This window comes from Chelon labrosus (assembly GCF_963514085.1).
Source record: "Chelon labrosus genome assembly, chromosome: 16".
NCBI lineage: Eukaryota > Metazoa > Chordata > Actinopteri > Mugiliformes > Mugilidae > Chelon > Chelon labrosus.
This window is the reverse complement of record NC_140349.1, coordinates 14,359,439-14,610,722: the sequence shown is the minus strand read 5'-3', so window position 1 is coordinate 14,610,722 and position 251,284 is coordinate 14,359,439. Positions and strand designations below refer to the sequence as shown.

Below are 251,284 nucleotides of genomic sequence, written 5' to 3'. Positions count from 1 at the left end.
ACAACACTGTTTTTTGCCGACAAACTCCAAAGCTGGATGTGCATCACGAAGCCTGACTTTGTCCATTTGTACCCCTCCAGGCTCTTGTATGCTTTCACTCTCCGGAGTAGGGTGAAGGAAAGTTGAAGAGGTATAGTTATCCGGGTACTGCAGGTCAGGGACATTGTCCGCGCAGGCTGGTACAGTGCTCGAAAAAAAGCCCAGCTGGTGCATGATAAGGGTCCGTGATATATATTCTGTCGCGTTTTGCCTTCTACTGGTCAGTTTGTATCTGTTCAAAAGTGTGCAGTAAACTCTGACGGCTTGACGGTCCTCGGAGTCTTCCTGCCAATATGGCGGCGTCAACAAAAAAAAATTAAAAAGTCACGTGACGCGAGTTCTACACTGCACGGACCAGCAGAAATATGTTTCCGCCCGGTCTCGAACCGGGGACCTTTCGCGTGTTAGGCGAACGTGATAACCACTACACTACGGAAACCTGTGTTGTACGTGTATTTGATAAGAAAAGAAAAAAAAAATCATATCAACACCATATCAAGTCAATTTCAACCCACCTCAAAGCCTCAAAGTCATTTTAAAAATGAGTTTAAATTAATTTAGTGAGACCAGCTCCATAAGACTTGATAAACGTAGTTGATTCCAGGCATAGGGCGCAGCAGTATGACCTTTTCCCCAGTTCAGTGCAGTCTTTAGGACAGATAGTGGGCATAAATCCTGGAAGGGGAAGACAGTAGCTTCCCATACGTTACAAGGATGTAAATCCATTGGTAAAGATGGAAGTGGGCCAAGAATGGCCTTATAAATCTGAATATACCAAGGGTTTAGTGTAAGGGTTCGATCAAGGCGTACAAGGAGCAATGGTGAATAAGGACTTCAAATCTTGTAATATAACTCATTGCTCCATGGTAGACAGTAATAATGAGGTGCAAGCATTGTGGATATGATATATCCATAAACTCTTTGTCCTAAACAACATTAAGAAAGGGGCGGCACAGTGGCGAGGTGGTTAGCACTGATGCCTCACAGCGAGAAGGTCCCGGGTTTGAATCCATGGGGCCAACTAGGCCTTTCAGTGTGGAGTTTGCATGTTCTCCCTGTGTCTGCATGGGTTCTCTTCGGGTACTCCGGCTTCCTCCCACCATCCAAAGACATGCTCGTTAGGTTAATTGGTGATTCCTAATTGGCTGTAGGTGTGCGTGTGAGTGTGAATGGTTGTCTGTCTCTCTGTGTTAGCCCTGCGATAGACTGGTGACCTGTCCAGGGTGTACCCCCGCCTCTCGCCCGATGACAGCTGGGATAGGCTCCAGCAGACCCCCACGACCCCTAACAGGAATAAGCGGGTACAGAAGATGAATGAATGAATGAACATTAAGATAGATAAATGGTTCTGGTCTTCTGATCTAACTCACAGTAATAAAGCATATTTCCCAATATATCAAACTAGCCCTTTAATGCATTGTAAGGCAGGAAGCAAAGGTTGGACTTCCTGCTTTTGGATAGCTTACAGTCTGGGCCAGTTTGTGTTTAAAACCTGAATTAAAGAGAAAACCCATTAGTTTGGAACCGAAACACGATCCCCTGTTTAATTCAGTCTACACTAGCACAGATAGTTCCCCAATTTCACGATTCACAACCTGAATTTCTTAAAGAGCTCTAGGCCACTATGCGGAGCTGAATACAAAATAGGCTACGTGTTGGTAAGGATTAATAATATCTCAAAACCTAAGGTTCACCTGACTGAACCAAACTAAGGTTGATGCAAGGTCTAAAAACACAGTAGTGTGCAAGGAAATACAAACCAGCGCCATGTCATTTTTTCCAAAGGACATACATACAGTATATCTCCCTCGGGGAAGAGTTAGTCCATTTAGTAAGCAATCAAGTAATCTTATGAAGTGAAATGAATGGGAGCGGGGTGGAATGGTTAATCGCCTGCAGAGGCATTTTATCTCGTAGGAGCACATTAAAGAGGTATTCTGTCAATGTAGGCTATGTTGGGGGAGGCTGTGAAAAATCACAGTCTGCCTGGGTGTGAATTTATATGACTCTGGTGTTCTCTTTAGTGAAATACATAATTTCTGCCAAATATGATTTGCTCTCAGACAGGCTTCAACACTGCATCCAACAAGGAAAAGACAACAGAGCACAAAGAAGTCATGGAAGAGAAACATCAAAGTCAGAGGGGTAAACTTCAACATATAGGAAAATGAGCACGGAATAAGAAGCCATAATACAAAGTGTTGTTCCTATTTATATCAGATGTCAAATACATTAGAATTTACACATACCCTTATTTCTAGGCTCTGCCATGTCGGATCGCCGTGGGAGAGAGGAGAGTGACAGACTCCGTTTTTTACCGGACAAGTGTGATATGTGCTGTGACTGTTCTCCTCTCTCTCACTGTGGAGATGCTTCTCATAATTAAAACTATCCGCTCCGTCCCTAGAAATGTAACACGAGATCTGTACTGTGCAGTTCTGTTGCAAAGGGAGTATCTAAAAGACGGGGTAATATGTGCCGCATGCAACTAGAGTGTTTTAGTGTAAAACTGGACATAGCAACCAAAAAAATAAAAATAAAAACTTAAAATAGATACATTAGCTGCATTGTTCATCAAATTTAAAGTACTTCTGTTGGTATTATTAAATTAAAAGGCGCAGCCATGTAAATGTAAATCAGAATCTCTCAATATCGTTTCCCATCGTTACAATCAAGAAAACCTTTAAAGCTAAATCTGCTAACTTTCCATGTTACATCTACAGGTATTTAGTTCTCCAATGTTCCCAATTATTTCTCCAAAATAATCCGTTTTAATCTACATTGGGTGAATTACTAACAACACTTACTAATTAACTGTGGTCTGAACATAGGCTAACAAAAGTCAACAACCATGCTAGCTTAAATGTGATTTTTTTTTTTACTGAGGTATAGTGACGCTAATGCTAAGGTTAGCATGGCAACCTATTCGCACACTGCCTACAAATGTAGTTACGTTTAACGTGTTCACAAGAACGCCCGCACGTTGGGATTACTAACTGAAGGCAGCAACGACATCAATGCTACATGCTAATGATTAGCAGCAGGAGTCAACCATCTTAGTTTGTATGCTAGCAGTGTGTTTTCAATTGCTAATTAATACTAAACACAAAGTGCAGCTGAGGATGATGTGTCTAGATTTGCAGGTATTTAATCCTAAATTCTGCAGAAAATTTTTGCACTAATGGCAGCATTAAAGGAACAGTTAACAGTTCGTTTTTGTGCCCACCATGTAGTAGATGTTGTGACAATATACAATAAAAGATAAAAATGACAGGATCAAAGCTATTAGGATTCATCCTCTGGGCATCTTGATTATCTGTTCACAATTTCATGCCAATCAATTATGTACTTTATCAACCATTAACCATCACGGGATGAAAACTTGCCACAAAATCAAGAAGCAAAGTAAATCTGTTGTCTGCAGCAGAGAGCTTGTGGTCATAATCGTCTATGTAGAAAGTCTGAGTAAGTGACAAGTGATTCATTGTCAAGGACTTGTCCATTGATGTCATTAACAAAGCCACGGTCAGCTAATTTGCAGCCTCATTCTGACTGTGAAAATATTAAAATTATTATCTAACAATCGCCTTCATGAAAACCTAAATATCCTCCCTTTTTATTGTTTTTAATGATTCAGACTTGTGCTGAAAATTCTGAGCTGGCAAATGGTCTCCGACTCCCGGCGATGCCTTGGCTGCATGTTTGGATTCAAATGTCTGCATTTCAGAAGGTCAAAAGCGCCAAATCACGTTCAGAAAAAATCTCTTGCAATGTTCCTCGAGTGAGTTACGGGTGAGGTCCAACTCTACCGAAAAAACAGAAGGGGCGATTCGAGGCAAATAAGCAACAAGTAATCCGTCTTTGATGCTGTATTGGCTGGTTGTACAGACATGGATTAGATGAGCTTGATCCTACACTGAAGAAGGCTTTCAGCTGAAGAAGGCTGAAACCGGCCCCTTAAGTATTTGGAGAAATATCGTGAAACACCATTTGTTTCCGCGCTCGCTGTGCTCAGCGTTACCGCCGTCTTTGTATTTCGCATCGATGGCGTCCTTGCCGGATTCATATTTATCTCATATTTGTTGGTTTTCTGCACAGTAAATTTAATTATGTGTTGCTTTTCTGTCCACAGCACATAATTTATGATTGTGTTGAAAGCTGGCATAGTCACCGTGCTTCCTTGAAAAACTAAATTCTGTAAGAGTGATGAGTTCCGCCAAATGGAAATGTCACACATGATCCGGCAAAAATAACTGCAAAATTGCCCTGTCATAACTACTGAGCCGTAGAATAGCTGGCCGTGGTTACTGCCGATTTACCAACCGAGAGGCTTCATTGAAACCTTGCCGCTTTCTCCGCCACCTAATCAGAAGCCAGGCGGTGGCATAAGAAATGCAAGTCTATCTCTGTATCTAGGCCTCACATGTTTTCCGCACCGTCTGGAGTCCCTCCTGAAAGTGAAAGTGTGTCATCTAGTGTATGCAGCCAACAGCCACCGCTCCTGAGCTGTTCTGGGTATTGGGATTACATAAACCGAGCCGACATGCAGCGTGGAAATGGCTTCAAGTCAGTGTGTGTGTGTGTGAGATGCTCCTCCTATGGTTCCTCTCCCTCCCTGACAACTGAAGCCTGAGCATCTCCAAAGACTTGCACCATGGGGAGGCTTGTTTTGCATTATCATTAAAGAAACATATGGGGTGTGAGAGACCGTGGTGCCGCAAACTACCTCGCACCGGTTCAAAAACTAGGCCTTCGTTGTGCGGGAGGACTGCAACAAAAGCAGAATTTCTGTGGATGCATTTGCTGAATCTCAGAATATTTTAAAAGGGTATTTTACGCCGTGCATTTCGCAGAGATGTAGCTGAAAGATTAGGACGAGACGAGGCAAGAGGCAGCAGCATCACAGACTCCTGCTCGTTTTGCTAGGAGGGAGCCGAGCGGCGTCGAGGCGGCATTTGTCAGAATGTGAAGTTTTCCATCAGAGCGTGTCATCCTGAGAGAGAGAGAGAGAGAGAGAGAGAGAGACAGAGAGAGAGAAACCAAGTTGTTTCCTGCTGCGTCTTCAGTGGGACACAAATGCTCCTCGCTATTATTTTTGGCAGCATGCTATACTTTAAAAGATTATTTGTAATACGATGAAAGATTCCAATCAAATATGTAGCGTTATCGTGGCGTTTCATTAGGTACACTGGACAAATGTATTCTAATATAACAGCCGTGCACTAATAATGTTCAGTTTATGTTAAAACAGATTAAAGAAGGTGGTTATTCAAATGCACGATCTTTCTGGAGGATGTAGCTTGTGGTGCTGTTCAATTGGATTGAATAAACCACAGAAGTGTTTCTGTAATCTAGCCTAGCCCACTGACTGCAGTGGCGATATCGAAATAATAGACACGTGTCGGTACAGTTCAGCGGAACCCATACAAAGTCTTATCCTCTACAGTGACATGTTTTTAACACAAAGACGCCTGAAGCACACAGCAAATCATCATCAATGAGCAGACTGCAGGGCAGAGAGTGAACACAAGAGGAAACAGACAGACTTGGCAACATTTCACCACCTCGCCCAGCAGCTGGTGATCAATTCAATCAGATATGGTTGGAAAACTTATCCCCCCCCACAACCCACACACACACACACACACACACACACACACTCCTCTCTCTTTTCTTTTCTCATTATCCTCCGATCGTCTTGATTCACATCTCCGGCAGTTAAAATGCGTTTTAATCGTTACAGATGAGTCACGGTTTAATTGATGTTTCCGACGCCGATGCACATTTTTAAGACTGAATATTAAAAGCAGAAGACACAGTGGTTGACATTACTGATATTTTTACTTAGTTTGATTTTCATTTCACAACAGTTAAAATTGGTTCAAGACATCAAAAGTGACTTCACTTTCCTGATTGCAATATAAGGCCACTGGAGTCGCTGACAGCATCAATACACCCAACAGTGTTGAATTCCAGCATAATATTATTATGAGTGCATGTTTAAATAATTGAAATATCTCCTCTGGAAATATTTCATTACAACTAGAAGATATTTGCTACTATATTCTAACAGTTCTGCACGCTCCGTTAGGATTAGGTGACAATGCTATCAGCCATGTTACAAGTTCAAGTGCTCCAACAGATCCCTGGAAAATCCACATTTACGACAGGTTTGGTCGATGTTTAAAAACTCTATGACCTGCTGCAGAGGTGGCAAATAGCAATTTTATCGCTGCAGCCTGCGCCGGATCAAATTAGCATACAAAAAAAAAAGAAAAAAAAGAAACGCCACAGTAAAGATGTTTTACTATTTAGGACACAGCGGGAATAACAGATGGCCACGGGGGCACAATAAATAACCCTTTGTTAATAACAGGATAGAATATTTATACTGCACTCAGGCTGAAAGGCATAAACTGATGAAAATGGAAAAGCTGTCACTTCCTAAGTGTTCGATACATAAAGCATGAGCACTGTATTAAAGGGGCAATTTCACCTGATCCTGGTGAGCTCGATGTCTCACGGGTGACGCACACAGAGGTCTTAATTCATGGGAACAGTCTCTGGGAAGGTAAGGGAGCAGGAACTCAAACTCTCAGCCTCTTCTGAGGGCCTATAGTGCTCTTCTATAGAAGATCAACCACTGTCAGTGTACACAGTCAGCATTACATGCTATCACTGAATCATTGAAACAGATGCCTCATCCCTCTTTTAGTGGTGCTGATCATAATCTTTCAACCGGTCATTTCACTTATTACTGTACCTCGTACTGCCTGCACCATAATGTATTACTTCTAATCCAAACAAAAAGCCTTTATGGACTATAGGAAACTTTAAAAAAAAAAAAAACAGGAATTATGTCCATATCCAGTATGTTTGCCATTTATTTTCAATATAGCTAGTATCCCACCTATTTAGAAAAACCCCACCGTGCAATGAAGATACGATTTTATTGCACAGTAGGGTTTTTTCCAATAGTACTGGAAAATATTTCTCATTCATCATCTACCGTGAGTAGAGTTCTGAATCAATAACAAAAGTCCTTTTCAGCGTGATCGTCCCCTAACATCCAATTCTTAACAGAACTCCTGTGAGACTAATGGGCCAACAGCCCATGAAGGTTAATGGTAAGGAAAAGGTCACAAATTGCTTCATAGAGTCTCCTCCATTATCTCCTTCTGTCAAAAACTGTACTCCTGAAGACTTCCGTTCATAAATCAAACCTTCAACCACGCGAGCGCACAAGTGCTCGTCCGAGGAGGATTTGGCTGGCGCGAGGCCCAAAGATAAGTCTGCACACCTCTGACACAGAAAGGAAGAGGAGGTGATAAAGAATTGGGAGAGGACCGGGAAATCAATCAGGAAGCCATCTGGCATCCGAGCACTCTGGAGACGCTGAGAACTGTCTACTCCTCCGCTGTGCTTGCCTTCGACTCTCTGCATAGCCTGAGGGACAGACACACTGGTGGCCACAGCTCCAGTTCGGAGGGATCTATAGTTGTCTGATGGATGGACACAAAAGCGCCAGCGTGCACGAATCTGTGCAACCCGTGGGGATACCTCCATGTCTGTGCATAGTGAGACTGTACCAGCCTAAAAACTGCTCTCTTTCCGTTTTAAAATTTACATTCAGTAAGAGCATTCTTCACAGTCCTAAAATGATATTATAAGTTGTTTCTTTTTTACATCAGGCACTTTCTATGGGCTCCAAGAGCTGATTTCAGTGCCCATGCATTTGTACCTAACAGTATTAACAGTAGAGAATAAATGATTTGAGACTAAGGTTGACATAGGTCTGCAGTGGAGCGCTGAAATAACACAGTAATTAGTCTCATCTAATAAATACACGGTTTAAAACCAACATATTTGACACCACCTTCATAAAAATATGGCTATGAATAAGTATTCTCAAGCTGCATATCATTCAGAGATTTACACTACACTGAAAAAAGTAAAATGACAGTTGCCACTTTATCTTACTTTAACTGCAAAATGACTTAACTGAAAGCAGAACAGGACAAGACCGGAGTCTCTCCTGATGTCAGTAGTTCGGTGATTAAGCTGAAGAGGTACTTGCATAATGCCTGTGATGTATGGCTTTTTTTCTGAGCCACTGGTATGTAGGAGTAGCAAGCACTCATCACGTCCTGAAAAGGTTCTTAATAAAATACCTGAATTTGTCCCACTTCCTCTTGACAAGATACAATGAAAGAAAGGAGTGTGCAGAGAGGAGCGCGGGCCCCCTCTACAGGAGAAGGCGGGAATGTCAAATGATGCCTCATGACGTGGCTCTGGGATTCACTGCAAGGCCAGCCACTAGCTTATAGCTGGTTCTGAGTTTGTTGAGATTTATGAAGCAGTTGCTATTCTTTCAGATGAATCTTTCTGTGCGTCTCCATCCCTGTTTGGGTAAAGCAAAGGAGCTGAACTGATCTCCTGCTGGGTAAACGAAAAATAAGAAAAATGCCAGCATGCGCAGTGGATTATCACAAATTCTCAAACATCTCCTTGATTAGAAAAATAATGCATATTCTTGTTCGGCACCCGTCTCCCTGCGACATATATCTGCACATCTTTAGAAAATAAGCGCCAATTATACTCTAAGTAACCTATATGTTCATGACATCCAGCTGGCACAAAAATGTGCAAAAGTTTAAAAGAAAGGAAGCACAGAGGTGTCCTCCATTGGGCTCCTTTTAGGGGCAAGGCAATATCAAACATCCTTTCGAAATTAAATCCACTCATATCCCACGCTTCAAGGTGTGGGCCCCGGATGAGAAATATATTTCACCAGATTCACACTATAACATTCTCTCCTCGAAGAACCACTTTTGGTAGGGGGTGTCAGAACAGGGTTGGAGCGAAGGGGCCGGTGTCCCGTTGTCTGTCTTGTCTACCGCCTGAACACACCTCTGGCTGTGGGCATGGTACAAACTCCCGTCCTGAAAACAACCATTTTGGGAAATATTTATTATGAAGAAACTGATTATAAAGATAAAACACAATTGTTACAGCATGTGCGGGTTAAAATGGCCAACACTTAGTTATAAATAGTACTCTTCATCTCCTTTATAAAAGCAACACCATTTACTACAAAAACATCAATTTCTGTTTTTCTTCCCGCTATATTTCAGTTCCCAGCTCTCACACATCTATTCCATCTTTTGGAGAGACTAAACAACTCTCAGCATTGTGTGGTGAATACTGTTAGTACTCTGATTTACAGTTGGTGTTGAACACCTGTGAAGTGTCTCAGAAAAGCTGGCTTGGCATGATTTAGTATAGTTCCATATTGTAAAGGATTAGAGGTGGTTTTAGAGGGAAAGTCATATATAATGCAGAGCAATAAAGGAGTTTTAAGGACTGATTCGTGTTCTACTTCTTTTTCTCTCTCAGACAACAACCCCAGTTGCCGTATTAGTTCACGTTTTACCGCTCTTAGTTTAAATTCCAGCTTACCTCTCGGAGGACAAACTTCTGGTCCACAGGTACGGGCTGTCCTCGTTTTTTGCAGAGCTGGATGGTCAGGTATGTACTGACGCTGTCACCCACAACACACCCAGCGGGATCCCTTGTGTTATAACATATCTCACCGTCCACAGAGTATTCAAAGAACTGCAGAAAGAGACGAAAAAACGTCTGAGTTCCCATTCAAATCTCTTAAAAATTTAAAAAGGAAAACAGTTTCATCAACAGTTTTTTTGTTTTTCACTTCAGCTCAGCCAATAGAAATAATCGCATTTTAGTATATGTATGCACAATTTCAAGCATAATATGTCATAGTCGCTATCAGGGAAGCTGTACATGAATGTAGAAAAAGGATATGCAGCAAGAAAGCAAATGGACACAGTGTACAAAGATATGGTTCGTGTGTGCGTTTGTCTACGTGCGCACGGGTACTGCCAGCATGTGCACAGACTATGAATGAAAGCACGGAATGTGATTGTGGGCCATGCAGAGCACCCTCACGAGGCAGACAGCACACGCACTGCAGAGCCCATTCTCTACAAAGACGATCAGTGTGTGGCCACAGTGGGGTTCAGGAATAACAATGTTAAATTTCGCAGTGCTTCCTAGATTACTGACAACCACAGAGGAAAAAAGATCGGGGAGATGCACTCTCCCTTTGTATCAGCAACGCCAACTTATCATTTTGTGAATTTGCGTAAGGCAAACAAGCCTGTGATTTCCAGAATTGTACAACCAGTTTGTACAAGCATAACGTGGTCCTCACTGTGAGGAAATATAAGTAGCTATTTATGATCATGATTGCTGTTGGTTAGGTAACTGAAAAATGGGATGTGATGGAGAACAGGGGGAGAAGTACATTTCAAGGTTAGAGTAAAAGAACAATTATATTGAATTCAAAGATCAATGTGGCTTGTAAAGGTTTCTTTGAAAAGTGGCACGGAGCAAGTATAATGCAAGCACACACTACTATGGTCATGGAAATGATTTGTTAAGCTTTAAGTAGCCAATAACACCTCCTTGAGGGCCGACATTGATCACCTTCAACAGAGCGCAAGAGCTGAAGCTGTGTTTGTGACTGCTGCAAGTGTCGCGGTTTGTATTTGTGCACTTGCATGAAGTGTATTCAAAGAACATCAGCAGCAAAGTTAAATTGTGTGATACTATAAAGTTAAATTTGAAAGAACTGTATTCAGGTCTAATCAAAGGATTTAGCCATTGCTTCTTACAGTCCAGAAATTTGCATTGTGGTTTGGGGTGGTCCGTCGGCCCGTCCCATTCTTGTGAACACAATATTCAGGAACACCGAAACAGAATCAGCCACAAATTCTCACTTGGATTAAAGGATGAACTGATTAGATTTGGTGTTCAAGCATCACTGTGTATCACCTCACAAAAGACGTTGTGGCCACTTTCTTAACAAGTCTATTTTTCAGTGGGATCGGTATGGACCATCAGAGGAGCTTGAGGACCAGTGAAACAACAAGACTTAAACGGAGGACAAGTACAGATGCCAATGAAAAGCAAGGTAAGGGTAAATAGGAGTCCAAGGACAATCCTGTATATGGATCAGTAAGAAGTCATTGACAAACCTAAGGGAGCAATTAGAAGCCAGTCTGGAATGCACAAGACTACAGAGGTGAAAATTAGTAAAAAGAAAGTGGGCAAACACCAGCTTTTTGAATTTACTTACTTTAGGTTTTACACGGTCTTATTACCAATTGATCAAGAGCTGTAAATGTGCACCTTGACAGCTGATGAGCTAGATCACTATGTAACCTAATGCTAAGCCTAATCCTAACACCTTGAGAGAATGTCTTCAGTTTTTGCACTAATTAGAATTTGGTGGCAAAAGGTTCAGAGGTCAAAGGCCACTGCGAGCTCACAAAGCCCATTTTTGACCTTAACATTTCATGTGCAATTTATACAGAATTTAACACTAATGTCTAACAGGATAATATAATGATGTGATGACATTTTATATCCCAAAGGTCAGCTTCACTGTGACATCATAGTGTCAGAAACAGTTATTAAATTCATCCCATGCCTTCCCTACATACAGTATTTCATACAAGTCTAGACAGACATGAAAATGACCTTCAACTTGACTGACTGGTTGAGATGTACATCCAAATTTTAAGGTGTTTTTTTTTTTTTTATACATATTATAGTTTTGTGATTTTAAGAGAAAGAACACTTAATTTTTTTCTGGCCTGTAAGACTGATATCCCTTACCTGGTTTTGACCCATGCCATGACACGGGTAAAGGGTGACTCTCTGGCCAACCATGTTGTGGTCATCTTTAGGGTTGTAGTCAAAGCAGTAGTTTGTCTTGCCCCGGTTCTTCAACTGGCAAAAACAACACCATCAATCAATCTTTTCTTAATCATTAGGCTGAATGCCAGAATGTATTTTATAGTTAAATATGTCTCTAGTCTGCACAGCTCACATTAAAAGCAACCAAAGTGAAAAAACTGTGTATCAAAGTCTAATGTTCATTGGTCACTTCCGCTCACCATTCCAAACATGCCCGGCCGATCTTGTGGGACGTAAATATCGGGGTAAACATTATCCAGATACCACCTGAAGTTCTTACAGCCCAGCTTCTCTCTAAGCTTCTTCCGCTCTGTCACGTCTCCAAAGGCCTCCTGGAAACAAAGACGGCAAATGACAGCGCCACCTCATTATTTTAGCTTCACCTTTCTGCCTCAGCATTAACGAGAACAGAGTTGCTACGGATAGATATTAAAATGCAATCAAGCTGGCATCTTATCCTCAAACATGTGTGAACACTCGATAAAGTCAACATCTGACAGCTGCTGTGTATTCATTGTAATGCACTATGCTAAAAAAAACAATAGCACCATTAGAACAGATTTCAAGGAACGCCACACCTTAAAACAAACACACCTTTTAACAGAGAGCCACACTTACACTAGGTGCTGGTTAAAGAATGGTGATGTGTACATAGTTTAAGAGTCACGCAACAATAGTTGACACACTAACCACAATATGCAGAAGAACAATGATTCGCAAGACAGGTAAATCTAGTATACCACAGGACAGGTGCCAGTTAGGAGACATGGTGACGGTAAGTAAGCCCAGTCAGAATTTTGTCTATGGATCAATAAAGGGTAATTGAATCAAACCTAAAGGAGCAACTAGAAGCCAGTCTAATGTGGGTAAACTTACAGCACTCCGAATCTAGTGTATCTAGGTTGAACACTGGCTTATAACTAATTAATCAAGAGTTGTAAACATAACTAACATGGACTGACGGGTAACTCATCAACTTGACAGTTTCAGTGATCTGTCACCCTGCAAACCCCAATGTAACCCAACTCTATGAGGTGACAGTGCTGTCGGCTGTCAGACCAACAGGGAAAGGACACGTTAAAAATTAACCTCAAATGTATCAGACGAGTTATCTCGCTCATAAGCTTGGAACCACTTTGTTTGGGGACTAAATTACAACAGAGATTAAGAATTAAGTATTACTATTCTGGGTATCTAAAACTCATCAAAGTTGTGGAAGTGTCGGAATAAAATAACGAAAATGATGAAATGTGAAATAAAGCTTAAAAGCTGGAAAATGACATCATGAAAATAAAAACATATATTTTTGTATGAATGCGTATCGACCCGCAAATCAAAAAAAGGAGCGGCAGCAGTGCTCGGTTGGAGGCCTTAATAGATTACCTTTTGGCAGGGCTACCTTCTCTCAGGGAGATTGGAGACCTGATCTGTGTTTAGAGAGCTTCTCCTCTTAACTACACTGTCACACACTGGCCCGCACACGCACGCACAAACACGGCAGGGCACCCCATGGGTTTGCACTGCTCTCACCCTGTCAAGGACAGATGGGTGACACCCAATGGCACCAAGTGACATGGAAAGGCGGTAATCACACACCGGAATGCCCTGACTCCCCTGTCACCTTGGGTGTCTGCCGCTCATGTATCCCAAGTGTCACTTAATCAGGGGAGCTTTCACAGCACAGTGGGACAGCAGTGTTAGTACAGGTGTGTGTATTTTGCAAGAGCGTGTGTTGGTGAAATCAAGGCAAGGCAAGGAATACGCAGCCTTCACAATGTTACATAAAACAGTCATTAAATATGCCACAATGCCTGCTCGAAGAACAGTTCTGGTTTGATACCACTTAAACATACACACACTCACACCATCTGTGCACACTCACCAGCCGTGCGTGGGGGCTTCGATGGTAGTAGACCTCCTTGTATTCATCCATCCAGACCTCAGCCGCTCTCACGCTGTTTGCCAACGCTTTGCTCCGTGAGTAAGGGGCCTTTTTAGGGAACACATGACCCACGTGGGAGCATGGGTGGATCTCCAGGCTGCCCCCACACTGCCAAATCTAACGCACATCAACAACACCACCATGAGGATTTGGTTAGCCTCTCGGCCATGATTCAATCAGGCAACACAAAGCACGGCCTTGTTGTAAAGGGAACTTGGAAACAGAAAAGCTGTTTTGTTGTTAGCAAGAAATATTTTTGGTTTCTTCCCTTTGGGGAATTTGGTTATAGCAGAAAAGGGATGATCGAATTCTTCACTGCAATTAAAGCATTAAGTTCTCTGGCTTGCTTCCACTGGTTGTTTTGTGAAAAGCTTTCATTGTGGTTGTGAGTTGTCATATGGGCCTTGGTCAGTGTAAATCAGACCTGGTTGCCTCGTTAGTGCTGAAAGTAGTGAACATTTTCATGTCAGTATGGACGTAGTATGTTCACTGTGCCTATCTTGCATAAAGCTAGGGGCTAGTACAAACATAAACTGAATACGTGTATGAAAATATACACAGACCCACAAATTCTTACCCTGAAGGAAAACTCAAGGTTCTCTCCTCCCCACACCTCCATTCCTGTGTCATATGTCCCCAGGTAATGGAAGTAGTTCTTGCCTACAGAAAACAGCCCACCTGCCATAGTAGGAGACCTGGCAAAAAACAAAAATCAAATTAGGCAATAATTAAACAGGATTGTATTAACTATGACCAGCCTGATAAGACAGATATAACGATCTGAGGATGAAGAATGATATGTAAGCTCAGGGTTTAATACGAATAACAATGCACTGACTGTCCTCAAATGTTTTTTTTTTTAACAAATATTTGCATGGAATTTGTTTGGGTGATAAAAAAAACACACCTGATGACATCAGTGGGTGAGCGACGGCGTTTCTGCTCATAATCTGGAACAGGATGCCAAGTAAAGACCAACCGCCAATCGAACCCCCCAATTTGAGGTTCTCCAGAGTTGCCTAAATACTGGAAGGTGTTCCAGTCTATCACGTCAATGACGGGGCACACCACAGCCGTCGGCTCCTCTTTGATCCTTGCGGAGAAGGGAGAGAAAGGTTGTTGACAGGGGGAAGCAGTGCTACAAAGCAAGCAATTTGTTCATCTCAAATGTCCGTGTAAGCTCTTTCTGTTGCCCCTGCTTGAAAAAAATAAATAAATGAGTATTGAGCTATTGAGTCAGCTGCAGAAGCGTGTTCCAGCAGGTGCCTGGTAGAGATTCAGCACTCCACTCTGTAACAGGTGGACAAAAAGACAGTCTTTCTAAAGGCCACACTTTGGCACAATACTCCGGGGGGAAGGAGTTCTTTCACCGATGAGTGTTTTTTCTCACCTGTGGAGCAGGGGCTCTAACCAGCCTTCATGACACTCGCAATGACAATCCAGGAAGGTCAGCACATCACCCGTGGAAATGGACGCTCCGAGCAACCGAGCCCGCACTAGACCTTCCCTCTTTGTGGCTCGTATCAGACGCACCTTCCTCAGACCTGAGATGTACCTTTCCAGTGGCTCCTTCAAGTGAGCTTCAAGTAATCAACCAGATAAAAAGAAAGCATCGTAAAACTGGTTATTATCTGTGCGTATAAACTGGATTGAGATACGTTACATTTGTCACACTAAACTAAAAAATAAACAAAAGCACAATAGAAGAAACTAAAGGACTGACTGGAAACGATGTGTGACTGGTTTGTTGTTCAATCATGTATGTAACCAAAGGCAGAGGGAGAGGCAGACGTTGCTTCATTTATATTAGAACCACTCCCTTAGTGTCTCAGCAGCATGTAGTCTGAGTACGGAAAACACTGGACGACTTCAGCTAGGGCAAACTGAAAACGCATCCTGCTTTAGTTCATCGTTAAACAGGCTGCAAATTCTGTCTCATTTTCCTGTTCGACATGTGACCACGAGATTAAGAATTGATACAACCTTCCACGAGACCAGTCATTTTATAACATTTACTAATTATTTTTACATTATTTCCTTATTCATATGGAAAGTAAAAATACATTCATTCATGTGAGACTGACAGCCTCTGAGTAAGGTGTCTCCTTTATCTATATCCTAGTTTTCATATCCTGTTACTGCCTTCCTGTATCTGTTTAACTTACTAAATTGCTGACATATCAGTCAGTCCTCCTCCCTCTATTCACCTTACAGACCAGTGACTGCCTCTGCCCGTGTACTTCCATATGTGCACACCTAACCTTATATGACTGTCAGCCTGCCATCCCCCCCAGTCCACACCCACCCCCTCCTTGTCCATCAAGTCTCCCCCGTCCGTGCCCGTACCTCTGTCGCTGTAGTCGTCCACCAGCACCACCTCCTTCAGCAGGATGTCAGGGGAAGTCTCCAGCACGCTGTGGACGGTCCTCAGCAGGGTGGACCAGGCCTCGTTGTAGAAGGCGATAACCACAGAGGTTGTTGGTAAGGACCTGTAGTCATACTTCAGCTCTTTGCAGCTGCAGTGTAGGAGGGTTCATGTGTTGGGACACAGACCAAAGCGACGGAGGTGAGGTTGAGTAATTGGGATAAGACTACATAATTATATCTTGGTATGAGCCGGCTGTGAAAAGCTTACACCTTGTAGCCTATATTACCCTCTGATAACCGAGAGAAGTGAAGATAAGGCAAACTGCAGTTATTACTCCACCTCAAAAGCTTATAACTAACTACTTTAAGAACCAACATTGTGACATTTTCTGAACTGAGTTTGCTGGGATATTCAAACTGCCTAAATCCCCTCTAAACTTTATTAGTGGATGACAATAGTGTTATGTGTTTTAATGGTTGACACTACTCAAGCTGTTACTCACAGTGGGTTCCATCTCTCTGGCAGCCTGCGGTGCAGAGACACTTTATCACTGACATAAATGTTGACCTGGTGAGCATTCAGAGCTTCCTCTTCTTTTTTTCTCTCCTCTGCGTTCAAAGTCAGTTTCACGGCTCTCCCCATTTCTCCCAGGGCATTTAAATCCAAGGGAGGCTTCTCGTAGACGGGCTTCTTGAGCTGCTCGTTGTCCACCTCGCTCAAACCAGGGGCATCTCGCCGATTTGCCCCGCTCGCTTGTCCGGAGTTGTGTTTGGAAAATATGAGATAGCCCACTAAAGTGGCACCAAAGAGGAAAAAAAGTAACTTGGGTCGAGTCCTTCTTCCGTATGCTGCCATCGCGTCGTTTCCTTTGCAAAGTGGTGTCCAGGTTTCATGCCCTGGGTGGCAACACTCCGCTGGAACTACGCTGGCAAAGTGAGCTTTTCACTTTCACCAGCCTCGTCGCGTTTCCGCATCCACCACTACTTAGTGAGCGTCCTGCATACTTTCCAAGTTAATGTCCTGATGTTTATCTCAAGTTGCTTCTCAGGGGCGAACTCCCAGCTACCAACTTAGGCGGAACCTCTGAAGTGTTTCTCTTCGCGAACACTCCTTCCTTAACTGCTGTCTTTAACTGCGTGCTGGAGGAGTGGGAAAGGATTAACAAACTCGGATTATCTAACAGATATCTCTTCGGATTAGTTAGCTACCTAACCTGCACGAGACATAACACAACTAGGTCAAATCAAAAAGCCCCAGACCGTTATTTCGGTTACTTTTCAGCGAGGAAAGTTTAATTAAACGCACACACTTCGCCTCCTCCGCAAGACTAAATTGTTTGTTAAAACAACTGCCTAACACACCTACAAAAAAAATAAATAATAATAACACAAACGGTGAATGGGGATAAACTGGACTAACTGGACCTCCACGCTACTTGAACTTGATTTGAAGTCAACGATTAAACTAGCCGAGCTAGCAACTACGCTTCCGGTTTATGAATATCAAAATAAAAGTCAGGGACCTGCTTTTTAAATCATACTTGAACACAGTTAAACACACAACAAAAAACAAAATAGCATAATCCATGCTGGGATTTTTCTTTCTTATAAATCATAAAAGTATCACAAAAGTCATTCTTATAAGTCATATAGCTATTGCTTATCCGAAGCAAAATAGAGGTCATGAAATAACGTATTTTTTGTAATGTAATCAAATTTATTCACTGTCCTTAAATTAATCAGTCAATTTCCTTGTATTTTAGTGCAGTAGGCAAAAAACAAAAAAACGATTCATCAAGACCGTGTTGATCGTGATAAGGTACATAAATAAATATAAGGCACCGTCCTCTTTATTTTTTATTCATTTATTTACGTTTTTCACAACTAATTTCCGAAGATGACTTCATTTACAAAAAAAAATAAAAAATACAAAAAAAACAAAACAACAACTTTTAACTTGAAGGAAGATCCGGTTTTACAGGAGTGCCTTCTGTGACTTGGAAGATAAAGTTTACTCGAATTTATCTCAAGTGGAGGCGCAAGCAGTAAAACTGTAAACCTTATACAGACAGTCAGTTTAATGACTACTTCCGGGAGCCATGTCCTAGTACCCAGGTTTGAGCATGTGACTGATTAACGTTTGGTTAACATTGTTCCGCCCTTAAATATTTTGTTTGCTGATATTAATAACACGTCCATTTCATTTTACCTACTTCAAAACTCATTAATCCTCAAAACTCACCTTTAACTGTCCCATATTATAATTCTAAAACTGCTTTAGTGACCCCGGGCAAACCCAGTACCCAAATGATTTACCTTTCATATACGGCCTGTTGTCCCTCATATGAAACTGATATGAAAACTCTTGACACCAAAGATGAAATCTGACACAAAACGTATGTTTAAGCAAATTAAAGTGCTAAATAATTAAGGCGATCATTCAAGGCGAGAAGGTAATTTGAGTGGCATACTGTTTGATCGAGTACCCATATTGTGAAAACTACAAAGAGACAGGGGAAGGCAACAAGTCATCCGGAGTGTTGTAATATATCACGGCACACTGGGCTTGTCGTGTCTGTCAGAGGCACAATATCTGTGTGGATGCATGAGGGGGTTTTCATTTAGGACAGGATGATGGATAACTTTTTCCATGCAACAGATATTTGGTGCATCAGGAAAATAGAACAGTTGGTAGTTTCTGTTGTCACGCCACTATGGGAAAGTATTTGTCTCATGTGGAAAAGGAAACATTTATTCCAGATCAGCAGCTTTTTTTAATTAATAAATGAATTTGTCGATGATGGAAATGCATATAATGATAAAAAAAATTATCAACTTGAAGAATTTATTGATGCAAAGTTAAAAAGCTTTATCACATACAGCAAGATGATGGAATTAAGTTCATCTGAACTTTCATCGACATTTCTATTATAATATGCGGTAGAACCTGTTGGCCACTCCTCAGATTTGTTTTGTTAATGAATTTCTTTCAACCCAGAAACTTGGAAGCTGCTATTGAGCAACCACAAGCTTCGAGTAACAGGAGTGACTTGAATTCATTGCTGTGTCTCGTCACGCTTTACGTATCTTGTGTGTATTGTTCTTTCCCTGTACATCTTCTTAGTGTTTGAATCAAGGTGTGTAGGTGCGTCCTGGTATGTAATTGTGTTTTAGGGTTTGTAAATTCTTTGTAAATTCTTTAAAATGTTGAAATATTAAAATAAGAACTGTATAAAATCTGACTTGCTCTGATTAAAATAGACTGAGTAGCAATATTTGGCCTTCATATGTTTTTATTAATGTATTTTGTGTGTGCAATCATTTTCTTAGCCCATAGACGCAAAGACAACGAGCATTGTGGTTAAAAAGTTAAACCATGAGTGTAATTCCACTCCATTTGGTCTCAATGCACCACTATCTCTACTATCAGAATCAGAATGCTTCTCTTTTTCTTGCCTGTGGCTCGACAGCTGCAGTGAGTGTTATTTGCTTTGCTTCCAGTAGGTGGCGCCACACGACTATGAATGCTGTTATCCACGCTTAAATGACATGAGCAGTGCAGGGCCGGGGCCTTGGGCAGATTCCCAGTCTTTGGCAAATTCAAAAACTAATTTCATGTTGTTTCTCAAATCCTGGCACAATAACAAGTCATCTTTGAGTTACAGCATTTTTTGCAAAATTGTGCGCGTGTACCAGAGGCAGTAAAAACACCACAAAAACATGTACTTGTGGTTATATTTTTTTATTATTCTTTCAATCATCCCAACAGCTCTAATCTTTTTTTTATTTTTTTTAATATTCATCCCAGTTAAACACCTCCTTTCTTCTTCTTCATATCAAGTAATCACCCTCCCTTTTGCATTATCAGTAGTTTTAGAGGCGCATTGTCACCGTTTCCCTCGGTCCCTTAAGCCAAACATTATTCACAAAGGTTACACTAAATTGGAGTCGTCTTACGTGTTTATCTACTGTACTGTATCCATTGATCAGTATGAATACCTCATGTTCATGAATTCAAAGGGCCACAGAGACCAAACATGCTCAGCGACAATCAGTCTCTTGAGCAAATAGGCGGTAGGTGAATAGCTGCTATTCACCAAACGTGTCTACAGCATTAACACCGAGTCTCTTGGTCCTTGAATCCCAGTAGAAACACCAATGCGGAGTTCAGTGGAGGGGAGGGGGCAAAATAAAGCAGGAGCGTTTTTGACGTAGTTTCAAGTAGAGTTTACACACAGGAGTCTCAACTAAACAGCGGCACGGAGATGCTTCTTTTGAGGCTTTCTGTGACTCAGTAAAATCAAGTTCATCCAGACAGTTTTGTTTTTAGCATGTCAAATGCTCTAAACACATTTTGACATCCACTATCCCATTTCATTTTGGCACGCAAGGTTTTTTTTTCTCTTCCTTTCTTTTAAGATGGCAGTTTTTCAAAAGCATAGCAAAGGAGGATTAAGGTGTATTCTCAATTTTACACAACAGGGGATGAATAGATTACAACATTCCTGTCAGTTCACTGAACCCTCTGGGGCAAAATGCACTTAGTTCAAGTGCTTAATGAACACTTCAAGTCTTGTTCAGACAGTATTCTGCCTTGAAACCCGCTCCACTGAGATAAGATGGAATTGAGAAGCAGTCTAGTATGACCACGGTGCTCTATTCCCTGTTTTCCCCTCACATGATGGAGCTTGTTAGGAAGTAACTAGTCTGGGGCAAAACACTGCTGACCTTACATTCCAGGCACATCTTCTTTCAGCAGCGTTAACAACTGATAGTGAATATTTAACAATAATAACATGCACAACAACTGCACATTAAGGTGACATTCTCTAGTGCAACATGTATTTGCAGCTAGTTTTTCAAGGAAACTACCTCCTCTCTCTCTCTCTGAAGGCACTTCTTCACGTCCCCGCACAGCCACATCAGTTACACTGCTTTCAAGCTGCTGCAAGAACACACAACGATAACGACACTTCAGGTGTGCAATGTACTCCATTTTGGTTGCAGAGGCACTTGGATGAAAGGAAAAGCAAAAAAATAAAAATAAAAAAAAAAAATGCTGGTTTCCATCAACATACAATTGTCCTTCTCTCTGCTCCAATCTGCACTTGTTGCCGTCCATATGGATATAAAAGCACTGAACTGGTTGACTCGTTGGCTTAGAGCGACTTTTTCAATGCCATCCCATTCAAGCGGAGTGCGCACTTGGAGAGCGAGAGGAGTGGGAGCAGCGGGCAAGAGATCCACTGTAGTAATTGCACTATGGTCACAGAAGGTCACTTGAGTTTCCCTGCTCCTTTCAGAACTTCCTCCTTCTACCACTCAAACTTCCACAGCTGGGTTCGGTCTCCTGGCTTGCACCGCCTCATCTGGGCGTCCGTGCGGCCCTCCGATGTGCGGTAGGCCGTCACGCACATGTCTGAGTGAGGATGGTGGATGGTCCCGTCCTGTAAGCGGGTTGTTGATGGTTAGATTTTGTGCAAAAAATTTATAATGAATAAATTTGGGTTTGTGCTTGTGTGAGCCCCTTACCTGTCTGAATTCCCAGATGATGCTCGGAGGCTTGACCTCCCCGTCGTGAGGGCAGTGCCTCATCCCGATGGAGATCTGCCCGTCGACCACTTCGGCGCACAGCTCGGTCACCGAGTTGAAACGAATCTCCTTCTGCGATGTGTATTCAAAGTACTGGAACAGAAGGAAAGCCTCAATTTATTCTTCAATTAAAATGTTTGGTTTTTTTTTGCTGCTGTGACTAAGAGATTAAAACAGTTACTAATCCTTTCTAATTGTTTTGAAAGGATTGCAGCATCTCTCTATATTTAGACAGACTTTTAATTAGGCAAACAGTGCGGGTAGCATTACAGGATGTTTTTCCTCTGTTTTGGGATCATGTGTTGGCGAAGCTAGCGTTGCATGGTGCGACCGCAAGTGTGCCGAGGGATCTCATCAGTAAAGACAGGGGCCCTGGCCCTATCAATCAAAACAGACACCAACACAAACCCAACTCTTCCCCTCTGGTGTCATTTCAACGACCTGGCCCGGTGGGACAAAAGATGCAACAGCGGGTCAGGTAATCAATCTTCATACTTCCCCGTCCCTCCTTTTCACATCTCATATATCTTTCAGGTGCATCGGGGCCCATAATGGCCGTTTCTAATAAAAGACTCACTCTGGGCCACTGTCTCTGGCTTCAAACTTATTTACCCAGGCTGTGCCATTCGTTCTGCACCGCGAGGCTCATGTATCTTTTAAATGGAACGTGGTTCTTATTTGGGCCAGGGAAGGGAGGGAGGGAGGGAGGGAGAGGGGGAGGTGGCGGAGGGCCCTTGAGATTTTGTTTCACCGGGAAGCCATTCAAACATTGATTTTTGGTCACACGTGGTGCTTTTTGTGGCCGAGGACACCTGATGCGAAGCAATCAGAGATATCAAGCGGAGTGAAGATTGACAGAAAAGAGTCGCGCCTGTTGTCCGTCTCCAACGTCAAACATATAAACTCACAGACAAATGAGCTGCTGCTTCCTAAACCATACACCACCGGAGCTGGCAGCCTTTCAGAATAAACACAGCCGTGATTCAGTTGCACCGCTTTTTTCAGGTGTACGTGGCTGCGACGTCGTATTTAGTTTTACCCTTCACTGCATTCAAGTCATGCCGGACCCACCAGCGGAGAGCAATTCTCTGGTATGAATCAACCATTTTAGGAGTTAGCAGAGAGAGAGCGCGCTGACATTTTAAGATACACCTCCCACAGAGCCAAGAGCAGACGTGGGATTGTGTTAAAAGGGAGCGAGCACGATGAGAGATGGAGAGCGCCGGAGTGAGCTCTGCGTGTACTGTAATGCCGCACGTACCTGGTTGCCTCCCTGGCCGTGGCAGCCAAACAGAGAAATGTGGGCACCTGTGGGATTGTGCTCTGGAGAATTGTAATCAAGACACTCCGAAGATATCCCCAAGCTACGCACCTGGAGGGAAGAGAACAATAAACATATTTATGAAACTGTGGCGCTTCCTGCGAGGAGTTTCATTCAGCTTAGGCGGGTCAAACTGGAAGGCTGAACTGAAGCTGGCTCATTCAAAGACAGGATCCGAAAAATCACCTGGGAAGCGAAAGCAGATTTCTGCCTGCTGTTTGCTTATTTTCCACACCAACGCACACCTATTAATCAGTAAGAAATGAATTTTGCTTTCTAAAGCTTTCATTTGAAAACGTCAATAATCCTCCCTCTAAAAAATGCTGCAATTTCAGGGTCCTGCCTCTGTGTGTCTGCTCTGTAAGCGTGCATACAGAGGATGGATTTTTGAATATTAAGGCAGAAGAGGAAATCTTTCAGGGAGTTTTTTTTTTTTTTTTAATATTCAGACACTATGGTTACACTGTCGTGGCTGAAATCTAATTATTTATCTAAGCAACCAAGAATTCTGTGAACACCTTTTTACAATGGAATACCCCACAGAGTGGCCGGACTGTAATGGGCTTGAGCCCGGTCCAAACGGGTTTCAAAGCCTTTGTTTGTCTTAGTCCAGCCTTCTCACTTTCACCAGGATATTCCCATATCATTCCCCAGCCCAATACCCAGATTCAGAATCAGTATAGAGGGGATTAGGAAAAAGGACACAACCATCTCTTTGTGTGCTTTGCAAAAACGCTGCACTAACGGGATGAATCGTGAAATTCAGATTCAGAGTGTGTGATTAGCAGACACGTACGGCCCCGTGCCAGCCTTCCCTGTCCTCAGGCACGTGTAGATCGGGGTAGATATTCTTCAGATACCAGTCAAAACTGTTGCATTTCAGCCTCTCCCTCAGCACCAGGCGCTCTGAGATATCCCCGTAGGACTCCTGTAAAGTAAGCACACGATGCGTGAGTCATGCGTGAGAGTGTGTAAAAAAAAAATAAAAAAATCCGGTCACACTCGATTGCCAGGAGAGGAGGGAAAAGTCTAACACGAACACACCTACAGGACATGACAATATTTCTTCACCTCCACCGCCACGACAACATGCACACAGTCATTTAGCAACACCGTGACCGCAAATATTCCTAAAAGCTAATATTTACATCCTGGATACAAAAGCTGAACATTACACGTGTGGGGGTCCAGCGAGAGTGTCGGGAATCAGACCAGCAGCTGGTTGTGCGTTCACATACTTTAGACAGGTGTGTTTGCTAACGTGTGGAACTCCACCTTAAGCTGCTCAAAGTCCAGGACGTTCACACGGCTTATAACTGACACGGAGGTGGAGTGTAAAAAACGTGGCGACGCAGATACCTACGTCAAACTTCTGCAGTCATAAAACAAGTTCTCTAACCAGTGTTTCAACATCAGACTAGCCAGAGAAGGCTGCTGGGACACAATGGAGGGAAGCAAATTCTCAAATTAGCAAAAACAGACAAGGTTAGATGAGGTTTTAATCCTTTTGTGAAAACTATTGCTGCAGTTTATACAAAAAAAAAACTGACAATAAATCCCTAAACTGGGTGTCCATCTGTTCTACCACTACAAAAAAAAAAAATACGGAATATCTAAAATCAATATGAGCACTTTATAAAAATTATATGATTCACCACTGAAGAGAAACAGTATGTCCATAGCTCTTTCACCGCAGTCTGTTCACATATCACGAGAACAGAAAAACATATTTTGAGCTGGCGATGGTTTGGTTGTTCTGTGTTCAATCTGCCCCCTGACCAAGAAATATATTGTTTGATCAAAGATCCCTGACATTAATAATGTACTTTTTGCAGCTAGGCGAAACTGAGATACATGAATTTTTGATGTCGCCCAATGCTCAGAACTTGGGAAGTATACACATGTGCACACACACACACACACCCACACACATACTATAACCTAGTAAAGCACAGAGTGTATGATCATATGTTGTGTGTAGAAACTCCGTACCTTTTTGGCTGGGGGGTTCCTGTTGTAAAAGTGCTGCTTGTAAGAGTCCATCCAAACCTCCGCGGCTCGTACGGTGTTCTGCAGGAAGTTGGGTCGCGCATAGGGGGCCTTTTTGGGGAACACGTGGCCCACGTGAGAGCAGGGGTGAATCTCCAGACTCCCCCCACACTGCCACACCTGAGGGCGACAGACACACGGCATACCATGGATGACATCTTTTGGATTTTCATTTAATTTCACATTATTATGATATGTATTTTCCCCTCTTTCTCCTTTTTATTGTTACAAAACAGATGCAAGTAATTATTTTATATAAGATATTTACATTTCCGGTATGGGCCCTCAAACAGATGTAAGAATTATTAATAATTTTGAACTACTGGAAGCAGGGCGATAATTGTGAGGCGCACTGACGTCTATCCATTCTCTCAGCGTGTGCTGCCACGATGACAAACACACACTGTGATAAGCAAACAGGAAGGACACGGATACAGTATGCTTATCATTAACTGCCATTTGTATTGTCCTGGAACAAGTGGTGAGCTCAGTTTAAACTGTAGGTATCTGAGCTGTTGTACATGTGGAGAGATTCAGACTCAGTGTTTCGGCTCATTCAGTTTGAAGCACGATTATAGACTACTACATGAAAACACCAAAACACATGAATACTGAAAGAACTGAGGCACAGATCTTCCGGCACGCGGTGCGCAAATTGCAGAGATTCAAAGGCAGTCGGACGCTCAAGGTTACTTGGGCAGCTGAGTGTCGTTTCAGCGCTGGCTCACGCACAAAAGAGACTAAGAACCGATTGAGAGTTGACGTTTAGATTGAGATGAAGTCTTTCAACGCGGGGAAAAGCAAAAACATACGAAGGATAACACGAGGTAGTCGCTTGCCAAAGCATGCACACACATAATAAAAGAAAACTGCAAACGACTAGTAGGCGGAGGCGCACGAGTCTTGTCAGTGTGAGCGAAAGCATTTGGATGCTGACGAGAAAATACTCCAGAACCGTGCAGCAAGTCAAGGACGCCCTCCAGGACTTAGGTGTGCATGTTTCCTCGTTAATTATCAGGAGGAAATACATTGAGAAAATGCTCTCAAAAAAAGAAATGGATGGTCACGGTTCTCAAAAACATCCAAAAACAAACCACTGAAGTGAGCTGATGAAACAAAAACAGACCTTGTATCAAAATGACGGGAAGAGGGGCAATCGCAACCCAAAGCACCATTTATCAAAAATGTGTCTGTTGTGGCTTGAGCCTGCAGGGCTGCCAGTTATTGTTGATTTCACTGCAGACAGAGCATAACAGGGTGGTGTATGGGAGCATTCTGTCTGCTCAGACTCAGCCAAATGCACCACAACTCACTGGACGCCTTTTTAGCATCTACACAATACACAGAAGAGCTTCACGGGGGCGACGATTAATATTAAAATTCTTGCGTGTCGGTCCAAGTACTTTATATATATAGCTGATATTGCTGATTCAAAAGAACCATTATCTAAGGTGTTTACACTGTTTAACATCTTTTGTACAACGTCCACAGACAGTGAGCGTAAACATCTATTTGAGCAAGGACACGCTCCTTTATTCAAATAAGATAATCACATTGTGGTGACTGATGTGACGCCGTCCTTTCTGAACAAACAAACACCTTTGTCGTCCATCTCATAATGGAAATTCGACCTTCTCCTCGGGAGTCGCGCAACTGCTTCTGCTCGCGTTCGTGGCAGCTATTTACATTGCAGAACTGCTCAATCTTTTGGCATAGGAATGACAAAACAAACAAAAATAAGAAGGGTTGCTAAGTTATGTTCCAATAACATAAGGCAACATCATTTGTCCGCAGCCAAACCGCTATCACCAGACAATGTTTTTCATTCTGATTCACCGGGCTTCTTACTCTGCACCATTATTTTTTTGCACTCCAAAAAAACGGACCTGAAAACCAATTCGCTAAACATAAATTATGTATGCCGAAAAGTCCCAGTGAGAGGCCTTTTAGTTTCCACATGCATAACACATCACTCAGGGGAGCAGCCCGTTCGTCCACGCGCTGCAACCAAACACACACACACACACACACACCCACACACACACACACACACAACCAGTCCTACCCACGCCCAATTTGCGTTGCCTATCCTTGCCTGCTCCTGCCCCGGGCCTACACGCGTCCGAAAACTTGTGCCAATCTGATTGACGCAGACAAGTGAAAAGCCACACCGACGTCACAACACAAGGTATCCGGGTGCAGTTTCAGATGCCGTGGTTGCCTGTGATCTGACACTGACACATGTCTCCCTCGCAGCGACGGCGCACTGACTGTTAGCTGTTAGATTAATGAATCAGGGCCTACGAAAGCAGTCCCTCTGGCAATAAGATGCCAATAAACCTCTTTCCTCTTCAGTCTTTATCGCAGTAACAAACGAGCTGAGCCAGTGGTCTGAAAACAGAAGATTTGGTACCGGACCAAGTTAGATTAGCCACTCTTTCTTAGTACTTTTAAAAGCTGGTCTCATATTCCTAAGTGGTGCTCTGTGATCCTCTCTGACGGAAAACTGAACTCACCCTGAAGGAGAGCTCCAGGTTCTCTCCTCCCCACACCTCCATGCCTGTGTCATATGTGCCAAGGTACTCAAAGTAGGCCTTGCTCACAGCAAATAAGCCACCCGCCATGGTAGGAGACCTGTGAGAATAGAAGATGATCATGATTTCATTATGGCCATGTTAAGATAACAGCAACTACAATTGACCTCCCTGAGTAAGGTGGTAATAAAAGTTGCATATAATAAGCAAGTAATGGGATATGCAAAGCTGTGTTACAAGCTTGACAGTAGATCGGTGTGTGTGCCAGCCTGTTAAGTCGATCTCTCATCTGAGGAGACAGTTACCTGATGGGGTCAATGCGAGACTTGCGCCTCTGGCGTTCCACTTTGGGGACAGAGTGCCACTGAAAGGTGAGCCTCCAGTCAAATCCTCCGATCATCGGCTCGTCTGTTTGCATGTAAAACTCAAAGGTGTTCCAGTCAATGGTGTCGATCACGGGGCACACGATGGTACTCGCATTCTCAGCGATCCTAAAGATGAAGCAGGTAGTCGGGTGAAGTGGGACACATTGTTCGGACGCCATTCTTGGTCATTTCCTAACTTATTTTTTCAGTTTTAAATACACAGAAGCATCTAATTTAGTCACCTTTCCAGCAGAGGCTCTATCCAGCCTGGGACGCACTCACAGTGGCAGTCGAGAAACGTCAGCACATCACCCGTGGCATAGGTGGCGCCAATGAGACGCGCCCGGACCAGTCCCTCCCTCCCGTTGGTGCGGATGAGGCGCACGCGTTTCAGATTACTGACGTATTCAGCTAGCTTGGATTTCAGGTAGCCTGTTTTTCACAATGCACACACAAACGCTTATGTCATTAACCCTTCACACAAATCCACTCTTTTGTTAAATAAGATGGATTAATGGTTGTTTTTTTGGATACTAGCGGGGCAAAAAACAAGTCGACTGAAACAGCCACTTCAAAGTGTTTTTAAAATGATTCAGTTTAAGAACTAAAGAGCCTATTTTCAATGACGCAAACATGAAGCGACAACCATTTGTAGCTGTGTCGACTAATTTAAGTCTAATATTCAAGTTTCTTTTCTCTATTTTGACCAAAAAAATTCAACGCCAACTAGAGCGGCCGAAAATATCAAAACAAGTTGAACGAAACACTTCAAAATCTTATGAAATGATTAAATTAGCAAAAGAAAGTGCCTGCTTGCTTCCATTTGTAGCTGTATCTCTGGCCACTTTTGACAAAAAATTGTATTTAAATCTAGCCAGAGGCCCAGATTTCCTCCACCATCTGGTCACTAACTTTATATCTCTGTCACTGGTGCTGGGCTGATTAGTCAGACTGCAGAGATGAGCACTAGTCCTTGAGTGAATTTGGAATCATACCCCTTTATTACAAGATTCATCATGTGGGTTGAGCGGTTTGAGTCAAAGCTGATATCAGATCAACCGATTCGTGCATTTGATCGTGTGCTTACATTAAAACCTTTGCTGATGAACCGGTGACTTACTCATTAGCAAAGGAGGTACAAACAAGGCTTGGTATGCGGGACCCTGTTCAACCGGCTTATAACTAAATGCTGTCCGGTAGCTGTCTGTGTGGCTCTGGTTCGGGAGTGGCGTGTCTTGCATTCCATTTGGTCGGGGCGGTTAGAGGAGAGGAAAGGATGTCGCGGCAGCTCAGGGCTCACTGAAGTCATCGTTATGGCGTAACGTCTACTACATGAGACTAGTAGGGACCGAATACTAATTCCATTAAGACATCAAGCTGCTCCTATATCCAGTTTCTGAAACCAAGTGGTATCATTCACGAGTGTATTCCACAAATGAAAACAATCAAAAAGCCGGTGACTAAATGCAGCGCTGGGACAACGACCTTCCTTTGTTGTCCTGTCAGTTAAGCATAATGAAATGTGTCCCAACCTGTCAGAGAAGATGTATATCTAATTGTTCCTGGAATACATCCAGACGCATTTACTATTCACCACAGATGGTATCTTTTTTCTGTACATTCGATATCTGCTTTACTGAGCTAGGCCAGCACCGTCAGCTGTCTTTGATCCCCACATTAGAGGCAAAAAAAAAAAAAAAAGAAACACATGGCTAAGTCTCAGACCTCTGTCGCTGTAGTCATCAATGAGGATGATCTCTTTCAGCAGGATGGCAGGTGTGGTCTCCAGCACGCTGTGGATAGTCCTCAGCAAGGTGGACCAGGCCTCGTTGTAGAACGCTATGATCACAGATGTGGTAGGTAAACGTCGGTAGTCGAACTTCTTGCTTCGGCATCTGAGATATGCGTGTGTTTGCGTGGGTGGAGGGGGAGACAGAGTTGACACAAGCATCAGTATACATATACAGTACGTACTCAGAGCCAACAACAGCGCTCTAAAGGAGCTCATTTGCCACGCTGACACGGCGGCTTCGGCAACCAGTTTTCTGGCCGGAGGAGGTGTCTGGTCCTAATCCAGATGGCTGTCATTAAAACAATAAAGAGCTCGCAGAAATATGGGTGGGGGCGGGGAGGGTATCACACCGACGAGCAACATACCACAGAAGCACTCTGGGAGAGATCACAGTAACGCGAGCAAGCAGAGACGGAAAGATTAGTCAGATAGACGTGAAGAGAGGAAAAAGCAGAGATTAAAAACGTTTCAGGAGGCAGTCAAACATTGAGAACAAGAGAGAGCAGAGAGCTAAAAAAAACAAGTTCTGTATTTGGCATACGAGGCTGCAACCGCTGGCACAGGTTAAAAGATTTTATAGCTAAACCTTTGTAGCCAGAGGCACCACAAAATTGTATATATACACTGCCTGGCCAAAAAAGAAGTCGCCACCAAAAAAACTATTTCACCTTTAGCTTTGATTACAGCACACATTTGCTGTGGCATTGTTTCGATAAGCTCCTTTAATGTCACCAGATTTATTTCCATCCAGTGTCGTGATCTTGTATTGATGATGGGAGAGTCTGACCACTGTGCAAAGCCTTCTCCAGCACATCCCAAAGATTCTCAATGGGGTTAAGGTCTGGACTCTGTGGTGGCCAATCCATGTGTGAAAATAATGTCTCATGCTCCCTGAACAACTCTTTCACAATTTGAGCCCCATGAATCCTGGCATTGTCATCTTGGAATATGCCCGTGAACATCAGAGAAGAAAAAATCCATTGATGGAATAACCTGGTCATTCAGTATATTCAGGTAGTCAGCTGACCTCATTCTTTGGACACATAATGTTCCTGAACCTAGACCTGAGCAACTGCAGCAACCCCAGATCATAGCAGTAGGCTTGTACAGTAGGCACTAGGCATGATGGGTGCATCACTTCATCTGCCTCTCTTCTTACCCTGATGCCCCCATCACTCAGGAACACGGTAAATCTGGACTCATCAGACCACATGACCTTCTTCCATTGCTCCAGAGTCCAATCTTTATGCTCCCTCGCAAATAGAAGCCGTTTTTTCCGGTTAGCCTCACTGATCAGTGGTTTTCTTAAGGCTACACAGCTGTTCAGTCCCAAGCCCTTGAGTTCCCTTCACATTGTACGTGTGGAAATGTTCTTACTTTCACTATCAAACACAGCCCTGAGCTCTTCGATTTGATTTCATCAAACGTTTAAGTAATCGCCGGTCACGATCAATCAGGATTTTTTTTCGACCTCATTTCTTCCTCTAAGTTTCTTCAGTCTAGTTAGATGTTTTCTCTACTTGATGCATGCCAATGATTTGACCCTTATCAAACAGACTAACATCTTTCCCATGATCACAGGATGTGTCTTTCAACGTGGTTGTTTGAGAAATGAAAAGCTACTCATTGCATCAGTTGGAGTTAAATAACTTGTTGCCAGCTTAAAGATAATCACCCACGCAGTAATTATCCAATAGGAGGCCCGTACATATTTGGTTAGTTAAATCCAGGTGGCGACTTTTGTTTTGGCCAGGCAGTGTGTATTAAGGCGAGTCAAACTAGATGATTCAGTTTCCTACGAAAACACTGCTTCTAGTCCTGCAGCGACATCATGGAGAGAGCAGTGGGCTGCGAACCTCCCCTCAAAAGGAAACTGATCTAAATATGAAACTACAGCAAAGCATATGCACGCCACCTTCAAATAAATGAATGTGGAATAGTGTGCAATATTTGCTTACTGGGCTGTTCTGCCGTCAGTCAAACAGAAACACTGACCACTCTATGATATCTGTTTAATCTCACTTCCTCGAACAATAGCACACAATGACTGAGTGTCATTCACACTACCGCTATTTAAAGTAAAATCAGCTGACATGCCAAGGACAGAGCAAGCCTGCAAATGTATGGATAAGGTCTATTCATGCAAAGACAGCCCAGAGCACTACTCTGTCCAGTCTCACCGTCACAGTGATAATGATATGAGCGGACAGACGGCTGATTACACTAAAACTGTGCACTGCAACTCAATCTTCAGGTAAGTGCATGGACTTTCTGCCCCGCTGTGGCTTCTGTCAGGTCCACGGCCTCTCACAAAAACACCCAAAGGTGGCAGGCAAAGGAAACTTGGCAAAACAACACAGGCCAGTTTTGCAACAGTGGAGTCCTCCACCTGCCAAGGAGCACGGTCTGATAATGGTATCTCATTTCAGCCTTATCTTTGAATAAGCATGAGATGGGACTTTCGACCTCCCAGGTAGCTCCTTCGGGTCAGCCAATAGATCAAAAGTATCTTATCGGTGTGTCTTTGGTTTGTGGGCGTCTCTCTCGTGAAAAAGGTTCACTGCAGTTTCACCTTGAGCCAACAACGACAGGAATTTTTTCTATCTTTAAAGTCAGTAATTTAGGAAAACGATCCTTATGTGGAATTATAAATCCACTGCTGGTAGAAACACAGTGAAGGTTCTCACCACATTTTCAGCGTGGACACTAATATTAATAGCCCAGTCTGAATTAAAAGGCCTCAATCAGGATAGACTAGCCCGATCGGAAGGATTCTGAATCAGATTGAGAGGGGTGGTGTGTATACCTTTTTATAATCTTTTCAACAGGAAAATCTTGGCAGCTTATGGCCATGTGGCCACTTGATTCAGCTGTTCCTTTTCTGGTAGGAATAAATACATTCTTAGTGGATGTTTATCCTACATGTGGTAAACATCAGGTGACGCGGCGGTTTGCTGGGAGGAACAGAAACACGGTGGCACGGCGGACAACGTAGGCCCATCTTGGACATCCTCTTCGACTGATTAAATTCAGCTTTGTGAATAAAGCTGGGTTACGTTGGAGATTATTTTATTTAGTGCACATGCAAAGGTGGAAAAAATAAAAAACAAACATTGCCCGGCGTAAACGTAGGGCCGCGATGCTACATCTGGGTTTCATTAGAGTGGGAGCCATTAAAAAGTGAGGCAACGGGCGGAAGGAGAAACTGCTAATAAAAGACATCACACACTGTGTTCCATCACAGAGGCAGAACTGGGAATAGCTGTGGACAAAAACTCAGGATAGATTAAATCCATTCAGGCACGGAGCTGCTTGCACCGGCTTCAATAAGCCCTGCAATACATCACAAGAGCCTTCATGGTTGTTTCTAGCTGTCAGCAGAGGACTGATTTCAGTAAAGAGTTTAAATTAATCTCCATTAAATTATTTATCCCTGTCACTGTTGTAGCGTGGCAGCAGCTCCAGGGAATATTCAAGGCAGTATATATACAGATATATATATATTTATGTTTTGGCTAGAACCTGAAAGGAAAAGCAATAAACAAGTGGTAGTGATTTGCTGAAAAATCCCTTTAGTCGACTGCCTGTAACAGCCCATTACTCAGTTAGTGACTAATAGGTCTTTCCTGTTTTTCGCTCTACTCACCCACTCATTCTGTTGTCCTGGATGTGCCGATGCAGGGAGATCTTGTCACTGACGTAGATATTGATGGCGTAGCGCTCCACAGCCTCCTGCTCCTGTTTCTTTTCTTCCGGGCTGAGGTTGAGGTGCGTCGCCCGACCCCACTCGCCCGGCGCACTGTTGTCCGGAGGCGATTTAACGTAGAGGGGCCTCGCCAGCACCCCGTCGGCCCCAGCATGATCCATCTCCACCTGTCGCTCTCGACGGATATCCTGCTCTTCGTCGTCTTCCTCGTCGGAGGACGAGGGGGGGAAAGAGGAGCGCTCCAGCAGAATGTAGCCCAGCCACAGCACCCACAGCAAGAAGCCAGCCTTGGCTAGCATGCCCAGTTTACGAGAGCAGCGCCCCCTCATGATGGATAGCGCCGAGGAGGCAGCGTGACTGGCTAAGCCTCACGGTGCCCTGCAGGACACGAGCCCCTGGAGGAAAGGGAAAAAAAGGCAAATAGTTACACAAAAGTAGGATTACACTATCAGCAACATCCCACAAAGAAGGGATCACAGGTTAATTTAACCATAGCAGGAACTTCAACTGACAGGTCGAGACTTACATGACTTAAGTCTTTAAACAAAGCCCTCTCTGTGAGGATGAGCAGCAATCAAGTAAGCAGAGCTATTCATCTTCACATTTCCAGTACACGCAATAAAGAGGATACAGCTCCAATGGACCAGACCGGCAGTATTAAACCAGAATCATAAATATAATCACATGCTCAGTGCTGCATTAAGACCCCCATTAAAAACAAATTGCAGAGATGGGCGAGGCTAAATCATGGCTTAGAGTACGGCAATGTGCAGATTAAATTGAGTGCGCAATGCACTCCAATGACAGACAGTGTGTTAGCCGGTTGAACTCCATTAAAGTGGCGCAGTTTCAGTCCCGATTCATTAGAGTGAGCCTTAAATAAGGAAGAAGTCGTGCCCAGATTGCGCCGAGGCGATGTTTGCACAGCTTTTACATACTATGCGACATTTATAATCTGTAAAATCACACTTCTTCGCGTTGGCAACGTTGCTAAGAAACCGTTCGACACACATAACGGTTCAGCTGCATCTGAAACACCTTCTGAAAGATTTTGACCGATTGAAGCTTTACAGTTTACCCAGCTTATAATCAATGTGCTGTTTTGTGTTGTGCGACATCTTTACATCAATAAAAACTGTGATCAGTCAGGCCTAAGCATGCCTCGTGTTTAGACGTAGACTTAGTAAAGAATTCAGTCTTCTTGAGTTCCTCATTTCGGGTATTTCTATTCTTTTCCATGGTCCACTCAGCCAAAAATAGAGCTTGCCCAAAAACATGGGTGGAATATTTGCACGAGAACAAATCCCTTGTTTTGCTTAAAAAACAACAACATAAAAAAACAGGATTAGTGGATAGAAGACACACAAAGACAGCAATTTAGACATCTATGTTTGGCAGATCCGCTCAACGTGCCAGCAATCTAAAGTGAGGCTGCGGTGAAAGGCGGACCACAAAGATGTGTTGACACCGAACCGAATGTAATCACATAATTGTGTTGCATTAATATTAGAGCAGGGTGCCGTTTACAGCTGTGGCAAGCAACGGCAGACGGGCTCGGCGGATGCGCGCACGCGGCGGGCAGCGCACGCTCGAAATCATGTGCTTTCCCTTCCTCACATCATAGTCCAGTGATGGTTATTTCCTCCTGCCACAAAAAGAAAAAATAAATCTGCTAATTCAGAGAACAATTTGGTTTCATGCGGCCTCTGAGAAAAGGCCGTTTAATCAAATAGAAAACTATTTGATTAAACGGCCACTGAGGGTCCTTCAAGGCAGCAGAGAAGCCTTTTCTCTCCAGTCTGGCCAGAGGACTCGGGAGTCCTGAGGTTTCAAAATGGAGACGCCTGCAGACAAACCCCTCTTTTATCGGCCGCCCATCGCACCTTCCACTCTCTCTGAATCCGATAGCCTTACTGGGGGGGGGGGGCGTCTGGAAGGAGAGCGAGAGGGGAATGAGGGTTAGGATGCAGCAGCTTTAATCCTGCGCCACATTTTTGCTGCAATCTCTGCTTCACCCGGAGAGAGTGCTAAAAAAAAAATGGGGTTAATAATTGATGTTATATTTACACGGGAAACAAATTAGGCTTGATGATGTTGGGGGTCACTTGATACTCTGAGGTTAAGCAAGCGGTGCGTGATGTAGCTGCTCTCCCAGCCTGGAATGAACAGCATGTAGTACAGCAGACAGGGCACGGCTCATTTCCAGAGCAAGACAAATAGATGCAAGAGGCGGCGATGGAACAGGTTACACAAACAACAGAGGACAAAGGAAAAGCAGCTCCTCTCACTTTTAAAAGCCCCATAATAAGCCAAGATCGGTGACTCCTCTTAGGGGCATAAACACATCTCTCCTGATTACACTCGGTGTATACAAACAGTGACAGCAAGTGTTTTAGAATGATGAAAGCTGGAGGAAAGGCTTTCTCACCAAAATGCCCCTGAGACAAATAACTCCAAACACAAATGCTGCTCGTCTTCTTTTTTTCTCTTTTTTTTTTTTTTGAAATGCTCCACCTGAAAGCAAAAGTAACACCCCACTCCTCCTCTCCACATCGATCTAACTTCTACCTTGTGGTTACCTTTCTGTTCGGGGAGGAAAGAGGTGAAAGGGTTGAAGAAAGCGAGGATGTCACGAGGAGTGAAACAGCTGCAGCCAGCAACAGGTCTCCAGATCTGTCAAACCGAATCAGTGTTAGGATCAGAGTTTGACTTCCAGTCAGCAGAGAGAGGGGGAAAGCTTCAGCTGATCTCTCCAACTGAGGTCGCATTAAAAATGCAGATTAGCGGAAGGATCATCTCAACTTTCAAACGCGTCCGCGGCTATTTGCTGCAAAATGTGAACCTTTTTTTTTTTTTTTTTTTTTCCCATTTTAACCTCTCTGAAGTAATCCCGCATTAGCTTCTCTGTCAAACTGTCCAACCGTGTTGACTTGAGTGACTAATAAACACGAAACCAAGGCAGAAACTTAAATTGAGCTGTCGACGGCGTTAACAGGAAAAGTACAGACTAGACATGACAGTTGCAGAGAAAGAAAAGAAAAGGCGCGGTTGGAGTTTACCTTCTCGGCAAGTTACATGTCTCGGAGTTTGTTCGAGATCGCTAAGGCCGTCGTCTGTCAGCCTGCAGTCGTCTTCCAGTGAAACCGCTGGCTCGCAGATGTCAGCATACCCACATCCTCTCCTCCACACTGGGGGATCCTGACCTGTATGTCAGCGCAGTCACAGGAAGTGTACAGGTTCCGGTTGGACCTTTCATAATAAAAGCACGCTCGTGAACACGCAAAACAACGGAGCAACGTTAAAATCACTTTAGAAATTAAAATAACAGGCACGGTGTACAATAAAACACGTGCAATAAACGCATGTATACACTTGTACCACTATATTATTTACTTATAATAATAATGTAAAATTATATCTGACCAGTCGTAATCTTAAAAAATGAGTTCAGCCAGGTCATTATTCCCACAAATTTCGTGACTAATTCCCCACACATACCAGATAATTGCTTCCTCTTTGTTCTTCCTCAAACGAACTTCCCCGTACTCAAAAAGAATAAATTATTTTTATAAAGTGTGCCTTACTTCCGGTGAAATCTGCATCGACGCCAGCTAGTTTGACGCGGCAGTCTGTGCTAGTAGCCTGTTAGCTCTTATTTGCCTCTTGCTGTAATTACTACTTCAAAGGTTTACAGTAACCTATTTTAAACTTGGCTCATTCCATGCCGAATAGCAAAAGTGAACGTTTTGAGAAGTTTTAATTAAAAAAAACAACAAAAACTTTGATTGCAATCCACTTGAAAATGTTTTAATGTTAATGTCAATGTGGCCTCAAAACATGTCGGTGTTACTGTTAATTGAAAAAAGAAAGAAAGAAATGCCCTGCCCCGTAATAACACATTATAGGTTTATGATAATATGACAACATAAACTGAGCGACCTTTAGTCTGTATGTAAATGTTATCACTGTTTGTTGACCTCTTGTCACAGGTGAATTGCAGCTACAAATTGTGCAACAAACTAAATTTAAGTAGACTGTTATAAGTTTGCTTGCTATATCTTTCATATATATTAATTTCTATTCGTAACTACAGTTTAATTTTGCAGCCCCACCTTAAAGGAGTCGTTTTGGTCAAGATGTACAGCTCGTTTTATGGATTGAAGAAGAGTAGATTATGTGATACATCAGATACATGAAGCCTTTGTTTTAAGGCTGTTGACTTGTTTGTGGATGTGTGTCAGAATGTGTGTGGGTTTTTTTTTACCACTTTGAGAATGAATGATTTATAGAGTTTGGTCTGATCCTGCTACATGATCTAGGGATAAAATTTGAAGTCGGAAACCGTCTTGAAATCCTGCCTTGATGTTCCCAAGAATGCTGAAAGGATCTATTCGTCCACTGTATGAATGGACAATGTGGCGCGTACACACACACACACGAGCAAACAGCCTTCCCTCTGTGTGTTTGCCATTATAGGCTTGGTTTGTTTTCTCATAGTCACTAGGTCCTGCTCGGGCCGGACCACGCTTGCCTAGAGTGTGCAATGCGCTAGTGCAGCCTGTTGTTAGGCAGACACCTGCACCACTTGGTAACTTGCCAGTATCTTTTATTGCTCCCTGCCTTTCATTTTGCTTTCCCCCCTCCTTTGCTTCTCCCACTTGAAACCAATTGACACCTCTTTCTGTGAGGGTGATGCGCCCCCATCCGGAACTGAAAAGGGTCCCGTTTCCACGATAGGGATCTGGGGCTTTCACAGCTACAAGGAGGGCTCTTGTACAGGTCTTGCGTTCCAACCTTTCCCGTATTCAATTTTATTATTTAGTGTACAGATACACAACACCCTGTTTGCTGTTCATATCTAACGTGAACTGTTTTGATCAGATTAGAATAATTTTACTGATTTGATTTTGCATTGGCATACTTAATAAATAGCAGCTGAATTAAAAAAACAAGCAATTTTACTGAAACCCAGAGCAATCCCTGTGCTTGTGTCCCTTTTATAAAGAGTCATAAACCCCCTTGGCTGCCTAAGCCAATGTCTCTTAGGAATAATCTGCATTTGGACTGAGCTCAGCAGTTGCAAAGCTTACGATTGAGACCTCTCTCATTTGACTCATATGAAGAACATGAGTCAAGCGGATTTGAAGAGCCGCAACAGTCAGGATTTGACCCGGTGCCACTGGCTGCAGGACCAGGAGAAGCAGTTCAAGTAAAGTGCGCCATCTAGTGACTGCAGAGAAGACACCCATTGTAATTACACTTCACAGAGGAGTGGCGTGTTAACACTTTAATGCAAATCTGATCCAAGCTAATTGGAGAGGTGAACAAATAGATAAGGGATGGTGGCCGCAAAACAGCCTGGTGGTTAAATCCCTCTGGAGCCAATTATGGCCTCATTTGACTCTCCGTCCTAAAATGCCCCTGTGGCGCTGTCTCCCTCTGACGATATGAGCACTAAAAAGAAACATTCCCTGCTATGTTGCTGGAAGATAATAGCTCCCGGGGCTCTGGTCTGTTTGGATGAGGGATTGATATCTTTAACTGAAAAAGGCATGTGTCACCGACGCATCAGTGTAGTGTATCTGGAGATTCTGGTTTCAGTTCCCCACTACTGAATGAGAGTTTGTTTGAGCAAGTCATTTAAACTCCTGCACAGCACCGACATGCTGAGTTTATTGACAAAACCCTCTCTGAAGAGCTACACCTGGAGATGAGAGGAATGTGTGTGTGTGTGTGGGCTTTTGCTTCTCTTCAACTCGATTCAATTACAGCTCTATTCACATCTTAACCGACTTCACTTTTGGGCCACTGATTTCATTAGGTGGATGTCCTTTGTGTCTGATGTTCATTCGCTCTGTTTGCGCGATATATCGTAGGTGAATAGAGGTCACCTTATGGAACCAGGCTCCTTTAATTTAATGGAGATGGATTCTGGCCCACACCCTCCCTCAGCTTATTAGCTCCCCGTAGAGCAGAAGACACAATGCCCTTCAGCCGTAAGGACAGAATGTGGTTATCAATTAGTGATTCTGATGGCGAAGGCTCGGCCTCTTTTATGACCTCAGTCACAGTACGGGTGAGTGGCCTATTGTTACACAGAGCTGTCGGGTGTCACTCGTTGAGACACGTTGTGTGTGAAAATATCCAGTATCAGGTGTGCCTCATGTTGGCCACAGCTCTTGTATTCTTCACAGCCTGGCAGGTCTTAGTCGTTTAGTAGTGACTTTACACAAGAATGGTTTAGACTGAGACACGGAGAGACAGAGAGAGAGAGAGAGAGAGAGAGAGAGAGAGAGAGAGAGAGAGAGAGAGAGAGAGAGGAAGTCAAGAAAAAGGTTCCAGGCAAACAACCAAGAACAGGGCATTTGAACTTTATAGCCAGAAGGACATAATAGATAAGGGATAGCGTAAAAAGGAAAAAAAAGCACTCTGCTCTGTTTCTGTTGTCAAGCCAACCCCTTTTCACCTTTGAAGGAGTGTTGTGCAAAGCATTTGCTGAGTGTTGAACGGTCAGATGTAGGACACTCCTCCTTTGATTGCCTGCCAGCCAGAGACCGCTGCTGCTGCTGTTGCTGTTGTTGCTGTGTGTGTGTATCTATGGTATGTGAGGGAGATAGAGATATCTCAATCAATCTGAGCTTGTGGCAGACAGTTTTGCAGTATTTCGCTAAAGAATAAAGGTTGCTCGAAGGGGCAACTTGTAAGATTCAGGAGTCTTGCAGGCAGAATGTTAAGAACTGAGAGTTTTCACACTGTGTCAGAACGTCAATGACGTCTCCGTATTGCGTTGCAGAGATATCTGCTGAAGAGAGGGTGCTAACTAAGTGGCCCCAGCCCTGGCCCCCCCAGGCACTATAAGATCCAATCTACCCTTAATTCAACAGTATACGATTCTAACCTCTTGTCAGTAATGGTGAGGGACAGTAAGTAAATGATGTACAGGGTGCAATAGTTGAAACTTTTATAGATTGACCTTTGGAGAGCAGGATGGATGGAAGTTGGTTTTTAGCCTAGCAAAGGCCCCTGCAGTCTTGTCATACTCCTGGTTCCACCCACATTGCTTGTGTCGTCCCCTCTCCTGGCATCTGGCATCAGGGGACTCTGAGGACTTGAGGCATTGTCCTCACAAAGCTGTAGCCTGTCCTGCTGGTCGGTTGTTGGTTGCTGTGTCAGTGTCTGGCTACTTTCTGACCATTTCGGTTCTGTCCGCACTGCAGAAACTTCATCTTTCTTACAAACTATTCTATCCGTGGCACCTTTAAAGCCGTTCAAATTCTGTGAGTTCAACACCCAGGTAACAAAATGTGTTTTCAGGTTATTTAAGTAGCAATTTGATTTGGTCATCTTACCTTTTTTTTTGCAGGAATGGTAAAGAAATGCATATTGCGGTATGGTCCTATGTTTTGTGCGTACCGGCATATATAAAGGAAGTTTATAAATAATGTAAACACTTCATAAAACTTTATCACCAGTCACTGCAGTATTGCAAACACTGCAGGCTAAGTTGAGTCATACTCAGAAGCATGCAAGCAACATTTTAGATGTTGCATTTCTCCGTGAAGAACCTGCTGGGCAGTTTCAGCTCGTGATCTTTTATTTTTGTTGGTCTTTTTTGGTTTTCTTGTTGTGCCTGTAACTGCAATCTGAGCAACATTTGTGATCTTCATTTACGACATTTTGTTGAGTAGAAAAAACACAGGCGTAAGCGGCCGCTCAGGTCAGGGTCCCCTTATTGTGCATGGAGCCACTGTTAATTTTGTGCTCCTACTATGACAAGTCAAACATCTGTTGTGAAAAAGGCCTGTTGTGACATGATGCTCTGAAAGCAGTCAGAAAAAAAGTCTTGAGTTTGTGCAACTTTGTGCAACAATGTGCTCTTCCTGCTCGGAAGTGAGAATTATGGTTGTTAAGGTCAGCGTGTTGAACTGCGCTCTCCCTGCATGCTGATTTTGTACGGAGAAGAATTCAGGACAAGTGTGTCCTTCTTATAAACGGCTGCCAAATCTGAATGTGTGTGTGTTGGTGTGTATGGGTGCGCTCGTCTTCTTGTCGGACTGTGTTTGTTGGATGGCCGTATCAAGGTTGCAGGACAAAGCTGCATCCACTTGTTTATGCAGCTGATGTAGACTCTGAGCCGAACGTATCATCAGCATTATGGAGTGAGAGAGGAGGAAGAATAGAGGGGAGATGAGCAGGAGAGAGACGGGGGGGAAGAAGGTTGTGGGCGGGGGTGTTGTCAGTGTGCCAATCAGCCCACTCAGCAGTCCGTCCTCGCCAGCCAGGGGGGCCCAATGGGAGTGTCTAAAAGACACACACACACATATAACCACCTCCTCATTTTTCTCCAATCTCTCATCCAGCACCAGGCTCCTCGGGCCTGTCCCTCCGTCGCCCAGGCAACGCATCACATTCAGCCCAGTGAGCGTCTAACTTGTTTGTTTCACTTCAGATTCACAATTGGAGGGGATCGCGGCGCACGAAGGAGACCGAGAGAGGGCCAGAAAAGGTCGAGAGAGAAAGCGGAGGAGAGGAGGGCGGCATGCAAACGAAGCTGCTCTGCCGAAAGCGGCCCCCGAAGTTCTGAGCGCCGGGCAAAATGCCACGTCTTGCTCCTTTGAATCTGCTCAGAAACGATTGCGACTGTCAAATTGCTTTAATTGGTTCCTCCTCAACTGAATGTGACAGCTGGTGATGGCTTCTCCCTTGGGACACCATACTGGTAGCAAACAATCGGACTGGTTTCCTGAAAGATGGAGCTCTGCACTGTATCAGCCTCATTTGTAGGGACGTGGAGTAATATTTGTAATTAGAAGCAAGGCAGAAAATCATTACAGGGAAAAGATAAAGGTGCACGCCCAGACTTTAAATAACCACGATAGTTGCCGTTGCACAGAGTCAGGCAAATGAGCCTTAGTTGAACTCAAAATATTTACAAGGTTTAGATGCAAACTGCAGCATGATGGAATTTCTTTTTCCGCGGTAGTTGGTAAAACAAGCAGATTCTGTGGGCAAGGTCGAACCAATCAGCGCTTTAGTGCAGTGGAAGAGAGATTTTCAATCACGGAGTAAACACAGAAACACAATTCCCTCCATCCCAGCTGTGAGCACAGGCGCACAAGCACGTGTAGGTAAACAGAACCGTGGCCCACATCAGACACCAGGCACGTCAGTCCGGCCGTATAGGAGCCAGGGACCCACTGATGAGGCCCCTGCTGAGCTCGAGGGCCCCTCGTTTCCCTCTGTTTGCTTGCGATAACACTGCTGGAATTGTTCCTCGGCCACCCTTCACATAAATCAAAAGCCACAGGACAATACGGTTGTTCAGAGCCGGCCCGGGCAGCGGTGCTCTCGCGGCCGCCCGCCTCATAAAAGCGTCCTCACCCGACCAGTGGCAAATAATGGGCACCATCCGAGGCCGCAGCACCGAAGTCCTGCCCCCCAGACGAGCGATGTGCAACCACTGGCACATGACGGAGGATTTTTAATATCTTCCTTTCCGCTCCGGTTGTGGCAGACATCACACTGCAGCTCCTTATCAAGTTCAGCCTTTAGAAGTTCCCGAAAATATCTTACAGTTTTTTTTTTAGTGACACATAATTCATTTCTGTCAGGATGAGTCTCAGACCTTTTTTCTTTTCTTTTTTTCGCAAGGCTGAATGTACTGTGATAAACTAAAATGTGCTGATAGCATAACGTAATGGAAAAAAAACAAACTGTGTCCTGATGGTGAATTAAAAGAAAAGAAAAGTATTTCACCCTCCAGATCTTTTGGAACCTGAGCGCATTAAACTCACATTTCACTGATATATTACAGTCGTTTACGTCTTTCACTGGAAACGCCAGACTCGCTTGAAAACACATTATCCCAGAAAGTCAGGAAATGCGGCAATCCATCACCTCTGTCTTTGTCTTAACCCACATTAAAGCCCCGTTTCTTTTAAAGGAACAGTTTGGCTTCTTTGAAGTGGGGTTGTGTGAGATACTTCTTCGCAGACAGCGTATGAGCAGCATACGTTTTGTGCTGTGAAAGGTAAAATGACTACTTTTGAGTGTGGTGGCTTTAAAAAGACCAATTTAGCAGCTTCAGTTGACAGCAAGATGATAATATTCCAAATATAGCACACATTAAAGAGCATTTTAGGTGGCTAATTTCTGTTTTTCTGCTCATCTGTTTCACTTAAATGCTTGTTATCCTTGCTGGTACTCCTGTCTTTTTCTCCAAACTGGGGCCGAACCAACCACCGCTGAATGTAAGCAACACACTGACTATGAATAAGCACCTCATAAAACTCCTCTGCAAACTACCCCTTTAAGGAACGCCCTCATAATTAGCCTCCCATCACTTTTGAGTGAATCTGACGGGATGTCAACATTTACATGTTCCCCCGCCGCAACTGGTGTGATTTCCCTCATTGGATTTCCACTGCAGCCCTTCTTCCAAGCCGGGAATGCTTTTTTGATTTATGTCTGCCCTGCAGGGGACCTCCTTACCCTTTAAAGTTTTGTGTGTGAATTCAGAGTGTATGAATAAACCATAATGACAGTGCGCCGGTGGGAGCCGGGAGCTGAAAGCGAACACCTGTCACTGTCAGCAGTCTGCAGCTCCCTGCCACCGACCGGCTGATCAGAGAAGGTCACCTTGTGTCTGCAGGATCTGAGCAGGGGACTGGCAGCTGATAACTCAGCGCTGGACTATACTCCCACCGAGGATAGAGAAGGGGACACTTATCATTTCTGACCCCTATCTGCTGTCAACTGGAGATTCATTTCTCATCTTTTGAGGCTCGAATCGCTCCCTCTGTCCTCTGTGTCTCCTCTGGCCTGGCTCCCGCTTGCTGGCTCTCTTGCACATTTGTCACCTTTTTTTTTACTCCTCGTCTCTACTCCCTGTCTTCATTTATGTTTCTCGGGTTTTAACGAACTTTTGCTCGTTTCTCTCAAATAAACACACACTAGCCTTGTTTTGATCTCAAATATTTCTTCTTTTTTCCTTCCTGACTGTGCCTGCCTGTCTGTGAGTGATAACTTCCCATGTGTCTGGTTTTATATCTCCACCTCGGCTGCCCGGGAGCACTTGCTCTCCCTGTCTGTCTCCGTCTTCATACGCACCCCACCCACGGAGACACCCCTCCCTGCCGTGCACGCCACGAGTCCTCGAGCTGGAACAGTGGTACTCATGGGAGGTGTCATGGGGAGAAACAGTGGTCTCTCAATCTATCACGGCAGGTGAAAAAGGAACATTTCCCTCCGATCCTGTTTCTTGAAAGGATTCCTCCGCAGATACGCCACGCAATTGACACATTTTTCATTTACTTTGGATAACTTGCTCGAGTCGGGGAAATGGAATTCAAGTCTATTTATTTTCAAAGAGAAATGTGTTGCGGTTTTTAATCCGCTCCTCATAACTAAAGGGAGCGCCGAATTGATTTCACCTCAGGTGTCAACACAGCGGAGACGTGAAATCATTAAAACCACAAGCAAATTTCCCCCCAAATACAGATGATCGGCCCCGGTTTAGGCTCAGCCGCACGCTGGTGTTTGCATTTTCAAAGTCACACTCCGGCAGCTTAGAAGTGCTTCTAGGGGCATTGCAAAACGTCTGACTGCCTGTTCCTGCGACATAGCTCAGTGGGTTTACAGGAAATCTGTGATCTGAATGGCTCCATCAGCTCAATGAACCTGTCAAGGGCATCCCCCAGTGTGAGCACGCATACAGCTGCACAATGCGTGCTCAAGGTTTATACAACTATGCAAATGGTTAATGAGAACCAACTTTAAATCTGATGAGACCATATCCCTGTCACACTGGCACGGGGGATGAAGGTGCATCATGCGAGGTTGCATATCTCTCAGCATGTCTTGACTTCCCCAAACCACAACTAAACTGGCGCACATTTGGAATGTGTTCTAATCCCGTCAATAACCACGCCACAAGCATATTCGTGCAGCCAAAGCTTTGTAAGGACTTGCTTTGAACTCGAGTGCTGCTATTGATAGAGTTCAACCTCACATGACCCACCTGCTTGTAATTCTCAATAGTTCACGTGTGGTGTTTTTATTTCGTTGGAAAAATCCATAGCACGCAACCGCAGAGGGCTCATTGCAATGCTGGTAATGGTTGTTTTGTGTCCTGCTGACGCTGCAAGGAGTGAAAATGTCTTGTACTCATTCTTCCTCTCGAACTGTTTATTCCTTTTCACAATGTCTGGAAGAGTATCCCTGCTTACTCTGAGGTTTTTGCCTGTGTTTGCTCTGCAGTGGGTAAACGGACTTGAATTGAAAACCTTGATAAAAACGGGGGGAACGTAAAATAAAAAAAGAAAAGCGGCAGGGACTGGCGATCAAAAGCCTCATTCTTTTTGATGTAATAACACTGCACCAGACTGATATTTTGAGGAGTAATTGAATGTCTTTGAGCATCCGCGACCTCAGAGACCTCCATAGCCGGATAATCAAACACTGCTCAGAACTTTGTTGGAGAGCGCTCGGGCAAAGTTTTTTTTTTGTTTCTATTGACTGATGTGTCAGTGAGGCTCATCCCTGTCTGAAACTCCGTATAAAAAAGTGGCAGCTGTCTCTGGAGTGCTGCATCGCTCAGTTTTAATAAATCATCCTCAGCCACTCTCTCGCCGAGAGTGGAGACTTTGGCTCTCTGGCTTTGTCCCCTTCACTACTTATCTAAGCCTGCTGCCTTTCCTTCCTCGCCAGGCCCTATCTCTGTTTTACCATTCTCTTTTCCTTCCTTTCCCCTTTCTCCTTGTCTGGCTTTATCTCTCTCAGCTGCCAATCTCTTCTCCCCTCTCCTACCATCTCTAACTTCTCCTCTTTAATGCTGAGCTTCCTCTTCCCCTCTCTCCTTCGCTCTCTCATTTCCAGTCTCTCTTTAGAAGCTCTTATCATCAAGTCTCTCACAAAGACCCCCTCCCTCTGTCGTCTCCCGTGGGAGTGATGGCACGCAGAACCTCTTCTAAAAGCCCAGGGTCCTTGGAAAGAGTCCAGGTACTGTGGGTGCCTCACTGGCAGAAGTGTATCATAATTAATGGAGAAGGAACTCTTTGCCCCGTCTTCCAAATGTTTTCTCTCCTCGTATTGCACATAAAATCCTTGTCTCTCCTCATTTGGCTAGCTTGCACTTTGCAATGGACATCAAAAGACATTATGACCTTGTGTGTGTGTGTGTGTGTGTGTGTGTGTGTGTGTGTGTGTGTGTGTGAATGGACCTCCATCTCATAAATGAGTCTGATCTGTATTGGCGATCCTTCATCACAGCTCGACTTTATGAGGCCTTGTCGTCCACTCTTGAGTCTTTGACTACATGTAATGTGCCGTGATTGATTATGAGCATGCAGCCATACCACCATTCACTTCATTATGAAGGCCTGCGTATGAACAGTAGTTGGTTTGCCCAGAAACGCACTGGAACGGATAAGTGAGAACTCCTTTTCTGACTTCACTCCTGCTCTAATTCTATTTTCTTTTGACTCAGAGCATGACACTGACTATGTTTCAACTCGTGTCATCATCAAACAAACGTCAGTCTCATAACCTGGCGCTGTGACATTCAGCCCGGGGGCGCCCGCACAAACATCCAATATAACACAAAGTGACAAGACACCTGTGACAAGACCCACCCACTCCCGATGCTGCCCTCGGTCTCTGTCTCCATCTCGCCCACTGTGAACTGAATGAATTCCTAGACTTGACGTTGATGCTGTAGCAGTGCTAGACCAACTAAGCTGCTGTTGGAGTTTAGACCCCTGCAGGAACAGGGATAACTATCTCCCTCAATCTGCTACTGCTGATTGCAGACACAGAGTGCACCGGCGTAGAAAAATATGCAGCGCAGCAAATCCTTGTTAATACCCGGCAATCTGTTAGATGTCAGACTGATCTGTCCTGCTCGCTTCTCTGGGTGCAAGATGCAGCATTTAGTTATTTAGGTGCTCTCACTTTTACTTAGGTTTACCTTTCCTTATGGACAGTAGGAGAAGCTATCGCCAGCAACTGTGAGCTCGGCTGAGCATGAAGACCAGAACCTGAAGGGAGCAGCCAGCCTGGTGCAGCCCAGGTAACGAAATCCACCCAGCAGCACAATTAAAGGCTCGTGAATGAACACATTATATGTAGCTTGTGCAACGAACGCACAAAAACAAAGAAGAAGAAGAATGATAAGTCATTATCTACCACTGAGTTCAGACAGGTGGCCGTCATAAGTCAGTTTCGACGTAAATGGTAATCGAGGCTGTTCACTCCAGATGTGCATTTCAGAACAAACAATTTTGCTCCTCTGCTCCATGCTCAGCTGATAATGACTTCATGAATTTATGACATAAAAATTTCATCATGTTCCTGGATAACAACGTGTACACGTGTTCACTTCTGGAGCATCTGCTGTATATTGATCCCGTGGGGAAGCTGCAGAAGAACGCCCGCAGGACAAGAAAGAAAATCAAAAGTGTTCACAAGCATGGAATGCGTATTTTATCATTTATTGGAATCACATCATTTATATCTTATATGATATATAATATATGCGCTTTTTAATAGATTAGGAGTTTGTTTTCTTGAGATATTGCTTGTGGCATGCAGAAATAAAAGACCACGCGGTGAAACTATCGCTGCAGAAGGCGCACCCCACCAGGACTACCCTAATGCCTTTTTGCTGGCAGTCGGATTGGTCTGCAGGCCGCCAACCAGAGGAGTCCTTCCCTTCGTCAAGTCCCAACTTCCTGTTACTGTTGCTAGTTTGGACATATGATAGTAGTGCGGGAGTCCATTCCAACAGAAAAGCATTGCAAACCTGAGTCTACAGGCAATATGGAAGGAGGGCAGCTAATGTCAACAACTGTACCACTGTTGTGGACACTGTTTGCCAGTAGATAGGTGACCAATGAAGCCTACAGGAGATCCCTGCTACCCAATGTGACCTAGAAGGTCTGTTGTTTCTATAAGAGATATGTTAATGTGGGAGCTTGTAACCACTGGATAATGCCAATCTTGTTCCTTATGGGGAGCAAAGCTGTAGCTTCCTATTTATCATATAGATACGAGAGTGGTATCAACCGGAGAGAGTGACTATGTACATTTCCCTAGTGTTTAACCTTTAATTTAGTCTTCAAACCAAGAAGAGAGATGATTTACATTCTATTAGTCAATATTAACCAAGCGGAAGAGAAAAAGATAAGTAGTAGTGATTCATTTGCATTACAATCACTGCAGCAATCATAATATGCCATTTCAGAGTTATTTAAATTGAAGCCAACATGGAACACTTCAGGAGGTAGGCCCATGCCACAAAAATATTTGGCTGCGCTCTGAACGATACACTGCTAAATAAATAATATTACCTCTGAGACATCTGCACCAACGCGGGGTAAACACAGTCAGCCAACATCAGCTCGCGCGGCATTCAGCACACAGCCCCTTTTCAATCCCTCTCTGGTAAACAATTCGGGTGGGGGGAGATTGAAAACAGCAAGTCTCTGCACCCAGGATTTACATTCCAATCAAGTGACACCCCTGTCAGAAAATGCCTTCATTTTCTCTAGTCCGAGGCGCGTTCACACACGCGGCATTGTGACCAAGATGCACACGTACAAAACAACAACACCTGTGGTGCACAAACACTATTAACCCCACTATCTCCCTACTTTTTTCTTGTCTCCCTGACCCACATGCGAAGCGGTTTCTGGTCGAGTCCACTCTGATAGCAGTGTACAGCTCCTCATACTGCCACTTGTTATTGATAACATAGACAAAAGCTATTTTATGCCACTGTGCCGCGTCTTCTTCTGTGCAGTTTGTTTTGGAAAGTGACGTGATGATGAGGAAGCATTTAAAGGAGCTCAGACAGCCTGTGTGGGCCTCCACAAGGTTATGTGGCAGCGCCCAGTGCCACATAACCTTGTCAGGAGTCATTGATTCACATAGCTCCCTGGAAAAGTCAGAAGTGCAGCTTTATTTATTTGCACGGCGAGGCTCATTAAAAACCCATTTGACTCGCCTTGTGTTTATAGTTTTAAAAGTACAAGAGCGCCCGATGGTGGCTGCTCTGCTTTGGATTTCACGGTGCAAATGTCACCGGGGAGCTGGGGCTATATACGTATGATGAGGCTTGACCTGAAACAAGTATTGAATCTAAACTGGGATCAGTGAGCACATCCCAATTATAATCCGAAACTCATAATCCTTGAACGCCACTGGCATCATTACAAATACAACAGGAGGAACATTTTTCTCTGCAAAGTGCTTTATTGCGGTAAATGTGAGAGAAGACAATATATTGATTGTGAAAACTACACAGAGTGGCAGCGATTAGGAGCAAACCATAGCTGTAAAGTGCGGAGCTGGTGTCGGCAGGTCCACGGTTGATAGCATCCATCCATTCCAGGAGCTTAGCCCGTCAGCGGTGGGCAGACAGACCAGCAGAGAGGCAGACAGGCAGCTCCACTGGCTGCAACACAAGACACGAGCGGGGAGGAGAGGCAGGACCCATGTCCTGTGTTGCAGCCGTTGGCCCAGCCAGCGAGTCACCTTCAGCCCTGGCCAGTAGCAGCTGATACACTGTGAGGAGGAAGAAAGGGAGACACAGGGGAAGGGAAATTGGGGGAAAGGGGTGGAAGGGAGGGCAGACAAAGTCAGTTACAATAGATTCTGTGTGGGAGACAGAGGAAGCAGATGGGAGAAAATGAGAGGAAGAGAGTGATGGAGAGGACCAGAGAATGAATCGGTGAGCCGAGGGGAAAATGAATGAGGGTAATAGAATGAAGGAAAGTACTAATGGAGAGCAAGAAGGAGAGCGGCAAAAGGGCGACGCACCTCCACAGACACCACATTCATCACGCGGCCAATGAAAATAGCCTTTTTCACCTTGCGAACAGGGTGTTGGCCTTCCTTGGGTACAATCTCATATCCACCCTGCTCGACATCCAGAGAAAAACGCACCTCTGGCCCAGATTGCCTGACTAGAAGGTTAATGACTTCCACTGCCACGGGTCCACAGAAAGAAAAGATCTGTCCGCAGTGTCCATATATGGCAGGCCTGTGGTGGAATTGGGGTGCGTCATTGGGAATAAATGTGATCATTATTCTAGTTATAGTGTATTGCAGACGGAAAAAATAAGATCTGTTGATGCACAAAATTAGGATGTGTGCCAGCAACGGGATGTTTACGCTGCCTATTAGTCTCATGGGTGAGCAGTTTGTTATCAAACGAGGAGAAGAAGAAGAAGAAAGCATGCAGTCAATTCCCAAACCACCCCAAAGCCTCCGGTGTTCTCTCTCTACTCGTCTCCATCTCCCTCTGGGGGAGAGCGCCATGTAACAGGCATTAAAAGGTCAAAGCTGAGTGAACTCTAAGCTGCGTGTATCACAAACAAAGGTCTGAAAATGTCATGGTTTCGCAGACATGCACTCAAATCTGCGGAACAATCGTCAGCGGGCCAAACAACCGAAATAATCAGCTGCCCCATTTTCTGTGACATTCGTGTTAAATATCCGGTGCATTCCTGTCGGTCAGGTTTATCCTCCTGTCCATTTCAAAGACGCTTACATCAGCCTCACTGGCTAAACCAGACTTCTGCTTTTGTGATCCAGTATAAGTCAATTACCCAACTATCTTTCTCTCGCCCAGTTCCGTGTAAGAAAATGGGTCCAACCTAGATTCGAAACTACAGGGATATAAACTCAGAGGACAGATGAAAGGGGCTGAAGGACAAAGCAAGCAAAAAAAAGAAAGTAGTAAAAAGCCAGGGGCAAAATTCAATTCATTTAACCCCTTTTCTATTCAGATTTTTTCTTTTTAAAGAAAAAAAGCTTGTAAAAGCGAACACAAATTGAAGAAACTGCAGAATGCAACCGGGGTTTTGAATAAATTTAAGGTCAGAGTTTGAACTTCGGATATTTTAAAGTTAATAACGTCAGATGTAACCGCAGAGATATTTTTTGAAGGAAGGAAGGAGGCTTCCCTTAACACTTGGGAATGATCCTTTTGAAGTGTGCTGTCAGACATAGCTGATCTCCTACATCAAATTCACAAAGTATTACCCGGGCACCGGCTCCTTTTGTAATAACACTCACAGCGCCTTCAACTAGGACGCGACAAAAACAGCGACTAATAATGGATGGCAACTACTGGAAACTGCTCAAGGCAACGGTGGTGTGAAAGAGGCCACCCAGATTCTACATTTAATCGTTTACGTGAATTGCCTTTCATTACGGCGGCAACAATGGCTTTTGACTGCACTGAAATGACTTTGCCAGGAGACGAGGCAGCATACGCAGTGTGCAGTTAATGAGAGTTATAATTGAAGTATTGATTTTGATTAATAAGTCCCACTTATTCCTCATTAACAGGACCCCGATCACGGCGAGTGTAACGGACATGTGCCGTGCATTCCTTTACCAAGGCCTCGTCGTTTGAAAAAAAAATCCCATTCAAAGATTCACACAAAAGGCAGCTAGACAATGGTGCATTGTGCCGGCTGTAACAACGGTCTGGCTCCTCTGATCACTGCGTGATATGGAGGCTGAGTTCTTGCAGGCAAATCATGAGGACCTCACATCACAGTGCGATTCCTATATTCATGAGGAAGTAGTTTGATGAAAATCTGCATGTACGATTCCCAAATTTGCATAATGCATGTGCCCTTATTTCACCCCAGCTCCATCTCAGGTATATGTTCATTAATAAAATTACTGTAAAGGGTTATTTATTTATTTTTAAATACAGATGTTTCAAATTCCAAATGGCATTTACTCGGGATGTTCACAAACAACTGTTACCTACTGTGGGCCTATACGTGTGCATTAAACGTGTCTGTTTGCTTTTTAAGCCTCCAGTTTGGCTCAGCAACAATCAGCAAGCTGTCAGGGCTTTGACTTGAGAGCGTAAAGTCTTGTCTGGCAGCCACTTTGGGTGTGAGGCTTTGCGCTCATTCATTTATTGTTTCATGCACATCCACAGGGAGCTAACAAACAAACAAGTGCCCTAATTTCTATGCAAGATCCCCCACCGTCGATTTAACTCCTAACTCGTAAGCGTTGCGCATAAACAACTGACAACGGTGACCTTAAATGATATTAACACTGAACCATTTTCCTGGATAACCAGCCAGACTTTGGTGTAAACCCAACTCTTTACCTGCATGGTGTTAGAAACAACTTTCTCATCTGTTGTGCAATATGCAAAGAGGATTACCTGTAGTCACTTTACCAGTGTAACTGGTCATGAGTTTGAACATGAACTCTCAACCAGTCCTGTTGATTTATTATGAAAAGCCCATAAGAAGCACATATTCCTCTCCTTGTTATTCTCTAGGCCCTAGAGTCTAGGGATGTGCAACATTTTTAAAGAGACCTTAGCTCGTCCCTCCACTGGCTCCCTTCCCTCTGTGTCTTGTGAATGACCCACTGTTCCCCTGGGTTCTGGATGCTGGGATCGTCCTGATCCAAACAAACACTGTTTGTAGAACATCTTTGTTCTCCTCAACCAGATTATGCATGGTGTAGTAGTCTGTACCAGCGGCCCTGGCTCCCAAGCACACACCAGACACCGTGCTCTGCGTATCCACTTACAGATATATACACATGCACGCACATACACATCCCCTCTCTGCCTTGTTCAGAGACACAAAAACACACATTGATTATAGGTGTATGGCACCAGTTTAAGAAAAAAAACACTCGACAGAGGACGGATATAACAGGGTCAAATAACCTGATCACACCCTTTTAGTTTTCGCGTGTTTCTCCGTCGAGAAGAATAGCATGAGAGGTTTGTCGAAAAACAGCACAAGAAAAAGATGAAGTCTTCTTGGCCGTGCATGCGCAGCTTCCAGTAACAGTGACTCAAACCACTTCACAAGTAATCTCCACGGAGGGAGGGAGTCAGCTCTTCAAATGTTAAATATAAAATTATATTTCTCTAGCCGAGCAGCTTTGTGAGACAACATTTCAAAGCCATCAGGCTAGTGATTGTAAATGAAGCAGAATGTGAGAGCTGTCGTCCTTGAAGTAATGTGGATCAGAGTGCGTGATAATACCCGTAGACGTAAAGACAAATTCCTGGCTACGTGCAGGCCAAATTCTTTTTGAGGGAGAGACGCTGTGACCTTGCTCTTCTTTTACTCTGTGCTGCTGCATCAGTCTATTCATCCACACCGCGGATGGTGATAAATGCATCACAAGCTGTGTGTGTGCGTTTGAAGAGCTTACTCTCTGAATGATACGTTAAAAAGGGAAATGCTTCCATAGCTGAGAAGCGGAGTCTGGTAAAGTAGTAGCCTACTAAACTCTAGATTAACAAGGCTGCAGTAACAGGATCCAGTTATCTGGAGACAATGTTAATACTGGCTCACAATGTCACCTTAGTGCTATTAATATTTAATCAATTAAAGTGGATAATTACACTCATCAGTGAACATAGAAAACTCAGCAAAGTTCCTCCTATAGGTGCATAGAGTCAGAGTTCTGCTGTGACCTCAGACAAAATCCAAAGGCAATGATTCAGATCAGCATGCAACAGAAAAGATATTTAAAAGGTCCCTGGGGTTTATTGTTTGCATGAATGTGATAAGGCATCGCAAAGATGTGTAATCACAGGTATAAGTACTCACACATGCACACTCACAGGGCACCACAGCACATTGTGCCTTTGCTCTTGAGCTTTCTCAGCACTATTGGAGTTGGTGTTGCGTTTCAGAAGTGATAGCAGGCTCGATGGCTGCTGCTGCTGCTGCTGCTTCTGCTGCCGCTGCTGCTGCTGCTGGGATTGGCTTTTCCCTGCAGATGCTGACAGGACACTTTGGGGCGTCTCTGCTCCCCCCGGTGAGATCCTCCGTGTAGGTGAAAGCAGAGTCCTGCTGGCACCAGACCTGCCTCGCCACAGCATAATGGACACCGGCGGGGTCCTGCACGGCTCAGTGAGTGGTGCATTAATACCGTCAGGGATGCAGGTTCCATCCTTTGTGAGTCAGCAGAGCATCAGAGAATTTCAGGGCCGAAACAGCCGTGTGGTAAAACTGATTCTCAGTGTGTGTGCAGCTGCAGATTTAAAAGCCACAAAGGCAGAAATTGGTTTTCTAATGTTCTTGTGTGAGAATAAATTTGCTCACACTTTTAGGTAGCCTTCAGAGACTTACTAACACCACAAAGCTGCCTGGCAGTTACATGATCTATCTACAGGGGCTTCAGGTTTCCTGCGCCCAGCAGGGAAATGATAACAGTGCACGTCAGGGAAGAAATATTCCACAAGTCTTTGATCATTTAATTTCACGCTTTTTTTGGCACGTCACAGCAACAATACTCCTCTAGGCCGGTGCGATGCAGCAAAAGAAAGCAAAGTGCATACCTTTCCATCACTGTCCAATCTCATTTTCGGCTGCAAAGAAGGGATGTGAGTTTGTCGGATGTGAGGGCCATATGAACCTGTCTGCCAGCGTGCCTCCCTGCCCGACCCTTCCTCGGAGTCGCAAGTCAATTTTAGTCCTGCATAGAGGGAGAATCCCTTTATCCGCGGACTACACTTTACGCGGAGCCGCGCCGCTTGGCCATTTCAATCTTGTGTGGAAGCGGCTGCCTGACAGAGCCTGATAAAGTGAAGATTTACTCGCGGACAAAGTGAGGAGCAATCTCTCACACTTTAGCTTACCCCATCAGTTTCTGTAAGCTATATGGCCCGGTGATTTAATATCTTCTCAGCGTCTGGTGGCACCGCCACTCCTGCCTTCCACAAATGAACGCACACAGAAGCACACACGCACAGAAGCACATTGCAATGAAAGAAGTATAACCTGTAAAAAGAAATAAGACTTAAGAGCTGAAGGACTTCTAAACTAACAATTGCAAAAATCCATTAAACAACACTCTATCGAATATTCACTGAAGGCATAATTAAACTACAGATAATAGATAGCAGATAATAAATTAGAAGGAACTGATAGAAATCAGCCCATTACGCTGTTTGTAATTTGGATTTCCGAAACTTCAAAAAAAGGAAAACGATTGGGAACATGATCACTTCTCATTTGAAAGGATGTCGCCTGAGATTATTTCTGTGCTTGAGTCAGGTTCAGATGTGACAAGTTACAATACGATACTGCCTGCTTTTTGTCTAAACTCGCAGTATTTGTCACAAACGAAGGCGTGAAAACCTACCTCGAGACAGCATTCCTGGAAAAGATGCGCGTAAAACGCACCGCTCCGACGATTAGTCCTTGGACACGTCCGGGCGAGTGGAGCAAGAGCTGTATATCGCCGCTGTAGCTGAATGAAATCCCCTCTCGTGTCGAGCTAAACCTCTTTGTAACTTCTCTCCTGTCGTCTCCGTTCCATCGGGCGCGTTTGTGACCGGGCTGCTTCTCTTGATAACGAGGGTGCCCAGAGATGCGCACTCACGTTGGCTCTTCCTCCCTGCCGCTGCTGCTTCAAAATATCCAATTTCACACTGTGGCTCTCTTTCTCTACGCAGAATTCCCCTCAGACCCGGTGCAATAATTTCACTTGATCCAGCAGGAGTTTTCTAGACCGAGGCGACCGAGTCCTTGTCTGAGGATGGCACAGGTTAATGTGTGTGATTTGTTCTTAAAATAGGTGGGGGTCTGCCACTGATCTGATATGCGCAGGATACAGCAATAAGGATGTCAATATATCCCACTGTCGTCTTACATTGGTAATTCTTATTGTCCAATAAGATTCAAGGAATGATGACATCAAAGGGTATCTGTTCAATAGAGTAGGGAAGAGTGTACTTGCGCTAAAGTAATTACATGTCATTTTGGGATATCCGAGAAACGCAGTGTGTAGTCTGTGCGCATTTAAGTTTGACTGTACGTAGCAAGAGACGACTCCAAATGGGGCTTTTAGTAACCTAAATCCTGATACCTGAGACTAAATGTCCTAATCCTTTTATTTTAAATCAGATTATTATCCAGTGCGAAGTAAAAGTATACTTATCGTTGTTGTTGTTAGTATTATTTAACGATACAAATAAATTAGTACTCCGTTAAAACATCACTACCCTTTAAGTAAGAGATTTAGAGTTAATACCAGCTACTAACTACTGAAACACAAGTCGCTCCGCAGTGTGCTTCAAACGTACTCGATTTCCCACAATGCACTGCCAACAACGTCAGCATCTCGCGACTCAACGCGGATCTCTCTCTGGGAACCCAGGTGGCTCAACGTACGCTTGATTAAAATGAATACATTTCCCACATTTGTCGCGCAGTTGTAGCCAAAGCAGTGTGTGAGGAAGCTCGTTTGATCTCAAATTCGTGAATTTAATAGCTAAACGTTTCCGGAAGGAGAGTTTTTTTTTTTTTTCTTCAGTTGCAGCAGAGCTTCAGTTTTTCACGTGCACCGTCAGGAAACAGTTTGAAAATGGAGCCTAAAGAAGAAAAATCAGCCCGCTTTCTGTTGGACGCCTCTCTGCTGTATAAGGATACATGCCCGGAGCTGTCGCGGTTCCTCCTGTAAGAAACCTCCTTTAACATCTAACATGAATTTCCCTGTCGGAGCTTTACTCACCAGTCCTTACTTTTTGCTCTTTATTGTTGTAATGGTAGCAGGTAGCCGCTAGGTGGAGGTGTTCGCCCATGAGACGGTGGGCTCACCTCATCCTGAGGGACGTCTAGGCTCTTAAACTGGTTCAAGTTAAATGCATATTATTAAAACATTAAATAAATACAGATTAAAACGGGCCCAGTCAGTATTTTCTGAGAATGTATTATTGTTTCAGATACAATTAGACGCAAAATTGATTGCAGAAATGAAAAAAAATCTGTATTCATATCACATGACCATACCGGAGATATACCCACATAACTAATATTTACTCCTGTGCTCCCTATTAAAAGTACCGTCCAGTGGTGAAATGTAATTTAGTATTGCACCTCAGAGGAAAGTATTTCACTTTACTTAAGCGTTACTTACTCTACAAAGTAAGATTTTTTGCACAAAACATATGAACACCTTTATTTTGTTATAAATGTAATTATCCGACGGCTATTATACAATTACAGCTACAACAATTAACGATTATTTAGAACACCTGTGATGTGATTTCTCGCCCATTTCTGAATTTTCACAAACCAGTTAATCAATAAATTAATGGAGAATATAATGCTTAATACAGAATAGTATGACACGAGCTCCACCTCAACCAAATACAACGGTAACATCTTGCTGTTACATCAGAGCATGACTAATAATAATACACTAATCAGGCATAACATTATGACCACCTGCCTAACATTGTGTAGGTCTCCCTTGTGCCTACAAAACAGTTATGACTCATCAGAGAGGACATTCTTTTGAGGGTGTCCTATGGTGTCTGGCAACAGGATGTTGTTAGTGGGGTCCTGTGGGTTGAGGGGAGGGGGCTCTGTGGATCAGGCTTGTTCCAGTCCGTCCCACAGATACTTGATCAATTTGGGATGTAGGGAAGAAGAGTAGAACATTGCATTGTCACAAGATGGCCAACGTTATTCACTTCTCCTCTCAGTGGTTTTAATGTTGTGGCTGATCGCTGTTTACTTCAAGTTAAAGATCTGATTGCTTCCTCTATCAGTGGTTGTCATGTCAGTCTTTTTGAGACTGATGGCAAAAACATTTACTGTTTATTGAATGTCTGCCTGCACATATCTGTTGATTTTTTTCTAAATAAGCACTGATAAGTACTCATGTCTTCATGTTGCTGTGTTACAGCCACCTTAAGGATCAGCACATCACCCATGTACATTGACACGTTGGTTCATCGTTGGGTTTTCGCCTCAATAAATCATCTTTAATCTTTAGCAGGGCCACTAATCTGTAATTGTGAAGCATAAATGTCTGTGTTGTTCCTGCAGAGTGCAGTAGCCTGCTGATATCCCTATTTACACAGATGACTTATTAGAACTGGGCATGGCCATTTATGAGTCTCGTGGCTGCTCATGTGCAAGTGTTGTGAGCATGTCTCTGAGGCAAGGGGGAGTTCTTATAAGTGTTATTATAAGTGGTGAGTGAAGTTAAACTTTACTACCATTCAGCCTTATGTACTGTACTTGCAGAGGGAAGTAGATTCCACTTGTGAGGTTGAGGCACCTTCCTAACAAGCATAACAATGAGAGCAACATGAAGCAAACAAAGTGATGCAGGCGTAGACATTCCCTCTAATCAGTGGTTAGGAGAGCCAGGCAGCCAGGCAGCCTGTCAGCATCGCCTCCTTTCGTGTGTCTCTTCCACACAGTGGCTTGTTAAACAGACCTATAAATGTTTTGCCCAAGATAGCAACTGTCTCTGAACAGCTTCCCTTTGACAATCCTTTAAAAAAAAAAAAAAAAAAAAGCAATAAAAAATTTTTAGGATAAAAAGCAATGGTAAATAGTGCCACTGTTTAATTAAAATGATAGTTTGCAATTTGCTTCAGTTTGGCTGCTTTTTTCAAAATACCAGCTTCTAATGGGGTATACCGTAGTGATTGGCGTATAGTGGTAAAAGCTGAAAGTAATTTTGTGCGTATGCAAGAAAGATTGTATGCACGTAGGCTGTGCAAACATATACGGGTATGGAGTATATGCTGTAATAATCTTTATTATTATTTAAATAGGCGATAATGCACTTGAAAGTGTGCACGTACATGTGGATGTTAGTGTTTGAGTTGAGTTCCAACATTGCGTCCTGTGGTTTGTTTTCTCTTTCACCTGAGCCAGGAAATTTGTGGGCAAAACCATGAATGGAAACAACAACAGAGGTTTAATAGTGAAACCGGCAACGAGGGTCATTTTATGGTCGGTGTGCGTGTGTGTGTGAGCCCACCGCTGCTCGAATACATTGATCTGTTCCACAGAATCTCTGGTTATGATGGAGCTGCGGTATTGGACATCGTTTTGACCACATTTAAACAAGACCAGCTGTCCTAATCTTGGACCTGCTTGGACTGCTGGCTACAAGACATAACTGGTTTTATGCCAAAGTTTTAGACAGCGAAGACACAACTATCGGCCGCAGCGAAAATACACACTAGCCGTGGTGAGCGAATCATGTGATCTTAAGACAGACTGGTAATACAAGGAAGAAAACTACTGTCAACAATTCAACAATTCAGACCCATGTCGTCCAACACATGAGGAAGGAATGTGTGTTCAGTGTCATAATGACGTTTGTAGTCCCGAGTGTCTCTGTTCTTGTGGCGGTTTCCACTGTGCCCGCTCTCTCCACATATGGAGTGTTTGTTTCGTAGGTGCCATGACCTTACTCACGCACGCTACTGTCTTCTGTCAAGCTGATGTGTCACTGTGATTTATCAGTGTTGACTTGAAATGGTGGCGGCATTTATGAAATTATTTAACATTTCAGTGAGTGCACGTGTGTTCGTCAAATGCCCACAGGATGTGCTTTTTTCCCTTGCACATGAGCTGACGTCACTTTATTGTGGTTCACATAACCAGACCACTGAGGCGCTTTTCCAGTAAGTTCATAATGATAGTTGACTGAGTGTTCTCACACATTGTCGGCTAGACAAACAATGTCATGATGACTACGTTCCTTAAATAGCCTCAAGTGCCTCTGAAGTTTTTATCCTAGTATTGTTAAAATGGTGATAATTCAATACTTGCCTATAATACTGGAACTCTGACTAATCGGAGGAGGGCTATGTCGGGTGAAATCTTATAATAAAATCACTGGAGGATTGCATGGGATAATTGGTTTTATTGGCAACTAATCATCTAATTATTTTCTTAATCTTGTGAATGTAATATCGGAAACAAGGGTGTCATTTCCCAGAAGCCAAGATGACGTTATCGAATCGCCTGTTTAATAAGATAAGCTTCACTATCGTACAACCAATCAGCCACAACCTCCTTAATATTGCAATTCCCTGTTGTGTCGCCACAGCAGCTCTGTTCCGGGATCTTGGCAGCTGATGCTTTCTGCCCTTTGGGTTGCAGGGTGGTGCTTCTGTTGATTGGGCTTGTTCCAGCTCATACCGTGGATACTTGATCTAATTGGGGTCTGGGGACGACTTTGAAGCCAGGATCAACATTTTAAACTCTGGGTTGTGTTCCTTGGGCATTTTTGCCGCGACGGTTTGTGGCTTTTTGCCTCCCAGCTAATAGTAGCTCTTTCCGTTTAGCGGAACTGTTGCTTCCTTTCACGCAGGCACAGAACATATGTGACAGCTCACCATTGACCATAGTCTTTAGTCAACTTTCATCCAGACACAGGAGACGTGAGGTGATGAACCTTTGATGCCAGTTTGATGTGTTCATACCTCAACATCCACATGAATGCCCGAACCTAAAGTTTCTCATCAGACGATTGCATCATAATGAGATGGTCACTGGTACTGTCCTGTCCTATCAGTGTCTCTATCTATGTTGCAGCTGATAGGTGGATGTCAAAGAGAGAGGTCAGATCTTCATATCTGAAAAGATGGAACCAGTTGATTGTTTCGTTTTTTTTTTCTTTATAAATATTTCTGGTATTTATTTTTCTCGGTTGACTAGTTATTAAATCAAGTAATTATTTCTGCTCTGTGTTAAGGTGTTTCGGTTCAGTTGTTCCTTTCCATCTTTTTCAAAAACGATCAGACTGAACTTTAATTTTAGTCTAAATTGGTGTTTTTCCATTTGTCTGCCGCCACCTTTTCAGACTTCTTTCCTCACTCCATCCACTGCTCGCTTTCATTTCCCGTCGAACTGTATCTCTCGTCTTACTCTCCCTCTCAGCGGGAGCCAGCTGGCATCTTCACGCCTACAAATGAACCCCAGACTGGGAGGCACCTGCTGGCCTCTTTCTATGTCAGATGATGCATGGGACCCTGACAATCTGTGCAATAGAGAGATAAAGTTATCTTGGGTGTTCAGTGATTGACACCGGCCACCACACTGTCTGTGCCAGGCCGCTAAATGAGTTACGAGCATCATTAAAGGTTTTCAGGATTTGCCGGCAGTCTTGCTGTTTTTCCTGATGGTAGCAATAAAATGCTTTTCATTTTGCGTGCGTTGCCTCAGACAGCACTTCTTTCTCTAATTGTATTATTATATTGTTGCCAGCCCATAATCCCCCACACCCAACCCTCCAGCCTCATGCATCTTCCAGGGCTCTGTTGATACTATCTCCCAGCTGTCAGCAGTTCATTTTGTAGAGCCCATATCTTCAGTGTTCATCACCACAACCAAGTGTGCACTTATATGGAGATGCATGACAAGTATGTTAATAAGATTTGCGTAGTGGAAGAGGTCTTTGTGGTGTACGGTTTCTGAGAGCTGACTCATCTGGGAGCTGGGAAGGGAGATTGTGGGGAAAGCAAAATTCCCCAAGAATTTACGCTCATTAAGCCTTTTTTTTTTTGTTAGATACTCGTTTCTTTTTTTTGGTAAATACAGTTATAGCAAACATTGTGGCAATCTTGAAGAGTTTCATTTCATAAAATGTCTGTAAATCTGATGTCAAATAAGGTAACGCAATGGAGACTGTGTCTGTGTCCCTCAGAGGAAAGCATTGCAATATTTATACAGCTGCAAAAAAAGGAGTAGAGTCCAGTCTAGTTGAAGCGGATAAACAGTTTTCATTTCGCTAGAAAGCAATTCATTCCTGAACTTTAGAATAAACATGACTTGACTAGATATCCACTTGAGTAAGAGGCAGTGTTGTAGCACTAAAATGTCTGGAGTGTATTTTTAAAAGGAGACTTGCCGTTAAATTTCTCTTCAAGTTTCAACAAAGAAAAGCCGAACATGTTGCGCACGTACATTATAGTCAGCGGTTTTCTTTATTGTAGCCGCTACCTTGGAAAACTTATTTAAAGCCTTTTAAAGTTCTGAAGATTTATATATTAGTGAAGGATATTTAGATGGCTTTCTGAAAAGCTAACTGTGTGTTTCTGGAAGTTTTCAAGGCCCATGAGTCATTATCAGTCCTCTGTGGAGTGACAGTCCAACACACCGGTCTTCTATAGCTTAATTTCCTGTATTTTCTAACAGGGCTTCTATATAATCTTGACAGTTTAATCCAGTCACTGATTATTAAATTGAGGGAGGATCAGGGGACAGTGACTCAGACTCTGGGACGACTGATGAGATACGCTACAAATCTCTGTCCACCCTGCTATCCATCCAGCTGCATCCCGTATCATGCAGCAGTATAATGCACCATCTCACATATGGCGCGGTAGAAAATGCAAGTGGAGAGTGTCAACAAACCGCTGCCGCCAGACGCCACAACAGAAGCCAGCCGTGGGTCAGCTCCAGATTAAAGTCAACCTCACCCCTCCTCCGTCTCCTCCGCAAAAATCCAGCCCGATTTCCGTCTGGCCCCGTCACACGTGCTGAAGAGCCCAGAGCTAATTTTAGCGGGGCTTAGGCTGCGGCTTAGTTAAAATGTTTGCACAAGTATCTCATTGTGAGCGTTCCAAAAATGGAGGCGTGCGTGCGTGCGTGGGTGGGTGGTTGAAATGGTTTGGACAGTAGTCTTATATTGCTAGGGAGAGACCTCTCTGCCTTTCCGGTTGCATGTTTTCCAGTAAACATAATGGGAAGAGATGACCCTGTTGCCATCCTGTAAAGGATTTCTTTGCATGAATGAAGGCAATACAAGGAAGGAAAATTTGTCCAGATATAATTTCCTTCTTACCTTATTTCCTTTACCTCATTTTGATTGCACTGGCCCAAAGTGAAAAGAGTTGTTGTTGTTGTAGTGCAGACTGATAGGAGTAGACTGAAATATATGATATGCATGTTGAATTTGACAGAACCAAAAACGAAAGCCAAGAAGAAAATATGTCGCTTAGCAATGATTTATTTCATTTCACATTAAACCCAGTTACAAATCAATTTTACAGTCTGTTGTACTGGTGGTGTCTGCTCATTGTCTGATCTTTTTTCTGGTCCTTCTTTCTTCCCTAGGCACGCTCCTCTGAAGGCTAACGGTAAGTCAAGAGAACTGCACATCCTTGAACGGCCTCCCTTTTCATTTAAAATTCTTGTCCTAATTTCATTTTTGCATGTTTTCATCACTGATCCCCTAGAATGTACTTGTCACAGAGCAGAATGCATTAGTGTGCAGGACCTTGTCACTGGCTTGTCAAGGTTGATCAAATTCACTAAACCCTCAGCCAAACACTCAGGGTCAGACAGCTGTCTGTAGAGGACTGCCTGGTGGGATTGCACATGCACACACACACAAACTGTCAGACCCACCCCAGCCCAAACCACATCAATAGGTAGTGATGCCATTTAGGAAGGCAGTTCAGGCTTCTCTCCTCAAATAGAGCAAGGACTGTTTCCTAAAGCCCAAATTATGCTTCCGCGTTGACACAGCGCGAGGGGGCGTACGGACCTATTACGTCCTTGCGGACCCCCGTGCGTCCTACGCAAGGGCCAGACGTGCACCTCCCAAAAATCCTCGACGCGCGTCGAGGCAACGCAACAGCAACGCAGCAGCAACGCAGCGGCATTGGCTGTGATTGGTCCGCTAACTACATCCGCTGGAGACCGCTTTTCCGGTTTCCACTCATAAACATCATTGTCTCCTTTGTCGTGCCCTAATTTGCAATAGAAGTATTTCTTCCTCTGCTTGAATAATTTGGAGCTCCAACGCCAGTCTCTCTGTCTCGGTGTCCATCGTACACTGTGACTACGACAAAAGCCGGAAGGTAAATAACTATACGAGGCGAGATACGTCACAAGAGTCTCGGTCGGTCGGTCACAAAAAATCATAGCGCCCTCTACCGGTGTGGCATGCATTTCGACACGTAAACCCCACGCAGAACCATCACGGTCTCACGACTGCGTCCAAGCAACTGCGTGGCCATTGCGTGACCATTGCGTGATCACTAAGCGGAAGCATAATCAAGTTTACGTGTCGAAATGCATGCCACACCGGTAGAGGGCGCTATGATTTTTTGTGACCGACCGACCGAGACTCTTGTGACGTATCTCGCCTCGTATAGTTATTTACCTTCCGGCTTTTGTCGTAGTCACAGTGTACGATGGACACCGAGACAGAGAGACTGGCGTTGGAGCTCCAAATTATTCAAGCAGAGGAAGAAATACTTCTATTGCAAATTAGGGCACGACAAAGGAGACAATGATGTTTATGAGTGGAAACCGGAAAAGCGATCTCCAGCGGATGTAGTTAGCGGACCAATCACAGCCAATGCCGCTGCGTTGCTGCTGCGATGCTGTTGTGTCGCCTCGACGCGCGTCGAGGATTTTTGGGAGGTGCACGTCTGGCCCTTGCGTAGGACGCACGGGGGTCCGCAAGGACGTAATAGGTCCGTACGCCCCCTCGCGCTGTGTCAACGCGGAAACATAATTTGGGCTTAAGAGAGTAACATTGTGTTTGTTTGAAGAACTTAATTGCTTTCCTTCAGAAACTCATAATTTGGCCAATAATTTTGAGGTATTAAGAGAATTAATAGAATGCTGCAAAATCTTTCATGGACTCACAAATTCTATCTTAAATGTAGTTGTTTTTTTCCCCTGTGGATATAGAAGTATGAGAAGCTGCAGAAAATAACTCTGCTGCTGTTAAATGTTGATCCCAACACCAACCTTTCAGCCACACTTGTTAAACATATATATTCTTCTCATATATATATGTATATACATATTTATATTCTTCCTCCTTTGCTTATTATGCTAACTATAACTATCTGCACTCACTATTCTTCAAACACTCACTATTCTTCAAACACGCATGCATGCATGACACCAGAATGTCTGCTGATAGATGTCTATTTCTCTTTTGTATTCCAGTGAAGACAAAAAACCCCAGTCGGTTGCAGAGCACCTCGGTATGTATGTACTGTTGCCAGTGGCTGCAGCCTGACAATCACCATATACGGCTGTGGCCCAAGAAGTGTCCGTCAGCGCGGGTGCAGAGTGTCCTGCTCAGGAAGGCCAGAGGCAAACGGCTCAGCCTGGCGCAGAGGAATCTCTTGCACCGCTTCCAAAAGTCCTCTTCAGTACTGGTGAGAAGACATAAACAATCCAACACAACACACTTGTATTGTACTGCACTGCAGCATACTTCAGGACAGCATCAGAGGTACAAGGCAAAGCAAGCATCTTTGACCAATAAGACGGCAACACAAAGTGCTTTACATAAAACAATAACATGCTTGAGGAGCAGAAATCAATGAAACACTAGGCGTTATAAAAAGACACAAAGCAATTTAAAAGAATAAAGGTAAAAAGGGGAGGGAGATGAAACGTGACAGTTCAGATTACAGTGCAGTACAGGGTTTGCTTGGCATATCCACACGCACTGTTCTTATCAGAATATGATTCTGGTAACGCATTTGGATTTCATTACGAGTCGTTTCAGCCGATATACAGAAATATCTCACAATCTCTGCACACAATTGGATAGTCCTACAACCAATCAGAGCCATATCTTTATACATAATCTTCAGTGGTCAGATAGCGCATATCATTATCTCACTGTTACCCCATCTCCAAATAAAGCCAGACCCAAACGAACTTTGCCGGGGCATAATCAGTTCCTAAAGGAGCGACCCCAAATCAACTTTCCGCTGCAAAAATATTGCGGGAAGAGGAAGTTGTGCTGGCTTCCAAGCTAGTACAGTCCAGTGTAAGACATGAATACATTTACCAAAATTTGTCCTCAGCTATACTAAGGTTGGTGTTATAGGATTTTATGGGAAGCAAAGACATGGGTATTTAGAAGTAGTACCTCCTATAACTTCAACAAGCACTCCATTGTCTCCTTATGTATTGTCCCCTGCCATTGTTTCTATTTAGACTGATGAACTCATTAGTATTCATTCCACAGAAAGTGTCTGGTGTCATTATGGTGCTCCACTCATCTCTACCACCTTCACAGTGGTCCCATCAGGCCTAACTGTAAGAGAACTAATGTTGCCTGACCGTGCTTTGCAAACGCTCCCCCTGTTCTGTCCTGCAGCTTCCTAAATTGTTATACTGCTCCCTTTGTCTGTCCTGTTAATGGATGGCACCAACTAGGGCCAAAATGGAAAGTCTATTTGGCCAGCATCCAGCACTCTAGTAAAGCGGTGATGGAGCATGTAATGATTGGGTCGTTTCCCCGTGCATCAGAGAGCCGTGGTAGAAGAGAACCACTGAAGAGCCCCTGTGGTGAGTTGACATCTACCTAATGAAGAGCAGCTTTAGTGGAAATACTGCTGCCTCGTTAAAATGGTTTTGGGCTCATTTAGTATGCAGGTGTTCACCACACAAGGTACTCTGAACCCACTCTCCGCTATATATCTGTTGACTCTGAGGCCAAAGTTGCAGACAGAGATGGAGAGAGGAAGCAGAAGTTAAAAAGGTAGCAACGCGATTAACACAGCGTGAAACAGAAACTGTGGTAAAAGCAAGGGGGAGAGGGGCAGATAGATAAGAGAGGTGAACAGCAGAAGTCAAATGATAGACTGCAAAAGAAAATGTTTTGATCTTGTGTGATAATTTTGTCTGCAGTAATGGCTGTGCATGCCTGTTCTACTTTTATAGACTGCTGTGAAGGTCAGATCCAGATTCTTAAAAGATTCTGATAAATTGACTGCCTCACAGCGCTTCAGTGGAAAGCCGCATCTTCTGCTTCATCTCAAGCAATCCACAGTCTTCTGATCTTTAATGAAGGTGTGTTCCCACTGTTGATGAAGTTGTCCTGGTTGGTGTTACGCTCCTGGCAGTGTTTCATCTCTTGGCCATGTTTGGGTTTTGGCGGCCTCCCATCCTGACCTCCCATGGCCAACCAAGCAAACTCTTCTTTGGCAGCCTGTGATGTTGTTAATTGTTAGATCTGAAGCACTTCATGGTTGGAGATATGGACCGGAGCTTCACCCCCGTTACCATAGTAGCAAACAAACACACGTTGTTAAAACATTTCCAGGTTTACTTTCTCTGCTCGTAACTCAAAAGACAACAAGAAAAACTGTTTGACTATCACTCGTAGTCAAACATAACTCTGCTGTGTGTTGGACCATGAAGGCCTCACTTGCACTTTGCGGTGACTGTGCACCTCTTTTCTTCCTCATTTGTCAACAGTCGTCACGATGGTAGAATGATGATGTTTATTCATCACGTGACTTCCTAGTAAACCAATACTCCCACAGCATGTCCTCCAGGGTATTTTTGTACTCTGTTTTCATGGTCACGGGCCTATCGTGTACTAGAGGCGCAAGAGGCAGGCAAGTCGGGCAGGTCACGTTTGCAAGCTGGCATTCACCTGTGCTCAGGAGACGGGTGATGGCGAGTTGATACCCTTAAAATGCAGATTAGTGAGGTGGTGAAGAAAAGGGGAGTAATGTGGAATGTTTTCCTTTCTTTGCCTCCTCGGCTCCATGCTGATAAACAAGCACAGCCGGCCCCCAAGGGGGCTCAGTATGAAAGCCTGAATAAAAAGATTGGCATCGACTCATGTTCCCTTTGAAGATAGAAGCTCGGAGACATAGTTAGGATTATTCTGCTCCTGATTTTTCAAATGCATTAAAAGCAGTGTCCGCAGATCTTGGATGCTGGAACGAGATAAAGTGCCACAGTGACCACAAAGCCTTAATTTGATTTCTGTTATTGTTTCGTCATTTTATTGTTTTATTTCAGTGTGCCAGAGGTGAGTGTTACGGCTAAACACACAGTACTCAGCTCCTCTTACTGTCAGCCACGTGCCACTTGCAGGAAGAAGCAGAGGCTTTATCTGGTACCCGAACACACTGTTGTATAAATTTATAGTCACATTTGTGAGTGTTAGAGTACATCCTGAGACAACCCTTTATTTAAACTAAGATTTGAGTATTTGCAGATGAAGATACACATGTTTTCTTGTGTTATCAATGTTCTTGCAAGTGTCAAAACAGTTGCTGGAGATAATAATATTTCAACTGTTGTTTCAATCTAATATCTGGTTTAGTTTTAGCAAGTAGTTGCTGCAGTACAAATGCATTCATAAAAACTTTTATTTTAATTTAAATATTTTGTCCTCTAAATAATGTGCATACCTCTGAATAGTGAGTATTACATACCTACTACACATTACTATGATTTATGATTCATTATAATGTAGTGTATTTACAGTACATTTATATTTTGAACTAATTAAATTGTAAGCATAAAAACATCAGACAGAAATATTTGGCCGGCAGACACAGTCACGCATGAGCTGTTTGTAGTATTTATACCCAAGGGTGTAAATCCCCTTCATTTCACACCATATTGCTCATCGCTGTGTATGTGCTGCCCTTGGGGCGAATGCCAGTTCATGATAGTCATTCCTGAGCTCTGTGAAGTTGTGTCTTATGGCTATTATAAATCAGGTGTGTTTATGCATGCTAGGCAGGTTATCTAGCAGTGGATATGGAAATCCGTTTGCAGTCCCAGAGGGGAGACATAGACCCTAAATGGAGTGAATAATAGCGTTTCCTCCTCCTCCTCCTTCTTCATTCCCCTGCTCTACCCGTCTGGAGTACAGATTTATACTTCCCAGCAGTTTTTTGTTTTAGTTTTTTGCCAGGAAAAGGTAGTCTGTTCAGTTTCTTCCCCTGACTGTATACATTCATGTTTTTTCGTGGTTGATTTATGCAAATCCTGAAAACAGCTCTTGTTTTCAGGATAAAAGGACAGAAGGGCATGAACTGGGCAGGAAAAACTTAGTGACAGACCGCAAGTGGTTTAACAATCCCTTTTTTCCCCATAAGAGCCATTTTTCTGACATGAGTCCAATCCCTCTCTCTGTAATTTATGTCACCACTTGTTTTTGACCTCACTGACCACCTCTCATCCTGCTCTTCTGTTTTTCCGTCATCTCTCCACTTTCGTCTCTTTCCCATTCTCTTTGGTTTTCACCTCAACTCATCATCTACCTGACTGCCCCTTACCCCCACACATTATCCTCATCTTTATCCTCGTCTCCTTCCACTCTGGGCCAGCCCTTCACCACATCCCTCTTTCACATTTATCTTCGCTGGAGAATGTGCCTCTTTCAGGGATGACAGGAAACAGGAGGGAGCGATGTCTGGCTCGTGCTTTGCTTGTTTTCTCCCACGGAAAAGGAAAAGCCCCACTGGGTGTTATGACACTTTGAGGTGGAGTGGCAAGTGACAGGATGACAGGAAGGCGGACGTGTTGGGAAATGTGGCTCTTTAGATACAAACAGACGAGACAGCAGGAAGTGGAAATACTCTCAAATTCTAGCGTCACATGCAGGGATTTAAGCAAAACATTTCAAGCATGTTAAAATGCACATGTGCAGTACGAGCCATGGTCGTGGCAAATCAGTTCCAGCTGAAGTGACTTCCTCAGGGAACCTTGAAAGGCTTATACACATGAGCAAACAACAATAACCACAGTGGAGCCTCTTAATGCCACACCATGACAGCGTGTCATCTCTCAATTACCCTCTCTGTCTAAATTCATTATGTCTTAACACTGCTATTAAAAGTCTACTCTGGACCTTGGTAATTCCTTTTGCAGGCTTCACTTTAAGATGTCATGTGTGTCAAGGTTGGAAGGCTGCCGCTGTAAAGCTCATGGATCCTCATTCACAATGATTTACAGTATATCACTACTGAAACTGATTCTGTCACCACGTGCACACATTAATGGCATTCACTGCATGTCTGTTATTAATCCACACATGTGCCATATGTCATCTCTTATAAATATCAAAGAAGAGATCTAAATTTGGATCTATCACTAAGCTTAGCTTTTTATTTTATTCCTCAGCCCCTAAACCCCACCAGCACTTAGAGCAGCTGCTCTCTGAGACACAACAGTGCTGTTCAGGTGTTTCAACTCAAGTGGAGACATTTAACCCTAACAAACATTTATGTTTCGTACCAGAAGAGGTTCCCTTGGTCTTTCTGATCATGCTGAAAATAGAGGGGGGATGTTTTTTGAATTTAAGACAACAGAAACATCTTGTGGTTTGAAATGTTCAAAATGCAAAGTACTCCAGAATATAAAAGCATTATCACCTTTTTACTGCTTTCTTAAACCAAACCAAGATGGCATGCTTTGACCGGTTTACTTCCATAGATAATATCTGGGTGATTTTGAGAATCATTTGTTTTCACATATCATTATTTCATTGTATGCATCAATCAGGTTGTGTAGGTATTGTGTAAGTCTCCCTTGTGCTTCCAAAACAGTTCTGACTCATCAGAGAATGGACTTGGGCCTTCTGAGCGTATCCTGTGGTGTCTGTCAACAGGATGTAGTTAGTGAGGGCCTTTGGGTCCTATGAGTTGAGGGGAGGGTCCTCTGTGGATCAAGCTTGTTCCAGTGCATCCCACAGATGCTTGATCAGTTTGGGATCTAGAGAATTTGGAGGCCAGGTCAACACCATGTGCTGTTTTTCGTGTTTTATAAGTTTTTCCTAAACCATTTTTGTGTGTGTGCCTGTGTCAGGCTGCATCCAGCTGGGGATGGCTGCTGCCATCAAGGAGTGTCATTGCTATGGGGTGGGGGTGCCTGGTCTGGTCTAGGTGGGTGGTACATGTCTAAGTAACATCCACATGAATGCCAGGTCCAAAAGTTTCCCAGCAGAACATTGAATTGTTATAAGATGGTCAATGTTATTCACTTCTCCTGTCAGTGGTTTTAATATTGTGGCTGATTGGTGTATATGAAAGAAGAAGGACTTTAGTCAACCTAAGTTAGTCTTTAGTCAAATGCTGTTGCATGAAATTGTAACTATGCTTTAACTTGTTGTTGGTTGTGATGGGAAAAAAATATATAGTTATCTCTAAATGAATAAATCATTAGCCATAACATTTTAAATGACTGTAATTTAATATCATATTATACTAGTATCCTAACATCAGGCTTACAGCTGACCAGCGTGCATCTGCTTTTATTTTTATCACGTTCACCCTCAAAGGCTCAAGTGTTTAACATGAAAGTTGACGGAGCATCCTATAGCAGGGTTGGCCTACAATTTTTATATAATGTTTACATTCATTAAAGTAAAACTCCAGCTTCAAATTTCAAAGCGTTTGGTTTTCATATCTCTTCTATTGCCTTAGCTATGGCTGCTTTTGAGGTAGACCTGCTGGTGTGATGTAAGGCAAAATGTGACCTTTACCAGCACTAGTAGAGACTGAAAGGGAGAAACTGATATATATCTTTTTTTTTCTTTTTTTTATAATGGCTGGGTGCTCTGCATTCAGATCCGGTGTCTCTATGTGTTTACCGGGCTGCTGGCCTCCAGACAGTGGAACCGAGTGGCTGCCCACAACCAATCACAGCGCAAGGCCACGGTTAGAGGAAAGTTTACACTGCCTGCCTCGTATTGATCCCGCAACTGCTCTTCTGCTTTCAGCCTTTTTGTGCTGTATCGATGTGTTCTCAAATGACTCTCACACGCAGCGCAGGCTGATGTTCACGCTTTTGGATTCACACAAACAAAAACAATTTAGAAAGTTTGTCACACACTCAACATTTAGCGCTTTTGCAAGAGCAATTTTCTACTCCAGTAGCCTAACGGGCACCTAATTCTGTCACTCACTCTGTTCCTCTACTCATGTTCCCCCTCTTGGGTGGTATCACACTGCAGAGGTCAAATTAATCAACCCAAGCTGACCTCTGGCAGCCGAGGGAAAGATAGGAAGGGAGGTATTTATGGAGCAGGGGATATTTATAGACGGATGGGCCCATCTGCAGGATTGATTTATGTGGGTCCGTGCGTGTTTGTGTGTCTGTGCATGTGTGTCATTTTAGATGCACTTTTTTTTCTCTGATCCTAATTCTCATTCTCACAATACTGGGTTACTCACGGTCAATGGGGCATGAGTTCAGCTGCACGAAATAAAGCTTGCTGCACAATTTCACAATTTCTATTAGATGGTTAATTCTCATCATGCCTGCAGAGTGAACACATAAACCTCATATCACATGAATGCACAGATGGGCAATAGTGAAAGAAGCATGCATATTGTTTGCTTAAGTAAAATTATTAAAGGCATGCCGTGAAAATACTTCACTACAAGTAAATGTCCTGGATCAGGTATACGGTAAAAATATATAAGTATTAGCAAATTTTGCTTAAAGTATCATAAATGAAAGTGCTCAATTTGCATAAAAATGTTCCCTGTCAGTGTTTCACTATCATATCTGATGTTTTATAATTAACATTGATGCTGCATTAATGTGTTTCTTGGATTTCACTGGTGCAAATGTTTACAGTTGAGCTCATTTGAACTACTCTACCATTATATACTGTTTCCGTACCTAAGTAGAGTACTTGTATAAATGCACTCAGTTACATTGCACCACTTCAGATTAGTTTATTCTTTCTTCATAGTGGCATAAAGGATGGTTTAATAACAGCTATTATCAGTGAATTTAATGATTGCATGTATGTGTTGTTTCCCTGATTTTAAAAGATCCCCAGCAGCTGGTGACATCCCACAATGTGCACGTTTGCCAGAGCTAAACAGCCATTGAGTTATTTCTATGGGATCAAGGTTAAGTGTATCTGTCTTTGTGGTTGTCTGAGTTGGCTCATGTTTCCTGTTAAACAAAAATAGAAGCTCGCATGTGGTATAAAAAAAGAAAACAAGGGGGGCTCTATATAGGTGGAAAATTTGAAGCAATAATAGATGATGCTGAGTATTATCCAGATGTATCTAGATTGTTCTAATAGAAATTCAGCTTTCTGCAAAAACAAAAAAAAATAAAAACATTTGTCCTTAATAGATATTCCTCCAACTCAGGCTGTGTATAGACGCCTGTTTATCCTCTCCTTACCCTAATGTCCCGACATGTCACCTTTTCCATATGCTTGACTGGCCTCAGTGTAGGTTTGTGCGGTGCCAGGATCTCAAGATGAGGAAATCAAATCTCCCCGTGGCACAGACTCACGTGCGGGCTTCCAAGTTCATACGCTACATAGCAAAGGATTAGCGTAAATTAAATGAGTACACGTGATGGGTGGGATTGCATTTTAGGTTATCGTGATATCTTATCACAGCAAGATGCGGCAGCCCTGTCCTCGCCGTTGTTTTGGAGTGGACTCTTTCACATCCGATCGTTGTCTGTGACGTTTTTCCACGCTCGCCTTCACTAGATAAATGTTTCTTTTCTTAGAGCCTGTCATATCAGCGCTTCGGCTCTGGCCAGCTGATGATAGCAGGGCCAGTAGTGGTAACTAGAGGACAAGAGGATAAACAGCATGAGGTCACTCCTCTAGCTGTAAACATCCATCTCCAGCCCTGCTGTCTGTGTCCATTATAAGCCACAAGCTCTTGTTTTCCTAAGGTATCTTTTTCCCCTGAACAATCACTGGATAGTCATCTGAGATCACACCGCTAAAATCTAGACTGTCACCTAAATGTCCACAGCTCTTATCACTTACAATATAGGCTATAGTATGAATAGTGGAGGAACAAATAGGTTTTTGTTTGACTAGTGCCCTCCAGTTTCCTATTTATATTTGATTAGATGAAGCTTTAATGATCTACAGCAGGAAATTAGGTTGTTGTAGCGGAGGATAACAGGAGGTAGTGGTAGAAAGGTTATAAATAATAACAAAGCAAATACAGAATGTGAAATCTAATAAGACCAACGGCTCATCACAACACTTTCAGATATGTTGTGATGGAACGATGCATGTTTATCACTGACTCTGTGCAGCATTGTGTCTCCTCCCTCTCAGTTTGTGTTATCATGTGCACAGCAGATTAAATATGTTATAGGCTATATAGTATTTATCTCCACTCAGCATCTATACTAAGTGTCATCCAGAATTGAAATCATCCTGCTGAAAACAAGCCATCACATTTAATGCTTTGGGTTTTTTTTCCAGAAATATTTTCTTGTTGTTTGATGGTGCAACTCCATGCAAGCAGTGTTGTGTAAGTCATTATGTTGCAGCCGAAAGGAGAGTATTTCCAGTGTGCATCAGTTTCCAATTAGAAGTCCAAGTTGTTCGTGACTTGCATTCATTTATTTATTTATTTATTTATTTATTTATTAGTTGTGAAGACTGAATGCTTCACTAATCATCTTGCCTTAGGCTTTAACATACTATACCTAGGAGCTTCAATCCTCCAGTGAAGTGCCACTCTACTCTCTTTATCCATTTCTCTGAAATACCTCTCTATAACCTGAAACTGGTGCCAGCATAAAATCTTTTGCCAGGTCTTTGTAATATTAATGCAGTTCTTTGCTTGAGGACACTACAGACACTGTGTCCCTGAATACGTTTGAATAGCTTCGTCGTCCCCGGCCGATTTCACCTTTATCATGTTAAAAATACTGTTCCAGCATTATCTGCATCATCAGCATTTCTGCTTTGACTTGTTTTCAGGGAAGGGTTGTAATCACATTAGTTTTTTTTGCTTTGCTAAGTTAAAAAGAGTGCAGGTTATTTTCAGCTCAGGAGAGATGAGGAGTTTGATAAAGAGGTTTTTATTGTTTCTCTTTCCGAGTGGAACTTTATCTGCAGGAGATTAGCCTGTTTAGGTGATGGACATAAATTTGTTTAATACCCCTTCATGATCACAATAACTCAGATAAACTTTGTATTCAAGCCACATCCATAGATGGTATAAATGTTTGGACTCTGAGCTGATACAAGAAAATTTAAACGGTAACAATATAACATATAAGTTTAAAATATCAACAATAACCGTGCTTTATAATGACTGTTTTCCCACAGCATTGTGTATCAATACGATACGATACGATACGATACGATACGAACACCTTTAGTGATCCCCTGTTGGGTAAAGTTGATGCGATACAGCACAGCAGGTTGTTATTATCCCTAATAAAAACAATATATATTGAAAGTACTGTGCCATATACGATAAAATTGTAATAACAGGAACAGGACATGTTGAATAATAATATATGTACACAATATAATGTCTGTGGTAGATTTAGATACATTTGTATATGTGTATGTATATATGTATGATGTTTGAATTTCAGAAATATTCATCTTCTTTAAGTCCTATTCATTTACAAACTGAATTTGTCACATGTCTTTGTATATAGAAATAATGTTATGATATATTCTACATGGAAACATGTCTGTGTATATTTGGTCTTGCCTTTTGACAGAGCATTGGTCAGTCCTCCCTTGAGCAACGCCCCTATGCAAAAATGGGCGGGTCAGTTGCTCACTTGGTCTTTATAAAGCTGGACATGCAGGCTCTGTGTAGTAAACACTTCGCACACAGCTAGACAGAAAGAGGAACTCAGTAGTCCTGGTTCATCGAAACCCAACTCTCCAACACTTACCAACAAACACCTGTCGGAATCTGAAATGGCTACGTTCGTGTCGGTGAGTTTTCCATCTCATCAGCATTCAGGACTGTCAACAGCTCTGCTCAGACTTGCTGACCTCCGCTCTGGTGGTCTGTTCTACCCAGTTTTAAACTTGTGCAACTCTGGATGGCTCTGTGTCACTGATGGGATTTAAGTTTCTGAAGGAATTTTTATGCAACGCAAAATAGCACTGCACTCTGCTGCATTTTCTGCACTGAAGACAGTTTTGTTTCCACTGAGAAAAGTCTAACTGGTTCTTCTGTTCAAGAAATGCTTTTCTGTACTGCTGTTAGGTACCTTGTTAGTTCGGCAGAGAACAATCCTGGTTACTTTCTGTTTTACTGGTGTCTTATCACTGGGCTGATCTGATTTACTTGCGTCTTATCACTGTGCTGATCTGATTGTTTCAGAATTGTTAACATTATTTGATCTGACGGTGCAGTCTTAGCGGTGAACCATGGGCGTTTCTGTCTAATTTTGCAAATCCAGAAGAGGGATTGTGGGGTAACATAACTGTTGTATTTTTATCTACTCAGTCATTTCTACATAAGTGTTTACATAAGTGTTTGCAGAAGCAATTAAAACCTCACTGATTCATTTCTGAAGATAACAGCCTATGTGCATCCTGTGGCATGTCTTGTGGTCTAATTACATCACCATATTCCTGGACGCTAGAGAGTTGTCGTCAGATGTCTAGGATGCCAATTGTTGAGGATCTCATGACCGGGCAGTTGCGTCTTGTAAATCTCACAAGTGTCTTCATGCTTTGCCTTACATAGAGTCCAGTTTTGTGTTTGCTTGTGATGTGTAATCTGTGTCAGGAACTGTCTTGATATTGTGATGTGAGGAAGTGGAAGGAGTAAACTCAGCTAGTTTTTGTTTTGTTTGTTTTTTAAGCTGAAAGAAAGCTGGCAGATGGTTATAGCATCCATACTCTGAATAGCTGAACTGCATAGCAACAGCCCTACCTTGGCCTCTCATAGGCAAAACTCAATGTTTTCCATCATGCTTTCCCTAATCCAGTGCTTTTCATTTCTGTCAAAATGTTCATGAGTAAAATTATGTTTGGCAGGGCCAGTGGGAAGGGTTTCAGCTGTTTAGTCTCCTGTCATGAATTTGCTTCCTGGGCTTCACAGTGACCTATTCCTCAGCTGTGAGATGGCAATAGATGTGTTTGACATCTGCGAGGGTTTTGGCTGGCCTGTGTCACAGAGGGCGTATGAGCGGTGCTCATTACAGCCCCGCCGGCTGCTGCAGACAGCTCTTACTAAACTGAGTTTGATGGAAAATAGCAACTACAGTGACAAAAGCTTCACAGTCCTCTCTTAGATTTGTATTGGTAGATGCATAAAACTCGATTTATACAATAGCAATTTCAAGGACCTTTTAGAAAACTTGCAGAATGTTCTGCCAAGTATTCCTTTGGGGACACCTCGAATGCCTTCACCTCAAAACCTCATTATGTATGAGATGAATATAGATGCAGGCCATGCAATATTAATGAATATATTCCTTTCCTCTCCTTATCCCAGATGGCCACCTGCCATACTTGCAATAAGACTTCCAGACACAAAGGGATGAACAGGGATTTTATGGCTACCTTCGCTAAGACCCACAGCGCACCAGGGAGTGGCGGCAAACACAAGACCCCTCAGTCCGCCAGCAGATCCCACATGTCGACCCCTAAGACTCCTGGCAAAGACAAGACACCTGTTCATACACCTAGGTAAGCTACTTACACTCGCTGCTATTAATATCTCCTGAGCTAAAATTTAAAATACAACCCTCCTTGACTAAACTTGATAGGTGTCCCAGACATCCGAGAGGGTGATGTGTCAGACATGTAATGAATGATTAGGTTTCTATTTATTCAGCATCAGGAGACGAAGCTAACGAACAGGACGTGTTAGTTCTGTTCCAGAGGAAACATTTGATGATGGCTCACATATTCGTGCTAAGCAACATAATCTCAGGTTACTGTATCTTAACTCTTCCTCCCTCTTTCTATCTCTCTTTCTCTACCTCCTCCAGGTCATCCACCTCTTCCACCACGACAGGGTCAGGGTCAGGCTCAACTTCTTCCTCTAAACCTAAGAACTGGGTCGTCCAGCGTCTCAGCAAGATTCTAATGCGAGAGGACAACAAAGGCGGCAAGAAGGGGGGCTTGAAAGATTTTCTTTCCTCTCTTTGATTAGCTCCCAAATTCTCTTTGTGGATGCTCTTTTAAAAACAAGGGAGTAGACCCAAGTTGTAACCTGTTTACACCAGAGGCAAACGGGAAACTTCAGTTACTAAGTTTCCGAACTGCTATGGGAAGGGTTACAGTTTGCCCAGCAACACATATGTCTCTGGGCTGATTGGAATGGCGCTCTGGGAATCCTGAATGTAAAACCTGGGGAGCAGTGAGCTGACCAGCTACTGCATCTTCTACTGTGTCAGAGGGCAATGTTTTCTTTTGTCTAATTTAACACATGCCTATCGTAGCCTCCCAAAACGGTGAAGTTACTCTTCGTGGAATGTTTTGAGGAATTAATCAGTGTTTATCAAATTGCTGAAACGTCACAGTAATCCCAACTTCTGTGGTGATATTTGTGGCATGACATGCTGGTTTACATGCCAATATCTTTTGGATTTTTTTTTTTTTTCTAAAGTTACAATTATACATTTATATGATAAATGCATATATAACAAATTGCTGTTCATACTACTTGATGTTAAAACTTTTGTATGTCTTCAGTTTTTGCCCCTTTCTAGAGGGGAGACGTGTCTGTGTAGATTCATTTGTCATGGCAGACAGGAGGCTTGATATGTGACAAATGTGTGTGTGTTTTTCCACTGTTGCCACATTTTTGTACACGATACAAATGAAACCGTGCTAGTCACCAATCACTTGCTGTTTACATTGAACAGGCGCTTCTGCCTAAAATCTGTACAGAAAGACTCGATGATCAGTGTTTTACATTTGCTTTTGATACTTTCTTTGGTTGTATGTTTTTGAACAGTTACTCTTTACATCGTTTTGTTAAGAGTAGGAATATTAAAAAAGAAATATCTACAGTATTTTATACTGTCTGATTACTCACCCTGTTGTAGATTAGCTGTTCAGTGAACAGTATGTGTTTAAATCCTGAAATACCTCACATTTATATTCCACTGTGATTCTCTGAAATAAAAACCTTTTCCGTCTGTGAAAATGTGCAGTTTATTCTGACTCGCTGAGAAGATGTTTGCTTCAAGTTTTTTATACTGAAACTTTAATCTTGTTTCGGTGTAGGGCTATACGGTATCCCATCATTAAAACTATATTTAGTGGGGATATTTACGGAGTCTTTACAAGTTGACAACAAACTAACTCAAAAGACAGTTGTGTTCAGAGTTTAGAATCGAACCTGGTTATACATCAGCCACAACACACAAAAACGGTTTAGGAACAACTAAAAAAAAAAACATGAAAAACGGCACAAAGTGTCGACCTGCCGAGTTCATTAGATCCCAAACTGATCAAGTATCTGTGGGATGCACTGGAACAAGCCTGATCCACAGAGGCCCTCCCCTCAACCCACAGGACCCAAAGGTCCTCACTAACAACATCCTGTTGCCAGACACCACAGGACACCCTCAGAAGGCCCGTGTCTATTCTCTGATGAGTCACAACTGTTTTGGAGGCACAAGGGAGACCTACACAATATTAGGAAGGTGGTCATAATGTTATGCCTGATCGATGTACAGTCGTATAAATTTAAAAAATATTCCAAATTCATGAAACACGGTGCAATTGGAGTTGAACATGCACACATAGATAGTAGATAGATAGTTTCTTTATTAATCCCAAACTGGGAAATTTCTCTGTTGCAGCAGCAATGTACAGGCATTCAACCATACATAAATGTAACAAAAGCTAAAATCAACAATAAAAATAAAATAAGTATACACAATATTAACAAGATTATAAGATAAGTGAGTAAGTGAATATTAAAGGTGAATATTAAAAAGAAATGATAAATTAGATTGCATGCACTCTATAAGTGAAGATAAAGGTGGAGTTTTTATTTATTCATTTATTTATCTTCTGCTTTAAATAATCGCATGCCTGTTGATGGTGCTAATCATTTTCTTTTTAGAGAAACTAGTTTTTCTGACAGAACATGAAAACTCTGATCCAGCTGCACATCCCGTGTTACCTCCCGTGTCCTGCAGGTGGCGCTGGACTTTCACTAACCAACCACACTGCACAGGAAGTAGCAGCAGCACCGGAGCGGTGTGTTTGCTAGTTAGCTGCGGGGCTAGCATGGTAGCAAGCATTTCTCACGGAACTGTCAAGTAAAAGAATAATAATAAAAAAAAAGCTTTGCATGCACCATTAACTCAAACTTAATGTTTATCCGGGGCCACTGCGTGTCCTTACTGAGACAATGTCGGACAGAAAGCGAACGAAAGAGAAGGAGGACAGGCGAGACCACAAGAGACACAAGTCATCTAAACACGATTTGGAGAAACTCACGACACAGACGAAGAAACTCAGCCAAGAAGTAAAGAAACTGAAACACGTCGAGACCTTGTGAGTCGTTTTGGGGAAGGCTTTTCTGTTTAATATCACAAACTTGTGCATGAATTATAAATGTAGCCTTTACATGAACCTAGCCTCGAGTGTTAGCATAAAGTTTATTTGCGTTAGCTTCATTAAGAGGACGACAGATACGTGTGATTTGTTTTGCAGCATTATAACTATTGTCTGTTCTTTCCTTCATGCAGCTACGAGAAACCGCCACCGGGACTTATTAAGGTAATGCTACACAATAATAAACAGCTAATGAATGCAAACAGAAGAAGCCCTCGAGAAATAGGTTGCTTTCTTGAGAATTTGTGATAGTGACTTGTTTGTGTTGCAGGAGCACGAAGAGAAACCAGAGGACTGTATTCCAGCCGAACCAGGAAATGAAGAAGCCAGGACCTTCCTGGCACACGCCCCCACCAAGGGGCTGTGGATGCCTCTGGGGAAGGAGGTGAAGGTGATGCAGTGTAAGTACAGCTGCACAGTTTCACTTATATCTGCTTGTGTTTACACCTAGAGGAGAAAAAAAAACGTGAGGTCCTGCAAAAATGTGGTCTTTTTCCACAACCTCCTGGGACGCTTTGCACATTACCGAACCAACTTGTGGATGTCGCAGAGTAAATTGGATGCTGCTCTCAGATCAGGAGGTGTAGGACACATAAAAGTACTAAATAGACTTTTATTTTGACTTTCTACACTTGTCTCGAAAGGATATTTTCATCTTTAAATACATCTTAACAGAGTTGTTATTCGGTCCGACCAGTATCAGTTTTACTTTTATAGTCCTTATGTTGGTTAGGGTTAGTTTTTGACACAGCACAGGGTCCTAATTGTGTGAAAGTACATATATTTTGTGCTATTTTTTGCATATAGACATGCGACGGTAGCAAATAGTTATCGTTGAAATAATTGTGCATCCATACAGTTTTACAGTTACGTGTCGGTAGCCCTCTTGCCCCTTCCCAAACTCCTTTCAGGTCAGAGCCAAACAGGGACACAAGACAAACAACATAGACACTCAAAATAAACAGATAAAAGTTTAATCCTCCTCAAGAGCTGGTTATATATCAAGAGAGTTTGCCACTTCCAAAAAAAATGGCTGTGCCTTAGTAATTTTAAATACATTCCAATATGTGCATTTCACCTTTAGGATGAGAGAACTATAACAGAAGTATAAGCACAGCTGCGGGCTGTATTAACAAAAGTAACAACAGAAAGAAGATATCCAGTTAAGTACAATAACAACCTTGAAGCAAGATTAAATGGTAACTCAGTGCCCTTAGACAGAAGAACGCAGCACTCAGCATGAACGGTGCCAAATTGGCCCACTGGCACAAACTGCAGCTTCTCCACAGTCTTAAATCTCTCTTCCTTTGATAAGCAAAAGGACAAAAGTGCCTTCGATCACCCTCTGCAGAATGAGGGACCTGCAAGCACACATGGAGGACGCAAGAAAAGTGCAGCACCGACACCTTTACTAGTAGAACTGTGTAAAATGTGAGTGTTTGCCTGTAAGCGATTAAACGACTGATGCAGAATGTCATTCAGCGTTCTCACTGTGTTTACTTCTCATGCCTTTAGTTATAATATATGCTTTGTATTCTGCTCAAGTAGCAGCACATGTAGGTCTGGGACTGTAGGTGGGAGTAAACGTCCACGGTGGGCAAGCGGCAGTCTGAATAGGTGACAGATGTAACCACAAGAACTCCACATTTGCCACTATGTCTAATGTTTTTCTGACAAACATGACAGACTAGAGATTATTATGCTGTTCCAGAGATTACCTTCTGTCCTGTTGACAATACAAAGCCTGTCATTATGCTCGGCGTCCATTCATTCCTCCCGTCCCACACGTTTTCACGCTGCAGTCAGGGACGCGGAGAGTCACACACACAGACGACCAGTCCACAAGTTAGCATTTGTTCTGCAGAATCTGAGCGTGACTCGCTCTGCGTAATCTGTTCGGGAAAACGTTTAAGGCAGCAGGGGCGCTTACTGCGAAAAAACTTTGCGCGGAACTTCTTTTGCAGGATAAACAAGATTTATGCGGGCTCGCTTGCAAAGACTCTCAAATTATTCACAGAAGCTACGCTGTCGCTTGAAGTGTGGATCATTAAAACAGTGTGAAACTTTGACATAAATTCTTCACTTCTTTTCAGCGAAGAAAAAGTGATAATGACTTAGAACTGGTCTGTGTTAGATAATGAGGCATACATTTTGCAACACCACAAAGGCAGAGCATTTTAGGAGTGTAACTGTGAGTTGTTTATTTAGACCGTTTTAAGATCAGACAAACGCAAGGGAAACTGTTTACCAACCTATGCGTTCTCTGGGCATGTATGTCAATAGTAAAAAGCCCAGAGAATTTACTAGTTACTAGCTTCTTGCATGGCCTTCATCTATTATAAGAGTATGCTGAGTTATCTTCAAGTACAAAACTCAAATCAAATGAGAACAGATGAGCAGAAACTGGTGGATTTGTATAAATGAATGCTAATTGTGGCAACTGAGACTCGATTGAAAGCACTACACAGAACTAGTAAGGTAGATTTAAATTGGGATTATGTAGTCAAACTACTGTTCTTAAGGTTAAGACTTAAGATTTCAAAGAGATAGAATAGGTTGGTTAATTTTGAGAAAATGGGCTATTTTGCCTCCAAATGATGTCTTTATTCACACTAGTGGAAAGAAAACATCCAAAATATACATTAAGATGTTTATTTTACTACATTATCTATTGGATATGTATGCATTTTTTAAGATAATACATTTAAACATCATTCATTGTACATATCCTGAATTTTATAGCTTTCCTAAAACCGCCTGTGGTTGCCAGTTTTTTCCAGATTTATGTAGCGATTAAAAAATACCCCCCAAATCCCCTCTGTAAAAACCTGTTAATATGAAAAATAACCGGCTCAATGGAAGCAATCAGCTGGGTACTTTTCATGCTGATGTCTAAAATTTGAATTCTGATTTCTAAATAATGGGTACCAATCAAAATGTAATGGATTTCACCCTACGTAACTTTATGATGGCAGTTTTCTCTCAAGGCTGTTTTCTTTCCTCATACTCCGAGCCAGGCATCTCCACTTCAGCAGCAGAAGCTTTATTATTATATATATATATTTTTTACAGTGGTGTTTGTTGATATATAATTCATAACTTGAATATTATTTTGAAAAACATGATAAAACTACTAAATGTAGTGATAAAAATCTCAAATCCTCTCTGAAAAAACCTCCAACTCTCATATTTGAACAAAATAATACTTGGCATCATCCGAAGTTCAGCTATTTATTTTTTCCCTTTTCTGTAGGCTGGAGATGCAAACGTTACGGCCACAGGACTGGAGACAGAGAGTGTCCGTTCTTCATCAAAGGCAACCAGAAACTGGAGCAGTTCCGAGTGGTGAGTTTAACAACGGCCCGCCCTCAGCTGTCAAATGCTACAGTCAAAAGAATTCCGTTTTGGATGTGGGAAGGTCAAGGAGCGGTGGCAGAGACAGAGGTTTGAGTCTTCGCTCTGAGCTAAAGTTGGGACGCTTCTGGTTTCCACATGTGGACAGCAGACTCCTCCACGCAGCTTGTGTGTCTGTAACGTAACACTGCAGGAGCGCTCAGCCTCTGCAATGATTACCATAAATGCAACTGTGTCATATTTCCTTGCCTTGTATTGTCTCAATATTTTAGTGCTGACACAACACTGCTTTAAATATGTACAGATTTTTTTTAAATAAATTTTATAGTAGGTAATAACACATGGTGTTACATTTTCAGGCTCATGAAGACCCGATGTATGACATCATTCGGGAAAACAAAAGGAATGAGAAAGAGACCAGGTATGAACATTAATTTTCTTCATGTGCACATTCCTTTTCCTCGGTAAGTATCACAAGGACACACTAAAGGCTGCACTCAGACTCTTAGATCACACTTGCAGTGTTTGGCCGTTTTCCCTCAGCGGAGTTGGACAGATGACCTGGAAATTCTCTCACGGTGGCTGGTTCCCTGTGCAGGTTCCCAGCAAATAGTGTTTGACACCGGGATGTTTGAATGTGACGTTAGCTCGCCGTGAAGCTTCACCGTAGGTGTGTGTGTACACGCCGAGCAGCAGCACACGCATATTTTCGCGTGCATTGCAAAAAGGTTATTTAAAGGCCAGTGGCACTTTGAAGTCTCTCCCGTGTGTCCGTGCCACATTAATTTTGGCATCTTCTTTGAAAGAGAACCGAAACAGTCCGACCTCTCTCAGCTTGCTTTCTAATTGCATGAACAGTATTGTGTGTCAGTGTGTGCTTGGCATGGTGGCTTCTAACAATCTCTGTTTTCGTTTAGTAAGTTCAAGGTGATTAAAATGTTGGACCAGATGTTTGACTTAATATGTTCTAAGTATTGGTTCAAGATTTTTCAAATCGTGTCTTAAAATAATGTCCACATCCTGACTGCTGTAACTGTACCTGCATAGTCCTCATCCTGCGTAAAACATGTTGTAAGTTACAGTTCATTTAGGACAACATTTCCTTTATTTTATCTCCCTGGAAAGAAGTTCTTTTCTTGGCCTGAAACAGAAGGATACCGTCCAGTACAGACAGACGTGTGACAGTTTTATTGCTGGATTTTTACTTGCTGTTGTAGAGTGCATCTGAAATTCTGTATAAACTTTACTTTTTTTTACTTTTACATTCAAATAATGTCAATATCAGAAGTCAGATGCTGACTCCTCTCAGCAGCATTGAGTTGTTAGCACTCTGATGGTCCTCTAAAAATATGCAAATACAGCTTTGCAAACTGTTTATTTATGTCCATTCCGTCCACAACTTGTCAAGCATGTGCTTCTCAAGGGAAATCTCTGGAACATATTTGTCTTGTATTGTTTTTCTTTTTATTCTTTCCTTCTTTCCTTTGTTTTCCTCTCCGACTGCATCAACCATGAGATGCCACACTTGCACAAATACACTCAAAACACAATCTCGGTGGGATTGTAGCAAAATATTTGTGCCGCAAAACCACGATCTGCAAATTCGCTTGCATGTTAACTCTTAGCGCCGCTTCAAATGTAAAGGTTGTTTAACGTCAAGTACACAGGTCTGCTAGAACGTATCCTTCTGTTGACGGTAGCTGACAGCAACTATGAGAGACTCTGGTTTGATTTAGCTCAGTGGGACTCCTGGAGCTTTACACGAGGCTCGGTTGAAGTTTGGTGTCGATTCTTGCGAGAGCTGTTCATTTTGTCCCACATTTCTTACACTGATGTCCCGGAGGAAACGTTTCAGCGCTCGCGTGAAGAGTAGAAAGAGTGGAAATAGTTACAGCGACCAAGACTTGTTTTCGTAACTTGTTTCAAGAAAGACTGGAAAAAATCACACACACATGTCCTTTTTGTTGACGTGCATCTGTGAGTTTTGGCTTCTCCGTTTTGACTGTGTATGAAAAATGGCTTCTAATAAACTGAAGTACTGAGGGAAGAGACATTCTCAGCTGTAGGTCATGGAGAGATTTCTATGAAGGACGTCACTTTGAGGATTAGAGGTAGTTTCAAGATGTCAAGAGTTGTGATGGTGATACTCCGCTATAGATCAGGCCTGGCGGACGGTTCTCAAGAGAATTCAGATAATCCTGTTACGATTTGATAGTTGACCAGTTCCTGGATGTTTTTTTAAGATAGCAGACTTCTGATATCACCACTCTGTGTCAAGGCTGATCTTAAGTGCTTCTTTTATGATAAGTAACTTTGTGTTGATGTTATTCATTTCCTTCTCATGTGCAGTTACTATAGTTACAAAAAGTATGTAGCAGAGGCAGACACATGGCTAACTCCACACTCCGGATATGCTGGTTGTTGGACAAAAAACGCATGCTCAAGGGCGTTTCAGACGCTTGCCAGCCTGAGCATCCGAGTCTGCACCAGCTGTATTTTCCTCTCTGCACTTGACTCTAATTCTTCTTCTTCTCCCTCCTCCCCTCATCCATGCCCTTCCTGTTCGTAGGATCCAGCAGCTTCAGCAGCTGCTCCAAGACACCACCTCCTCCTCCTCTTCCTCTTCCTCCTCCTCCTCTTCCTCCTCCGATTCAGACAGCTCCTCGTCTTCGTCGTCCTCCTCCTCCTCCGACCACCATCGCAGCAAGAAGAGGAAAAAGAGGAAGGACAAAAAGAAGAAGGACAAGAAGAAGAGAAAACGGAAGCGAAAGCACAAGTCCTCCAAAACCAGCGATTCAGATTGAATGTTGGCTGATATATGAACTTGAGCGCTACGTTCTTTAAACGTAGAAAGAGACTGAATAAAATAGCAGAGATGGTAGATCTTCCACAGTAGTCAAGCGTGTGCCAGATCAGTAAGAACTGCACTCTGGAGACTCCCTTAAGCCTTTTTCTCTGCAGCCTGAAACTCTAAAACTCTATTTCCACTGTGCATGACTTCTCCCGGCTTCGTTTTATTTCCCCCAGGGTGACAACTTGCAGTTACATCCTCACTGTTAGACCTCAGAGCACAGGGTCAGATGGAATAACTGCTTAAGTATGTATGTGCGCATGTGCCTTGATGCATATGTGTGTCAAAAAGAATTTGCTGCATGGGCAAGGAATCTAAAGTGATGTGGAATGAGCCTGCTGGTGCAAGAGATAATGTTCTTTCACGGGCTCTAATAAGATAAGCACGTCAGCAAATACAGTGTGTCATTAAGAGATTGTATTTTCCACCTTTTTTTTTTTGTTTGTTTTGTTTTTGTTAGGCCTGCCGTCGTGCCGGTATAAAATACTGTGATTGTAGAGTGTGCTCAACGCAGAGAGGTGGAGGAAATAAGTCCAAATTAAACGTTTGACTTCGATGTTTTCCACACAAGCCTGAATGTTTGAATGCTTGCGACTGTACATAAATATTTAGAATGATTTGAGGTTGGAATATGCTTATTTCGCTCCGGAAAAGCCACAGAGATGCGGAAAGAATGCGTGTGAATACGTTCCCTTATTCTGTGAATAAAGATGGCTGTTTTGCTCCTAAGTTTACCCAACTCTAAGCTGCAAAAACAAAGATGTTAATCATTTTGGCCTTGACTTAATGTGCGTATTTTTCATGATGTTTTGAATATAGTTTACTGAAACAGCACAGAAGTCTGATGATTAAAAAAGAGTACACAGTGCAGTACTGGGGTAACCTCCCTGAGAGCCAAGGAACCTATTTATTTTCTTTTGACCTTGTCCTCATGGCAGTCTGAGAATACTTCAGAGTCATTTCACTCTTTGTAACCTACACAATGTTCAGCAATCCTCCCTCTCCTCGCTCAGCCGCCGTCGACAACTCGTCCAGTTGTGTTCTCCAGCAGCAGAACATTAAAAGTTAGCCAGCGACAGCCACTTTGAATAAGATTTGCCCCTTTAGACGCATTGGATGAAGTCTTATGCTTCACTTCTTCTTCTCTAGCAAGACTTTCTGAAAGAAATCCCTGTGGAAATAAACATTCCCTCTTCCTAATGACCCTGATAGAGAGACAATTACTGCAGACCTACAGGGAACAAGCAAACTAGATTTCCATTTAGATTCCAGTCTTAGGCCTTCCGAATAGTTGAATCGCTGTGGGGCGCCTGTGTGTTTGTGGGAGAAATTACAATTCCATCAAAGAGTGATGGATAATAACAGCCATGAGAGCATTTTAGTTGCTGTTTGGAAGCACAGTTTTATTTATCCTCTCATCCCGCTCCCTTCTTTTCTCATCTGCCTTTTGTTAGGATTGCGCGTCCTTTTTCTTTGACCAATAAGCTGAGATAAATCAGCTTCACCGAAACAGCCTGTTCCACATTGACTTTTTTCCCCTTGTCTCCTGAGTAGCACAATGAATCTCCCAGATGAGATTCGGCCTCAGAAGCAGCTCAGAGGGAGGTTGTGCCACGTAGAGAGAGAATTTGGTCAGTGAGGAGTCTTTATTGAAGCACTCTGTCTTCTTGGACAAGGGACGGGTCAGGCTGAGCGCCACGGTCGACTCGGGCTGATTGCCTCGACGCGCAGCCCTGGCTGGACGCGTTTGGACGTTTTTTTTGTGTTCTTCATGCTCAGCCCCTTCAATATAATAATATCAGTGCTGAAAGAACGGTGTGTTGAACACGCGGTGCTCAAATTGCAGGGGGTTTATTTGTAATTGGACACTTGGCTACTGAATGTTTCTTTTGTGAGCACTGGGTTCACGCACAAAAAGAGCTCACACATGGCCCGGTGTTGAATGCTGTTTATATTGAGATGTCTGAGTGAAAACGTGACCGCACAAGTGAAGGTAATAAAGGGGGGGGGGGGATTGTAGAAAGGGAGCCACTACAGACACGGCTAACAATCCGGCTGAACATGGGGGACAAGTGGATGAGCGGAAAATCATTTTGTGTGGCGCACCAAAACCTTTTCATTGCTGCACAGTGATTCAATAATCCTCTCTCGGATACAGGGCCACATTATTCCTTGGCAGCGGTCTAAAGAAAATTATTTATTTTTATTTTTAAAAAAGGTTGTGACACCGTGCAAACGAAGTAAACACAATGCGATGATTGCAAATGATTTAAACCCTATATTTAATTGAAAACAGTACAAAGAAAACATTAAATTTTTTTTGAAAACTGGGAATATTCGAAAGGTTGTGTCACGCTAAAAGAACACCTGATAGGACGTCTCATGGTTTATCAGTTTAACTGACAACAAGTCAGTTACATCCATTTATTCATTCATTCATTTTCTGTAACTGCTTGTCCTCTGGAGGGTCATGGGGGGCGGGGTACACCCTGGACAGGTCAGCCAGTAACACATGATTGAGTGAAAGGGGAAAAGAGACTTTCACTACTAAAGATGGATGCATGCACCTATAGTACATAACATCATCTAAAGATTCAGATAGTCTGGAGAGGTCTTTGTAGGCAAAGGGATGGTCTGAATGGTCGTGACCTTCGAGCCCTCAGGCAACCCCGCATTAAAAAAAGCACGTTTCTGTCGTGGAAATTACTAAACGGCCTCGGGAACACTTCTGAAAACCATCGTGAGTGAACATGGTTTGTCGCTCCGTTCACAAATGACAGTTGAACCTCTACCAAGCAAAGAAAAGGACAAAATTAGGAAAGCCCTTCTGCCTTCTCCGGTCAGAGCTCATCTGAGCTGAAGCGAAGTGGAAAACTGTGCCGTGGCCTTATTGATCACAAATCATAGACGCCGAGTCTCCCAGTCTTAAGTACAAAGAGACCAAACGGCTTGTTATCAGGGTAGAGGTCAAAGGTCAGCATCAGAAAAAGATTCTGGGTGCTCAACTGACCAAGATGAACAAAGGAGGCCTCGAACTGTTGAGCAGCTGAAATCCTATAACAAGCAAGAATGAGCAACATTTCCCTTTAAAACTGGACTCCACCACGAGCACGAACAATCAAGTTCCTCAGTTTAAACATCTGATTTGTCGTCCTTGTGCTACTTTAAACTGAATATGAGGTTAAAATGATTTTACACATCTGTCGGACTCGCGCGGAAATAGAGCTGAACCACATACCGCAGAAGACTAAAAACCCAGATCAGAAAGGCCCGGGTTGTAAAAAAAATCAAACTGGTGGACGCCTGGAATGAAGTCCTGCGGACAGACAAAACAAAAATCAACCTCTGCCGAAATATTTAAAAGAGGAAAGTAGGGAAAAAAAGTTCGGCTCATGGCACAAAGCACCATTTGATCTGTCAGACATGGCGATGGGTGTGTTATGGTTTGGACATGTGTGGCCTCCGGTGGAATTACAACATGTTTTGAACCCCTAACCTTTGAGAGCAGCGTTGTATTTCTATATTCGTGCAAAACGACTCAAATCAAAACCCAGACTTGGCAACTCCAACGCAGTGCTCATTATTTGATTTCAGATTGAAGATGCTGAAGCACAGGGGCCTCGAGAACAAAAAACCTAATGTCTATATTGACTGAAAAAAAACTACAACAATTAAATCTTTACAGCGCTGCTCTCACCTCATGAATAATAACCGTGTTTTCCAAAAGGGAAAGCCGCTGCAGAACAAGGCGCCTGTGTGTTTTGGTAGAGTGATACCATCTTTCACGCCAGCTGTGCAGACAAACAGAGGTTCAGACGCTGTTTGAGAAACAGAACATGTTCAAATCGAAGTGAGCTACGCCGGCAGGTAAAAGGACGCTTACGAGAGTGACTCTGCATTTTATCAGATGCAGGGGGGCCCGTCGTGCTGCATTGCGAGCCTGCAGTTCATTGAATGCATCACGCGGTGCTTTTCAACCATATGGGCTGCCTCTTGGCTGTCTCGGATAAAGGGATTGCTTCCTCTCTGAGCTCTGTGAGATTTAACACTCTGGCGTTGAAGTCAGGTTTGCAAAAGTCGCCGCATGCGATGCAAATTACACTGACAGACAAAATACTGTTTTTTTTGGTTGGTTGTTTTCCAGGCTTCCCTAAAAGGATTGTGCAATGAATAAATCAAGACAACTGGTGTAAAGTGGTGTTTACAAAGTATTTGAGTCTACATCAGTCTAATTCAGTCTAAAAAAAAACTAAATGTAGTCTTTATATTTTCAGCAGTCTCTTCTTGACAAGTCCTGAAAACACATGAAATAATGAGCGTGCTTCCTTTTATTTTTGGATCAGGCGTGCTCTCCTTCACGGCCCCCTTATGCAGTCAAATTAGCAATTCAGCCGAGGACACGGGCTGTCATTTAAACGGGCCGAGCTTCGCCTTCCTGTGTTTTTCGGGGAGAGAAAAACAAACAAAAAGAGGGATGGGGAGATTTCTGCCGCCTGTGTCGCTCCAGATTATTTACCAGGACGAGCGGGGCTGCTGTATTAATCCTCCTCCTGCTGCTCCTGCTGAGTGGAGACAAGGATGAGCTGCAGGTCTGTCTGCGATACAGTTGGTTCGCCCCCCTCCCACAACAAACAAACACACACACACCCTGGGCTCGACATCACAATCAGCGGGTAATTACCGACAAAATTAAAAGGCAAGTGGCCTCATGTGGCCCAGAAATGCCGCACCAGTGAAATCCTATGAAACTCTAACATTATGTTGTATAGAACTCCTGCTGAGCCGTATCAGAATAGTTCCCAACCTAAGGGAACATTAGAAGGTCACAGTCCCCCTCCTTCCCTGGGAGGCCGGGGAGCGTTCAATAACCATGAATTATTGAGATCATTGTTCCTGTTTGCATCCCGCAAGACAGGAGGCAGATATGCTTTTGTGAACTCAGTGTTTGAGGTAGTTTTTTTTCTTCAGATCTCATATTTTATAAATCCCCTTCATTTCGAAAGTTTACATTTGGTAAGACTGTCGCATCTGTCGGGCTGCTGTTCAAGTATTCGCCAAGATCGGAACCAAAACCTAAATGCGCAGTGTTTGTCCTCTAACTCTACCTTTATTAAAATGTATTTATTGTCCTCGAGAAGGATGATGTGTTTTGTCATTGTCAACGTCACTTTCAATATTGAGAGTTAGAGTCAAAGGTTACGATTATTAAGCACATTGCAAAACATGAAAATATTGTCCAAAATTACAACCGAAGACTAAGAATGGGTAGTTAAATACTTTACTTTATTAAACATATTCAATATTGTTTTTTAGCTCCTCTTGGATCCTCTGCAAAGACGAACGGAGCATAAAAATGGAAAGCAGCATCACCAAATGACGGGTAATACAAAGGAAAGATGTGAACAAATGGAGAAAAAAAAAATATTACAGCTCCCAACATTTCATTTTGAGCACAGTTTCTACTTAGCTTATTAGTTTCTTCTCTTTTTGAATCCCTCGAGTCTTGATGCCATTTCATATCTTAGGTAGAGCACTCTAAATTTTGGAGATGCTAATGAATATCATCATTATCGTCATTAATTATCAGGAATATAGAGCAACTGACAAAATAAAATAAGACAAGAAGAACACACCTTTGTTTTATAAAGGAAAACACATATATACTTAATATGTGACATATACGTGACAACTCATCGCTTCACGCTGGGATGATTGCTAAAAAGGGTGAATGCATATAAATGCATATGCAAATGTGGCAACACCTTCCCTAAGAAACAAATCCCCTGTCACTGAGACTTGTACGGGTTGCCATGTGTCACCACAGATCAATCACGCTGTGTTTTCTCTGCAGGGAAACACTTTGAACATTTCCGTGAGCCCAGATTCTTCATATCGTGTTAGTCTTCTTCTATGTTACCAGTCTTTTTTTCTTATCTTAATTTGTGTCTTAATGCCATTTTACGTCTCATATGGAGCACTCTGAATCCCTCAACAAATAAAGTTGTCGTGAATTATGAGGAATACAGAGCAGTGATCCAAATAAATAAGTCAAGAAGACCTTTTTCCAGGAACGCATGTGTACTTGATACAGCTGAACACATCATGCTGTAACTGATATGAATATAGATGTAAATTTGACAAAGCGTTCTTTGTTCCAGTGTAAATGGGACTGGTGTCATGGACATGTCCTGCCACTGATCCATCATGCAGTTTTTTCTTTCTTTCTTTCTTTCTTTTTTTTTTTTTAAAGAAACAAAACAACAACAACACATACACCGATCAGCAATAACATTACGACCACCTTTGTAATATTGTGTAGGTCTCCCTTGTGCCTCTAAAACATGGGCCTTCTGAGGGTGTCCTGCGGTGTCTGTGGGTTGAGGAGAGGGGCCTCTGTGGATCATCCCACAGATACTTGATCAGCTAAGGAATTTGAAGGCCAGGTCAACACCTTCTGCTGCTTTTTACGTTTTTTGAGTTGCTCCTAAACCATTTTTGTGTGTGTGTCTGCGTCAGGCTGCATCCTGCTGGGGATGGCTGCTGCCATCAAGGAGTGTCATTGCTATGGGGTGGGGGTGCCTGGTCTGGTCTAGGTGGGTGGTACGTGTCTAAGTAACATTCACACCAATGCCAGATCCAAAGGTTTTCCAGCAGAACATTTTTATTGTAACAAGATGGTCAGTGTTATTTTCTTCTCCTGTCAATGGTTTTAATGTTGTGCCTGATAGGTGTATTCTGTCTGCATGAGCAACCAAATGTAACTCTCTGCGCAAGCAAGTGGAAAAGGCTTCGGCCAAATAAGATGGTGTTAACTACTTTTAACTCATTCTTTTAACTGATATATCAGTGATTTTTGGACGTTTTCACTCGGTTTCCAATGCGCACCAAGTCCCACAGTATAAACTTGAGATCGGAGTTAAAACAAGTGATTTATTTTTATTTATTTATGTTTTTTATTTATTTGTTAAATCTGCAGAAATGCGAGCAGTGGCTCCTCGAGTGCAGCTCTGCTCTCATGCATTCATGCATTCATGCATCTTTTTCTTGTCTGGCATCACCGAGCCAGCCAGCAGACGGCAGAAGAAAAGAGGAAGTGGAAACATCAGCACTATCTCTACGGTAGAGGAGAGAGAGAGAGAGACGAGAGAGAGAGAGAGAGAGAGAGAGAGAGAGAGAGGGAGGGAGGGAGAAAACACCAATGAGTGACACACACATTCACAACACACACACAAACTCCGGACATCAGCGCTTTAGTGGAAGAAGTGTCCTCTCCTCGTCAGGTTTGTCAAAGCACGTTTTCTATTTTTTCCTTGCAGAAATGTTGCCTGATTTCATCTGGACTTCCTCCGCGTTTGATTTCACGCTACATGTTCAGGGTTCGCGTTGTTTTATTTATTTATTTATTTATTTTTTTTTAGAGAGAGGGGTTCGCTTGGCTCTGCCTCGGCGAGCGTCTGTTCCGCCGTAGCGAGATAAATCCCGTGTGTTTCTTTCTCGTCCCCTCTCCCTTTCCAGCCGACATCTCTCCGTCTGCCTGTCGCTACTTTGCGAAGTGGCGTCAGCGGCTTTGGGCGCTGTTCTTTTCTCTCTCTCTCTCTCTCTCTCTCTCTCTCTCCCTCTCTGTCTTGTTGTCTTTTTTTTTTTTTCATTGACATGCCGTGTCTAGTAGAGGCACCGCCGCTCGCTCGCTCCGCTTTCGCAGACAACGTGCAGCTGCGGTGAATAAATTAAACGGCCACCGAAATTCAGCCGGCGTGGTGCTCCTTTAGTTCTGGTTTCTGAAACAAGTGCACGGTGGACGCTGCAAGTTGCGTGTTTGCAGCAGACAGACAGGAGGAGACGACGAGGTTGGTGCTCCCCGGCTTCTTTGTTGAAGTGCATGCTTGTTCGCTTGATGCAAAAAGATAAAGATAAAAATAAAAAGTGGTGTACGTTTATAGAAGCATCCGTTCCCCCTGTATTGCTAATTAAAGAGCTGCTTTAATGGGTGTGCGGTGTTTAACTCCAGCCCAGCCTGCTGGCCACACATTGGGCCTGTGATTAGATGGGAGAAGAGAGAAAAGCTCCGCAGCCTCTGATCACTCTCTGCTAAGGTCAGAAACAAAGATGCACCAAAATACCCCTCATTCTCTTAAAACCAAGTTTTCATTTAACCCCCGAAACATACATTTGACTATTGTTTCCCAAACTTTTGTGTCTTGTGACTCCCTAAAAACAGAGGCAACCCCTCAGGATATGCTGTATAGTCCATGGCTTTGGGTTGAAACAGTTTTTTCTTCTACCTTGATTTAATAACGTCAGTGTTAACTCTCTTCTTCTTTGTTGTCTTGCTGGTTGTTGCAGGAGTCCTTAGATTTGTCATGCAACAACTGTCTATCAGAGGAATCCTGCATTAGATCTTTGTTTTTACCAGAAGTGTGCCGCTCATACTTCTTCCCTCTGCACTTACCTGTCATTACATCACAGCGTTGTTGAGCATCTCAGCTAATCTGGAAAAAAAATACATTTGTCTTAACTGAATTAAAAGAAACCAATGCTGACATTGTTTGACTGCGCACCACTTGTTGCTCCTTCTCACCAACCCATGTTACTAGTAACAACTCCTCATGCCGTGACTGAAAGTACACGGGAAAATAGTTAGAAATTGCTCCGAAGTGACGAATAAATATAAACACGCATGTGAATTAGACCAAATCCGCAGTATAACTGTGATTTATACGGACTCATACGTGCCACCACGGATCCATCACTCTGTTTCCTCTGCAGGGAAATACTTTACAACAATTTGAAGTGTTGTCTCCTACTTTTAAAATGAACGCAGCCCCTCTCATACGTTTTGTTCCGGGTTCGAATCCATGGGCCGACTGGGGCCTTTCTGTGTGGAGTTTGCGTGTTCTCCCTGTGTCTGCGTGGGTTCTCTCCGGGTACTCAGGCTTCCTCCCCCAGTCCAAAGACGTGCTAGGTTAGGTTCATTGGTGATTCTAAATTGGCCGTAGGTGTGAGTGGTTGTCTGTCTCTCTGTGTTAGCCCTACGATAGACTGGAGACCTGTCCAGGGTGTACCCCACCTGTCGCCCGTTGACAGCTGAGATAGGCTCCAGCAGACCCCGCGACCCTTAACAGGAACAAGCGGTTACAGAAGATGAATGAATGAATGTTTCTCTGGTTCCAGGATAGGTGTTGTTGCCAGGTCTGAAAAGGAGAGGTATATTTGTTGGCGCACTTGGCTCTGTTGATACGTCCGGTGCGGAGTGATTGACGAGCCATCTTCACGCTCTCAGTCTTATCCACCCGTCGCTCCTCCCCAGCTCCTCTCTCTTGACCAGATACTTCTGGTTTCAAGCAAATCAAGATGGCAACAGGCAGAAGCCAAACTCTGTTCTCTGAACACTGAGTGACATCACTGTGGTTCCATCTGTGTCCTTAAAGGGCCCCTGATTGTGGAGCAGTTTCATTATTCCTTCATCACTGATGACTTGGTAGCTATGTGAAACTATTACACCGGCTCTTGCTCTCACAGTTGCCGGTGAGATTCTCCCCTCGGTCCCTGGGCCCTCTGGGTGACGTCTGATGGTGTGAGAGCCTGTTTACGTGCGGCATTAGCCGCTAAAGACATTCCTGTTGTGATGCACGTCCGAGTCATCGCGTCAACTCGCCAGTGAACACAGACAAACATAACCCCAAACCAGAAAGCCCAGGGACGTGTGCAGTCATGTCTCCGACACAGTCATGCGGGCAGATCTTAAGAATATGGCTATAAGGGATGTTTGTGGTGGCAGTTTTCACTTTAAGAGCTGTCACGGGAATGTCATCAAAGTAGTAAGTTGGAGCGGCTTCTTTGTCCGTGAGGATATAGTATGTTATTTAGTATGAAATCTGACCTTCTATCAGGGATACTTAATGATTTTGTGTTGCATCGTGATGTTTTGGCTTATATGAGCACACTGTCTGTGGTTGATGGTGATGTAAAGACTGATGTTTGGTTTTAAATGCAGGTCTGGCACATATTTAGCAGTCAAGGAAGACCGTTCACAAACTGCTACCTTCAGCTCGCTCTCCCACTAAATCAGCATGTGAAGTTTAGTGTGTGCTCAGCTCTGGCCGGTAGCTTTCCAACTCCATAACCGAAGTGTGCCAGAAGCGTCCGATTTCAGTTTAACGGCCACCTGAGGGTCCTGTATGTCAAAAAGAATGCGCACACACGCGAAAACAAGTTTTATTAGCCACAGCAAACCTTGTTTTTTAGCTGGCCCGAATAAATATTTCCTTACCCCCGCGGGGTCTTTAAAAATCGGCGATATAAATGGAGTTAAGGAAAACTGAGAAAGCTGAAGTACAGCAGCACTGACTTGAAGTCGTGAGCCGAATAAACTGATGGAATTAAACATGAGTGGTTTGGTCTTTTGTTTTAAATACTGTAATATAATCCCAGGAAATCAGATTAGTGGAAAGAGGTCGAGATGGAAAGGCTCGGAGTATGTTTTGGGAGTGGATGTTTCCTGCTTACTGTGTTGCATCGTACACGTGAGATCCTTGTGTGTGTGTGTCTTTTTGACACTGCCTACTGTTTGGCATCCTATCACCACCTCCCGAAGTGCAACCTTGCCAATTTACTCCTCCCGTCTGACAGCCCCTCTGCCCCGCCCCACCCCACCCCACCCTTGCAGGCAATCTCATTAGCTTACTCTCTTACTTACACTTGCTTTCTCGCACATCTCTCTCTCGCTATCCCCATCTCTTGCACTTTCCTCTCATTTGCCCACTCTCACATGAAGGCACACCCCCTCGTCTCTCCCTACTTTCTCGCTCTCTGTTCTCGCTCCCAGAGGGAAATGGAGGTATGTAAATTGTTTTCTCCTTGAAGTATGCCTGGCCCAGCTATCTGTCCATCTAAGTGAACTCATTTCCCCCTTTTTTTCACCTAAAAGCTCAAAATTGCAGCATTAAAGTCATGTGGAAAACTTCCTCAAGTTGTCACCGGCCTGTCACTTTTTTTGTGCAGCCATCGAGACGGCTTATGGGGGAAAAAATATATGTATCTGCCAGTATCCTCGCTTGCAGCACATGCTGGTACGCCTGTCGCTCTGCAGCTTGAGGGTAGATTAATTTGCAGCTCCAAATTAGATGAATGTTCCCTTGCATAATTGCTCCCCATGGTAGGAAGTTAATTAAAACAGCATGCAGGTACTGAAGGTGCGATGGGAAGGTGCCAGACAACCAAACAGACATAGGGGGGTGAGAAGAGATCTCATAAGTACCGATTGTTTCCTCCAGGCAAATTCTTCTTTACAAAAAGCAGTACATAACCGTCTTAGCGGTTGCATAAAGCAATACACTCATGAATGCATTTTGACCTATGTTTCTTTAACTATGCATTATTTATTTTTGCTCGGGGCGCTGAGTCCGTCCATTCTTAGCATATGAATCAGAAAGCATCCTCGGGTGAGTTTTTCAGTCCGAGTCTAGACTTCATGCGGCGTGAAGCAGCCCTAGATGACCCAGAAACTGATACGGGTCCCTCTGCGCGCTCGCTCTGCCCGCTGCATTCCAGCTGTGGTACTGCGGCAGAGCTCAGCAAATACTGAGTGAGAAGTTAGGCCGCTCTTTTACTGTGTATACGTCTGTGTTTGTGGTATTTAGCATCTCTCTCGGCTAAGAGCCTCTCAGCCTCAGAGCCCACTGACCCAATAAAAAAGAAGAAAAAAAATGGTCTGGTGTATCCAGCTGTGTGAGAGGCTTTAGATGTCTTTAGAGTTGGGTACTTTGGAAGGATGGCCCAGCTGTGAGTGGGCTTACTACACTCAATGCAGTTGCTGTAGCGGGATCGTGCATATGCGTCATGGGTGTTAACATCACACAGTGTATGATTTATGGCACATGTGCGCACGTGCTGCAGAGATTTGCAGAATTTCAGCGCCGTGCTGCTGTGTCAGTTGTTATTTTTCTGCGAGGCTCGCCTGCGTCACTTTCGCAGTAGCTGCATGCTGGTGTGTCAGTGTGACCCAGGTGCTAAACCCAAGTTTTGTTCAGCTGTAACCTAATTATAGCTTTTCCCTTGTGTGTGTGTGTGTGTTGTGTATGTCTCTGAGCCCTTTGGGTGGTCTTTAATTGTACGGGTCATCGCATGATCTTTCTGTTTCTGTCCACATACGGAGGGTTGCTGTCACGCTCCCCCACGTGTCCATCGTTACATGCGGCCATCCACCCATACACTGATGCATCCCTCGACACGTGCATCCGCGGATTCATCCAGCTGCATATCCTTGTTGCCTCTTTTTGACCGTCTTTGAAGATGTGTTCTCCAAATGCTCAATCAGGCGCACACACACACACACACACACACACACAGAGGCCATTGTTGAATCCCTCCGTGATCTCGGAGGTTCGGAAGAGATCAGAAGTGTGACAGTGAATCTCTTTAGAGCGTCCGATGTGCGCTTTCGCCGAAAGTGTCGCCTACTTCCGTCTTTAGTGCGAGTCAGTGGAGATGCCCCAGATTTCTGCGCTGCTCTCATTAAAGTGAAACTTTTGGTATCTATATAAATACGAAATCATTAGTTAATGGAGGTTTGTGGTAATTAGGTTTCTGTTCGATGTTAACTTTACAGAGGAAAGCGGTTTTCAGTGAGCTTGTGAACAAGTTGTTGTGAGCCGCACACTAACTTACACCCAGATAATGGGCGTGAGGCTGGAAGGTCAAAGCATTTGTCCTGCCGCTGCAATATGCGAGTGCCAAAATATAGAACAACCCAAACAAGGAAATGAGATTCACTTCCCTCAACAATAAAAAAAAGTAGAGGGAGTGGAGTGCACATAAAGGGAAACGGTCTTATCGAAAGAACTGACAGTTACTGGTGGATTTATTTGTCTTTGATCCAGTGTAAACTTGTTAAATAGGAACCCCGCCACTTTCAAATATCATGTCTGTTGAGGAGCTGAAAGTTGTATAAACAGTGGCTGTGACTGGAAGCTTAGGTCAGTTTCAATATGATCAGTTGAAATGATTCAAATGCTTACATCTTAATCGTGCTTGACTGAACTGTCTGCAAGATTTGGGTGCTGTGAGAGCCTTCGAGTTTCGACATGGAGAAGGAACGTATAGAATACATATACGTCTGGTATGTTTTTGTTTCTGCTTCATTGATTTTAATGCTTTTTTTTTATGCTGTCCACCAGGGATCTGACTATTACAGTTGGTGCACTCCATTCCTATTTCTCCTTTTACTTTCAGCACTAGGCATTTTAAGCATATATACTTCTGCATCGGATCTATGCCGTACATGCACCTTCCCAGAAACGTAACAACATTCTGCGGCGACGCAGACTGTAACGACTGCGACTGGTCGAAAACGCATTTCCTCATCTCGGTGGCCAGACACGCACAGAATATTAACATTCTTTCTGCCTTCTACGCACCATCTACACCGCTGTCTAACCTTTATTAGCTCCAACTCCAACATTAGCCACTCGGGTCCAGTCACTCAAAACAGTGGACTTGTTTTTACCGTAATTGCAGAGCCATGTCCTAAAGACAGGACACATAAAGACTTTCCTTGAAGGGATTGCCCACAATTGATAATATCATTAGCCTGGAGCAGTCAGACTCTCTTATCAGAATATGAGTCTGACTCAATTCTTTTCAGAAAATAATTGTTATGAACCAGAACTGAATTTTCTCTGGCACTAAGTTGTCACTCTTCTGTCCATCACCTCACAAAGCCCCCCCCCCCCAAATGATTTGATCGGCCTGGCAGATCTTTGCCGAGTGACTTGAGATTGTCTTTCCCTCACAAATATTTTGTGGGCGAGGGAAGGTTCAGGCAGTCTTCAAGGCTACGCTGTCGTTAAAAATATAACAAATGGCAAAGAATTTAAATCAAAGTCCCAAGAATAACACATTTAATTCTATTGACCGTAGTCTTATCTATATTTATTTCATGTCAGGGTCAACATATCCATCTCAGAACCGTCATCTGCGTCACTGTTTCCCGAGGAACTTGTGTTTTGTATTACCCTTACACTTAATTGCCAGCCAGTTCAGTCTTTTCCTTGGGCTTCTCTCTTTTTCGTTCTCTTTTTTTTTTTTTTAAGAGTAAATTTGAGCAATGATTGTAGACTCTGAATTTTCTTTGATTTGTGTATTTGTTCGAAAACATCTCTGTTGAGCCTTAATTTATTCCCTGCCGCGTCTGGAAGTGAAGCAAAGACACCGCGTGTGTTGAGAAGACACGGGTGAACCGTGTCAGCGAACACATTTTTAGATTGTAGTTCTCTTTGGTGCTTTCCCCGCTCGTTTGCTCACGGCTGCAGCATTTCAAGTCATCTCCTGTTAAACTGAGAGTATAGAGTTCAAGGAAAAGGTGCGACGACGTACAGCTAAATGTACGCGCTAATTAGTGCACGGGCTGAGATGAAGGATTTGGACCCGTTCTGTCACAGCGCGGGCCTCTGCGATGTCAACAGGCAGCCGCAGAGTTTTTCATTAGACTAGTCAAGGCCAGCTCCAGAGAGAGGAGATTGAGAGGAGCGGAGGGCCTCTCATAACATGCCAAGGTCACCAGCTCGTTCTCTCTGGCTGGGGAAGGCAAGCCTCGGATTGAAGGTGTGTTGCTTTATGCAGGAGTTATCGCTGAATAAATCAAAATGCAGAAGGACGTTCGGAAAACAGAACACGTGGATATTTCCCTCTTTCCCCTTTACTTTTGCTCTAACAGTCTGTGTTTGAGTCTTCATCTTGTTTTCTTTCATTCTCTTCTCTGTTTTCTACCACCCTCATGTTCTCACCAGGGCTTTCCATTCAAACAGCTCATGCATATTGGCCAGTTCCTGACCCTCGCTGCCCACACGTTGACCAGCAGCATCTGGAATAGATCCACTTGCTCTAGCGACCGTCTCTTTTGCTGCCACTGTAGAGCTCAGCGGCAGCCTGAGGTGAGTTTCTGCTGGCTCTCACCAGCCAGTAAAAACGAGCCATAATCACTCTCACACCCTGGTGGCACCTTTCAACACTTGTTGGCAACAAGAAAATGTGATCTGAAGCTGGCTGCTTTATCTGGAAAACAACCACTGCATGAGGAACTCTTAAGCTCGGTGAACCTTCATTCGGGCGTACGGTGATGCCGTCAGGGAACATCAAGGCAACAGGTGAAGCTCTTTGACAAGCTTAAGTAAACGGCTCATGGATGGCTCATATACCCCGATCAGACATAACATTATGACCACCTTCCTAATATTGTGTAGGTCTCTGTTGTCCCTCAAAAACAGTTGTGACTCATCAGAGAATGGACATGGGCCTTCTGAGGGTGTCCTGTGGTGTCTGGCAACAGAATGTTGTTAGTGGGGGCCTTTGGATCCTATGGATTGGGGGGGTGGGGGGGGGGGGGGGGGGGGGGGTCTAGATAAGTTTGGGATCTAGTGAACTGTTTTTTTAGTTGTTCCTAAAAGGTTGCATCCTGCTGGGGATGGCTGCTGCCATCAAGGAGTGTCATTGCTATGGAGTGGGGGGTCCTGGTCTGGTCTAGGTGGGTGGCACATGTCTAAGTAACATCCTCATGAATACCAGGTCCAAATGTTTTGTTACTCTGTGCAAGGAGCAATGTTTAAACTTGAAGCGATGAATTGAATAGTTTTTAGTTAATTTGCGAGACTGTTCTGTTCATCAAGTGTACCAGAAATACAAATACGTGTTCAAAAACACACCATAAAAACTTTATTTACCCATTTTTTTATTTTTTTATTTTTTTGCCTTATGAGGCCGTGAGTTGAGTAATTGCTGGCTCAGTTTACAGCCCACTTTATACAACATTGTAAAAAGTAGAGCAGTGCCCTGCGAAGACAGTTCTTCTTTCTGTTTCGTACTTATCTGAGTTTCTTGTCATTCCTGCCAACTCTGTTGTTGTGTCTAAACATACAGGTTTTCCTGCCGTTTGAGAATAAACCTCACAGAGTGCTTCGGGTCTCTCACACTCAATGGAACCATTGTGTTGAGCTCGATATTCTGTTGCCATTTGTGGCCTGAGCAGATCCTCCATCTGTAAACCACCTGCCTCACCCTGTGTCACCATGGCTCGTCTGCTCTGGCTGCACATCAGAGTTTTTCCATTTCCTGTGGATGTCACACATCGTCACTCCTCTTAGCCCTTATCTTAGCTCCAGCCACGACGGACCGGAGAATAACATGAATACAGCTCAGCTCGGTTGGGCTCAGCACGGCTCTCCATTGAGAGAAGAGGGGTATTGTAGTGGCAGACAAGCTGGGTTTAATGTTGCCTTCAGGGCTTGTTGCAGTGTCTGTTCTTTTGTTGTCTGGAGGGGAAGCTTAACACCCCGTGTATTTTTGTGTGCGTGCGCATCTGACTTGTCTGGCTGCCTTTTCTTGTGCCGGACAGCACAGCAGAAGAAAGACACAGGAAATACCAAGGGCACTTTTAAAATGATGGGAGAGCTACCGGATGCAGGACTTTCTCTAAGTTTGTTACATACAGACTAGCAGGGGTTTAAGGTGGCAACTAATTCCAAGAAGATCAACCGTGGTTTGGACTCAAATATTTTACAGGGTGAAGCGAGCCCCACATCTGAACTGAAGGTGGAAGGTGAGCCACTTCCTGCCGACTTCCTGCATGTGAAGTTATCCATTTCCTGTTTACAGAAAGAGCGACGAGAAAGGTCAACATGTGAAGGCACAACTTGATGCATCTGCATTCATACTTTAAGCATAAAATGCAGGCTGACAAGTAAAAGCCTGCTGTTCCTGTTCTCATGCACTTAATGAATAGATGTATGGCGTGGAGCTATGCACCAATTACGTCATTCCAATGACATCGTACCCGCAGCAATGAGAGTCTGGCCTGAGGAATGCCCTCCACTGGTGTTTGTCTTTCCCCTCTTTCTCCCCCCTGTCTTTTTTGGTTTCACATAAATGTGGGCTACACGCAATTAACCCATAAAAGGCAAAAATGAAGCGCTTTGAATCCGATACCCCAGTCCAAAAATAGCCAGCCTCGTTTCAGCTTGAGCTGCCGCTGTACCACAAGCAAAGCCCCCACCCACAAATTTAACTGTATAACTTGACAATAATAAGGCAGCCACGAGCAAAGCCCCACTGGATGGCTTCTGTGGGACTCGGGGCCGGGCATGCGGAATGGATGAAAGTGTTTTAGCAGTGGCCAGTCACCGCACAGCTAGGGTGGAGGCCTGAGCTGGCACCGGCTTGTGACTGACCAGGCAGGGCTGAGGCTTGCGAATGGGTAAATATAGGGAGGGAAGGGGAGGGGAGGGGAGCACATGGGTGTAGCATATGGTTAAAAAAAAAAAAAAAGGCGTGGGGGATAAATAAATAATAGTAAAGCAGCGCAGAGTGGCAAGCTGAGGACAGAGCCGAGGGGTTAGCAAATTAAAGGGTGATGGGGGCATCTGTCTGGACAGGGGAGGGAATTGCGGTGGGAGGGAGTCGTGGTGAAAGGGCGTAGCATGATGTGGAGGTTGGGCAAACAAACTGCAGACAAAAGCAAAGGAGCAATAATCTGTGAGACGCAACTCGAAAGAAAAGTGGAAAATATTCCGAAAATCGGCACCGTGCGATTTGTAGCAGGCATGAGCACGTGTGTTGTGGCTGTGTGCAGCGGTGTGATGCTGATGAGCCGTTGGAGGCTCGTGAATAACATTGTGCCACCAACAGTGCAGTCAGTCAGCATGGCACATGGGCAAAGAGCACGCAGCGGGGAGGGAAAACGAGTGTTGTGGGGGAAAAAAAAAAAACAGGTCCTGAAGCCACCCAGGACATGTGTGCTTTTAGGTGTGTGTGCAGGCATGGAATTAAAGGTTGCTTGATATATAGCCACAGCTGGGGGGGTGGGGGTGCTGTGGGAGGGGGACGGAGAGACAGCTGGCAGGGCAAAGGGTGAGTGTAACGAGGAGTGTGTGTGACAGCCACAGTGACTCCTTTGTTCCCACTCACTTGTGCCAGTCACAGCGAGTAGATGGCCGATCTGTGAAGTGACTGTGGATCCTTTCACGGCACCTAGACCGCATACACGGCGCAGCTTCTTCAGAGCGTTCTCCTCGGGTTCTCTGCGTGTTTGCATGTTAGCCCGACTCTATACCACAGAGAGCTGGCAGCGGAAGATTTCCACACGAGAGCCCATAACCATCTTCCATAATGTCAGTGCTCCCGTAGAGCACTTATTACGCTTGTGATGATAGTCATCAGTGCTAACATAATTGTAGCGCCAGCAACGTTGAACAGCGGCCTGTTCGCTATATGCTAAGGTAATCAGTGTTGTCGAGGGCTTGGGATCTCTCCAGAGTTATGGTTTAATAAGGGGAGCAACTTTTGCTCCGGCGTACTGTATGCGTGCTGCAGCAGTCCTGTGTTGTGCAGGCTCCGGAGGAAATTCTGTTTCTGTGTGCGGCGCGCTCACGAGGGTGCAAGGTCACTTCAGACCTCTTATTTAACCTTACCTTTTATTAAACCTGTCTGATGTGTGAGTGCATTCATCTTTCGCACCGTGCTAATTGTCTCCCTTTAGAATACCAGCAGTCTATACATAAATAATAGACCAGTGGATGGAGGATGGAGTCCATAGCTTATTCTTCACTGCTATTAAAACCTGTTTTTATTCTCTCTGAAAGCTCTACACTAAAGCAGCCACTCTCCCACCACCATTTAGCTTTCCAATGATTTATTTTTTTTTTTTTTTTTTAGGAGTTCAATAAGCCTTTTCAGTGCCTGACTTCTTCCTCTGAACCATTTAGTTCAAGTAGGACAAGTAAAAATAGCCGTGAATCAATCCCAAATGTTCTCGGGCTCTTCGCACACATCTCGATCTAGGCTAACGCAACCCAACAGGGGATAGAGCGTTCAGAGCTGGGCAGAATGACTGGCAAACTGGCACTTCAGTGGAGGGCACGTTCATTAAATACGTGATTGGTGGCGGGCGATTCGGGCCTTGACACACTTTAAAAGCCATTAAAGAGGCAGCGGCGGATTATGGTTTGTTGAGTTATGGTGATGATGATATGACCTTTTGGTTATTACATGCTTCAGTGGCGGTGGTAATCCTCTGAGCTATTGAATTTAGCTAAGTGGAGACCGTGTTTCCATTAAGAGATGTATATGACGTGCACAGCGTTGCAGTGGCGGTTCGTGGCAAGTTATCGATTGCAGTGAAATGTCACATAGAAGTGTAGTGTGATTCCACAACAAAACCTGCGAGAAGCTAAATGCATCAGGCCGACTATGACCACAAAGACTGCAAGATGATTTTTACGTACTGTCGGTGGATTTTTATTTTTTTTTGCATGTTGCACTCAACTCAAGCAATCATTTTTAATCTTAGCGAGCCCTACTGATGTATCGCTGATGTTATTGTTGCCTCAGCCCCAACACTAATGACTGAATGAGTGCCTCGCGGTTTATTTCTATTCATACCTTCATGTCATCTCATTCAAGTGGCAACGGCTCTGCAGTGTTCGCAGGGAGCAGCAGGGAGCTCTATTGCATCAAAGCAAGTGCTCCTAATTTCTCTCCACATTACATTAGCGAATGACACAACCATGGCGCACCGCATGACAAGCTTTTCACAGCCAGAATGGGCAGAAACGAAAACAACTAAACTAACCAGAATGAGTCAGAGACGAAGAAAAATTGCTGCTTATATTTTTGGAACAGGAAACGGATTTATTCAATTAGACAAGTAGTTGCAGTAGTGCAGGGTATTATTGCATGTCCAAATGCCTTTCACTACATTATTACAAAATTACGTTTAATGTAATTACGTTTATTTTGTAATGTAATGTGACATGATGCTGAATAACCATCACCGCAATGAGTTCTGAGGGGCACGAATAAGTTCAACAAACATGCCATCAAAGTTTCGTGGGAAAACTTTGCGGCGCATTGCAAACACTCGGGTAGAATATTTATCGTCTTCCTGTGTAAATAACTGTATGGGTCGCCCTGATAGCGTCTGAAAGCATTCCCAGTTGTATATGTTTGTCTAAACGCTGAGCGAAATGAAAGCCTGGCCTCAGTGGCTCAGCAATCATTTGCAATGGAAATTCCCTGACCCGGGATGCCCAATCCTTCACATCCCATTTAACTCAGTGCAGCACATGCCATCCCTGCCAGTGCTGTGAGCAGAGGGACTTAAGCTCCTTTAATGCAACAAAGCAGGTCTGCAAAAGCTTTCTAGTCATCAGTAATGCTTTTATAGTGGAACACACACACATCTATCAGTTTAATGAAGTCTGTTGCCACTTACACAGATCAGGCGTAACATTATGACCACCTTCTAATATTGCGGAGGTCTCCCTTGTGACTTATCAGAGAATGGATATAGGGCTTCTGAGGGTGTCCTGTTGTTAGTGGGGGCCTTTGGGTCCTAGGAGTTGAGGAGAGGGTTCTCTGTGGATCATCCCGCAGATGCTTGATCAGTTTGGGATCTAGTGAATTTGGAGGCCAGGTCAACACCTTGTGGTGTTCTTCGTGTTTTTTTGAGTTGTTCCTAAACCGTTTGTGTCTGTGTCAGGCTGCATCCAGCTGGGGATGGCTGCTGCCATCAAGGAGTGTCATTGCTATGGGGTGGGGGTGCCTGGTCTGGTCTAGGTGGGTGGTACATGTCTAAGTAACATCCACATGAATGCCAGTTTCCCAGCAGAACATTGGATCAAGGTTATTTACTTCTCCTGTCAGTGGTTTTAATGTGGCCGATCTTTGTACATTAAAACATCTTTTTAAATCTTTTTCACATCATCCATGTCAAGAATCCAAGTTATTAAATCAGTGTCTAGATCTATACGAATAACAAACAATAGGAGTTAATTTGCTGTTTCACACTTTTTCTCAAGTTTAATTTAAATCTTCTCCCTTGACTCAAATGTGTTTATTGCTGCTTCGCTTGGATGTTTGAGCTTCACTGTAGACAATGATGTGTGTGCAGAGTTTGACGCTTGAAGGCTGTTTTCACTTTCATGTGTTTGAAGGGAAAAGTTTTAAGGCCCTAGCTTTTTGTATCATATCCGCCACCGTTGATACTAGTCGGACCCCTGTCAGCAGCTTTCCAGCGGTTTCAACATGTTTAATTGGTGCCGGAGCGTGTCGGTCAGAGAGATCTCTCTGATTGGCTGATGAACTTGGCAAACCAGTGCATGAAAAGAGAAACAGAAGTGACGGAATGGCACACATAAACGCTTCTCGTTTTATATTTACAATGACATGGTCATCTAGAACGAATAAAATGCTGAGCAACCGATCAGAATGATTTCAGGAGAGGCCAGCGCTGTATGCTTTCTAGACTCCTGCCTCCCTGCTTATAGTAGCTCTTCTGGTTTAGCCTTTTGATCGACAAATATAGAGTAAAACAGAACTTACGTGCCAGCTGGCCATTGGCTGTAGTCTATGTGGTGTGTTCAAGGACAGCTTTTTGGTCCAGACGCGAGCAATGTCAGGCAACGTCTCGGTCGGCCTTTGTTGCCGGTGCTTGATTGATGTCATTTTGGTGTGTCCGTACATTAAGAGGTCCATTTACAATAAGGACTTTGTAATATCACCCCTAGTTTGGTGTGGTCCAGTGTGCAAGGTGAAGCAATGTGATGTGGAAATGTGAAGCCTCAGCAGATTTTACAGGTGAAGTAGGGGACGTCTGCATCGGTAGTTAAATGAGGGTTGGAGCCCAGAAAATTAAAAACATATTTTTAGTTTTAGAGGCATAGTTTTGTTGTCTTTAGTTCTCCTGTCACTTTTTTAAGTTTTAAACAGTCAAATTAAAAGGTTTAATTGATAAATGGTATAAAACCATGCCTTTATTTTCCATCCTGCTTACTATCCATCCATCTGTGTTCATTCATTACGCTTTGCAAGGTGGGCGGCGGGACACATGGAGCTTAACACGCGCAGTAATTAGCATACCACTGCCATACTGCCCGTGCTCTTGGGCAGTACAGTCCTCTTTTCTCCGTAAAATGAGTGAAACTAAGCCTTTAGCCACAGCATTGTTCTTGCATAATCCCCACTGCTCTATTCTGAGAATTACACGTAGCTCATTCCTGGTCGGCAGAGTGCACGGCTCTATTTGCAGCTTCGTGGGATCCTGTGCGTACAAGTAACTTCCCACAGCACCTGGCTTTTTGGTGTTCATTCAGTGCGCAGAGGCCGTACCAACGCTGCCTTCATCGTGAGCAGCGATAATCCCGTAAAGGGATGAAATCGCTCTCGAGAGCTGTATTGAGTTAGCCGGGAAGCGATAACCGCTGTCTGTGTTTTATGAATGAGTAACCCCACAGAGGAGAATGGAAAAGGCTGTGTTACTGTACGTCTGTTGTCTCTCGCCTGTGTGCACTGCTTGTGGTTGAGCGTTCATCTTTTCCATAATAACCTTTTGTCTGGTGCGTTTTGTCTTTTTTTTTTTTTCTTCCCTGCCGTCTGGGGTGTAATTTTAGCATCATGAGGAAGTGGAATTACAGGCTTTTATTGCTAAACTCTGCAGAAATGGAACTGCAGAGGCTGGTTAAAACTGAAGCTGCTGAGATTTTAAGAATTTCTTCTTTTGCGAAAAGACGTTTGATTACCCAGCTTCTGCTTTTGTAATTTTTAATGGCACAGTTTGGATGAGCAAAGTATGTGGAAGAGAAGAATTGATTTCCCCTCAAGGTGCATGGTTTAGAGTGGTATTGGAACTTATATCTGTTCTGTTTGGGTTTTTTTTCTTTTTTTTTTTGTTCAGTGAAGGCCCAGTTTCATAACCTGAACTGCGCCGGTGCTTTTAATAGACAAAAGGAGATTATGTTTATGTGGTTGTTTGCCTTCCCTGAATACACCCACTTGGAGTGAGAGGGGGCTATGTAGTGAGCTTTAGAAGTGACGGTAGGTGGATGCTCTCGCCGTTCTGCTAGAGTAGTCAAGGTCACTTTATGATGGAGGCGTTTTTTTTTTGTTTTTTTTTTGTGCTTGTGAATGAAGAATGCTGTGCTGGTCCCCTCCCTGTGCTACACCGCCTCCTCCAACACAACCCCACACACACACACACACATACAGGCTTCACAGTTTGACAATAGAACTATAGACCTGTTTCTATGACTTCCTTCTAACCAACCAAAAAGTGCCATTTATCCCCGCCTCGGTCACATGACCTGACAGGGGTTTTTGTGTGGTCCCTGTCATCCCCTCAATGCACACACACAGATAGGGGCCCAGTGAACTTTTTCAGCATGGCTTGTTCCTTGAAGCGTGGCCCCAGAGGCTCCAATCACTGTCGTCTGCAGTGATCAGTCAGAGGGGAGCTCTGGTCAAACCGTTGCCCGTTTCTCCCCCCACGGCCTCCGCTGCTTTTGAAGAATTGCTCTTTGATGTATTTCTGCAGCACAAACTGTTGTGTCTTTGGGAACAGGACACACTTTTGTTGATTCATTTGACTCTGTTGAGCTCACTCCAGTTTGTAGCGCTGTTTCATGGTGCTGAAAAGGGGACTTCAGCTTTGCCTTTGATGATAAAGGGGAGTTAAATGTGAGGTCGCACGGTGAGGAAATCTTTTTTTCTCGTCCATCTTCAATCGTTTTTGTATCTCTCAAGTGTTAATATAAGAAAATACTCAACTTAATTCCTAAGTGTCCTAATAAACAGATTTTGTGTGATATAGGGGAAAAGGAGATATTCAGAAAATAAACATATACATTCCTATATTTTTAAAGGGGAACTACAGTTTTTTACAACCTGGACCTTATTTCTGGCATAAAATACGATCATTTACTCACCCATAGAACTTTGATGTCATTTGGAGTCATTCGGATGATATTTAGACCCGCGTATATACCCTCTGCCTCCGCATCCTCCTTTCAATGAGCTCCTCATCCGTATACTCTGGCTCAAAACTGTAAGGACGTCCATCATCAAGTCGTCGTCCACTATCTCAGAAACGGAAAAATATTCAGCCATGTTGCAAAAAACTACCAGTAGCAAATTACAGGTAAAGAAGCCGACTGTTGCGGATGCGCGCAGCGCTCAGAGATGACATCATCCAGGTCAAAGGTTAGTAGGTTAATCTACAGACCCCGGGTGATGATAACGGGTAACTCCGGACTCAACGGGGAATTTCACTAGCGTATCATAACAAAATATTGGTGAAATTAACGAGTTTCGTTATTTAGAGGTTACGTTTCGGTGCCCCAGTCACTCCCACTATATGGATATACGCGGATCTAAATATCGTCCGAATGACTCAAATGACACCAAAGTTATATGTGTGAGTAAACGATCATATTTTATGCTAGAAATAAGGTCCAGGTTGTAAAAAACGGTAGTTCCCCTTTAATATAACTACCACAGATTTTAGAAAGGGAATGTTCTCATAAATCAATAAAATCTAATTATTTCTGTGATACTTTTTCATTTGAAGTGCAACCAAACTATTTGCTACAAACGCTACATGATTGTAAAAGCATAGTCAGGAGCATTGTAGCGCTGAGGATTCTTCAGTTTGCATTGCATTCATTGCATGAAGCCCCGCTTTGCAGAAATATGATGTAAGACATGGAAGCAAACTTTTCAGCGTTTTTGTGGGTTAGGGTTAGGACATCTCAGGACGTTCTTCCCCGACTGTGATCCAGATTGCCTTCAGAGATATCAGATCAAACATAGACGATTTTGTGGGGACATATTCAAATCCATTCCTTCACATTTTTTGGTCATCTGCTGTTTGAAGCAGCGGTCAAACTATTGTTCATTTATTTTTGCCAAATCATATAGTTTCCTTGCAGCCCAATGGCAATTGCTTTGCGGCCTGGTGCTGGTCCACGGCCCCGTGGCTGGGACCGCTGATGTAGTCAGTGGTTTCAGATTACAAGCCTCTTGCATTTTGAAGGCCTTTCTCCTTATGTGGATCTCTAATGTTTTCTTTTGACGACATTTATTATAATAATAAGCATATTTAAAAGATGACATTCGAGTAACACGAGTGTTGTTCTTGAGTAAATGGATAGCACAACAAACACTGGTCACTGGATGCATACGCTGCTGCTATTGTGAGTATGAACGCAGTCACATTACAGATTCAGTCTGCTCCTTTAAGTATTCAGGCTCCTCTTTTCTGCTTCATCCTAATGGTCCAGCTATGTAAGTTGATTACACCAAATGCCCCACGGGCCTGCAGCCAGACCAGCCACTGTGGAGTCTGGGGACGCACATCGCATAGTTGACATTTTTATCTCCCCAACCCGAATCTCTAGCTGAGGTAATTTAAGGTTTACAAACCCCACTGTTATCAGCCTCGGGATTTAATCAGAGGTCCGTAAAAGCCTTCTGGTGAGGATCAGAATTGATGAGTGGTCGAGTGCGAAGAATTTCTTTAGAGAAAATTGTGGCGGTAATGTGTTTTTCATGGCAGTTCTAGGCATATAGTAAATCTGCTTTCTCACCGCTAAAATATTCACTTATGTGTATTTTGTGCTTGCACAAGACGCCGTGTACACAATGTGGTGCGCTGATTACCCCTGTCCCTTACCATTGTCACAGCTAGATCCAACAACCCCTGCTAACTTGATTGTATTTCTGTAACTGAATCCTACTATATCCTTGGTTTTTGGAAGAAATACCCAGCGAAGAGTGGGTGTTTGACCTGGATAGGCTACTTCTAACGGAGACGAGGAGCCTGAGAGCAGAAGGTCACACTGTCAGTGACTCAGTAAGCCTGTGGGCTCCCTCCCTCACTCTCTCATACACACACATATACACACACACACACCACACACTTTCCCTAACTGGCAGTGAAAAGGCTTCCAGGGTAAACACCTAATTGTGCGCCTCTTTTCTGTTTTAAAGCTCTCACTGGCGACCTTGATGCTGACTGATATTGACTTATGTAATGGGGGAGGATGGTGTGTTATTTTTAAATGTAGAGAGAAACGGAGCACATAGCCTATTGTGTTTCAGTTAGTGAGGCAACAGGCGAAAAAAACAAAAAAACAACACGTGTAATAGTCACCTTATGCAACGCTCTTGAATACACGGTGCTGAGGATTAAAATATACATGCAGGGGTATTTTAATAGCACAGATAATGTTTCATAAGCACTTAGATATCCCAAAATATCTGAGGTAAATCAACGAGCAGAGATACTCATTCATGAACAGTGTTTCACCTTGTGTGTGTGTGTGTGTGTAGGCTCATCGCTGCGTATTTTGTAATGTGGATGTCGGACGCCGCGGACTCCAAATGAATCCTGATAAAAATCCAAATGAATTGAGTCATCAATCATGATATCGATAAAGAGATAATGGAACGTGGCCTTTAAATGCCAGACATTTCACTATTTATTAGCGATGAGTGCTGGCTGCATTTCAGATCAGGCATGATCGCTTGCTTGTGTTTGTCAGTTGTCACTTCCAGTTGTCACGTTGCATTTGTTGTTGGGGCAGTTGTCAGATAAGATTTACTCGGTGCACTGCAGGTTGCGTAATTTTTGTTGTCATTACGCGAGGAACACTTCGACACATTTTGTTTGACGCAAGCTTATTTGCTGCAAGAGTCGATTGTTGACAGGTTTTGTCTGCATCCACCTTTAAGTCCAAAGACACCAGGATATGGGGGTGATATCCACTCTGACTTAATTTTCTCTGCCTCTGCCTTTCCCTTGGCGATGAAAGTTAATGTCATTTCTCAAAAAAAAAAAAAAAGCCACAGCCACTATCTTGCTGATTAGCACATACAGTATAAATGGGCAATGTTCAGTGCGGCATTGCTTAAATTTGTTGACCTATTTGTGTTTCTAGGTGAAACACAGTTCTGGCATTTTGACACCGCTAACTTAGCTAATGCATTCATTCAAAATTTAAGTGCCAGTGCCGCACAACCACTTAGCACACATCCTTTGAATCTGGCTGTGAGATGCCAGGTTGCGGTGACAGATGGGACTAAATTTTAAATGGAGTTTGGATTGTGTGTGTGTGGATTGTGCTGTGTACGCAGTCTGGCAACTCGGGTAACTTAGTGATCCGTGTTTACATGATAAAGTTTAAGGGCCGTGCAAATTACGGGAGTTTTCTGGGAGAAACGACAACAAAAGGGTGTCGGGTGACTCACAATGCGGAGGAAACCATGAAAACGAGTGTGTTTCTGGTAAGGCTTTAGGTTGAGCCAGGCCTGCTGTTTCCAGCACACTATATGATGAGCACTGACACACATGAGTCCCTTTCTCAAAACCCTGACATTGCATCTTTTTTTCAGCTTTCATTTAGAGTTTAAGTGGGTCAAGTAATGCCCTTTCCATTTGCATAATTAGTTTTCCTCTTATGTTAGACAGAGAAAGAAGGAAATGTCTAAATGATTGATGATTGGAGAGCTGGCTGTAGCTGTGAGCAGATAATATAAGAATGTGGGTAGTTAACACCAATGAAACTAGTTCATTGGTTACACAGACACAATCACACATCAAGTGTGAGCAGGCTGGTTTAAGCTGTGTTTTTGCCTCTTTTCCACTGTGCCGTACACAAAGGCTTCCCACTGAACCTGTGTGTTGTTAATACTCCTGTCAGACAAGCGAGGAGTCAGCAGCACAGCCCGTGTGACCCTGTTCCAATCATTATTATTATAAACTATCACATAGGATAATAAGAGGATGCTTGCGCAACCCGTGGGCAGTGAGACCCAACTAAATCAGAGTACTTAACGTGACATTTCATGCAGTAAGATACACCCACCACTGTTTGGCCCAATTAAGAAGCTGCCGCAGATGCCAGGTTGTGTACCCATTAATGTTGTGGCTTTCGGTCCAGACTGTGGCTTCCTATGAATGGAGGCGTTTGAACTACATTTTGTTGTGGACGTCTGTTCAAACTCCCCCGTTGTCCTATTTCTGTGTTTGTATCATAGACTGTATATAAATATGGACAACGCGTCCCCACTTCCTTGTACAGGCCAAACGGACGCTATTCCCCCGGGGATACAGGCGGCACCATCTTGCAACTTTGGAGCCAGAGTCTAAGCTTAACTTTTTTCTTTTTTTTTTTTACAACTCTGGTTGGCATGCCAACTGGTAGTCACCATTATGCCACATCCTGTTTCTCTAGCGTCAAATAACTAACTAAAACAAAACTTTGATAAGTATCAAAAAATTGATACTTGGACATGCATCAACATTATATTAACTAACAAAAATTACAGAAACCATCCTTGAAAAAAAGAATTGACGTGTTTTAGTTTGGCCCAAGTCCCATCCACTAACATGTAGGAGGTAGAGCTTATGACCTATACTGCAGCCGGTCACTAGGGGGAGCTCTACTTGCTTTGGCTTCACGTTTGAGGAGCAGTTCCACCGGCCATCTTTGTAATATCTGTGGCTTATGTGTGCATGATTTCTTTCAAACTTGTACGCTCATGTTCTTAGTAATCAATCATTGCTGTTTGTTTTGATGATTTCCACAGCCTAGATATGCATACATGGGGGAGTGATGATGATGATCTGGACTCATTGACAGGATGTAATTAAGTGGGCATTCTCTGTCCAGTAGGATTTCTTTGCTGTAACATATGGCCCATGATAATTTCATGACAGGTTGTCTCTCTGTGAATCTCATCTAGTTCCGACTTCCTTCTCAAACTCCAATAAGCAGGAATTCTGTCGCTCCCAGTATCCTGTTCACTCTGGGAATCCTGGAGCTCTCTATTTTAGCAGGTTGTTATCTTGTGTTTAAGCATATCTCAGCCAGCAGCAGGCAGCCACAGCTACTGTTGTGTTTTTGGAGCCTGTGTTGTTTTGGGAGGCTGGGTATTGTGCGATCATACACCTACTTGTGAGGCTTTGTTTACAAGGTGATGTGCAGTTAAGAAACCAAAATGTGGCCCTGCTCTCCGCAGTTACAGGCCACTCTATGTTTAAACTAAGGGATCATCCCCACTGGAGTTTGATGATTACAAGTAAAGCTTGTTACTCCTCTTAAGTGGAATAAATTTGGATGCGGTTTTGAATAATAGATGATCCCCCGAGGTGTTGTGGAATTATCTTTGCCTGACAACCTCCTCTCCAAGCAGACTGTGGGAATGGGTCAATTAATTCTGTGTTCGGGGCAAAGAAAACTGAGAAAGAAAATCTACAAATAAGAAAAAAAGAAAAAAACACTAATCAACCGAATGACGTCAGCTCCTGTCTGACATTTTTTAAAACCGGCAGTTACATTTTAAATTTCGGGTTTTCAGCAGACGATTTTATCCGGAGCCATTTACAGGTAAGTGTGAGCATAAGCTCTCATTCCTGAATCACCAATATTACAAGCAAATAGTAGTAATGTGGGCCATTTTGAGAGCAGCTGCTGGCTGATAATAGTCTCTCTTGAACAGTGCAAACAAAAAGTTATTTTTATTATTAGACGTCTTGCGTACTTACTAGTATGTAACTGAAAATGATGAGTAAATGGTAATCATTTTAGTTTTCACTTCATTTTAAATGCTCAAAAATAGTACTGAATGAAAGAAAAGGATTGAATACTTAACACTGATATGCTTTTTTTTTTTTTTTACTAAACCAAACCCATGACCACAACATTATAACCACTGACAGGAGAAGTAAATAATACTGACGATCTTGTGACAATACAATATTCTGCTGGGAGACTGTTGGACCTGGCATTCATGTGGATGTTACTTAGACATGTAGCACCCACCTAGACCAGACCAGGCCCCCCCACCCCATAGCAATGACACTTCTTGATGGCAACAGTCATCACCATCAGGAGGCAGCCTGGATCCATCTCAAACTGATCCAGTATCTGTGGGATGCACTGGACCAAGCCTGATCCACAGAGGCCCCTCCCCTCAACCTATAGGACCCAAAGGCCCCCACTACATACTTCCTGTTGCCAGACACCACAGGACACCCTCAGAAGGCCCAAGTCCAGTGATGAGTCAGAACTGTTTTGGAGGCACAAGGGAGACCTACACAATATTAGGAAGGTGGTCATAATGTTATGCTGAATAGTTCAATTATATTATGTTTTAAATATTTCCACCAGGGTATGACTACATTTCATAACATTGCACATGGTTTAGTTTGTCCGTGACGCGGGGACACTTTAAAAAACTGTGGACAGATTTGGTTCAGTGTCCTGGTTGGGTCAGCAAGTACTAAAAGAGTACGAAGGCCGGGCAGCCAAGAGGGAGTTGCAATAGCTTGGACAGATTATTAAAGCTCTGACACAGAGGTAGGAAGTAGTCTCTAACTCAGCATGCTTCTCTCCATTTGAATTTCCCTAAGAATATTCTTAGCTTTGTAGGAAGTAGTCACAAGTGGCGTGCTTATCCTCTCAACGTTTTCACTTCCTCAGGGGATGATACCGTGTTAGTTTGGCTTTGACAAAGTGACTTAAACAGTTCATATGCAGCCCTCTCTTCTTGCATTTTCATAACACAAAACAAAACTTTAATAAGGATATGAATGTTTCTATTGGCTTGTTTTGTTTTCACTAATGTCGCTGTGTTGAAATATTTTCCTTCTTGGATATTTGCCTTCCTGAGGCTCTATGGGAGTTGGAGCTAGAACTAAAAGTCCTGGATGTTTGCGTTTATGGAGCTAATACAAACCAAAGTTGACCTCAGCCTGGGTGGAGTAAACATCTGTTTTTGTGTCACTTGCACAGATGGCCTGTTGAGCTCTCAGTCTGAAATGAAGATGTCATTGCGCTGCTTCAACGGTAAATGTTTAATTTGGGCATTTAGCCTCATGATCAGGGGTCTTTTGTGACAGCATAAACCGTCTGACTCACTCTGCTGGCGCTCGTTGCAGACTGTTCTGACTCTGTGGTAATTAAGGGGGGAGCTGGAGGTGGAAGTGAGAGTGTGAGCTATGATGGTTGATAATGTCTGTCTGCAAAACAATATTGAATGCATCAATGATTCAGCCTTAGTCTCATTTTATGTTTTTTCTTGGTATATTTTTAGCTTCGCTCGCAGAGTGGCTGCAGTCTGTAGGTCAGTCCGATAGGCCAACACATGGTTCCACAATGAAATAGACTAGATTAGGTAAACATTAACTATTTAACGGCATCCAGTTCAGTCATTTATTTTAACACGGAGTTCATATTTACTGGTAGTGGTATTCTATTGGACCACATCATGTTGAGAGGTGTACACAATCATGTATTTAAAGGGGAACTACTGTGGTCTAGGTTTACAACCTGGACCTATAATACGATCGTTTGGTTTTGTGTGAAATGTCTTGACAAGTATCCCTTTACAGCTGCTTTAAATACTAATTATTCTCTAACTTTGTCCGTCACTTTGCCCAGAAGTTTTGTTTTTGAGCACAACAAATGCAAAACTAAAAGGATGCATAGTTTGTGTTAGCACATATTAGCATGTTAAAGAATTAATATGGTTGCAATCAGCCTGTTAGCCTTGAGCACTAGCTGTACAGAAACGGTTCCTCATGGGGTTTGATGTGTTAAATTATTTTTATCATTAATAAAAGTGGTTCACTGTGATTTTACTGTACACTCAACCAGAGAAGTTTAATTTGTTTTCCTCGTAGATGTACAAATAAGGCTTCTTGACTACCAAAAGGAATCCAAGCAACTCAACTAAGTTTATTTTTTAATCTTGTGAATGATGGTGCATTCTTTGCGTGTCTGCCAGTCTCGTTTTACTTGTGTTCGTCTTTTCTTTGAATTTTGCCGCGTTTTTTCACCCGCAGACCTGTTTCCTCTTTTCTCGACAAACGCCTACTTCCTCCTTCTGTCTCTCTCGGCACACTCTTGGTTGCTCTTGCTTTAGGCGACGCACTGCACAAACCGTTGTGAAGTTTTTCGCGTATGGCTTATGATGCTGTAGACTCCTCAGACTGGCAGGCAGATTGTCAAACTAAAGTTGCGTAGCGATAAAGCTGCTTTGTCCATCCCAGAACTGCCGCTGCATGCGCAAGAAACAGGTTGAGTTGGAAGAGAGCAAACAGTCCGGTTGCTTGTCAAGTTTTCCGGGTGAGTCCTCACATCTTCATAGTGTTTTACTCACTCTTTGCGCTACACAGGATGCAGTAGGCCCCAGGGTGTGGCTCTGTGCGATCCCCTGCCTCTTTTCCTCTCCAGCATGTCACCAGTGGGCCTGATCATTGTGGTTAGATGTTTGCAGTCTGGAGTGGTAAATGCCTTGGTATGTACTGTAGATGCCTTTTGCCTGATCCAAGATGGGACTTGTGTGGGTTTACAACATCTAACCAAAGAAGAATTGCAATGCCAAAGAGCAGATGATGAGTTTCAAGACAGCTGAGCATTGTGGCCTCATGGTTTGGCAGAATGGAAATCCGGTGTCACTAATTTATGATTTTGGAACGGAAGAAGTGGCTGTTACTTACGCAGCTGACAAATCTGCTGGATTGTAAAGTAGTTTTTTGGCAATAATGAAGATATCCTCACAATACACTTTATGGACTGGATGTATGCCTTTGTGCTTTATTTTGCCTTGTATTCTTTCTTCCTCTGGCAAAAAGGTCTTCTTTTTTTGTCTCCATCTTTAAACGTTCCACTGTTTTGAATATCTGGGTTTTCAGAATAGCATCCAAGCACCTCTAATTGTTTCTGACTCACTTGTTTACCTCAATTTGCTGCCTGGCTCTTCTTGCGACACACTATTTAGGCTACGCTTCTACCTTGTTCAGCAAAACACCGTAGCGCCATGCTCACTCCTGTTCTCCTCTGTGTGCAGACGCATCTAACTAGAGGTGTATGCAGTAAGTTCATGTGTGTATGTGCTCAGTGTAAGTGCAAAAGTCGACTTGGTGTCACATTAGCGAGCTAACGCCTCTGCAAGAGGTCGACTGGTTGCTGGTAAGACATGTTACGAGGTGCTGGTACCGACAGGATATCCTGGTTTCAGTAGTGCTGTGAGAACTAGGGCGGGTTTGTGACAAAAAGAGGCCTGCAGAGAGGCACCGGGGGGTTATGATGCTTTTCAGTTTAATCTCCAAACATTAAAAGATGCTCAACAGAATTCATAAAAATCATCTGTTGCATGACAGGAAACACGTTTTCCAGAGTGTTTTCTTTGTATCTTGATATGTCCTTGCACGTTAAGCCTCTTACAGCACGGCACTTCCTTCTTTGGTTGAGTCTCGAAGTCGTATTTCTAAACCCTGACCCCAGCCTTTCCCCTTTTTCTGTCTGCCTTCTTCCTTTTATTTGTAGCTGTTTTGTCAGTCCTTTGTCTTAGAGCCGGTGGTTTTTCCTGTGGGCTGGGTGTTGGGCATGTGACTGTTGGGGAGGTCTTGGACATAACACAGTAGCATTTTTAAGATTCTTTCTGATATGTTTTACTCTTGGGACTGTGCTATGTTTTTGTTTTTGAGAACAGCTGGGATGAATAGTTGAAATATTTCATTTCTATGCCAGTGGTTGAAATACAAATGCAAATGAAAATGATCTAAATATAACTGAATGAAAAACACATTTTAAATTTCACTACCACAGCTATTTGTTTTTTATTACTGGCTTAGATTGTACACTATTTAAAACATGTTCATTCATTCAAATGAACACATTTGTAGCATGGTGGTTGGTACTTATCTGGCCGGACTGCGGGGTATCTGACAATGTGGTTGAGAACCTCTGATCTACATGAGCTAAAGGGTGTGCGTGTTTCTGATATGCACACATGAAAGGTGTAACGCGAAACAGGATCATCCTGTGGGTAGCATGTGTGTAGGTGTGTGAAGGTGTCACGCTCAGAGTGGCAATAACTCTTAGTCCTCTGCACCATGTCGGCGGCCTTTTGTCTCAGCTCTCAGATAAAAGATGGTCCTTTTTTTTCCTTTTTTTTTTTGTAGAGGCGCACACACCCGCAAACCGGCCCCTGCAGCTAGGCGGCCCCTTTGTAGAGGCATCGGATGAACAGCTAGAAGGGCTTCTTTTGAAATCCACCCAGCGCATAAGCTCAGCCACACTAGTACAAAGCAAGAGATATAGATGTCTGAATGCATTTGTTAAGGTTCAAAAGCATTAAGTATGTCACTAACCCACACTAAAAGTCTGTGAAACTTTATGGTGCATACACAATCCAGGCACACCAGAACCCAAGTAGCCAGATATTAAGGCATAAAGGGGCTCATTTGTTGCAGCATAAAACAACTACACTGATAGTCGAGGGACCTTCTTGCTGCTGCCTGTTTCATATTTGTTTTTTGGGCTAAAATGGACTAAAGAGGACTTCATCTTCTCCTATATTTAATGTTGAGTTGTTTGTGACACTAACAGATTTAAGATTTAGTAAGACCATAATAAATACTGAATGAAAGTGAATTGTTTACTAAAGTCAGTCTGGTTTTAAGCTTATATGAAATGAGTTGTCGGCTTGGGCCAGCTTCTTCTGTGGTCTCCTAAGAAGTTGAGGTTCATGACTATTTGGTACATATATTGTATTCAGGAAAGTTTTGAGTAGATAGACATAGGATAACAAATCTGATGTTTACAACGGGAGCATTAAAGCCTAATTTAATGCTAAAGTTTAAGCAATCTACATCACCTATACAGTATCTACACGTATCTGGCCCAGCCTTGACAAAAAGATTATTTTTTAGGTATTCTTAATGACAGTGTTTAATCATATTCTGGAAAGACAATGATGACTCATCCTGCACTTGGGGGCGTTTATTAATGTTGCGTGTAATGAAATGCACTCTTGCCTTTGGCTCTCAGTTCAAACTAGTGTGACTGGTGCCTACGCAGGCCATCGGAGCTGACCAGTCAGCGTAGACGAGGCTTTTTGGGAGTGGGTTGGGGTCCCGAACTCTGTAGAAAGAAAATAACATGTTGCTCGCTGTGCCATCTGGACTTTAATGCAGAATATACTGACCAAAACAATACATTAAAATCCACTCAAAGTTGAAGTCTGTTCGTTTTTGATAGCTCACCGATACTTAAACAGCACAGCTGAGCAGAGGGATCACTGTGTCTAGAATGAGGGGTTGGCATCAGACCGTGCCAACTTAAATGTGAATTAAATATCCAACGGCATAATTAAATCATGTTATAGGCTGTGGTTTAGGGAAAAAGAAAAATGTCTTAACAAAGGCTTGTCTGTTCTTAAAAGTCTGATGTTCATCAGGGTTGAGGGGCTGGTTGGCACCACTGTCATTGTGTTCAAAAACTGCTGCCTCATGATCTACTAAAAGGTCCCAGGAGGAGCTGGCAGGTCTCACTCCATTTGTCTCCCTCTTTTCTCACATTATCAGCAGCTCCATAAGCGGTTCAGTTTACAGTCATGACAGGAAGGACGTAACTTCCAGAAAATTTCAATGAAGAGTTAAGTTTGGCTTTGTGAAACCGGTTTCTAATCCTCTTTCTTTGTTTCTGGTCTTTTCTCTCACATGTTCATCCTTTGCTCTTTTATCCTTTGTTGTATATTCTACCATTGGCCCTCATAATACAACCCCTTAGCCTTTATTTGAATCTACTTTAAATGTCATTTCGTGTTTAACGTGTGCCTTGCGTTAATCTTCATTACTCCTCACTTCCTTCCTCCCTCTATTTCCTCCCCTGTTCCCTTGCATTTCCCACCTTCGCTCCCCTCTCCCTCCTCCCTCCTCCCTTTTCAGATTATGTGACCCTCACATTACACATCATGAATTATTGAGGCGAAACCTTGCACTGCCCAGCAAATCACAGGGCTTCTCTCCCCTCTGTTTCCTCTCGTCTTACCGTCTCCCTCGTCTTTATTGATGGTTTTGTTCCCTGACTTCAACCTCTGGCGGCAGATCAGATCACGGGTTTCAGGGGGTAACATAAGATTTAGGTTTTTTTTACCACTCTTTTGGAGCTAATCTAGGGGAATTATGACCACTGTAAACCAGCAGCACATGCCTCTGTGGCTACAGCAGGTGGGCGGCTATTTAAGGACAGATTAATTGCTCACACACACACGCATAGCTTGTAATACCTCGCTGGACTGGAGCCCAGTTAGACTAGTGATTTGATGGTTTTGGCAGCGTGTTATTGCATACAGTGCATTAGTGCAATTAAACCAGCGGAATGATAATGTGTCAAATGAATGGAAAAAAAAAGAGTTTATCTGTTTTGGTTTTGTTTTAATCCTGACTTTTTTTTTTGTCTGCAAAAATGATTTCCTCTGAGGAGAAAGACACTTAGCTAGAAAGAGAAGAGAGGTTGATGAAAGCATCGAACACTGGATGCGGTGGACAAAAGTTAATGAATAGAGGAAAAGGGAGAGCAGTCAAGCCAGTTCAGATTCTAAAAGTGTTCCTTTGCAAGTAACAAAGATGGAGTGAGCTCTGTGTCCCGTTTAACCCTCTGGCACGGAGAAAAATAAACACACTCACTCAAACTCAACCAACTCAAATCACCTGCTCTGACATGATGAGCTCTGACAGCAGCTAGCTCGATAACAAGGTTCCATTTACAGTGTAAAGAGGCTGCGATGAGATGCCAGTCCGACAGATTGGGAATTGATACACAGGCCCCCAGGCTGTAGTAAACACTCATGATGGCATGAGTGTTTACTACAGACGTGAGAATGTATGGAGGCTGACGTACGCACACACATACACACCAGAGAAAATTCTCGTTTGAAACCCTTGTTGCTAAGAAGTTGTTCCCGGTGGCGGTGTGTGCGTCGGCTGCGGGAAAAACATGTTGATCAATCGGACCGCTTGCTCATGTTGAGCTGGTGTGTCGAACCGCTGTGTCTCTCAATTACATTTAAGCCTGTTTTCAAGGGAAGTGCTGTCAGCAGTGAGATAGGTGTGTGCCCTGGTGTGTGCGCGCCTGTGTCTTTCCAATCAATAAGCCCCATGGTCGTACATCTTTGAGTCATCCGAAGTTCTCGGAAGATGATACAGAAGTGCTGGGAACACACATACAAACACACACACACACACACTCTTCGTCTTTACTGGAAAATCAAAGCCTTGTATTTTGACTCGACATCTCGACAACAAGCATCTCAGTCTTCGTTTAAGTATCCTCCTGTTTAGTTCAGCGGCCATCCGTGGTATTGTACTCTCACCAACTTCCACATCGAGTACACCTTTCAGACCCCGGCTGCTACATCCAACATTCTCATTTACATGCTGGCGCTAGATGAAAAGCCGCAGGATCATTCATCCTCTTTACTTCATGAATGTCTGTACAGAAATATATGACAATCCATCCAGTGGCAACCCAAACACTGTAGTACGTCTAAAAATCCTGCCAGGCTGCTTCAAGGGTGGACGATCTCAAGCCTTCTTTCAGTGTCTCTCTGTGTCTGAGTAGGTTGATCATCTGTCTATAGATGACTAACATGCTGCTGTCTGTAGAATACAACTGTGTGAATCACACATTCTGTGCGTATGTACATGACGGTAAACTGAGGCGTCTTTGTGAGTTTTCAAATGTGGAATGGAAACAACGATGTTGCCGACCTTTTTAAAACAATATGTTTGTTTCAGCCGCGAGCCGTGTGTGATGTGAACAGAACCGTGCGCACCCAGATGTTTGTATTTGTCTGTATCAGTGTTTTCTCTCCGCTTTTCTCATCTCATTCACCGCCGTGTTTTTCCAAGAATGCGGACCAGAAACAATATTTTCTCCGCGCGAGTTTAACGAGGGGCGAGGCAGAGTCACAGAGGAGGGAGACAGAAAGATACTGAGCATCTCAGTAAGCGTTTAACCACTCTAATCATCAATGGACGTACTCGTCATTCATGTTTCAGTGGTGAAATTCAAACCAAAGGGGTGGAGTGACTCATTTTTTGTGAAGCTGTGACAAACGTGACTCGAGTACGGCACGCAATTTAAGAAGGATGCATCCACATTTGAAGCTATTGATGCAGCAGCTGCCATGGCAACGGGCCCTTGAATAGAGGCTATGTGGATTATTATGGGGTGACTCACATGCAACAGCAGGCCAGCTTCATTACATATACAATCTTTGAGGTAATACACACTCGTCAGACTCTCCCATGCATTACAAAAAAAAGAAAAGAAAAACCTTGGCACCGTACTTCACTGTATATATTCAACAGTAGCTCGATTGTTGGTCACTGTTTGTGCTCGCACATTTCATTACTCACTCTTCTGCCTGCGCACATGCTGTATATATCAACACAATATTCTGCTCAATATTGTTCTCCCAGGAATTAGTCCGAGCTGGTCTTAATGCATTATGGATTGAGATGAAATATGTAAACAAGTTTCTCCGCCAGGAACTAGGATGATCCGTGCTTTCGAAGACAGGCTGAGGAGGTAAATTATTGATGGTCTCCTCGGTTGGTTTCGGGGGATATTTGGGATATGCCTCTCCACTTGATAACCGTGTACTAGCAGATTTCTTTAGACCCCCCCCTGCAAGCACACACACACAAGTGGCTTTACCCAGCTCCCCTCTCTGTTTAGGATTGACTGTGATTTGGCTGTTTTTCCACCATAGGACATTTAACTGGCTTATCTTAGAAAGCCACAGGGTTTCAGGTCAACCTGGCCGCCTGCTCCTCTGTCAGATAGTGTGCTTTTTTTTTTTTTTTTGGTGTCCTTTCAAGAGTCCTGTGCGCGGGGACCGAAGCCAGGGAGGAGCCGCCCAGGATTACAGGATCAAAAATGTTACAGTGTAATTGCCCGAAAGAGTGTTGTTGTGCCTGCTTATTTCGGTGTGAAGCAGGATGCACATGGTTGCGATTACAAGACACAAGGTCTGTTTGCGGATTTCAGTTCAGGTATAGTAGTTTTGCTTTCTGATGCTTGCCAATATTTGGCTTCTGTTCCGCACTATAAAGTGAATGACGCACAAATACTCTTATTCGCTCCTTTTGCTTCTGCTTTTTCAGTATTTGCGTCCCTTTTGCATTACCTGTCCCTCTTTATAATCCATCTGTTTATGGCCAGCACATCTCTTTTTTGAACTCACTAGCAGGACAGGAAAGAAGGACCCAGACTAAATTCTTCAGTTTGCATTTTCTCTCCACGGTTCAGGGATAAGATTACGTCCACATTCGTAATATTGTGTATTTCTCTCTTGTGCCAAAACCGTTCTGACTCATCAGAGAATGGACATGGGCCTTCTGAGGGTGTCCTGTGGTGTCTGGCACCAGGATGTTGGTAGTGAGGTCCTTTGAGTCTTATTGGTTGAGGGGAGTTACCTCTCCCCCTCTCCCTTCTCCTCTCAGACACACATTAGCCATTTATTTACTGCAGTTTACTACAAGATACACAACGCTCCCCCAGACATATGTTGTTCATGCCCCCCCACTGACCTTTATGTGTCACATTGGAGGAATACCCCTTTAAGCTAGTGGGATTTGGCAGTGGAAGACACTCTCTTCTCTTGCTGTTCAGTCCTACATACTTGCTAATGTGGCTAAAGCACAGCAACATCACTGCTGGTTACTCTCAAAGTAAAGGAACTCATGCACATTTATTACTGCACGAAAAAGGCGCTTTCAAACTAAACTTGCTTCAGTCAAAAGAAGATGCTTCTGAGTGTATTTAAAAAAAAAAAAAAAAAAACAGTTTGTCTGCTTCTATTTGCATAAGTGCTCTGTATTTAAATGTGATATTCAGTGCCAGTATCTGCAGGAATTTGCATGAAGGGCTTAGATTTTTTAACAGGGGCGCAATGTCTTGCTGTGTGGTAACGTGCGGCAGGTATTGCATCAGTGGTTTTGAAAGCAGAGCTGATGATAGACCTCTGTGTTTTGTATCTGCGCAACCTGACCTCAGATACTTTTTTGGCTACAATGAGGTAGCGTGTTTGCACAAACCAAGTTGGCCAATTGACTGATTTCCTCTAAAACTTTAAACATTGAAATGAATTATTGCCATCAGTTGCTTATGAGTAGCTCCCTGAGCGCTGTGTTGTGCTCACTTTTCTCCTCAATCATATGCGTTCTTCTTTGAATTTCAAGGAGGCTAATGCAAGCAACAGTCATCTCAAATAAGTAGGTCTTGCTCTTGACTAACGTGCCCCATTTTCTCTCTTTTCTGCCCTTGTGTCCTGCAGGTTTGGATGAGCCTTCTTCATCAGTAGTGACTGAGGTGTGAGACTCTACACCGGCAGCCATGCCGCCGCCGGCAGACATCGTGAAGGTGGCCATTGAGTGGCCAGGGGCATTCCCCAAGCTTATGGAGATAGACCAGGTAGGTGTCTGAGCACAATAATAACACAGAATAAGACAAAAATCTGGCAGAATATACATGATGGAGGTCTCTTTTTGCACATTTTACCACCATGAACACAGCGCGTATTTTGCCTGGAAACAGCTTTGCGCAGTAATCCATTGTTGTGTATATAACAGAGTAGCTGAAATGTATGGGGGTGTCTGTGTCCGGAGGGGCTGAGCGGATGTGATCAGGGCGTGAGTGATGCAGCCTTTGTGCTGTACCTAACACTTACACGAATTAGCCTGAAGGAAGTGCCATTAATTAAGGATGTTTAACAGCTAACACAGACATAGCCCTGACACGGCTTTTAAGACGTTTTACTGAGATGACAACTAAGAAATATTCCGTTAATTGGATGCGTCATGTCAGATCAGAAATAACCGAGTTGTTTAGGTCACCACAAGGGCAGAAACATCCGTCGGATCAGTGCACATGGTGGGGTTTCGATTGTAAGTTCATGTTGGATGTACAAAATATAATAATTTTTTCCGGCCTTGGCCTTGGCTTGTTAAAATGTTATTATGTCAGCTGAAGATAAGTGGCATTAATACTTTCGCTCCCGTTTAAAGAGCTCTCCACAAACGGGCCCACAGAAATCATTGCACTGCAGTATGAGTGCGCTCGTATTTTTGTAGTTTTGTACTGGAGAAATAATCACGCTGATACTGTCATACTGACATTTTAACATATCAGTGTGTTTGTTTTGCTACTCTGCAGTATTTGGAGCAGGTGGTGCATGTAAGACAAGCTTCAAAATTAAGGAGCTTATCCAGGGTGTTGAAATGCACACACACACATATTTAATCAGCGGGTTATTAAATGTTGTTTTTTATTTTTAGATTCAACTGTGGATTCGATAAAGTGCTATCAAACGCCTTTAGTGCACATTGTTGTATCGGGGTCCGCGGGTAAAGGCCATGCTGTAAGCCAGCAGATTGTCTGACAAACACTGAACGACATGCTAATCAAATAATTACCCAAACATTGACTACCTCGTGCGTGGGGGGAGGGGGACGGGGGGCATGTTTACTGTTATGTTATGTTGTGTAAAAAGGCCTGTTGGCTGCGTGTGTGACTCAGATGGGCTAATGATTGTACAAGCTATGAGTCACCGTGGCAACTGGAGCCATGATTGCCCTTGTCAATGGATGAAACCCCTGAATGAAGCATTGTACTGTGGAGCACATGTGCTTCTGGCTTTGCCGCAAGGTGCTCGAGGCACTCTAGTGTAGATTTAGAGATGTAGTTTTCGTATTTAATGACCCCTTATCAGCAGCGCTCTTTCAGTGTGAATTGTAAATTGCGTTTAGCTTCACTTTGGCCTGTCTTCCGTCTTTACTTTATGCCACCTCTTCTCCTCTCCCCCCTCCTCCGCTCCTCTGTAATTCTCTTATCTCACGCTGTCATCCTCCTCTTGTTCCACGTATCTGTTGCCTCCTCCTCCTTGTCCTTCTATGCGTTCGCTCTCGTTCGTTCCCCCTCTCCCTTCTCCTCCCCGTGTTTTGTTTTAAGTGTAAAACTTGTGTTTTGCGTCGTCCTCCCTTGTCCTCCATCGTCATCCCCCCACCTCCTCCTCCTCCTCCTCCTCCTCCTCCTCCCTCTGCATCTCCACTGTACAATAGACCCTGCAGCAGCATATGGCCGTCTGACTCATGCGACGGGGAGTGGGCTTCGGCTGCTCGAGCTGTCTTGAGACCCAGTAAAAGAGTGTGCGTGTGCGCAAACTTGTGTATTTCTTTGTTTGTTTACGTGGGCGCAACTCTGCATAAGTGAAATGCGCGTGGGCGTGTTTGTGTGGCAACATGCATATTTGCGACTATTCACGTGTGTGTGCTCATCTGTTGGCAGCTCTGGATGTGTGTGTGTGTTGAATATGTGTATGGGGATTCGTGTAGGTTTTTGATATCCGTCTCTGTTTTCTCCTCTGCAGTGTGACTTTGAGAGTGTGTTCAGGCCACATCTGCTTCAGTGTGTGCGTGCGCATAAATCGCGCTGTGATTTCTGTATCTCTCTGAATATCTTCAGAGAGCCCCGGAGGCACCGACTGAAAGTCCAACATTTGTGTGGGGATGCTGGGGAATTGGTACAAGTGCAGGCAATTGTCAGTGTTTTTATTGTCAGAAATACAGAAGAGAAACAAAAGGATGAGGTGGTGACATTTCTGGTGGGATGACGGTTGAGAGAACTGTTTGCAGATAGGAAAGGAGCAAGAATTGTTTCTTCAAACAAGGGAAGGGAAACAAGCTGTGAAGGTTGGTTGTCAGGCAGAAGCAGTGTAATGTAGTGTTCTTTTAGTAATTTTAAATATCTAATGTGAAGATTTGTAGGTGGTACTGATGCATATATTTTGTATCATAGTGAGTTTTGTGACCAGATGAGTACAGACACTGATGGAGGCCTGTCATTTTATTCTATTGTGTTTTGTAAATAACACAACTTCTTGTCATCTTGTCATCGTTTTCTACCACAAGTTGCAGTTGATCATATTGTCTATGTATAATGAGAAAACAGTTGATTTGATGGAGTCAGCTACTTTTCCATTACACCGATGAGACACTCTCCTGCACGCTTTTGTCCGTACTACATCCGTATAGTACAAAACTTTGTTTTACACAATATAGCTTACAGGTTATGACTCTGTGAGACAGTACTAGGGCAAGGTAAGGTTATAATTATTGCAGCACATTGCAGTCACAGAAATACAGTGTCCTTGCTCAGTATTTGACCAACTGTTGATCATTAATACAAAAAGAGATGAGAAAATGAGGCACAGGTTTAAAAATACCGCATTTTTTATTACACTTTAAGTCCTATATAGAAAATGTGTGCTTGACAAATATTACAACTTAAATAAAAATGAAAAATTACTCTGTAATAGCATATTATTGATTAATTGTGTGTAGTTTAACTGCTGACAGTGCTATGATGCTGTAAGACACTGGTTCTAGTGGGTGACGTCTACTTGCTGTGTAACAGAATGACCTCCAGTTAAAAAGTGTCAGATAACGGGTGCAGCAGCATTTCACATGATATACTACATGTTTCATGATGTTATAGATTGTAGCTTTTCACCCGTGCGCAAGGTGAATACTACTTGTGTATCGAGTGGGAGATTTGCACTGCACTCATCACTGGGCTAGAGCGAGTGAGAGGAGGTAATGGCCGGTGTTGAGTAAAGGTAATGGTGAGGCAGGGGAAGATGTGTGGGAGGTCAGACAGGGAAATGGAATAGGGGAAAAGTAGACGTGGTAAACAAGGTGGTTTAACTCCTGGGTAATTAAAGGATATGAAAAAAATCATAGCTAGTGCTTGGTAATGTGCCATTACCTTCAGTAAAATATCCACAGATTTAATAAAATGAAATGTCAAATTTTAAAATATTTTGATTAGAAAATGCTGAGAGTGCTGAAAAGCAAACAGAAGTGGATTAGTTTTTTAGAAATACGTTTCTAAATCTGTGCTGTGGTGATTGATTGGGCACATTAGTAGTTCACTCGTGAAAGACAGAAATGAGAAATACAAAATATGTCTTATACGCTAGTAGGGGTTGTGTCGACTAGTCGGTTAGTCGACTTCACTGCTGTGCCATCAACTAGTGACTGATCACGTGACAATAACAACATGGACGCCTACTAGAAGGAGGGAGCCCAGTGGGTTGTTGCAGCAACTAGCAGCGGTTCATCATGGGTGTGGAAATACTAGATGAAGATGAAGCGAAAAATACGTACAAATACAACAAAAATACTACTGCAATGCACACTCATCTGAAAAGGCATCCGATAATGCTAACAGAGGAACGGTCCAAATCCTCTTGACAGCACTCAATTAACACTGTGGTAACAGAGAGAAGGAGGCTGCACATCAACAATGTGTTGGTGAATTTCATTGTCAAAGTTATTAGACCTTTAGCTGCTGTACACGGAAAGGCTTCGGATAAATATTGCATTTTTTTTATCTCGCTCACACTATCCTATCTTACAACAGGCTGTGTAGTACTATTAAATGCTATTGATGGTGTCGATTTATTTAGGTTATACATATCTGCAGCGCACAGTATTGATAAGCTCATGTGTTTATGTTCAGTTATTTTATTTTCTTTCTCTTTTTTTTTGTTTCCTTGATGTCAGTAAATGCACCGCACGAGAGATGGAAGTTACGGCAGAGCTGAGACTTTGCTGAGCGAAAGCCGCATGTTAGAAGTGTCAGACTGATGGTGTTTATGGTGTTGGTGCACCATAAACGTCCGACAGTAGCCCATGCTCAAACTTGCAATAAAGCCTCTGTAGCTTCCTTTGTGTCAGACGCTACAGTATTCAGGTCAAGAATATAGATGTCATTGTTGCAAGGCATTACTTTCTGCTGTGTTATTATTAGTGACACCAACGTCGACTCAACTTTCACCACGTATTAGCCGACCTAAAATAATCGCAAGTCGTTCAACCCCTGGTAGCTAGTTAGCTAGTACCTAGATTATGATAAATTCTTGGTCAAGTTCATAGGATTTATTATTACAGAGCTTTGATATCTTATTTTCTACAGTGAACAGCCTACAGTACAAACTGTCACATCACTTTCAAATAGGTCCTGAAGGGACCTTCAGACACCCACAGGTACTCTGTAGCATGGAGGACTTTTGGACCCTTGTGTTCATGTATACACTGTAGTCTGGCAGCCACTGTAAGTCCTAGAGAGCCTGAGGAAGTGAGCAGATATTAAGCTAATACTCATTGGCACTGCTCTTAATTCTCTTCTAGTCCTTTTTTTCTCTCTCTCTCTCCAAATAGTCCTATTCAGTTCAACTTCATCCACTCCCCTCATCCCTGCGCTAGTTGTTTTCACTTAATCTTATTCAGTTTTCAGCCAGTTTTCCACTTTTTTCCTCTGCTGTTCTCCCTTTTGTTCTCCCTTACAGCCCACCTCTTTTCTTCTGTTACCTCTCTGCCTTTCTTTCCTCGTCATGTATGCCCACCATCCTGCCATCATTATCTCCTGCCTTCTTCATCACAGCAGCCTCTCTCACTGTTAATCCTCAGAGCAGCAACAATACAGTGATACAGTATTGCTGTTCCAGTACACAGTTACTGATGAATTGTTCATGTTAGTGCGCATACTTGTTTGATTTTGTAAAGATTATGCTTTATGCAGGAGGGTGAATAAGAGACTCAAACTCATTTAAATCATTTTCTTGGACATTGGCTAACACTTGACCCTGGCTGGTAGATCGAGCTGCAAAGAAGTTTTATATGAACAAAAGTACGTTACAGTATGCAGTCATTTGAAGGGGTCCCTCAGTGGCTGAGCCCTGTGCATTCATGAAGCTGGAAATTCAAAGTAGATGGAGTTTAAAGAAAATAATGAACCGTCAAAGGTCAGACTTTAGAGCAGGCTCCAAAAATGCTGCGTCCTACTTTCCCACAATGCAGCTGCAAACCACATTTCATTTGTTACAGTTGGGCTGATTTATGTTCGGACATTTGCCATTTGTTTAACCTTAAACATACTGAGGTTACAACTGTTTAGTAGATGTGGGCTTAGATATGGACTCTGGTTTAATTTGAGGGCATTCACATCCACATTTGAGGAAAGATGTCGGAATAAAAAACAGTGTTAAGCGCATTATATAAGTGTAACTTTAATACGTTTTGACAAATGGCTAAAATACCAGAAAATGTGGATGTAACTGTAGTCAGGTTTGTTATGAATCGCAATACTTTTTGACCAACAGCCAGTATTTGTCTGTGCCATGTCATATCACATATAAATAGCTGTCATTTATATTAGGTAAACCGGATGCTTTTAGTCAGATATCCCCTGATTTAACTCAAGAAATTTGCTTCACCTTAGGTAATATTTTCTTTAAGAGAAACCCACTGAGGCATTTACTGTCTTCTAACATCTCTAACTATCTTGTGTACTTATATGTATTTGTTATATACTCAGGTACCACCCAATACAGTAGTCCTCATTTCTTATTACCTTTTTGCACATTTATACTCTGTAAGTGAGGGGTCTCTGTGGATCAGACTTGTTCCAGTGTGTCTGGATCAGTTTGGGATCTAGTGAATTTGGAGGCCAGGTCAACACCTTGTGCTGTTCTTTATGTTTTTTTTAATTGTTCCTAAACCATTTTCGTGTGTGTGCCTGTGTCAGGCTGCATCCTGCTGGGGATGGCTGCTGCCATCAAGGAGTGTCATTGCTATGGGGTGGGTATGGGGGTGCCTGGTCTGGTCTAGGTGGATGGTACATGTCTAAGTAGCATCCACAGGAATACAGTCCTTCAGCGTTATACTACTCTACTGTTAACCACTCTTAACGAATACTACTGTTAACAACCATATCCATAAAAAATACTTCATACTTTATTACTAAATGTGTAAAGGCAATACTAGGGTAAATGTACTTTCCGACACAGTAACATAGAGTAACAATGAATGAAATGGTGCAACAGACCAGACATAGTCAGTGATCCCACATCAGCAGTTGGATAAATACAGGATCCTGAACAGCCTCTCATTGTGCCAGTACTGCAATATAAAATAATTGCAGCCCATTCTGAGTTGACTGTTGTTTTAGGAACTCAAGTCTGCACTGTGAGCTAAATGTAGTTTTGTCTTTATCCACAGAAAAAGCCTCTCTCAGCCATCATTAAAGAAGTGTGCGAGGGGTAAGTCTGCATTTCCTTATTTTTAAATGTGTTCACAAATTTATGCGTTTGGATTTAAAAGTAATTCTCCAAGGGCTGCTTTCAAAAACCAACTCTTTCTATTAGCTTTTTTTTTTACACATTTAAGACGTTCTGCACTCTTAATCGTACTTATGCAATGTGTTTTCTCTCCGTTCATTGCCTTTTAGGTGGTCCTTGGGGAACCATGAAAACTTTGCTCTGCAGATTGCTGACCCGACAAATCCAATGTACATCACAGAAAAGGTTTGGATATGTTTTTTAAACTGCAGCCGGCTGGCTCTGGAGTGAAAATATGTCCTAAGTGCACAGTAACATCTGCTCTATGTTCCTCCACAGAACCGCAATGACGTTAAGAACGGCTCAATCCTGCGTCTGACCACCTCTCCTGTAAGTTTCATGTCTTAGCAGAGCACAGAAGCAAACACCTGTGAAACCACAATCTGATAAGTGTTTTATTTATATCAGTACCTGTGCGTCCTTCACCCTGCCCTTTCTCCCTGCAGTACCAGACTGCAGTCCAGCTTCATGAACGGATCCAGTCATCTAGCATGGATGCAAAGCTGGAGGCTCTGAAGGACCTGGCCAATGCATCCCGGGACATCACCTTCGCACAGGAGTTCATCAACCTGGACGGCATCTCCCTGCTCACTCAGATGGTGGAGAGTGGAACTGAGTAAGTCGTCTGTCCGTAGAACTCTTTTGGCTGTCCTCCTCTCTGACCATGTGTGTATTATGAATGAATAAGGGTAATAATTCGTTTTGCCAATGTTTTCCTCTAATATTCTGCGGAAGATTTTTTTATTTTTATTTTTTTTGTGCGTACAGGGAGTATGATCCATGTAAAATGTTCAACTTTAAATCCAAACTGAGCACAACAACGGAACGATATATATACAATTTTTTTTCACGTTTGGTGTAGCAAACCAGGGATTTGTAAAGTCAGTTTACACCAACATGACTTCATTTCGTTGTAGGTTTTGGGCACTTGTCTATTATTTAGGTGAAGATGTACACAGATCTAAAGTCGGTGAGGATGAAAGGAAGTCGGAGTTGCACTGTGCAATCTGACTGGTTAAGTTCAAAGCATTCAAAGCGGCTGGCCGACCTGCTCATTCAGTAATGCTTCTCATATCGCTGCATTCAGCACAGTTTCTTTTTCCCTCCATTTATGCCTTTGATGTGGGAATTAATTTGTATTTCAGCATCCCGTAAATAGATGCGTCATTATTTGGTCGCGTTGCTAGAATGATTGCACTAATTACCAGAAATAATGCTATTTACTCTGCTGCATTCACCTTTGACTGATAGTGAGTGATAATGCCAAGCCTATGAAAAGAACTCTGCCGTGTTGCCTTTATGACTCACTAATGTGTTCAGTTTACCTTCCCTCTCTATTTTTCTAGGGCAAGTAAAAAATGTGGAAGGCAATACTTTTTTAGTTTGATATCAAAATATATCTTGCACTTTGACCAAATTACAAAGCCTTTTTTCACCTTGCTCATTAAAAAAGTACAGGAGGAGGTACCTGAAGGTAGCCTGACCTGAAAGTTATCTTTACATTTTTACTTATTTATTTATTTTGAGATTTTCTTCAACTCCAATGGAGTAGTGTAGAAAGGCACTGGATCCGCATCTAGACAGTAACACTCTCTAAAGGCGTCATCCCCGTGCTTTACTGCTGAAAAGACTTGTGAAAGAAATGCCCAGCGGCTCCTGTTCGCCTTTGTTGACCACAATAGTGACATTACACACACCTGAGAAGAAAGGTCTTCACCAGCTTTTGACTGCTCAGTAAAAAAATGATCCAAAAACCTACCGGTGTGTCTGTGTGCGCTCGGGAGGGGCGTGGGGCCCTGGAGACTATCTCGACTGAAGGTTAAAACGAGAACTTTTTTTTAGCTGAGGTGATATTTCTCAGCCGTGATGCCAAGGGAAGAGAGTGTGTGTATGTGTGTGCCAGTAGCATACTGTGTGAGTGTTAAGAGCCAGCCAGATTTAAAATTACAGGACAAGTACAAATGTTCGCACACTAACCCACACGCATACAAGCAGACATACGGTGCAGACTAGCAGGAAGGGCAGCAGCAGCAGCAGCAGCAGCAGCAGCAGCCAGCCATGCGGGACATGCTCGTTTTCTGCTTCATGCAATTCTCATTATCCAACTCTTTTTCCCACCGAGAGAAAAGATAAGTTGAAGAATTGTTTGCTTGAATAAGACGTATGCAGTATAGACACAGTCATGGTGTAAATGCACATTTGCACAACCTCAAATGTACCTTTTAGTAGCACTCTGAAAACCCAAATTCTTTCTGCACAAGAACCACACGCTGGTTTATAAATCTTATGCGCAGTGAACTCAAAGCATTTCAAACTCTACTTTGTACTGAATTCTCAAATCCCGCACAAACTTTTATGGCTTCAGTAGTTTTGTATTTACAGTATATAAAGGTTCAAATTCCGGTCGGATATTTAATGTCTTCCTCTCAGCAAAACCCACTTAATGATCTCACAGTTCTGCCTATTACACTGCAACGCCTCAGGCGTTGCACTCACTTCTACTATTTGACAGGAAATCATTGAAGCCTCTTCTCCTTTTTGAATATAATATTATGTTTGACCCTGTTTGATCTCGCTGCAAGGAGCTATCACAGCAGCACTAATGTTGACTCCACTCTGCTCCTGGCTCTTTGATTAAATATGTTTTTATGTAAATTTCCATTGCATCAGTTATTCAGCAGTGGAGAGTTTGAGAGTGGTGTGTGTGTGTGTCAGCGAAAGGGAGCAGGGCGAGTGGTTGGGTTGCATTTACATCTCAACAGAAGGAGATTATGAAACAAGAGACGCACAGATAGGTATTGGGGTCTAACACGCACGCGCTCATTAGTGTCCCAGCCAAGCAACTTGGTGAACTGTAATTATTCTAGAGTATCGGTGCTTGAGACTCTCAAGGGCAGAGCGGTGCTGTGATCTAATGCCTGTGCCAAAGATGCTGCGCTGTATTCGTATGGAAATCAGTTGGACTGCTGCTGCTTTTGTCCAAATGAACGCCACCACGGTTATAGGCATTTAGCGCCCTCTACTGATTAAACCGTGGAACAGCTGATTCCTTATGTTGTAGCTGGTCAGAGGGTGCAGAGCAACTTCAAACCGTTTATCCAAGAGGTGTTGTTTTCTTTTGAAAGCCGTAGAGATTTAAAATACAATAAGGGATGCTGATCTTAAAATGATCAGCATGCGCAGATGTCTGACCTTTTTCTTGTCTGCTACCTGCGTTTGTGTCTGACTGCTAACTCAAGCTTGCTGTGTGAACATCAGCAACCTTCCTTTTCAACTGTCTCTGCTTGGCCTGCTTTCAGTGTCTGAGAAGGATCGCTGGTCAGAGACGTCTACTTTGAGTCAGTGTATGGAGGGTTACATTGAACACTGTCATTCAATTTCCTTGTACATGTGTTTCAGTTTGTACAATAAGTAATCGCTTTTATTATGTGTAAGAGTCTGGATCTTCTCCAGACTGGTTTTCTCCAGTTTAAAATGTACGATGTTTGTTGTTCAGTATTCTGTTCTGTTCTGTTCTGGAGACTTGAAGGTTTTGTTGTTTGTTTCCCACCTGTGACACCAAAGTTTCTCAAATCTTTGCAGGCGCTATCAGAAACTACAGAAGATTATGAAACCCTGGTAAGCAACTCCCCTTTCGCCCTCGACTGGGTAAAGTCATCGGCTCTGTGCTCTTCCTAACCTGCTGGCTGAGTCTGCATGATAAAGACTCTAGCCCCAGTGCCTTATGGGAATATATATAAGCATATAACACCATCTTGAAATTAGTTTTGCACTTTAATTTCTTGCATGTGGTTTTGGGCAACAGAATCAAACAACTTCTTAATTCTTCACCACAGCCTGAAAGAAGGCCAAGATTGATCTCTCGGCACGCTTCAATAAATGTGTTAAAACTAATGAACTGCTGCTTTTGCAGTTAAAGTCGGAGCTTACCTCCTCACTAAATCTTGGTGTTCTTTACAGAATGGTGCTCAGGGTGAGGGGATTGTCTGAGGCTCACTATGAGCCACTTATTCAGCTTCATTTGACATTATTAGCCTGTAGCTTCTATCACCACAGGGTCATTTTCATCCATCCGTCGACAAGGACTTTCCGTCCTTTATCTGCCTTAAATAATCTATCCTCTAATTTCATTTCTCCATAACTCTGTGTAGTTATCTAGAGCCTTCTAAATGCCCAGTACCATCTGCAAAAGCCTCTTTGTTCTTCAGCTGTGGGTTTCTGATTGTTCATGTGACTGTTCACTAATCACCTACCATGCAGCAGTACTGACCCATGACGCTCTCTGTTGATCCACTGCCTATGTAAGAATATCCATGTCTTTTCATTTTAGTTTTATTTGCTGGTTTGTTGGTGAACTGTAATGATCAAAACAGGATTTTCAGCTGCAGACGAAGTTTAAATTCATCATAAAACGGATATTTTTTAAGATACAGAATTGTCACTTGAAACATTTACACTCAGTTGCCAGTTCATTAGGTACAGTAGTGAAAGGGAATGCATTATAATATAACAGTCCTGCAGTGGAGTCCCCTTCCGTGACTGTTATGTGTAACAAAGGTTGTAATTTAACTGTATGATCATTTTGAAGGATTTAGTTTGTGGTGCTGTTAAACTGGATTGAGTACAGCACTAAAGTTTCTGTCATTTAGCCTAGTCCACTGACTGAAATGGGGTAGTCAAAATAATAGAAACTGCTGAAAACCATAACCTTCATGGTGGTTTAGTGCAGGACTCTTATATTGGTACGCACTTGTTTTCATTTGTGTACTTAATGAACTATCTACTGACACTCTAGTGCATTTTATTGTACTTGGTTTGCAAATTTTTTCACGCAAATGCGATCTTCAAACTTGATCCTAAAACTTAAATTAATATAATTTCTGACTAAAAGATGTTCTGCAATCCCATTCATAAGCAGCAGAGGTCAGTATTATAAAATATATTTGTAAGACCATTTAACATCTGAAGTTTTGTAAGTAACTACATAGTTGAGAGCAAATGCTTCCATATTTGATTTTGATTCCTGGATTCCTCATTAACTTCTTCCAGCAGTAATATGGTTTGGCAGCTGTTTAACGTGTTCCTTGCTTTGGCCTGGTGTGACTCTTGCAGAGTGATTTATTTCTCCTGGTATTTGTGTGACTGCATGACTTCACTCTAAAGTGTAGCTCTCTGGTCCTGATTGAACACCGCCCTGTGCTGCCCGGCTCCTGCTGACCTTCTGATGCCTCCTGCCGTGTCTTGAAGGCCAGTCTGTCTGCGCTGCATCTCAGACCTCTATCCCCATTTCTTCCTCTGTCCCTATTTTTATTTTTTTTTCTGTCTCTCTGCAGCAAGCTTGGCTGCTAAATTGAACTTATGTTCATCTGCCCCCTCTCCTTTCCGCCACCTCTTTCTCTGTCTCCGCTGACCGCTCATTCCTTGTTATGTTCCAAGCCATCTGGGCTTTGCGGCTATACACTGCTCCAAGCCATCTGGTAGAGAGAGGTTTCCTATGGTTTGTGTGTGTCTCTGTGTGTGTGTTGTCCTGTAGTTTCGGTGAGCTCCTGTCCTTCACTCTGACGGCGTTTGTGGAGCTGATGGACCACGGCATCGTTTCCTGGGACACTTTCTCTGTGGCCTTCATCAAGAAGGTCAGCCAAGGAAACGTCTCATTACACAGGGACAGGATGTAATAGGAACATCCATTCATACTGTTGCTGTCGTACTGTATATCGCCTGGAAAATATTTCGCTTTCAGAGTCACATCCTCTGTAATAAACACATGCATCGTCATGTTCTCAGCAGTGCCATTTTTCTATGATTTTAAAAAGGATTTCATTGTAATAAAAGCTACAGTCAGAGTTTACTGCTTTGCCAACACTTTGTTCACGACAAGAGAACGTAAACAAATGTAGAAATACTCCTAAAAATGTTTATTTTGTCAAACAAATAACCAGTATCAGCTGGATTTAAATAAACATACAAGCATAGCTTATCAGTTGCAGATGACAAGATAAAGTTAAAATAATCCTAATGATTGAAATATTTAGTTAGGCTGTTGCCCAAGGTGTGTCACTAATGCGTTAAATCTTCTAAATGATCTGTTGCTCTCTGCGGATTCCTTCATCTCCTCTGCTTTGTCCCTCCTGCAGATCGCCAGCTTTGTGAACAAGTCGGCCATGGACACAGCTGTGTTGCAGCGCTCCCTGGCCATCCTTGAGTCCATGGTGCTCAACAGTCAGGATCTTTACCACAAGGTGGCGCAAGAGATCACCATCGGACAGCTCATCCCACATCTTCAGGGGTAAGTGGATTCGTTAATTGGTTGTTTCTGTAAGTGTCCTGTGACAAATGCATTTCAGACCACTTGAGCCAGTGCTTATTTTAATATTTAATGTTGTTGTTTGTGGATTTATTTTGATCACAGGACTGATCAAGATATTCAGACCTACACTATTGCTGTCATCAATGCTCTGTTCCTCAAAGCTCCTGAAGAGAAGAGACAGGTGAGACTGCAGCGTGCACATGTACTCACTGCACTGCATGTACTGTATTGTACTTCATCTCATATTGAAATCATCTGCATCTAAGAGCCATTCTAGAACATATCTGGTGCAAAATTAAAAATGATAAAGTGCCCCTCTCCTCTTTTTTTTTGCCCCATTCCTCCCCGCCTAAGTGATATTTTGCTCAGCTGTGCTCCCATCTCTCCTCTCATCTCTCTCTCTCTCTCTCTCTCTCTCACCTGTGTCATGCGTTGCCCCTTAGCTAATCACATGATCCCCTGCATCAGCACCGCAGGGTCCAGCGATGCGCTCTGACATAAATAATGAATGATGCTAACCCGCAGCTTTTCTTCTGTGCAGCACACAGTGTTGGGAGAGGCAGGAACACGCTTTCAGAGCGCCACTGCATAAAAATTCAAGCGTGTTTGGATGTTGCAGTGCCTCTTGTGTGCTCAAGCTACATCAGCCGCCAGATCTGCGCGCTTGATTAGCCGCAATTTTAAGCAACTTTATCTAGTTGTTTTAGGGACATTTTAGGGACATGCAACTTGTAACGCATTTTAGAGCATGTACGGAGCTCATGATGCTATTCTGGTTGCTGTTTTTTTTTTGCTGTACATGTCTGTGAGGACAGATAGTGTGTGTGTGTGTTTGTGTGACCATCAGTAAAGCTATTATTATGATCCCCTGGTCCCGCACTATTCTGCTGACTCTGTTGCCCCCACCCTTCCCACTACAAGCTGCACCACTGACAGAAAATGATTTTTCTGTAACCTCCTCTCGGATTCGTTTTTTTTCCCCACGTTCACTCACTCCCTCTCTCTGTCTCTGACTTTGTTTCTTCTCTGCACACGATATGGTAGTTTGATGAGCACATTGTGGACATCCTAAATTGTCCCCTGACAGTAAGTGCATCCTTGATTAGCACACTTTGTAGTTTGCACCGTAGAAGACATCAGTTAGTGCATTTAGGATCCCTTTTTAATTTCCCTTTTTATGGATGGTTTCCTTCTTTTTTTATTTTTTTTGTTTCTCCCCATCCTGTCGCTGCACTCTTTGCAGTGTGCCATGGCCCTTTGTGTTTATTTTGCCCACCTTGATTTCTCATTTTAAAATAGAGAATTGTTTGTATTGTTGAAATGTTGGTGTCTCATTTTTATTCTTCCCACTCTCTCCCTAAATTCTTTCCCCATCCCCACTACTGCCTCCTTTCTTTCTCCCTCTATAGGAGATGGCCCATATTCTTGCCCAGAAACAGCTGCGCTCCATTATCCTCAGTGTAAGTCTCCTCCTTACTCCTCAGATGTATATTTCTGTCTCATTTCTTCGCCTTTATCTTTGTTCAGGTTTCAACCTCTGCCCTATCAGTAAGGAAAATAACACCCGCCACGTCTTGCCCTGTCTCATCTCCCTGGTTATTATCTACTGTACTCGCTTTCTCACACCTGTTCCTCTTTCTGTCCTTTATCATTTGTGTGAAATCTCATTTCTCCCTCTTCTGTCCCTTCATCCGACTTCTGCCTTCTAATCCTCGTCATCCACTCCCAAATCCTCTTATTCCTCTTTCTCATATCTTGCCGTCATCCTCCAAAATCTACTTCTTGCCTCTCTGAACTTAAAAATCCATCCTCTCTTTTCCACTTTCCCCGTTTGTCCTCCACGCCGTGCAGAACGTGATCCGGAGCAACACGGCTATCAACGACGAGATGGCACATCAGCTGTACGTCCTGCAAGTGCTCACCTTCAACCTGCTGGAGGACCGCATGATGACCAAGATGGATCCCCAGGACCAGGTGTGGACTGAAACAGCGTGGTTAAAATGAAATAATGGATTAATAAATGGATAAATGCTGGAAGGCAACTTCATCACTTTAGTTAAAAAAGGGTTGGACAGATTTGGTAGACTGAATTCTTAAGTGGAATTGGTTAATTTCCTTCAGCCCTTTTTAATCGGGGATGTCAAGCTGTAGTCTGCATGAGTTTGGTTAATAGTTGCAGTTAGATAAGCTATCCAGAGGATGTCCATACCATACTACCACTTGGACTTTATGGCTTGTACTGTATCAGAAGGACATGCGGTGTTAAGGGACTAGTTCAGTTTCTTTAAAGTGTGGTTGTAAGAGATACTTTCAGTTTAAGTGTATAGCCTGCAGTTAATCGTGGTCGGCACACCCCCAGCTTAGATAAAAGCAGAGTTTCCGAGTTAGCTACAAGTCGAAATTACTGTTTTTGTCAATGAAGTTTGGTTGCTATGAAGAGAGTAATATATCTGTTTCAGTTCCCTGTCAGTGAAAGTTGTCTGGCAGCAGAGTAAAGTGGTGATAATAGTCTAAATATAGCTTACACTAGCTTATTTTAGTTTCAAGCTGGGCCAGGAAACCCCTCCCCATAGCAATGACACTCCTTGATAGCAGCAGCCATCCCCAGCAGGATGCAGCCTGACACAGACACGTGCACAAAAACAGTTTAGAAACAACTCAATAAACATGAAAAACAGCACAAGGTGTTGACCTGGCCTCCAAATTCACTAGATCCCAAACTGATCAAGTATCTGTGGGATGATCCACAGAGGGACCTCCCCTCAACCCATAGGACCCAAAGGCCCCCACTAACAACATCTTGTTACCAGACACCACAGGACACATTCAGAAGGCCTATGTCCATTCTCTGATGAGTCAGAACTGTTTTGGAGGCACAGTGAAGACTTACACAATATTAGGTTGTGGCTGATTGGTGAAACATTCAATAAAACATGGAATACTCTGTTAGAAGCACAGGTTCATGTGTTTATGTGGTGCTTTAAGACGGTACTTCTGTGAAAAGGTTTTTACCAGGTTTACAAAGAAGAACTACCAGCAGTAAATCTTACTAATCTTTTATTTAGCAGCTTGTGTGCAGCTCGGGCCTGATTAGTTCAGAAACTCTATTATTATTGTAGGTTTGGGCAAGTAACAAAACCTGTGGAGCGATCTGGCTGTTGGCCAGATTGCCCTGGGCATTTTGAGACCCCAGACAGAGGTAGATGAGGCTTAAGCATTCTGAAATTATAAAATTGTGAAAGGAAGAAAAAAGAGGGATGAGTTTTTGAGCAGCACTTTAATATTCTTCTCTGCATGTGCAGGCTCAGAGGGACATCATCTTTGAGCTGCGGAGAATTGCCTTCGACGTGGAGTGTGAGCCCAACAACAGCGGCAGCATTGAGAAGCGCAAGTCCATGTACACCCGCGACTACAAAAAGCTTGGCTTTATTGTGAGTAGTGAATGTGTTTTAGAGGATCCTATAAAAATTCTCTTATTATATTACACCACACCATTGAGGCAATCTAAACAAGTACATGACGTGTGTGTTACTGTGTCTGTTCGTGCAGTATGTAGTTCTATCTTTATGTCTTTCTTTCTTAGGCTTTTTAAATCTTCTCATTCTTCCCAAATATTTTTTTTTAATTCACTTTCTCTCGTCTCACTATTTTTAAGGATGCATGTTTCAGTGTCTTGTGTGTGCGTGTGTGCGTGTGTGTTTTGTGCAGTGGTCTAACAATAGCATAAGAACTTGAACTAAACCCATTGTGGCTGGGTGTAAGCTCAGAGCTGTTACGGGGCTCTTGCCATCCGCACTCTCTCTCTGCAGTGTGCCGAGTAAAGATAAGGACATTTGGAACTGCCTTGTCTTGACTGTGTGGAGAAAACTCACCCTAAAATCCTTTGCTTTCCACGCTCAAAAGCTTGCGGACACGCACACACACAGACACAGACGTATATCGCACACATGCACAAGCCATAATTCTCTACACAGACCTTATGATCACGGCTATATATATATATTTGCCTTTTATTGGCTGCATGTGCCAAAGTGTCCGTTTCGGCTTTAAGTCTGCTTCCTGTCAGGGAGAATTAGTTAACTGATGAGACAACTCTGAGTGTGCTCCATACTTCTATTCATCCTCTGCTTCTTTTGCTCCTCTTCATTTCCTTCACCTTCTAAACTCTGAGCTGAGCCTCAGGCCCATATGTTTACATGTGTATTTAAGCTTTCAAACATTAGTCGACCGAATTTTCTGCAATATCTGGAAGGAATTAATTAGGATAGACTGTGAGGGCACAAGCAATATCTGTCTGCACATCTTATGCAATACTTAGGGGTTATATGAGGTGGTTATTTGAGGCTAGAGAAGATGGGTTGTTATTCCAAACTTTAACATTTGGTTGTCCAGTGCCAGTGTGTCTGTAATTAGTGGGCATCATTATTTATGCAGCATTTGCATTATTTATACATTCTGCATCATAGTGTGTACAAGGTGTGACTGAAGGTGGCTCATTCTCACACCAAACTCTAAAATGCTGACTGTACGCAAGTTTTAGAGGGCTGGAGTTGGCTGGAAACATGTGCTAACATTAATGGCAGCAATATAGCTAACGGAAACATATGCTAACATCAATAGCAGCAATATAGCAGCAATATAGCTAACGGAAACATATGTTAACAAAAATGGCAGCGATATAGCTAACGGAAATGTAAGCTAACACTAATGGGAGCGATATAGCTAATGGACATTTTGTGTTTTCTATAATTGTAACTTTGTTTTCGTTTTCTGTAATTGCAACTTTTCATTTTTGAGGAAACTAAACTCTTTTATTTGTTTTGTTTTTTCTGAGTAGTTTAGCCAAAACTAAGCTATGTGCACATTAATTTCTGGTAAAACGTGATGTGTTTTTTTTGTTTGTTTGTTTGTTTGTTTCATTTTATGCTGTACTTTCTAGGCAGCCCGAAACCAGCTTGAAGTTAATGTCACTTTTGATCAAGTTATTAAAACAGATAATTCTATATATTTCGTGGGCACATGAGGATTTTATGAACCCATAAAAAGACATTCAATGCTTTAGTGGGTCTATAAAAAAACAACCTCAAAATCATCAAGTACGGTATTCAGAAATTAGACTGCAACAACATTCCCGAATGTGGTTGCTTTTTAAAAATATATATGATCACGTTCTGTGAATTGCCGCCTTCCAGGACACTTTCAGATCCAGATCCACCTGACTGAACCACACAGACTCAGTCCTCTCTACTTTTTAAACTGCTATTAGTTTGGTTGTTATGAACACTATTAAACAGATCTGATTTTCTAAGACATAGAAAAAGTCGTCTGCAAGTTGATGTTCATACTGTAGTGAATTCAACATTAATTTTATACTCTGCTGTTTCGGCCCACCTTGCAGCTTTACTACTATTGTTGCTGAATCCCAAGTTGCTTCTCCAAAAGTAGGAATCTGGTTATACTGCTTGTGTTATTTCCTGACTGTTGTGTGCAAAGAAAAAAATATCCTCTTGAGTGAATTATACCTAAAAGAAGAAAAGGTTTTTAAAAAAGGAGAGTGCTCTTCTCACCTCGCTCCTCTGTTTCTTTCAGAACCATGTGAATCCAGCTGTGGATTTTACCCAGATTCCTCCAGGCATGCTGGCTCTGGATAACATGCTTTACTTTGCCAGACACCACCAGGACGCCTACATCAGGGTAAGCACACCCGTGCACTTTCCTATGCAGTCATGCCATGCAGACACACTAACACACGTACTGGGAAGCAGTTTCTGCAGTTTTAAGTTTCTCCTCGTCACCTCCGCTTCTTATGCAGCCTTCTTCCCTGCAGCTCATTTACTTGTAGTATCTGGCTCATTACCAAGTTTTCTTTCAGCTGAAGTCATATGTCGTGAAGCTTTTCCGTCCAGACAATGGAAACGATTTAATTCTTTTCACCACCGATCTCTAAAAAAAAATAAAATAATAAAAAAAATGCGTCTTTTATCATTTTTACACTGCAGACAAAATTATTTTTCTCCTGCTTAATGTACTCATTTCATATAGTATATCCGTAAAGACTATCTGTAATGTGATTGTGCATTGTAAAGTGTCTTTTGAGAATTTTTTATGATCTACAAACATGCAGCTGTTTAAATCACTGCACCGTCAGGTCGGCCTGTCTGTGTTTTATCATTCTGCTGGTGCGTGACTCTTTTTTTCGAGACTTGAAAGCGAGAAAAGAGACGCTGCAGTCGTGCCCGCTCAGCTCTTATCAGTCGACCAGAGGGAGAAAACACAGCCTTCAATTTCCCAAATTAAACTGTCAGCAGCTAAAATGATTGGGACCTTGATGGCCTCGTTTATGGCGTGCTGCCACCATCCACATAATTGAAGTGAATTTTTTTTTTTTTGCTGTTGAATTTCATTTCTGTTTTTGGCTTCCGTGCAGTTAGTTTAAAGGGGTCAGATAAGGTCAAATAATGACTAATAGTTTCTGCTATAATGAAAGTGTTTATGGGGAAATTACATTAAGGGTGACAAACAGCATGGCACTGTAGGTTAATGAAAATATATTTTATTTTTATATAGATAGATAGATAGATAGATATTGTAATTGCACATAGGTCACCACTTTTTAATGATTTTAAGCTATTCTGGCATTAACGTTCTGTTACCTGTTAACGTTATAATGCCAAAAGCAAGTTCAAGATTAACACTACAAGAATGTTAGCTAACTTATGAGGTGAACGCCCTTAATTATGCAGAATTTTAAACCTTAATAAAAAATAAAGAAAACACAGAGTGAAACACATAAACCTGAATATCCTGTAAATAAATATTTAAACCTGAATCATTTCTATAAAACTTCAACTTGACATTGTCTCAGTTCACATTGTAAAATTATGATTAAGACAGATAAATGCTTTTTGTATGTTTATGTATGTTTTTGTAGTTTTATTTTTTTTAAAATTTTTTTTGGATGGGTGGGGGGCGGGTGGGCTGGGGTGGAGTGGGGCGGGGTGACGTGGGGGGCGTGGGGGGCGTGTGGGCTGGGGTGGCGTGGGGGGCGTGTGGGCTAGGGTGGGGTGACGTGACGTGGGGGGCGTGTGGGCTGGGGTGGGGTGACGTGACGGGGTGGGGTGACGTGACGTGGGGGGTGGGTGGGCTGGGCTGGGGCGGGGGTCTGTGAAGACTGTCAGTCACCCAGATCATGGTGTATGAACAAAACCAACTGGACTGGTTTTTTGGATAAAACCCATGATCCATGAGGGATGGGGGGTGGCCGGGGCAGGGGGTGGCGGGGGCGGGGGGGGGGGGGGGGGGGGGGCGGTTAAGGGTTAGAGGGGGTAGGTGCTGAGGTGTCTAGTCTGGTCTAGCGTCAGTGTGACGGCGGCAGCTCATCATCTTGCGAAATCTGCACCAGAAGCCATGATGTTTCGTCTTTCTGCCGTCTTCCTGTTCATCCTGAGATGGAGATACAACAGCTTCATCATCGCTGGTCTTTGGTTGTTTTCTCCAGAAGCTGTGTTTCTTGCCTCGTTTGTCGTCCTGAGGTGGAGAGACTGCGGCCTCATCCTCTTCAGTGCTGCTGTTTTGCTGGTTTTCACGTGTCGAGCCCCTCTTAGTTTTCTTTGTTTTCTGCTTGTTCTGAAGGGCAAGCTCTTGAAGGCGGATGTTTTCGGCGATCACAAGCTTCAGTTCTTCTTCAGCTTTGCTGGCCTTCTCCTTCAGGGCTTCTTCTTTCTCCAGCCACAGCTTCTCCATCTCTTTAAGTCTCGTCTCTGAGCTCTCCTCTCTCTCAGCCAGCTCCTCCTTGAACTTCTCCTCCAGAGCCTGGCACTTGTTGATGCTCTGGTCTAGTTCAGCTTGTTTTAGGCTGAGCTCAGATGAAATGGTCAAATGGTCACTTCTTACAGTGTCGATCAGGTTGTCTTTCTCAGTGATCTGTTCCTGCAGCTGGTTCACCTTCTTCTGACATTCGGTTTCCATTTGCTGTAGGTCAGAGATGCACTGGGTGTCGTATGTTGATCTGAGCTTTGTCAGCTCATTCTCAAAGTCAGTCTTCATCAGGTCACAGGTTTTCATCAATGAATCTGTGACTGTTTCTGTCTCCGTCTTCTGAGCATGAAGAGTTTCTTGAAGAGAGGAGATTTCCTGGTCTTTCTCCAGAATAATTTCCTCTCTTCTCTTGTGCTCCTCAGCCAGCTCCTCGTTGAACTTCTCCTCCAGAGCTTGGCACTCGTTGATGCTGTGGTCCAGTTCAGCATGTTTGAGGCTGAGCTCAGATGAAATGGCTGATAGCTCGTTCTTGACGGTGTCGATCAGGTTGTCTTTCTCGGTGACCTGCTCCTGAAGCTGGTTCACCTTCTCCTGACATTCGGTTTCCATTTGCTGCAGGTCAGCGCTGCGCTGGGCGTCGTATGTTGATTTGAGCTTTGTCAGCTCGTTCTCATAGGTAGCCTTCTGTTGGTCAATGGTGTTCATCCAGAACATTTTGCTTTTCTCTGTTGCCTCTAGTTCAGCACGGAGTGAGCGGATTTGTTCTTCTCTCATCATGTTCTGCTCCTCGTCTATCCTTGCGGCATTTAAAGAATTTTCCAACCTGCTGATCTTCTGGTTGGCTATATACACCTTTCTGCCTAGCTTGCCCTGTAAACAGCGATTGTTGATTTCCAGCTGCACATTTGTGCGCTCCTGTTCGGCTGCAAGACTTGACATGGTGTTCATTGCAGAGGTCATCCCCTGAATTTTCTTCTCTGCAGAATGAAGCTCTTCTCTGACTATGGGCACATCAGAGCTTTGATACAACTCTCTAGGTTGTATGTCATGCCATGACCTGGGATGCTGGGGGGTGTGAGTCTGTGCTCTTTGCGAAACCTGATGCGAGTCCATATCCGAGCTGGGGGGCACTCCTGCAGGTTGCATTCTATGCTGGTGCTGGCGATGCTGGGCGAGGGCACGCGACTGTGCTCTGCGCGATGCGTGATGTGAGTGCATATCCGAGCTGGGGGGCACTCCTGCAGGTTGCCGGGGGGCGTGAGCCTGCGCTCTACACGATGCTTGATTTGAGTGCATATCCAAGTTGGGGGGCACTCCTGCACGTTGAAAGTTATCCTGGTGGGCTCGAGTCTGTGATCTTCTCGATGCTTGATGTGTGTTCATTTCTGATCAGGATTTATCAGTTGTAGGAAACTGTAGTTGACAGTTAGTCCTGGGGGTGGCGCTCGTTGTCAGTGGCTAACGATGCCGGATGTGTGTGAACGGTTGTTCGGAGTATCTGACGGTGTCTGACGGACGTGAGTCGGTTGACGGTAGTCTGTGTGCGTTGATCGTCGCTGATCGTAGCTAATTGTTGAGAAGCTTCTGCTCTGAGCTGACTATACATGGTTTTGAATGTGACGTCATCGTAACACATCAAAGCCCAAAAACATTTTCCTTTGATGTCAAAGAAAAAGCGTTTCCTTTGATGTCGACCCATCGTGACGTCACCCATTGGATTCTGAAATTATTATTATTATTTTTTTTTTTGCACTTCCGCATTGGCTTCAAATTTCAGACCCGGATGTTGCCGCCTGGCCCTGACATGAGAGCAAATAAAACGACCCCCCCCCAAAAAAAATGATGGGAAAATGTGTGTTACAAGATGTATTGCAGCAAAACTAAACAAAAAGCTGCAAAGTGGAAAATGTGAGATAAACAACTATTAAAAAATAAATAAATTCACAAACGTACAATCCCCCCACTGAAAAGTGTGAAAGTATCAAATTTGTTAGTCATGCAGAGTAGCTTCTTTTGAGTGTGTCATATATATTTAGCCTATATTATTAACAGATAACTATTACTAACGCAGCATATTTTCCAACCTTGTTTTGATCTGCAAAGTATGTACATACCTCCACACGCATCTTTAGCTTCACCAAACTAGCTATTTACACTTGCAGAACTTGTTTTCTGTTTTATCACATGTAAACCTGCTGTGTGCAGCTCTGCCATTGGACAATACTGTCCAAACCCTCGTATTGTTTTTTTTTTTTTTGTTTGTTTGTTTTTTTTCAGGGAGTTTGACCAGTTTTTACACTGGTCTTTTGAGTTTCTGACTGTTGATTTGGACATAATTTCTATACACTGTGTGCTGTTAAGTGTTGTTAAGAAGCTGAGTCAGTAAAGAGCGTCAACAGCCAGCTAAACTTGGGGCTGTACATATGGATGGTGAACATGATGTGGTAAATATGAATACTTAATTAGATTTAGGAATGACACTATTTTTTTATTTATTTTTTTGGTCACATTTTGATATATTTTAACAGAAATGGTGTTTGGGCCACACACATGTAATGTTAAATATCTATTTTTTTTTCATACTTTATTTTTTTATTCGGTCATTTTTTACCAAAGCAAATAACTATGTGACAGTGTATGTATGGGGATCTAATTTAAATTCACACAGAGAGCACTCCGGATCGAAGTAGGGCGCCTCAAAATCCCAGGCAAAACACATTTAGAGGCCCTGTCCAACTGAGAAACCCTAATAAACCTATAGTCATGTGATATGACGCTTAACCAATCTAAATGAACTAAGTAAATGCTGCTGGCTTGTATGGCTCGTTCAGCTCAAACCTAACTCAAACCTTCGGCGCACTTAAAAGCCTTTAATTTTCTCAAAAAACGACAGTGCGCCTTATAATCCGGAGCGCCTTATATATGGATTCATTCTGGTTGTGCTTACTGACCTCGAAGCGATTTTGTGTCGTACACGGCGCTCACGGCGCTCAAAGCCGCACCGCTTGCAGCATTACGGCTACCGTAGTCAGGAGAATCACGGAGCAATGCTCAGCAATGCAGGACGAAGGCAGAAGCATTAAACGAGGTGAAAATCATTATAAATCGGGTCATGTCGAGAGCTGTAGTTACACGAAGGGAGTTTTTGTCGGTTCTGTACGCGCCAGCATGCGGGACTTGTAGTTCGTTTAATTACGTATTTTCCATAGCGTTTTACTTAACTATCTGGCGACAAGCTGTGACATTCTTGACATGTAAAATCATTTTTTATTCTGAAAAACAACATATGTATAATCCAAGGCACAAGTCGATCGGGACCAGAAAATAATTTATCTTTCGCCATAGACTGCCGTTCATATTTTTTCAAAAGATAGGTCCCATAACCCGGAAGTAGAAGGGGCGGGACTTCGGCTCTCTTAATGCGCCTTATATATGAAAAAAGATCGAAAATAGACCATTCATTGACAGAGCGCCTTATAATCCAGTGCGAAAATACGGTAAGCTAACCAAATGCTGCTGGATAGCTTAACCTATAATCTAAATGAACTAAGTAAATGCTGCTGGCTTGTAGGCCCACAGAGCAGCAGAGAATAATTCGAACCTTGTGAAATATATATATTAGGGCCGGGACTTTAACGCGTTAATTAAGATTAATTAATTACACAAAAATAACGCGTTAAAATTTTTTTAAGCATTTTAATCACACTTATTTTTGCACCGCGGAACGTTTCTCACTGGATGAGTTTCGGCGGACCGATTATACTGGAGCACCAACTAGCGTTCATTACTTCAGACAACAACAAACCACAGTGAACATGAACGAAGAAGCTGATGAGACCGCTTTGGTTGGCCCCGTGGATGGGAAATTTCAGTCATTATTCAATGGTATACTAAAAATCCATATGAAAAAAATTACTTCTCACTGTTCTCAGGTCAAATATTTATATGCGATTAAAATGTGATTAATTTCGATTAATTAATTACAAAGCCTCTAATTAATTAGATTAATTTTTTTAATCGAGTCCCGGCCCTAATATATATATATATATATGTGTATATACATATTTGCAGAGCACTCTGCAGGAGCACAGCTCTGCTGTTGCCTCTGAGTACAGTTGTAGTGTTAAAATGGTGCAGAGGCAAAAAGCAACGCATGTCTCAACAACCTGATGAGACTGAGAATGTATAGGAAGAAAATAACAGTCAGTCACAAAGTTTCTACATATAGAGGCTTTAATGCACTTTGATCCATGTCTCTTAATGTATTCAGAGAGTACATTGCCCAGAACACCTTTCAGAAAATATCTGACTCTGATTTCATTGTTTCATCATCTGTGCTTCCAGATTGTCTTGGAGAACAGCAGTCGAGAAGACAAGCACGAGTGTCCGTTTGGCCGCAGCAGCATCGAACTGACCAAGATGCTCTGTGAGATCCTGAAAGTGGGAGAGCTTCGTAAGTGTACACCAGCAGACAGACTCTCCTTAAACTCTCTATACTGTTGTTCTTACTTCTTTGTCTCACTGAATCATCAGAGTGAGCATATAGACAGAGGAAAAAAAAAAAACAGATCTGCTTTCAAATGTGCAAGAATATAAACATCAAGAAACACAAATTCACAAGTGCACACAGTCCCTCTGGATTAAGATGAAAGCAGCCATTATACTCAGTAATTGTGCTGCCGGGAGTGATGCACCTCGCCCCCATTGAGCCCCTTTCAGGCCAATATACCGCCTCTGGGAGGCACACTGAGCAGAGAAAGAAACGCTGTGCCTGCGTCCACTCCAAATTGATGTGCCCTTTTCATTTGTCTCCACTTGTTTAAATGGCCGCGTTGGTCTCAGTTCCGCTCCAGACTGACCCCTGCTGCTCCCTGTAGGGAGGGAGAAGGCATTTTTAGCTCCGTTTTAAACTGATGTGCCCTTTTCTTCTGCTCATGATCTTTTTTTTTTTTCTGAGGATTTAGACTTGGCTGCAGTGCAGATTTTTTTTTTTTTTTTCAAGCTTTTGTCTGAAAGTTGTAGGAAGAACTATATCACCTTTAAAAAAAAAAGGAAGTTCATCCAAATTCTTTCATATCTCTCCTTGTCACTGATAAAACTGCCAAACTAGGTTTCAATACAAGATAAAACAGAGTGGAAATACAGTTTTTAAAACAATTTATGCATATTGTAATTTCCCTGTCCTTTTTTTAAACAAGCTCTTATCTGTGCCAGACTCATCTCTGATGCAAAATGTCTTCATCCTGCTCTCCGTCCTTGTCAAATCCTGAACACTTTACTGTAAACATGCTGTCTGTACTACTTTATCACCCAAATGTACCAACCGTCTGTGATATACTGTGACTACTTTCAGTGGTCTAGTGGCTCTTTCATCCAAATTCTGTGTCTTGGTTTGTGCATGTGATTCTTTCTTCTTTCTTATATTTTATTCAGCGTGTCTGCATTTTTATCCAAATGTGCTACACCGCGCATGCCCTCGTGACCTTTTCTCTTAGCAGACTGAAATTGCTTCCCTTTAGTCTCACTTACAAATGTGGCTTTGACCGCGTTCGTATCAAAATGCAGATTAAGCAAGCGGACCTGTCCCCAAATAGGGTAAAATGTTTATCTCTGAGGCTTATCTATGCATGCAGTTGAGCACTTATGCAACAGAGTTAAATCCTCAGGGTGAATCCCAGGGCATCGTTATGAATAAAACTTATATATTTTTTTTTTGTTTTGTTTTTGAGAGACTTGCTTGCTCCTATAAACAGACCTGGGGCAAGTGCACGATTTCACAAAACTTACTGAAAACATATGAGCTGAAATTTCCCAGTAGGACTGGATGCTGGATCTGAATTAAAACAGTGACCTTGACCTTCATGGTTGTGAGCCTTCCTCTCCCCAGTGGCTGTATAATGTCCTCTTTACTAAGGCTGTTAGCCTGAATATTAATATTAATGGTGTGGTGTAGTGTGTTCATGTGTGTTTTTGTAAAATGAGGGAACGGATAAGAATTCCTAAGGTGAGCCCATTACCTGTAGGGAATGACCTGATGTGTCTGATGTATGCTGTGCTGCTATATTAACAGCACGTACACCTGGTTAAAGCATCGCAAGGATGCTCATATACACAAAATAGGTCATCCACGAGGGACATTGTTAAAGAAATGTATGCAAAAGGAATAACGGAATAAAACAAATCATTTGCAGACGATCACCGGGGACAGGAGAGAAGAGACAACATCTTAATATATTCTTATTTGCTGCGTCCCAAATCTTAATCTTGCCATCCATCTCTGTCACAGCTCCGGCAAATATTTGCGCAGAGTCTTTGAGCACTGTATGCGTCCTATACTTATGGGAGGAAGCTACTGTGTCCCAGTCTTAGTCATAAGCTGCACTGCATCCTCTCTCGTCGAGAGCTAAGTGCATTTTCACACACACATCATTAGTCCTGCGTATATTAACACACGCTAATGAATCTACAAGTAGGATGAAGGTAACATGGGTCAGGCAGATGCTTGGGGAGTAACGGCTGGTCATTACTGTCTCCCTCTGTGTGTGTGTGTGTGTGTGTTTATATACTGTATGTGAGAGCATCAGTGTGTATCTCCTAAAGTTAAAATATGAGGGGAATGCGTCTCGGCTCTACACCGACACTGTCATCACGTGGTTGACCTTTCAGTGGAGAAGTACCCGACACGAGGAGGTTGTGTCTGTTTTGCTTTAACATTTTTATTGTTTTTGTCAACAATATATCCGTTGAACATAGCTCATTCAGTTTATTATTTATCTCAAAGCACAGATCTGGCAACCAGAGCTGAGTATCCATCATTGGAGCACAGTGCATTTAAAAGTTTCTACCTTTACAGTCTTGGTGCTGCAGACGATGCAAACCGGGAAGAAGTAGGGGATAAATTGAGAGAGCTGTACGCTTTAAAACTTGTGCAGAGCAAAACGATGAGCCAAAGCTGCTGGTGGACAAATCTCATTAAAGCCATACTCCGTAGTTCTCCATTAAAAAGTCATGGTTGTTTTACAGATACGGTTTCTATAAAATTAAACCAAACCCCCAGTGCAGTTAATTCCAGATTTTATTTATTTATTTTCCCCTTCCCTTTTCCTCTCGGTGCTCCGCAGCCCTCCGTGGGTAAAGGCAGAAGAAAGAGCCGGCGGATTAATGGTGACGGCGGTGACGTCTTTGTGGCTCATTTGCTCTCTCCGTCTGTGTGAAATGCCAGTATGGCTCTGGCACTCGCATACTCTCTTCTTGTTCCCTCATGAGGATGAAACACAGAGGGATTCTGGATTTGCTGGGAGCTGTTGGAGCTGTCTTTCTTCCTCTGCTCACTTCTTGAAGCTCTCTTTAGCTGCATTTATCTCACTACTCATTCTTGCATTCCTCTTTTTTTCCCCCTCTCTCTGTGGGTCTGAAGAACATCTGTCCCTCTTAGACTTGTAATCCTTTCTAAAGCTTTCATGATCTGCCTCTCTTATTCTCAGCTTCATAAATTTGACAAAAATCCCACCAGTCTACAATCAAGTAGCGTCTTCCCATTTATTAAAAAATCAAATGAAAGAGATTTGAGAGTTGTTCAGGGTTGTTTGAGGTCAACAGATTTTTGAGGGCTTTTGGCATTTTCCACCTCTTGTTTTGTTGAGATATCTCTATGCAGATCTGGTCTGGAGAAAGGATGTGAGGGAGCAGTGAAATCAGCTGTCAATGCCGATAGACTCTACATAATTCATAACGCCATGCAGGTGTCACTCTCTCCGTCCTGTCCCTGCTTCCCCTCTCTCACCAACTTCCATTAATTCATACCTTCCCTTTCTCACAAGTGCCTCTGCCCTGCTTCAGATCCTAAAAGATTAATTGTCCTGCCATGTTCCTGCTGGAACATGGCTCTTAATGGAATCTGCGTCTGGGAGGCGCCAATCCATGGCTTTTCCGACTCCCCTGCTTAAGCCGGGCCCATGGAATATTTATGAAGTTATTTAGAAAGGGCCAGGCATGGTGAGTAATGGCCCTGCTTGGTGATTCACGGTGTGTCGTCTCATCGCTGAGATGGAGAGCAGGGTGCTGATGCGCGGCAGGTCCAGGCCTGGACACGCGCACACACACCTAAAAAGAGAGCAGACACACACAGAGAGCCAAGCCTGGGCAGGCTGCAGAGGGACATTCACATGACGTCCTCATGTTAGGAACAGCGTCTTCTGTCAGAGAGCTATTAGCTGAGGTCAGAACAAAGGGCCGTGCTCAGCACCATGGACAGATCCACAGAACATTTTAGCTCAAGGACAGTGCATCTTGTAGAATATTGGGCAACAAATGAATGATTTTAAGACATTTAGAAGCGTGTTTTCAGAGTTTCTTAGGCAAGTTCATTGTAGGGAGATGAGGCATGTGATACATGTGAGGAGAGAATTGGAAACTAACAGTCAACAAGCATTTATCTATTTTTTTTTTTTTTATAGGATTTCCTCTAAACCCTATTACTTCGACCCTGCCATCACTCCATGTTTTGTATTTGACTTTTTGACTTTCTGATTCATAAGCAAATTGAAATCTCTCCATCTGCTGGGAGAACAGCTCATTATGTCTGTTTGAGCTGAGCCTACAAGCTATTCTGGGTCAAAAAAGGGTCAAGAGGGAGTAGCAGACAGGCACTCTTTGTCATGTGGCAGTATGTGTGCGGTATGTCCAGGCTCAGCAGGTGACTTGGAGTCATCCGGACTCATTAACTTGACAACTCACACAAGTAATGACATTCCTGAGTTGCCCGCTGTGATCTCATGAAAACAACAACAACAACATACAAACTCGCGTCGCATTCTTCCACGCATGCACCTACACCGATCAGGCATAACATTATGACCACCTTCCTAATACTGGGTAGGTCTCCCTTGTGCCACCAAAACAGTTGTGGCTCATCAGAGAATGGACATGGGCCTTCTGAGGGTTTCCTGTGGTGTCTGGTAACAGAAAGTTGTTAGTGGGGGCCTTTGGGTCATATGGGTGTAGGGATCATCCCACAGATTCTTGATCAGTTTGGGATTTGGAGGCCAGGTCAACACCTTGTGCTGTTTTTCATGTTTTTCATGTTTTTTTGAGTTGTTCCTAAACTGTTTTTGTGTGTGTGTGTCTGTGTCAGGCTGCATCCAGCTGGGGATGGCTGCTGCCTTCAAGGAGTGTCATTGCTATGGGGTGGGGGTGCCTGGTCTGGTCTAGGTGGGTGGTACATGTCTAAGTAACATCCATCCTGTCAGTGGTCATAATGTTATGACTGATCTGTGTATAACCCTTGAGAAATGCCACAGTGTGAGATTGAAATGCTGAGATGTGTTTAGACTGGACTACAGTGTGGCACTCAGATATAGTTTTAACACTCACTCACAGCCACGGTCACAGTCGTGTTTGGGCGGGGAGGCGAACATTGCGACCGAAGCAAACTGCAAACGTCAAATTTCAGATTCTCAGGCTTTGTTTCAGTATAAATGGGTCAAAATAATAAAGGCAGTTAATTTAAATAGTTATCTTGTTTTCTTCACGACCGTAGGGTCTCTGTCTTTTTAACAAAGTAGATTAATATCTGCTACTCCAGCTGATACAAGTTGTTTCTTTTTATTATTCATAGTTTCTTGTTTTTTAGATACAACCTGCCTCTGAGCTGTCTCTGGAATCCACTGACAACCTGAATGTCTAGGTTGTTGGAGGTTAATGTGACCTCCCAAAACATTTTTGGTCATAACTCAAGGATTCATCTCATAATTATGACAACATTTCACCCAAATAGCTTAAAGTGATGATGTTTTATATCCAAAAGGACAAATGTCAGCCTCAATGTGACATCATAACGTTCTGCAAAAACACTTTTCTGCCCATTAGTCACCATGTCTCAGGGATAGAAGGAGAGACTGACCGTATTTCTCATTTGTTTGGTTACTGAATGAGTAACAGTCATTTTTGGAGCCCACACTGAAACTGTGGCGACTGGATAAATATAGATCTTCTGTTTTTACCTGTCTGAAGCATCCATGTTTTACAATTTTTCACTTCTTTGCATCAACATCCATATTTGAACCATTATGTCATTATGGCAACAAACTCGAGTGGCATGAATTTTTACATCCCTGAATCACAAATCGATAAACTCTCTCAAGGGGCCGATTAAAGGGATTGTTCGGTTTCTTTAGTCAGCGTATTACCTGCAGTGGATGGCGGTGTGCACGCCCTGATCAGTGAACCGAAGCTGTTTTATCGATCTGTGCTCTATAAAGCCACCAGACTCTACCAACAGAAAAACCTTGGTGCTTTAACCTGTTAAATCAGATCCAAACTAACATGTTAAAACAACAAAGTGGCTCAGTAACACAAACCAGTCCAAACGGCAGTAGATCAGAAACTCCCTAGTTCTGGAAAGTAGTAGAATCACTGTCGGGGACGTGCCAAACACCATCGGCTATAAAACAATCTGAACCATTTGTTTAAATTTCTTGGATGTAAACTGGCACGGACACTTAAATGTGCATTCAGACTTCCAATACTTTCAAACATAGCAAGGTTGTGCAGGAGAAGCAGCCACATTTAGTGTGGATTATAATAGTAGCCTGATTTTTTTTTTTTTTTTTTGCAGGATAGCTTTGAGACATTTCTGTAGACAATTGGATTGGACAACTTTTCACAACATAAAATCTTGCAATCCAACACGAGTTCAAGCGTTCACAGCTGTAGTTAACATCCACCTCCCAAGCCTGCAGGGAGGCAGGGTCTCAATTATAATCGATTTTGAGTAGTTTCACTTTATTAGGATTAATTGCGTTTCTGACCCACTGAGACGTTTTTCCTCACATGCCGGCAAGTCATTACATTATGTAGTAATTAATAAGATGCATTAAGGATTGCTTAAGGGCAAAATCTGAACAAGAATATGACTTTGTGAGAGGTTGCTGAAAAAAATTCATTTGGTAATTTTCCATGTTTATTTTTAAATGACTTGCAGTGCTTGGCTCGGGTTTCACGAATAATTAAAACGTGCTGAATTTTAGTGCCTGAAATGTGCCTTTCATGATGCGTGCTCTGCGTTAAGCTGCTCCCTGTAATGAGGTACGAGTGGGATGAGAATTTGTGTCCGAGATCGAGCATAAATATGCAAACACTGGTGTTAGCGGAGCATTAGTTTGGAAGCTGATCCCTTATGAAACGATCAAGGTTGTAGCTGCGGCTCCCCGTTGTACGACTCCCTCGATGAATCATGAGCAAAGTGGATGATGGCAAGAGGAGGAAAGGCCAAGCGCAGAATTCCAAGTATCCCTCAAATCGTGACACGAGCATCTATTTGGCAGTCAGCGGCCACTTCTCACAGTTGTCACTTTCAGTCTTGTGTTAAAGGAGGGGGGTGAACATTCTTCAGGGTTGTTCTGCTCCGTAGCCTCAGGCATACATCAGGAAAAAAAAGGTTTTTAAATTGGAGTGCACAAATAACAACAAACTTGACAGATGGGTGCTCGAGATTCTTAAATTTATAGCATTTTTGGAGATTCTTTTCCTCTGTCATCTCTCGGAGTGCTGTGATGGACTGAAGTGGTGAAGTGGATGACACACAGCCCCAGCGTGTGTGACAGTGCTGCTGGTCTAATTTTGCCTGTTTTGTTATATTTGGATGAAATTTACCATCAAAGTCAACCTGTCACCTTTTTAAACTTTACGCCATGCGCTCAACAGACGGGATGTTTTCCCAAAAGGCTGCTCACTGGCAGAGCCTGTCACTGGTGAAATCAGACAAAACGAAATCTAACACAAGAGACCCAGCTCTTTAGGTTCCTCAGTGTGCATCTTTCACTAGATGTATTCACACGTAAAAGGTTTAGTTGATTAAAGCCTTTGTTTGGGAGCCAAGATCTGAAATAGGAAAGTATCAGATGTGAGGGAAGTTGCATTTTTTAATCGTGCCATTATCTGTTTTCCCCCTTAAATATAAAAAGTCATGTAAACTTTTCATATAAATTGCATTATACGACACAAAACAACATTTTTCAGTGAAAAATTAAAGAACCCATAATGAGCTGCTTGAATCTGGAAAGACAAAAGCTGCTAATGTAAAGAAAATGTGTGGTTTGTTTGGAGTTGCATTGCATCAAGTGGTACAAACCATCTCATAAATACAGCTGAGGAGAGTCTTGCAGCTGTTTTTGCAACCAGTGTCCAATATTTCTTATTACTCCTTTCCAAAAAGCATGAGACAGAAAATTAAAGGAAAGGACCTGCATCATTTTTCCACTTGCCAAAACATGTAGTCTAATCTTCAGTCGATTTTAAAAGTAGACTTATGATTTATTTCTTCCCCCCGCATATGCAGGCTGTGCATGTGTGCCTCATGTTATCGGTGCACGAGCGCATATGTGCGCGTAAGCTGGAGAATTTTCCGTTGTTTTGTGACGATTTAAGAATTCTGTCTCTGCATTTGGGCCGACGCTGACACAGATTAATGTGTTTATTTGCTTGAGCATGATTCACAGCATCTGAGATGTTCCATCAGACGAATCGGGCCTTAGGTGTAACAGCTGATGTATTAATAAACGAGTTGCGCTTTTTATTTAATAAAGGCGACGCTGAGCACTGACTCGGCTAAATGCAGTTGCACAAGCCTCGTTGTATTATTAAAAGAAGAGGACGACCGGATACTGGCAAATTTGGATGCTTCACTCTGTGCTGTTCTATTTTCTGCCTCCTTTTCCTTTCTGTCCATCTGTTGCTCCATTATTCATCGTCCTCTAATGCATCTTGACCATTGTTATGCACTCTGCATGCTAAAATAGTATATTTTTATAATTACATAGAAACCACAGAGGAAATCAGCCTTTGACTTGTCCCTGTTTTCACCCTTATCTAATCTGTCTTCCTCACGAGCTCCTCTACCTCCCTGAAGTGGCTTACTTGGCAATTGCAAAATAGACGAATAAACTAGTTTAATACTGTGGACAAATGGTTTATAATCTGCATATGTTTTTGTAATCTTGCATTCAACTTGCTGCTGGAATCTGTATTTGATTATCATTATTTTCACGACAGAGAAACTCAGATTACAAGAGCGAGTTTATTGTTTCACACTTTAGAATCCAGTATCCTCAAAAACCCAGAGACACTGCATTTTAAAGTGACACACTGACTCTACAAATTTAGCTACTTGCTTAATACGCTGGTAGGCTAATGAGTTTCCTTTCTGAATACTAGTCTATTATTAAAGTTGTGATTTCGGCACTGCTCGCCAATTTGATAGCTGCTTGGCTGACTAAAAATGATTGCTTCTCTTTATGGATATATTGGAGGAACTTCATACTGGGTATTCAGTTCAATATAAAATGCCTCTTTTCGGGGTTGATGTTGGCAGTTCAGAAATGGCAGATGGATGAAAGCAATCTACACAATGTAATCTTTTTCGCCCCAATTAGATCAGCCATGTCGGTAAGAAAAGCAGTGAAATAGACTGGTTTGCTTTGATAAACAAGCTTATTTCGTGCAGGGTTAAGACTAATATCCATTACTTATGTCTGATTAGAGATGCTGTAGCATGAGAAGCACGCTGCCGGCCTGCTAAGTCATCCAGCCAGCCGTGGTCTGCCTCTCTGTGTACCTGCTGCCTTGGCATCACGCACACACGCAAACAGTGACTGGACCGGAAAGATGGTGCTGACGCTGCTCGCTGGACTCGCACACACACACACACTCCCTCCCCTTGTCACAGTTGGACATGAGGGCATGCTGGCATTGTAATTAGAGTGAGGATGACACTTTTCGCTATGTATTCATCATGTGGCATAGCTGCAAGGTGACTCCGAGGGTTGTTTCGCTTACTTTTCGCACACTCACGGACACACATGCACACAAACAAATACACAGTGGACCTTGACAGATGTCAGGGTGGCATTCAGCCCACATGTGTCTCTCTCTCTCTCTCTCTCTCTCTCGTTTGCGCATGTGCGGAGTGAGTGCTGGAGTGACTTGTGAGTGTGAGTGAAGCGGCCTCTTTGGCCTGTTTTCAAACTTTCTATCTTTTGTTATGTTGTTTATCCGTGTTGTTGGTAGATTGTTTTTTTTTGCTTTTGGTTACTCTACAGACACTGCTGCCGTTGCGTTTTTTTCTCTTAGTTTGCCCCCCCGCGGAGTCAACCACCGGCTCCGGCTGGCAGCGTGGCTTCTGCGGGAAGAATGGAGTTTGAAACCCTGACAAGACAGCATGGTGTGAAAATTCAATGTTCCGCAAGTGTAGAGGATTGTAGTCTTGCGATTGGTGATGTGGTGGGTCATGAGAATGTTAAATCAGCCTCGCGCATGAATGGCGCGGTTGTGGCTTTTATTGGTACGGTTGAGAAAGCTAGAGAGGTAATTGCAGTTGGCATTACTCTTCACAACGAACATATAGTTGTGCTCCCGCTTAGTTCTCCCTCAAAGAAAATTATCATCTCTAATGTTCCACCATTTATTAAAGATAGTGTGCTTGAAGGGATGTTAGGGGTGTATGGTCGGCTGGTCTCATCCATAAAAATGATTCCTCTGGGGTGTAAATCACCGCTGCTGAAACATGTTGTTTCCTTTAGGAGGCAAGTGTATATGGTGCTGCATAATCCTGATGAAGAGCTCAGCGTGACAATGAAACTCCGTGTTGGGGGTTTTGATTATACTGTGTTTGCTACGTCTGATTGTGTGTTAAAGTGCTTTAACTGTGGTCTGATGGGCCATGTTGTTCGCAACTGCCCTCAAAAAAGTAACAACGCGGGTCAGCCACCAACGGCGGCTGAACCGAGTGTGGACTGTCCTGTGACCGCGTCCGCTTCCGCCGAGGCCAGCGCACCTGTGCCTGACGCAGCGGGAGGAAAAGCCGATAATGATACTGGCAGTTCGGAGGTAGAGCTGATAAATCCGATTGCAGATGACAGTGAAGTTGTAGTTGGTGGTTCCTCTAGAGTTGAGCCGGAGGTGGAGACTGTTACTGTAAGTGAAATGATCACGAAAGAGTTGGCTCCTTTGAACGGGCCAAAAACTGCCGATAGGACAGCGCTGGACGGAGGCACGGAGAACGCAGGTGCCGAAGTTGCGGGCGCACGTTCCTCAGATCCTGTTCAAGACATTGCGATGAGTGGAGATTTTAAGATCCCTTTCAAAAGGAAAGTAGATGAAAATGTAAGTGGCACAGTGTCTAAGACTAAGAGAGGTGATACAGTTGCAGACACTGATAGCGATGACGAATCTGTCTGTTCCGATGTGTCTGATTCTTCGCAGGGAGACTTTATTTCTCCTGAAATGTCGGTGCAATACAAAGCAGAGGATATAAGCCGCTTTTTAACTGATACAAAAGGGCTGCGTAATGTTGAAGTTGAGCATTACTTTCCTGACCGTTCTCAATTTATTAATGATGTTTTGTATTTGCTTAGAGAGCATGCTTTTACTGGGAAGGAGGCTGCACGTCTCCGAAAATTTCTGACTAAACTCAGGAAAAAATTAGGGCCCAGCAGTCATCGTCACCAATGGCATTTTAATGACTGTTAATACACTAACCATTGGCACTCTCAATTTAAATGGTGCCAGAGACAACATGAAAAGATTGACTTTAATAGATTTTATTAATTTGAAACAGGTAAATGTCATGATGGTCCAGGAAACGCATAGTGATAAAATGAATGAAGTTGACTGGAGGAAGGATTGGAATGGTCAGATTTTCTTTAGCCACAGGTCCTCCATTAGTGGCGGTGTGGCAATTTTGTTTTCTAGGGATTTTCTCCCTCTCTCCTGTCATATACAGGATTTAGTAGATGGGAGACTTCTGATGGTCAAAGCAGTCTTTGAAGGCTACGCCTTGTATTTTTTAAATGTTTATGCTCCTACAAATGGGGCTGAAAGACTTATTTTTTTTAATAGACTAAATGAGGTGTTACATGGTCTGGATTCAGAGTGTCGTCTTTTTGTGGGGGGTGATTTTAACTGCACGGTAAATGACAAGGTGGATAGGAATCACCCAGAGCCTCATGTTCCCTCCCAGACTGCAGTGATCCAACTTATCAATTCCCATGATCTATGTGACACATGGAGAACCATGCATCAAGGGGTCAGGCAGTACACTTGGTCTCACAGCAGGGAAAATTATATTTCATTTGCAAGGTTGGATAGGATTTACACTCTGAAGCATCATCTCAACACTGTAAAGACATGTTATATTCTGCCAACTGGTTTTTCTGATCACTGTGCTGTGTTTTGTAGTGTGTGTGTGAAGGCTTTTAGGCCTAGGAGTGCGTACTGGTGTTTTAACACCTCACTACTTGAGGATCAGCACTTCAAAGAGACCTTTATTTTCTTTTGGGAGACTTTTAGGAAGCAAAGGGATGCTTTTTCCTCTTTGCGAAGTTGGTGGGATTATGGCAAGGTCCAAATCAGAATGTTCTGTCAGCAGTACACGTCTAGTGTCACTAAGGCAATCGTCTCCTCTTTAAGAGTGTTGGAAAATGACATCTTAGGGTTACAAGGGTTAGTAACACACACAAGGACTGATGACTTTTTGAAACTCCTAGATGAGAAAAAGGGTAGACTAGCTGAACTACTTGGTGTCAGGGCACAAGGGGCGTTAGTCCGCTCCCGTTTTCAGAGTGTTGCCCTGTTGGATGCTCCAACCAAGTTTTTTTTCAATATGGAGAGAAAAAATGGTCAGAGCAGGATAATGTACACCTTAAAGTCTGACACGGGTCAGGAGCTATCTGAACCTGCTCAGATACGCAATCATGCAAGATCTTTTTACTCCAAGCTGTATGAATGTGAATTGGGATCTGTTAGTTTCTCACCCACTGTTTTTTTTGATGGCCTGCCCAGAGTGCCTAACGAGTGTCACGAGGTGACAGACAAAGTGTTAACGCTTGACGAACTTGATCAGGCTCTCATGAGCATGCAGAACGGCAAAGCTCCCGGTATTGACGGGTTACCGATTGAATTTTATAAGGTGTTCTGGACAAGTATAGGGAGGGATCTCCTTGCAGTGCTCCATGAGAGCTTGAGGGAAGGATGCCTTCCACTTAGCTGTCGCCGGGCAGTTATTACATTATTGCCTAAGAAGGGTAACCTGCAAGAAATAGGCAACTGGCGCCCTGTCTCCTTGTTATGTTCAGACATGAAGATATTATCCAAGGCTCTGGCTATAAGGCTGAAGGAAGTAATTAGTCATGTAGTGCATTTAGATCAGTCCTACTGTATACCTGGCCGCTCCATTTTTGACAACATAACTGTAGTCAGAGACCTGATGGCTGTTTCAAAAAACTTGGGGATTAATGTGGGGTTGATCTCTTTGGATCAGCAGAAAGCTTTTGACCGTGTTGAACATGAATACTTGTGGTCCACTTTAGAGTCCTTTGGTTTTAGCCCTGTATTTACAGCAATGGTCAGGGCTATTTACTGTGACATTGAAAGTATTTTGAAAATTAATGGGAGCTTGAGCGCACCTTTCAAGGTTAAGAGAGGGGTCAGGCAGGGGTGCCCCATGTCAGGCATGTTGTACTCCATTGCAATTGAACCCCTGCTACATAAGCTGCGTTCTGATCTGAGGGGTGTCTCTTTACCTTTCTGTGCTGACCGTTTCTTTTTGTCTGCTTATGCTGATGATGTAACTGTCTTTGTTAATGGAAGTGATGATATTAATGTGTTGGAAACTACTGTAAATGAGTTTAACCTGCTGTCATCTGCCAAAGTGAACTGGGGGAAGAGTGAAGCCATTTGGGTTGGGGAGGTGGAAAAAAGGTGTACTGGTTTGCCAGGTGGGTTGATTTGGAAAAAGGAAGGGTTCAAATATCTGGGTGTGTACCTGGGTGATGATGCCTTTGTTCAAAAGAACTGGGATGGGGTTTTGGAAAAGGTTAAATGTCGTTTGGGGAAATGGAAGTGGTTGCTCCCTCAGTTATCTTATAAGGGCCGCACCCTCATAATCAATAACCTTGTGGCGTCATCTTTATGGCACAAATTTGCATGTCTTGAACCCCCTGTTGGACTACTTAACAGCATTCAGAAGGAGGTGGTGAACTTTTTCTGGGATAAGTTACACTGGGTCCCTCAAGCTGTTCTCTTCCTATCAAAGGCTGATGGAGGACAAGGACTCACAAACCTGGTGTGCAGGAAGGACACTTATCGATTGCAGTTTATCCAGAGACTGCTCACTGCATCATCTGCACTGGCCTGGAGGCCACTGGCCCTTGGCATCTTACATGGTGTCTGTAACCTGGGACTGGACATTGCTCTTTTTCAAATGGATACGAAGCAACTTGCTCTTGAGAGACTGACACCGTTCTACAAAAGCCTCTTCAGGGTTTGGGGGATGTTTACCCGTGAGTGGGCTGGTGGTCTATCTTCTGTGTACTGGTTGCTTGAGGAACCTCTTGTGTTGGGGTCGCGATTTGATGTGTCATGTAATTTTCCTGGTCTTAAAACTCTGTTCTTGAAAAAAAGAGTCTTGCAGTTCAGGCAAATTGTCAATGCAGCAGGATGTGACCTGCAGAATGCTCAGGCAGCAGCCTCTTACCTAGGAATAAGATCCCAAAGGTATGCCAAGAAGTTCCTGGATGAACTTAATGGGGTTTTGAGCCGCCAGGAGAAAAGTCTTCTGGTAGATTATGCTATGGGTAATGTGTTATGCAATGATGAGGATGCTTTTCCTTTCACTAGACTCTCACCTGCACTGCTTGAGTGTGAGCATGCTAGCCCCTTGCTAATGCTTGGGGAATGTGACAGAATTGATTTACATACAGTTACTGGGAAGGTGCTGTATAAAAACCTGGTCAAGGTGTCTAACAAGGCTACTCTGACAGGTAGAATGGATACGGTGTGGAGAGACAAGTTGGGCATTGATGATGGAACTAAGCCTGTGTGGAGAGTTTTTTACAAGTCTCCATTGTCAAAGAGAACAGGCGATCTTCAATGGAGGATCTTGCATGGGGCGGTTGCTGTGAATGCCATAGTGTCTGTAATAAATCCAGCTATAAGCGACATGTGTCCTTTTTGCACAGAAAGGGAGACACTTTTTCATTGTTTTATGGAGTGTGGTAGGCTGCGTTCTTTGTTTTGTCTACTAAGTTCTTTGTTTTCTTCTTTTGGAATAGTGTTTTCAAGACAAGGTTTTATACTGGGTTTTTTCTATAATCAGAAGCACAGAGTAAAATGTGAGCTTATTAATTTCATTGTTGGTCAGGCTAAGCTGGCAATCTACATCAGCAGGAAAAACAAGGTTCAGCAGAACATGGGAGATGATGCAATAGCTATCTTCAAGAACTTAGTCAAGTCTAGAATTCTTGTTGATTTTCATTTTTATAGGTTAACAAGAGATATTGAGTCTTTTGTGAAAAGATGGTGCTTTGCTGGTGCTCTATGCTCTGTGACAAATGATGATCTTTCCTTTGCTTATTTTTTGAACTGATGTTTTGTTTTTGTCATTTTTTGTTTTGTGGTTTTGTTTTGATTTCTAGAGCTGATTTGTTAGTGGTGCTCTTATTTGTTGTATAATAAATTGTTTTTAAAAAATCAAATCTCTCTCTCTCTCTCTCTCTCTCTCTCTCTCTCTCTCTCTCTCTCTCTCTCTCTCTCTCTCTCTCTCTCTCTCTCTCTCTCTCTCTCACACAGGCGCAGACATACACAGTTACACAACAGCACACACACTTTTAACACACATGCTTAGTCACCTCTCTTGTGTCCCGGCCTCATCTGTGCGGTCGCCAGTCGAGCAGTTCGCTCATAGCTGATGTCACTGAGCACTCGGCGCCTTTGCGTTGAATGGACTTTGATACGTGAGCCACGCATTCACTTCAGGGACGTGACAGTGACCCTTGACCTCAGCTCAGCACATCCTGGAGGATGGATGGATGGATGGATGGATGGATGGATGGATAGATGGATAGATGGATAGATGGATGGATGGCGAGAAAATGAAAGAGCTGTGGGCGCCCTCTGAGTGGTCGCCTTCATGATGAAATTGGTTGATGTTGTGGAACATAACTGTGCCGATGTGTCTAATTTAGTCTGCAGCTGATGACCTGGAACTCCTCTCTGCCGCCAGAGCTCATGAGGCTTTCACGTCATATCGGTCAGACTGTAATCATGAGCAAGCGAAGCAGAGAAAATGTTCACGTCAACCTTTGAGTTGCCATTCACAAAATGGGGGAATTTTAGAATAGCAAGATAATTTATTATTATGTAAATGTGCATGACATGTAAATGTCAACAATCAAAATGGCTGCAGCCAAGTCTCAAACTAAAATCTTAAAATTACTGGTCATATAGGTTTTGATTCAGAGCGTTTGAGCGGAGCTGTGTTTCTGGTTTTGTCTCCTCATGTTTTACCAGATTGAGTCCATGATGTCGAGATCAAAACTCTGTGGGGGCCACGCCATCTGTTGCAGGACCTCTTGTTCTTCTTGTGGCTGAAAATAGTTTTAACTATCACAGTACTGTGTGACCGTGGCTGTGGGGTCTGGGTCATTGTCTGCCCGTCCAGATTGTACTGTGTGTTGAATGAGAACACAGCATAAAACTGTTGCACTGTGCCGTTAGTACTGCTTCAGATTTGTTCGGACAAATCAAACAATCTGAAGACATCAGCTTTGACCATTTGGAATTGTGATGAGCACACGACCAGTTGGACCACAAAATAATTTTCTAATAACTTATAATCAGAAAGTATTGTGCCATTATCATAAAACATCAACTTCTGCAGACTCATGTGGGCATATGGTGGAGCATAACCTAAACCGGTCATTGTGGTGTCCTGTTACGTACTTCATGAGCGGTGCAGGCTCTGAACATCTGGTTATACAGATGGACCAAAAGCATACAGGACAAAGAAAAACTCATTAGAGTCAGTTTTCCATCCATCCAGATTGTCTGGCGTGGATCCATATGCCTGGCCAGAATAAGTCATAAATAGTGACTTGAATCCAGTTCAGTGTGTGTTTGTAGCTCTGTGACTCGTCCATCAACACAAGGGTCAGACGCCTTTAGACACTTCATCTGCTGTGCCTTACGTTTCTCAGTAGTTGTAGGTACGTGGGTGATGACCTGATATAGTTTTTAAACATATCTGTATTTTCAGTATATTGTGGAAAATTGTAGGTCACTTAAAAACACATACAATTTTACAGGTGGAAAGTCAAACACTCAATCATATTTTAGTAAATGGCATAAGTTACTTGGAGCAGAGGTAGTACGCTAACAGAATGTCACCCTTCTGTTAGATTTCAGTTTCAGTTTTACAGTATATTTATTTATTTTTTTACAGTTAGTGCAGGTCTTTAGGTAAATAATCTTATTCTCAAGTAAATATTCTCACCTCCAGTGTCAATTTATTGAGTGACAGTGCAGGTCTTGCGTCTTAGAAGGACATTGTTGAGGGGGGGTAGCTCTGCTCATCAGAAGTCCTTAATGTGAAGTCAGTTGAAAGCAGTTTCTCAATGTTCCTTGTTGCCACACACACTCAAAATGGAGGCCTCCAGCAAATTGAGGTCGTCTACACGATTTGGAGCAACGGTAACGAGGGGCTTGGTTCTTCAGCACAGACCTTCGGTGCATCCAATCCTGCTGCAAAGGCCCATAAGGAAGAATGATGGGAGTTACAGTATTTAATTGTGCAGATTTTATTTTATTTTTAATCTTATCATCACTGTGACTTTAGTATGAGCCAGGATAATGCTGAAGCGCACCTCTGGTTAACAAAAAAAAATAAAATTCTGGAAATAAAAACTACTGGTTAAAGCTCAAAGCTGTAGTTACTAATCAGGGTAACACGACTTTGCACTCACACAGCTCCATCTCCGTTCAGGTGAATAATTTTAAGTGCTTTTCTGTGGTGGTGAGGATGATTCAGTTGTGGCATTTCAGCTGGCTGGAAAGCAATGGCAGCACTGAAAAGGGGGAAGTTATAAATTGTTCAGTCTTTCTGTGCATTTAGACTTTCCTGCAAAATCCACCCATTCAAATATTTGTTATTTTCCGCAAGGCTAAATGAATTATTTAGACTTTTTATTTCAATGCGGTGCTGAGTTAAAGCAGCAAGTATGTTTTAAAATTTCAACTTTATTGAACTGTCTCTGAGTTAAACCTAGTGCTGCAGTATCATGTGAACAGTCGGAGGCACTGTCCTAATGCAGACTTAGCTGCACTTTCAAGGCTATATTTAGATTTTTCCCATAATAAGTAGGTTGAATTATGTTTGTGTGATGACGTATTCGGTGATCTACATTCTGTAACCGTTTGGCTGAAAGGCTTATAATGCAGAACGCTGAGCATCGACACTCTCCAGTGTTTTTCTGCCTCATCTTTGCTGCTTCGGGTCCCGCTGAGCCCTGCGAGAGGTAATAAAACTGTCTGCGACTCAGCATGCCTCGCACAAACCTCAAGATGGAGAAATTTCTGCAGAGTCACATGAGACGGCTCGCTGTCTGAATATCCCAAATAAGCCTTGACATGTAATTCCCCTCACCTTGTCTCCTCGGGGCCCGCTTGGTCCTTTCGATAAACAGCAGATTTAGCTCAGAGGTCACTTCAAACTCCAGCCTTCTCAACAACTTTTGCCGGTCGACGAAAAAAGCATATTTGACTGAAGAAGGTTTTTTTTTTTTTTTTAAATTACCTTTTTCCTTTTTCATATATTTTTCAGTCCCTTTAGAAAGCACTATTGCCTAAGCAGGTAGTCAGCATCTGTTTTGGCTCGATTCCATTAGTTTCCTGATTGACTGCTGGCACCGGTAGCACATCCGTCTGAATTCTCCACCTCGCCTTCCGCTTAATCTCCCATCCATCGCTCCAAATCAAGGTTCAGGTCGCTGTGCACGTGGGCTGAGGGCATCGCTCATTATACCGCAAAGTTTCAATTGCTGCCCCACCCCTTCCTTCTAATTTCATGGCCGATGGTGGTTTGCCAGTGCCCCTGCTGCTCCTCTCTCAAACTCTTTAAATGAACCAACCTCTAGCTCAGGGCCCGCCGCTCATCTCGGCAAGACGAGAGAGCGGCGAATTCCGTTCAAATGAATGTCAAGCCTTGTTATTGTAACTCTCGTTTAATGTGGTTTAGGCTCTCCCTCTTCCCCCTCATTCGGATTTCAAACACGCTCTCACATAAGTAGAGGGGATTGAAACGTTTCAGTAAACAGCTAATAAAGAAAATAAACCACCTCTGGCTTCGGAATGAAACCTCTCATCTTAATCCAGTTGCAGCTCACTGCTGGTCACAGTTTGTCCCCAAGGTCCATTTTGTGTCCGAGGCTGATGAGTTGCTAAATTGTCAGTAACGGAGTCTTGTTTCATTGGAGAACTGTGTCTTATTCTTCCTGGCTGTTTTCCTGAAATAACTTGACACCCAATATTAGAATCAGAGAATCTCATCCAAGCCTTTAGATTTTCTCTCACAAACCTAGTTTAAGAATACACTATTTTACTTCAGCGGCAGTTAGTTTTATCTTTAACTGCAGCATTTTCTAGCTAAGTGATGTTTTCTTGCAGTAGCTGTGTGTGGGGGCCGTTTGTCCTTGTCGCACATGTGGCATGAGTCGCTCAACAGAGGAGAGAAATAAGAAGTAAATGGACCTTTGGTTTCCTGACTGCCTGCTCTTTTATCATTGTTTTTGTGTGTGTGGCCTCTCAGTAAATATCAGGATCAAGATGTGAAAGTGGATCTATTACGCAGTTACACCAGAGTAAATGTAAAATTTGTGAGATTTCAGGTGAGATCTGGGCAGAGTCAGGCTGCAACAGCTAATGCTCCTCATTTCTATTCCTCTTACCAAAAAAAGAAGAACGAAAAAGCTGCAATACGTACAGTGTATTTGATCCAATTGATTTGGAAGGATATGCTGCACATGTTTTTGTTACTCAGTGGGGTTATGTGTACTACCAGCTCACATTTTCTTTTCAGCTCACGTTTTGCCTGTTGCTTGTGGAAAATGTGTTTGTTGTCACTGGCAGGTTTTTACTAGATGCAAGTGTGAAACTGTGAAAGTCGCGCTAGACAACAAACTGTGTTCAACTCGGAAAAGTGATAGCATAAACAAAAGTTAGACCGCGTGAGAGTTCGAGCAAACTTCCTGGAAAAACGAAACGACAGTCCTAACAAGAATACTGAATTCACAAAAAATGTAGTTTAGATGTCAAATAAGCTACGTACAAGTCTACATAATTTAGTGTTTTGTTGCACATTGCTGTAGCTGACAGTCTGACTGTCTCTTTTATCCACAGCCAGTGAAAACTGTCACGACTTCCACCCCATGTTCTTCACCCACGATCACTCCTTTGAGGAATTCTTCTGCATCTGCATCCAGCTGCTCAACAAGACCTGGAAGGAGATGAGAGCCACAAGTGAAGACTTCAACAAGGTACAACTGCATGTGTTTGTTGTTGGGATGAGAGAGATTCAACGCATTTATTTATCTTGACTTTTTAGCGATCGACGTTTTGAAAGGTTTACAAATTTGAGAAAGGAAGCAGCTTTGAGGGCTTTGTTTTATCATCTCCTGTTAGTAAGTGGTACTGAAGTTTGTTGTTTTTACATGTACAGGATAGTAAAGTCTAAAGTCTTTGACAAACTGTTGTCAAATGAAATCATGACTTGATTATAATTTAAATGGGTGAGGTACAGGATGACTCTCCCACGAATAGGGAAGTTATAGAGACCAAAACAGTTTTTTGTACCAGGAACTACAGTTTGTCATTCTGCGTTGGCATTATTTGGGCGTGCTTTGCCACCGTGACACAAAACCTACAGTTTGTAGGTAAACTTATATACAACAGGAAAAAAAGAAGGAATAAATGAAATAATACGGTCCCTCGTCCACAGTTTGAAAACCCTATAATTTAATATTTGATGGCTCAAAATATTCAGTTTCTGATATCAGTGTTTATTTGCAGAAATTGTGTTACTACTGAATATTACTGTTTTAAGGTCAGTATCATGACACGGTACGCTTTCCGCAGCACGTCACTGACTTGTGGTGTGAACTCTGGATGGAAGAGACTCACAGTCACAGGGTTCATTCTCAGTTACATCCTATTAGTATGGTTTGCACATCCAGGTGTGGAAATGTTTTTAATGAGCATGTAATAGGATTTTCCTTTTTAATTGAGAGAACGGTCTCCATACGCATCATTTACTTTTTTTTAGATGGACTTTTTCCCCCACATTGTTTTGTTTCCTCCCCGACAGGAAACATTAGCTGCCTCCATTGGCTGAGCCGCTCATAAAGCTCCTACATCTTCATTTGGAGCTCAGTGGAGTTTGGATGAACATGACAAACTTCCCGTTAGCTGGCTAATGTCGAGTCGGCGCGCGCAGGAAATATGTTTATGTGCAACGGACAGACGGTGATAGTAATGAGGTGTTTGTGACAGATATTGTATGTTGTGGAGTCAATTGGGCATCAGTTGTAACAGTCAGCAGACGCTCCGTGCCTTTTCCCCGATTTGTCAAACAGATTATGATCATCATACGGTGTCAAACGCCACAGAGTCTGACACAAGCTACAAGCTGCCCTGTGTCTAAGTCACCGCTTACACACTGATTGGTTGTCGTCCAGTCCTCTGCTAATAGCTTTGTTCACCGTTCAAAGAGTCCTTCTCTGCAGGTAGTCTCCTTTTAGTCTAATAATTACTCTACTGGAGTGTATGAAGGTGACTCTTTATTTGCTAACGCATCCTCCCATGTCAACAAAATAATACTGCAATAGTTTATGCCTCTTAATTTTGTGTGTGAATGAAGTTTTATTTCTTTTGTTTGTGAATTAGAGTACGTGAATTGAGAGAGTCTGGAGTTGTATCATCCTTATTTTATCGAGTTTAATGATGGGGAAAAAAAAACAGCAGCTTGAGTCTGTCATGACAGACTGAAGTGAGCGCCCAGATAGCGACTTTAAGTCGAGGCCTCACAAAAGAAATGAGGATGTGTTGTTGCATTTTTAATCTCCTGTAAGTGGCTACAAAGAATCATGACATATTGTAGTCAAAACAAAAAAACAGGCAAACCTTAATCCGCCCACAGTCTATTGACGTCCTCACCGCCATCATGTTTTTAACTCATAAAACCTTTAGTAGCGGGAAATTTTAGTGTAAGACAGCAGATTTGTCTATTTGTCTGATCCTCTAAATATTAATAAACTCAAACTCAGACTTTATTTAATGATAGAAAATACAGGAGTAATGCAGCCACCTCTAATGGGCACTGAGTGACTTCCACATCTCGCATTCATATCTATTTCTAGTTGTTCTTGGGGAAGAATTTAACACACCCAACGTGTACCTATTATCGCAGCCTTCCCTTGAAGGTGAGCGTCAGTTTCGATTTAGCTGGAAATAGACGATGCTTCCCTCTCCATCTTCCCTCCCCAAACTCATTTTTCGTCACACACTTGGGAGTTTGAAATTCAGCATCAGCTTGTCAATAGTAAGACCGCTTGGTCTCGGGGGCTTCGTATCAGCTTAATGGTGCGTGTGCAGCTTGGCACCACCCGCCTCTAACGCTGAGTCTCGGTTTGCATCCACCGTGAACTCGGAGAGACGTCTCGAGACATCAGCACCTCTGAAGATATTGGAAAATTGTCATTTCTACCTAATGGTGTAAACAAGAAACTGAGGTTCCAAAAATCACACTGGGAGTAATTAAATCCGTTCAAACCCTGAGCTGTAGCCTAAGCATAAATATGATGATAAACTAACTGTTTTAAAGTTGAGTCGATTCCCAGAACATGCTACATGCCGAAGTGTCCTTGAGCAAGACACGAAACCCGCAGTTGCTCCCAGTGCATGGCGCTGGCATGTGAATATGTGCTTATGTGAGTGAAAGGGTAGATGTGTCACTGTGACCGAAAAGCGCTTTGAGTGCCAATAGATAGAAAAGTGCTTTATAAAAACAAGACCATTTACCATTTAGAATACTGAAAGGAAAAAAAAAACAATCACAGTGAAAAAATTGTTTCAATCTCTTAAGCCTGTGTACTGTCACCAAGACGGTACTTACCAAGAGATATGTGAAATTTTAATTATTTTATTTCATTGTGTCTATAGGGAGACAGTATTTCAGTTAGACTAATACATTTAATACACCATTGCATTAGTCAGGTAAACTTAGTTTAATTTGCGATGTCTTTATGAAGAATGAGTCGTGCTGTTAATCATCAGTGGTCACAATGATACTCATAAATATGTTCCAGACAGTCGAGTCCAGCTCCGCTCTCTCATGTAGTGTGCAGACGTATCCATGCATCCATTCAGAATGTGATGCGCATGCAGTATAGGAGGGTATATGCTCTTCAGAGAGGATACATCCTCATGTGGGTGGATAATAAGATGTGTCAAGGATGAGTTCTGAGGGCGTCCACTTCAAAATACGGTTTGTGTGCGGCTAGATTTCCAGTGGAGTTTCTGCATTTGCAGCCAGACGCTGACCGCGCTGACGATTCTGAGGTGTGGAATACTAAAACACTGTGTTCAGGTTTTATCGATGTTTGGAGGTTCTTGGTGTTTCAGAATATTCTGAGCGCTGATGGCTCTCTCTCTCAGTGGCTGGCTCATCACGGCTGACTGAGCATCTGCCCAGCACACACACACACACACACACAGGCTCCTATGTGAATTTATGTTCATTTAAGACCAAGGCTTAAATGAAGCTTAAAAACTGTGGCAGTCCAGCCCTCACACCCGCCACTGTAGAGCAGCTATGCTTTCTGCCTTGTTGTTTTTTTAAATGCAGAGTCAGAGCAGTGAAAGGCGTGCTTACAGAGAACAAGAGGCTGTGTGTGTGTGTGTGTGTGTGTGTGTGTGTGTGTGTGTGAATGCCGTGTGTACATGATGTATGTGTGTTTAATGGAGGCAAGTCTGATGCTCCGAGGGCACAGCTCCGACCGTCAGCAACCGTTTCCCCTGTTTCCATAGCAACCCCTGTCCAATTACCTCTGCTGTGCTGCACTACTCGGGCTCTGTTTCGGTAAGATGGAGCCCCTCCGCTGCGTGTGTACAAGCTTGTTTTTCTGTGCGTCTCTGATTGCGTGCGTGAGGGCGTCTATCAGAGACTCTGTCTTGTACGGGTGCCTGCCGTCCCTTCATCCAGGCGTCAGTGCTGAGAGCTTCTCCTCCTCCTCCTCGTCTTCTTCCCCACATGAGGAAAAAACAGCCTTCATCTCTCTCTGCTCAAGCCCTTGGAAAAAAAAAAAAAAACCTTACTGATGTAGCGGCTTGCAGCCACTCGCAATACCCCTCCTCCTCCTCCTTCTCCTCCCCTTCTCTCATCCCTCTCTCTCTCTCTCTCCCACACACACACACACACTTATCATGTGATCCGCTTGCTGCAGCACCATTGGTGTCTGTGATCGTGGCGTGTGTCCAATCAGGGCATAAGCCCGGAGATCAACATAAGCGAAGCAGAGCCGCCTGGCTGATGCTCTTAGACTCATAGAGGGAGGGAGGAAGACAAACAGAGAGACACAGAAAAATATAGTAAATACGAGATGGGTGAAGTTTAATAGAGTAGAAGCAGGTATTTTTTTTTCTTATATAAATGAAGGACAATGTGCTAAAAGAGGGCAGGGCGACTGGAGGAGCAAAGAGCCAAAAAGGGATAGAAGTGAAAAGGCAGAAGGAGGTGGTGCACGAGCTGTGTTGACAGACGAGTCTTCCCTTATTGTGGCTAACGCTAAAGCTAACTGCCCACTGCTCTTCCGAGGAGCCATCTGCTCACCTCCCCTCCTTCCATCCTTCCTTCCGTCCTTCCTTCCATCCCCGTCTCCCTTCGAGTGCTAAAAACTCCTTCTCTGGCAAAAACCACGAGGATTCAGCAGTCATTGTGGAGAGTATCGCACCACGCTTGGAACCATGGAGGTGACATGTAAGTACTGAGAATGGAAATGAGAAAGAGGTTTTCAATTAGCATGGATGGATGGAGCGAGGGGAGGTGGTAGTACGGGAGGAAGAGGGACTGTTTGTGTTGTTGCCTGGTTGCGGAGGAGGAGGAGGAGGAGAGGGAGGAGGGGGAGGGGGGAGGATGGCGAGAGGGAGTAGCAGGGAGAAGAAAAGGCAGAGAAGAGATGGGGAAGATGGGACGGGGCAGAGCAGAGCAGAAGAGAAAGGAAGGGCAGATGGAGCCGCGTAGACTCGGCGAGGCGTAAGCAGGTTAGACCCAGATCACAGCCTTTTCATTAACACACATACTCAGCCACACAAATATAATCTGCTAGATTACAGTTTCACTATATCACACGAATGCACATCCTCTCTTTACCTACCCCCCCATCACACCCCAGGGAACATTCGTCTCCCACTGTAGTGTGTGTGTGTGTGAGTGTGTGTGTGTGTGTGTGTCTGGTGGAGGTTGGGCTTTGTTGTTGTGAATGGGATTACTCCACATCACCAACACCCACTGTTTGTCACCAGAGGAATTCAATGCCACTACTACTGCTCTCCTCTTCTCCACGCTGTCTCTGTCAGTTTTGGACGAGCTACAGCCAGTGTTTCAGCCAGGGGGGTTTGACACAGGATTAGAGCGAGGTCAGCCCGAGACTGTAGAGCAGGAGTCTGTGAAATACTGCCAGCACCTGATTTCAATTCTTTTGGATGAAACACACCAGCACTGCTTTGACATACTGTCCCGTTCAACCTGGACACTGTGCTTTAGTCATCAGGTGACCTACCCCACTGGGATTAACCATGAACAGTTTTGTTAATCAGTTAATTGCAAAGAGATTGTTTTTCTGTATTTCTCTTTTTATACCAGGATGTTTGGTCCATTAATGATTAAAATTAATGATATGTTAAACTTTAAATTTGGGGCCACACATTTAACAAGAGTAAGATGAGAAAACTCCGAACAAATTGCTGATGATTTAGTATGAACCTGCAGCCAGAGGGTGGTTAGTCTGGAAGCTGTTTTTTATTCAAACAAAAGCTGAGGTGCAAAAACAACCTATTGTGGTTTTACCAGGGTGTCAGACCATTTGTTAGCGCAGTGCCAGGATCATGCTGTGAACTGTGCTTTGTAATGACCAGCCTGCTCGTGTAAGCAAACAGTAAATATGTGCATTCATTGTCTTTAATCGAGAGTACGAATGACAATATATTCAGCCCAGTCCTGTTAAAGAGGCTTTTCCCTAAATGGAAAGCAAAGAGTTGTCACATAAAAACACACAGTTGCCTCTGTTTGTTAGTGTTCTGTAAAAACGTGGCCTTAAGCAAGAGACCTTGAACTTGGTCAAGGTAGCACCTCAGCTAAATGATCCAAGTACAGAAGTAAAGAAAATGCCTTTTTTATTGTTTTATTGTTTGACATTTCTGTTTCTGCCTGGGGTGATATGTAGGAGAGCAGATAATCTGCTTTGTTCAGCCATGTTAAAGACTGGTTGGTCCCATGTGGGATTATTCACATGCCAATCCTCAAAAGCTCCGCTGCTGCTGCAGCTGATCGGATCTCTCATGAACCCCCATAAATCAGCTATTATGTAGCTGCTATGTAAGAATATCAAGATGTGGCGTTTAGCTGGATTCTCAGTTTTACTTAAGGCTGCAGATCATTTAATGAGGCTTAATGCAAATCAACGCAAATGATTTCTGGCCCCGACTCTTTAGCAAGAGGACAGTCCCCCCACTTTGCCAGAAGGTTAACACGCATGCCTACGTGATTAATGAAATGGGTGGCTGCGCGTTGAGTCAGAAGTGATGTGACAATAATAATGTGAGCGCAGGTGCCAAAGGTTTTGGGTAGGTGCCATGTTTGGATTCCAGGAAGCAGCTTGGGGTATTTGGTAAAAGCGCCGCATGCGCTGCCATATGCCGACAAACGGTGGCTGCTGCTGTCCTGCTTTGCATGAAACAGTGGATCATTCGGGACGCCATAAACCCGCACCTCCCCCACCCCTCTCCCGCGATGAGACCTGCTGTTTACTTATTTCATGCTCGCTTTAAATAGCTCACCAACCACCTAGATGTTTGTTCTCCTTCAGTGTCTTTACATGTCTTTTTTGTCTACCTCTCTCTTTTGTGCTCCTTCTTTTTCTCCTCCTCATTCCCTTTTTTTCAAACCCCTACCAGCCCCCCCTGTGCGGCCACCCCCCCATCTCTATTGTTGAATTCAGACAGGCTATTTATATCTTTCCGCCTGGCTGCCTCACCTCCCACTCCCTTAACAAGGTTTGCTTTATTGTTTTTGCACACGTGTAAGCACACTCGGACAGTGCGTGAGTGTGTATTTGTACGTGCGCCACAGCACCAAATTGGTGTATTTGTGTTCTCGTAGGGGTGTGTAAGGTTTTATGTGTTTGTTTGTTTGTGGGTTTCTGCTTTCCTTATGGTTTGTGTATGGGTTTTTAGCAGGGGTATAGTGCGAATGCTCGGCTCTGTCTTTTTTATCAGTGCATTCGTTTTTCATGAGCGTGTGCCTAAGGGCTAGATCTCTGATCTCAGGCAGCGCTTGCCCACTCACATCGAGAACACTAAAGCTAAGCTCACTAATCAGACCAGAGAGATCATCAGTCATTAGCATCAAACCATCAGAGCTGCACAAGCGGAGACGTAGAGCTAACATTTTGTTTTGTTGTATATCAGGATAATGATACTGTCGTCTCGTCTCTACAATCGCTCGCTGGAAATCAGCAGGGAAAGAGACAAGTAAACTCAAGTTTTCTTGTCTTTTGATCTAGTTACATATCTATCAGTTCATTTATTTAGGGCTGCGTTTGTGTGCATTTCTATCAAGTGTCTTATTTTGTGCACAGCAGCAATCCTCAGTGTGCACTCTCTCGCGGATGAAAAGTCTGCACAAACCCTCTTGTGTGTGTGGGAGTGACTTATTGTGAATACACGCTGGGATATGGCTGCCCAAGGCCTTGTCATTAGCTTCACATAATAATCTTGTTTTGATGTATTGCTGCTCAGATCAGTGACTGATTTGCAGCACTTCTTCTGTCTGTGAGATGATGCATGTAAGGATGGGAGGGAAACTCTGATGTGTCTGCAAATAACACCTTAAACTGAATACGCATGCTGCACAAGGAATTGTGCAGAATTAAGGGCAGCAGTTTTACAGATGTGCTAAGTTTGGAAGATGCAATGAACTTCCATGAAGCTCACATTATTCTTTGTTAAATATGGGGTCCTGCAGAGTGGAAATGCACGTTTCCACTGTTTTTCTTTAGTAAACGAGCCACCATAAACTTCCTGTCAGTCCCCAGATCTCATTGCATTCTGTAGATAAACACTCCTATAGCTCGTGCAGCTCAAAAATGGCCTCCATCGGTGAAATCCTGAACTTGCACTTTTCATGTAAAAGCTCTGCAACTTACCTAAATGGTAGCTGTCTGCATTATTCACGGGGAAGTTGTGTGATTTACTTTTCCATACATTTCTGTCAGTCTACCCGGGAATGATGTGTAACATAGCGTTCTCAGGTGTAGTGTTTGTCCCTGATTCATTATCTCATATAATTAAGTAATGCCCGCTTTCTGTGTCCTTGAATGGATGCTTAATCATGACCAATTTACTCACCCCTCCGGGACAATTAATGCAAAATGTTCAGATTTCCTGCAACAACAGTGTCATATTAAAAAAGTCATTAATGCAATGCTGTACACGAGCCAAGGTCGGCGCTTGGCTTTTAACAGCATTTCTTCGGTAGGCGCGCAGTAAGTGGCGCTTTCCCGGGCAACTTTCCTCCCCAGTCATCCATATGGGCTGCTTTGCACCTCGCACGGGGCCCGGTCGTTGAAAAAAAAAAAAAAAAAAAAAAAAAAAAGGAGCTCCTCTGACAGTTTGTCTCGGCATGCAGTGCTCCCGCTAAATATGGCAACAGCAACAGCCGGTGTCAACCCTTCATCACTCGTGTGGAAGGAAGAATAGATTTGATGCAGGGAGGTGTCCAGATGTCGTTTGTGTGCGTTTGTAAATTGAAATGCTGGGATTTAACATAAGACAATCGACTAATAAAGGCTACTAGTTGACTAGTTGTATGTGTCTGTGCTTGTCCTAACTGTATAATCCCTGTAAGAAAAGGAATAAATGAGTATACGTGCAGTATAGGTGTGTACATTGAGATTTTATGCCTACAGTACGTTTTTTGCTTCTCTGTGGTGCAGTAATGCTGTCAAATAGGTCCCTAAGGCTTTCACTAAGAGAGACGAGAGCTGCTTTTCACTGCTCTTTAAAGTTAAATTCACCCCGTGCAACTGTATTTTATTTTACTGAAATATCCAGATATAGTGACTCCTTACATTAGAGCCGCGGGGGGTAGGATCGTAATTGAAATTTTAATGGATGAAAGTAGCGCCTTTCCGCATTTTTGCTCTCAGTGGGCTTAAAATAGAGCCATGGCCAGGGTTTTTAGGAGGGCCTAAAAAGAAAAGCTGAGCATACCAAATCTAATCTCAGAATCTGTTGTGCAACCATCGTGGCTTGCTTGCCACTCTCTGTTAAAGAGCTCCACGACTTGACAGTTCATACTGCAAAAATGGCCCACCAAGCCATCTTACCAATGTTCAAGAGAGAATTACAAAGAGATAGCATTGATTTTTGTCACATTTAACCTTCTCTGTCCTCGCTAGAGCCAGCTTCACCAAACAAACAGTGATGAAGTTTGCCCCTGTGTCAACGCCGTAAAGATGTCTAATCCGAACTTCCTTTCATATTTCGTCTCTGTAACCATCACACCCACGTCACCGACAGCAGCTGACATGTAGCGCTGCGCTGAGTGTTGTTTCGGCTCAAGCTTTTAGGTATTTCAGTCCAGTGGGAAGCATTTGAAGTAACACACTATGCCGGGACCAAAGCAAATCCGGCGCTGCCTGTCAGACGGGGTATCTGTGTTTTGTTGTGCCTCCCCGAACGTCCTCTCGCGCAGACTGCAGGGGTGAGGGAGAGCAAAAGCTGGCATGGTTGGCATTGTTGGCATGAATTAGTGTCACTATCATTTCATAAACAGAAACCAGAGGGAAACAATGTCCGCATGCACAGGCAGGGCTCATCATATTATTAATTTAGCGCGCTCTTTTAGCTGTAGCACCAATACAACTATAACCATTTATTTGTACAGTTTTTCTTTTTATATTGAAATATATCATAGTTCAACAGTAGTTTGTCAATTGTATTTCAGGCAGAAATCTCTGGTGTCAACTGTTGTCATGATTTCATCCCTGTCAGCTTTTAAAACCCACTAACTGTGCCGTCCTCCCCTCTAAGAGACATGCTTCCTTTCATGTCCATCAGTGTGGCTCCGTTTTATTTTTAATTATGGTCAACTCTGAAGGATGTAATTATTAAGTGAACATGGGACATGGTGGCAGGAAGTGGAAACGTAATAAGCATTTTGACAACAGGGGAACGGCTTCCCTGTTGATCTGTTCTGGTGCTTATTAAAAAAGAACCTGACTGAAGTGGACATGTGTAATTTTTGCACACACATGCTTGCGTATATTTATGCATGTTTTGTCTACTTCAGTCCCATTATCACCATGTGAGAGGGACACTTTGATTGCTTTCAGGGAGTTATCAGCGAGGTCATTATTCTGTGATTACTGGCTTGTTTTTTTTCGCCCGCCCAAAGTGTCTTCGGTTCAGGACCAGGCTTGAGTGGCGGCTGAGCATTTGACTGACAGCTGGTAAATGATGTCATTACCGTCCTCTTAGGTAAATGGAGCGGCGGCAACAGTTGATTGGTCAGCGAGGAGGGGACGGTAATTTGTTACGGCTGATGCCTCGTCGATGATGGATGGCAGGGCAACTCCAGGGGAGAGGAGCTGCCCGAGTGTCCCGTTTGAGGAGAGGCTGAAGGAAAGTGGTAGACGAGTCACTAGCCGGTTTGTCATTACATGTACCTGATGGCTCTTCGGATGGCGTTTAATTACTTTTGCTGACTCTTGCTCTGCCGTCTAATTTCAGTCCGAAAGAATGATTGCCTGTTGTCTCGAAGAGATTAGGGAGTGTGAGGGTTGATGGAAAGAAAGACGGAAAGAAAGATGAGCGAGCTGGGACCTATAAACCCTGGATCAACACGTCCGACTAAATAGAAAGAAGAACCCAAATGTATCCTGAGTTTAGCCTGCAAAGTTTGTTCCGGGGCTGACGTCATGTCACCTCTGCCAAGGTGCTCTCTGAGCAATCAGCGCATAACAGAAAGGATGAAGATAAAATATTCATGGTGCCCCCCCCCCGCCCAGCCGCCCTGTTGTGAAAGAACCATGTGTTCATATTAAATGTGATGAATATTCGCGGTGTTAATTAGCATGAGAGCAGCCACATGGGCCAACAGAATTGTTTTCCTGCCGGAGACATGACTGCAAACAAGGCATATTAATGAACATTCCCCAGAGACGGCTGCGCTGAAACACCAGAGCTGGTTTGTCTCTGGAGATCGGGATTAGATTAGAAAGCAAACTGCAGCTGACAACGAGATCTGCCTATTTAAAAAAAGAAAAAGAAAGAAGAAGAAAGTGGAAGTTTCCTGCTGTTTTTATGATTTCAAGGAGTGATTTGAGGGTTTGTTTTTGTTTACAGTCTGCACTTTTCAGTGTACTCCAAATCCCAGTGAAATGTAATCAAATCTCAGTCTTTGTTGTATTCTGCGATTTCCTTTATTTTTTAAATAGCTTCTTAATGGGGTAATGTTCCTTCTAGGCGCGCTGACACACCATTTGTAATCTTAATGAGAAAATAAATTAATTTTAGACCTAATTATCAGTATTACAGGCGCGTGTATGTGCGCGCAAAATTTATGACGGGCAACTTCATGAAGTTGTGATTAAAACCACAGGACGGGAGTGATGAATCTCTCGTTGCATGATTGCAAGCTGTGGCTTCGTCCATTTGGCTGCGCATTTTTCAGCTCGAACAGGAGGAGGAGGAGGCTGAGGTGACGGGCTGAAGCTCAGTACCCCAGGGTTGTAAATCTGCTGTTTGCTGGACACCTGTTTTCTCCCCGTAAAAACATGGTTTGTATATTGCAGGGAATTACAGATGGGGCAAGAAAAAGGAGACGAAGCCCAACATTAAGAGTTGGCTTAAATGTGTTGTTAGCTGTCTTTTTGGAGGGGTATGCTTGTGGACAGTGAGGAGTGAAAGCGTCAACTGTAGTGGATGGACATTTTTGGTTACTGTGCTGAATAGGAACAAAGGAGCAGACTAAAGTTGTCCTCGTCATGATACTTTTATAATTGTGCGTGATTTCTGTGCCACAGCCCCTGGGGTCCTCCCTGTACCATACTGTAAAGTTCTGGCCAAAGAGGGAAGTGATTAAAAGTGCCTTTAGTGCCGCTTTTAAAGAGCCACTGCTGTCAGAATAATTTATAAAAATCAGATAATGAGGTTAATACTTCACACACACAATGTTTCTCTAAGCCCAGTACAGAGCTTCCTTTCAAACATCCAAGATCCCGATCTGATTCTGTCAAAGGGAATTATGAGGACGGGCTGAGTCAACTCTGCTTTGCGTCAAGTTCAGTGCCACTCACATTCGGATCACACTGGAGAAGGCCACATGTGCGCTGATGTGGGTGTGCGTCTGGGCTTTGTAAATAAATCATACTACAAGTGTAACACATCAAAAACTCAAGGGCAAGTTGTTCTTAACATATGCCGACTAAGGAATCTAATGACTCTTGTGCCCGATGGACACATTTTCAAATTTTTCATAGCACTGCTCGGCTGATTTAATGACCGCCCGACGCTGTTTATTTTTCACCTTGTTTCACATGTTTTTCGCCCGTTAAATAAGAAATAAACTGGGATTAGCGCCCCCAAACATATTTGCATTCCGTCACCTAATCCCATATTGAGTTGTCTATTCTTTTTTTTTTTTTTTTGTGGAGGAATCTTAATACCAGCATATTACCACCACACCCTATCAGATCTAAAGCTAATTCCCGTTTTCTGGCACCGCCGCTGTGCAGCAACAATTTCCCGAAAGGCAACGTTGAGCCCGCTCCGCTTCTTAATGCATCTTGAGGTTTTCTGTTTTTTTGTTGCTGCAGATTTATGCCCTGCATGTTTCATTTTCAGAAACTCAAATCTTCTATTTTTAATGCTCTCACCCCTGGCTTAGTCTGACTAGTGTGAGTCCAGAGGTTATCGAGTTGATGAGTAATCGCCTTGCAGCAGAAACCAGCAGCAAGAACGATATTACATAAGACTTTGTTTGGGATCTTGGCCGGGTTTTGGCGTGGTTGTTGAGGCTGAGGAGCCCAGATGAACAGAGCAGGAGAACATTTATAAAACAATTATAAATAAAGTCCAAAAACGCCTCTGCTATTTTTGGTGAGTCTAAAAGGAGATCCGTGCTCCAAAAACATCATCCTAACGTCCCATTGTTTCATTAAAATAGAGTGGAAGTGTTGGCAAAGGCTGGAAATACATGTGTGTCCTCAAGCATTTTATCAAACATTGAAAATACAATAGAGATAATTCAAAGAGAACAGAAGGGAAGATGGTCTATTTCTTCTTGTCACCTCAGTGTGATTTGATCCAGTGAATCAACATCTGCAGGCCCAGAGGCAGCCGCTAACAAGGTTGATCCATAATCATGGCTGCTTGTCACTTGTATCATCTCATCATCTGCGCTGCCAGAAAAAAAGCGTATTTTTCCAGCCAAATATTACACACGGTGCCTCGGTAGGATTTACGGTCCCACTTCAACCTAGGCTCTGCAACGCTACTCTCTGTTTCGAGGTGATGTTCTGTTTGGAAAAAAGAAAAAAAAAATCAACACGTTAGGAATTATGTTTGCTCTCAGACAAGCCCCCTGTGTGCCGGCTGAATACCTCCTCAAATAAAGAATATATCTTTGGGATATATTAGCGTTCAAATTCTAACTATGCAGAATGCAAATCTCTTGTCAAGAGTGAAAAGCTAAATGGAAGCAGCTGTCACGGAGTATTTCAGCTTAGGACTAATTTTCTGGAGGTTTGAGTGTCTAAGCAGAAGGATGAAGGGATTTTATACTTTAGAAGAAATCTGCGCTTTATTAACTGTGTAGGAAAATCGTCGTAGTTCTGTCATAAAGACGCTTAAACGTGGGGGTTCTTTTCCATCACCACCCATTTCAGCGAGTTTCAATTCTTCAGTTCAAGTTGTTGATTGCTTTCTTTTGTATTGTTAGCTCTGTTGAAGACCCTTTCAGTGGGATTGATGACTTGGAACACCGCTCATGTGTCATGCTTCTGCAGCCACAGCCAGATTAATGTTAGGCTATTAGCTGAGGACATATTATAGGTAAGTTCTCCCATGCATTTCCCTACGGCATGGTACAGAGACTTACACTAGAGTAGTCAGTATTGAACTGCTCGGCAGTTTCTCTTTTAGACTGGCTCCAGTTCCGAGAGAAAACAATGACATTAATAATCCAATTAGGAACAGAACAGACATTTCTCAGCCTCCTCTGACCCCCAAAAATAGGCAGCGGTGTTAGTTTTGGACTTCCTGTGCGCGTGTGCCAGTGACGATCTCACCTTTCTCTCCTCCCGCCTCTCTGCTCTGTCACACAGGTAATGCAGGTGGTGAGGGAGCAGATCATGCGAGCGCTCACTCTCAAGCCTAATTCCCTGGACCAGTTCAAGAGTCGCCTGCAGAACCTGAGCTACACAGAGATCCTGAAGATACGCCAGTCCGAGAGGATGAATCAGGAAGACTTCCAGTCCCGGCCCATCTTGTGAGTTGATACAGTCAAGATGTTGCCACGGCGTAAAAGCCAAAAACGCAATTGCACGTATTTGTCGAAGGCTTGCTGAGAAGTCAAGACTGCAACCAAATGCTGAACTTAATATGAGTAGTATCCATAAACTTTTTACTCAAGTATACAGTAGATCTGACAAAAAAACGCCCTGAGAATAATGAAAAGTTAGACATTTTCCATTGAGGGATTTTAATAACTCCACCTGATCAGGTATTACATTCCAAATGAGGGCATAATTTGCATCTACAAAAAGCTGTGGGGATTAATACGCCTGTAATTGCTTCCTGTTTTTCTTCTGCATTTGTGAACCAAATGTTAGCAACTGGCCTGAAGCGAGCTGCACCTGTGCTTTCCTGTGGTGATTGAAAATATTCATCAGATTCAAAGATTTGCATCAGTCTGCAAATGGCATTCCCAGTGAATACTCCATTAATGACCCTCCAGCTCATTACGCATAAAGAGCTCGTCCGTAATAGATCATTCATCGAATGGTCATGGATGCGGGTCCTGTAATGGAGAACGCTGTTTTGTCCTGCCCCGATTTAATGGAGTAGGTAGCACTATTGAAAAATCGTTTCAAAGAGAGAGAGCGTCCCTTTGAACAGTAATCAATGTTGAGCCAAGGGCTTATTGAATAGATATTGGAAGGGTAGAAACCAAACTTTAGCAGACAATTAATCCTGGAGGAGAATGGAGATTGAAAGTGAAGGAAGTTGCAGAAAATGGACCATAATCACGGAGGTTATTAAAAGAAAACACTAGTGTTGATAGTGTAAAGGCACATTTTTGAGTTGGATATATCACATTAATGCTTTAATTGGTTTACAGATAATGTTACAATGGATTTCAACAGCTGTGGTTTTATAGTAACTGAGAAAGTTGTAGCACCCAGTCTGAGGCTGTATCCCATTGCACTGAAAAGTCTGGGACGTTACCAGCTGACGAGTCTTTCTTCAACAATGTGAGACTACTGAGCTCGCAATTTTCCACTTATCAATACAGTACTATCATGACTTGTTAAGATAATGAGCTGATCCTGTCAAACCGCAAATTTTAAAGAAGACCTGCATTACTTACAATTTTTCTGCCTTCTGTTAAAGCAGAGAATGACTTAAGCGTTCAAAAGAAGACGAAGAAAACTTTTACGGCTTCAGATCAAAGCTCTCCGTCTTGAGTTGAACGTTTATTTTGACTCCTGTTGGCTGAATTTGGATTCGTCTTGTTTTAAGTTTTCACCCAAAAAAAAACTAAACTAAAGAATTCATTGTGTGGATCAATTCAGAACTGCTGAATGTACACTTTTGTGAAAATGCTAATACACTGTTTAATTTTAAAGCACCCCCTCAGAAAATTAAGATGAAAAATTGCTTCTTTTTTTTTTTTTTTTGAGATTCATTATTGATTAGTTTTTCACCTTTCCCTGGCAATATTTCAGTTCCCACAAGGCTTACGCCTGACTTTTTCCATCATTTAAACACCTGACGCCAACCTGAGTGAGTCCTTTAATTGCCTGGGATTTTATGCATTTGCCTGAAAGCATCTATTCAAATAGAAGCTACTTCCTAAGAAGGCAAAGTAGCAAACTCATCTAAAATTTTCAGACATAAGCACACTCTCAGCTGCGTCTAGCTCAGGCAGAGGAATGGTGCGCGAAGTGGCAAAGCCGAGCCATCATCGTCCATCCTTCTCACAGCGAGCCACACCTTTCCCCACTAGCTGTTTCTTTCGAGATGTCAGAGTGAATGTCTGACCGCAGATCAGCGTAATGACTGGAATCGCCAATGAGGCAAACGCGTAGGCGAGGGCGGGCAGGCGGGCAGGGAGACGAGAGTGGGGGTGCGCCTGAAGGAGATGAAGAAGAGAAAGGAGGACAAAAATGCGATCCGGAAATCCAGCTTCGGGGGAAAAACAAGAAAATGTTAAATATCCCTAGACTTTATACATCTGGAAGACCTCCAGTTCTGTTACACTCAATGGTACTTCCAGAATAGAATAAGAATAAGGGGGAAATTGGATGAGAAAAAGTCTATAATGGCGATGGGGAGCAGCACTGCTCAGGCAGATAGTATACATAATTCATGTTGACTAGTGCTGTGCGCTTGGCATTCGTATGCAACACAGACACACATACATGAAGGAGCATGAATAAATGACAGCAACTCGAGCAGAAGCTGAAGCAGCTGATCATCCTAGCCAGATGACATGTTTCTTAGCGTACATGTGGGGAAATATATCTGTGTAACGCTGTTAGATAACCTGGGTGAACATAAAAGAATTACTTTTTTTCTATCTTATAATATCCTGATGCCAGTGGCTTTTCACACTGGCTGGGTGTGGTTAACAGAATTTAGTTAACTCTCTATAATGTGTTTTTTGTTCTGCAGGGAGCTGAGGGAAAAGATCCAGCCAGAGATCATGGAGCTGATCAAACAGCAGAGGCTCAACAGGTTGTGTGAAGGAACCTGCTTCAGGAAAATCAGCAGTCGCAGGAGGCAAGGTGAGACTCACACAGTGTTAACACACACACACACACACACACACACACACATACATACTGTATGTACACACAGAAACCTGACTTTGCGTTGCCTTCATCCACACATCACAGCCACATAGAAATTGAAACACACACATCTCCCTCTGCTCTGTCCACAAGAACTTGTTTCCTCCCTCTGTTTGTTCTTTGTCATCATCGTCTTATTCCATTTCTTGTTTTTTTTTAATGAAAATCCCACGGGAGATACTTTATCAGGGGATCTGTGGAGCTCCGGACTGCCGCAGATCCTCTGTGGTGATCACTCGCTCAGAGTTTCGTGGCTCTCTGAGGCAGATGCAAACAGCGACATGCTGGTTCTCCTATTGCATTCAGAAATGCCACGCACGTCTGTCTGCCTGTCTTGAGGTGCACACACTCTGGCTTCCCTTCCCTTTTCCAAAATGCATACGCAGATACACGGCATTCAAGAAAAAAAATACAAAGAAAGCCAAGAGCGCTATGAACACACATTCTTCATGCACCTGTCGAGATAAATTTTAGAGAAAGTTTTGAGAAAAGACAGAACGAGGGGAGAACAGGCGGCTCAGGCTCTGGTGCGTGGAGGGTGTGGTGAAAATGACAAAGCAGTATATTAACTACTGAAAGATGACATAAACTAGATGTTATTTCTGGATATCAATTTTAAAATTGGACTGGTAGAAACGGCAAGAAAACATCACACATACAGTGCATTGTTTTATCTTAACCTAGTTTGTATATTCACGGTGCAGAGAAGAGAGGAAAAGGAATGGAAATTTAAAATCCTGCTGCCACCCTCAGACAGGAGCTGTTTGAACCATTCCACCTAATATCATATTCCACGACGGAGAAACCGTGCAGGGAATCAAAGATGGAAAGGGGGAGTAGCAGCATTTAGCCTGTATAATATACTGTTCCTCGGTCACAGAGGATTTAATCAGCTTGAGACCTGATCCCTTCACTCTTCTGTCCTCCCCTCTTGTACTTTCCATCACCCCTCTCATTCATATTTGCATCAGTCCACACGTACAAATGCACAAGAAAGAAAAAAGAAAAAGACTCAGGTTGTGCATCGGTTTGCTCTTACTGCGCTACTGTCATCTGCTGCCCTGCAGGACCTGTACTTTTCAATAAATCAAATCAAGCTGCGTAAATCCTGATGGTGTGTTCTCCTTGCACCGATGTGTTCTGACATTTTAAAACCTGATTGGCCTTGGCAGCTGTCATCCAGATGTTGTCAGCGCTGGATTACAGTAGCAAAGAAGTTAAAAAGAAACACAGAAGCGGGGTAGAAAGAAAAGGGTTTTGAGTTGAAATGACTCTGCAGGATAGATGTTCAAGTGTAAACCTTGAGCCAGATTAAGTGTCTGATCGTTGCTTGCGGTACTCTCATTTATGCTTGTCTGTGTTTTGTGCAACGCTGTGCTATGAATGGCCTCATATTACCATGTCATGGTTATGACTTAGGAGATGCTACAAAGCGTGTCGAAGGAACACACATGTAGCCTCATGCATGCTATACAGAACCATTCAGGAGCGCTTAACACGCACACAGTGTGTCGAGCAATGCACGAGCCCTGCTGTATTTAATGTAGCGCACTAGCCTGTAGGGTTATATGGGCTTTAATCTGCTGCAACAGCACGCTAACTGTAGCCAAGCCATCTGGCTGCTACAGGCTAGCTGTGGCTGTCTTTTCCTCTGAGAAGATGCTGTTTCTCCCCAGTGCTTCTGCAGCCTCTTTCTTATCTGGCACTCTTTTCACTTTGTTTTTATTTTGTGCTTCCTTTGTATTTTTCTCATTGTGCCTGTGTGAATTTCTACTTCATATCCTTCTTCCTTCATCTATTCCCCTTACTCACCACCTGTACATCAATCCCCCCCCCTCTCATCTCAGTGCCTCGGTTCTCATACTGTTTCTTAAAATATATGCATGCATTAAAATGTGAGGAGCACTTTTTATTGCACACGTGGGAAAAACAAGAGGATTAAGTTTAATACACTCTTGGTGTTCAGATGATCTCTTTTGTGCATTGCTTCAACAAATATTCCCAATCCTCATTAGTCCCATTTGTTAACTATCTGCCTAATGTTGTGTCTCTTTGGTCTGTCTTTTTCGCATATATAATATATGCTCCCGTCTTCACTCTCTCCCTGTCCCGCCGCTCCCACCGCATCTTGTATGACTATTTCAAAGTCGCCCAGCCTGCAGGGACTCAAGTACCTACATCAAATATTAATTTAGCTGACTTCAGCGCAGATGAATCTTTTCTCTGCTCTCCACGCTGCCCATTACAAGGGGTGCTTCTTTCTAAAAGCTCAGTACTTGTACGGTCTTTTAAGTGCAGGATATTGCAGGTAACATCACTTGGGGTTCAGCGAGGTGTATTTAACGCTGCACTAGTGCAAAAGTAAAGCCGGAAGTTCAGCCTGGTTCTATTTATTTTTATTATCCACCAACTGTCTGGGTGCTGAATCAATTATAGTTCAAGTAAGAATGAAATGTAAAAGATGAAAGGGAGCATCTCCAAGCAAAAGGAAGAACATATGCTCTCTATACAGACACACATGCACATCCAAATCAGTCGCCCTATCTGTTAAGCCGAACAGTTGATGGGGTCCCGTCTACTCGCAGCCACCACACAGATCTCTCTCTGCTCGACATGAACCGGTGCCGCTCTGCACCAGCTTGGCACGACCAACTGTCTATTTTCAGCAATTAAGAGTTGGACTGTGCACACGCCAGCCAGAGCTTCCCGATCGCTGGCAGCTCAGCTCGGTGCCCAACTTGGCAGGAAACTGCTGAAGAACACCGGGCTGGCTGCAGAGGTGGATCATGGAGACAACTGGTAGTTACGGGCCTCCGTTGCTTGAGGATTACTCATATATATATCATCATTTATATCCAAATCAGCCACGAGAGAAACAAACCCAACAGGACCACTTATAGTAAGGCCTGGCAATATGCTGAGTTTTTACGATTCATACAAGTTTTTGAATGATGTGAAAATGTCCAAACTGCAAATTGAGACTAGTGCGCTCTCTGATGTCACGCAAACGCCCACCAGTTCTCTGTAGTGATGCAGGCTGTCCCAGTTATGGCAGCTGCAGCCACTGAAGACAACGGAATAAAACCAAATAGTGACAATAAAAGTTTTTAAATAGTTAAGTATTAAAACAAAGACTTTGAGTTTTGAATATATGGTAGAGATATATTAAAAATGGTTATGCAAGTGATGGTACTAAAATACAGCTAACTTCTTCCCTTTTTGAAGTCAATAAAAGTCTATCTATTTTGTGTATAAAACACCCCGAACAACCAGTGACTGCTTTATTCTATTTATGCCAAGTTCAAAAAGCATCGGCTCCAGCTGCTAAAAATCTAAACAGTTAAAATTTTACCCGTGGTGCCTTCAGTTATAAGCAGGTGTTCCCATCTGAATTTCAGTATACTTTTTCAAAGCCAAGCAATTTGTTTTTTAATTATCCAAATTAAAACACGTTGTAACACAAAATACCTGCCAGCCTTTTTTTTCCCAGTACATTGTCCTGCGTCCTCTAGGCAGAGGAAGCATTTTGAATCTCGCGCCGCCCCTACTAAGAACCTTGACCTGGAATTATTTTCCTATTTGAAAGAACAAAAAACTTTTTTATTAATCATTTAAGGTTTCACTTTTTCTTTTACCGTTTTTATGAGGGAAAAAACACTTGCATCCTTGTGTGATCTTGACGCAATCTTGAGTGTGTACATTACTGTTGAATCATTTTTAAAATGATGATGGCCCACTGTCTGTTTTGTTGCCCACCAAGATCTCTCCCTCTTGGAGGGAATCGTGGCCCATCTGTGGATTTTCCTCAAGGCGGATTTGTGTTTTTTTTTTTTGCCATGCTAATTCTCTCTCCTCTTGATGACTCATGCAAATCCATACCCATATGATGTCTTTTGCCAGCCGCTGCTTATTTCATAACTCCTCTAAATCTGTCTCTTACGCCCTGCTGTCCTCTTTTCTTCTCACTGTTTCTTGCAGACAAGTTTTGGTATTGCCGTCTGTCTCCGAATCATAAAGTCCTGCACTATGGAGATCTGGAGGAGAGCCCTCAGGGCGAGGTGCCCCATGACTCTTTACAGGACAAACGTAAGTGTCAAGTGAAATTACTAATAGTCTTTTCTCTGTATGAATGCATGCATAGCAACAAAATACTCAATTGGCAGTGACGAGCAATAGCCACAGACAGTGTTTGCTGCTAATAGTCAGTGTTAACATCAGTTTTACTTGTCGATGTTGTGCAGTGACAGATCTGGTTCGAATTTTCAGTATTAATTACTCAGATAAACCAGACGGGCATCTGGGATGACACAGTTGTTAGAGCGATGCTGTTGTTGTTGTTGTTGTTGTGTACTCACTCCTGTCCTCTCTGCAGTGCCTGTGGCTGATATCAAAGCTGTTATCACCGGCAAAGACTGTCCTCACATGAAGGAGAAGGGAGCCCTGAAGCAAAACAAGGTGTGTATGTGTGCGTGTGGACGGGTGGGTGTGTATCCAGGCGAGAGAAAAACGCGTTTCCGTGTGCGCGAGAGTTGCATAACGTGATGCCCGTTACATAATTTTGCTTTGGGAAATAACACAATAACTTGCGTCTCAGTGCTCCGCACATAGTGAGATGTATCCATCAGCGGCGTTGCGTGGAAATAAATTATCGTCCTTTAGTTGCAGGCAAAAATCATACAAGAGCCGCCAAAACCATGCCGACATCTTTACTTGCTGTTTAGCTATGATAGTGACACATGGGCATGCCCTCTGCGCTGCCTTAACTGGAATGAAAGAGCCATCTTGTCAGCATCTGTGTACACATCGGGCCTTCCTCTCCCGTACTTTTCCTCTGCAAACCTTCGGCCCCCACCCACGGGACTGTGATATATTGGATCTTGGATAAATAGCCTTGAAGATAAAGGAGCGCGCCTCCTCCCTGCTTTGTCTCCTTTATTACCTTGTCGATAAGCGCAGGTCTGGGCGAATGACCTGAGGGGGGTCTGTGCGCTGTCTAGGAGGCATGTCCCAGCCCCGTGAATGAGAACATAAGCACATTTCATTACTCACTGTTACAAGGCCAACCAAAGTCACCTCTGCAGACTTTAGAGCATTTGTGGGACACCGAGACAGGTGGGAGAGTAGAAAAGTCGCAGTGTAAGATTGTCTCACGAATTCTTCCAAATATGTGCACAACAAGCAGCTCTTGATCACTTTCATTATATATTTTTTCGTCTTATTCCATATATCTCACCTAAGTATGATATATTCCCCTCGTTTCGGATACCTTCTGTGCCTCAAAACGTGTTATTTAGAAAACAGGTGCGCCGACCTGGAAGAGCAGTTTGCCTGTCATCCGTGCCGTGCCGCATTTTGCATCTCATTTCGGATGCGAGCCTTTTAGCTTTATGCACAGGCATGTCAGACAGGGTCCACTCAAATGACTGGATGATTATGATAAGTGTGGTTAATTGCATGTTCTTGGACATTTAAGTTGCGACCTGTCTGACTCGCGTGGAAAATCCCGAGCATCTAAAAAAGCAGGTGCAGATTTGGTGCGGCCATATTAAAATAAGGCCTCTGAGGGAGAGAGAAAATTAAATTAACCAGTGTTTCGTATAAATTGCAACAACGGCAGGCACAGCACCACGGAAGGGGAGCTGCACTTAATTAGTCCATTAAAAAAAAAAAAAAAAAGTGTACTATCGGATGAGCACCATACTGAATCTGTTTTATTATACAGAATAAAGAGCAGAATTGTCTTCGAGGTCATAAACTTGAGAATCTAACAGAATTGTTAATGCACTGTGGGGATTCATTCATTCACGAGTTTCATTTACAAAAGTGCCATTGTAGTCATCTGGTGCAGCTGTATTATCTATAATATATTGAGCACCTTGTTAGTTTTTGGCTCTGTGGATGTCAGACTATTCACCACAACTACTTTCACTGACTGCCAATAAATATAAACACTTAAATAATTAACTTAAATTATTCCAGTCTTTGTTACATTTTAGCTGAATTTACTTACCATTGTAGTAGCTAACATGCTTAACTAAGATGGCAAATATGGTATATGTGCTTCACATCAGTGTGTTTGATCTTGAGCTTGTTAGCTTACTAGCATTAGCCCTCCCCTGAACTGGCTAGCAGAGTGCTGTTTGTGTATTTATTTATTTATTCATTCATAAATATTTACAGAGCTGCGTAGCCCACCTCCTCAGGCAAAATTTGTATACGCCCACTAGTGCAGGATGAGTCATGAGCATTTTTAAATCATTTTCCAAGAAGTTACAAACACTTGTAAAAAAAAAAACACTTAAGCATTCCAACAAAACCTGTTTTTATTGCTATTGTTGGGCTTGACACGACACATAAAACACTTGAACATTGAATCTTATTTCACGGGGATTTTAAAGTCGCCTCACAAAGCTCAGTACGTTTGTTTCGGGATCACTGCGTACAGTATTTTCTTCTCCGTGTCTTCTGATCTGAGACGAATCTCACCACTGAAGTGTGTGTTTTTTTAAGCTCTCCCTCACAAAAAGCACCTAGGCTGCAGTCCCAGTCTCTGACTGTGTAATTACCTGCTGCTTTTTGTAAACCAGACGCCAATTTCACGCAGATTGCAAACACACATTTAATGAATTGCTTTTTTTTGTGTACAAACCTGGCGGTGTCCCTGATCTGTCCTCGTACTGCGTCCAATTACAACGGGCCACAGTGAATTTTGAGGCAATATACCTGAAATTATATCATGTCACATCATATCCCGGCCGTCCACCCTCCAGACAGCATCTGATATGTCGCTGCTGCCTGTTGAGTGGATTTGCATCAGATGTACAGTAACAGATGGTGATGAGATGCGAGGAGGAGAAGAGGATCGCACTAGTGTGGCAGCATTGTCGTGTATGTTTCACCTGTTATTTCTTTTTTCTAATCGCACCCTTTATTTTTTTCTTTTACCTTCCCACCACCTCCACTCTGTTACTGTCTGCAACTACTGCTCTGCCTTTGCACCATTGTCTCCTCCTCCTCCTCCTCCTCCTCCCTCTCTGCTTTTCACCCTTTCTTCTCTCCAGGAGGTGTTGGAGCTGGCCTTCTCTGTCCTCTATGAGTCGGACGAGTACTTAAACTTTATTGCTCCTGACAAGCATGAGGTAAGCCAACAGTAGCCGAGCCTGCGGTGGTTGATCTTGTCAGACGGAATGAAAATGTGCGGACCACAAAGAGAAAGGTTCTTCTGTATGTACTATGCATATACACCATGCATTTAAAAAGCTTGGTGTCTTTAGAGACTTAAGACTGTGGAAATATGGATAAAATCAGTTTGTCTTCATAATCCTATATCTCAGTATACTTTGTGAAATCGTAGATTTTCTTAAAAATCAAGAAAGAAATATCAAATGTTTTCTTTCTCTGTGGTTTTGGAATATTGGGCTCCTGTGCTATAAATGATGTAGACGAAGCATTCACCGTGTTCATATCACACAAGCACAGTGAGCTCAGGGGTGAACTTTCTCCGAAACTTTACATCGACTTGTCCCACTTAACTCGACTTAACTTCGGCTCGTTCCAAAATACTTAAGAACAGTTCTGCTTATAAATAACTAATATCTATAATCTCTGGAGTTCGTCAAATACAAGAACGAACGTTTTTCATCGCTTGAAGACTTTAACTGAGAATAATTCACATCATTATCTCTGTGCTTGAATCCAGAAACTGTTTTTGAACTTTTTTTTTTTTAACATAGAAGTTTGTATTTAGGACAAGAGAGAAGAGAGTGTCCCTGCTCTATTTCTCCTGAGTCACAAGAGTACACAAACTTTCCTCCCTTTGCAGTTAGATTCTTTTATGCCTGCGTGTCTCTAGTGCAGGTCTGTACGCTGTCAGTTTTTGAGTTTGGAGTCACGCTATGCCCAATTGTAGACTTTAGTTTTGAGTTTGTGTGTTTTGCTTCTTTCTGCCAGCTCTGACTGGTTTTAATTTTAAATCTTTCCTCCGTCTCTCCACAGTACTGCGTGTGGACCGACGGTCTAAACGCCCTCCTGGGTAAGGAGATGACCAGCGACTACACCAAATCCGACATGGACACCCTGCTCTCCATGGAGATGAAGCTCCGCCTCTTGGATCTAGAGAACATCCAGATTCCAGAGGCCCCGCCCCCGATTCCCAAAGAACCTAGCAACTATGACTTTGTTTACGACTGTAATTAGACGTACAACCCCAAAAGCCCAACCCAAACAAACCCCGCACCTACTGTATTCACTGGACCAACCCCCTTTTCTTATAAACTGGAACATAAATAAATAAAAAACATATAATATAAAAAAAAATGAACTGTGATTGAAAGAAAAAGGATTTACTGAACTATTCTCCTCTTGCTTCTGGCTTGACCTTTATTAAGAGAGATAATGGTGCGTATTAACATGAAACGCTGCACTTGAGGGACTTGGGGTCGATGCCGAGTCATCAGGTTGCCATGGAGAAGAGAAACCAGGAAGAGTGTGTTTGGCCTGTCGTTAGTCGTCCTACGTCTTCTTCCTCGCTCGCCTCCTGTGTCTGATGTTTCAAAACATTCGCTTCTTCTTCTTCTTCTTCTTCTCAGCGGAGGCGCTCGCTGTCATTTTGCTTCAGGATTGTTGTAGACAAATGCTTAGAAATACCATTTGATCCAGCTTCCTTGTTGTCCTTTATTTTTTATTTCATTATTTCTTTTTCTCAGGGCTCTTGTGGGGAGGGGTGATGGATGCAGAGATCAGGATGTTGTGTAGTTCAGGAGAAGAGAGGGATGAGGGCATTTGTTTGTTTTTTTTGGTCAACTTCCCAGTAGTATTTCCTGTCACATTCCCCCTTACAGTATCTGTGGCAGCTAAATGTTTCCCGATAGGCTGAAATGCATTTTAAGACGAATATTTCTTAAAACTATGTCCTGCTTCACGTAAAAAACTGAAGACTGTTAGAATAAGTCCATCCTCAAAATCCAGGCAATGTACCGCAGAAAAAAAAAGCCTCTCTTTTGAATATCAATGTTGTTACCCCACTGCTGCTTATTGCTTATCGCTTATTGTGCGCACCTACACAGTGGCCTCGCCATTAAACAAAAAACAAACTGTAAAACACCACCGTTGTGAAACACGTGTTCAGACACACACTCGTCTCCCCCCTCATTCGACACTCTCTTGTTGTAAAGACTGCTGTACTCGACATTCCTAAGCAATATTTGAGCTTTTCTTTTGTGTGTTTATCATTTGTAAGATGGTCATAATTTAGTGATTTTTTTAAATTGTGAAACTGCCAGGTAGTCGGTATTACAACAGTATAAGTTAGTATTTGACCAAGGGAAGTTGACTTTTCATTGTGTGTTCAGGACTATATGGCCACAAAATTGAGAGTTTATGTATTTTTTTAAGTTAAAAACAGATCACGGTTGTTATTTCTAGTATGATTTATATATTTTTCCCCTCTCCTATTTAATGCCTTCAATTGTTTTGTTTTCTTTCTTTAGGATTTTTCAAAACCCCTCAAAACTGCTGTTTACATTAAAGATATAAGAACTGTATTAACTTTATGCAGCTCCTCTCTTCATTCATAAAGCATGAACACTTTAAAGTATGGTGGTATTTAGACACCGTTATGTGTTGCATAGTTTAGTTTCACCTATTAAATGACACTCTGAATTGATTGCCATTTATGCTGATTTAATATTTTTAAAATTTGTACTTTTATAAAATTTAGAAAGAAATACATACAACACCCAACTAGAACAGACATTCAACACAATCATACCAAAATGTTGTAGTTTTAAGCCCTTTACAGATGATTGCCCGGTCGTTCAGTCTTGAGGAAACGAAGAGTATATTATCGGCTGCTCACTGACTGGTTGTCACACACACCTGTCCTGCAGACGGGCCGAATATTTCTAGCATCCCACCACCACCACCACTATTTCCTCTGTATACAGTAACTGTCCCCTTGTAGATTTTTAACATGCTCAAGTGGACAGACACTGCAATCTGAAAGTTTTACCATATTCGTTTCACATCTTAATATTTCCAGTTTAGTAAGTATTTGTATTCCAACCTTTAATCACCCGCAGATCAATCAGAAAAAATCCTTGAACAGTTCTGAAAAACAAAATCAGTCCAGTGTCCCGATAGTGACTTTGGACCTGCTTTTGTTTTCAAACTGAATATCATCTCTCAGTTTGCCTTAGTGTGTGACTGTCCTTGGTTTTGCTGCCTTGGTTTTTCTATTACATGCCTGGCTGTGTCATTTCCCTAAACACAGGTCGTAGCTGTCCCTTACTCCTCAGCGTGTGACACCATTTCCCGCCTGGCGGCTCTATCTTCCACCCATCCCCAAGAACCTCCGCTGAGCTCCGTCTTGTGGGGAAAATTGTTCACTCACTAATGGAAACTGATGCCCCTGTGCTCATTAGAAATGTAAGTCCGTGCCTATCAGCATCTGTCTCACACTCTCTTGGGCGAAGAAGAAAACACAGTCTCTTTCCTACGGCACCACCCAGTAAGATTCAGTCACCCAGACACGGCACAAAGCTATTTGAACAGTCACACTTAAATGCCTCCGTTCCTGGGAGGGGAAGCTGTGGTGTGCTGTGGGCCGAGCAGAGCCAGTCTGGAGAGAGGATTGCTCATTGGAGTAGATGGGCCTGATGAAACTCTATTAGCTACTTGTTAGCAAGAATGGAAAAGGAAAAACGATGTAACGGGACAGCCAAGAAAAAAAAAAGTTAGTACAGCTGTGTTATACCACATGTACTGTATATCTACTCTTATCAATGAAATATTTGCTTCAGATGAGAACATAACAGCAAAACATAACGTTAACATTGACAACAACAAAATATAATGTATGTTCTAAACCAGTTTTAACATTGGGCCCCTTTTTGCGGTTTACTGCAGCAGTGTAAGAATCTGTGTATATGTAACTCGGTTAGAGTAAATGAAGATGGAACACAGCAAACATGTCCGTTACCTGGACCAACGCGTTAATGATAAAGGGAAACCGAGATGTTTCACAAAGGTTTTAGTTGAGGCAAGCTTTCCAACTGGCTATTTTGCAACGATTTAAAAAAAAAAAAAAAAAAAACCTTTAGTGGTCCTTGCTCAAAAATAGCTAGCTTGGCTATTTATTGGTCCACACATCTGTGACCTCTCAACCTCTGTGACTGCAGTCAGTTTTGTGAGGTCAGGTATCGGTTAGCTGACGCGGCATCCCAGCTCATCCTGTACATCCTGAGCATCACTGTTTTATAAAGGGAAAATGTGCCTGAGAAACGCTTTAGAACATAACTAAACATCAACCCACACTGATGCCTTAACAATTCATTTTCGCCTTCATATCCACTCAACTCAATGGCATTTACTTGGGAGTGGTGCAGAGACGATATTGATGCAGTTCAGTTATATGCACTTTTTTTTTTTTTTTTTAATTATTGCCAATAAAGACTTGGAAGTAATTGCTGTATTCATTAGGGTGGCTCAGCTTTTCTAAGCCACAAGGGAAACATGTGGGACCCTTTGCTTTATGCTGTTAACAATGAAAATGTTGAAAACCTTCACATCAAAGCAAAATAGCTTTTACATACTCGCATTATCTCGACTCCCTGAGCCAGGATTGCATGCGTGCGTCTGTGCATGCATAAAAAGGCAGGAGAGGAAAGAACTTGGCAGGCCTCATTACAAGTTCCCTGAGACTTGATGCAGAGTGTGTGACAGCAGCCTGAGGGCTGCAGCCAGCAGGGTGCAGCTCCTCTCCTCCTCCAGAAGGACACACTAATCAAATCAGATTAAGGCTGGAACTGATTAAATGGGAGAGCATACATTCACAACAGACTCTCAGACAAGTTGGCATAGCCTCCAGACAAGTCCGCAGTCTGCTCTCGTTAGCATCCGCTTGAAAGTGTTTATGGGTTAGTCCAGACAAACACACAATCAGAGGAGATCTAATTAAAACTATTGACAGAGGTCTGCAGATCGTCCACGGCAATGCACGCGGAGAGACATGAGACAGTTTCATTTTATGAGCGTCCTGTAAAATTCTACTCACCGTCATGTTAACATATCTTAGAGTCTCAGCAAATAAAACCAAATTTCAATGTTTGGCAGTATGGATGAACTAGTATTTTAAACGTTACCAGAGCTGGAACATACCCTGTGTTACTGTTGCTGTTGCTGTTGTCTTGCAACTATTTCCAGTGTAGTATCAGACTTGAGGTCAGGAAGCTCGGGACCTTTTAGAGATTTTGTGCTACGGCATCAAAGCGTCTTCAAAGTAGAAAAGGATCAAGGCTGAAACCAATCCAAACAGAGCAGCTATACTTTTATTATCGAACATGCTACCAGAGTTCAGTATCTACCTAAGGGAGTTATTGACAAAACGTCGTCTTGCTCTAGTAAATCACAAACCTATTGGTGCCAAAACAGCAGCTAAAGGGCAGAGGAATAAAATGTGAGAGCGAATCTAAGTTTTCCTGCTCATCATTTGTATTGACTTGTTTCCCTGGCTTGTTCTCTCCGAGTTTCTCATTACTGGAGACATGTGGAGCCTTCGGAGGCTGCAGAGAGGAGCCCTGCTACACTAAAGCTATTGACAACTGCAGGGACAGATCTATAACCTTTGTACGTTGTTACTCACCTGACCTGAGGCCAACAATCTCCAGTCTCTGTGGAGAAGACTGAACAATGGGGCATGCTGCAATTAGTCAATGTGATTTGTACCTTTAGGTGAGTCATTGATTAGTAGCTTATCTTAAAATCCCAAATAGATCAAAGGGAAGTGAATGTTTTTTAAGATTTGAAATATTTCCATATGCTGTAGCAAGTGGTGCTAGATATGAGGTACTTGCACAAGGAGTAATTGTAGATGTAGAAAAGTAAAGAGATAATAATACATCCTGAGTCTGTAAGATTCACATTTTGGAGAATGTCCAACGGGGCCGACTGGGGCCTTTCTGTGTGTTTCTGAGTTTGCATGTTCTCCCTGTGTCTGCGTGAGTTCTCTCCAAGTACACTGGTTACAGAAAATGAATTAATGAATGAAGTCCGGAGCCACACTGCTATGTCTAAAAGCATATTGTGTCAACTGCACCTTAGCTGTAAATCCATGTTTGTTTGGTACATTTCCTCTCTGAACAAGGCAGATGAGGATCGGCTGTAACTTTGGGCTCGGGCCCAGGATTATCAGGGCGCAACGGCTGCATTAACCCAGGCAAAGATCATCCCAGCGAAGTGGGAAACTGTGATTTAGATAAATGGATACAACTCTGAAATTGATTTCCACGTCCACCCCAACAGTTGCTTAATCTCAGCAATCTCGGTGATGAATCTGAAAGTCTTATCCGTTCTGGTGTTGGCGTGGTGATTGATTGAAGAAGCTTTTCACGGGCTGCTGCAGTCAGTCAGCGTTTGCAAGTGTTGTGCAGGCACAGCAGGACTAATGCATGTCTAATAAGCTGCGAGAGGTGTCGTCTGCCAAGATGTATTCACTCTGAATCACCGGGAAAGTGCCGTGGATAAGAAGACGTTTTATTTGTATCCCCAACTTGCACATGTGAAATATTTCAAAGCTGATGCTTGACTATGGAAACCAAACTCCCTCAAAGAATGCTCTAAAATATATAATGTTGAATATGTGGAAATTCTCCATACCAAACACGTGTTTGTCTTGTAATTACTGAGGCTTGAATAACTAAAGAACAATGGTGTCTATTTGTTAAACGCCCTGCATTTTCTTGCATCTGGCAGTCACACGCCTGCTCGCCAGGAAATGCACCTGTCAGGAAGAAACAAAACCTAAACAGAGCTAAAACGGTCCCGCAGTCAGCTGTCATCTCTGCCTCTCACTCAGACGTTTTAGTCAAACATCGGCACAGCGTGTTCTTTTTTTGATGCTCTCTTTTCAGATCACAAAACCACCTTCATCTCTGTTGCGTTTCATCAAAGCCGTTTGTTCTATTTTGGTGGAAAGCGGCCTCCGCAAGTGAACATGTCACACGCTGGGTTGATCAGGATCTAAATTTAGTCAGGGTTGTCGCCCCTTGATGTTGTGAAATGAACGCGTTTTGTTGTTTACAGGAGCCCTTGAATCGCTGGGGAGGACTTTGAAGAGCAAGAGCACCACTGCAGGGAGGGGAGGGGAGGTGAGGACGAGGAGGAGACGATAAGTGAACTTAACTTTACCTCAGGTTCCTTTTTATTTATTTATTTTTGGACTCTCTAGGTTTGCTCCTCCTATCACCCGTCACCACATATTTGGCCGTGTCGTGCTTCAATAAAGAAGGTAGTGTTTAGAAAGATGCACCGGAGACCACAGGGAATGTCTGTCTGATGCATCAGTGTTTCTTTTAGACGTCCCTACAGCCAGGCCCCAGCCCAGGCTGCACCGAATTAAACAAATTGGTGGAGGGAGTGCCTGTCAGCCAGGTGATCTGATGACTCCAACATCCAGTGAGTGTTTGCAGGCATTTTCTTTTCTAAATGAAACAACAGGGGCTGTCTCATTCAGGGAGAGTCCCATGGGATCAAAATGCTTCTCATCAAAGCTGCAGTTTTCCTTTGTGTCTCTGTGTATATTAAAGTAGCTTTCTTCAGTGATTTATGGCTTTGTCTCATTACAGGTGTGAGAGAGATTGATTAAGGCAAAGAGAGACTCCCACTGAGGCCCTTTTTTTTTTGTATTCATTCTGCACTGTGTGGGATTGACACAAGACTTAGGCAAGCCAAAACCAGCCCCGTGCGTCTATATTTACCACTGCAGAACCTGCCAGTGCCTGTGTGTGTGGGACGACAGCAGGCATATTGCTTCAATAGGAAAATATTGTCAAGGCTCCTCGATGAGAAGAGCCAAGGAACAAGCTGAAGACTACTGTCTCAGGTAAGACTGTTGAAGACACCTTGGGACCCTTCAGTCAAGAGTTTCTGAGACACAGAACCTGCAGAGGAAGTTTAAGCACTGGATTTAAAAAAAAAAGCTAGAAGGTAGTCGCTTTAAAAGGTTTACCTTTCAAGTAAATGGTTCCACTCATTCTCCCCTGATGCTTGTTCTTCATGTGAACCCAGGCTGTTTTGGATGTTTTTGAATGTATAAACACTGTAGATGATAAAGAGTCAGGGTAATTAAGCTCAGTAGAAAGGCAGCTTTAACCCCATTTCTTCCTTTCGTCATGTTTTTTCTTTTTCTTTTTTTTGTCCATTGACGTTTTGGAAGAGTCTGTTAGCCTAGAAGAAAAGATTTCAGATATACAGTATCTGATTTTCCCCAAACTGAAAGTGAACCGTTACAAGAGCCTTTTATTTATCTAAAGCATAACGTAAATAAATGTTTCAGGTTTGTAGGGTTGTTGATAGATTGGTGGCATTGCATCATTCATTGCAGAAAATTTGACTTTGTCACAGTATGGAAAGCACAAGTGAATTAATGATGACTCAGTTCCATTAAGTGTGCCAGAAAACCATGACAGTAAGCCAGATTGCATAAAAGCACCATCTAGCCAAAGTGGAATGCAGATTTTATTACTTTCAGAACTGGTTTTACTACAGGAATCTAAAATGGCTAAATAAAGACCTCAGTAAATCCAATGTTGATACGTGTTGAGTAATCACGATGCACACAGATGTTTTCACTCGGTTCAACGAGACCTCTTTGCACTGCTTGAGCGAAGTAAATCACTCCATTGTTGTAGTCTGCTGATCTCATGCAACAGACTTTTTTTTTTTTTTTTCCCACAGCAAACATTTTGACATGTCATGGATGGAAAAGCAGTTGTTTCAATAATGGATGCATTGCACTTAGAGAGCGCTTTGCTCTTGTGCATGCCGGCTCACTGCCGTGCCTTACGGGACATTTAATGGAACTGAGTCATCGTTGATGTTGTTAATTTGGCCTGTTATTTTCCTGCAGCAACAAATTTAAAATGTATGACAGTCCCTTCCTTCCCAAAGTGAAGCCATGTGTGGGTAATTATTCCTACAATACTATTAAATGCTCTGTTAGCAAATCAAGTCTTTCTTTAAAATAATTTCCAAATTACATTTGAATAATCTTTTTAACACGAATGGCTTAAATTTTAAACTCTGGATTAAGTTAACAATTTAATGTGCCCCTGTGCATTTGCTAATGAAATAATGACAATGTGTACAAAGGTTTCAGTATTTATTCATTTTAACAGTTAAACTATTTATAATCTGACATTATACATATTTACAGTAACTGGATTTTAATGAGTTACATGTCTCATTTATAATCAAGTCAGTAGAAAACACTATTTTAATTTACACTGACATCAAACTCTGAAATTATTAATGAATTAGGTGTGTGATGTGTTCGATCAAGCTAAAGTCACACGTTGTCCAGGTTTGAATGTGACAGAATGAAGAGATTTGCCGTCTCCTGCGCCACCAAAGCCTTCATACCTAAAACAAAAAAGATTTATGTTAAAATACAATTTCAACTGAATGTATTGACTGTCTACTGTATATATACAAACTATTAATTGACCTAACAGCTAAAAAGCACCATAATATAATGTATGGGACTGTCAAATGTATCTGCTCCGGTTCTGTTGTAATTCTATAAATACACAGCAAAGTGACAGAACATACAACCGGTCTTGAGAGATGCCATGTTACTCACAGTTTAGTGTATTTGCTCCAGTCTGCTTGGCTGAGAGATGGTTTCGTTACTGCCATGGCGGAGTTTAAATGAGCCTGACACAACAGCAGGCTCGGCTGGCTGGAGGCTGAAGGCAGCCAGACGCACTCTTCCTAAACACACACGCGCACACAAAGTAATCATACGAACAGTATTTTGCGTAACAGCAGCAGGCTATACAGTAGTTCATTGCTGTCACTTACGTTGGCTCTCCTGTAGTTGTTCTTGATGTTGTTAACTTCTTGTTGTAGGCGCTCCAGCTGCTCTGGACCGAGTTCTTCGTATCCACTCTGGACGGTGGACATGTAAGCAGGAGGCAGTGAGCTGAGGGGGTCACGAAGTGAGGCTCCTGTAAAGTCGTGGGTCATGGAGTTCGGGCCAGAGGCACATCGGGAGTTCTGTAAAAGGAACAAACACAAATATTACGAGAGAAATACTTTATTATTATTATTATTCTGCCTACCTACAATTGCATGACATTGGTGGGGGGTATTAGAGTGAGGGAGACAGTGGCAGCCACCAGGGTGCATGAGGAAAAAAGTGAAGTGTGAGGTGCTGCACTCAAGGCTCAAGCCAATGTTAAATGAGAATTTTGGGTTATTCAACTTAACATATTTTTCCTATTAGGGTTGCTATTTAGGCTCCAAGTTAATTTAACATCCTGCTTTTGTGATGTAGGGATATGAGTGTCAGTGAACAACTAAACACATTCTTTCTCGAACTCCACACAGTCATGAGATTACTACCATGTTCTCATCTTGGTATCAAAAAGTTTTAAATCCTATTTAAAATGGGAATGAATGAAGAGACATGTCTTAAAAAAAACATATAAATTATTATCTCATTGTTGGGGTCTGTCATTAAATGCTAAGTCTACATTTTTGTGAAGTTAAGTCATAGAAGATTTTAGATGAGTTACTTGACAGAGGTTGATCTTTGTTGACTAGACTTATACCTAAATGTGTGAAATTCTGTTATTTTGACAGCAGTGCTCACCCGTCCTGAATGCTGTGAATCCAACTCGGAGGACTCGCAAGAACTTCCAAAGTACAGTCTCCAGATGTTGCTACGGCGTTGTTCGTTTTCCGCTAGAAGCTCGCTGGGCTCCAGGAGGACCAAGGACTGGTCCAGCCCCACGCCTGGCTCTCCCTCTCCCACCGAAACGTCCGAACCGCTGCTGTTGTTGGGGAAGATCATGGATGACAGGCTCATGTCGCTGTCGGAGCCAGAGGTCAACTCCTGATTGTCACACAGAAACAGAGGACCACGGTTTATACACACAAGTAGTACTCAAAAATAAATATATATATAGACAACAAAACTGTGTTACTGCAGTCCAGCTATTAAATAAATTAGTTTAAGCTTACTCTGCCTCGGGGAGCTATTTCTGTTCTATTCAATCACATTCTTGTCACCGCGGCTGGAGATAATTTGAATTATGTTGTGAACTGATAATGGATTCACAAGTGAACACACACATGCTGAGGTGCATATGAAACACCTCATTTAATTAGCCTTGAGGGATGAAAAAAAATGTGGCTGCTTAAAAATTGGAAAATGGACTGACCAACAGTTTCCTGCCTGCTTTATAAGCCAAGGCCAATTTATAACAATAAGACTTGTCTTTTAAGTATAGCAGACTTACATGTGGGTTGCCGGTGCCAAGGCTGTTATGGACAGCCTCCAGCTGCGCATTGTAGAGCAGGGCTTTCAGGTCTGCCCCTGTGAACTGCTCTGTCTCCGCTGCCAGCTGCTCCAGGTCAACATCCGCAGCCAGAGAAATGCCTGCGCTCAGAGCCTTCAAGATCTCCACGCGAGCCTCCTGGAAATGTGACAGAAGAGGAGACAGGCTGTCAGTGGTTAGATTTAAAAACTGAGGACTTCAGAATCAAAACCCAACATTTGTTTCTTTTAAGCACTGCTTCATATCAACTGATTAATTAGTGATTCTCAATCAACAGACCAGGTCAGGTGGGGGGCAGTAAAGGGACTTGTCCAGTCGTCCAGGTCTCAGCAGGGCCGGGTCAATCAGATCTGGACGGCTGGTGGCTGCGAGCACATATACACCTACAAACACAACCATGAAGAATTCTCCTACGGTTAAAAACCTCCAGGCATATTTGAAGATATATTAAAATTTGATTAGTTTAATTAATCAATGTCTGACACGATTTTACAATCAACCTGATTAAAATCCAAACATTAATAATATGCAGGGATGTGCGACCTTACCTTGCAGTCCCTCCACCCCGTCCAGCTGGGTGAGGAGCTGGTTGACCACACGGTCGGTAACACCTGTGTTGTCGTGACCCCTCCTTGGAGCCAAAGAGTCAAACTCATCGAAGAACAGGATGCACGGCTTGGCCGCTTGTGCCCTGGGATGAAGGAGCAAACACATGGAAGCAAAGCAAATTACTTATATTACTACAGTTCTATGAATGGTCATTCATGAGGCTTATGATAACTACAACTATTGGATGTTCCTTAATATAACTAATATGAATAACACAGACAGTATGTGGTGTTGGGAGGAGGTTAAATGTCCACTAACCTCTGGAAGACATCACGGACTCCCTGCTCACTGGCCCCGATGTACTTACTCAAGAGTTCAGGTCCCTGGGAGAGGTGAAAATCCTGTGTTACTGAAAATACAATCTGCTCTCATACTTTCTGACTAAATAAAAGCCCAGCATACCTTGATGCTAATAAAGTTCATGCCACTGTCTTTGGCCACAGCGCGGGCCAGCAGCGTCTTCCCCGTACCAGGAGCTCCATACAGCAGAATTCCTGAGCGATGGCGGATAGGGAGATTGGAGAAGAGGACGGGATACTGCAGCACAGCAAAGACATGCAAACAATTACTACGCAACACTCTTGTCTGTTGAGCTATAAGAAAGATCCTTACATTAATTGTGGTTTAATGTAAAATAATACAAAACAAAAAGTAAAGTACTGATTTGGTGCTTTACAAAACACTTCACACAGTAACTGAATGTCTTAAATCCTTTAAGGTGTGTATGTAATACTGTTGGTATCCTCCCTGCCAGTGGATTAAATTTCCTTTGGAACATTAATCATGTTTGGGGAAAGCAGATGCTGCTAGCATTCAAATGACAAAAATAGATCAAATCAAAACCCGACTAATCCCGAAACATCGTAATTAATTTTTAATCAACTGGAGGTGCTATTATAATTCATATGTGAAGTGGCAGTATCAAAAATTAAATCAAATCACGGAATTGTACAGCAATGCTAAGACAAGGCTAGAAATTGGTGCGTGATTTGCTGAATCCAAAGACAAAGCCAGAATCACAAGCAATGGCAGCGCTCTTATTTAACTCCAATTAAATGAATTACCTGATTCAAATCATTCATCACTCAGCTCCTGATTTTGACTCAGACTCATATTGGCGCCTTCGTCTGACTAAAACACACTGGGACATGTCAACTGACCTTGGCGGGGAGCAGTATGGTGTCCATCAGCTGCTGTCGCACCTCTCTTAGCCCTCCTACTTTCTCCAGACCAACTCCACTCGGGGTGTGGAGGTCTACTCCCCACAACGAAGGAGGAGTGAACCCCTTAAGAGCCTGCGCAAAGTCCCTCCATGACAGACAGATACCTGAGAGATGCAGGTCAGAAACAAATAATGTGAAGTCAGCACAATTACTTATTTTTAGCATTTAACTTTATTGATTTTAAAAAAAAAAAACTCAAGGATTATTAAAGCAGCAGCATAAATGTAAAGCTACAGTCTCTGATACCTTGGTCACTGTGTCCTCTTTGTACAGTGCTAGCGTGGGCAGCCCGCTCCAACAGCAGTGCTAGATCTTGAGGTGTGTATCCCTCTGTCTCCTTGGCAACGACCCCCAGGTCAAGAGTTTGTAAGGTCTCCTCAGATACGCAAGACTTCCTGAGGATCAAATGATGCAGGATCTCAGCTCTCTGGGCCTGTAAACAATAACACAGGTTGCTATTTTTCCTCCTCAGTTTTTGTCTTCCCTAATGTGTGTGTGTGTGTGTGTGTGTGTGTGTGTGTGTGTGTGTGTGTGTGTGTGTGTGTGTGTGTGTGTGTGTGTGTGTGTGGGTGTGTGTGTGTGTGTGTGTGTGTGTGTGCTGACCTGATCTGGTGGCTGGATGTTTACAAATCCCTGGATGAAGTGGGAGCCCTGCACCACAGTCAGAGAAGGGTGGAGGGAGTGCTCACTCTGACTGGTGATGATGACGCACACGAGGCTGCAGCGAGCCTCCACCTCATCCACCACATCCTTCAGACCTGCAGCCACAAATCGACAAAATGCATAAATGTCATCCGTCAGCATATGAGGCGACAGACGTTCTCACACAGATAAGAGAATATTTTATGGCTTACCCTGTGCAATGTGCTGCTGCAGCAGCGCCTCGGGGCCGTGCTCGTGCTCAGGTGAGGTCGCTGCCCGCGTCAAATGATCCAGGTCATCGAGCAGCACGACCGAAGGCTGTCTCCACTCTGCCTGTTCAAAAATGTCCTGCAGAATCTGTCTCACAGTTTCTGCCCTTTTGCCTAAAATAAATCATCAGAGAAATATATTTAATTTAATTTTTGCTTGTTTTCTTTGATAAAGTGTATGTTCACAGGGTCTTTCTTGACCTTGTAGCTTTTTGCAGTCCACCACCTCCACGTGTGCATCCAGATCTTCTCGAGCTTTCCCGCACAGTGCTCGGGACAGAGTGCTCTTCCCACTGCCCTGGGAGAAGAAATAATGACACAGCATCTTACAGATTTTACAAAACTATACTGGCGAGGACAAAAATGCAACTCTTCGACTCTTGTATTTCCTGTGGGCTTAGGCTGACAAATCAGCAGTACTGAAGAATTCTGTTATTCTTTGTGAAGCATAGAAATATCTGCACTGTGAACAGCAATAGTTAACTAGCATGGTACGCAGAGTGATACCTTAGCGCCAGTGACGAGCAGCGCTCCACCCAGGACTCCCCGTCCAGTGGTACCAAGCTCCCTTGAGAGGGGACTACCCAGAAGGCTGTGGGAGATGAACTCAAACCCAGTCTTACTAAGCTCACTGATCCCCCTGTGAAAAGACAGTAAAATGAGAAATACAGAGTAAAACAAATATAAACCGTGCACTAAAACAAGAGTGAGACTTACCCGAGAATACTGAGGGAGGGAAGCTCTGGTGTTTCAGCAACAGCTTTCACAGCTGGTACAGTCACTGGCTCTCTATCCACCTGAATATGACACAAAATAACAGCTGTGAGTAAAAAAACATCTCAGACTTAAAAAAATAAAAATAAAAAATTGCTCTGTCCATATTTTGCATGGCATCATGTAATAAAAATGTATACGAAGCAATCTATTAAAGAGTATTGCGTTACAGTGTTTCAATTTACAGTACATGCATGTCAATACCTGTATGTCTTCCTTCCTCATAATGGTGGGCGCCAATAGAAACAGCTGGTCTGGAGGATCCCTCTGTGATTCCGGTTTCAGCACAGTTAAAGCAAACTCCAACTTTGCTATAAACGAGAAAAAGTGGTGGGACACTGATTTTGTCGCCAGTGAAAAACTGAAATTTTATTGTGTTATGAAATTACCCTCTTTTGTATTTATCGCTTTGGAAATTGTATTACATAGCCACCTGCAGATATGTCTTTATACGATTTAATTCTTAAGCTTGTAACTTAAGTGCAGAAATGAATCACCATCGGTTCCATGTAGGAGGATGGTGCCAGACCGCGCTGTCAGGCAGGCTAAAGGCTCATGACTCTGCGTGTGCAACCAACCAAGGAAAGCTGTTTGGATCTCCTCATCGTCCTCCTCAGGCTGAAAAGAAAATGTCAAAGAGCAAATGAACATAAAGCAAAAGAGTAGATAAGATGATTGAAATTACGTGTTCTTATGACCACTCCAGCACTCACCAGAGGTTTTAGGGGTTGTAGACGAATAGTAGAGGCGATTTTGATGGCTGACTTCACTGGTTTAATTCTTACTGTTGAATGTGGCAGGATATTCAACCTGTTGGCCAGGGGCTGTGGGATCTGAAAAACACAACTTTTGTAACCAATATGATAGCATATAAAGAAGTGACCAAGCTGTAATAAAAGCACACAATACAAGCAGCGTACACCGATCAGACATAACATTATGACCACTGACAGGAGAAGTGAATAACATTAATCATCTTGTGACAATACAATGTTCTGCTGGGAAACATTTGCACCTGGCATTCATGTGGATGTTACTTGTAGACATGTACCACCCACCTAGACCAGACCAGGCACCCCCACCCCATAGCAATGACACTCCTTGATGGCAGCAGCCATCCCCAGCAGGATGCAGCCTGACACAGGCACACACACAAAAACGGTTTAGGAACAACTAAAAAAAAACATGAAGAACAGCACAAGGTATTGACCTGGCCTCCACATTCACTAGATCCCAAACTGATCAAGTATCTGTGGGATGCACTGGAACAAGCCTGATCCACAGAGGCCTCTCCTCTCAACCAATAGTCCCCCACTAACAACATCCTGTTGCCAGACACCACAGGACACCCTCAGAAGGCCCATGTCCATTCTCTGATGAGTCAAAACAGTTTTGGCGGCACAAGGAAGGTGGACATAATGTTATGCCTGATTGGTGTATACTCCTTGGTTGAAACATTATACTCACCCATACTCTTCCACTGTGGATCTCTCTCTTGCTTTGACTTCTCTCCTTGCCTGCTGGCATCTCAATAATATGGCACACTGTCCTGACCACCATGGGTTCCTCTCCCTTCACCATCTCTCCATCTTCAGCGGTACCACCATCTTTAGAAATGCCTACAATCTTCTTTTTCTCCATGGCCTGCTTGGTCCTGTCCCTCACTTCTTTAGGGGATGGAACCTTGGAGAGCAAGCCATATGTCACTGGAGACTGGCCTCCACATAACCTAGAGTTCAAACTGTGGCTCCATGGAAATAAATGAATAACACCAGTTGCAACGTGACTTAAGGCGGGAAGAGAGTCGGGAGGTGTACCGCACACTCTGTAGAATGAGCCAGTGAGAAGGGCAGGGATGTCAGGCACAAGCGGTTGCTCTTTAATTGGATCATAGGTGCCCCTTATCATGTGGCGAAGCAGGCTTTTCAGGTCAGCTATACCTCCCCACTGGTGGCCCGGAGGAGTAGGAGAGGTACTTTGTAATGATGGCCTTGGAGGGGAGGAGCTATCCATGTGTTGTTCTCTGTGAATATGTTGTTTCTGGCTGGGTGGTGCTGGAGATCCTTCAAGGTTGCGAATTCCAGCACGCGCCTTTGGAGACACCACAAGTTCTGTGAACTGCTCCAGGCGACCGTAGGGTACAAATGGAGAGAGTGAAGCTGCGTAGAGTTAAAAAAAGATCATATCATTTTCAGAAATACTGTCTATGAATATAACCAAATCATAAAATTGAACAAATGCTTAAGAAAGTGCAGAAGACATAACTTGAAGAAATAGACCTGCAATATCTTCACAATTATTTTGATTATTAATTACATGTTTAAGATTTTTAGCTATTGAAGTATCATCTATTTGATCACTTATCAGCAAGGCGATATAATTAAATAATTGTATTAACACCAACCTATTCTGATGTAAATGGCTGTGTGATTGTCCACCCACACAGGAAACACGCCGTCTTGAAAAACCACTCTGATCTGATCCAGTAGTTGCTGCTCCAGAGCAGAGCTGTGGAGCTCCTGTCACACGAAAAACACATGATTAACTCATGTTTCTCAAATGTGGTTTTAAGTCGCAACCCTTTGTAGTAATCAGTGTGTATTTAAAATGCTGCATATTTGTATGAAGACAAGCTAGACATAACAAGTCACAGTGTCACCCACCAAAATCTCCCAGTCATCAAATGACAGAGGCTCCACAAACACCTGATGCAATGAGGAGACCTGATGGCACAGTCTTAGGAAGCTCTGAGGGAAACCACACAACCAGTGAGTCAATATTAACAACCAGTTAGCCTAGATAGCAACTGACAAATAATTATCAAACGATTTCTAGTTTGTCCCATGTAAGGACGATGTAAGGATAATTGGCAATTTATTCAGAAAAACACAGCTACCTGCTCTCCATCTTTAAGGCCTAGCTTCTCTCCCAGTTGCCGAGACAACTCCACTTTGTAGCTGTCCAGGCTGGCGGAGGTTCTGCTTTGAGTCCAGCTGAGAAACACTGAAGACCCATCGCCCCAGGACAACTCCAAGGCCTGGTTCTGAAATAGAGAACAGACACAGAACAGACACAAATAAATTAGATTTAGGGATAGAGGGAGGCGATCAGTGTTGCAGAGGTAAAAGTAAGCGGACCAAGTGATACTGTTGATGTGTCTTTCTAGAGACAGAGTAGGTCAAAGATGACGAAATACTCTACATTTCTGTCATCAGGAAAATATATGTTCATTATCAACTTATATAGATGGTAATGAACCACTGGGACAAGACTCTTAGTCTCTTCATTTCTAATGTAGTCTTTTGTCACCACCAAGTGAGACTGTAAAGGAACTACTAGTAAAAACAGTCAAGATGGAAACCAGTAGTGAAAATACTCATCACTACTATAAATTACCAATGTCCCCATCATTTTTCTGACCGACATATGGTTTACTGTATATACAATCCTTGACAAGCCTCTCAGAAAATGTTTTGAGCTGTGCACGTAGTGGTTGACTCTCCTTAAAAGCTGCTGGATATTAGGGTAGAACACAACAACACAACAACTAACACAACTACAACACAACTACTTCCGTATAAAAACAAGGCAAACGAGCAACGTGCAAAAAACACGCAAGAGACGCTGGCTTTGTAAATAGACCAATTTTTTTTTCTTGTTCGCCGTCTCGTCAAATAAAAGTTCCGCTTCATGTTAGCTTCATGACACTGCAAGGTGGATAAGTAGCTAAGCTAACTTACCTCGTTCAGGGAAAGATGCGATATCAACTTCGAGGGGAGGTGAAGAAAGCAGTTTTTTGTGTTGTTAAAAACAACACTCACAGGTTGAATGCCCTGATTACTGAACATAATATGCACATACTTTCGTTAGCCCTGTAAATTTGAGACAGTTGCTGCGCTAACATTAAATGTACAACAAACCAGTAGTCGATCGATGTGTTCTGGGGATGCCACGCCAGACCAAAGCAGCTGATATTCGACTGAACTACTTTTCAAAATAAGACATTCAACTCGGACGTACAACCAGCGCGACCATATTCAACATAGTGAAAGCACTTATTTTGAAATTTGTCAGTCGGAAAATTGTTTCCAGAAACATGGCGGCACCTGTCAACAGCAACTCGGGCTGTTGGAGAGCCCCAGAGGTTTACAAACATCACGAACAGCGGAAAGTATGCATTTCTCGACCAAAATACAGGGAGGGAAGAAATGCAAAATCAGTTAAGGTAAGGATTATCTATGTATTTGTAAATATCAGTAAAAAACTGTTTATCTTAAATATAGGACTCCCAGCTACGACTCCCAGCTACGTGGTAAACACCACTAAAAATGTATATAAAACGCCTTTTGCATTCAACATACCTTAGTGAGTTGTTGTATTTACAATTAAAGAACTTACCATATTTGCCTTGTGTATTATCAGGTGTACACCATCAATTTAGAGTCTCGTTATCTGATGGTCCAAGGGGTCCCAGCCATTGGTGTGATGACAGAGCTGATCCAGCTGTGTGCCCTGTATGGAGCTGTGGAGGAGTACAGACCCCTGGACGAGTATCCTGCTGAGGAATTCACAGAGGTCTACCTTGTCAAGTTCCAGAAACTCACAAGTGCCAGGTAGAGGGTGTGACATGATTCTCCTAAATGTCATTTCATTTCATAAAACGGTGATAATCTGGCTGCAGAAAAGTTCAATACTTTTGCTGTGTTTCAGAGCAGCGAAACGACGCATGGATGAGAAGAGCTTCTATGGTGGTGTGCTGCATGTGTGTTACGTACCAGAATATGAAACTGTGGAAGACACCAGACTAAAGCTACAGGACCGGAGGCGTTATATAACAAGGGCTGCTCAGAACAGAGGTATAATTTTACATCAAATGCATTCATCCATATAAAATATTTTTATATATTATTACATGTGTATATTTAAGCTATTTGTATGATTTGTCAGTTTTTACTGTACCCACATGCTGAAGAATGTAATTCAGTTTCAGTTGTGTATTTTTTTAAGCAGTGAAGACAAACAGTTTGTTGAGACAGTTTTCTCTCTCATTGTAATGTCACAAAGAAAGAGAAAAGAAAAGGAAAGAGACGATTCACGAGGAGCCCACGTCTTCAGACACAACCACCACATCAGACAAGATCATCCCCAGACGTGACCAAAACGCTGGCATTGACAATACGGGGGAGACTTCAAATGTCAGCCATTATTCAGGCTTTCCTTTATTGCCATTGCCTCCCCAAGAACATTATTTCTACAGTCGTGATTACCAACATGGGAATATACAAACAGAGGATAAAATGGGGACTTTACATAACGCCATCACTGCCACGAAAGAGCAGCGAATGCAGAGTTCAAGCTCCAACCAAACCTCCTCCAACAGCGACCGAGGCACAGAGCACAAACTGACCTTAAACAAGGAGTCTGCAGTCAGGTTTATGCCAAGGACTGCACACTTGGAGAACAGGAAACGCAAAATGGAAGAGGTCACAGAGCATTTGGCAACCACTTCTGGACAAAATGAGCCTTTGATTGGGCCAAAATTACCAGAGCCATCTAAACTGGACATGGAGGATAAATCCCTGAACACAACTGTCGACCTGATCAGAAACACAATGAAGCAGGTGCACATAATTATCATTTCTGATTGTAATTATTAAATGGAATAGAATTTCAATGTAATCTAAATGTGGTTATGCATGTCAGTAAAATCAGTTTTGTCATTGTCCTTAGGTGGGATCTGCTCCAGACATCAAACCAGTGGAGAAAAAGATGAAACCACGTCGTCGGATTTGAGGATTTGATCAGGGCTTTCTCCTACTTTAGAAGATAATCAGACAAACAGTTCCTCTTTGCAACTTTTTTTTATTTACAATTTTTCCTTCCAAACACGTATAAAATTTTTATTAAAGAAAGTCAGTCTGAAAATCCACACAGATGTGATTCCTTCATTGGCCCAGTTGTTCATAAAATACACGTTGCTCAAATGTCTCAATATTCTGAAAAGTTAGAAAAGCAGACTGTAAGATTAGGAATCCGTGACATGAAAATTAAAGCTATTTGAGTTCAGCAACCTTTCATTTGTCATTACCTTGTAGTCAGGGAGGCAGGGCCCAAAGGCTGCGAGTAACAGGTTTTCTTCTCTAACTGCTTTTTCAAAGTCTTCAAAAGACAGTTTGCCATCGTGATCATGATCCTACGGGAGGAAGTAACATAACTTGTTCACAACTTATGAGCAGAAAAAGATCTTTTCCCCTCCAAAAACACTCAAATTTAAAGATAGTTTGGAGGTGACGCAACGATGCCTGCATAAGCAAACTAACTGCGATATTTTAGCTTCTCACCATCCTAGTGAGGGTGATTTCCACCAGGTCTTTGATTCCTTCTTCCGATTCCTCCTCTGTGGCCAGGTTGAGGCTATTTTTCAGCATTTGTAACATCTCCTCTCTGGAGATGTACCCGTCCCCATTCAAGTCAAATACGTGGAAGCAGTCTGAGCCATTGACAAAAAATGGAAAGCATTATGATAGGCACAATAATAATCCTGTCTCTCTGTGTGTGTGTGTGTGTGTTAAGAGCTTACATTTTATATGTTCGTCCATGTTCCCCCGTAGAAAAACAGACAGTCCCTCAATCCACTCTCTCATGCTGACGTAGCCGTCGTTGTCTTTATCAAACGTCTTGAAGACTGGAGGACAGATCACCAATAACATTAAGGACATGTGAAGTTTAGCAAACAATCCACACTCATCTTTGTCTAACGGTTAGTTATTCGTGACCCTTTAAATGTTTAAGGCCTTCCAAAGACTACGAGAATAGGAGATGACTTACCTAAAACATCATAAATGACACACAAAATAAAAATAAGCACTAGAAAGTATACCTCCATCCATTATTATGTCGTGGGTAATCCCAAAGATGTTGTGCAGTATGCTTCTGAACTTCCCTCTTTCCAGGCCTTGAACTGCTCTCCCAGGGTTGCTCGGCTCCAGCAGCAGCAGGTCATACTCTCCAATAAGACACTCAACTTCTGTTTTACTGACTTGGAAATAGAAACCACGGATATAAATTTCACAGTCTTGAACGTTAGAAGTTTTTGCTAACCGATTCAAACCCGGAATAACAGTCTATCATGGTGCTGAACAGGACAAGTATTGACAAAGAGATGTTTGACCGTGATACTCACAGTGGTCCACTTGCGTTGAGATGGTTTTAGCGAGGTTTTGCACCACTTTCCTGTTCTTATTGGACATTTGGGACATTTTCTAGAGCCGGACTCGTCCTTCGACTGGGTGCGATTTGTTATACGGTTGCCGTGGCAACAGAGCCTCGTCCTCTCGTTTAAGATAAGCATGAACAAGGTCAAAGACACTGGAAAATGTAAACGTTATCCATGATTGTGGTTTTATTTATTTTCTACGTAATTAATTTTAACAAAATTTTTATTCAATATACATGTTCGCTGCAATTCCCCCCTCCTCATTTTCGCAGCACCGCAAAGGGACATTTTAAACAACTTTGTCACAATCCATCAAGCGTCCAACATGTCAAGTTGCCTGTATGTTTATTTATAAAGTCTAGCTGCATTAAAAAAATAAAATAAATGGATGCAAGTACAGGAGGGATCAAATAATTACGAGGATTAAGACACAAAACACATACGGCATACCTGAGATTTTATTTTGAAAGTCAGTAGTTTCACTTCCGCCCTCAATCCCTTTTGAAGCTGTGATGTTAACAGTGCCATCTGCTGGACACAAATTCTGTCTCACCAGTTTTACGGGTCTGACTTTAAATGATAAATAAGAAGGGCAAGGGTCATATACTTGATGTAAAAAAATAAATAAAAATAATGATAAAGTTTTTTTTAGGTATAAAGTCAACAAGCTTCTTGAAATTTCTCATCACTTTATTCTCCAGTCTGCTCTCTGTACTTGGGAAGTCTGACCACAGGGTGGCAGTCAGCTTATCCATTTAAAAAAAACTTTAGGTCCTTTCCTTTTCATGTACATTATCGATGCCTAAAAAACACATTCAGTCATAACACTTATATGATTAATCAGAATAGATGTTTTCTCCGTGTGAAAGTCATTTAACCTGGTTTTCTTACATGCTCCAAAATGACTGAAACATCTGTGACATCTGTGCCGTGGTGTTTCACTTCTAAAAATGGCAGTAAGTAAAAAAAAAAAAAAACAACCTCATGATTCATCAGTTAGGTTTGATATTTAATTAATAAACTACAGTGATTTACAAATGCCATATTTTTTGTAAGATTAGATACAAATCTAAAAATATACATGTGAAACATTTGATTTCAAAACTAAAAATTGTAATCTACACCATTAAGACACTCTATTGCACCACTGCTGACTCCTCTGTACGTGTGTTTTCGTGCGTGTGGTTGTGAGAGATAGAGATAAACTGAAATGTGCTGACGTGAAGAGGCTGTCATTTCAGTCCAACCATCATATGAACACATGTCTGAGTCACTCGGGCCGTTGTGCGAGGTTAGTTCTGACTGGTAGAGTTGCGTCGATCCAGTGGTTTGGGTTTTCGATCATGGAGGTCCACACATTGACCTCCTCTTCTGTGGAGTCCATCCAGCTGACCTTCTCGCCATAACTCTGACCTGCCATTAGAAACAACCCACAACACGGTTCATAATTTATGTTTCCGACATTAACACGGAATAAGTAGCCCACATTGACGACTCTTCCTGTAGGTCCATGCACGTACTCTGTCCTTGTGTTATTCTTGAATAACACACTGCTACAATAAGAAAGGATATAAGCTCTTTGACATGAGAGCAGATTTACATGGAAAGAAAAAAGACTACAATTTAAGATGAGAAGAATATAAATACAGCCTCCAAGCTGAAAGTAGAAGTAGTAACGGCGAACAATCTCAGCCGTCTACAGAACAAGGCCCTGTCCTCTGAATATTGCAACTTCATGCAAACATTTATAGATGTCACTTCTCACCGCTATACTGACATCTTCTTCCTCAGTTATCTATCTGTGGTTTGATCTTGAGCACTACCTCTTCCTCATTAACCGCAATAACACAAGCAACGAGCAAAACAACACAACTAGCGCTGATGCCAACTTCCTCACAGCATTAAATAATCTGATGTGACTGTTCTTTGCTATGCACATTTATATATATATATATATATACCCAAGTTCATCTTGCAGTCTATGTGGTTGGTTTCAAGAACAGATATTTAGCAAGGAAATGAGACACAGCGGTGACCTCGCTCCGGTGACATGACCATCTGAAATACTTCAAATGCCAGTGGGAAAAGATTAAGGCTTGTATGAAGCACTGGGCTGAAATACTGCTAACATACCACCCCTAAACAACACTGTAAGATGAGACACTGTCTACAAAACTGTCCATAAAATATCACCAATGTCCCTTCTCCTTATCTTATCTCATGAGACATCACCAGTTGCCAAACCTGAATTCTAACAGGTCACATTTCCAGTCAACTCCTGGCTCATAAGGAGAAATGCAAACAACAACATGAGCGATTGATTTCAAAAAGCAGAGCTGGGCTGATAGGTGCAAGGTAAGAGATGTGATTCTTTGCACAGTGCTGGCTGCTATCCACAAGGACTGCAGCACAGGAGAAGAAACTTGTGGCTCTGGGAGCATTAGTTTCCTAACTTTACAGTTGCCTAAAATATAATTTATCACAGACACACAGAGGAAAAGCTCCCTCAATTGGCGAGTCTTACATTTATCAACGCTGCATAGATACAATTAAACAGCAGCACACAGGCAAGATAAACACCTCTACAGGCACTTTTGTCTGCTCTCATTTTTCAGTATACAGACAGTGCAAGCAAAAATCCATAATAAAAAAAATATGGTTAGCTACTATATATTTCTAAATATTTTCTATTACAATATCATGACTGGTATATGCTTACACCAGTTCTGAAGTAATCAGAAGTACTGAGGTGAACAGGATGCAAAGAATTTACATTCACTGAAGTAAAACCGCTCCACGCGGTTCCATGATGTGAAATGATAGGTACAAGTAAAGAAAACTTTATTTACATAGCATCGTTAAAACAAGCCAAGCTGTCTTAAGGCGCTTCACAGAACTCCGTACAGGAAATACAATTAATTCAAATTCTTACCGGTTCCACAACTCAGGCGAACCCCTCCGAGGACGTACGTCTTCAGTCCTTCGCGGTGCCACACGGTTAGCTCAGCACAGGCCTCTCTCAGGTCGCTGCTGTGGAAGCCATCGTACACCATGGTGTGGTTGTAGGTAGGGCTGATGGAGCGCTTCACCACCCGCGTCTTCTGACCGCTCTGTCGGCTAGCGTCTGGGAGAATGTAGCTTGAGGAGTGCAGAGTATGACAACGGAGTCAATTCAAAACAGAAGTCATTCATTTGCATGAAAAAGTTGGATGCAGAAGTGGAATAAAACAATCCTAAATATGCGTGCAAGTATGGACAGTTGTGATTAAATACTAGTTGACTGAACACGTCATGAACTAGAGTTGGGAAATTTGTGGCAGCGCTGACACACCTTCTAACAAAGGAGTCTACAACGCCGCCTTTGCTGGAAAGGAGACTTTGAGCCTCTCGAAGCCAGATGTGAAGCTCTCCTGTCAGAGGCAGACCACCACCTTAACACACACACAGACACACACAAAGCATGTGTGAGACTCAGGTGATTGTGCTACTGAGTATGATGTATATATTCTGCTTACCCTCAGATCCATCTGGAATGAATTTAATAGAGAGCATTATGTTCCCACGACTGCTAATGGCGTCTGGGCTCATGTTAATCTGTGACGGGAAGAACAAAAATGATTAAATCAGGAGAACAAGATAAAGTGAGAACGAAGAAGCAAGGGGAAGAGAGGCAGAAGGGTGGGAGCAGGGAAAGATTATGGTTACATAAAACCTTAGTTGAAATTCACAGCATGTTCTCCTCTGCCTTCAGCTCCCCCTGACACAAGAGACACTCCTCCTCATATTCTGTGTCTCCAACAAAGATGCCAAAACTGCTGTTACACAGACACTGAGATACTAAACAAATGGAGGCATTGCAGAGTTTTGGCAATTATTTATCTGGGAGTATTTGGTAAATAAATGCTAATTTATGCTAACTAACTACTATGCGAGTGTGTATTTGCATGCAAATCACTGATGGTTGTCCCTACCCGCGGCTGCAGGTCTTGCCACAGGGGCTGTGTGCACGTCCAGTCCCAGAGCCCCAGAGCCACTTCCACCTCCCCCAGAAACACATTTCTCCCCAGGGGCTCGGCATGCCACACAGACAGATTCAAAGTCCGACTCCGCAGCTCCCCGATCCGCACTTTATACTGAAAGAGAATAAGAATTACAGTTAACATGTAACAGGAAGCAGAGGGCAAGTGTAGGACAACACATTAGATGAAGAAAATGGATTCCAAGTGTTTTTTTTGTCATAAGGATTTATGTTAAAAGACAGTACATATGAATGTTTGCATGTTTTTGGCCACAAGTAGAGGAGCTGAAAGACAACTGGCTGGTGGATTTCTGGGATTGTTGCCACTTTATGTAACATGTAAATGAGAGAATGTCTCACTTTGAGTGTCTGATCATAGACCGGGTTTAGTGTCTTCTTCTTCACTGAAGTTTTCTTCTTACTGTGACTCGACTTGTCGGGCAAGAGATAGGTTTTTACATATCTGTGAAAAACACACACGGAGAGACGCACACATTGTTTGACTGACGTGTGACTTTGTTGGTTCAATATGCACAGTCACATGCAATCGCACATACGGGTCAGAACGGTTCTTGCGTGCTGCGGCGATGTCCTCGCAGCGATACACTTTGACGAGCAGCTCCTCCTTCTGGCTGTTGTAAATCAACAAGTATTGGATCCGGCCCCTCACTTCCACCGCTCCGAAATCCCCCGAGCTGAACAGACTCATCATGCTTCCACTGAGCTGTAGCACACGCAGAAGAAAGATCAGCCCCTACGTCATTGTCCCCAGCTGAGTCACCTTCGCTGCAGCAACTATCGCTGGATAGTCAATATATCAAAAGTGTGTGTGCATGCACGTATTTGTGCCTGTACCGTGTAGCTTGAATGAAGGCTGCTGATAGAGCTGCTACTTCTCAGAGAAACGGGATCTGTCACGCTGCTGCCAAAGGAGTCAGTGTCCCCATTGAGACCATCAGTCAAGTCTTCCTAAACACACAAACACAATTGCAGCTCTTATATAAAGCTCCATATTTAGTGACAATACATGTAACTTGTATATAAAGTCACTTCAGGAAGTACTCAGACTGCTTCATTTTTAGCACACTCAGCTAAAAATATCCCCACAGCATCGTGCTGCCACCACTGTGCTTCACTGTTGGCGTGGTAAAAGCCAAGTGATGAACAGAGCCTGGTGTTTAATGATACATCAGTGTATCTTTTCATTGAGCTCTCATAGTGAACTGGTCATTTTCCTTTAACTAGTTTCAGTCTCTCAGCTCTACAATAAAGGCTTGACTGACAAGTGTCACTGATTAGCAGGATCTCCCACTACCTACCTCACTATTATTTTATCATTGAGATCTACAAAAAGACTTTGATTTCATGGCTTGGACTTTGTCCTGCGGTGTGAAGGTCTGAATACATTCTGAAGCCACTGTCTATGAACAGTATCATACTCAGACTACTTCATCAACCAAACAAGGCAACATGTTTGATGGATTTATACAAATAAGCAACAAGTGCTGGCTCAGTATTTGCGGACAGCAGGCGGAAGGGGATCCAGTGTTTACCAAAACCATTAGTCATGCTAATCTGTGACAGTGGGTGTGTAGTGTATTCACCTCAGGTCTCTCTGCATGGCCGTTACTTCTCCTTTCGCATTCTAAGAGCAGAATGACCAGTTATTGTATTGTATTAAGAGGCAGGAAGAAAAGGTGCAGTGGGAAGGAAACTTGCATACCTTTGGATGACGAGGAACTATTTCTATGCAGGACACCCTGTAATTAAAGATTATTTGTTGGCATTTAGATGATTGTTTAGAAGGCATGTTCAAGTACGGAAAGAGGAAATAAACACACAAACCTGCGCAACAGAGCTTTTTGTTCTGGGTACGGGGATAGGTTTCAAACTTCCTTCACTCCTGAAAACAAAGAGGAAACTGTAAATGCAGCAATGCTTATATATCACAACCAGTGATTTTTAGATAGACACCCTCACTGACCCTCCACTCTCTTCCTCCTTGCTGTCCTTCAGTCTTTCCTGTGCCTCAGGAGGGGTGTTGTTGTTGTTGGAGGTTTCCGCTCTCTCTCCATTGAACAGTTCATTCAGGGGCACATCTGTTACCATGGCAACAACCACAGAACCATCACTGGGAAATCCTTATAGCGGCGGTGACATGGTGCAGCTGGCCAACGATAGCAGTACTGCGTTAAATAAAGACTCACCCCTGCTCTTTGCCTTTCTGTGGCGTATGGTGGATTGGACGAGGTCACAGCCCGAAGTCCGGTTGCGATGGCGTTTGCTGCACGCCTCTCTGAACCACTCCCCGGACAGGAAGCGCAGACGCGTTTGATCTGTCACCGTCTCCTCGAGGACCCTGCAGCATCACCCGAGAGCCAAGATAAACGTTCACAACTTTAAATCTGCATAAGTCAGCTGATAACATAAGGGAGAGCCACTGTTGTCACTTCTGTCATGCAGCTATAGCCACTGGGCCATGCTAAAGACTTGTGTCACTTCTACTGTAACGAAAACAAAGCGCATGACCGGGCAGGTTACTGTTTACATTATCAACAAGCTGTTACAATTTTCTCTTCCGTAAACCTGATATTTAAAGAACAGCTGTAAGGATCTGTTGAGAAATCAGGAAAAAATGTGATGAATGTGAATTATCAAGCAAAGTGAGAAACACTCTTTCCTCTTTTTTTACATTATGGATAATGGTTTTGCATCACGCTCTTTAGGTTTTGTACTGTTAGCCAGAAAGTTAAAGATGTTACCTTCCCATATTTTCTTGTATTTTATTCACTTAGTGATACCACAGACATTTTTTTTAAAAATTGGTTAGTAATCAATATTTAATCATCTCTAAGAATAATCAAAACAAGTCAAGTAATTTAAATTATTTGATAGTTTTAGCTTTTGAGAGGATATTTTTATTTTTCTTAAGTAATAGTGAAGAAAAAGTTTTTTCAGTGTTGGACTGAACAAAACACACAAACTGGAAACTGTGACATTTTATAAACCAAATTATTAACTGATTATTCAAGATTAAAAATTATAAATGATAAAGACTGTTGCTAGTCAACAGCATCAATATTTGTCAGACAGCAGCTCTTCTGTAAGCAGAAATCATTTCCACTGTTAACTACTAGACTAAAGGAAATCCATTTACCTTTGTCATAGTGAGGATAACTGTAGTCCTTTAATTTTGCATAAACTTTGAATAGCCATATAACCATATCCAACAGCGAAAGAACACAGCTTTTGAATTCAGAGAAACTTTTCAAACTCAAACAGGAAACAAATTAAAGAAAAACCTGAAAACTGGCAGGTAAAACAGGATCACGGTGGTTCAACAAATGGTTTGATGAGTACCAAGATGTGAGCGATAAATACGAGTTCAACACTGAAATCACTGGGAGATCATTCTCAGAGATTTTCCTAATGCATCCCAAGAAGCAACAAAGCAAAATGTAGCCCAAAATCTTGCCGAGACATTTTTACATTGGCCTTCCATTTCATTTATCACCGAGACAATAAATAGTCACCTCTGACCTTACACGTCCTTCGTCACGACGACGCAAGTCCGAGTCACGCTGTAAGACCTGCAGGATGGAGGACTGCTCCTCATCCGTTAGATGGCTCAGGTCAAGAGATGAGTCAGTCTGCCCCCCTTCCATGTCTGAAAGAGAAGTGCATATAAAATCATCCTTAAGTAAATAATAGTTCAACTGTGTCTTGCTAATGAGGTATAATTCTGTGCCAGTATATACAAAATACAAAAAAGACAAGATCTAATTTGTGTCTTATGTTGCATGGATGTATTGGACAGGACACAGTCTAGGGCTCAGTACAATGCTCTAGAAACATTGTGGCTGCTAAGAGCACACCGTATTACACTGAAACATTTTCTACCAGTTTTGCTTCCACCAGTATGTGATTTTTTCCTTCAGAAACAGTGAAGTAAAGTAAATAGTAAAATGTTCTGGAAACAGGCAAATACTGGAGAAATGTCCAAGAAGATAAACATAATAATGAGGAGAAGCAGACTAATGTTTTGTCTGCGATGCCTCAGGGCCTTCAGGTTTATCTTGTGATCATTTGGTGGAGCACGGTCTCACAGCTTGGAAACCAGTGTGCACTTTACTTTCAGGGCCCTCTTTGAAGGTGTGTGTCCCCCAGTTGCTGTGCTGCATCAGTGGGCGAGGAGTTTCATACTCCCCGCCTCCCCTCCAAATGCTACGAATCTGCCAAATAAAACTATAAAAGACCATGACAACAAATTGTATTTAAGTCAAAATTATATCTGAAAAGGAGGTTACTGTATATTACAACCCGCTGCACATTAACATTATTTAAGAGTATGTAAATGTGTCCACTGGCCTGAGGTTAATTGCGTCTTCTGAGAAACTGACGCATGCGCAAATCGGTTGCCCTAGCCAAACGGTTAGTTCAGCAAACAGGATATTGAACGACTGCGCGACAGTTTTCAATCACATATAAACAACAGAAAAATTATAATAATAATAATTATAGTATAGTGCTGTGTATGATACTGCGTGTGCAATATTTTTCTTCAACGGATATTAGCTGTGGTATTGTTTTGTTGTGACAGAGAGCAGGTGCGGTTCTTTTTAACGCAACGTGATACCTTACTGTAAAATTTAATGCCATGTTTCTGAAATATCGCTTAAGTATCACGTTATTTTTTTTTTTTAAATTAAGCATGTATGATTTTAGGGATATTTTAGGGCCCGTGCAGCACTCTTCCTCATCACGAACACCGCGAGAGAGGGGACACCTGTCGCCACTTCCCCCCTTTTCGCGTAAAAGGTGAGTTTCTCCGCCCCGATTTGTTAAAACAATAATAATAATGACAATGAGCACAAAGAGACGTGAAACACAAAACGAAGGCGTGTTACCTTACTTGTCAGCTTCTGTCAGTTCCATCTGTGAAAAGTTTGCCGAAAAGTTCCTCTGAGTGCGGTGAGTGTGTGTGTGTATCGACGTTTGTGTTGGCTGAGTAAACGGAGAGAACACGCCCTCCAGAGCCAGCCCGCACAGGGGCTACACTCAGCTGTAGCCCTCGGCCTTAAAGGCGGAACAAACACAGAATACGTTGAGGGAGAGGTCGTTAGAGTAAGGGTAAGGTGAGCGGCTAGGGAATGTTATTGTCAGGATAATGTCCTCACTCACACACACACACACACAAGTTTGTGTGGCTACCTTCGTGTGTGGGTGTGTGCGCGCGCGTGTGTGTGTGCGCGCGCCTGTGTGTGTAGAAGGGCGACATACTGATATGGTGTATTTGTCTGGCTACTGTGTGGTATGACTCACACACACGGATGTATTACCAAATGGCAGGATCGATGTAACTTTCCTCCTTGTTAGCAGTCCACACCTGTTAAACACACACTTGGCCTCACACTGAGGTTGCACCTACTCTACTGTACACCGCTTGTTTTGAAACGGAGGCAATAAGGGCCTCACCTTTAGTTTGGACTCTTGGTGTTGCGTTTGTGTGTGTGTGTGTGCTGGACATCCCTTTCACTGTAGTGGAGATGTGTTTGTGTGTGCAGGGGGAGGGACAATTCAGAGGCCTATGTTCAGTCCCGTCCTTTGTCAACAAACTTGGATGACAGCCACGGTCTGCTCGGTTGGGGAAATCTTTTTGTGTGGGTTTATTCAAGCCTGTGGGTTCTGGCTCAGACATAGAGAGACTGGAGCAGTCCAGCCAGCAGTCCTGCTGCACCCCTAAAGGCCTCCATCTGTGCCCCTTCCGTGCTGCATGCTGGGGTCCATATCAACTTCCATATACATATATATACATATATATATATATATATACATATATATATATATATGTATATATATATAAACCTTTTTTTTTTGGTGGCGCGATACTGCCTGGCCAAAAAAAAGTTCCCACCAAAAAAAAGGTCACACACTCTAATATTCCGTTGTACCGCCTTTAGCTGTGATCACAGTACGCATTTGCTGTGGCATTATTTTGATAAGCTTCTACAATGTCACAAGCTTTATTTCCATCCAGTGTTGCATTCATGTTTCACCAAGATCTTGTATTGATGATGGGAGAGTCTGACCACTGTACAAAGCCTTCTTCAGCACATCCCAAAGATTCTGAGTGGGGTTAAGGTCTGGACTCTGTGGTGGCCAATCCATGTGTGAAAATGATGTCTCATGCTCCCTGAACCACTCTTTCACAATTTGAGCCCCATGAATCCTGGCATTGTCATCTTGGAATATGCCCGTGAACATCAGGGAAGAAAAAATCAATTGATGGAATGACCTGGTCATTCAGTGTATTCAGGTAGTCAGCTGACCTCATTCTTTGGACACATAATGTTGCTGAACCTAGACCTGAGCAACTGCAGCAACCCCAGATCATAGCACTGCCCCCACAGGCTTGTACAGTAGGCACTAGGCATGATGGGTGCATCACTTCATCTGCCTCTCTTGCTTACACTGATGCGATGGTTCCCCACTATCCTTCCAGTTTTTTAGTTTCTTCATTTTCCTTAGATGTTTTCTCTGCTTGATGCAGAATGGTGATTTGACCCTTCTCAAACAGACTAACACCTTTCCCACGACCACAGGATGTGTCTTTCATCATGGTTGTTTAAGAAAAGAGAAGCTACTCTTTGCATCAGTTGGATTTAAATAACTTGTTGCCAACTCAAAGATAATCACCCATGCAGTAATTATCCAATAGGAGGCTCGTACCCGTTTGGTTTGTGAAATCCAAGTGGCGACTTTTTTTTTTTGGCCAGGCAGTGTATGCCTTCAGTTGATTTTTATATATTTGTATGTAATTCTTTTCATCACACACTGGGAGTTGACTCTGGTCATGTGCAGATTACAATCAGTTAACTCCCTCTGCTGGTGTGGGCAAATAAGCACACTATCACATGCATTATCTCTGTAGTGATAAGTCGCTGTTACCAGATCTACATTTATAGTGGCAATCTTGAAGATTATCATTGAAATAAATAAGTCAGTGTCTGACAGTGCATACAGTAAATAAAAAGAAGTAAACATTGAATAAGTACAAAAATAGAACTTAAACACAATAGAAATCGTACAAATGTAAGTACAATATATCAATTTGACGTTAATTGCACTTCAGGGAATATGCAAACATATCTTATTGCACTCCTTCATACAGCGCTGGTGAAGCAATCCTCTGCTGAAGCTGCTGGACAGTGCTGTTATGGTCCCGGGAATGAGGTTTACAGTATGTGTCTGTGGAGACATTACTATGCAAAATCACAGTTAGCGTTGCATGATCAATCACCCAGCAGTAGGTGGAGCTAATGTTTAACCGATAATGTAATTTTCTTGACTGGGTGGGTGAACCCTCCATGACAACTCCCATAAATTTCTGAAGAATGAAAAATGGCCTATGGCATCTTGTGTCTGACTGCACCTAACTCCCTGCTAATCCGAAAAGGATCAACGAAGCGGAGTATGAGTGGAGAAGAGGCAGGCGGACGGCATGCAACCTGTGAGCGCACCCACCTGTGACTAATAGCAGACCACGCCTTTAAGCCATGATACAATTTTACCACAGGTACGTCATATAGATATTCATCTCATATAGGTGTTGAGAATGGGGAAATTAGCTATAGAGACTAAAACTGTTTGTGTACCAAACTATAAACTTGTTCGTTTCTGCTCTAAAGTTGGGCATTTTAACTTGGAGGTATTTGGGGATTGACTCACTTTTGTGGCCAGCCTCTAGTGGCCATTACAGGAACTGCAGTTTTTGAAACTTCCACCTTGACTTCATTTTGCACAACACAGTTTTGACTTCTAGGAAATGAGGTTTACAAAAGACACATCTGAAGTTACCATTTATTGCTTTGGGTGCCACCAAATAGAACAAAACAAAGCTTTTGTTATTGCCACATTACTGCGGACACCCACACAGACAGAAACCCATAGTTTATTCAGGAAATTGCATGGCATCACAAAAAAATCAAGCGGTTCATATTAATCAACCCGCGATAACACGGCAGTTACAACAGTTAAAGCTGATATGTAGATATAAATGTGAACAATCAAAACTACATTTTTCTCCATTAAAGCAAATTTATATATATATATAAATATACACAAAAGACTAGTGTCACTAACTAATGAATGGACAATTCAAAACAAGAACACTCACATCAAAATTGTGTAGCACTAAAGCCAAACTGTAGGTCTCTACGATAATTTCACTTCTATTAGATGTTCGATTAAGGTGTGTCATTTCTCTGTGGTCCCAATAAAGGAACTTGGGGACCTCCAAGAGTGGTTGAGAGGACTTCTTAGGGTGCCCTACCAAGTGACATGACTCACTACAAATTAAAATGGTATGTAAATATTTAAATGGATGGTTTCAGTACACCACTATATAGTTATTCAAATAAAATAAAGAAATACTCTTGAGTTTCAGGGGCTTGTTTTCATCTATTTTAGGTTCCTTGAGAAAGAATTTCAAAATGCTTGTCATGACCTTGTCTGACCTTCTTTCAACATGGGATTACATCAGCATTTCCCACGTCCACTCTGCACTATTTACAGCACGCAGTCAAAACAGATCAACTGTTTCTAAGAGGACAAATGCTTAAGTTGCTGCCGAGGCAGATTTGTGTTGGCCTTGATCACAAAGCTGTTGCTAAAATCTGTTTGTTTCTCTCTGGTCAGAAATTCTATTGTCAGCCTGTGTCACTAACAGACACATTTTTACACAATGCAGTATTTTGAGAAAGATGTAGTCTTATGAACACACCCATCCTCCAGGGGTACATATGGGGACCAAACCAAAAATGACAGGGGCTCAGGAAACAAACAAAAAAAAAAATTAAATCTTGTCGTCACAACTCGATGAGTCACCGCTCCGTTTTCCTCCACCCTTTTTCTGTTTGTCCTTCATATATCCTGTCTTCACTGTGGCTGCTCTCTGTGCAAAGACGGGCAAAAAAAATAAATAAAAAATGTGTCTGGACAGATGGGATTTGTGATCAGAATCGAAATACAGTCGAAGCTAGACACACTGAAGGCGAGATGCTTTGTACTATTTGTTGTGGATCATTCCTGCCACCAGAGGCTACTGTTGCGCCTTAACACAGACACACAGACATGAAACATCCTCTGCTCTCTAACACACACATGCACAAACTCACATGGGGTCGTAGTTGCTCTGCTCTTTGGATTTGAGGAAGCGCATGGCAAAGAAGCCGCCCGCCTGGACACACAGCACGAGTATGATGCCTCCTATGAAGCTGGACATGTCGAACTTGGCCTGAGAAAACTCAGAGTTGGTCTTACTTCCATCACCTTGAGGGAAATAAGTTCACTGAGTTTACTTAACATAAAACCAGAGTGATGCATTAAAGAAGAGTCTGCCACTCAAGCACTGACATGGATTTTATCATTTGTAAAAACGACTGAGTGAACAGTTTACTCAGCTCTTATGGGAACAGTAAATGACGTAGCAGAAAGAGGGGTGGATGTGCATGCTGAAGCACAGTCACTCTAATTCACCTGAGTCACTCTCACCTCCTCCCACTGCAACAGTCTCTACAACTGGGAAATGAACATATAACAGAGTTAATGAGGTGGCAGACAAAGGCTATGTGTCACTTTTTTTGTGTGTGTGTTGTTTAGTACCTGTGCACAATTCAGAGACTCTGGTCCAGCTGCAGTTCATGCTGTTGTCTACCGCGTTGCCGTCATCAGTCACGCATGCGCCTGTATCATTACCTGAGAAGGAACAGGCGTTTTAGTGTGTGTGTGTATCATGTGAGCGTTCCTGGCACGCTAAATAATTCAGTCATCTTGTAAAAACCAGGGAGGCTAATGTTACAGCAGCTGTGATGATTGAATTACTATCAGACGTCAGGTGTGTATGGGTGTGCGCCTGCGTATTTGTGTGTGTGTGTGTGTGTGTGTGTGTGTGTGTGTGTGTGTGTGTGTGTGTGTGTGTGTGTGTGTGTGTGTGTGCGTGCGTGGGTGTGTGTGTGTGTTTCACCGTTTGGACAAAGCCTCCAGACGCAGCCCGTTAGGTTGAGCATGGAGTCGCCAACGCACAGGTCACATGACTCGGCTTGAGAACAATCTGTTGGGGGGGATAAAACTGGCAGTCAGATGGAAGAGTTTTTAAAACCGATGCACAATTATCCTCCCACAGAAACATTTGATCATTGCAAGACCTCCCACCAACTTGCACCGTGTCAGAAAGGGTCTGAAAAAGTCAAAGAAAATCTAACATTTTTATTTCCTGTCAGTTTGTAAGAATAGTGTAGAACAAGCCACCTCCACAGTCAATAAGAAATATGATTAAGGAAATTTGACTTTGGTGGAAACAAGGGGTCAAGATAAAAAGATGGCAAATATAGGAACAGGTTTGCAAAGATCTAAAATGCATGCTCAGAAAATAATTGTAAGACATGTGAATGGACCTGTACCTGACTGTGAGTGCACAGAGGCAACCACTGCTAGAAGCAGCAGAGTGGAGCAGAAGACCTTCAGTACCAGCTGCTGCATCCTGACAGCCACAGATCACCAACACCTGCACCGGGCGCCTGGAAAGTCTGGCACTTGGAGTAAAACAAACAAACAAAAAAAAGAACAAACAACAAAAAGGAATTAAGTTGAAATAGCTTCAGAAAGTCCTCAAAAGCGTGTCCAATAATAGAGATATGGTTCCCGGCAAGCAGAGGACACAGAGAGAAAGAGAGACAGACAGGAGAGACAGAGATCTGTGTAACATGAGCAGGACCAAACTTGGTTCCCTGGCAACCAACTGGCCCACCTCAACCCTGCTGATATACACACCGGTTTGAACGCACTAATACCCGTTTACCTCAGAAGGTGGTGCATGAGCACACGTGAACCTGGATTCACTCATGTGTTATAGTAAAAGGTCTCTCCAACACCTCAAACAATAGTGGGACAATTGAACTGCTACCATGTCCCAAATTAAAGGTCATACTCCAAATAAATTACCAATTCTTGTTCAGAGCGTTAGCGGTATACAGATATATAGTTAGTACACAGATGAGGTTTGTACCAAGCTATCACTTTCTTTATCCTACGACTGTGGTTACAGGTACCATTCGCAAGTATGGTAGTCACGTTATCAGTACCAGCACTGAAACCAGTCATAATATTTTAGATTTGTATCTGCTTGTTAAAGTTTCTCCTGTCATCCTCTTGGGACTTTTACAGGAAAGCTTTGATGTGAAAAATGTGACATGCTTGTGGTGTTAATGATCACCAGTGTCATTAGGTTTCAACCCCGTGGTCACCAAATGTTCTGGCAATAAATATAGCCAATAGCTGCTGAGATATTTTGGTGTGGATCAAAGCAGTGGATGGAGCAGCAGAAAGACAGTGCCAACCCCAGAGGGGCCCTGTTGCCATGGCTAAAAATATATTCCTGTTGTTTGACCTCAGATCTTTTTTTTATTTTTATTTTTGAAATACATAATAATTTAATCTCTCTTGGTCACAAAATATGCTACAATTAGATAAATTCAGATGAAGGAAAAAAAAAAGTCTTTAATCATAATTGATGACTCATGTTCTCTCCAAGTCCATAAGATGTGGCTCTGGGCCTCAAGTATTTTCAGTGGAAGTCATTTTAAGCAGCAAATTAAAGGTGGGAACCACTGTCGGGCTGAGGTTTAACAGGCGTCTGGTGGAAAAAGTCTGATTAGGGACAATTTAAGAACGCTGTCAGTGGACTCATTGGAATTAGCTATGTGTCTGATAGTATGTCTCAAGTAATTAATACAGTCTCAACCTCCTGTAGGTGTGAATGTATGATGTCTTGATAAGGAAGGCAGAGTTGATCAGAACAGACAGTGCTGATGTATGAAATTATCAGTTATTCTATTTTTCTCAATAGAATAATTTTGTGTTTTGTATTTATGCTTTTTTCCCCTCATTCAGAGATAAATTTTGGTTTAATTTTGGTTTAATGGGTAGATGTCTTGGCATTTCTTTGTGATTTATGTGTTCAAATAAATGTATAAAAATGAACATATATTCAAAGAAAGCTGACCACAGATCAATAACATGTTTGTGACACGTTCTTCCTCTCATATTTGGATTCAAATGTAACCTGGAAAGACTTGTTGTCTGACAAATAAATGAATGAAACTGTGGATGATAGCGGTGCGGACGGAAGCTGAGAGTAAAGCTGCTCTCCTTAAGTGTCCTGTGCTCGAGCATCCGAATTGCGCCAACACACAAAGCACAAGCGCTCTGACCTTCAAAGTGCTGCTTTGTGATGTAGATGGCCTGAGTCACAGCCTCTGATCAGGCCCTTCAAAGCAGGAGACCAGAATCACGACACAGTTTTCTGCTTCATGCAATTAATTCCACCATCGACACCTCCTCCGCTCACACCGACGTGGCTCCTGTGCTCCCACTTCTCATATGCCCCATCGCACGTTGTCTGACTGGATGATGCGCAGCTCTCCAGAGGGTCTCATTTGGATTGAAAAAGAAACCCAAAGGGATATTCCACAGTTATGTCAAATGTGCTTTTCTCCTCCACTGCTGGCAAAAATGAAAATAAAAAAAATCAATACAGCAGCTACAAACTGTAGTAGATAATTCAGCAATTTGGACACTGGACAATTTTCAAGTATTAAAGATTCAGACATATAATTGAATAAAATACACATTTGCATGCAATTTAAATATATAACTCCTTATAGTTTTTAAGACAAATAAAATATCTGGAATACACAAACAGTATTATGTAAAAGACAAGCCTGGAACAAAGGGAAGTGGACTTGTTTGAGTTTTCTGCACTTACACAAGTGGCTTCTTAAGCTCTAAATGACTGTTAAGGACCCATTAATGGCAAAAAACTCTAAACTCCAGGGCAGTCTGTATGGAGTTAATAGAGTACCAGATGTTCAGATAAAACCCTAAACCACCCCCCATTTACTTAGAATCGAAAAAGCCACTGATGAGGATGAGTGGGGGAAACTAGTAAAGAAAGCTGCAGTTGTCTCGGTTTAGCCATGACCAGGATGCCTGAGAATCTTCTGTTTCTGTGAAGATCCTGTGCGTGTACCCTACTTACTATTATTATATCATTTAAAAATGGAAGTGAGGAGAAAAAAAAAAACACAAAATGACAAATCCCTAGCTGCAGAAATTTGGAGACGCTGGGCGACACGTTTGTGAAGGTGATACAAGCGCCGCACTTCACGTCGTCTCGCTGACGTAGGAGGGGGGTTTGTCGACAGGAAGCGTGTCCTAATATGGCGAGAGAGGGACGAGAATCCCACCGATTAGCGCGCTGGGTATGCGCGACCACGCACACAGCGGCTGAACACCATCCTGCAGCGCCCACGTCTCGGTGTCAAGCCGGGGAAGCCGTGAAATTCCCCACGGCTACGATGTTACTGTAGGAGGGCAGGGGGGCAGTGGTTGTGTAAAGACACGCAAATAATACATTAGATAACAAGGAGGATGTATAAAACTTGGTTGCAGGAAACCGGTTAACAAAGACCTCCATGCCTGTACAGCACCCATACACTCACGGTCCTGTCATTTTATAGATTTGTGAATGAGTTAGGGCCTGATAATGACTCATTTTAATGAATAAGAATATTCCCTTCGAGCATCTCTCTCACACAGATTACTGTTTTACTGCAGGACATCCAACCATGAGTCATCCTGATGCGGTTCAGCACCGTGGACAGCGCCAACCTCAAGCTCTGTTCCCGCATCTAACATCTGTGAGCCCCTGCCCAACGCTGAACAGCAGCTTCCCGTTCAAGCAAGGCCTCTGTCGTGATTGATAAAAAAAAAAAAAAATATTGGCGCGGGGGGAATCTGTTGGCGGCTCGCTGTGTGCAAGAAACGAAGAGTGAACCGCAGTGGGAGGGGCCACGGAGATGCCGCATTTTTCTGAATGAACTGACTCCGTGTGCGTCCCCTCCCTGCTCTCCGCGCATCCCCAGTGCCGCCCCGTGATTGGTCGAGCCTCCCAGTCACTGACGTCAGACAGGCTCTCTTGTGGATGAGTCCGCGAGCAAGAGCATCCATTCTGCATCCTAAAGGCGCTCTGGAAAGATTGCAGCAGGAGGAGAAGGAGAAGAGATGCAAACGGCGCCAGGTGAGAGTTCGGCGCAACTTTGATGAAGACAGGAGCGCGTGGAGGTGGTGTCGTACCTACACAGAGGCTGTCGTTGTTTCAACCGGAGCTGAGAGCCGCGCCACAAGCAATCTCCTCATCTCCATCCTTTGGTTTGGATCTTCCGAGAAAAGAGGACAAATCTATCCGAGGACGGACTCGTGTTATTAAGGTAAGCTGAATGATTCATTCCGTGAACGTGTCTGTGCCATGTGCGGATGTACGTGTGTTGGGGGGTGGGGGGGCATCCTCTGCGGTGCAGCCTGCAACTGTATTATACAACAGGATCCGCCGCACAAGGAGGTGGGATATACCTCCTCAATCTTGGAGAGGGAGGAAGATGAAAGGCGAAATATTAAAATAAATAAAAATAAATCCAGAGCAAATGACAAATAAGTGGCTAATAATAATGCATTACTGCTGCGATGTGGCATTCCCTTGCAGGACATGTAGTACATTTTGACATGTAGGTACAAAGGAACAAACAGACCTCATACCAGAGAGCTTCTTAACCCTGTAGGCGAATTCCTTAAATAGCCTTAAATAAATTAAGCTGATAACCAGCGCAGGCAAGATATGCAGCACTGCATAAAATCAGAACACAGTGTGTTGTTGAACATCATGTTTGGACATTAGCAAGAGGGAAAACTTAGATTGCGGCGCACGTGACTGTGGATATAACCAGACCCACGCCATGAATTATATTAACGATGTTTTGAAGGCGCTGAAGTGTGCGCGCAGTGAAGCCAAGATGGGACAGCGACGGGAGCGCTGATTTACAGCGACCTGCCAGCCCAGAGATGCGTTAATGTGTTGATAACTACACTGCATTTAGCCTACGTATCGCTTAACTGTAATTTACTCGCCTTCCTGCAAGACTACGTGTCGTGACCTCACTGGCACTTCAGTCAGAAACCAGCAGGATTACTGTAATGAAATAATGATCTGTAGAAAATATGAGCATCTAAGAGGAGAGGCTACTAAGTAAGTGTTCGGACGAGTGGATGTTATGTAACATCACAGATGATAAGAGCAAACACCATGCACTGATACCTGATGACACATCTGGCATCCAGCTGCTTCTGGTTCATGAAAGGCTTTTAAATAGACAAACAGAGATGCACTAATGTTAGATAAGAGATAATGTTAACACAATTCTTCACTTTTCTCTCTCTTAGGTTGTGTGTTTGTGTGACCAACCATGATCCTGAACGCCTCAGACCTGGGCTGGGATGAGTCCTCGGGTCTGGACCCCTTCTTCCCTCTGGACCAGCTGGACACTTCGCCTCCACCTGAGTTACCAGCTCTCACGGTGTGGGGTGTGGCCCTCTGCGTTTCAGGAACTCTCATCGCCGCCGAGAATGCAATCGTGGTCACCACCATCTTGGCCACCCCCTCTCTTCGCGCCCCGGTGTTCCTGCTGCTCGCCAGCCTCGGCCTTGCTGACCTCCTGGCAGGCGTGGCGTTGATCCTGCACTTTCTCTTCCGGTTCTGCGTGAGGCCCAGCGATTGGTCGGAATTGCTGACCTCGGGACTGTTGGTGACCTCTCTGACTGCCTCGCTCTGTAGCCTCATGGGTGTCGCCCTGGACAGGTATCTGTCTTTGAGCCAGGCCCTCACCTATGGCTCCAGCCAATCCCGTCACAGAGCCGCCATCCTCCTGCTGCTGGTCTGGGTGGGGGCTTGTGTTATTGGGGCAGGGCCAGCGATGGGATGGCACTGTCTCGAGGAGCAAAATTCCTGTTCTGTGGCACGACCTCTGACCCGGACATATCTATCACTGCTGTGTGGTGGCTTTCTAGTCGTTGTCATCGTAACCCTGCAATTGTACGCTGGGATCTGCCGCGTGGCAAGGCGACACGCCCACGCCATCGCTACCCAAAGGCACTTCCTCCCCTCCAACCAGCCATATGCAAGTAAAAACAGCAGTGGGAGGGGGTTCTCCCGGTTGATTCTGGTCCTCAGCGTGTTTGTGGGCTGCTGGATGCCTTTCTCCCTCTGGGGACTGCTGGGAGATGCATCCAGCCCTCCTCTGTACACCTACGCCACCTTGGTGCCAGCGGCCGGCAGCTCCCTGCTGAACCCCATACTCTACAGCCTGAGAAACAAAGACATTCGCAAGGTGCTGCTCCACGCCTGCTGCCCACACAGATACTCACAAAACGCACACATACACTACCCGGTCGACGTGTAGGCTGCCAAATCTCAGCAGTCTCAAACCGACAACCGCGATCTATGCCAGACATATCACCGTCTGTGTGCCAAGATACACAAATAGCTGCATCGACTGTCATCCAGCTCCAGAACGTGAAGTCTCAAACACCCCCCCCCACCCCCACACACACAGAGAAGCAGCACTTTTCAGAGATGAAGTCCTTCTGCATATCAGAATGTACTGAACTGTCCTGGCTGGCGGCCATCTTGGGTCTAAAGACTAAATGTACGGTCCTGTGTGTACTTTGTGCCTCATCCTCAGTCAATTGTAGCTCCTGGATCCCCAGAATGAAACAATCACAGGGACACGATCCAGTTCCTAAGAAGTGGACTAATAATTAAGAGCGGTGACGACGGGTTTTAAACAGAAGTCTGTCACAGTGCAATGTGTGATCCAAAGTCCAGTTTTATTTACTTGAATGTCTAGAAAAGAAAATGTTCTAGATCTGTGAGATTTTGCACACGCTGTTCAAGGCACTTTTAAAGGTACTGACTATATGTTCGTGTTGCACAACTTTTTTGAAATGAATCTTTTATACTGATGAATAATAAATATGCTTTTTTCTACTGGATGATGTAAGCATTCTTCTCTCCACTGATGCTTTTAGCGTTTTTCTCTTCCTGCCTCTTGCTCTTTAGCCGAGTTTGACACAGACTGACGCTCGTTTTCCTCCATTTAAGATTAAAGAAATGCGCAATATTAAAGTCATTCCGCTCCCAATGCATCTTTAAATCTAGAAAGCAGCCATGGTACGAGGATGCAGCGATTATGCAAGAGGTTTTTTTTTCTCTCCCACTCATTTTCTGAACTTTTCTCCTCTCGATTTGTTTCTACACTCCCTACACGATCAGCACCGGGCACTGTGAAATAGTGTCCACCGCTGACATGAAGAGGATGAGTCATGGGTAAAGCACGAGGAGGATTAACATTCTGGGGAATTCGTGATGTAAGACAAACACTATTCAGACACTCTCGCTGAAATTCGCTTTCATCTTTATTGAAATAACTATAATCATTTAGAAATTTAAGGCAGGAGAAGCAAGAAGAAACTTTGGCTAGGCACGCTGTGTGGTTGTGCTGTAACACAGGCTCACTTAAAATAAAAGGCACTTGAAAATATGTGATCCACACTAAAACATCAGTCTGGTCCACGTTTGACTCACCAATTTCAGCTGTTATTAAGCTGATCAGTGTGGCAAACCAGATCAATGCACATACAGTGAAGTGCAGTAAAAAAAAAAAAAAGAAAAAAAAGAAAAAAGGCACTTATCAGGCAGCGGAATAAGGCAAAAGGCGGCCTGAGAGCACCGGCACTGGAGCGACGTAGCCTGGTTCACTCCTGGAAAAGTTTAAAATACAACTGGAGGAATAAACAGGTAAGACTAAAACACATTACAAAATAAATCATGATAAATGTGTTCAGTATGGCAATCTCAACAAACACCGCCCCCGTGTCTGACATGAGTCAATACCTCTCCCCTGTCACACTGAATAATTAATTAATGAGTTTGTTTATGAGCTACAACCACGAGTCAATTGTTCCCATAACAAGAAAGAGGAATACAAAATTGATAGGAGGAAAAGATATGATAGACATTGTGCTTTTACGGGATTTAAAGTGATTGCCTTACTTCTGTTCAGTAGACCTAGTTTGAGATGTAATAAAACCATACATCTATAACACATAATCTATGAATGAGAAAGAATGTTTTACAGTCTGCACACGGTATCTTCCTGCTGAGCACATACAACTATTGAACTGAGGAGGCTGTATGCATGTGTGTGCGTGAACTTTCTCCCTATTATCTGTTGCCTTAATGTACTACAGCAGATAAAACCAGACTCCTTGGGCCTGCAGCAAATGATACCTGATTCTAACAGACACTTAGATAAAGATGGAGGTGATGCATTCATGCACATGCTCAGCAGAGCAACGTGCGTCACATCACATAACCCTCTCGCTCCGTTAACAGCGGCGTGTCATCCAGTGAGAGCAATGGCAAACTGGGACACAACCAGGCACACACACGCACACTCTCTTTCTCAATCTTTGGACTTTACCACCTGATAGGAATATTTTTACATAAATGGAAATAAATGGGTGAAGGAATGTGATTTGAAATAGACCGCAAGTACGTACTAATATGTGTGCACACACTCTCTAACTGGCTGACTAACACACAAAAACACACTGACCTCTGCTCTGTTTGTACTTGTAATCTGAATGGAAATACACAGACGTTGTTCAAGGCTGAGGGAAAACACAAAGGTGGTAGTGAAGGTGGGGAGGGATGGCGGTCAATCGGACCACTCGTCGTCATCCAACTCTGAGGAGTCGTCCTCGCTGTCGCTGCACTCCACGGCGATACGGCGCGACAAGATGGCGGCCACATCGTTGCCAGAGTGGTCCCTCTTCTCCTGCTCCCGCTGAGCCTCCACCTTCCGCAGGTTGAAACCTGAAAAGGAGTTAGTTGGATGGTTAGAAAGTGTACACAACATCTGCATAATCTGTTACAAGCAGGGGTCCGTCTTTATTATGGAGTCCTGTCACTGTGCTGGAAAAAAAGTCCCTGTGAGAGGCTTTCTCAAAATAATGACCTTGTATCTCAAAGTAATGACTTAGTAACACAGAAACTGATTACTGAGTCATTATTTTGAGATATTTACCCATTAGTTTGAGAATGGTTCTCATGAGATCCCGAGTCTTCATATTAAGGATTCCCATCATTTTGACACAGAAGGTCGTTATTTGAGAAAGTTTCTCATGATTTTCTTTCTTTCTTTCTTTATTAAGAATGTTAGAAATATCAGCTGTTGATGAAGAGGTTGCAGCAGGTTGACTGCAGGCAGACCGGTCACATGTCTGCAAGTTTATTTTCTTTCAACAGGTGTTGCAGAAAATAAATTGCTAATTAGGGACCAAGAGAATTGTTGTTTTTCCACTGGCATTAGCTGTGGCGCAGCAGTCCAGTGTTAGCGGTCCCCAGTGCACGGACGACAAAGTGCCTTAGTGTCCCTGAGCAAGACACTATGTTGCTCAGTTGCAGTTGCTGGCGTGCGAATATGTGCACGTGTGTGTCATTGTGACTGTAAAGCTCAATGAAGTACCAATTGGTAGAAAAGCACTTAAGTGGTAAATGGTCTTGTATGGTCTAGTGTGTGTATGGGAAAGGAGACTTATACTCGTCATCATTATCAGATGTAATTATCATCCATTACTGGAGGAATAATAATTAGCTTAGTTACTTATTGGCCAAAAAAATATATACAAACTGCTGATATTACAAATTCCTGGTTTTCACAGACACGGTCCCCATTCAAGGACGTGTGAGAATAAAGCGATTATATACAAAATCCTTCTCAAACGTTGGCAGTGTTGCACCAAGACATATCATATGAACCCGCAAAGGTACGGGAGAAGACTTTAAATTTATCTATACATCATCTTTTTGTGAGAAAAGATAGTTATAGTTTAATCTGCTTAATTTCATCTCAACTTAATCTTCATTTCAGCAGTAACTGTTAACTAATCAGTTTTCTGTTGGCCTGTGTCTGTAGTGTCTTACCTTGTCGGATGGCCTGCAGCAGGTCACTGCGACCGTCGCTGACAGGCTCTGGCTGCGGTTTGGGAGCAGAAGTGTGTGCCACCCCACCACCAGAGGGCGCAGAAGAAGCAGAATGGTTGAAGGCCGGGGGAGGTGGGCCTGGGGGAGGCGGTGGAGGAGGAGGAGGTGGCGGGCCACCACCTGCAGACATAGGTGGTGGTGGTGGAGGAGGAACAGCGGACATATCAGGTGGAGGAGGGGGAGCAGGAGGAGATGGATAGGCATTGGGAGAGGAAGACATCGGAGGAGGAGAAGGTGGGGCGTCAAAGCCGGGGGGAGGTGGGGGAACCCCAAAGCCGGGGGCTGGTGGTGGGGGAGGAGGTGCAGGAGGAGGAGAGAGGCCTGGACGCGAGTTGGGTTGGCTAGAAGCCATGGGCGGAGCAGGAGGTGGATGGTTCGGACTCAACACGCTGGCACGCTTCTGGGTTGGGGCGCCATACTGTCCATCATTATATCTGCAAGTGATAGAGGGGAAGTCAACAACAAAGGATGAATTAATTGATTAAACAACATGTAATGGAGCCTCCATTAAGGTTCTGTGCAGCAGCTACCACAGTGGCTCATTGTCATAAAGGAATCACAACCTGCAAGTGAACATTGGATGTACAATGACAGTACGTGTGTTTCTGTACTTTTACTTCATGCTGTAGGCTCAGCAGTGCGCTTACATTGCAGCATTTGTATGTTTGATGCTGCACTACTTACGCCATGTCTGGGGGTGGAGGAGGCAGGAGGTCATCGGGGCCAGGCGGAGGGAGGGGGGAAGTGGGATCGTAAGCATAGGAGCCTGTGCTCTGGTCGAGGCCTTCAGAATTGAAGCCCTCCCCAGATCCAATACTGCCATTCAGACCCTCGGAGGAATTCCTTAAAACAGATTAAAGACATCACCGTCAGCCTAAAACAAACAGCACGGTCTGCATTTGAACCAGTGCACTGAAACAAACCACCATATGTAACAGAGGCCCGGTTGAACAATTTAAGAGGAAGTGTTATATATGTATGTGAAGCAGCAGACACAAATAGTCACCCTGACGCTTGCTCTGGCTGCCTCAGCAGCTTGTTATTAAAAATAACAAGCTGACCAGGTGCTGTGACCTAACACAGCCTCAAGAGGAAGCCCTGTTCTTTAACTTGACAGCTTGTCAGACAATATTAATGTGTTTTAATCCCTGTAATACCTTGAACTGCTTGTGCACATTAACATACAAGTATTGCGTGACACATGGTGTAGAATAAATAACGTACAACAGAAGGAAACACTAGAATGGCAACAATTCTTTCTCTGTGACTCTAATTTGTTCTTTTTCTTCGATAATGATAATACATTGTTTACAGCTTGTCTACAGCGACCATTATACTTTGAGTGCAACAATATGAATACAATCAAGCCTTGGACCAGCTGCGGCTGACACATTTGTTTACTGCACTTCCCACTGACACCCAGCTCCACACCCAACCCCTAGAGAACATTTTCTGACAGGATGTACCACCCAGATCACTGCGTACACACTGGTTGATAAGGAAGGAAAGCATGGCATTTACCACGTGAGTGCTTGACGGGTACTTTTACAGTGGAAAACTGGAGAGAAAAAGACTTCAACTCAATGTCACAACTTACATCAGGTCATTCTTAGGTACGACAAACTCCTCTCCCATCTTACGCCGCTCCCATTCCTCCTTTCTGGTCTTGATCTTCCGAGGATTGAGCGTCCGCGGGTTCAGATGGTCTTTCTTCTCCTTCTACTCAGAGAGGAGACAATGAACATTGCTTGTGACTAATAACGGGTTTATTATCTGTGACTCATGTTTTTGTGCATCTATGAGTCTCACTCTGTGCTTGCGTTTCTCCTTCATGATGTCCTTGGTGTCCTGCAGCATCTTCTCCTTCCACAGGTCAAAGAAGTAGGAGGGATCAGTGTAAAACTTCAGCGCCTCCTTTCCATCATCCCTGTAGATGACCATAAACAGAGAGCCGGTTGAATTATGATTGGTCACTGTTATCTATGTGCACAGACGTGAATAATGTAAAGTGTTTGTGGACAGATCTTTATCTGCTTTAAGAGTCAATATATCAATAACTTCCCTTTTCAGTGCAAAAAAACAAGTCTTTACTATAAACACTTCCACAGCAGCTTGCAAGGAAAAAAATAGCACATTTATAATTATCTAGAAACAATATACACAATTAAATTAGCACCAGACTAACATTGAAGCCAGACAGAGAAAGAGTCTTTATAATATAAGTAGACAAGCGTAGACTCTGCTCATCATTGATGCCACTGCTGTGGCTGCCAATTATACACTACAGTCATACCTCGCACTGCTTCTCTGCTCTGGTTTTTCATTAATCATGCTTCCAATGACATGTCACACCTCGTGCATCATTGTATATTTAGCAGCCTGTTGTAATGTGTCATCTAGGTTGGGACCACAGGCAGTCAAAACTTTTGACACAGGCGATTATTCTAACAACCCACGTGGTTTATTTGATTCGATTGAGGGGGTTATTTAACAGCCAAGCTATTCACATTAAAGACTTAACAGCAGACCACAAAGCATTTGCTACCCAGCCATGAGGAAACCATATGATTCCTCAAAAATAAATAAATAAATAAATACAAAACATTATATAATAGGCTATTTGTACAGTACTTACACTATACATGGCACAGTCTGTCCTATTTATATTTTGTAGGTTTTTACAGAGGGGTTTGTTGATATATATATCATTAACAGTCTGAAATATATATTATTTCGTCCTAAAACATTGCGAAAATGGCAAAAAAAATAAAAAATGTCTGTTGTCTCTACTGACTTTTGCAAAAAGATATGACAACAATAGGAAAGCAAGCAAATAAACTATTTATTTTAAGGAAATATGTGTAAATTAGTGTTTTGTGTTTAAACACACATTTTTAAAAACTTGCAATACAAAAGAAATAAGTGTCTTAATATAAGTAATAAACGTAAATGTTTCAATGAGATATCTATAAGTTAGACCCCGTTAATGACCCATTTGTTTCCAGTACGTGTCGCTGTGCTTGTTCTTTGCACGAAAAAATAAAAACTGCCTGGAAGGAATGGGTCACATACCAATAATGCAACAAAATGGCATCAACATGATAAATGTCAAGGAATTTGTTAAAATGGCCACATATCTTGTATGCAAAAATAATTTATTTGTGGACTGAGCCTCATTAAGCCAACACTGCGAGACCCACTCCTTGATAAGGGGAGGGAACATGTGCAGCAGAGGCGGACTTAAATAATTTATAGTCACCACAAAAATATAAAACGTGTGTGTGCGCACATGATCTTGCACGTTTTTCTCAGTATTCCTCGCATGCAATTAATGAATATGAGCCTGGGAGGCGTTTGCACGTCTGCAGCATCCTACCGGTATTGGCTGAGTTGGTTGAGCGGCGGAGGCGGATCACAGGTCGTGTAGGTGTCTTGTACAGGCATTGGCAGGGACGGCCTGGTGAACATCTGCTGGTCCTGGCTCATACTGCTGCGGAAGGCCTTACGAGTAGTGATCGCCTGCAGGGAGACTGAGAGAAACAGACAGGCAATGTTTAAATATATTTATTTAGCTCAATAATGTTTAATGTTTTTATTTTGATTGGGGTCAGAGCCTATTCAGAAATGCTATTTGGAGTGCTTACCCTCCTCTTCTTTGGGGTCCAGCTGTGTGACTTTAACCTGCAGACGATCCACCCTCTCTCCCAGCATGCTCACTCTGATGGCAAACTCCCCAGCCTGAATAAACAGCTCCCCGAACACGTCCTCCGCATACTTGCCTAAACACACACAAACACAGCTTCTAACTTCCATCGACTTCCGAGAGTTTCACTCACACGTGCGCAGTTCACAGCTCCATTAAAATAAACGCACACGTCATGCACGTTTGCGTTACGACGCCAATCACCTGTACCACATGTTAGTGACATACTGACACCCGCCCACGCACAAGTAGACACTCACTCAGGCTGCCCAGCTGGCGGATGATGTTGGCCAGGCTGTTATTGGTGACACATTCCAGTTCACTGCGAATGTTAGTAGGGATGGTCTGGCGACACACGTGCCGCGGCTCTATATTCCTTGTCACCAAAGGCATGGTGGGGTGAGGCGGGTAGGGTGGCCCAACCCTGATGGAGAAGAAGAAGTGGGTTAAAGATTTAAAAATGTAAAGAGACACACATTCATGGCACATTCATATTCACACTGATTCTTCTTACTATATAGAATTCATCGTATCATTTCACATAGTCTGTTTCTGTGAACCCAATTTCATGTGACAACTTTTTAAACGGAAATGTCTTTCTGAACGTTAACTCCCCGTACTGCTGGGTCCTTTTGAATTTCCCTAACCAATAAAAGCAAATTTTATCACATCTTATCCTACTGTAGATAATGTACGCATTCATATTTATTGAAGGCAGGCTGTTCTTACTGTTTATAGACACTGCCCCTCTACGGCCACTGCACAACTCATCAGACATACTGTGTATTCTTATATTTACTGCATACAGATTGCACATCCATCTATCTATCTATCTATCTAATAAATTTACTTGCAGATGTACCTATAGACATGCACCGATCAGCTACAACATTATGACCACTGACAGGAGGAGTAAATGACACTGACCATCCTGTGACAATACAATGTTCTGCTGGGAAACTTTTTGACCTGACATTTTTGTGAATATTACTCAGACATGTACCACCCACCTAGACCAGACCAGGCACCCCCAACCCATAGCAATGACACTCCTTGTGATGACATAACTTGAAAAACATGAAAAATAGCACAAGGTGTTGACCTGGCTGTTGCCAGACACCACAGGACACCCTCAGAAGGCCCATGTTCATTCTCTGATGAGTCACAACTGCTGTGGAGGCACAAGGGAGACCTACACAGTATTAGACAATGGGTCATAATGTCATGCCTGATCTCTGCATGTATAAATACACTAGGTGCACACATACATGATTTTAATCATTACTGTCATGCAGACTGATGTACACTATATTACCAAAAGTATTCGCTCACCCATTCAAATGATCAGAATCAGGTGTTCTAATCACTTGGCCTGGCCCCAGGTGTATAAATTCAAGCACTCAGGCATGCAGACTGTGAAACAAGACATTTGTGAAAGAATGGGCCGCTCTCAGGAGCTCAGTGAATTCCAGCGTGGAACTGTCATAGGATGCCACTTGTGCAACAAATCCAGTCGTGAAATTTCCTCGCTCCTAAATATTCCACAGTCAACTGTCAGCTCTATTATAACAAAATGGAAGCGTTTGGGAAAAACAGCAACTCAGCCACGAAGTGGTAGGCCACGTAAAGTGACGGAGAGGGGTCAGCGGATGCTGAAGCGCATAGTGCAAAGAGGTCGCCGACTTTCTGCACAGTCAATTCCTACAGAGCTACAAACTTCATGTGACCTTCAGATTAGCCCAAGTACAGTACGCAGAGAGCTTCATGGAATGGGTTTCCATGGCCGAGCAGCTGCAGCCAAGCCACACATCACCAAGTGCAATGCAAGGCGTCGGATGCAATGGTGTAAAGCACGCCGCCACTGGCCTCTAGAGCAGTGGAGACGCGTTCTCTGGAGTGATGAATCACGCTTTTCCATCTGGCAATCTGATGGACGAGTCTGGGTTTGGAGGTTGCCAGGAGAACGGTACATTTCAGATTGCATTGTGCCAACTGTGAAATTTGGTGGAGGAGGAATTATGGTATGGGGTTGTTTTTCAGGAGCTGGGCTTGGCCCCTTAGTTCCAGTGAAAGGAACATTGAATGCTTCAGGATACCAAAACATTTTGGACAATTCCATGCTCCCAACCTTGTGGGAACAGTTTGGAGCGGGCCCCTTCCTCTTCCAACATGACTGTGCACCAGTGCACAAAGCAAGGTCCATAAAGACGTGGATGACAGAGTCTGGTGTGGATGAACTTGACTGGCCTGCACAGAGTCCTGACCTGAACCCGATAGAACACCTTTGGGATGAATTAGAGCGGAGACTGAGAGCCAGGCCTTCTCGACCAACATCAGTGTGTGACCTCACCAATGCGCTTTTGGAAGAATGGTCAAAAATTCCTATAAACACTCTCCTCAACCTTGTGGACAGTCTTCCCAGAAGAGTTGAAGCTGTAATAGCTGCAAAAGGTGGACCGACATCATATTGAATTCTATGAGTTAGGAATGGGATGGCACTTCAGTTCATAGAATGAGTAAAGGCAGGTGAGCGAATACTTTTGGTAATATAGTGTATTTTCTCCTGTCTCTTATACTCACGCTGCTGAATTTCTCCTACGGGTGAACCCAACTGATCTTGAAAAACAAGAATGTCAATGACCTCACCTTTCCCTCTAGGAAATAATGACTGACATTCTTCCACTGGTTCATTACATTTTATAGAATAAACAATTAATCAAAGCGACAAACAATTCTAATGACCCTTACGTCAACTCCTAAATAAGCCACATGATCATGAGACAAGGATGTACAAAAAAAACACAGAGCCAGACAGGGCCACTGTAAAGCAGAAGCAAAACTAGAGCACTGCTGCACTCAGCAAACAATTCAAACACCCACCCAGCTGGTGTGAACAAAACTCTGTGTTTAGAATAAAAGATAGAAGATCTTGGTGGGGTTAATGATTAGTGCACCTACTGTAATAATACTAATACTAATAATGTCAACTCTCACATGTGCACCACTATCTTCATAGTGCCATATGGAATAAGTTGAGTGAATGACAGCTCAGAGATGTGCAGTCAGAGTCTCCCTGCTTGATCTAAAACAGTACAGGCTGACTATGACTTACTGTAAGTAACACCCTGATGTGCTTCCTATTGTCAATTTGGGTTCCTTAATTAAAGTAGTTCATGTTAAAATACAGAAAGTGCTGATGTAGAAACGCTTCTCGGTGAAAAGTGAACATATAAAATGCCAAGATTTTGTCTTAGGCTGACATTATCTCCAAACAGAGCACACTGTGTAGGGTAGTTTGTGAGAAAAAATAGCTCCCATACAGTACAGCTCCGCTCTGTGTGGTTAGTGACATGTTCGCCAGTGTGACAGTGAGCAACTTTGACAACCCGAAATTAGTACGGTTAAATTAAAAGCTTAAAATGTCTCAAATAAACTCTGAACTTCTTTGCTGGATGCGTAAGCACGAGATAAAAATCGCTCATACTCTAACCTCCCACAACATTAGCTAAAAATGGGCAAAATGTAACTTGGGATCTCGGCCTTGTCAGAGCAGGAAGTAACTTGTAGGCGCCTCTTACCTCGAAGAAACAACCTAACAAACGCATATTTACGCCCCTCGCTTAATGAAAGCAACCCCGGCTAAATATACTTCACTTACCGTTAAAACTGGCAGCTTTAGCCTGTCTTTATGCTGCCCGGTAGCCGTCCTGTGCCAAGATTTTCTCAAGAAATGTTGAGCGGTACAGTACGCGGACGAGCTAAACAGATCGCGAGAGTCCCGGGTTTGTGAACTTCTGATTGGCCGAGGCACCGAGGTCCTCGAAGCTGATTGGCTGCGGCGCCTGTCGACTATCTTCGCTGAGAACAGGATGTGGAAATTTCAACGTAAAGAGCGCAACTCCACCCAAACTTGTGGCAAACATCTGTGCGCAATCTGCGTAAGGGAGGGCGGAGGCAGCGCCACATTCCTACGTGCGCTCCAGCGAGTTGGAACGGGTCCGAGGAATGACTGGCATTGGTCTTTGTGAATAAGAGCTCGCTGTGGAGAAGAGCACTTAAGGAGATAGATGACTGCCCGGTGAGCCTCGCCATTTGTGCAGCGCACCCTTCACCCCCGCTCAGTTAACTGCGCAAGCTTTAATGCAGAGGAATAGAGTATGGAGTGAGTCAGGTCATAGATGGCTTAAAATCTGTGACTGTGTGGCAATGTGAATATTGAGGCAACGTGTTTGTTTGAATTTTGCAACAGGGAGACATTATCTTTCTTTGCAGTGGCAAAATTGGTTTGACACTTAATCCACTCTTGCACCCACTTCTGTTGTGTTACTTCACCCACTGCACAAGCAAAATGTTTAGAGGTAAGAAAAATGCAAACAGTAATTGAATTAGTGCATGCATCTACTGAATATTCCACTTTTGTTTTTTTGCAGGACTGTGCACTGCTAGTTTCATGAGATAAGAGTACATGCAGGAGAAAAGGGCCAAATAATTATCTACCACAACACTTTCCCCACAACATATTAAACAGAATATTGACACAGTAATGAATCTGGCATGCTCCAGTGGTGACAAAAGATAAAGAGTTAAGAAATATTAGCATCATTGTTTTCTTTTATTATTGTGATATTAATGCACATTTGGAGCACTGTTTCATTTTCTTTCTTCTTTGTCTACAGTGAAGAGTATTCACGCCCCAGTATAAAGCAGGACTTCTATTTATATTCCACAGAAGGCACAGTTAGTCTCGAAATCATTTAAACCTCTCTTCATTATAAAGATTTATTGCACATAAAAAGCATTACACAAATAAATTATCTGTTGATTTTACATTCATACCACAATTGGATGCAGATTCATGTGAACCGGGTCGCGCTGTGTGATATGTTGTTGATCAATGTCTATGGTTCAATAGAAGAAGACATGAAAATGTGTTGCTATTTGCCAACCAGCTGTTTCGTATTTAGGACTGGTCGGGATGCAGTCCAGCAGTATTCAGTGTTCACATACTGTGCATGTGCTGTTTTGTATAATATGTAGATATATTATACTGTTTTCTTTTGGCCAGTTCAAACTGCAATCCTCCCTTTGCTTCATATTTGGTCAAATTATCCACCGTTAAACGTATGCACAATATAAATACAACAGTACTTCCCTATGGTGGTGGATTTAAAAACTAACATCCCTTTATGTCCACTAGAGGGAGACGTGTCAGCCTGAAATCTCAACTTCACTAACTGCTTCAAGTTGGATTCTCCTGTTTGATGGCATCTACAAGAATGGGTCATGTGCATACGGCTCTGTCCACTGGTTTTGTATCAGTGTCGTGTGTTGACCCAGCTGAGTGTGTACGAGCTGTGAGCATTTGCCACTGTGTGCTTCAGGACACTGTGGCCCTCTCCTGCAGAGCTGTGAACCAGCTTGAGACCGGAAGCGTGAAGACCCTGAAGGACGCTGAACCAATAGCGGAGCACTTCCTCGTTGGTTCCGCCCACTTCAAACCCTGCCCATTGCAGGTGCACCGTGGCAACCAGATGATGGACGTTCTGCAGGGTCCCAGTCTCGATCCAGTTCTGGAAAACTCGCCACTCGGCGCTCAGCACGTCAGCATACAGGAAGTGAACCTTGAGAAAGTAAACATTATGGAAAATAAAGAACAATGCTGCCATGTATGTCTGCAAAATAATCGTAACTGCAGTATAATATGAGGTAAAATTACTGTTAAATATCTAAGTCAGAGAATGCCACTGTTTCGTACTTCATAATTCGTGATGCAGCCTGTTC

General features: G+C 43.0%; 12 protein-coding genes and 1 long non-coding RNA gene across 17 annotated transcripts in view; 6 read left to right on the top strand and 7 right to left on the bottom strand.

The window, feature by feature from the left end:
- Positions 1-5,829: 5,829 nt before the first annotated feature.
- Positions 5,830-36,824, bottom strand: poc1bl (POC1 centriolar protein homolog B (Chlamydomonas), like). The gene is made up of 21 exons (XM_084562626.1): positions 36,551-36,824; positions 33,432-33,886; positions 29,719-29,888; positions 28,236-28,425; positions 27,934-28,119; positions 27,611-27,728; positions 25,038-25,214; positions 23,842-23,973; positions 22,986-23,096; positions 21,665-21,817; positions 21,449-21,579; positions 16,636-17,058; positions 16,112-16,281; positions 15,156-15,345; positions 14,673-14,858; positions 14,343-14,460; positions 13,706-13,882; positions 12,024-12,155; positions 11,743-11,856; positions 9,499-9,654; positions 5,830-8,981 (listed from the first exon to the last, which is right to left on the bottom strand). Exons 2-21 carry the CDS (start codon positions 33,818-33,820, stop codon positions 8,841-8,843), a joined length of 3,564 nt encoding a protein of 1,187 aa, XP_084418752.1. The 5' UTR covers positions 33,821-33,886; positions 36,551-36,824; the 3' UTR covers positions 5,830-8,840.
- Positions 36,825-56,315: 19,491 nt separating this feature from the next.
- On the top strand, positions 56,316-79,047 carry rmp24 (ribonuclease MRP subunit p24). Its single transcript, XM_084563177.1, has 5 exons — positions 56,316-56,962; positions 63,380-63,402; positions 65,234-65,448; positions 77,263-77,456; positions 77,762-79,047. Exons 1-5 carry the CDS (start codon positions 56,871-56,873, stop codon positions 77,919-77,921), a joined length of 684 nt encoding a protein of 227 aa, XP_084419303.1. The 5' UTR covers positions 56,316-56,870; the 3' UTR covers positions 77,922-79,047.
- Positions 79,048-79,844: 797 nt separating this feature from the next.
- rp9 (RP9 pre-mRNA splicing factor) lies at positions 79,845-87,612 on the top strand. The gene is made up of 6 exons (XM_084562990.1): positions 79,845-80,288; positions 80,483-80,513; positions 80,620-80,749; positions 83,602-83,693; positions 84,062-84,123; positions 86,272-87,612. The coding sequence occupies exons 1-6, from the start codon at positions 80,143-80,145 to the stop codon at positions 86,504-86,506; spliced, it is 696 nt and encodes a 231-aa protein (XP_084419116.1). The 5' UTR covers positions 79,845-80,142; the 3' UTR covers positions 86,507-87,612.
- Positions 87,613-93,772: 6,160 nt separating this feature from the next.
- On the top strand, positions 93,773-198,262 carry elmo1 (engulfment and cell motility 1 (ced-12 homolog, C. elegans)). 4 transcript variants are annotated; one of them, XM_084563821.1, is made up of 22 exons: positions 93,773-93,833; positions 126,511-126,647; positions 133,295-133,335; positions 133,524-133,599; positions 133,693-133,743; positions 133,860-134,029; positions 136,996-137,031; positions 138,947-139,046; positions 139,548-139,699; positions 139,823-139,901; positions 141,130-141,180; positions 141,572-141,694; positions 143,023-143,151; positions 145,310-145,414; positions 151,823-151,931; positions 171,704-171,840; positions 185,965-186,128; positions 188,537-188,649; positions 192,694-192,801; positions 193,088-193,170; positions 195,777-195,854; positions 196,711-198,262. In XM_084563821.1, exons 2-22 carry the CDS (start codon positions 126,570-126,572, stop codon positions 196,909-196,911), a joined length of 2,184 nt encoding a protein of 727 aa, XP_084419947.1. In that variant the 5' UTR covers positions 93,773-93,833; positions 126,511-126,569; the 3' UTR covers positions 196,912-198,262. The 4 variants fall into 4 exon arrangements, with proteins under 4 accessions (XP_084419947.1, XP_084419946.1, XP_084419948.1 ...); XM_084563820.1 differs by lacking the exon at positions 93,773-93,833 and adding an exon at positions 117,870-118,505; XM_084563822.1 differs by lacking the exon at positions 93,773-93,833 and adding an exon at positions 124,397-124,451.
- Positions 198,263-202,961: 4,699 nt separating this feature from the next.
- On the top strand, positions 202,962-205,759 carry LOC311501103. The gene is made up of 3 exons (XR_014699500.1): positions 202,962-203,166; positions 203,337-203,593; positions 205,621-205,759. It is a non-coding gene; the product is annotated as an uncharacterized lncRNA (long non-coding RNA).
- Positions 204,880-214,575, bottom strand: pex1 (peroxisomal biogenesis factor 1). The gene is made up of 24 exons (XM_084562763.1): positions 214,311-214,575; positions 213,467-213,613; positions 213,234-213,317; positions 212,975-213,089; positions 212,038-212,729; positions 211,284-211,403; positions 211,068-211,188; positions 210,775-210,881; positions 210,514-210,593; positions 210,304-210,436; positions 209,998-210,094; positions 209,740-209,910; positions 209,489-209,643; positions 209,132-209,318; positions 208,823-208,989; positions 208,065-208,199; positions 207,921-207,985; positions 207,602-207,744; positions 207,333-207,436; positions 207,015-207,191; positions 206,366-206,608; positions 205,573-205,767; positions 205,352-205,482; positions 204,880-205,131 (listed from the first exon to the last, which is right to left on the bottom strand). Exons 1-24 carry the CDS (start codon positions 214,416-214,418, stop codon positions 205,047-205,049), a joined length of 3,762 nt encoding a protein of 1,253 aa, XP_084418889.1. The 5' UTR covers positions 214,419-214,575; the 3' UTR covers positions 204,880-205,046.
- Positions 214,576-214,584: 9 nt separating this feature from the next.
- Positions 214,585-216,454, top strand: rbm48 (RNA binding motif protein 48). The gene is made up of 5 exons (XM_084562766.1): positions 214,585-214,795; positions 214,993-215,183; positions 215,281-215,426; positions 215,635-216,191; positions 216,301-216,454. The coding sequence occupies exons 1-5, from the start codon at positions 214,667-214,669 to the stop codon at positions 216,361-216,363; spliced, it is 1,086 nt and encodes a 361-aa protein (XP_084418892.1). The 5' UTR covers positions 214,585-214,666; the 3' UTR covers positions 216,364-216,454.
- On the bottom strand, positions 216,420-217,959 carry clxn (calaxin). The gene is made up of 6 exons (XM_084562767.1): positions 217,750-217,959; positions 217,451-217,605; positions 217,151-217,255; positions 216,912-217,060; positions 216,659-216,763; positions 216,420-216,566 (listed from the first exon to the last, which is right to left on the bottom strand). The coding sequence occupies exons 1-6, from the start codon at positions 217,827-217,829 to the stop codon at positions 216,516-216,518; spliced, it is 645 nt and encodes a 214-aa protein (XP_084418893.1). The 5' UTR covers positions 217,830-217,959; the 3' UTR covers positions 216,420-216,515.
- Positions 217,960-218,388: 429 nt separating this feature from the next.
- Positions 218,389-226,987, bottom strand: sytl1 (synaptotagmin-like 1). Of its 2 annotated transcripts, none has more exons than XM_084562764.1 (15): positions 226,717-226,987; positions 225,345-225,471; positions 224,012-224,163; positions 223,789-223,903; positions 223,650-223,707; positions 223,528-223,564; positions 223,409-223,449; positions 222,660-222,773; positions 222,362-222,528; positions 222,165-222,267; positions 221,758-221,919; positions 221,302-221,380; positions 221,118-221,217; positions 220,719-220,924; positions 218,389-219,199 (listed from the first exon to the last, which is right to left on the bottom strand). In XM_084562764.1, exons 2-15 carry the CDS (start codon positions 225,467-225,469, stop codon positions 219,057-219,059), a joined length of 1,602 nt encoding a protein of 533 aa, XP_084418890.1. In that variant the 5' UTR covers positions 225,470-225,471; positions 226,717-226,987; the 3' UTR covers positions 218,389-219,056. The 2 variants fall into 2 exon arrangements, with proteins under 2 accessions (XP_084418890.1, XP_084418891.1); XM_084562765.1 differs by having other exon boundaries at positions 226,712-226,735.
- Positions 226,988-229,723: 2,736 nt separating this feature from the next.
- On the bottom strand, positions 229,724-232,343 carry cd164l2 (CD164 sialomucin-like 2; the record flags this gene model as incomplete). The annotated part of the gene is made up of 6 exons (XM_084562712.1): positions 229,724-230,757; positions 230,981-231,134; positions 231,357-231,383; positions 231,468-231,560; positions 231,829-231,915; positions 232,265-232,343. 6 exons carry the CDS (start codon positions 232,341-232,343, stop codon positions 230,742-230,744), a joined length of 456 nt encoding a protein of 151 aa, XP_084418838.1. The 3' UTR covers positions 229,724-230,741.
- Positions 232,344-236,010: 3,667 nt separating this feature from the next.
- Positions 236,011-238,236, top strand: gpr3 (G protein-coupled receptor 3). Its single transcript, XM_084563021.1, has 2 exons — positions 236,011-236,131; positions 237,138-238,236. Exon 2 carries the CDS (start codon positions 237,161-237,163, stop codon positions 238,151-238,153), a length of 993 nt encoding a protein of 330 aa, XP_084419147.1. The 5' UTR covers positions 236,011-236,131; positions 237,138-237,160; the 3' UTR covers positions 238,154-238,236.
- A 908-nt stretch (positions 238,237-239,144) lies between these two features.
- Positions 239,145-249,304, bottom strand: wasf2 (WASP family member 2). The gene is made up of 9 exons (XM_084563020.1): positions 249,162-249,304; positions 245,764-245,927; positions 245,445-245,579; positions 245,177-245,330; positions 243,610-243,727; positions 243,398-243,519; positions 242,485-242,643; positions 241,741-242,234; positions 239,145-240,630 (listed from the first exon to the last, which is right to left on the bottom strand). The coding sequence occupies exons 2-9, from the start codon at positions 245,894-245,896 to the stop codon at positions 240,473-240,475; spliced, it is 1,473 nt and encodes a 490-aa protein (XP_084419146.1). The 5' UTR covers positions 245,897-245,927; positions 249,162-249,304; the 3' UTR covers positions 239,145-240,472.
- An 814-nt stretch (positions 249,305-250,118) lies between these two features.
- The window catches only part of LOC311501882 (putative methyltransferase-like protein 24), a 4,500-nt gene continuing 3,334 nt past the window's right edge, over positions 250,119-251,284 (bottom strand). Inside the window, exon 5 of the mRNA XM_084563930.1 lies at positions 250,119-251,124. Within this exon, the coding sequence (XP_084420056.1) occupies positions 250,819-251,124 (306 nt within the window). The 3' untranslated portion in view covers positions 250,119-250,818. The remainder of the gene's footprint in view (positions 251,125-251,284) is intronic.

Excerpts from the sequence above, each read along its gene's own strand:
- wasf2 (XM_084563020.1), bottom strand. The coding sequence starts at position 245,896 with ATGCCTTTGGTGACAAGGAATATAGAGCCGCGGCACGTGTGTCGCCAG. Across the intron at positions 245,331-245,444 it reads GGACCCCAAAGAAGAGGAGG|TCTCCCTGCAGGCGATCACT; the intron begins GTAAGCACTCCA and ends TGTTTCTCTCAG. Across the intron at positions 242,235-242,484 it reads CCTCCACCCCCAGACATGGC|ATATAATGATGGACAGTATG; the intron begins GTAAGTAGTGCA and ends TATCACTTGCAG.
- rmp24 (XM_084563177.1), top strand. The coding sequence starts at position 56,871 with ATGGAGCCTAAAGAAGAAAAATCAGCCCGCTTTCTGTTGGACGCCTCT. Across the intron at positions 65,449-77,262 it reads AAAAGTCCTCTTCAGTACTG|ATGGCCACCTGCCATACTTG; the intron begins GTGAGAAGACAT and ends TCCTTATCCCAG. Across the intron at positions 77,457-77,761 it reads ACACCTGTTCATACACCTAG|GTCATCCACCTCTTCCACCA; the intron begins GTAAGCTACTTA and ends TACCTCCTCCAG.
- sytl1 (XM_084562764.1), bottom strand. The coding sequence starts at position 225,469 with ATGGAAGGGGGGCAGACTGACTCATCTCTTGACCTGAGCCATCTAACG. Across the intron at positions 222,268-222,361 it reads CGCAAGAACCGTTCTGACCC|ATATGTAAAAACCTATCTCT; the intron begins GTATGTGCGATT and ends TGTTTTTCACAG. Across the intron at positions 221,920-222,164 it reads TCTATGATCAGACACTCAAA|TATAAAGTGCGGATCGGGGA; the intron begins GTGAGACATTCT and ends ATTCTCTTTCAG.
- rbm48 (XM_084562766.1), top strand. The coding sequence starts at position 214,667 with ATGGCGGCACCTGTCAACAGCAACTCGGGCTGTTGGAGAGCCCCAGAG. Across the intron at positions 214,796-214,992 it reads GAAATGCAAAATCAGTTAAG|GTGTACACCATCAATTTAGA; the intron begins GTAAGGATTATC and ends GTGTATTATCAG. Across the intron at positions 215,184-215,280 it reads CAGAAACTCACAAGTGCCAG|AGCAGCGAAACGACGCATGG; the intron begins GTAGAGGGTGTG and ends GCTGTGTTTCAG.
- pex1 (XM_084562763.1), bottom strand. The coding sequence starts at position 214,418 with ATGTTCAGTAATCAGGGCATTCAACCTGTGAGTGTTGTTTTTAACAAC. Across the intron at positions 207,986-208,064 it reads TGAACTTTATTAGCATCAAG|GGACCTGAACTCTTGAGTAA; the intron begins GTATGCTGGGCT and ends CACCTCTCCCAG. Across the intron at positions 205,132-205,351 it reads TGGAGCAAATACACTAAACT|GTATGAAGGCTTTGGTGGCG; the intron begins GTGAGTAACATG and ends TTTTTGTTTTAG.
- rp9 (XM_084562990.1), top strand. The coding sequence starts at position 80,143 with ATGTCGGACAGAAAGCGAACGAAAGAGAAGGAGGACAGGCGAGACCAC. Across the intron at positions 80,289-80,482 it reads CTGAAACACGTCGAGACCTT|CTACGAGAAACCGCCACCGG; the intron begins GTGAGTCGTTTT and ends TCCTTCATGCAG. Across the intron at positions 80,514-80,619 it reads CGCCACCGGGACTTATTAAG|GAGCACGAAGAGAAACCAGA; the intron begins GTAATGCTACAC and ends TTTGTGTTGCAG.
- elmo1 (XM_084563821.1), top strand. The coding sequence starts at position 126,570 with ATGCCGCCGCCGGCAGACATCGTGAAGGTGGCCATTGAGTGGCCAGGG. Across the intron at positions 133,600-133,692 it reads CAATGTACATCACAGAAAAG|AACCGCAATGACGTTAAGAA; the intron begins GTTTGGATATGT and ends GTTCCTCCACAG. Across the intron at positions 139,700-139,822 it reads CTCATCCCACATCTTCAGGG|GACTGATCAAGATATTCAGA; the intron begins GTAAGTGGATTC and ends TTTTGATCACAG.
- poc1bl (XM_084562626.1), bottom strand. The coding sequence starts at position 33,820 with ATGAGGGGGCGCTGCTCTCGTAAACTGGGCATGCTAGCCAAGGCTGGC. Across the intron at positions 17,059-21,448 it reads CTGTGGAAGTTTGAGTGGTA|CGTAGTTCCAGCGGAGTGTT; the intron begins GAAGGAGGAAGT and ends TCACTTTGCCAG. Across the intron at positions 13,883-14,342 it reads ACCTTGAGTTTTCCTTCAGG|ATTTGGCAGTGTGGGGGCAG; the intron begins GTAAGAATTTGT and ends GATGTGCGTTAG.
- gpr3 (XM_084563021.1), top strand. The coding sequence starts at position 237,161 with ATGATCCTGAACGCCTCAGACCTGGGCTGGGATGAGTCCTCGGGTCTG.
- clxn (XM_084562767.1), bottom strand. The coding sequence starts at position 217,829 with ATGTCCCAAATGTCCAATAAGAACAGGAAAGTGGTGCAAAACCTCGCT. Across the intron at positions 217,606-217,749 it reads ACGCAAGTGGACCACTGTGA|TAAAACAGAAGTTGAGTGTC; the intron begins GTATCACGGTCA and ends TTTCCAAGTCAG. Across the intron at positions 217,256-217,450 it reads CGACATAATAATGGATGGAG|TCTTCAAGACGTTTGATAAA; the intron begins GTATACTTTCTA and ends TCTGTCCTCCAG.